The sequence below is a fragment of the Acinonyx jubatus genome, chromosome A1 (genome assembly GCF_027475565.1).
Source record: "Acinonyx jubatus isolate Ajub_Pintada_27869175 chromosome A1, VMU_Ajub_asm_v1.0, whole genome shotgun sequence".
Classification (NCBI taxonomy): domain Eukaryota; kingdom Metazoa; phylum Chordata; class Mammalia; order Carnivora; family Felidae; genus Acinonyx; species Acinonyx jubatus.
The window spans coordinates 148,012,441-148,300,798 of record NC_069380.1 but is presented as its reverse complement, the minus strand read 5'-3'; the positions used below and the strand labels follow the sequence as shown (position 1 = coordinate 148,300,798).

Below are 288,358 nucleotides of genomic sequence, written 5' to 3'. Positions count from 1 at the left end.
GAGAAGGAAAGCGAAACCTGAGACAAGGAGAAAAGTGCTAATGTATTATTTGGGAAGTCCTTGCAGAACTGCAAGGATGCGAAAAAAAAAAAAAAGGAAGTGCAGCAAGGAAAAATGAGAAACACTGTAAAGAGAAGCAGGACAGTGCTGAATAATGCTTCACAAGAGTGACAAGGAAACTAGCAAGTCATGTGGCTGGTGCATAAGCTGAATACCTGGAGCTTCTCTAGAGGCTGCAGGGAGAAACCTTGAATCCCTCCATGGGAGAGGAGGTGGAGGAAAATGTACCTGCAAGCTTCACTCATCTCCTGTTTTCCAACAATCAATGTCCAACACAGACTGCTAACGCCCCTGAACTTTCAGGTCTCATTATTGGCCCCTTTGAGGAGTGCTCTAGGTGCCAGATCCCATACTAAGAGTGGTAGTGGCAGGGGAATCAGAAATCCCCTCTCTGTACCTGCCTCATGGAAGCCAATGGTGAGGGTGAGGAAGGGTGAGGAAGCAGCATTCCCAGGGCATATGACTGGTTGACTTCAGCAGTAATGATGCTGCATCTTCAGAAGAAATAAAAAGGCATCTTTTTCCTTTAGAAGAGAGGAAACCATCGGGGCCAGTGAGCCCTGTGTTTGATAAAGTAAATAAGTCAACGAAAGATAGTTAAGGCTAGTCTTCTGATGAGCAGCTTTGGACGAGCCCAGAAAGAAAGTCCCCTGGTTCTGCAAAAAGAAATAAAGGGGAGCTAGTTAAATGTCCAAGAACTTCATGTTTGATGAAAAACACTAAAGCATGTCTGTAAAAGTCAGGATCAAGGCAAAAGTGGTCAGTAGGATATCACGTACTTGCCATCTCTCTGCAGAAACTAGTCAACATACTTATAAAAGAGGAAAGAAAAATTATCAGTGTAAAAATCAGAAATGGTAGAGTATTGTTTGTAGGTAATATAATTGCATCTTAGGAAATTTAATAGAACTACTGTACTATTCTAGGAGATTTCCGGGAGATAGATGGATACACAATTAATAAATAGAAATCCTTGGTCTTATTTATACCACAAACTATATTATATAGGTTGTGGTACAATATGAAATGAGAAGGAGCTACATAAAATACTGCAAAAGGCTGCTATAGTCAAGAAAATAACATGTGGACAAATAAATAGAACAACATTACATGACTGTACATGGGAAGATTCAGTAAGTTAATATTTCCAAATGTTGGTAAATTCATAAGCATATCAAAATCCTAATAAAATTAAAAAAATAATTTTTCTATGTAGACAGATGAATCTTTGGTTTTTTCATATGGAAAAAATGAATGAGCAAGAATAGGCTGGGAAATTGTGAAGAAAAATACTAATAAGGGGAGACTAGGCCTATTAAATATTAAATCAAGTTATATTATAAAAATTTAAGTAGAAACATTATAAGATTGGCTTATGAATAGATGACATTTTAAAAGTCCAGAAACAGACTCAAATATATATGCAAATTTAATATATGATGAAATTATAATTACAAATCAGTGTGGAAAAGATTTGTAATTTAATAAACTATTTAGGGAAAATATTAGGGAGATTCTATACACCACATGGAAATAAATACCAGTTGGATCACACATTTAAATGTAAGAAGAAAAAAAGAAAAAAAAGAAAAATGAAATTATTAAAGTACTGGAACCTGTATTATTCTTGATAATCTCAGAATGGAGAAGGCCATCTATAATGGAAAGATCCAGAAAGCCACCTCCTTGCCTCATCCTGGGATGAACTCTGTACGTTTTGTGATCTGGCTTCTGTGGGATCAGACTGAAGCCAGACTCCAGACCACTCTGTCCTACTTCTCTCACTGTCTCTTCCCTGAAAGAACTTCTTGAAAAATCATATATACAGGATCCACTTCCAGGGAACCAGGACTAAAACACTGGTAAATTTATTGTCTATTAGAAAGTTAAAATGAAAGTTAAAATAAAACCTACATCCTGAGCTGTGATTATAAGTTAGTTTTATTGTTGAACATACCATGTTCTATTTACTTTATTATTTGAGATCCAACCTAAGCCTCATTAATTTCCTTCAGAAAAGCTAACCAGTTAATTTCAAAATAGGCCTCAAGGACAGTCAGTTTCTAGTTCACTACTACTTTAGAGGAGAAACTCCAAAATTGTGGGAATCTTTTCTCTTGGTATGAAGAATGAGAGGCTGGTGAGAGGGAGAGAATTGACTGCATTATTGTAGTTCTGCCTCCTGGTATTTGAGACGGTGGAACAGTGAGAGTGTAGACTAAAACTTGGAGCCTTCATGGCTGTAAGTCAACAACTACAAGTCCATCAGATCTTTTTGCTTTCCCATCCTTTTCCTCAGCCATGCTTTCTCAACAAATGATCACTGCAAAATTTTGAGCAGAGAAGATAATGTTTGCAGACAAGACTGCACTAGCTTTAAATCCAGCATGTCGGCCCATAGTTTTGTCAAAAGTTTGACTAATTTTCCTCATGTCAGCAAAGACTGATGCCTCACAGCAGACATTTCTCTGTGTGTCCAACCTCAACCTCAGCATCGGGTCTCAAGCATAAAGCATCCTAGATCTCACGATCACCTAGGAAGGTTTCTTCGCACTAGTGTTTTGTTCTTTCAGTGTTCTTGTATCTGTAACTCTTCAGTGGTTTTAAAGAGGGTACATATATTAGATTTACTTGCCAATTTCTTGTTATAGAAGAAGTAAAAAATGTCTTTCTGCTTTCTAATAAGAGTTAGAACCTCCAGCCCTACTCCAATTATTTCCAACTTTATTCTGAAAGTTCTCTCAATACAGTAAGATAGAAAACAAAAATAAAAAAGTATGGTAGTGGAGGGTTGCCTAGGTGGCTCAGCTGGTTAAGCATTCTACTCTTGATTTCAGCTCAGGTCATGATTCCATGGTTCCAAGGCCCAAACCGTTGGGCTCTGTGTTGACAGTGTGAAGATTGCTTGGGATTCTCTCTCTTCCTCTCTCTCTGCCCCTTCCTGCTCATGTGTGCATGCACGTGTTCACTCTCTCAAAGTAAATAAATTTTAAAAAGAATGAAATATGGTAGTGGAAAGGATGAAGCACAATATGTGCATATTGCGGCACCTGGGTGGCTCAGTTGATTAAACGTCGGACTTCAGCTCAGGTCATGATCTTGTGGTTCATGAGTTCAAGCCCCACATCGGGCCCTGTGCTGACAGCTTAGATCCTGGAGCCTGCTTTAGATTCTGTGTCTCCCTTTCTTTCTCTGACCTTCCCCCACTCGTTCAAAGCTATTCACTTAAAAGAGAATTCAAATTCAAAGAGAATTCAAAGCTGGTCTAAAGATAAGATAAATACGTAAAACAGTTTTTCCATATAATACAGATAAAATGAAAGAAAATATAGAGTAAAAGCTTAACAATAGTGACAACTCCTGCAGCAAGAAATAAATATCTGAGAATAAACAAAATAAGTGAGATCTTTATGAAGAAAATATTTACACATAATGTTTTCCCTAGATAGGAACACTAAATATTGTTTTTAAAATTGTTTTTTTTTTTAATTTTTAATGTTTGTTTTAAGAGAGACAGAGTGTGTGTAGGGAAGGGGCAGAGAGAGAGGGAGACACAGAATCTGAAGGAGGCTCCAGGCTCTGAGCTGTCAGCACAGAGCCCATCACGGAGCTCAAAGCTATGAACTGTGAGATCATGACCTGAGCTGAAGTTGGATGCTTAACTGGCTGAGCCACCCAAGTGCCCCCAAATTCCATTTTTCGAAAATTATTTTATAAGTGTAATGCAATTTCAGTTAAATTTAAGGATGCTTATAGTTTTAAATTAGGAGTTCAATAAAGATCTCACTGAGATGGTGCCATTGGAGCTAAGACCTGACAGAGGTGAGGGGGCAAAACTATGAAATTTGGGGAGTAGCATTCCAGGTAGAGGGAAGTGAGGCCCTAAATCATGTATTCACCCTGACAGGTTTGAAAAAACAAAGAAACCAAGGCAGTTGAAAGGGAGAGAATGAGGAATCGATTCAGAAGTGGAAAGTAGTAGGAATGAGATCAGAAGGCAAATGGGATCAAATCATGTAGGCCATTGTTAGGGCTTTGCTCTGAGTGAAAGGACAAACCAGTGGAGGGTTTTAAGTAAAGGAGTAACATGAGTTGAGCTACATTGTAATAGGATCTCTTGAATTGCTGAGTTGAGAATAGCCTGGTAGGTGGCAAGGATAGAAAGATCAGTAAAAAAGATTTATAAAACAATGAGATTACTATAGTTAAGTAAGCAAGAGACAATTTTTAAAAGCTAAAATATGTGAGAAGTTTAATTTTGCTTAAAAAAAAAACATTTGAAAGAAACTGAAGTAACATTTCTTGCCCAAAGACCACATTACCAAATATGTTACAATAGTATATGTTGGCTAGCAAACATCCATTTTCAGGAACTACTGGAGAAGACGCATACCCACTGGCTCAGTAATTGCCATTCCGGGTATTTATCTTAAAGTCAAATTTGGAAACTAATTTTTCCACAAACGTGTTTGTCACTGTGTTGCATATTCTATATACCTGGAATGAGCAATCTGAAAGTGAAATTAAGAAAACAATTCCACTTGTAATTAAATCAAAAAGAATAATTAGAAATTTGACAAAGTTCAAGGCTGATACACTGAAAATTATAAAATGATATAGAAAGAAGTTAAAGACTTAAATGGAAAGACTTCTCATGTTCATGGAATGGAAAACTATATTAAGGTGTCAGTGATCTCTAAACTGATCTGCAGATTCAGCCTAATTTCCATCAAAATTCCAGTAGCCTCTTGTAGAAATTGATAAGCTCATTGTTAAATTGATACAAAATGCAAGGGGCCCAGAATTTTATTGCCCTCTACTTTATAGAACTCATGTTTTGTATATGAAGTCTTTAAAAAATAGAACAATGTTGGAGGACTCAAATGTTCCAGTTTCAAAACTTACCATAAAGCTAAAATGATACTGTATCATTGCATAACAATGGATATGCACATTGATGGATTAGAACTAAGTTCCCAGAAATAAAGTCATGTATCTATGTTCACTTGATTTTAGGCAAGGATGCCAAGACAATTCACTTGGGGAAAAGGAGAGTGTTTTTAGTAAGTTTCCTCGAAAATTGGACATATACATGGAAAAGAATAAATTTGGACCTCTTCTTGACACCATGTACTAAGTTTTATTTAAAATAGATCAAAGGGACACCTGGATGGCTCAGTCAGTTAAGCGCCCAACTTCAGCTCAGGTCATGATTTCATAGTTCGTGAGTTCGAGCCCAGTGACAGCCTAGATCCTGGAACCTGCCTTGGATTCTGTGTCTCCCTCTGTCTTTCTGTTCCTCCCCCATTTGTGTGTGTGCTCACTCTCTCTCTCTCTCTCTCTCTCTCTCTCTCTCTCTGTCTCTCAGAAATAATAAATGAGTAAACTTTATTTTAAAAAATAAAATGGATCAAAGACTTATATGTAAAATTGAAAACAATAAAACTTCTAGAAGAAAACATAATGTTAGTAATACTGGATTAGGCACTGGTTTCTTCTATATGACATGTAAACCACAAATAGCCAAGGTAAAATTAGATAAATTGGACTTCATCAAAACTAAAAAGAAAAAAAATGTGCTTCAAAAAACACTACCAAGAAAGTGAAAAGACAACCCACACAATGAGTCATCCATTCTTTCAAACTCTTGTTAATGTTGATATTTTTATCTCCTCCCATGAATCATAAGTGTTCTTAATGGCATGTAAAATGGTGAATCCTTTCCAGAAGGTTTTCAATTTATTTTGCCCAGATCCATCAGAGGAATCACTATTTAAGGCAGCTATAACCTTATGAGATGTGTTTCTTAAATAACGAAACTTGAAAGTTAAAATGACTCTTTGATCCATGGGCCACAGAATGGATGTTGTGTTAGCAGGCATGAAAACAACATGAATTTCATTGTATATCTTAATCAGAGCTCTTGGGTGATGAAGTGCATTGCCAGTGAGCAGTAATATTTTGAAAGAAATCTTTTCTTTTTTTCTCAGCAGTAGGTCTCAACAGTAGGCTTAAAATATTCAGTAAATCATGTTGTAAACAGATGTGCTGTCATCCAGGCTTTGTTGTCCCATTTATAGAGCACAGGAAGAGTCAATTTAGCATAACTCTTCAAGGCCCTGGGATTTTCAGAATAGTAAATGATCATCGGCTTTAACTTAAAGTCACCAGCTGCATTAGCCCCTAACATGAGTCAGCCTGTCACTTTAAGCTTTGAAGTCAAGCCTTGACTTCTCCTCTCTAGCTATGAAAGTCCTAAATGGCATCTTCTTCCAATATAAGGAAAGCTATTTCCTCTACATCAAAAATCTCTTGTTGAGTGTAGCCACCCTCATGCGCTATCTTGGTTAGATCTTCTTGATAACTTCTACATCAGCACTTGCTGCTTTACCTTGCACTTGTGTTATATAGACTGCTTCTCTCCTTAAACCTCAGCAATCACAGAACTGAGGACAGTTGGAGCCTTTCTCTAGGTTAGGCTTTGACCTCAGGGGAAATGTGTCTGGTTTGGTCTTCTATCTAGTGACTCAAACTTTCTCCATAATACATCCATAATACAATACAGTGATTATACAGACAAACAGAACTTGAGTTACCTCAGTTCTCTCACTCTATGTGATTACATGGAATTTTTATTTGTGCTTAAAATGTTTAAAACAACAGAGTGCAAAGGTGCATAACATTTTGGTTGAGGAAGTACAAATTTTTTAGATGTGAAAAACATACGTGAATATGAATGTGCATGAAATATATTCTTTGAATACTACTGATAATGATTTTTGTAAATAAAAGAGGAAAGATATTTTAAAATGACACACTCTGTCGTCAAATAACTAGCTACACCACTGTCCACTACTAGCCTCCTTCCTTGGTAAGTCTCTTTCAATCCATGTGTGTAACATAATGCGTACTTTGACTAGTAAATGCTTTGAGATGACACATATTCAGGATCTAATTATTGTTACTAAAACAAAGCATCTAGGTAACATTTAACTTAAGTAACAGAAGAAACACTTTAGAATGCCTCTTGAAAAGAATTAAACCAAATCATAACTAAACTATAAATAAATAAATGTGTTCACTTACAAAAACACAGACATGTGTATATGTTTATATACAAAGTATTTTATGTATCTTCTTGAAAAGAATTAAAACACTCTTCTAAGCAAGTCTTAGGTGAAAGAGGAAATCAAAACCGAAAATAGGTAACATTCACAAGTGAGTAGCAATAAGAAGGGACTACAAATGAAATTGGTGAAAAGTGCATAGGATAGAATTAAAAGGAAAACACAGAAGGTTTAATATCTTTATCAGAAAACAAAGCATGTTAAAACAAATTAAACTTTTAATTCAAGGAGCTAATAGGAATATTAACTCTGCATAGGAAGGGAAGATTAAAAAATAACAGATTTTAATAAAATAGTATGAAATAGTTGTAACAATTATAAATAAGCACACTAAGAATTAATAATGTTTAACTACTCTCTATACATTAAAGGAATTGAAAAAAAGTAATAATTTTTAAATGGACTAATATGATGAAAAGGCAAGAAACATAAAATATGCTTAAAGTCATTTACAATTAAGGAATTGCAAACAATTTTCCCATCAGATGGACTCATCTCTTATGGATTACATCAAGCTATAGAAAAGCTGTAAAACAATGAGGTCTCTGATATACTGTTGATGGAATTTGAATTGGTGCAGCCCTTTTGGAAGAGATTTGTCCATTGTTACATAACAAGTGAGCATACCATTGTGACCTGATAATTCCATCTCTAGGAATTTGTTTTACAGAAAGACTTGTATATCTGTTCACAAACATATTTGTACAAGAATACCAGTTGCATCACTTTTTATAATAACAAAAATTAGAAAACAGCCTAAAAGTTAATCAACGCAGTATTTCCATCTTTGGAATGTTATGCTGTCATTAAATAAAATGACTCAGATCTGTATGTGATGAAATAAAAAGAATTGAACTCCATAATTCCAAAACGCATTATTAAGTAAAGAAAGTTAACCCATGGAAAAATATGCAATATTATCCCATTTGTAGAAATAGTTTTTTTTTAGCTTAATGCATGGATATAGTAAATGCGTGGAAAACAGTCTGGAAGAATACACAACAAACCTCTTTGTCTTCTGGTGGCCTCAGAATTGGGCTAGGGAGAGAAGAGAGAACTTTCATTTTTCAATCCATATATTTCTTTATTATTTACAATTCTAACAAGAATGTACTGATGAATAATTTGAAATTGTGAAATATATAATACATATATAAAGATCAGCACAAGAGTGATCAATGGAAGATAGCTCAGAACCTAATATGAAAGACATGATAATTGTAGAGTGATCTCTGGAACCAGCCTGCCCTTCTGCCACTGTGTGGTCTTGAGAAGGTAATCAACTTCTTTGTCTCAGTTTCTTCATGTGTGAAATAGGGATAGTTAATGGGATATTATGCAAGAAAAAAATGTGTAAAATCCTTTAGTTCAGTGTCTAGCATTTATAAAGCACTCAAAGTATATATAAAAATAATGTTAGCTCTTTGTGTTAAAGTCAAGGGAGGAGCATTTTCCAAGAAGAAATCCTTGCCATTCTCAAACTGGATATGGGTAAGAAATAAATGAAAACATAGGAGAAGTTATTTTCATATTTGAGTGGACTGAACAAAAAAAATAGTTCTAATTTTATAAGAAATGAAAAGTGAAAGCAACAAATATACTTGTAACTTAAAACACTATACAAGAAGAGGAAGTGGTAATGACAGTGAAGATTAATTTGTGGGGCAGGTTTAAAGAACATGTTTTTAGAATAAAAGTATTCACTATGACCATAGCAGTGGGAAAAAAAGAAACAATGGGCAATTGAAGAGGAGTTGGGAGGTGAGAATGATTAATGGAAGATGATCCGAGAGGGGATGGAAGGGGGTGAAATCAGTAGCACAAAACAAGATGGTAGGGAACTGTTATTGCCAAAGAGAAATTGAATCATGGATTTGACACTCTAAAAAACAAAACTAACACAGAATTATAACTCTGGAGTTTGAAATCTGTTTTGTACTGAGAATACTTACATAGTTTGTGTAGACGAAAGGAGCAGTTGCCATGGTGGCTTAGGAAATGGGTATGGCTAAATATTGAGTGACAAATTAGGGTATTAAAGGACAGGAGGAAATTGCAGAGCATCAGAACTATTGATGAAAGTCTAAAAGAATTGTGGAGATATGAGGGGAAGTCAAATCTAGGTGTGGAAGCTTAAGAATGAGTGTGCTAAATCAATCAGTCACAAGAAACTTGAAAGTTTTAGTGAGACTTTCAAACATTTCTCTAGCACAGGAAAAAATGGACTTGGTAAAATGAACTATCTACATAAATCTCTAAGGTTTGTACACATGATATTTTTGTTGTGATCATTTATTTTGGCATTTTGGTAGCATTTTGAATACCATGTATTTAATTTGTATTAAAAGACTTTCCGTCATAATACACTGAATTTGCTATGTTTTAAAATAAAGTAATGATATTTAACATATTTGTTGACCCCTAAATTTCAGTCTATGTTTATTTTTATAGTTAGTAAAGAGATATGGAGAAGAACCACAAGCACAATTTCAGCAGCTTTAGTTACAGCTAACTCCACTCATATCTGTCATGTCTTAAATCTCCTGGCAAAAGATGATGTATGAGGACAAGAGAGAGGAGGTTGAAGGGTGAACAAGGGAGCAAATGGAATAGGAGGTACACATGATATTTTTCCCAGCACACATTCGGATATATCCCTCCAACACCTACAACTATTTTAATGGCACTTTGATTTTTTTTTCTCACTCATCTGTTTTGGAAGAAGACAGATGAAAAGAGTAGACAGACACATGGAGAAAGTGAAAAGGGCCAATGTATGCCTTTGTAACAAGGAAATGTCCTTTTGGTGCATAGGTACATGGATCCTTGAAACTTGCAAGACTGTATCTCACAGTAAACACAGTATATAAAAATAATATCTAATATGTGCAAAACACAAATTAAGAGGTTATTGTTTATTTTAAAAAGACTATTTCATGTCATGAATTTGTTGTCTTGAGATATTTTTTTAATTAGCAAGCAACCCCTCCATACCAAACATAAGAATTGATTTCCACACTGTGTTTTAGAAATGCATCAAATTATGCCCAAATTCCAAAAGCAGAAACATAGCTATGTCAACTTTGGGTCGCTGATAATATTTCTATAATTCTTAAGGCCTAGCGTAGGCAAGCATGATGGTATTTTACAAGCTTAATAATCTTTTGGGTGGGTGGAGAGGTTTTCCTAAGCTACTCATAAAGTGAAATTGGAAGAATTAATGAAGAGGAAGTTTCTGCTCAACAAGTGGATTGGCTGAATTAAAAGTATGTTCTTGCTTTGTCACCTATAAAATTCAAGAAAATGTTTTATAATACACATTTGAATATCTATTTTCGTTTCCTGATCTTAGATCTCTGTAACACTTAGAGTAGAAACTTTGCCAGGCTTTATCCCTTTTTGATATCTAATTAAACCTGATTTAGTGGAGAATTTATCAGCCTGCCTTTTCCCTCATATTTCATTTATGAATATGGACAGACACCCATTTTTACCATGCACTGTATGTTGAAAGATCAAATACATCAGCATAATTTAAATAAATCTGAGCCCTATAAATTCCCACTGGATGCAAGACCACAAATGGAAACAAGAACAAGGGCATGTTCAATGACATTAAAATGCAACTAATTTAAAACACAAAGGAAATACATTTCTATGGAATGCCTAATAAATCTACAGCACTCATTTCCACAGGATTTTAGTGAGGCAAATACCTCAGCAAATTTCAAGAAAGAATTACACATTCATAGCATAGGAAAACAATATTTGCGGCTATGAGGCTACATGAACTATCAATTTGCATGCTTTGTTTTTGAGTTGAGAGACACTCTAGCCAACTTTCAAGAATAGCAAAATTTCCTTGATAATTAAGGAATGTGCTTAAGTAAAAATATCTTTAGATTTGGAGTCTTCGTTTCTCTAAGTCTTTTATTTGACTGATGGGTTCATTGCATCTAGTATGGGAATTACAGATATGGCCAAAATGTATTCTTGGTTGCCTTTGAATTGATTAGACCAGTAGGTCATCAACATAATCATCAAATCAATCTCCTGAAAGTCCAGATGATATGCAAAAACACTAATTTCTATGGTAACAGAAAGAAATTTGAGTAAGAGTATTAGTGGAAGAGAAGGAAAAGAAGAGAAAAATGATAAAGAGAAAAGACAGAGTGAATGGGCACTGGAGGTTAGAAAGAAAACAAAAGGCCGGTAGGTCATAGAATACCCAGAGCCACAGAGTGGTTCTGAACCAAAACAGAGATAAGAAATCAAGTCTTGCTAATGAAATAGCAAAAGCCTTTATTTTTCCTTATTACTAATGTTTCTTAATTCATAACCTTCCATGTAGTGTGCATGCCAGTGTTTTATTTTTTGTTATCTTCCCATGCCAGCAATTACTGAAGAGAGGCTCATGTAAGCTTCCCTTTATCTGGATACCTTTTCACAAATCTCTGAGTTTTTTAAAACTTCTTGAGGTGTGATTGACATACAATATCGTATTCATTTTAGATGTACAACATAGTGATTCAACATTTGTATGCATTGCAAGATGATTACCACAATAAATTAGTTACCATCTGTTTACCTTAAAAAGTTAATGTATCAGGGGCTATTTTCCCAAGGCTCTATGTGACATACACATTACTTAATGATTTTGTAAGTGGAAGTTTGTACTTCCATCCATTTTCCCCCTCTCCATCCCCTTCCTCTTTGGCAACCACCAGTCTTTTCTCTGTATCTGTCAGGGTTCTGGTTTGATAGGTTTGTTTTGCTTTATAGCTTCCACATATAAGTGAAGTCATGTAATTTTTGCCTTGCTCTGACTTATTTCACTTACCATAATACCCTCAAGGTCCATCAATGTTGCTGCAAATGGCAAAATTGCATTTTGTTTTATGGCTGAGTAGTATTCCATGTGGGGTGTGTGTGTGTGTGTGTGTGTGTGTGTGTGTGTGTGTGTACGTAGGTATAAGATTATATATATGTAATTATGTAATCTATTGATCCATTGATGGACACAGGTTGTTTCCCTATCTTGGCTATTGGAAAAAGATGCTGCAGTGAACATAAAAGTGCATGTACATTTTGAATTTATGTTTTCATTTTCTTTAGGTAGATACTCTGTAATGGAATTGCTGGATCATATGGTAGCTCTATTTTTATTTTTTTGAGGAACTTCAATACCATTTTCCATAGTTGTTGTACTAATTTACATTCCCACCAACATTGCACGAGGATTCCTTTTTCTCCACATCCTCACCAATATTTATTTCTCATTAGCCATTCTGGCAGGGATAAGGTGATATCTTACTGTGTTTTTATTTATTTTTATTAGAATTGACATACAGTGTTATATTAGTTTCAGGTATATAACATACGAATCTTGAAATTCTACACATTATACAACATCACTGTGATAAGTGCAGTCACTATCTGTCTCCATACAATGTTAGTTCAGTATTATTGACTGTATCCCCCATTGTGTACTTTTCATCTCCGTGACTTATTTTATAACGGGAAGTTTGTACTTCTGAATCCTCTTCACCTTTTTCACCCATCCTCCACCCCTACCCTCTGGCAACCCAGTTCTCTGTATTTATATGTCCATTTCCATTTGGTTGTTTATCCATGTGATTTGTGTTTTATATCCCACATATAAGTGAAATCATATGATATTTGTCTTTCATTTTCTTTTTTTTAATATGAAATTTATTGTCAAATTGGTTTCCACACAACACCCAGTTGTATTTCATTTTCTGATTTATTTCACTCAGTGTAACACCCCTTACATCCATCCATGTTGTCACAAGTGGTAAGATGTAATTGTTTCATGGCTGAGTTGTGTGTGTGTGTGTGTGTGTGTGTGTATACACACACACACACACACACACACACACACACACACATACATACACATACTCTTTTTATCCATTCATCTATTTATGTTCATTTGAGTTGCTTCCATATCTTGGCTATTGTAAATAAGCCTACAATTAACATAGTGGTTCATATATCTGTTTTTGTTTTCCATAGATAAATACCTAGTAGTAGAATTATTGGATTGTATGATATTTTTATGTTTAGTATTTTCAGGATAATCCATACTGTTTTCCATATTGGTTTCACCAATTTTATATTCCTGCCAACAATGTACTGTATAAGCTTTCCCTTTTCTCCATATCTTCTCCAACACTCATTGTTTCTTTTCAATACTAGCTATTCTGACTGGTGTGAGGTCATCTAACAATGGTTTTGATTTTCATTTTTCTGATGATTAATGATGTTGACCATTTTTGCACCAGGATCTGTTGGCCATCTGTATGCCTTCTTTGGAAAAATGTCTATTTTTCCAAAAAATGCCTTCCCATTTTTTTTAATTGCATTCTTTTGTTGTTGTTGAGTTCTATAAGTTTTTTATATATTTGGGTATTAACCCCTTATTGAATATATCATTTGCAAGTATCTTCTTCATTCAGTAGTTTGCCTTTTCATTTTGTTTCCTTTGTTGTGCAAAAGCTTTCTATTTTGGTGTGGTCTCAGGAATTTTGCTTTTGTTTCCCTTAACTGAGGAAACAAATTCATAAATATGTTGTCAAGGCTGATGTCCAAGAGATTACTACCTGTTTTCTTTTAGGAGTTTTTATGGTTTCATGTCTCACTTTTAGCTCTTTAAATCATTTGGAGTTTATTTCTGTGTATGCTGTAAGAAAATGATCCAGTTTTGTTTCTTTTGTACATAGATGTCCAGTTTTCCTAGTATCATTTATTGAAGAGACTGTCTTTTCTCCATAGTATATTTTTGCCTCCTTTGTCATAGATTAATAGATAATATAAGCAAGGGTTTATTTCTCTACTTTCTATCCTGTTGATTGATTTATGTTTCGATTTTTGTGTCAGTATCATACTGTTTTGATTGATGTAGCTTTGTCATGTATTTTGAAATCTGGTATTGTGATATTTGTGGCTTTGTTCTTCTTTCTCAAGATTACTTTGGCTATACAGTCTTTTGTGATTCTATGCAAATTTTGGAATTATTTGCTTTAATTCTGTCAAAAATTCCAGTAGAATTTTGACAGGGATTGCAATGAATCTGCAGATTGCTTTTGGTAGTATGGACATTTTAACAATATTGGTTCTTCTAATCCATGAGCATGGAATATCCTTCCATTTGTTTACATCACCTTCAGTTTATTTCATCAATGTCTTACAGTTTTCAGAGTGTAGGTCTTTCACCTCCTCAGTTAAATTTATTCCTATGTATTTTATTCCTTTTGGTGCAATTGGAACTTTGTTTCTTTAAATTTCTTTCTGCTACTTTATTATTAGTGTATAGAAATGCAACACATTTCTGTGTATTTTGTCTCCTGCAACTTTACCGAATTCATTATTAATCCTATGAGTTTTTTTGTGGAGTCTTTAGGGCTTTATATATAGTATCATGTCATCTGCAAATATTGTAACTTTTACTTCCTCCTTATTAATCTGGATGAATTTTATTTCTTTTTCTTTTCTGAATGCCCAAATGCTACGGCTAGGGCTTCTGGTACTGTGTTGAATAAAAGTAGTGAGAGTAGCCATCCTTGCTTTTTTCCTGAGATTAGAAGAAAAGCTTTCAGATTTTCAACACTGAAAATGACATGAGCTGTGGGTTTGCCATATGTGGCCTTCAGTGAGGCATGTTCCCTATAAACCCATTTTTTTTAGTGTTTTAACATGAATACATGTTAAATGCCTTTTAAAAAATCAACAAATGTTTTTTCTCCATCTTTTGAGATGATCATATGAATCTTATTCTTCACATTGTTTATGTGATATATCCTATTGATTAATTTTTGTATCCTTGAATAAATCCCACTTGATTATTGTGGATTATTTTTTAACTTCTTATTGACTTCATTTTGCTAATATTTTATTGAGGATTTTTGCATCTCTGCTTATTAGATATATTGGCTTGTAGTTTTTGTGGATTTTGCTTGTTTTGTAGTGTCTTTATCTGGTTTTGGTAGCAGGTTATTTCTGGACTCATAGAATGAATTTGGAAGATTTCCTACCTCTTCTATTGTTTTTGGAATAATTTGAGAAGAATAAGTGTTAATTCTTGCTTGAATATTTATTAGAATTCACCTATAAACCCATCTGGTCCTGGACTTTTGTTTGTGCGGAGTTTTTTGATTACCAATTCAATTTTGTTACTGGTCGTTGGTCTGTTCAGATTTTCTATTTATATCTGATTCAGTTTTAGAAGACTGTATTTTTCTAGGAATTACTCCATTTCTCCTAGGTTGTTCGATTTGTTGGCATATAGTTTGTTTGTTTTTTCAGTTTTATGCCTTCATTTGATAATCAGTGGCTAGTTTTCATCCACATCAACTATAGATTTTTGTAAGTGGTGACAGGTAACCAATGTATAGAGTTTGTTTGGTAAATATTTATCCGAATCATGTTTTCTGGACAACTGCACACAGATATATTATGAAATATTCCTATTCCTACGGCCCACACAGCTTGGTTGAGCATGGTGTCATTGTATACTTTTGGAGTTCCCATCTCCTTCATGGCAAATTTCTGGATCTCTTTGAGTGTCTGAGGGACACACTTCTTGAAATCCATGGATGCACTTGTGAATGTTGATGTTGTATTCTGTGGTCACTACCTCATTGATGGCAGAACGGCCATTCTTATTCTGCACACCCTTCTTTGCAAGAGCCATTCTGCCAGTCCCTAGATGAAAAAGAAGCTGTTGGCATATAGTTTTTCATAGCAGTATTTTATAATCCTTTGTATTTATATGGTGTTAGTTCTAATTCCTGCGCTGATTTCTGATTTTGAGTCCTCTCTATTTATTAATGAAGCTATCTAAAGGTGTATCACGTTTGTTTTTTCAAAGAACCAATTTTGGTTTCCTTAATCTTTTATATTATTTCCTAGTCTGTATTTCATTTATTTCTGGTTTGATCTTTGTTATTTTCCTCATTCTACTAACTTTAAGCTTTGTTTGTTCCTCTTTTTTTAGTTCCTTTAGGTGTAAGATTAGATTTTTTATCTGAGATTTTTCTTATGGTGTCTTGAGAGAGGTCTTGTATCACAATAAACTTTCCATGTAGAACTCCCTTTGCTGTGTCCCAAAGATTTTGGACTGTTGTATTTTCATTTTCATTGGTTCCCATGTACTTCTGATTTCCTTGTTGTTTTCTTTGATGACCTACTGCATTTTAGTAGCATGTTGCTTAGCCTCTGTATGTTTGTGGGTTTTTTCATTTTATTCTTGTAATTGTTTCATAAATCCATACTGTTGTGGTTGGAAAAGATACTTATTTTTTTCCATTCTTCTCTTTTTTTGTTTAGAGAGAAAGAGCATGTGTGAGTAGGGGAGAGGGGCAGTGGGAGGGAGGGGGGAAGAGAGAGGGAGGGAGAGAGACAGAGACAGAGACAGAGAGAGACAGAGAGAGAATCTTAAGTAGGCCTGATATTCAGTGAGGAATCTGATGTAGGGCTCAATCTCATGACTCTGGGAGAGTGACCTGAGCTGAATCAAAAGTCAGATGCTCAACTGAGCCACCAAAGTGCCTCTTTTCTTTTCTTTTCTTTTCTTTTCTTTTTTCTTTTCTTTATTTTCTCTTTTCTCTTTTCTTCTCTTCTTTTCTTTCTTTCCTTGTTTTCTCTTCTTTCTTTCATTTCCTTTTCTTTTCTTTTCCCATTCCGTTGGTTGCCTTTTAGTTTTGTTGGTTGTTTCCTTTGCTGTGCAGAAGCTTTTTATCTTCATAAGGTCCCAGTAATTCATTTTTGCTTTTAATTCCCGTTCCTTTGGGGATGTGTCAAGTAAGAGATTGCTACGGCTGAGGTCAGAGAGGTCTTTTCCTGCTTTCTCCTCTAGAGTTTTGATGGTTTCCTGTCTCACATTCAGGTCCATCATCCATTTGGAGTTTATTTTTGTGAATGGTGTGAGAAAGTGGTCTAGTTTCAACCTTCTGCATGTTGCTGTCCAGTTCTCCCAGCACCATTTGTTAAAGAGACTGTCTTTTTTCCATTGGATGTTCTTTCCTGCTTTGTCAAAGATTAGTTGGCCATACTTTTGTGGGTCTAGTTCTGGGGTTTCTATTCTATTCCATTGGTCTCTGTGTCTGTTTTTGTGCCAATACCATGCTGTCTTGATGATGACAGCTTTGTAGTAGAGGCTAAAGTCTGGGATTGTGATGCCTCCTGCTTTGGTCTTCTTCTTCAAAATTACTTTGGCTATTCGGGGCCTTTTGTGGTTCCATATGAATTTTAGGATTGCTTGTTCTAGTTTCGAGAAGAATGCTGGTGCAATTTTGATTGGGATTGCATTGAATGTGTAGATAGCTTTGGGTAGTATTGACATTTTGACAATATTTATTCTTCCAATCCATGAGCAGGGAATGTCTTTCCATTTCTTTACATCTTCTTCAATTACCTTCATAAGCTTTCTATAGTTTTCAGCATACAGATCCTTTACATCTTTGGTTAGATTTATTCCTAGGTATTTTATGCTTCTTGGTGCAATTGTCAATGGGATAAGTTTCTTTATTTGTCTATTGCTTCATTGTTAGTGTATAAGAATGCAACTGATTTCTGTACATTGATTTTGTATCCTGCAACTTTGCTGAATTCATGTATCAATTCTAGCAGACTTTTGGTGGAGTCTATCGGATTTTCCATGTATAGTATCATGTCATCTGCAAAAAGTGAAAGCTTGACTTCGTCTTTGCCAATTTGGATGCCTTTGATTCCCTTTTGTTGTCTGATTGCTGATGCTAGAACTTCCAACACTATGTTAAACAACAGACGTGAGAGTGGGCATCCCTGTCGTGTTCCTGATCTCAGGGAAAAAGCTCTCAGTTTTTCCCCATTGAGGATGATGTTAGCTGTGGGCTTTTCATAAATGGCTTTTATGATGTTTAGGTATGTTCCTTCTGTCCTGACTTTCTCAAGGGTTTTTGTTAAGAAAGTGTGCTGAATTTTGTTAAAGGCCTTTTCTGCATCGATTGACAGGATCATATAGTTCTTATCTTTTCTTTTATTAATGTGATGTATCACGTTGATTGATTTGTGAATGTTGAACCAGCCCTGCATCCCAGGAATGAATCCCACTTGATCATGGTGAATAATTCTTTTATATGCTGTTGAATTCGATTTGCTAGTATCTTATTGAGAATTTTTGCATCCCTATTCATCACGGATATTGGCCTGTAGTTCTCTTTTTTTACTGGGTCTCTGTCTGGTTTAGGAATCAAAGTAATACTGGCTTCATAGAATGAGTCTGGAAGTTTTCCTTCCTTTTCTATTTTTTGGAATAGCTTGAGAAGGATAGGTATTATCTCTGCTTTAAACGTCTGGTAGAACTCCCCTGGGAAGCCATCTGGTCCTGGACTGTTATTTGTTGGGAGATTTTTGATAACCGATTCAATTTCTTGGCTGGTTATGGGTCTGTTCAAGCTTTCTATTTCCTCCTGATTGAGTTTTGGAAGAGTGTGGGTGTTTAGGAATTTGTCCATTTCTTCCAGGTTGTCCAATTTGTTGGCATATAATTTTTCATAGTATTCCCTGATAATTGTTTGTATCTCTGAGGGATTGGTTGTAATAATTCCATTTTCATTCATGATTTTATCTATTTGGGTCATCTCCCTTTTCTTTTTGATAAGCCTGGCTAGAGGTTTGTCAATTTTATTTTTTCAAAAAACCAACTCTTGGTTTCGTTGATCTGCTCTACAGTTTTTTTTAGATTCAATATTGTTTATTTCCGCTCTGATCTTTATTATTTCTCTTCTTCTGCTGGGTTTAGGCTGCCTTTGCTGTTCTGCTTTTAGTTCCTTTAGGTGTGCTGTTAGATTTGGGGGATTTTGGGGATTTTTCTTGTTTCTTGAGATAGGCCTGGATTGCAATGTATTTTCCTCTCAGGACAGCCTTCGCTGCATCCCAAAGTGTTTGGATTGTTGTATTTTCATTTTCGTTTGTTTCCATATATTTTTTAATTTCTTCTCTAATTGCCTGGTTGACCCACTCATTCTTTAGTAGGGTGTTCTTTAACCTCCATGCTTTTGGAGGTTTTCCAGACTTTTTCCTGTGGTTGATTTCAAGCTTCATAGCATTGTGGTCTGAAAGTATGCATGGTATAATTTCAATTCTTGTATACTTATGAAGGGCTGTTTTGTGACCCAGTATATGATCTATCTTGGAGAATGTTCCATGTGCACTCGAGAAGAAAGTATAGTCTGTTGCTTTGGGATGCAGAGTTCTAAATCTATCTGTCAAGTCCATCTGATCCAATGTCTCATTCAGGGCCCTTGTTTCTTTATTGACCGTGTGTCTAGATGATCTATCCATTTCTGTAAGTGGAGCATTAAAGTCCCCTGCAATGACCACATTCTTATCAATAAGGTTGCTTATGTTTATGAGTAATTGTTTTATATATTTTCGGGCTCCCGTATTCGGTGCATAGACATTTATAATTGTTAGCTCTTCCTGATGGATAGACCCTGTAATTATTATATAATGCCCTTCTTCATCTCTTGTTACAGCCTTTAACTTAAAGTCTAGTTTGTCTGATATAAGTATGGCTACTCCAGCTTTCTTTTGGCTTCCAGTAGCATGATAAATAGTTCTCCATCCCCTCACTCTCAATCTGAAGGTGTCCTCAGGTCTAAAATGAGTCTCTTGTAGACAGCAAATAGATGGGTCTTGTTTTTTTTATCCATTCTGATACCCTATGTCTTTTGGTTGGCGCATTTAGTCCATTTACATTCAGTGTTATTATAGAAAGATATGGGTTTAGAGTCATTGTGATGTCTGTATGATTTATGCTTGTAGTGATGTCTCTGGTACTTTGTCTCACAGGATCCCCCTTAGGATCTCTTGTAGGGCTGGTTTAGTGGTGACGAACTCCTTCAGTTTTTGTTTATTTGGGAAGACCTTTATCTCTCCTTCTATTCTAAATGACAGACTTGCTGGATAAAGGATTCTCGGCTGAATATTTTTTCTGTTCATCACATTGAAGATCTCCTGCCAATCCTTTCTGCCCTGCCAAGTTTCAGAAAAGAGATCAGTCATGAGTCTTATAGGTCTCCCTTTACATGTTGGGGCACGTTTATCCCTTGCTGCTTTCAGAATTTTCTCTTTATCCTTGTATTTTGCCAGTTTCACTATGATATGTCATGCAGAAGATCGATTCAAGGTACATCTGAAGGGAGTTCTCTGGGCCTCTTGGATTTCAATGCCTTTTTCCTTCCCCAGTTCAGGTAAGTTCTCAGCTATTATTTCTTCAAGTACCCCTTCAGCACCTTTCCCTCTCTCTTCCTCCTCTGGGATACCTATTATGCGTATATTATTTCTTTTTAGTGTATCATTTAGTTCTCTAATTTTCCCCTCATACTCCTGGATTTTTTATCTCTGTTTTTCTCAGCTTCCTCTTTTTCCATAATTTTATCTTCTAGTTCACCTATTCTCTCCTCTGCCTCTTCAATCTGAGCCGTGGTCATTGCCATTTTATTTTGCTATCGTTTATAGCGTTTTTCAGCTCCTCGTGACTATTCCTTAGTCCCTTGATCTCTGTGGCAAGAGATTCTCTGCTGTCCTCTATACTGTTTTCAAGCCCAGTGATTAATTTTATGACTATTATTCTAAATTCACTTTCTGTTATATTATTTAAATCCTTTTTGATCAGCTCATTAGCTGTTGTTATTTCCTGGAGATTCTTCTGAGGGGAATTCTTCCGTTTGGTCATTTTGGATAGTCCCTGGAGTGGTGCGGACCTGCAGGGTACTTCCCCTGTGCTGTGGTGTATAACTGGAGTTTGTGGGTGGGGCCACAGTCAGACCTGATGTCTGCCCCCAGCCCACTGCTGGGGCCACAGTCAGACTGGTGTGTGCCTTCTCTTCCCCTCTCCTAGGGGCGGATTCACTGTGAGGTGGCGTGGCCCATCTGGGCTACTTGCACACTGCCAGGCTTGTGGTGCCGGGGATCTGGCGTATTAGCTGGGGTGGGTAGGCAAGGTGCACGGGGGCAGGAGGGGCAGGCTTAGCTCACTTCTCCTTAGGTGATCCACTTCAGGAGAGGCCCTGTGGCAGCAGGAGGGAGTCAGACCTGCTGCCGGAGGGGTGGCTCCCTAGAAACACAGCGTTGGGTGTTTGCGCTGAGCGAGCAAGCTCCCTGGCAGGAACTGGTTCCCTTTGGGATTTTGGCTGGGGGATGGGCGAGGGAGATGGCACTGGCGAGCGCCTTTGTTCCCCGCCAAACTGAGCTCTGTCGTCCTGGGGCTCAGCAACTCTCCCTCCCTTTGTCCTCCAGCCTCCCCGCTTTCCGAGCAGAGCTGTCAACTTATGACCTCCCAGATGCTAAGTCCGGCTTGCTGTCAGAACACACTCCTTCCAGCCCCTCCGCTTTTGCAAGCCAGACTTTGGGGGCTCTGCTTGGCCTGCGGGCCGCCCCTCCGCCCAGCTCCCTCCCGCCAGTCCGTGGAGCGTGCACCACCTCGCCACCCTTCCTACCCTCTTCTTTGGGCCTCTCGTCTGCACTTGGCTCCGGAGACTCCATTCTGCTAGTCTTCTGGTGGTTTTCTGGGTTATTTAGGCAGGTGTAGGTGGAATCTAAGTGATCAGCAGGACACGCAGTGAGCCCAGAGTCCTCCTAAGCCTCTATCTTCCCTAGAATCCCCAATTTATATGTAGTTTCAAGCCATTATTTAACTTCCAGTTAGTTAACATTCTGTGTAATACTATTTTCAGGTATAGAATATAGTGATTCATCACTTACATACAAAACCCAGTGCTCATCACAAATGCCCTCCTTAATGCCCATTACCCATTTAACTCATTTTACCTTCCCCTTGCTGACTTCCCCTGCATCAACCCTGTTTTTTCACTACAATTACTGTCATTTTTATGGTTTGCCCTTTTTCCTCATGGTGCTCATTTGATTTTTTGTTCCTTCGTTTCCACATATGAGTAAAATCATATGGTATTTTTTTTCCATGACTGACTGACTTCGTTTAGCACAATATTACTAGCTTCATCCACCTCAATGCAAATGGTAAGATTTCATTCTTTTTTTGGGTGAATAATATTCCATTGTATGTGTGTGTATGTATACACACACACACACACACACACACACACACATATACACATATGCACACACCACTGTATCCATTAAGCAGTCAATGGATATTTGGGCTCTTTCCATAATTTGAGTATTTTTGATAATGCTGTTAGAAATATTGGGGTGCATGTGTCTCCTCAAATCATTATTTTTGTATCCTTTGGGTAATACCTCATAGTGCCATTGCTGGGTCACAGGATAGTTCTATTTTTAACTTTTTCAAGAACCTCCATACTGTTAGGCAGAGTGGCTGCACCTGTTTGCATTCCAACCAATAGTATAAGAGAGTTCCCCTTTCCCTGCATCCTCATCAACACCTCTTGTTTCCTGTGTTGTTAATTTTAGCCATTCTGACAGGTGTGAGGTGATATCTCATTGTAGTTTTGATTTGTATTTCCCTGATGATGAGTGATGTGGAGCATCTTTTGATGAGTGTGTTAGCCATCTGGATGTCTTCTTTGGTGATATGTCTATTCATGTCTTCTGCCCGTTTCTCCACTGGATTATTTGTGTTTTGGCTGTTGAATTTTATAAGTTCTTTATATCTTTTGGATACTGACCTTTTATCAGATACATCATTTGCAAATATCTTCTCATATCCCAAAGGTTGCCCTTTGGTTTTGTTGATTGTTTCCTTCACTTTGTAGTAAATTTTTATCTTGATGAAGTCCCAATAGTTCATTTTTGCTTTTGTTTCCCTTGCCACCAGAGATATAACTAGTAAGAAGTTGCTATAGCCTAGGTCAAAGACATTGATGTCTGTTTTCTCCTCTAAAATTTGGGTGGTTTCTTGTCTCACATTTAGTTCTTTCATCCATTTTAGATTTATTGTTGTGTATGGTGTTAGAAAATGGTCCAGCTTCATTCTTTTGCATGATTCTGTCCAGTTTTCCAATACCATTTGTTGAAGAGACTATATTTTTTTCATTGGATATTCTTTCCTGCTTTGTTGAAGATTACTTGACCATATAGTTGTGGGTACAGTCTGGATTTTCTATTCTGTTCCATGGATTTCTTTGTCTGTTTTTGTGGCAGTATCATACTGTCTTCATCATTGTAGCTTTGCAATATAATTTGAAGTCCAGAATTGTGAGGCCTCCAGCTTTGCTTTTGTCATTCAAGATTGCTTTGGATATTCAGAGTCTTTTGTGGTTCCATACAAATTTTAAGATTGTTTGTTCCAGCTCTGTGAAAATGCTGGTGGTATTTTGATAGGGATTGCAATTAATGTGTGGATCACTTTGGGTAGTATAGACATTTTAACAATATTTGTTCTTCTAATCCGTGATCATGGAATGTCTTTCCATTTCTTTGTGTCATCTTCAATTTCTTTCATAAGTGTTGTATTGTTTTCAGAGTACAGATCTTTTACCTTTTTGGTTAGGTTTATTCCTAGGTATCTTATGATTTTTGGTGCAGTTGTAAATGGGACTGATTCCTTGATTTCTCTTTCTTCTTCTTCATTATTTGTATATAGATAAGCAACAGATTTCTGTATGTTGATTTTGTATCCTGTGACTTTGCTGAATTCATGTATCATTTCTACCATTTTTTGGTGGAGTCTTTCAGATGTTCTACATAGAGTATTATGTTGTCTGCAAATAGTGTAAGTTTACTGATTTGGATGGCTTTATTTCTTTTTGCTGTCTGATTACTGAGACTAAGACTGTCCATACTATATTCAATAACAGTGATGAGAGTGGACATCCCTATCTTGTTCCTGACCATAGATGAAAAGCTTTCAGTTTTTCCACATTGATGATGATACTGTTGGTTTTTCATATATGGACTTTGTGATGTTGAGGTATGTTCCCTCTATCTCTATTTTGTTGAGGGTTTTTATCAAGAATGGATGCTGTACTTTGTCAAATGCTTTTTCTGTATCTATTGACAGGATCATATGGTTCATATCCCGTCTTTTATTAATATGGTGTATCACCTTGATTGATTTGCAAATACTGAATCAACCTTGCAGCGTGTTCAGGATTAAATCCCACTGGATTGTGACGAATGATTTTTGAGTATACTGTTGGATTCAGCTTGTTAATATTTGTTGAGAATTTTTGCATCCATGTTCAGCAGCAATATTGGCTTGTAGTTCTGCTTTTTAGTGGAGTCTTCTTATGGTTTTGGAATCAGGGTAATGCTGGCCTCATAGAATGAATTTGGAAGCTTTCCTTCCATTTCTATTTTTTGAAAAAGTTTTAAAAGAATAGGTATTAACTGTTCTTTAAATATTGAGTAAAATTCCCCTAGGAAGTCATCTGACCCTGGAGTTTGGTTTGCTGGAGATAATTTATTACTGATTCCCTTTCTTTGCTGGCTATCAATCAGTCTTTTGAAATTTTCTATTTCTTCTTGTTTCACTTTTGGTAGTTTATATGTTTCTAGGAAGTTATCCATTTCTTTCAGATTACCCAGTTTGTTGGCATATAATTTTTCATATCCTCTCTAATTATTTGCACTTCTGTGGTATTGGTTGTGATCTCACCTCTCTCATTCTTTTGTGATTTTATTTATTTGGTTCCTTTCTCTTTTATTTTTGATAAGTCTGTCCAGGGGTTTATCAATTTTATTAATTTCCTCAAAGAACACAATGATGTGTTTTACTGGCTTTTGATTGTTTTTTTATTTGTTTGTTTCTATATCATTTATTTCTGCTCAATCTTTATTCCCTTCTTCTCCTGGCTGTAGGCTTCATTTGTTGTACTTTTTCTAACTCCTTTAGGTGTAAGGTTAGGTTGTATATTTGAGATTTGTCTTGCTTCCTGAGATAGGCCTGTATTGCTGTATGATTCCTTCTTATGACTGCTTTTGCTGCATCCCAGAGATTTTGAACCATCATGTTTTCATTATCCCTCATCTTCATGTATTTTTAAATTTCTTCTTTAATTTACTGGTTGACCCATTCATTATTTAGTAGGATGTTCTTTAACCTCCATGTATTTTGTGGCCTTTCCAAAGTGTTCTTGTGATTGACTTCAAGTTTCATAGTGTAGTGGTCTAAAAACATGCATAGTATGATCTCAATCTCTTTGTACTTGATTAGGCCTGATTTGTGACCCAATATGTGATCTATTCTGGGGAATGTACTATGTGTACTCTAAAAGAACTTGTATTCTGCAGCGTTAGAATGAAATGTTCTGAATATATCTGTTAAGTACATCTGGTCCACCATGTCACTCAAAGCCATTGTTTCCTTGTTGATTTCCTGCTTAGATGATCTGTCCATGGTTCTAAGTAGGGTGTTAAAGTCCCCTACTACTGTTGTATTGTTAGCAATGAGTACCTTTATGTTTGTTTTTAATTGTTTTCTATATTTGGGTGCTTCCAAGTTGGAAACATAAGTATTTATAATTGTTAGATCTTCTTGTAGGATAAAACCCTTTATGATGATATACTGACCTTTTTCATCTCTTGTTACCATCTTTGATTTAACATCTAGTTTTTTCAATATAAGTATGGCTACTCCAGCTTTCTTTTGGCATCCATTAGCATAATAGGTGATTCTCCCTCACTTTCAATCTCTAGATGTCTTTACATCTAAAATTAGTCTTGGGGCACCTGGGTGGCTTACCAGTTAAGCATCCAACTCTTGTTTTTGGCTCAGGTCATCATCCCAGGTTTGTGGGATCGAGCCTCCATGCTCAGTGTGGAGCCTACTTAAGATTCTCTCTCTCTTCCTCTGCCCTTCTCCCCTCGTTTGCACTCTCATTCTAAAATAAAATTTTAAATAAATAAATAAATAAATAAATAAATAAATAACAATACAATTAGTGTCTTGTAGGCAGAATATAGATGGGTCTTGTTTTTGTTTTGTTTTATTCCATTCTGATACCCTTTATCCTTTAATGGGAACATTTAGCCCATTTATGTTCAGAGTGATTATTGATAGATATGAATTTGGTGCTATTGTATTACTTGTTTTGTTGTTATTCATGGAGATTTTCTCCATTCCTTTCTAGTCTTTGTCACTTTTCGTCCTTCTTTCCCACTCAAAGAGTCCCCTTTAATATTCCTTTCAGGGCTGGTTTAGTGTTCACAAACTCCTTTAGTTTTTCTTTGTCTGTGAAACTCTTTATTGTGCTTTCTATTCAGAATGTCAGCCTTACTGCATTCTTGCATATTTTTCCCATTCAGCATGTTGAATATGCCATGCCACTCCCTTCCTACCTGCCACATTTCTGTAGAGAGATCTGCTACTAACTCTATTGGTTTCCCTTGTAAGTTAGAGACTTCTTTTTTTTAAATTTTTTAATTTTTTTTGCTTCTAGAATTTTTTCTTTATAGTTTGCAAATTGAACTAAATATGTCTTTGTATTGGCCTGCTTTTGTTGATTTTGATGGGAGTTCTTTGTGCCTCCTGGATTTGCAAGTCTGTTTCCTTCCGCAGATTAGGGAAGTTTTAGCTATAATTTCCTCAAGTAAATCTTTTCACCTTTTCCCCTCTCTTATATCTGTGGGATTCCTGTGATTTGAATGTTATTACACGTTATGGAATTACTGAGTTCCCTAAGTCTACTTTCATTAACCAAGAATTTTCTTTCCTTCTTTTATGCACCTTCATTATTTTCCTTAATTTTATCTTCTATATCACTTATGCATTCCTTTACTGTTTCCATCCTTGTGGTCATTATATATAGTCTGTTTTGAATCTTGGTTATGTCATTTTTCATTTCATCCTGGTTAGTTTTCAGGTCTTTTATCTCTGTAGTCAGAGATTTCCTGGTGTCTTCTATACTTTTCTCAAGCAGAGCTAGTATCCTGATGATTGTTGCTCTAAATTCTGGATCAGGCATATTACTTATATTTGTTTTGATTAGATCCTTGGCTGTGACATTTTCTTGTTCATCCTTTTTTGGATGAATTCCTCCATTTGGCATTTTGTCTAGGTCTCTCTCTTCTGTGTATTATAAAGCCTCTTATGTTTCCTGCTTCTGAGAGTAATGGCTTTATGGAGAAGAGGTCATGTAATATCCAGGGGCTGGTCCGTCAGAAATTGAAATTGTTGGGTATGCTACATGCACTGTGATGCTGTGTATGGGTAGTCTTTCCCTCAGGTCAGTCCTCTGCAGAATTTCTCCTTACCCACTGTTGGGAATGTTTGGACCTTGGCCAGAATGTGGCAAGTTTTAACTAAGTGTGCTTTGGTCTGCTTTTTAAAAGAGACCTGGTGCTATTTCCATTAGAGCCGAAGCTTTGCAGAGCTTTATGGTCTATAGACGTGGTACATGCAGGGGTTTGTGCTGATCTTCTGGTGGGAGGGCCTGCTACACTGGTTTTTAGGCTCACTTGCCCACCAAAAGCATTAACAACAGAATACAGGGGGCCAGGGCTTGGTGTAAGCAATTTAGGCAGCCAGTCTTGGTGCTGTGCTATTTACTGAAGTTAGTTTATGCTGAGGGGCCAGGGAGGGCAATGGCACTAAGCATTTCCATTGTCCCCAGAGAGGGAGTTCATGCTTGCTGCTGTCAGGGAAGCCCTCCCAGAAAAGGAGATAAATTTCCCTCATGTGACCTAGGTCTTTTTCAGATCACTGCTTACACACTTTCTGTGTCTGGGTTAGTCGTCTGCCTGGAGAAGTGCATTGCACTTTGTGCTGTATCTGAGCCAGAAACAGGTAAGTTTTAAAACTCCCAACTTGAGATACCTGGTGTGTGGGGACCTGAGCTGGTCTTCTGGCAGAGCGTCTTGCTACATTGGGACTGATGCAGGTTTGACCTAGAGGGGCAGTTGCACGAGTGCTCAAGAGCATGGAATTTGGAGCACAGCATATTAAGCAGCCAATGTCCAGGTTAGCCACCCTTAGTAGGTCTCTCTGTGCCTATGCTGAAGGGTGAGAGAAGGAAATGTTACCCACCAGCTCCCTTGTCCCTGGAGAAGCAATGCCACCTCTCTGAGATGTACTTCAAGGAGGAGAAACTGTGACTCCTAGTGCATTTCAGGAAATCCTCATATCATGGCATCTGCTCCCAGGTTACCTGCCTGCTTTCTCTACAGAAGCAGTGGTGTCCTCAGCTATGCCACAGGCTTTTAAAACTTTAGTCTTTGAGCCCTGCTGGTTGAAAAATCTCATGAAAATCAGCCCCTCTTGTTTTCTCAATGGCTTTGGAGAAGCGTTTTCTTTGTGCAATAACCTGTGTGTGTGTACGGTCTCTCTCTCTCTCTCTCTCTCTCTCTCTTTTCCACAACCTGGACTTTCTAGCCTCCACAGCACCTGCAGTCTGTTTCTACCCCAAACCACATCTCCACGCCCACACCTACTTTCCACGCTGTGGCCTTCCCTCTCCCTCTAGTTGTGCAGTTTGTTCTGTCAGTTATCAGATGGGTTTCTTGGGTATTCAGAATTATTTGATATTTAGCTAGTTGTTTGAAAGATGAGGCAAGCCTGGTTTCCTCATACTATCTTAGCACCTCACAGTCTTTGTTTAAAAGTGTATTTTGTCTGATACAAGTGACGTGACCCTAACTTTTTATTCACTTCGATTTCCATGGAATATAATTTCCATCCCCTTGTATTCAATCTGTATGTGGCTTTAGGTTTGAAAATCCATTCAGGTACCCTATGTGTCTTGATTGGAGCAGTTAGACCATTTACATTTAAAGTAATTATTGATAAGTATGTACTTATTGCCACTTTTAATTCTTTTCTGATTGTTCTTGTAGTTCTTCTCCATTCCTTTCTTCTTCTCTTGCTCTCTTCCCTTGTGATTGTTGTTACCTAGTGTTTTATTTGGATTCCTTTCTCCTTATTTTTTGTGTATCTATTATAGGTTTTTGGTGTGTGCTTACCAAGAGATTGATACATAATGTCCTAAGTATATAGCAGTCTATAATAAGTTGATAGTACCTGAAGTTGAAATGTTATAGAAGTTCTACTTTTTTACTCCAGTCTTCATGTTTTATATATATGATGTCATATTTCACATTTTATTTTGTATATCCCTGGATTACTTGTTGTAGATATCATTGATTTTTTTTTTACTACTGTTGTCTTTTACCTTCCTACTAGCTTTGTAAGTAATTGATCTACCTTTATTGTATGTTTGTTTGACTCATGAAATTTTTTCCCTTTCATATTTTTCTTTCTTCTAATTAGGACCTATTAACATTTCTTATAAGGTTGGTTTAGCGGTGATGAACTGTTTAATTTTTTAACTTATTTATTTATTTATTTATTTATTTATTTATTTATTTATTTAGGTTTGGAAACTCCTCATTTCTCCTTCAGTTCTGAATGATATCCTTGCTTGGTGAAGTATTCTTGGTTGTTGTTGTTGTTGTTGTTTTTCCTTCCAACCCTTTGAATATATCATATCACTCCTTTGGAGCCAGAAAAGTTTCTGCTGAAACTAAGTTTATAGCTGTATGGGGTTTTCTTTGAATGTAACCAGTTGCTTTTATCTTGCTTTTAATTTCTTTCTCTTAATATTTAATCCTTGACATTTTAATTATAATGTATCTTGATGTGTATCTCCACTTGTTTGGGGTTCTCTGTGATTCCTGGATCTGAATGTGTGTTTCCCTCCCCAGGTCAGGGATGATTTTAACTATTATTTCTTCAAATAACTTTTCTGCCCCTTTGTCTCTCTCTTCTCATTCTGGAACCCCTATAATGTGAATGTGAATATGCTTGGTTTGTCCCAGAGATCCCTTAGCTATCCTCATTTTTTTTTTCTTTTATCTTTTTGTTGTTCAGCTTGGGTGCTTTCCATTAACCTGTCTTCCAGATGGCTAATATGTTCTTCTGCATCCTCTGCTATTGATTCTCTTTAGTGTTATTTTTATTTTAGTTATACTATTATTCAACTCTGATTGTTTTTTATATTTTCTATCTCTTTGTTGAAGTTATTACTCAATTTTTCATTCTTCTCTCAGTGAAAGATGCTCCACTGAGCATCTTCATGATAATTTTTGAAGACTTTATCAAGTAGATTGCTTATTTTTATTCATTTACGTCTTTTTGTTTGTTTGTTTTGTCTTATCCTTTCATTTAGAGCATATTTCTCTGTCTCATTTTTTTTTTTTGACTCTCTGTGTTTGTTTCTGAGAATCGGAACAGCTACTTTTCCTAGTCTTGAAGGACAGATCTCATATAGGAACATCCCCCACTGTTGACTGCTGTGTCTAGCAGCTCTGGCTGGAGTTGTAGCAGCCATGGGCTGAAAATCTCAGAGAACTCTCCACTGGAGTCACCCTGGTAGGATAGCTGGAGCTGATAAGGGTGTGATCCAGGGGTCTTGGGGCATTCCACACAGTGGTCACCCTCATAGGACAGTTGAAGCTGAATCAGGCACTGGTGGGTGGCACTGTTCTGGTGGGCAGCTGGAACTAAAGCAGGCACAGACCAGGGGTTTCTGTGGGGTGCTTTATACAGGGAACGCCTTGGCAAGATGACTGGATCTGAGATGGACATAGACCGGTGGCATTTCTGGGTGTTCCATAAATCTTTTTTTGCCATTTCAAAAATCTTCACAATGTCTTCACTAGGTGCTCTGGCAAGTTGTCTGGAGCTGATGTAGGTTCGGGCCTGGCATGTCCCACTGATGCTTTGCACATTTGTCACCTTGATGAGATAAATGAAACTATCATAGGCACTGTCTGGAAGTATTCTGCAGAGCACTACACTCAGGCCACCGCGGTAGGATGGCTGGAGCTCAGGCAGGTGGGAGGGTATCACTTTGGGGCAAGGGCATGGGCTGGTGTAAGCTAGTGGCCCAGGGCTCACTAAGGGAGCCAGCTGGCCAGGTGCCATATCCTGCTCCTGTGTTTGCTATGATGGTGGAGGAAGAGCATGAACAATGGTGCTTGCATGCTTCTCTGATCTGAGAATTCTTGCAGCTCCCTCTAGGGCTGAGTCCTTTACACTTTTGTTGTCCATTTAAACCATTGTGTTGTTTCTGTGTCTCAGGGTGACTGGGTCTGGTGGGTTTATGGCCAGGTAGACCGCTTGGATCCTGCTCCTGTTTGAATTATAAGGTGTTCACAATAGTGTTCACCAGCTCCTTGGCACTGAAGAACATTCTGCAGGTTTCATGCCTTTTGGCAGTCATTTAAGAATTAGTTTCTTTAAATTTTAGCTATTCTTTTAAACTGCACAGTTTTTTTTTATCTGTGCTCCAGAGTGGATTAAACTGTTCCTGTTCCCTCAGTACTATCCTTCCCTACTGTAGTTTGCAGTGTCACAGTGGGGTTCCCTTAATTACTGTGTCTGTCTCTTGTGCCATTTGCTATATGATCCCTCTGTTGCTTGTTGTGCAGAAGCTGTTCAGTGAGTCCTCATTTCTTTTTCAGGAGGCATTGCTCTAAAAGTAGGTGTAGGTGTAGAATCATTGTGTCCATATAGGGCATAAGTACCAACCTCACCATCTTGGATGCCCCACACCATTTCATTATGGTTTTGAGTTGTATTTCCCTGATGATTAGTGATGTTGAGCATCTATTCATGTGCCTATTGGCTGTCCATATGTCTTCTTTGGAAAAATGTCTGTCTATTCAGATCCTTTTCCATTTTTTCATCATATTGCTATTTTTGCTTGCTTTTGAATTGTATGAGTTCTTTATATATTTTGGATACTAACCACTTACCAGATACAGACATATCTCAGAAATACTGATTCAGTTATAGACTACAACAATGAAATGAATATCATAATAATGCGAGTCACATGAATTTTTTGGTTTCCCAGTGCATATAACATTTATATTCATGCTATATTATAGTCTATGGAGTATGCAATAGCATGTGTCTAAAAAAACAATGTATATACCTTAATTAAAATATAGTTTATTTCTAAAAATGATAACTATCCTCTGAGGTTTCAGTGAGTTGCCACTTTTCTTGCTAGTGTAGGGTCTTGCCTTGATGTTTATGGGCAATAAATGTTTATGGGTCAGAATGATAATTGCTGAAAGTGTGTGTGGCTGTGGCAATTTCTTTCTTCCTATTTCTTTCTTCCTTCCTTCCTTCCTTTCTTCCTTCCTTCCTTCCTTTCTATTTGAAGTCTACCATCATTCATTTATTTATTTATTTATTTATTTATTTATTTATTTATTTATTTATATTTTTGAGACAGAGAGAGAGAAAGAGACAAATTAAGAGAAAGAGACAGAGGGCAGAGAGAGAAGGAGACACAGAATCCGAAGCAGGCTCCAGGCTCCGAGCCATCAGCACAGAGCCAGACATAGGACTCAAACCCACGCATGGTGAGATCATGACTTGAGCTAAAGTCAGATGCTTAAATGACTGAGCCACTCAGGTGTCCCATCATTTATTTTTTTAATTTAAAATTTATTAGTTAACATACAGTGCAATATTGGTTTCAGGAGTAGAAGTCAGGGATTCCTCACTTTTACATAACTCCCAATGCTCATCACAAGTGCCCTCCTTCGTACCCATCACCCATATAGCCCATCTCCCACTCGCCTCCCTCCATCAATCCATTGTTTGTTCTCTATCACTAAGAATGTCTTATGGTTTGTTCCCTCTCTTCTCTCCCACCCGCTTCCCATATGTTCATCTGTCTTGTTCCTTAAATTCCACATATGAATGAAATCATATGGTAGTTGTCTTTTTCTGATTGATTTAATTGACTTAGTATAATAGGCAATTTCTTAAAATAAGACAATGAAGTTTGCTGTTGATTAACTCTTCGACTCACAAAAAATTTCTCTGAAACGTGATGCTGCTGATTAATAGTATTTTACCCACAGTAGAAGTTCTTTCAAATTTGGAGTCAGTCCTCTCAAACCCTGCTTCTGCTTTATTAGTTATGCAAAATTTGAAATGTTGTGTTATCTTTTTAAAAAATCTTCACAGAGGAAAGAGTTAAGATGGCAGAGAAGTAGGGGGAGCCTGGGCTTTCCTCGTCCCTGAAACACAGCTATATTGATGTTAGATCACTTGGAACACCCAGGAAATCAATCTGTGGATTGGCAGAAGGATCTCTACAGTTGGAGAGATAGCTTGGCAGGTGTGAGGTATGTGGAAGTGAATTGGGGAAAAGAAAAACAGCCACACCACAGAGGGGAGAGAACCCTTTCCTTGGAGAGACCAAGGGAGCGAAAGAAAGAGGGGTTGAGATAGTGCGGCATCAAGTTAGCAGAAGAGGAAAACATCTCTGGACCACGGATGGAGAGTAAGAAGTACTGAGTGCCCCAGTTCTTTTTTGCAAACAGTATCTGGAGCTTAAACTCTGAAGTTGTGGAAGTGTGTGACTTTGGAATGGAGCTGTGGAGCACCCTCCTGGGAAGGAGAGAGCTGCCCCGGAGTGCGTAGCATGGTGTAGGGATCTCTGGGGCGCACTGGGAAAGAGCATTCCCCTTCCTGGAGTATTTTTGGAAGACGGTTTATTGCCTTACAAGGACAAAGGACCCTGCAGTGCCAGCCAAAGGCCTCTTATCGGCAGGGGACAGAGGCGCACCCAGAGAGAATATAACATTTGCTGCTGCACCATAAATTGTACACACTGTATAGGCCTGGGACTGTTTCTCTGGGACAGGGGACTTCACACAGTGTGGAGGGGCTCTACCCAAGAGGAGGCGAGTGTATCTGCATGGTGCCTGTCCTTGAAGACTTTGGGTTTTGAATCCCAGCCATGTACCAAAGAAAAACCACAGGACATTTGTGGCACAGGGCCAGGTGACTGCCCTTGCTATTTGGTGAGGGCTGCCTGAACAGCAGGTAGGGAGGGGGTATGAGATATCAGGTCTGAGGACAAGAGTTTAGGGTGGCACCGTTTTGCCCCTAATGTCAACACAGTGGGACTTCAGAGAGTAACACAGCAGTCCCCTCATGGAGGCAAATCCCACTTACACCAAACCCCGACACCACTCCGTCCCATGCCTGGCGACTGCTTATATTTACTGGAGCAAGACTGGCTCAGCCAAAGCAGTGGACCTCTCCTCCAGACCAGCACAGCCAGCATCCCCCAAGCCCAAAGTGCACTGCAAAACCAGGGCTTCAAAACAATGCCTACAGTTATTTTTCCTTTGTTTCTTTCTTCTGTTTTTTTTTCTTGTGGAATCAGGCTCATGGTTTCTTGTTTCTTTTTTTCTTCATTTCTTTTTCACCTTTTTTGGATCAGGCTTTTTTTTTTTTTTTCTTTTTTCCTTTTTTTCCCCTCTTTTTCTTTGGAATCAAACTACAGGTTTTTTTTTTCTGTTTGTTTGTTTGTTTTTGTCCTGTTTTCTAAGATCAGGCATCCTGCCCCCTGCCCCCCACCACCACCTCCACCAACCTTTTTTTCTTCAACAAAGACAGTCTCTTCAGCAAATGGTGTTGGGAAAATGAGAGCAATGTGCAGAAGAATTAAACTGGACCACTTTCTTACACCATATACAAAAATAAATTCAAAATGGATGAACGACCCATCCAATCTGAGACAGAAAACCATCAAAAAACTACAAAATTCCTACAAAATAAGCAACAACCTCTTTGACCTCGGCTGCAGCAACTTCTTATTAGACATGTCTCTGGAGGCAAAGGAAATAAAAGCAGAAATGAACTCCTGGGACCTTATTAAGGTAAATAGCTTCTGCACAGTGAAGGAAACAATCAACAAAACTAAAAGGCAACCAACATTATGGCAGAAGATACTTGCAAATGACATAGCTGATAAAGGGTTAGTATCCAAACTATATAAAGAACTTACCAAACTCAACACCCATAAAGCAAAAAATCCAGTGAAGAAATTGACAGCAGACATGAATAGACACTTTTCCAAAGAAGACATCCAGATGGCTAACAAACATTGAAAAGATGCTCAACATCACTCATCATGAGAGAAATACAAATCAAAACCATAATGTGATACCACCTCACATCTGTCAGAATGGCTAAAATTAACAACTCAGGAAACAACAGATGTTGGTGAGGATGCAGAGAAAAGGGATCTCTTTTGCACTGTTCTTGGGAATGCCAACAGGTGCAGCCACTCTGGAAAAGTATGGAGGTTCCTCAAAAAATTAAAAAGAGAACTACCCTGTAACCTAGCAATTGCACTACTAGGTATTTACCCAAAGGAGACAAAAATGCTGATTCGAAGGGGCATATGCACCCCAATGTTTAGAGCATCACTGTCAACAATAGCCAAATTATGGAAAGAGCCCAAATGTCCATCAACTGATGAATGGATAAAGAAGTTTGGGTATATATATAGAATGGAATACTACTACTACTCGGTGCTCAAAAAGAATGAAATGTTGCCATTTGCAACAACATGGTTGGAACTAGATTGTATTATGCTAAGTGAAATAAATCAGTCTGAGAAAGACAAATATATGATTTAATTCATCTGTGCAATTTAAGAAACACAACATAGGGGAAGAGAAGGAAACATAAGATAAAAACAGAGTAGGAGGCAAACCATAAGATGCTCTTAAATACAGAAAACAAACTGAGGATTGCTGGAGGAGAAGTTTGTTGGGAGGAGTGGATAAATGGGTAATGGGCATTAAGGAGAGCACTGGTTGGGATGAGCACTGGGTTTCATGGAAATGATGAATCACTGGGTTCTACTCCTAAAACCAATACTACACTGTATATCAACTATCTTGAATATAAATAAACTTTAAAAAATCTTCACAACAATTTCACTAGGAGTAGATTCTATCTGTAAAAGACATATTCATTACTCATCCATAAAGCAACTCCTAATTTGTTCAAGTTTGATTTTGAGATGGTGGCAAGTCAAATATAATAATAATGAAAAGCTTGAAATTTTGCAAGAATTAACAAAATGTGACACAAACACAAAGTGTGCAAAGGCTATTGAAAAAATGGCGCTGCAGACCTGCTTGATGCAGAGTTTATTCAAACCATGAATTTTTGTTAAAAAAAAAGGGGGGGAGGCAATTATTTAAGCCCAGTAAAAGAGCCCAAAGTATAACATAAACAGGTAGGTCTGTATTTCATTTACAAATACCTTCTCCCATTCAGTAAGTTGTGTTTCATTTTGTTGATGGTTTCCTTTGCTGTGCAGAAGCTTTTTTTAGTTTGATGTATTCTCATTACTTTATTTTTGTGCCTGGACCTTTGAAGTCAGGTCTAAGGGAAAAAAACATTAAGACGGATGTCAATGTTTTGTTCTAGGACTTTTATGGTTTCATGTCACACATTCAAGTCTTTAATCCATTTTGAGTTAGTTTCTGTGTATGGTGTAATAAAGCAATCCATACCAATTCTTTTACATGTAGCTTTCAAGTTTTGTCAGCACCATTTATCAATGAGACGGTCCTTTCCCCATTGTATATTCTTGTCTCCTTAGACATAAATTAACTGATAATGTATGTGTGGGTTTGTGTCTGAGATCTCTATTCCCTTCCAGTGATCTATATACGTTTGTATTTATGGCAATACCATACTGTTTAGATTACTATATCTTTGTGGTACAGTTTGAAATCATGATGCATGATATCTCCAGCTTTATTCTTCTTTGTCAAAATTGTTTTGGCTATTTGGGGTCTTCTATAGTTCCATACAAATTTTAGAATTATTTCTTCCAATTCTGTGAAAATTTTCAGTAGAATTTTTTGATAGGAATTGCATTGAATCTGTAAATTATTTTGGATAGTATGGATATTTTCACAGTAGTAATTCTTCTAATCCATTAGCATGGGGCATCTTTCTATTTACTTGTGTCATGTTCACTTTTTTTGTCAATGTGTTAGAGTTTTCAGTGTACAGGTCTTTCACTTCCTTGGTTAAATTTATGCCTGGGTATTTCTTTTTTTTTCTGATATGATGATAAATGGGATTGTTTTATTGATTTCCCTTTCGGATCATTTGTCAGTGTATAGAAATGCAACAGATTTTGTATATTTTGTATCTTGCAACTTTACTAAATTCATTCATTCCAACAGTTTTTCTGGTAGAGGTTGAAGATTTTTTGGTATATAATATGTCTTCTGCAAATAGTGACAATTTACTTTTTTTTTCAATTTGTGTATCTTCCTTCCTTCCTTCCTTCCTTCCTTCCTTCCTTCCTTCCATCCATCCATCCATCCTTCTCCCTTTCCCTTTCTTTCTTCCTTTCTTTCAGCCTAATTTCTGTGGTTATACTATATTGAATAAAGTAGTGAGCATGGGCATCTTTGTCTTATTCCTGATCATAGAAGAAATGCTTTCAGCTTTCCACCATTGAATGTGGTATTAGCTATGTGTTTGTCATATATGGCCTTGTGTTGAGGTATATTCTCTCTATACCCACTTTGTTTAAATTTTTCTCACAGGGGCACCTGGGGCCTCAGTTGGTTGTGCATTTGTTCAACTCTTGATTTCAGGTCATGACCCCAGGGTCATGGGATCAAGCCCTGCATCAAGCTTACTTGGGATTCTCTCTCTCTCCCTTCGATTCTCCCCTCTCTCCCATTCATGCTCTGTCTAGATATAAAAATTTTTTTTAATTACCGTAAATGAATGTTGGATTTTATGAGATTTTTTCTGCATCTATTAAGATGATGATATAATTTTATCTTCCATTTTGTTGACATGATATTACACACTGATTGATTTACATATGTTGAACAGTTCTTGCATCCCTGAAATAAATTCCATTTGGTCACGGTGTATGATACTTTTAATGTATTGTTGATTTCAGTTTGGTAATATTTTTGAGGATTTTTGCCTCTGTAATCATCAGGGCTATTGGCTTGTATTGTCCCTTTTTTATGGTCTCCTTGTCTCATTTTGGTATCAGGATAATGTTAGCTTTGTAAAATGAGTTTCAGAGCTTTCCCTTCTCTCTAATTTTTTGGATGAGTTTGAGAATGATAGGTGTTATTCTTTTTTGTTTGGTAGAATTCACCAATGAAGCTGTCTGGTCCTGAAGTTTTGTTTGTTGGGAGGTTTGGGGTTGCTGATTCATTCTTCTTACTAGTAATTGGTTTATTCAGAATTTCTCTTTCTTCATGATTGAGTCTTAAAAGATTGTAAATTCCTAGGAATGTATCCATTTCTTCTAGGTTATCCAATTTGTTTGCCTATAAATGTTCATAGTAGTCTCTGTGGTATTAGTTGTAAGTTCTTTTTTATTTCTAATATTATTTATTTGAACACTTTCTCTTCCTTTCTGGGTGAGTCTATCTAAAGATTTGTCAATTTTATTTATCTTTTCAAGGAACCAGCTCTTAGTGTCATTGATCTTTCCTATTGTCTTTTTAATCTCTATTCCATTTATTTTCACTCTGATCTTTGTTACCTTCTTTTTTCTAAAATGCTGGGGTTTATTTGTTCTTCTTTTCCTAGTTCGTTTAGGTGTAAAGTTAAATTGTTTATTTGGGATTTCTCTCTGTTTGAAGATAGGCCTGTATTGCTAGGAGCTTCCCTTGGAGAACTGCTTTTGCTGCTTCCCGTGGATTTTTGTTAATGTATCTCTGTTTTCATTTGTCTCTGGGTCCTTTTTTTCCCCCTGATTCCTTCTATGAGCCATTGGTTTTTCGGTAATATGTATTTGTAGCTTTTTCAGTTTTCTTTGCCCATTGTGGTCAGAAGTGATTCTTCATATGATTTCCGTATTCTTGATTTCAGTGTTCAATGTTTTATTGCCTCAACATTTAATGTTTCCTGGAGAATGTTCCCTATGCTCCTGAGAAGAATGTGTATTCTGTTGTTTTGGGATGGAATGCTTTGTATGTATCTGTTAAATCCCTCCCATTTAATGTGTCATTTATGACTGATGTTTTCTGACTAATAATCTGTCTTGGATGATCTATCCATTGATGTAAATGGGTTGTTAAAATACCCTATTGTTATTATATTGATGTCTATTTCTCCCTTTTGGTCTGTTAATATTTGCTTTATATAATTTGGTGCTTATAAGTTGAGTGCACTTTTATTTATAAATGCTATATCTTCTGACAAGATTCACCTTTTTATCATTATGTAATTATGTCCACCTTTGTCTTTTATTAAAGCTTTGTTTTGAAGTCTGTTTGGTGATATCCATATAGCTATGGCAGCTGTCTTTTTGCTTCCATTTGCATGGAATACCTTTTTTGAATTCCTTCACTTTCAGTCTTTGGATGTCCTTAATTCTAAAGTGAGTCTCTTATGGTCAGTTTATGGATGTGTCTTATTTCTTAATCCATTCAGCCACTTTATGCCTTTTGATTGGACAATTCAGTCCATTTACATTTAAAGTAATTATTGATAGGTATGCACTTACTGTAATTTTGTTATTTTCTAGCTGTTTTTGTAATTTATCTTTTCTTCTTCCTTTTCTCTGTTCCTTTGTGGTTTGATGATTTTCTTTAATGTTCTGTTTGGATTTCTTTCTCATTTTCTTTTGTGTATTTACTATAATTTTACTTTGAGATTACTGTTTGGTTCATACATATCATCCTGTATTTATAGCAGTCTCTTTTAAGTTCATGGCAACTTAAATCTGAACACATTCCCAAACTCTTCGTGTTTACTTCCACCTTTTGTATTTTGTATTTTTTATTTAACTTTAGACATGTTTTTATTTTATGCATCTATTAATTCGTTACAGTTTTAATTTTACTACCTTTATTCCTTTAACCTTCATATTAGCTTTACAAGTAATTAATCTACTACCTTTATTATATATTTACTTTTCTAGTAAGATTTTTACTTACATATGTTTTCCTGTTAATAATTAGTACCATTTCTTTAATGGTCCCTTTAATATTTCTTGTAAGGCAATTTAGTAGTAATCAACTCCTTTAGTTTTTGTCTAGAAAATTCTATCCTTCAAATCTGAATGATAACTTTGCCAGGTAGAGTATCCATGGTTAGACATTCTTCCCTTTCAGCACTTTGACTAGTGTGGCTTGTATATTTTCTGCTGAGAAATCTGCTCATAGCCTTATGGGGTTTCCTTTGCAAGTAACAATTTGTTTTCCTCTTGCCACTTAAGATTATCTTTTTTTCAACTTTAACTTTTAACATTTTAATTATAATGTGTCTTGGTGTGGATTTCTTTGTGTCTGTCTTATTTAGAACTCCATGGGTTTCTTGGAACTGGATGTCTATTTACTTCTTTAAACTAGTTAGGAAAGTTTTCAGCCATTATTTCTTCAAATAAGTTTCCGCCCCTTTTTGCCTCTCTCTTCTCCTTCTTGGGCCTCTTTAATGCAAAAGTTACTACCCTTGATGTTTTCTCAAAAGTCTCTGAAATTATCTTTTTTTAAAAAAAAATACTATTTTTCTTTTTGCAGCTATGTCTGGGTGAGTTCCATTATTTATGTTACAGCTGGATGGTCTGTTCTGCTTCATCCAGTCTGCTGTTAAACCCTTCTGGTGTACTTTTCAGTCCAGTTATTGTGTTCTTCAGCTCTGTGGCTTCTGTTTGGTACTTTGATATGTTTTCTCCCTCTTTGTTGGAGTTCTCACTGTGTTCCTCCATTTTTTTTTGTTGGAGTTCTCTTTGTTGGAGTTCTCACTGTGTTCCTCCATTTTTCTCCCACGTTCATTAGCATCTTTATGACCATTACTTGAAATTCTTTATCTGGTAAATTACTTTTTAATCCATAGCATTAAGGTATTTTCTGAGATGTTGTCTTCTTCTTCATTTGGAATGTATTTCTTTGTCTCCTCATTTTACTTGACTCCATTTCTATGTAATAGGTGAAAGAGCTATGCCTTTCAGTCTTGGAGAGGTGTCCTTCTATAAGTGATGAACCTACTTGCCTTAGCTGGTGGTTGTCTCTCTAACCTTTGTGATTGTCTAAACTGTCTGACTTATTACTGATACACTCCAGTTGTTGAAGATATGCCAAGATCTGTCCGTGGAAGAATCTCATTTATCATCTAGTTGCAGGCTGATTGGAAGCCAGCCATTTAAAGTATGCACATATATACAGTCCTGAGAGTCCACAATTGTAATCCCTGTTTGCCTCCAGACCGGGATATCTGGTGTTGTCCTTTAGGGAGCAGTTGCAAAAATCAGGGGTCCCTATAAGTGTATAGGCTCTCTTCAAGGAAATCTTGTTAAGCTGTAATGAGGCCAGGGGATATGCAAGGATGATGCGTATTTTGTATATTTGCTTATTTTGCATAAGCATATTTGCTTATTTTCCCTGGGAGTGCCTCCTTAGCCTCTAGATGTATGGCAACCTAAAGTCTGTCTGTCGGTCTAAAGCTCCAGTCTAGGAAATAGGCCTTTTTCAAAGGAATACTGGATTGTGTTTCAGTCGTCTGTGTAGTGATATGGGAGCATGGGGCAAGCTGAGGGCAAGGTGCAGGCTAACAGCACCACCGCCCCCACCCCCCGAATCCCAGTGGGATGTATATGATAATCCTTGGACACTCCAGACTATCCCAAAACAGGAAAGGACAAAAAACCAAATGGTTAAACTGATAAGCGTTTCCACCAGTTTACCAGAAAAAGGCAATCCCATCATAGCCTGAAGTCCAAGAACTCCCTATTGTCTTAATGTTACTGCTTTGCTAGAAGGAAAAACAACCTTAGCTTGACAATAGCGAGGCCACCCATAAGTCTTTAGCATGTGAGTCTCTTTGGAAACTCCCTCTTGACTTTATTCCCCCCACTCCATAAAAGGTTGCCCCCTACAACAAATGTGCAGATCTTCGTGCCCATGGGTCCTGTCCCCATGTTTTAATAAAATGACCTTTTTGCACCAAAGACATCTTGAAGAATTATTTCTTAGTCATCCGCTCCAGACCCCACAAACCCACTATCACCCCAGAACTTCATCATAGTGCCCGCCAAGAACCCTTTCTGATTGTTGCAGTCTGATGGTGTTAGAGAATGCAGCCCTCTTGGCCACTAAGGCTAGGTAATCAAGAGATGTCCTCTGATGGGTTGTCTGTGCCCACTGGCTTGAGCAAGTCATCTGGAGAGGGGTGGGTATGGGGCAAGCTCACCAGCTTCAGAAAGGCTGTAAGGGAAATGTCTTGACTGCCTGAGTCCACATTCTTCAGCAGTACGGTAGGATGGTACCTTGTCTGTGCACTCATGCCAGCTTTAGGCTAGAAGTGGGAGGCTATTGAGACAGTTCTCACTCACCAGCCCTAGACAGAAAGTGAGGGAGTGTCAAAACCACCAGTGCTCACAGACTTTAGCTAGGGAGCTGGAGAACTCTGAAACCGTTGGTGCTCATCTGCTTTAGCCAGGGAATAGGAGAATGCTGCTACTGCCAGCCTCATCAAGTGCCTTGACCCCTCACCCCTGCCTATTCCAGGAATATGACAAGAAGGTTCCTCATGAGAGCTTGCTCACCTGTGCTAGTAGACTATATGGAGAGTATAATGATGTTGTCAGCCAACATCTCCATCATCTCCTGGGAATGTGTGAACTGTCCCCTGCCTCTCCAGCTGATGGTCTCAAATCAGCAAATAAATTTCCCTCCCATATACTCTAGGCACTTTCAAATTGCTTTTTTTTCCCTTGTGATCTTGAGGTGAATGAGACCACCTACATGCCTTCCAAAAGGTAATTTCTGTTTCTCATAGCACTTTAGAGCCCCCACACATCTATCTCATTGGCTTTCTAAGCCAGACGTTCTGGGGACGCACCTCTCCAGAGCAGATCCCAGGGGCTGAGGTGCCCAATGTGGGGCATCAACCCCTTGCTCCTCCAGAAGTGTCTGTCTGATGAGATCCCTCACTATTGTGTGTCTCAGTACTAGGGGTGGGGATTTTTATGAGATCATGTCTCTACCTTTCCTAACCATCTTCATATGGTCCTTTAATCCTTTGTTGTGGGGAGCAGTTCATCTAGCTTTCAGATCTTTTTTCAGATGGAAATGATCTATGTGTACAGATTTGGTGTCTCCGTGGTAGGAGGTGAGTTCAGGATCTTTCTACACTGCTATCTTTGACCTTCTCCTCTCTTCAAGGCTTAAGAAATTCATTTGTCCCTTTCTGTGTGCCCAACCTTCTGAATATCATTAGTGAACTCTCTACAATTCCAAGTCCATGATCCTTCCATTCTATTATTTAGTAAATGATCTATTTTCCCAGGTACTATAATATTCTCTGGAGATAAGTTAACAAAATAGACAAAAATTCCTGCTCTTAAGGAGTTTACACCTTATTGGGCAAGGGAGGAAATGGGAAAGAAATTAAATAATAAAGTAAAATATACAGATGGTAATACATGCAATGGAGAAAAGCAAAGTAAGAGTGAGTAGAGAGTGTGTTTGTGAAGGTATAGGGCAGGGAAGGTGTGGTTTTATTTTATTTTTTTATTTTAAATTTTATTTATTTTGAGTAAGAGCATGAGCTGGGGCAGGACAGAGAGAGGGAGAGAGAGAATCCCACGCTGAAAGTGGAGCCAGGTACTGGGCTTGATTTCAAGACCAAGATCATGACCTGAGCTGAAATCAAGAGTCCTGTGCTTAACCTACTGAGTCACCCAGATGCCCTGAGTGTGGTTTTAAATAGAGTGTTCGGGATAACCGTCACTGGAAAAGTGTCAATTGAACACCATGCAAAATAAAGGAATCAGTCATTGGCATAAGTATTGAAAGCAGAAGGGTAAAGGGAACTGCAAACTCCCAAAGGCAGATAATGATTCTGGACTCAATTTTGAAAAAGACGGGGAGTGTTGAGGATATTGACAGAGTTGTGCCATGATCGGACTTGCATTCGTGCTTTGTGCTAAGAGTAAATGAATCTAAAACTCTGTGCAGGTAAATGTAGGGTGGAAGATGTAAAACTGAGAGTCTTGAGTACAGATGGAGAAGTTAAAAGCAAGAAGGTTCATGGAAACTTCCAAAGAAAGTGTGTGAGAAGAAAAATCAAATAGGGGCAATAATGGAAGTTTGCTGGATATTAATAGGTAAGGGAAGAAAGAGATATATGAACTTAAAGAATCCAAGAAAGAACTGGTCAAAAACAAATGGGAAAAATGAACAGGCCTGAAAGGTAAAGACTGTTGAGGTTCATTAAGGACCCAGATAAGCTTAGAACCATTAATTTGGACTCAGCAAAATTTGGACTGAGATAGGGTTTGTTTGGTAGGTTTAGCAGTACTACTCTGCCAGGATAGCATAGAAGCCTTGTTGAAGAATTGATTCAGAGTTGTGGTTCTGTTGAGCAGGTGCAATAAACAATAGAAACATCAAATAATTGAGATTCAGATGAGAGAAAGTGGGTAAGATATTCAACCACATGGTTCCAGGCAGGGGAAGAGTCAATAAATCCAAAAGAAGGATAAATAATGAAGAAACATAAGCATAAAGAAGCATGATGCATCTAAGGTCCTGAAGAGCAAATTTAATGGGAATGAGGTTGAGACTGTGGATGCAAAAGAGTTGTTCGAGAGTGGGATATGGGTGATTTCAATTTTTAATGTGGAACATAATACAACAAAATATAATTATATTGAACTTACTTAAAAGTTGATATGTTTGTTTAAAATATCTTAGACTATAGACATTTTCATTTCATGATATAAATTTTGCTATTCTCATTTAACCTTTTTGGCTGTTGTCATAAAATCCCATATTAAAAGATTGTCTTCCAGGTGTTTTTAGTTAGAGATATCTGTTCTAGTATATGCCAACTGACTGCTATGAGCAACACTGAGGGTCCCAATGCAGCAAAGCTGCCTCCAGTGTACAGAATCCTCTTGTCATAAGGCTTATTTCACAACGGATGCAAGCATTTTACTCAAACTTGCATAGTTCTAGGGAGCCCAAACATCTTGAAAGAAGTTTTTGCTGTGATCAAATGGCAAAATGCCATCTGAGTGGGTTTTCTTTTCTGTTAAATAGTCTGAATTAAAAGCATTCACAATTAGTAAAACCAAAGAAAACAAGACATATAGAAGCAAAGATGTATTATTTAAATAGAAATGTCGTGCCTACTTACCAATTATAATCATAAGGATTACATAGATAACAGATGACTGTTATAGATATAGACATAGATAACAGATAATAGCTAGCTAGATGACCTTTGTTCTCCTTTTAAACTGTAGTTGAATAACTCTCTTTGAGCAAAGTAACATAGTTCACTCGTTCTGCTCATGCTTCTCCAACTTTTCTGTGTCTTTCTTTCTAAATCAGCAGAGCAAGTTCTGTCGGGTGTGATTTTCTTTTTTGGAGTCAAAGCTGAAGCAAATTGCTTCACCTTCTCTCAGGTGAAGGGCACTACTTTGAGTTTGCTGCTGGTCGCTTTAAGTTCCCATTACTAAGTGTGAACCTAAATTTGCAGTTTTGCCCCCCTTTTCCTAGTATTAAAATCTGCCTGGCTGTGGAATGGATGCTCACCACATTAAAGCTCTATGTAAAATCATGACAAATTGACCTCAAAGGCTCCTTTGGTCATTAATCTCCAAATGTCCCTCTCTTATGTATAACCCACAAAGGAAGAACTTGGTAACTCCCTGCAACAGAACGAAATCAAAATTTTATGGTCCTCAAAAGTAGTGCTCCTGAAAGTAAATTCAGAGGCACAAGGTCCTCCTATTTCACTTCCACCAAATAACCACTTTTCCTGTACCATTAATAGAGAAATTATCCAAAAAAAAAAAAAAGAATTCCATAAAAGCTTAGCTAGATATTAAGAAAAAGAAGTGAACTAAATGAAAGAGTTAATAAAAGGGACGATAACATCAGGCATAATTTGATGGATCATGTCCACCAATGTGTTAAAATGGGAAATAAAAGAAAAACTGTGGCGAAAAAAGAGAAAAAGGAACAAAGTCCCAGAGACGTATAAAGGGAAAATGAAGAAATGAATGAAAGAAGGCGATGAGAAGTTAAATTTTAAAATAGAGGATGGAGAATTTCTTTTAAAACATAACATTATTATTTTAATAGTAATACTAAAATATTAAATCCCAGGGTGATTAGTAAACAAAGATAAAATATTTTCTTTTTAAAATTCTGTTTACATGCCACTGTTATGTTTTTTTTTTAATTTTTATTTAGTGTACTGCCATTTAATTAAAAATGTCAATACCCCTTTCTTATATCATTGAGTGGATTATTTCATATACTTTCACATGAAAAGAATAATCACACAGTGTCTCAAATGCAGAGGACCCATTATGTGTGTACATTAGTCAGAATATTCAATTCTACTTGAATAAACACAATTATAGTGCTCACATTTTTAAATTTCCTGGATGCCTAACTATTCCATCAGTGCTTTAGGATTACCCACTTATTTCAAGTGTAATTGGGATATTCCCCCCAAAAATCTATATTTCTTCTTTATTATAGACATGTGCTCAGATTTATTCAAACAGGGAACAATTTCTGCAGCATCCTTTAAAAATAAATAAAGTATCTGATGGTGATTGTTGTGTTGCAGGTTCAGACGTTTTAATGTATTCCTCCTTGGAAAAAAATAACAACTAGGAACAATAATCACAGGCAAAACTTTGCAACACCAATTGCCTTGAAAAGGAAACAAATATTTCCCACACACACGAGAAAAAATACTGTCCATTCCTGTCAGCCTTTTCAACCTCTTTTGTGTTCCAAGAAATTGCGAGTAATGAAAACAGGGCAGAGCCAATCAAATGGGTGTGTATACTAGTGCACTGTGAGAGTTGAAAGCTCTGCATTTAAAATAAGGTTTATGCATAATTCATAGCCTATGCATGTTTATGTAAATTACCAAAGGCGGAAGTGTATACGAAACCAGAATCTGAGGTAAAATGACGATGTTATAATATACTGCTGGACTTGCACCTCGCCAATTCAACATATCCCCGTTATACTATTCTTGAAAATTACATCATGTGCCAGTTCACACTAAGAAATCGAATAAAACTTTGGCTTACACACATTGTATACTTTTCAACATTTCCTTCAGGTTCAATATAATATTAAACACCGACATTTAGCCATATATAATTCGAACAGCCCGGGAATAAAGATGTACATATATATTCCTGTTAATGGGTGTTAGGAAAGTTGGGAGAAATAGAAACAGTGCCTGGAAATTTAATTTAAAGATAGGAAGGTTTTTAATGTATAGGAATTTTCAGTTAAAAAAAAAAGAAAAAGAAAAAGAAAATGAACCCTTCCATCATTGAAAACGGTAAATTTTGGAGTATAAAATAGTATTTGGAAGGCAACTTCCCATCTAACATGGAACAGTGGAGTGGTTTCTGGTGGTGACATTCAGCTCAGACTCATCTTCTGGGTTAAAGTGTTCTTTTGAATCAGTCATTGTGGGCTGCCAGGAGAGAAGAGCTCATTTGCATGAGCTCTCCACCTCCTGGTCAGCTCTGAAAATCTTGGCAGCTTAGCCCTGCAATTGGCAAAGGAGTGTTTCAAAAAAAAATTAATAAATAAGGGCTTCCAAACAAAACATTGTTGCTGAATTAAGTCCAATGCACCTGAAATTCATTGCTCTGTTATCTCTTAAATTGTTGTAAATATAGCAGGCATTTTAAAGTCATTTCTGTTTATTCCCTTCCTAATGTACTGTGTGAGCCATTTTTCACATGTGTTAACGTACTATATGCAAATGGCGTTTAATGTGTTTTATTCACAGAATGCATTTGCAAATCATTTTGTGTATGGAGGAAAGCAGTTGCTTCACTTTTGCATGTGACACAGAACAGGAGGAATACATATCACTATATTTCTAAAACGAGAGAACATTTAAATGAAATGAGGAAAGCCCACAGATGCTACAATAGAAATTTTCCATGTTTCTAATTTACCTATTAGTACCTTTTTCACAGACTTTCAAAATAGGGAGCTGAATTTCTCTTGCTAGGAATTTTAAGCTCTTGTCATTAAAAACAATTATCCTTTCCATTATTCGTGCTCAAGTTCACGGGTACTGTTCCTCTTAGAAATCAAAAGAAATGCTCAGAAAACAGCAAACACTTCTAGGTGAAGCAAAAATTAATTTAAACATCTGTGCTCCATGTTCTACCACAGTAACTGAGAGTGATTTCTCACACATCTAATCATCATGTATTTTATTCATGGCATTTAAAGACTTTCAAATAATTTGCAGCAGAATTTATTTTACTTTAAATTGTTCTCATACACTAAACTATATAAAAATCAGTAGGTATTTACAAATTGCAGAGTGGATTAAATATTGACGATGTATTAAAATTCCATTTTTGTGTATTAAATATGTAACAAAAATGAACATCTCTAATTGTGATAAAAATAATGTGAGGAATGTGTACAACATAATGCTTTCATTCTACTAATTTATAGAAATAGGTCCCTAAATGGTTATTATTTTCATTCCATGTATATAGAATGACCAGGAAAATGCTGGCAATTACTCTGTGAATGGTGTTCTACCCTGGCATGAAGCTATAACTAATTTGCATATAGCATTGTTGGAAATGAAGCCTGTGACATACAGATCATCATCAACATTGGGAATTCACACTGCCAACTGTACTTCCTCATACAAATACATACTGCCACTTATGGATCAAAGAGAGTGTTGCGACTGTCGTCCTTAGCTATTAAAACACATCACGCTACCAGAATTTTAAAACATGTTCTAGAAGTGGGATATTTATCATTAGAAGGATGGTTTTCTTCTTTGTTATGTAAACAAAGGAATTCTCTTAAAACTTACTCCATCGAAATATTTATCTTTTACTTATGTCGTATTTTCCCCAAAAGAAAAATCATAGAGTACAAATTTTTTTAAATAATGTGATATATTAGCAAACACACTTTATGTTTTTCTATTGACAGGAAGAACATTTAACAGTAAGAGAAAGATTAAAATGTAGATAAAAATCCTCTAATTTTTGAACAATGGCTTAGTAGTTTCTATGGTGACATGAGTCCACAAATAGAAACTCAAGAGTGGCAATTTTTACCTAATTTATCAAATAAATAAGCCAAAGAGAATTTTAGGTTACCTGAATAATTACCTCAGTGATTGCTTTTGTGTTGCATATAGAGACTGGCTTATGTTCTACTAGTCATCTTTATTTAAAAAAAAATGTTTTTCTGTGCATTTTAGAAGACTACTTTGAATTTCACAAAATAAGGGATTTTTATTATTACTTGACATACATAAAAGCTTTCTTGACAACAAAATAGTGAATTGGTTATGAAACTTGAAGAGAATTGAGCTCCCAGCACTAAGATCTTTTCTACCAAATTTTTGAAAGAGGGCATGTGAATGTATTACAGAATTCACATCTGCCCTATGGGACTGTCTATAACAGATTGTTTCTATACATTTTATGTCAAGACTTGCCTACTGAGGCATATACAATAGGTATGCACTTGAGTATAATTTATAAAGTATGCTTACAAGATATTTCTCTAATGTCTTCACCTACTGCCTATTACCTTTCTTGCCCTCTAATTTTCACGAGGCTCTGCTGTGCATCTTATTTTCTATTTAGCGAAGAAGTTGAGTGATCGGTTATGGATGATAACAGAAAAAATCAGTCAAATGTGGACAAGGCTGGACTGATAAGACTGCAATGAAGTATGCTTTTGGTTGTGTAATAATTTTCCAGCTGTGTTCTAGTTTAAGAAAATGTCCAACATGACATCCCTAGCTTAACTCAGTCACACATTTCATACAGGTAGTATTTTTCAGATGACACCAAGTTCAAAGGGGTTGCTAACACTTCAGAAGAGAAGATCAGAATTCAAAGTGACCTCGATAAATTGAGGAAACAGCATGAACCAGATGAAATACTAGCTGCCCTCAGGTCCTACAGGGGGAAAAATACATCTGAGCTAGAATTCATCACTCATTTATTCATTCATCAAATATTTATTGAATGCCTACTATGCGCCAGCCACAAGCTGAGTGTCATTTAATGCAAATGTAGTTTTAGTTAGAAATCTGTCCTCTACTTTAATGCATAACTGGCCTCCTTTAGGAAATCAATCCCTTTCAAAATTGCATTTTCTTACAAAGTGCAAAACGAATAGTTGTAGAAAGGAAAACACAAGCACCTCAAGAAATACCAGCATCCTACTGAAATATGTGTGTGTGTGTATACTTCTTTTAAAAGTAAATATATTTGTGTATATAGTCTTTTTTCTTTAGTATACTATACATTGATTTTATTTTGTCCATATCTATGTTTATTTGAGCACTGCTCGACTGGTTCAGTGAATCAATTTTTTTTTCTTTTTGTAATCTCTAAAGTATTTGTCTCTGGGCTGTGGTCAAGACTCAAAAAAACACAAAAACCATTTTGATTATGTTTCTTGTTCATTTATATACTACAAAAGCAAAGCGTGCCTTTGTTTACAAGAATGTTGACTGATTGAAGTTCAGTTGACACACAGTGTTATATTAGTTTCAGAGGTACAACACAGTGGTTCGACAACTCTGTATATTATGCTATGCTCACCACAAATATAGCTGCTGTGTCACCGTACAGAGGCTGTTACAATGCCGTTGACTATATTCCCTATACTGTACTTTTCATTCTTCTGACTTACTCATTCCATAACTAAAAGCCTGTACCTCCCACTCCCTTAACCCATTTTGCCCATGGCCCCCTCCACCCATCCTCTGTATTTATAAATCTGTTTCTGTTTTTTGTTGTTGTTGCTTATTTGTTTGTTTTAGATTCCACATATAACTAGAATCATAAGGTATTTGACTATTTCATTTGGCATAATACTCTCTAGGCCTATCCATGTTGTTGCAAATGGCAAGATCTCATTTTTCTTTATAGCTCATTAATATTCCCTTGTATATAAAAATACTAGATCGTCCTTATCCATTCATCTTATCCATGGACACTTAAGTTGTTTACATATCACGGCTATTTAAACAATTCTACAATGAATGTAGAAGTGGATTAACTTTTCTAATTAGTGTTTTCATTTTCTTTGGGTCAATACCCAGTAGTGGCATTACTAATTTCCTGTGGTATTCCTATTTTTCATTTTTTGAGGAACTTCCATAATGTTTTCCAGTGGTTGCACCAATTTACATTCCCACCAATAGTGGGAAATTGAAAAGGGAGCGTTCCCTTTTCTCCACATCCTCACCAACACTTGTTACTGTTCTTTTTAATACCAGGCATTCTGACTGGTGTGAAGTAATATCTCCTTGTGGTTTTGATTCATGTTTCCCCTGATGGTTAGTGATATCGAGCATCTTGTCAAGTGTCTGTTAGTTATCTGTATGTCTTCTTTGGAAAAAATGTCTATTCAGGTCCTCAGCCCATTTTTAAATTGGATTATTTTGTTTTTTGGGGGTAAGTTGTGTAAGTTCTTTATATATTTTGCATACCAACCCCTCATTGGATATATTGTTTGCAAATATCTTTGCCTGTTCAGTAGGTTGCCTTTTAGTTATATCTTATTTTCTAAAATTTTCAAATTCCAGTTTAATGTACAATGTTAGTTTCAGGTGTACAATATAGTGATTCCACAATTGCATGTATTACTCAATGCTCATCACAATAAGTGTACTCTTAAGCCTTTTCATTTTTTTGATGGTTTTCTTTGCTGTACAGAAGCTTTTTGGGGTGTGTAGTCCCAGTAATTTTAGCTGTTATTTCCCTTGACTGAGGAGACAGATCTATAAATATGTTGCTAAGGCTGATGTCCAAGAGATTACTGCCTATGTTTTCTTCTATGAGTTTTATGGGTTTCAGGCTTTGGTCCAGTTTTATTCTTTTACATATAGCTGTCCAGTTTTCCCAGTTTCTTTTCCCCATTGTATATTCTTAAATCTTTAGTTCTAGATTAACCATATACGTGTGGGCTTATTTCTGAACTATCTTATTTCATTAATTGATACGTCTATTTTTATTCAGTACCATACTGTTTTGATTGCTATATTTCTGTAGTATCTTGAAATTTTGTATTGTGATACCTGCAGCTTTGTTCTTCTTTCTCAAGATTGCTTTTCTTATTCAAGATCTTTTATGGTTCGATACAAATCTTAAGATGATTTGTTCTGGTTCTATGAAAAATATTATTGGTATTTTGATAGGGATTACATCGAATCTGTAGATTGCTTTGGATAATCTTTTCTAAGTAAGTCATTTTTGAGGCAAAATAAATCATATTTAATGTTTAATTTTGGATTATCATAAGAGTTATAATAAAAGTAACTACAAATGTATTTTACTGGTTCAGTCTTTGTCTGCACAATACAGGAATACTCATTTGACTTTTAAAAATTTGATCCAAGGGGCATTTGGATGGCTCAGTCAGTTATGCATCTGACTTCGGCTCAGGTCATGATCTCGTGGTCTGTGAGTTCAAGGTCTGCATCAGGTTCTGGGCTGACAGCTCAGAGCCTGGAGCCCACTTCAGATTCTGTGTTTCCGTTTCTCTCATCCCCTCCTCTATTCACACTCTGTCTCTCTCTCAAAAATGAGTAAACATTAAAAAAAATTTTTTTTGATCCCAGTAGTGTCCTACCTTTGTTCCCACCCTGGTTGCCTTGAAGAAAAGTAATCATGCATCCTGGTTTGATTGGGACAATTTACACCTGCTGTGCCAACATAATTATTAATGTCTATAAGTGATCAGTTTAAGCAATAAATTATGTGATTCCCCCTGGTTTGAAGTGTCTCTTCACTTGTACCCAAGCACTGAATCTTTTAATTGGGTGAAATAAAATGCAGTTCTTAAGAAGTTGGCTGGACACCAAGGGAGACATAAATATCAACAGATCCTTCCAGGGGGAAAGCAAGGACCTGAAGGATGAACAGACTTCACACAATGGTATAGATAAAAGGGAGCTAGTACTCAAGAACCCATTAAAGCTGTCAAATTTGAGAACATTGGACAGCAAATCCTAATTAACAACTTACTTGACACAGTTCATCTTTGAGCAAAAACCACTTGAGAGAGGTGTGTTCAACTTGAAAAACATGTTCCAGAGACAAAACAGGCAGAAATGATAATAATATATAATAGTAATACTTACAAATAAATATTAAATACCTATGTATAATAAAAAATATTTTTATTACTTTTCCAGTCTTTCACCATTACTTGAAAACAGACAATGTATATGTTTTTCTGGTAACTAATACTTTGTTCTACACAGATTACAATTTTTTGTAATGTTTTCCTCTTCTCAATTTTGTAACTTTAGGTGTGAGGAAATAAAGAGTTAAATTTTTAAACAGCCACTGATATGCTCTCTAAAGCAATTATTCCTTCTGTCACCAAGAGATAAATGTACTACCACAAGACATTACAAATGTGCTCCTCTAGACTCTAATACAAATTACTGTCAGACCACACCATTTAAAGTCTTCCTCCTCTTATTTAGTGAAGCCAATTTCTTTTGATTCTTTTTACATATAAAGAAGAAAATATCTTGCTCCGATGATTGTTGAACACATTTTAACAATTTTTAACCCTTTTAAAATAACATTAACCACTTAGTAACTCTTAACACCATTCAATACTGAGATTCACAGACATTCTGGAACAAGTTGATGGGGAAAAGAGCATCTGGTATTGTATGAGTTTTCTACCATCTGTTAGGGTTGCAGAAAGCACCCCAGTCAATGGAAGGGACTCTAGAGTTAGTCCTAACTTCAAGGCTCATGAAGAATTTAAAGTGCAAAAATTGGAGTATAGGTTTACCTCCATTATAGTCTCATCCCAAGAAGAAATGGTCTCAGTCATTCAGAGCATATAATTCTGCTTAGAGATTATGAGCACATGCATATAAATAATTTGTGGCTTTGCACCATAACATTTTCAGCTTATTGAGCCTGCGAAAAAATAAATCTAACTAGCAACTCATTCTTGAGAAGGTGAAATTAAAACTGAACTACTTTGCAGTATACAGGCCATGAAAAACATGCCATGAATTAGGCTAAGGCCCAAGCAAGGTTGTGAAAGAATACTGACTTTTTAAAAATTATCTATTTATTTATTTTGAGAAAGAGAGACTGCACAAGTGGGGAAGGGGCAGAGAGAGAGAGAGAGAGAGAGAGAGAGAGAATCTCAAGCAGGCTCTGTGCTGGCAGCAAGGAGCCCGATGTGGGGCTCCATCCCACGAAGCATGAGATCATGACTTGAGCCAAAATCAAGCACCGATGCTTTACTGACTGAGCCAAGAGTAATGCCCCAAGAGTAGTGACTTTTTAAAGTAAAGGTCTCCAGTTTGTAGAGTGGAAAATAATGTAGAGGTTCAGAGCAAAGAAATGGTTTAACAAAAGCCTAAAAGACTGTCCAGTCCTAGATTCATTTCCAGACTAGCCTTGCTAGCCAGACTGAACCAGCTGGAGTTCCAGCCCCAGATGTTCATACTACCACACCCCTTAATTACTGTATCTCACAACTCTCTTGTTTTACCTCTCCAACTAAAAAAAACATCTAGGGAAAAAAGTGAAGTTTTAAATGTATAAGTTTAAATGTGTGAAACAGAGAAATTTTCATGAGTACAGAGTAGAAGTAGTGCGTTGAAATTAATGAGAAACAGGTTAAATATTATGCCAAAATACTTGGAAAATCAAGCTTTGAACCATTTGTCATAAAAACAAAAACCTTCTCTAGGTTAGAATAGGGAACCACAAGGCCTTGGCCTTTCTTATCTCAAGATAATTTATGCATTGATGAGATAAAACATTGGAAGGAAACAGACAGATGGAATATTCTGCAAGTCCTGCTTTCTTTTTGGGGAAATTATGTCTACATTCTGCTTTATGTTTTTATATTAGATCTTAAAGAAAATCACTTCTCTGTGCCCTAACTAGGAATAGTTACATTTCAAAACTATCATTTTGAATTATCATTCCTAAAAGAGGAAATATCTCACCTTCTTTGAAACTAGCCACCACATCATTTCCCCTGAGTTTGGGCTATGAACAAAGGTGCTTTTTGGTAGACCCTCATACCTCTGATGATAAATCTTAATTTTTTGAACTTTGAGAGAAGCAAAAATCAGCAAAGAGCCAAAACCCAACATATATACTTCTAATTATTACTTAAAATTAACTCAGGTTAGTACTTAATGCCACCAAATAATACACTTAAAAATGGTTAAAATGGTAAATTTTGTTATATGCTACAATCTAAAAAAATTATTCAAGTTAAAAATAAAAAAGACTTTGAGGCACCTGGGTGGCTCACTTGGTTGAGCAACCAACTCTTGACGTCCACTCAGGTCATGATCTCTGGTTCGTGAGTTCGAGCCCCCTGTCACATTCTGTGCTCACAGTGCAGAAACTGCTTGGGATTCTCTCCTTCTCTCTCTCTCTGCTTCTCCCCTGCTTGCATGCACTCTCCCTCTCTCTCTCTCTCTCTCTCTCTCTCAAAATATAAATTATAATTTTTTTAACATTTTTATTTATTTTTGAGAGACAGAGAGAGAGCACAAGTGGAGTGGGAGGGGGGCAGGGGGACAGAGGTAGACACAGAATCTGAAGCAGGTTCCAGGCTCTGATCTGTCAGCAAAGAGCCCAACGAGGGGCTCGAACCCATGAACCATGAGATCATGACTTGAGCTGAAGTCAGACACTTAACCAATAGCTACCCAGGTGCCCCGGGAAAAAATTTTTTTAATAAGAAAAGCTTTAAAAAAGAAAAATCCTTTGACTTGTTTCTGCCTCTTAAAATTCTTAGTTTCAGAGCCAACTGATGGTGAAATAATTAATACAGTTAAGTAGGATGTGAATAGAGGAAGAAGACATCCATGATCCAGGTTTTCTAAAATGAATGAGATAAGGCTAAAGTAGTGCAGGCCTTAAGAACTGGTTAGTCTTATGTTAGGGATTTAAAATAAAACAAGATTAATCCTCAATCCTCAAGAAAGGACCAGGTAAAATGGAGACATAATAATGAAGAGTGGAAAAAATTGATTTTTAAACATTCAAAAGCCCTTGACTATAGTGATTGCTTAGCTATAACTGCAGTGATAGGACTATTAGTTTTGTTTTCTTTTTTGTTTTTTTTTTAAGTTGTTGGCACATTTAAGCAAAATAATCCCTACTTACATTTTAAAATTATGGCTACCATGCTTTCAAGTAAACTAAGCTCTCCTAACCCCTATAGGGAACGGCATTTTTTGAGAGACAAAACAGTTATCAGAACCATATTTAATAAAATACTTTTTGCCCCTTTTAATAGACCATAAAATGCTGAGGTAATTCAGATATTCTTTATACAATGCAAGCCAGTATGTTCAATTTCTCTACCAAAAAGTATATACAGTAGGGAATTAACTCAGCTAAATTCACAATTATGGACTATTTTATGGGCCTGTGACACCTCTCTCTGCTAAGCTCCAGGGTCATTCTCATGCTCTTTCTTTTTCTATTCTTTGTTCTCTGCCAGAAACAACTCTTTTGCTTGGTCTCCATCAAATATCAAGCAAGACATCATCAGTTAAAAAATGGATGAGAATCCACCAACTGCCAGATGGTTGTGTAGCAGTCATTCTGCCTCCCCAGGAAAAAATGGCAGACAGGGGCTCTATTTCTAATAGAATGATGTCTTTCTAAAAGGTTATAACAAAATATTTTCTTCCACAATTTTATAGAAAATACAAAGCAAGGATTTGGAAAAAATAATGAGGTTTTGCTTTTATTTTGCATGTTTTATTGACATGCTAACCTAAGTCCAAAGAGGAAGATAAAATGCTTTGATTAAGGTGCTAAGCAATAAGGACTTTGACTGGTTTCTCTCCTACTTACGTAATAACAAATGACAGTGTCATGACTATGCATTGGCTCTGAGCAAAGTTACTCATTAGAAGAAATATCCCACTGGGGCTTTCCATTGTCCTTTCATTACTTCTCCCTTCTTGGTGGGATGTATGTTGGCAAAGACTTTTGGGAATATCTTTAAACTTTAAAATACACATACTCCTAGGTGTTCTTGGGTGGCTCAGTTGGTTAAGCGTCTCTTATTTCAGGTCAGGTTATGACCTCACAGTTTATGGGATCAAGCCTTGCATCTGGCTCTTCACTGACACTGCAGACCTGCTTGGGATTCTCTCTCTCTCTCTCTCTCTCTCTCTCTCTCTCTCTCTCTCTCTCTCTCTCTCTCTCACTTACTCTCAGTCTAGAAAATAAATAAATAAAATTTTAAAAATAAGAACAATACACATTCTCCTTGATCCTGACACTTGTATAAATACTTCTGTAGGAGTGATTTTGACAAAGAAAAAGGCAGCCTCTGACATCTAGGAACTGTCCTAAGCTTTGATGGTGGTAGTTACTTGCCTGGCACCCAAGGTGAGACAGAGGTGTTCTTCTCTTGGACATAATCTCGTAGAGCACCAACATCAGACAAGGTCAGTTTGTGACTGTGATGAGGTGAGAACAAACAGAAAAAAACAATACAGCTTTCTGGAATCTTGCCCCAAATTGCCTAACTAAAACCCATATTTCATAAGTGCTTTCTTACACATGGTTCTTCATGATGTGCAGTCTCCCTTTACAACAAGAAATCAACTCCTCTTACTGTCTGGTGGTCTTTTGTGAGAGGACAGAGACAGTATTTACAGGAAGAATGTTGTTTAAACAGTATATATAATAGCAAAACTTGGAGATAGCCTATTTTTGCAGAAATATAAAAATGATTCAGTAAGTTATAACACATTGATATTATGAAACAGACCTTGAAGAATAAGGTAAATACATGGTTATTCAGGGGAAAATCTCTAAGACATGGTGTTATGTTGGAAGAAAGGACAAACAAATAAAATTAAAAAAATAGGATACTGTTATCTGTCGAAAGAAAACCCAACTGCTCTGTGTGTGTGTGTGTGTGTGTGTGTGTGTGTGTGCATGTGTGTGTACAAAGTTCCGAAAGAATGTATATCGAACTTTTAACAGTGACATGGGGAAGAAGTAAAACGGAAATGTTGATACTTTAACTCATACACATCTATATTGTTTTAATTTTGACAGTTTTGCAATGTTTAATTTTTAGAAAAGACTTTATTTTTAAAAAAATAGACTTCTCAATAAATGCCCATATGATCATATATACATAAATACTATACATATATTTGCATTACATATGTTGAGGTGGTAATATACACAGAATTCTCTGCATTTACTTTTTTATATATATTCTGGAAACTCTCTAAGGCTAGTGCAGGCCTCAGTATTTATAACAGCTACATAATATTTCATAATAAAGATATTCAAGTTATTCATTATCCTGATAGACTTTTGTTTTATGTACTTTTTTGTCCACTATATATTAGATATTTTATATATATTTTGGCCACTATATATATTTCTGTGCATTTGTATACTTCCAATTTAGTGTTTTTTTTTCCCCATGCCATAGATTGACAGGAATGGGATTTGGGAGACAAAGAGCATGGACTAATCTCAATTTTTAAATATTGAGATAATTTTCCTCAGAATAATTATTTCTACCAGCATTGTTTCAGAATATTCTTTCATTCAAATCCCAGCCACTAGGAGGTATCCTCTCTCTCTCTGTGAATTTTGCCAAGTATAAAGTAATAACCTATTTTTACATTTTTCTGTTTTTGTTTTTGTTATTAGTGAGCTCTATGCCCAATATGGGACTTGGACTCATCACCCCAGGATCAAGAGTCACATGCTCTACTGACCACGCCAGCCAGGTGTCCCTTGAATTTCCTTTTATAATGGTGGTTAAATATGTGCACACTAGTTTATTAGCAGTTTTGAATTTACTTTTCTGTGAATGGTCTTTCACAGTGTGGCCTGTGTTCATTTTTCCATTTTTAATCATTTTATTAATAATTTATGAATTTTTTATATATTACAGATAAAACTCTAATTTGAAATATTTTTTCATTTTGTCTCCTATTTGGTATCTTGCTATTTTTAAATATATGGTTAAGTGTGCATTTCTTTCCTTTAATGATTTGAGAGTTCTTGATTAAACATTACCTCTAGTACCTCAGGTTTTACTCTCATAAATTTCCTTTTTCAACTTGTATTTTCACATTCAAGTTTCTACTCCATCTGCAATTATATTCTGTATTTTACAAAAAGTGAGGGATAGTTCTCTTTTCTTCCAAGTGGATAGCCTTTTCTGCCACTTATTAAAAGTGTACCTTTCTCACAAAGAATTGATAAACCATCTTTCATACATTAAAGTACCATATGGACTGATCCCATAGGTACTAATCCCATGTGTAATGGAATCTTTATTCTGACTCAGTTTTCTGATTTACTACATTCACCAGGACCTCCAACAGAAGTTGAATTATAATGATGTTGCACATTTTTACTAACTTTAATTTTTAGCTTTTCACCATTCAGAATGTTTGCTAATAATTTTGCACAAATAATATTTTTTCCAACTGAGTCAGTTGTATTTATTTAATTAAAAAAAATCGTTGGGCACCTGATGGCTCAGTTGGTTAAGCACTGGACTCTTGGTTTCAGTTCAAGTCATAATCTCATGGTTTGTGAGTTCGAGCCCCACGTTGGGGATTCTCTCCTCTCTCTCTCTCTCTCTCTCTCTCTCTCTCTCTCTCTCTCTCTCATTCCCTCTCTCAAGAATAAATAAATTTTAAAAACTTGTTTGAGTATATTCGACACACAATGTTACCTTAGTTTCAAGTGTACAGCATAGTGATTCAGTGTCTCTGTACATTATGCTGTGCTCACCACAAGTGTAGCTACCACTTGTCACTGTACAATGTTATTAGAGTATCACTGACTACATTTTCTTTACTATGCCTTTTATTCCTATAACTTACTCATTCCATAACTGGAAGCCTGTATCTGTCATTCCTTCTCACCCATTTTGCCACAAATCCCCCCCTTTCCCCTCACCTCTGACAACCATCAGTTTCCTCTCTGTAATTATAGGTCTGATTCAGCTTTTTTTGTTCATTCATTTGTTTCTCTAATTCCATATATGAGCAAAATCATATAGTGTTTGTGTTTATCGGTCTGGCTTCACTTAGCGAAATACTTTCTAGGTTCATCCATGTTATTGCAAAGGACATGATCTTGTCCTTTTTATGGCTGCATAAATATTCCATTGTATACATATACCGCATGTTTTTATCTATTCATTTATTGGACATAGGTTGATTTGGGGCTATTGTAAATAATGGTACAGTCAGCATAGGGTATGTATATGTTTTTGAATATCTTTCCTTGTGTCAGTACACAGTAGTAGAATTATTGGTATTTGTATTTTTAATTCTTTGAGAAATCTCAATACTGTCCCACAGTGGTTGCACTGATTTTCATTCCCACCAGCAGTGCACATGGATTCCTTTTTCTCCACATCCTCGCCTACACTTGTTGTGTTTTTGATTTTAGCCATTCTGACAGGTATGAGGTAATAACTCATTGTGGTTTTGATTTGTATTTCCTTAATTACTAATGATGTTGAGTGTGTTTTCGTGTGTATTTTGAACCTCTGTATGTTTCCTTTGGGAAAACATCTATTCAGATCCTCTGTCCATTTCTTAATACAGATTGTTTGTTTTTTGGGGTTGAGTTGTATACACATTCTTCATATATTTTAGATACTAACCCCTGATTAGATACATCATTTGCAAATATCTTCTCCCATTATGTAGGTTGCCTTTTAGTTTTGTTGACCATTTCCTTCCCTGTGCAGAAGCTTTTTGCTTTGATTTGCTCCCAGTAGTTTACTTTTGCTTTTGTTTCCCTTGACTTAGAAAGTACTTCTAAAAAATATCGTTACAGCCAGCATCAGAGAGATTACTGCCTGTGTTCTCTTCTAGGACTTTGACGGTTTCATTTCTCACATTTAGATCTTTAAATCTATTTGAGTTTATTTTTGTATGTGGTATTAGCAGGTAGCCCAGTTTCATTCTTTTATATGTGGCTGTCCAGTTTTCTCAGCACTATTTAGTGAGGAGCCTGTCTTTTCTCCATTGTGTATTCTTGCCTTCCTTGTCATAAATTAATTGACCATATAATCCTGGGTTTATACCTGGATTCTTTATTCTGTTTCATTGATCTATATGTCTGTTTTTATGACAGGGCCATACTTTTTAGATCACTCTCGTTTTGTAGTTTATCTTGAAATCTTGGATTGTGATACCTCCAGTGTTGTTCTTCCTCAGGATTGCTTTGGATATTTGGGGTCTTTGTGGTGCCATGCACACTTGGTACTAATTTTATGTCCTGTAATTCTTCATAATTTATTTATTACCACTAGTAGTTTTTTGGTGGCGTCTTTAGAATTTTTTATGTGAAGTGTTATGTCTTCTGCAAATAATGGCAGTTTAACTTTTTCTTTACCAATTTAGATGCTTCTTATTTCTCTTGTCTGATTTCTGTGGCTAGAACTTTCAGGAGTATTTTGAATAAAAGTGGCAAGGATGGGAATTCTTGTTGTGTTCCTAATCTTAGAGGAAAAGCTCTCACTCTTTCACCATTCAGTATGATACTAGCTTTGGGTTTGGTATATATGGCCTTTATTATGTTGATATATGTTCCCTCTAAGCTCACTTGGTTGAGAGTTTTTATCATGAATTGGTGTCGAATTATGCCAAATGCTTTTTCTGTGTCTATTTAGGTGATCATATAATTTTAAATTTTGTGTTATTGATGTGTATCACATTGACTGATTTGTGAGTATTGAACCATCCTTGTATCCCCAAAATAAATCCCACTTGACTGTGGTGAATTTAATGTATTGTTGAATTCAGTTTGTTAATACTTTATTGAGGATTTTTGCATCTGTAGTCACAGAGAAATGGCCTGTAGGTTTTTTGTTTTGTTTTTGTTTGTTTGTTTGTTTGTTGTAGTGCAGTATCTTTGTCTGATTTGGGTGTCAGGGTAATGAATGTATTTGGAAGCTTTTCTTCCTCTTCTATTCTTTGGAATAGTTTGAGGAGAATAAGTATTAACTCTTCTTTAAATGTTTTGTAGAATTCACATGTGAACCTATCCTGTCCTGGATTTTTATTTTTATTTTTTGTAGTTTTTAAATTACAAATTCAATTTCACTACTAGTAATTGATCTGTTCAGATTTTCTCTTTCTTCCTGATTCAATTTGGGAAGATGGTATTTTTCTAGAAATTTATCCATTTCTTCTAGGCTGTTCAATTCGTTGGCATATAGCTTTTCATAATAGTCTCTTATAATCCTTTGTATGTCTGTAATGTCAGTTATTATTTCTCCTTTGTTTCTAATTTTATTTGAATTCTTTCTCCTTTTTTTTGATGAGAATGGCTAAGGGTTTATCACTTTTGCTTGTTTTCAAAGTTCCATCTCTTGGTATCATTGATTTTTTTTCTTTTCTTTTCTTTCTTTTCTTTCTTTCTTTCTTTCTTTCTTTCTTTCTTTCTTTCTTTCTTCTTTCTTTCTTTCACCGATATGTCACTAATTTCTCATCTGATCTTTTTTTATTTCTTTCATTTTACCCATCTTGAGCTTTGTTTGTTTTTCTTACTCTATGTCTTTTAGGTGTTAAGGTTAGATTATTTGTGTTTCCATTTTAATTTCTCTCCATGTATTTTTTTGATTCTTCTTTCATTGCTCCATTGACCCATTGGTGGAATATCATGTTTAGCCTTTGCATGCTTTTTCCATGCATGTTTTTTCCAGTTTTTTTCTTGTGGTTAATTTCTAGTTTCATACCATTGTGTTTGGAAAGTAGGCATGGTATGATTTCAATCTTAAATTTATTGAGGTTTGCTTTGTGGTCTGACATATGATCTATACTGGAAAATGTTCCATGTGCACTTGAAAAGAATGTGTATTGTGTTTTATGGGGTGGGACATTCTGTATTTATCTGTTACGTCCATCTGGTCTAATGTGTCATTCAAAGATATTATTCCTTTATTGATTTTTTGCCCAGATGATCTATCCACTGATGTAAGTGGAGTGGGTGTTAATGTCCCCTACTATTATTGTGTTATCATCAATTTCTCTCTTTATGTCTGTTAACATTTGCTTTGTATATTAAGGTGCTCCATTGTTGAGTGTGTAGATATTTATAATTGTATATCCCCTTGTTGGATTGATTCCTTTAACATTATGCAATGCCCCTCTTTGTCTTTTGTTACAGTCTCTGTTTTAAAGTTTATTTTGTCTAATATAATTATTGTTCACCTGGCTTTTTTTTTTTTTTTGCTTCCATTTGCATGATAAATATTTTTCCATCTCTTCCCTTTCAGTGTACATGTGTCTTTAGATCTGAGGTGAGTCTTTTGTAGGCAGAATATAGATGGGTCTGATTTTTTTATCCATTCCACCCCCCTCTGTCTTTTTATGGGAGCAGTTAGGTCATTTGCATTTAATTGTTGATAGGTATGTACTTACTGCCATTTCACTATTCTCTGGTTGTTCTTATTTTTCTCTATTGTTCTCTTCATCTCTTTCTTTGAGATTAATGAGTTTCTGTAGTATTATGTCTGGAATTCTTTCTCTTTATTTTTTGTGTATGTATTACATATTTTGAGTTTGTGGATACCATGTGGTTCATATATATAACATCCTAAATATATAGCAGTCTGTATTAAGTTAACGGTCATTGAAGTTCAAACACATTCTTTAAAAAAACTTTTTTTTGTTCCTTCCTCCACATATTTTGTATATGGTGCCATAATTTACATCTTGTTATTCATAATTTTCTTAGGTCTAATTATGGCCATTTCTTTTTCACCTAAAGAAATCTTTTTAACATTTATTGTAAGGCTTACTGGTGATAAACTCCTTTAACTTTTGTTTATCTGAGAAACTATCTCTCCTTCAAATTTAAATGATAATCTTGCCAGCTCAGTCAGTTAAGCCTCCAACTTTGGCTCAGGTCATGATCTCACAGTCTGTGAGTTTGAGCCCCATGTCAGGCTCTGTGCTCAGAGCCTGGAGCCTGCTTTGGATTCTGTGTCTCCCTCTCTCTCTGCCCCTCCCCAGCTCATGTTCTGTCTCTCTTCCTCTCTCAAAAATAAAATAAATCTAAAAATTTTTTTAAAACAGGGAAAATGTGCCATGAAAGTTACAAAAATATAAAACATTTTCCTTTCGCCCCACAAGCTCTCTGTTGACCTAACATGGAGGTTTTGTGTTTTTGTTTGTTTGTTTTAACTTAAATATAAGTTAGTTAACATATAGCACAATATAATTTCAGGAATACAATTTAGTGACCCATGACTTACATGTAACACCCAGTACTCATCCCAACAAGTGTCCTACTTAATGCCTCTCACCCATGTAGCCCATCCCCCCACCTAACACCCCGCCAGCAACCCTCAGTTTGTTCTCTGTATTTACGAGTCTCTTATGGTTTGTCTTCCTCTCTGTTTTTATGTTATTTTTGCTTCCTTTCCCCTGTGTTCATATATTTTGTATCTTAAATTCCACATATGAGTTAAATCATATGGTATTTGTCTTTCTCTGACTGACTTATTCCACTTAGTATAATATCCTCTAGTTCCATCCACATAGTTGTAAATGGCAAGATTTCATTCTTTTTGATCGATGAGTAACATTCCATTGTGTACATTTATACCACATCTTCTTTATCCATTCATCTGTTGATGGACATTTGGGCTCTTTCCATACTTTGGCTATTGTTGATAGTGCTGCTATAAACATAAGGGTGCATGTGTCCCTTCAAATCAGCACTCCTGTATCCTTTCAACAAATACCTACTAGTGCAATTGCTGGGTCATAGGGTGGTTCTATTTTAATTTTTGAGGAACCTCCATACTGTTTTCCAGAGTGACTGCACCAGTTTGCATTCCCACCAGTAGTGCAATAACATGGAGTTTTTATTTAGTATTTAAGAACCTGCTTTCTGGGGCTTGGCAATACTTGTGACCAAATGCAGACCCTCACAGGCACTTAAGGGGCCTGTGATCTGGCCCACAGGAATGCCCACCAGCTGCCAGGCTCCTCAGCCAGCCAGTCCCATCAGTACATCTTGAGACTTTGTTTCCTCTTTAAATGGTCTTGGCAAGGTTGTTGAAAATATTTTGGTCACAGTTGTAGGAGTTTATGTCTGGACTCTCAATTCTATTCTATAGATATATGTTGATTATGTCAATACAACACAAAACAGTGTTTTTACTGTAGATTTACTGCTGATTTTAAAATCAGGAAGTATGAGTCTTCCAACTTTGTTCTCCTTTTCGAGATTGCTTTGACTTTTAGGGACCTCTTGCAACTCCATATGAATATGAGGATTGCTTTTTCCAGGTCTTCCAAAAGGGTCATTGGAATTTTTATAGGAAGTGCATTGAATTGCTTTAGATAACAATGAGATTGTAACAGTATTAAGTCTTCCAATTCATGAACACGGATGTCTTTGCATGTATTTAGTTCTACTTGAATTTCTTTCAGCAATGTTTTGTAGTTTTCAGTGCATAAATCTTTTACCACCTTTTTCCAAATTATTTTATTTCTTTGGATATAAAGCATCTTTTGGATGCTATTGTAAATGGATTGCTTACTTAAAAGAAACATTGCTGACTTTATTAGCTCTGGTAGCCTTTTTTGCTTGTGGATTTTTTGTGTTTTCTAAATATAGGATCATATCAACTGGAAATAAGTTTTGCTTATTTCCTTCCAATGTAGATGCCTTTATTTCTTGTTCTTGCCTAATTACTCTGGCTAAAACTTCTAGGACAATGTTTAATAGCAGTGGTAAAAGTAGGCATCCTTGTTCTGTTCCTGTTCATAGAGAAAAGCTTTCATTCTTTCATTATAGAGTATGATGTGAGCTGTAAGTTTTCTATAAATGCCACTTATTGTGTTGATGAAGTGCCCCTTTAGCTTTTGGTTTGGTTTACTCTTTCTACTTCCTTACAGTGTAGTTAGGCTATTGATCTTTGCTTATATTATGAATTTAAGCTTTCATAAGTGTCTTTCTTCTAGTTTTTTCTATGGTTTTTGGATCATCTACATACGTTGACATTTTCCTTTGATTCCTCACTGGGGAGCAGACAGCCACTGGAGTACCTTGGGAAGTGGCAGTACCAAAAGTGGTGTTGTGGGCTAGGTGCAGAGGTGCCAGCAAGTCCCTAAAGCTCTGTCTGACAATGGAAGAAGGTCTCTCTAGACTCCTCAGCTGCCATCCTGTTTACCTAGTAAAGAGAACTCAGCCAACCTACCTGATCAAATTTCCCTGTAGCTTCCCAAATACTAGGTCAATCTATACACCTTCTAAAGATTGTCACATGGATCTCCGTGTCTGGAAATTAGTGTAAATATTTTATCTGATTATTGCTTTGACTTTTCCGAATGGTCTGCAAAGCACTATCTGTCCCTTCAAAGCAGGAAAAATTCAGTGCAGCCCTCTTGATCCAGACCTGAAAGAGCTTGAGGCTTCTAGGGCCCCCTCTTTCCACCTATCAACCTAGTGGCTGCTGATGCAGAGAAATTAGTTACCTGGTCTGCAGTTAAGAATATAGGGTGCCAGTCGTGTATTTTAGCTACCATTTTCCCAGACATTTAAAAAATGTATATTTTGATAATATTTTTCTTTTGTCTGAAGGACAGTTTTGTCATATCATGCAGCTATCCTGTTTATATTTAAGTGCATTTTGGAGTTTTAGATGGGAAATATAATCGATAAATATAAATTTCATATATAAATAACTTTTCAAGTATTCATCTCTTCTTACATAAATAGTATAATCATCACACTTCATAAATGGATATTAATATCATTTGCTCCAGAAAAACAATGAATTGAGGTTTTGTTTTTGTTTTTTGTTGTTGTTTTTTTTTTTGCTATAGTTAAATTATTTCTTTCAATTGATGAGTAAACAAGCATAATTTGGAAGACCAATTCCAAAAGTAGTATTAAGAAGTATAAAATACCCCCAGCATATTTTTTGCTTGCAAAACGCAAAGATTTACCTCTTTATTTTCTGAAAACAAAGCCACAGAAGACAAAGTGAAACTCCAGAATAAACATTAGTCAAAAATTTACCCAGAGTCATCAGAACCAGTTACTATAACTTAAATATATATTGTCTTATGATTTTAATAACCTTTGTAAGTCAAATGGTTCTCAAATGGCATTTATTTTCCAGTAACAATAATTGGTTTGCTGTAAGTCCCCTTTCCCTGAGCTATTTCTAAATCTGTTAGAAAAGACACTGCATGTACTTCAAAAAAATCTATTGCAAATGATTTTTTTTTTTGCTAAAATATTTCTTTCCAGTTTTCTAGCTTTTAATTATAAACAATAAGTTAATGTCCCAAGTCTCTCTGTTGTAACCTACAGAGCCCCACTCTCACATCCCCTGTTCACGCTGTCTCTCTCATAATAAATAAATAAACTGAAAAAAAAATTTTTTAATGAAAAAAAATGCTAACAGTTTTACTCTTTTCATTACAAGAACTCAGAAGCCACACATTTGTCCCCTTCATCTAATAAAATGTTTCACCAGCTAAAGATAAATAGGTAAGTAGCAATTTAGAAGTTACCCCAGGTAGTATCACATTTTTATTTGCACTTTGTTGAACTTAGAGTTTTCAAATACTTGTTTTTTATTTTTTTAAGAGTTCATCTTTTGACAAAGAAGAGAAATAAAACTATTTGTTAATTACACTGGTAACCCACAGTAAGAAATAAGTGGGAAAGTTTGCCTGCATAGTTTAAAAATGTTCAAAATTTTCCGATTCTAAATTTTAAAATAAAAAGACAATCTTATTTATAACAAACTCTGTCATCACCTACATATACTTAACAGTCTTTTAAAAAATCAGTTTTAATTCCTCGTGAATTGCTTGCCAGTGTTTAAAATTGTAATGATATTACTCTGTAAATCCACTTGCTGTTTTTCTTCATTTATGACACTATTAGGTAATATATTCCAAATTGCACTTGGAAATGGAATTGTCCTGAAAATTCCAGTGTACTATAAGTGCCACATTTCACAATGAACATAGGATAGCCAACTGCACAGAGTTCAGACTTCAACCACAATTTCCCTAAATCGTGTATCAGGTAATCAGTCCATAGGTACTCATAATACATGAACTACTTTATTTTTAATAACAAATACAATATTTATTCACTGTGGGGATTCCAGAAAACAAAAAATTATGAAGAATTTATAATACTCATCTGTCAGCCTACCACTAACTTTACATTTCAGTGTATAACTCTTCATAAATATATACATATAACCCACCACAGTTGAGATCGTATTACATGTTTTATTTTGAAGGCTGCCTTCCATACCACATATATCATATAGAATTTTTAAAAATACTAGTGCTTTGTAAATCTTCTATTCATTTTTTAAGTTTATATATTTATTTTTGAGAGATAGAGAGATAAAGAGCGAGCTGGGTAGGGGCAGAGAGAGGGGGGAGAGAGAGAATCCAAGCAAGTTCTGCGCTGTCATGACCTGGGCTGAAATCAAGAGTCAGACGCTAACTGACCAGGCGCCCCACTTTGTATATCTTTAAATTGAGCTTCCACATAGGTATAACAGTAAGTATACTAGTTTTCCATGCCCAGGATAATAAATTAATTTCTTACAGATATCCACATTGTTCCTTGAATTTTGCTTAGGTATTTTAAACGACGTATTTCTTCTTTTAAGTAGTTGCTAATTAATTAGTATATTAGTGACTTAAACTCATAACAGATGTAACCTTTAAAGTGAAAGGCCTTTTAGTTGTTTTTTAATTAATAGACTCCAATTTTAAGAAAGTTAAGAGCCCATGAACCAGCTGGGTTGAACTATTATATACGGAAGGGTTGCTTTATATTTCAAATGTACACTTAGGTATTTGTAAATGATTAAAAGTATTAAAAGTAAAGACCTCAGTAGCACATAAAAGTTTAAAAAGTACCGTTCATAAGTAGATAGTAATTTTTTTTTGTTTTTGCATCTAGTGTATTCACTTCTTTTTATAAAAGGTATTTAGAAATTAACCATAAATCCATTAAGGGTGACCCAAAAGCTTCTCTTCATCCTCATTGCCTAACACAAAAAATTGTTGCTGCCACTACTGTTTCTGCTTTTATTGATAAAATTGATAAGAAAGTCCTCTTTCTGCTTTTCTCTATCACTCTTCAATAGCTTGGGAAAGTTAATGTATATTTTAGTGATCTCCAAAACAGAGTTCAGCAAATACTGAAAAACAAAGCAAAAAAAATCTAAGCCTTAGTTCTTGGTGGTCATTGAAAAGACTTTAGAAATTAGTCTATACAAAGTGAAGTGAGGTGAGCAATCTTGGATGCCTAGGCCACAGGCAAAGATGTTACAGTGGATAACCCACATCTCTCTTTTTCACACTGGCCTGAATTTCTCTCCATTCATAGATTTAAAATAATGCCTTCAGCCCTTTGCCCTTTAATCTCCAGATAATGTCTTATATGACAACTACTACTGATCCTTAAGTACCCTGCATTCTCATTAGCAACCTAAATGCTTTATGATGCAATGTATCTACTACCAGTATATCCTTAGTGTTCAGTCTCTGTATTGGTGCTGGATATCAGGGAAAACATTTATGGCCCAAATGGTATCTTTAAGTATGTGTTGGCTGGAACTATCACAGGTCACAATCTGCAAGTCTTCAGAGGATGGGGCTACAAAAGACAACCACCTCCGTATTGGAAGTGAGGTTCTCATTTGCAGACTTCCTCCTCCATCCTTGCTGATGAGAAAAAAGCTAAAGTGAGTGGCAAGATGAAAACTGTTTCAGTGGGGAAAGAATTAGCATATGTAAGGTTTTACAAAACTGAGAGCTCAGCTTGATATGTTGGATCATCTTTACCATGATTCCATTGTATTTCGTGAGGTTAGTAGTTTTTTTCCCATTCTGTAAATCAGACTAGTTAGTCTTTACTAGATTATCCCTGTGACTTCATAGAGACCAAAGCTACATGGGTGTGTTATGCCCAGAATTCATGATCCCCAAAGACCACCAGGGAGCTGAGTCCGATGCAAAAGCAAAGAGCCTTTATTTGAGCTAGCTCGAGCTCAATCCCCTACCTGCACTGACGCAGTGGGGAGATACTGGAGAGAGAGCCTGAGTTTCAAAAGCACAAAGGTTTTATAGGGATCATGGCCTTAACTGATTGGCTGGGGAAGGGTCGTGGCTTCAGCTGATTGGCTGCCAAAGTGTGGTCCTAGATCAGCAATTATCAGCATCACCTGGAACTTGTTAAAAATGCAAATGTTGGGCCTGGTGGTCACAGACCCACTGAATCAGAAACTCTGGGGGTGGGGCTCAGTAATCTGTGTTTGAACAAGTCTTCCAGGAGATTCTGATGCACCTGAAGTTTAAGAACCACTGTGTCTGAAGTTGTTTAACATGTTTGGCCTCAGTGTATACAGAAGGCTTCTCACTGGTCACCTATTAACCATTGGCTGTCAGCCTTGCTGTGCTATATAAATACCTAGCACCATCCCCAGAGATTCTGATTTAATTGGTTTGGGGACGGGTCAGTTATTAAAATGCTCCCAGGTCATTCTAAGCCTGGACAGCGTTGAGGGCTCCTGCCTCTGGCCCCTACCTGAGAGAAGCCCTCCCTCTTGTACTCACACTTTCCATGCCTCTCACACTCCCCTTGCTCCCACCTCAGACTTCGGAAGAATGCATCAATCAGTAGCCTGCCTTCTTAGAAAACATAAGTTACTCAAGGGGAGGATGTGTGGTCTGAGGTTTGAGTGGGAACTTCTTTCTGCGGCCATGTCGGGGACATAGTCACTAGTCAACCGGCCTAGGTCTGCTCTTTCAGGTGGAGGGGTCCCAACACTATTAACACAAATTTATTCTTCTCGTTTCTTAAATTGCTATAGTTTTGTATTGAGAATAAATGAGACTATACTATTTCCTGGAGGCTAGTGTGAGGTCTATCACTTCTCACTAAAGATTCAGGCAGTGGTATCTGGAGCAAAGTAGAGATGATAATAGGAGGAAAATAACATGAAGGAAAAAAATTAAAAGAGTGATCAGAAGAAATCCTTGTATATAAAATACCTCTGTACATTCACTTCCTTGCACCATTTAAGATCCAAATCAATGATTTACTATAGAATGCTTACATTGACTAGGTGACTTCATTGAGGTTTTAACAATGAATTGTAAGTCCTGAAAATAGTTTGTCTCCATTTTCTTCATTCTAGGAAACTCTCTTAATGTTTTGTTTTCTTACCCTACTCAAGCCTCCATCAGCATCTCCTTGTATATGTAGTTTCTTTGTGCATATACTCACATAACATTCCTTATCTCTTTAACTTTGCATGATCCACTTTAAGCTATTTAAAGATCACAGATACGTGCTAATTAGAGTGTCCCCCCAAAGGTATCAGTAAATCAGGCTGCTGCTAATCTAACCCTCCTAGTGTAGTTGAAATGCCCTAGGATGCACAAGGGTATTGAAAATATCAACCCTGGAGAACAAGATTTATCACCCCTTTCAAATAACACTCACACTGATGAATTCTGACTTTCACCTCAATATAAGTTAGAATCCACTTATTATTTAATTAGCCAATCTATGTAACTTTTGCCATTAAGTTTGACAACATATGCAGCCCTTCTCTCTACTTATATTATGGTGTAACCTAACATGAATAAAAGAGGAATTTAAAATTGAGAGTTCACCCTTCAAAGTCACATATTTTTTGACCTGTAGTTTGGCAATATGAATTTCTATGAAAACCTAAACCCTGTTGTAGCATTATAAGGTCTGGTGGCACTTTTAAAATGTAAATTCTTGATATCATATTGAGAAATATTTCTAGAAAGGAGTAGCTTATGGATATACATTGGTTTATAAGGTTTATCTGAAATAGGCTGTTTAAATACTTTGTCTTAAGTATTTACTTGAGTATTTATTGATGACCTGAGCCATATCTTCTACCTCTGTGAGAATGGTAGAGTTTAGCTATAGAATTGAAAATGCTTCTGAAAGAAAGAAAGAAAGAAAGAAAGAAAGAAAGAAAGAAAGAAAGAAAGGAAGAAAAAAGAAAAGGGAAGAAAATTCTAGTACTTCCACATATTGTTTAGCTGATGAAGCCAATTCTCTAAGTTTAAAGGGAAAGTGCATTCCATTCAAGGTACTACCCCCATGCCAATAAACCTTCCTTAAAAAAAAAAATTCCAACAAAACCTCAGTGTCTAAAAATGCTTCCATGTTGTAGTAGCTGCTGTTTTTGTTAAACTGGCATCCTGCCCCACATTACATTATCCTAAGCAATATCCCATTCTTTTGTGGAATTTCTCCTTCCCCAATCCATCCGTGTGTTCCTAGTGGGGACTTCCCTTAGTATACCACTTCCCTAGCTACAAGTGGGATGGGTCCCTGATACATACTGAGCTGAACATACTGCTCTATCTCTGAGGCTACAAGGATTGTAGTAACACCAAATGGGTGACTCAAACTGAACTAGAGGACTTCTTAGTAGTATCTAATGGGAGATTGTCATGATCTCGTTATTGCTTTTCAAGTTACATAGATGGAAGTTTTGTAGTCTGGAGTGATCTAGAGCCATGTTTCCAATCATGAAGAAGATTCATCTGAAATTGGAAAAAGAATGTCTGATATGCAGAAAGAATCATAGAGACAGGATAGTGAGAAAAATAAACCTAATTGGGTTAAGTCCCCAAATCCTATCATCTTTAAGTCCAATTCCACACTTGCATTTGCTGTGGATTGGGTTATGTGAGACAATAAATTCTTCATATTTGCTTTAGTTGAGTTTTGCCACTTGAAATTATAATTAGATTATAGATCATAATTAAATTATTTAGAACTAAATAAACAAGAATTCTGAGCCCTGGAATACATGGAAGTCTTAATAATTTTCAGGAAGCCTAGCAGGCTCTGATAAACCTTAAAAATTTTAAGAGGAAAGACAAACTTGCATCTAAGCACATATAATATGCAAGAGATACAGGATACATAGTGTTATACTAACTGTCCATAATCTGTCTCAAAGAAGTGGCATTTATGAAGATGTTCAGATCATGGGTATTGCTCACATAATTTATTTACTTACTTTTTTAATATGAAATTTATTGTCAACTTGGTTTCCATACAACACCCAGTGTTCATCCCAACAGGTGCCCTCTCAGTGCCCATCACCCCCCATCAACCCTCAGTTCAGATAATTTGAATAACTCTTGAGCCTCCCTTTTCTCATATATAAAATAGATACATAAAATAATATGTATCTCATAAGATTCATTCAGTGTCCAGTTCATACAAAGTACTTAAAAAAGGTATCTTGAAATCAACGACTATTTATCTCAGCTACCATAGTTTAGGCCCTTAAAACAGATAGAATCAAGATGTCCTAACCAAATATTTTATGCAGCATAATGAGTATAATGAAACTTACTAACTGAAAACATTTACTGGCCATTTAGAGCCTTCCTTCATAGAGATTACAGTTTTATAGGATAGTGTAAATACACACCCTCATGTGGAATTCTACAGAGTAGAAAAGTTAACTGGTGGACGGGGAAGAAACACACAATAAAGCATTATTGTGTCTGGAAATTCACCTTGCCAGAGCATGTAAGTTCTCTCTGGACCAAGTTTAGAATATAAAATGCTCAACATAAACTACAAAAGCTAGAAGACAAATGAATTATGTCTTCAAAGTACTGAGAAACAAACAAAAGATCAAATGTAGAATTATGTCTTCAGTGAAAATAACAAACAGATAAAAGCTGAGAAATTTGTCGTTAGAAGACTTAAGATGGCCTGAAATGTTAAAGTTCTCCAGGCAGAAGGAAATTGACACCACATGGAAAACTTGGGCCTAAACATAAAAATATCACCACAAACAGTGTATTACCCACACAAATGTATGGGTAAATATAAGAGACTTTTTTTTTCGTTAAAGGGTAATTGACTGTTCGAAGTATATTGTCTGTTTTCTCATGTGTTTAGAAGTAAAACATGTGACAAAATAGCTCCAAGGACAGAAGAAAAAAAAAAAGAAGTATACTGTTTTAAGGTTTATATGTTACAAATAAGTGATATAATTTGAAGAAAGATGGTGATAAGTATAAATTGGATATAATAAACTCTAGTGCAAATGTTGAAAAAAGTCATATAGGTAATAAGCCAGTAATGGAGACAAAATAAAATGTTAACAAATGCTTAATTCAAAAAGACAGAAGAAAAGGGAAAATAAACCAAGAAGAACAAACGGAACAAATAGACAAGTTGGAAGATTTAAATAAGCACACTGATAATAACATTAAATGTAAATGATCTAAACAAAGTGTAAATGGTCTGAACACAAAAGACCAGAGTGTCATACATATAGAAAGTCAAGATACAACTGACTGCTATCTATAAGAAACCTATTTTATTTATTTATTTATTTTTTAATGTTTTATTTAACATTAAATAACAGAGAGACAGAGACACAGAGCATGAGCAGGGGAGGGTCAGAGAGAGAGGGAGACACAGAATCCGAAGCAGGCTCCAGGCTCTGAGCCGTCAGCACGGAGCCCGACGTGGGGCTCGAACTCACAGACCGCGAGATCATGACCTGAGCCGAAGTCAGACACTCAACCGACTGAGCCACCCAGGTGCCCCAAGAAACCTATTTTAAATAGAAAGATTCAAATAGTTAAAAGATGTGGAAATATTATATTATACTATACTATAATATGGAATTACACTATACTGTAGGGTAGAAATACTATAATATATAAATACCATAAAAATACTAAGTATAAGAAAGCTCGAGTGACTATATTAATGTAAGACAAAGGAGACTTTAGAACAAAGAATTTTATTCCCAGTGATAATATAGGATAATGATAAAGTAGTTCACTAGCCAAGATGACATAACATTTCTAAATGTCTATATATCTAATAAGAGCTTTAAAACACATAAAGCACAAACTGATCAATCTGAAAGGAGAAATGGACAAGTCCACAATGTACTTGGCTATTTTACCACTCATTTCTCAGTAATTGACAAAACAGAGAGAATATTAGCCATAATATAGAAGATTCAAACAGCACTAACCTGACTTAATTGATGTAAATAAAACATTATGCCCAACAATTGTACAGTACACATTCTTTTCAAGTGCACATGTAACATTCATTGACAAAAGGCATATTGTGAATCAGTTTAAACCATACTGTTAAACAGTTAAATTAGGGACGAATAACAGAAAGATATCTGGAAAATCCCCAAATATTTGGCAATTAACAGACTTCTGTATAATCTACAGACCAAAGAAGAAATTACTAGAAATAAAATGATAAGAAATAAAATATTTTTCAATCATTCATTCATATAACTCCTATGGTATATTAGATGTTAACTTCTGGGAATGCATGATGTGAGAAGTGGCCTCTAATTGCAGACTAATGATCTTGTGGAGACAATTATGTGAAGCAAATCTTTATGGTGCTTTTTGTTTACAAAAGTCAATTTTTAACTTTTATCTTCTAGTCTCTGAGACTTTACCATCCCTCTTCATTCTACAGTGAAACATTATAAACTATTTTCTCAAGCTTTTATTGGTAGATGTTTAAAGTTTTATACCACACAGTGTATGTCACACAGTTTATAGGAACTGTGTGATATTGTTTTTAGTTATTGCTATTTTAAATGGGATTACATCAGATTACTTAACCAATTATTTAAGAATATATAAGAACATTGTTGATTTTATGTTAATTTTGTTACAAACTCTGTTTTGGGTATAGTGATTATTTTTGTTTGTTTTATTTTTTACTTTGACAGTTTATTTCAGTATTACAAGTTAATAATCACAAAAAATATAATCTTTAGCAAGTAAAATCATGCCAGGTGTTTTTGTTTGCTAGTTTTTTTTGTTTGTTTGTTTTCAATTCTCAAGTTAGCAAACATACAGTGTAGTCTTGGCATCAGGAATAGATTCCTGTGATTCATCACTTATATACAACACCAGTGCTTCTCCCAATAAGTGCCCTCCTTAATGCCCATCACCATTTTAGCCCACCCCACCCACCCACCTCTCCTCCAGCAACCCTCAGTTTGTTCTCTGTATTTGAGTCTTTTATGGTTTGCCTCCCTCTGCTTTTATCTTACTTTTCCTTCCCTTCCCTTATGTTCATCTGTTGAGTTTCTCAAATTCCACATATGAGTGAAATTATATGATATATGTCTGACTTATTTCGCTTAGCATAATACACTCTAGTTCTATCCACATTGTTGCAAATGGCAAGATTTTGTTCTTTATCATTGCCAAATACTATTCCATTGTATACATATACTACATCTTAATCCATTCATCAGTTGGTGGACATTTGGGTTCCTTCCATAATTTCTCTATTGTTGATAGCAATGCCATAAACACAGGGTGCACGTGCCCCTTCAAATCAGCACTCCTATATCCTTTGGATAAATTCCTAGTAGTGCAATTGCTGGGTCATATGGTAATTCTATCTTTAATTTTTTGAGGAATCTCTATGCTGTTTTTCAGACTGGTTGCCCCAGTTTGCACTCCAAGCTTCAGCTCCTAAAGCTGTTTGCAAAATAGAAACTGGCACTCTCCATATTTCTCATTCCCCAGTCATGGTTTGGGGAGGATTTTCTCTTGTATCAGCACAATACTGCACTTCCACAGCCTGTCTTTCCGTTTTGTCTCTCCACAGTATTTCTGTATATTAATTTTATATCCTGCAACTCTACTGAATCCATTCATCAGTTCTAATAGTTTTTTGGTAGAATCTTTAGGGTTTTCTTAGTATAGTATCAGGTCATCTGAAAGTTTTACTTGTTCCTTGCCAATTTGGATGCCTTTTTTTTTTTTTTCTTGTGTAATTGCCACAGCTAGGACTTCGAGTATGTTATTGAATAAAAGTGGTGAGAAAGGATATCCTTTTCTTGCTCCGGATCTTAGAGGAAGAGCTTTCAGTTTTTCACTGTTGTGTATGTTGTTAGCTTTAGGTTTATTATACTGAGTTATGTTCCCTCTACACCTACTTTGTTAAGAGTTTTTATCATAAATGAATGTTGTATTTTGTTGAATGCTTTTTCTGCACCTATTGAGTTGACCACATCGTTTTTATCCTTTCTCTTATTCGTAGGATATGTCACATTGATTGATTTGAAAATACTGAACCACCCTTGCATCCCTGGAATAAATACCACTTGATTGTGATGAATGATATTTGTAGTGTATTATTGAATTCGATTTGCAAATATTTTGTTGAGGATTTTTGTTTCTATCTTCATCAGAAATTTTGGCCTGTACTTTTATTTTCTTGTGGTATGTTTGTCTCGTTTTGTATCAGGGTAATGCTAGGCTTGTAGAATTAATTTGAAAGTTTTCCTTCTTCTTCTATTTTTTGGAATAGTTTGAGAAAATACATATTAACTTTTCTATAGTGTTTGTTAGAATTTACCTATGAAGCCATTGGTTCTGAACTTCTGTGTATGGGGAGTTTTTTGATCACCAATTCAATTTCATTACTAGCAATCAGTCCATTCAAATTTTGTTTCTTCCTGTTTGGTTTTGTAAGACTGTATGTTTCTGGGAATTTGTCTATTTCTTCTGAGTGACTGAATTGTTGGCATATAATTTTTCATAGTAGTGTTTTCGAATTCTTTGTATTTCTGTAGTGTTGCCTATTTCTCCTCCATTTTTTATTTTGAGTTCTCTCTTTTTTTCTTGATAAGTCTGGCTAAAGGTTTATCAATTTTGTTTATCTTTTCAAAGGACCAGCTCCTGGTTTCATTGATCTTATCCATTGTTTTTTAGTTTCTATCTTATTTCCACTCTAATCCTTATTATTTCCTTCTTTCTATTCATCTTGGGCTTTGTTCTTTTTTTCCCCCTGTCTCCTTTAGGTGTAAGTTTAGGTTTTTATTTGAAGTTTTTCTTGTTTATTGAGGTAAAATTCATCCCTCTAAAATTCCCTTTTAGAACTGCTTTTGCTCCATCCCAAAGATTTTGGACCATTGTGTATTCATTTTCATTTGTATCCATGCACTATTGACTTTCTTTACTGACCCATTGCGTGTTTAGTAGCATGTTGTTTAGCCTACATGTGTTTGTATTTTTTTTCCAGTTTTTTTTCTTATAATTGATCTCTAGTTTCATACCATTGTGGGGGAAAAAAGATGTCTGATATGATTTCAGTGTTATTAAATTTATTGAGATTGGCTTTGTGACTATGATCTATTGTAGAGAATGTTCCATGTGCACTTGAAAAGAATTTGTATTCTACTGTTTTTTGGATGGGATGTTCAGTGTATATCTGGTAGGTCCATCTAGTCTGTGTGTCGTTCAAAGCCACTGTTTTCGGACTGATGTTCTGTCTGGATGACTTATCCATTGTTGTAAGTGGGGTGTCAAATTCCTCTACTAGTATTATATAACTGTCGATTTCTCCCTTTATGTCTCTTAATATTTGCTTTATATATTTAGGTGGTCCTATGTTGTGTGCAGAGATATTTATAATTGATATATTTTCTTGTAGGATTGGTCCCTTTATCTTTTGTATTTTAAGTCTAATTTGTTATAAATATTGCTACCTGGGTTTTTTTTTTTCACTCCCATTTGCATGGTAAATATTTAATCCTTTCACTTGTAATCTGTATATATCTTTAGATCAGAAGTGAGTCTCTATTAGATAGCTTATAGATGTTTTATTTTTTTTTAATCCATTCAGTCACACGTTCTCTTTTAATTGCAGCATTTAGTTCATTTACATTTAAAGTAATTATTGGGGCACCTGGGTGGCTCAGTCGGCTGAGCATCTGACTTTGACTCAGGTCATGATCTCCCACTCATGGGTTCGAGCCTGGCATTGGGCTCTGTGCTAACAGCTCAGAGCCTGGAGCCTTGCTTCAGATTCTGTCTCCCTCTCTCTCTGCCCCTCCCCCCCTCACACTCTGTCTTTCTCTCTCAAAATAAATAAACATAATAATAAAAAAATTTTTTTAATAAAAAAAGTCATTATTGATACTTATGTACTTATTGCCATTTTCTTAATTTTTTTTTCTGGTTCTTTTTGTAGTTCTTTTCTAGTCCTTTCTTCTCTTGCTCTCTTCTCTTGGAGTTTGATGGCTTTCTTTAGTGTTATGATTGGATTCCTTTATCTTCATTTTTGTGTATCTATTATAGGATTTTTGGTTTGTAGTTACCTTTGGGTTCATATATAACATCCTATATGTATAGCAGTCTATTTTAAGTGATGGTCACAAGTACATACTCAAAAAGCACTGAATTTTTATTTTACTCTCCACATTTTATACGATGTCCTATATTTTTTAAAATTTTCTTGTATTCCTTGCCTAATTTTTGTAGATATAATTGATTTTACCACTTTTGTGTTTTAACCTCCATATTGACTTTATAAGTGATTAATATTTACTATTTGCTTTTATCTGTGAAATTTTTTCTTCCCTAATTTTCTTATTGCTAGTTATGGCCTTTTCTTTACACTTAAAGAATTCCCTTTAACATTCTCACAAGCCTGGTTTAGTGGAGATAAACTCCTGTTAACTTTAGTTTGAGAAACTTTTTATCTGTCCATCTATTTTGAAAGACAGCCCTGCTGGTTATTCTTGGTTGAAGATTTTTACTTTTATCACTTTGAATATATCATGGCACTCCCTTCTGGACTGCAAAAAAATTTCTGGTGAAAATTCAGCTGATAGGCTTACATGTAACTTTTTTCTTTTCTTGCATCTTTAAAAAACATTAATCCAAAACGGGCTCCAGGGTCTGAGCTGTCAGCATAGAGCCCAGTGCAGGGCTCAAACTCTGAACAGCTAGATCATGACCTGAGCTGAGGTCAGATGTTTAACCACTGAGCCACCCAGGCGCCCCTTTTCTTGCTTCTTTTAAATTTCATTGCTTTTTGTGATTTTAATTATTATGTGTCTTGGTGAGGACCTCCTTGGGTTCATCCTTCTTAGAGGTTGTTTCCTTCCTGAACCTGGATGTCTGTTTCCTTTTCCAAATTTGGGAAGTTTTCAGCTCTTATTTCTTGAAGTAAGTTTTCTGACCCCTTCTTCTTTTGCTTCTGGGATCCCTGTAATGTAAATGTTACTATGTTTGATGATATTGCAAAGTTCCCTTAACTAGTTCTCATTTTTTATTCTTTTTTCTTTTTGCTGTTCAGTTTGGTTGCTTTCAATTACCTTGTCTTACAGATTGCTGACCCATTCTTCTTCATCCACTAATGCTGAGAAGGGACAGCAAACTCTGTACCAACAAATGAGATCACTCCACACTTGGCTACGAAAGAGAGAAGACATGGGGGTCAACGATCGCAGACGAAGATCCAAGACCTGGTTCACCTCACTAGTAAGTACTCTGATTTATTGCAGGCCAATCACAGATCTCAGTTGGCTTGTTGTATACAGAGGGCGTTTAACATTTCAGGCTTGTGAAACCAGGGGGTGCATGACTTAACAATGCACAATCACAAGAGACTAATCAGAGATTTGCAGCAAGAGTCTATGTGTTCTATTGTTTTTCTAAACTTTGTATACAATGTATACATTGTTCCCCAAGGACAGCAGAAACACCTGGGAGGGCTGGTACCCCAGGGCATTCCTCAGTCAGGGTGGTTACCCATGCCCCTCCTGAGCTTAACTGCAGCCCACCAGAAATTTCTCTGTTACATTTTAGCTAGCCAAGCAATGTGTATAATCTCATCATCCTCAGTAATAACCCCAACACACTAATCTATTGATTTCCCCTAGTTTATTTTCTATTTCAGTTGTTGAATTCTTCAACTCTGTTTTTTTTTTATATTTTCTGTCCACCCTTTTCTCAAGTCCAGCGAGTATTTTATGACCATTACTTTGAATTATTTAACGGATGTACTTCTCATATGTTTCAGTTAGCTCTTTCACTATAATTTTGTCATTCTTTCATTTCTGACAAATTCCTCTGGCTCATAATTTTGTCTAATTCTGTGTTAGGTAGTTCTGCCATATCTCCTGGTCTTAAAAGTAGTGGCCTTATGCAGAGAGGTTCTGTGGTGCCCTATAGAGCAACTCTTCCTGGTCACCAGAACCAGGCACAGCAATGGTGTCTCCTGTGTGGGCTACATGTGTCGTTCTGTTGTGGCCAAGCCATGGCTGCCTTTAGCCCAGCCAGGTGCAGTGACCTGCTTTGCCTGCTGTGGGTGCACTGGCCAGGGGTTGCTTTCCACACTTTTGAGAGACTTACCTACAGCAGCTGTGTGCTTGTGGATGGGAGAGCTGTCTGCAATTAGCCTCTCTGTCACAACTGAAGACACATCAAAGGGCAGGGCTTGCTGCCTGCATGGCCATCTGTGATGTTCAGCTACAGGAACTGCAGGCATGCTGATATGGGCTTATCTTCCCCTCTTCCCAGAGCAGGAGGCACTTTGAAGGGATGTCTGCCTAGACTGTTGGTTGGATGGGGCAGGTCCACAGGAAAATGCCAGGGTGGGGCATATGGTATTAGGGCAGGCTATTCTAAGTGTCCATCTGTCTAGGCTAGGGAAGGGGAAGAGAAATGGTGCCCAGTAGAATTTTGTTCCCAGAGAAATCTACTGCTGATCCCTGTTGCTCCAAGACAGGTTCTGAGATTAAGATAAGTGAATATATTTCCTTCACATACACCCCAGGCTTGTTTCTGCTTCTGTCACATTTCTCAGGCTGAGTTATTTAGTGTGCTGACTCTTGAAGGGTGGGAGCTTAGTTTCCTGTAGCTGTCCTGCTCTCCCAGAATTAAGCTCGCTGATTTTTAAAGCTTCCAGAGTTAGGCCATGCTGGTTTTCAAAGCCAGACATAATGGAGACTGGTCTTGCCAATTGTATCCCCAGTGTCAGGAGTTCCTTGTCTGGCATCTGATACTCTTGCTTCTCTGTGCTGGTAGTTACCCCTCCTGTTTGTGGCTAGTCATGCCAGGGCTTTGGTTTCCATGCATGTCTCCACTGCTCCTACCCTTTCCAGTGCAGCCTTTCTCAATGATTGACTTTGGAAAGTCTGCTCTGCTAGTCTTCAGGTCATTTTCACTGGTAGTCACATAGATGTAACTGTTGTCTCAGTGTGTCCGTGGGCCAGGCTGGGCTCAGGATCCTGCTACTCCACCTTCCCAAAGCTCACAGAAATTAAGTATTTTGAACTTAATGAAAATAACAACTTAATATATTAAAATGTAATCATGAATATTAACAACTAAATGCTGTTAATCTGTCAGTTTTCCTCCAAATTGATCTATAAACAAATTGTCCAGAATGGTAGCCATTAGCCACGTAATCACATAATGCTATTGAATACTGGATATCTGGCTAGTCTACATTAAGATATGCTGTAAGTACAAACACACCCCAGATTTTGATGACCTAGTGCCAAAAATGAATGTAAATTTTCACATCAATACTTTCATATTGATAACATTTTGCAAGGAAAATACTTTTGTATATTGAGTTAAATAAACATAATTTCTTGGGTTTAATTTTTTACCTTTTTAGTGTAGCTACCAGAAAAATTTAAATTATGTATGTTCCTCATATATTTGGCTTGAATTGTACTATGGTCTGAATATTTGTGTTCTCCTCCTTTCCCTGCTGACCGACCCCCAATTCCTATGCCCAAGGTGATGGCATTAGGACGTGAGGCCTCTGGGAGATGATTAAAGCTGAGCCCTCATGAATGGGATTAGCGCCCTTATAAAACCCACCTGTGAAAGCTCTCTCACACCTTCTGCCATGTGAAATTAGGTGGGATACTACTGCTCATAAACTGGATGGAGGACCCCACCAAACACAGAAACTGACCATGCAGGCACCCTGATCTTGAACTTCCAGCCTCCAGAGCGGTGAGAAACATATTTCTGTTCTTTATAAGCCATTCAGTCTGTGGGATTTTGTTCTTGCAGCCTGAACAGGCTAAGACACATTATACCCCATTGGTCTGCATTGATCTATAGCCTAGTTTATAATGATTTATAAAATTATATTGAAATGCAAAACATTGGCCCCCACCATATATCCTGTTAGTTTTCAACAACACGTGAAAGTAACCAATGAGGAAAGGATAGTATTTTCAACAAATGGTGTTGGAACAACTGGATAGAAAAATGAACCGTGATCCTTGTCCCTAAATGTGGTACATAACAATTAATTTTAAATGGAACATAGAACTAAACATAAACTCTAAAATTATAAAGCTTCTGGAAGAAAACAGAAGAAAATATTTGCAACCTTAAGGTTGGTGAAAATTTTTTAGGATGAAAAAGTACAAAGCATAAAAAACCCCCAAAAATGGATATTATGAAAATTTTAAATTTCTACTCAACAATAGACACAATTAAAAAACAAAATACCACACTGAGAGAAAATATTTGTAAGAAGTATATTTAAAGACCAGATCCAGATATACAAAAAAATCTTAAAATTCAGTAATAAGAACAGAAGCAATCTGGTTAAAATTAGGCAAAGATTTTAACAGAATTTTCACAAAAGAAATAGACGGCAAAAGAAGAATTAAAAAGCTACCCTTAGTCATTAGTGAAAAGCAAATTAGAACAACAATGAGATATCAACGCAAACTCCATAGCATAGGTAAAATATTTTAAAACTGATCATACACAGTATAATACAAAGCAAGAATATGGAGTAAGGATTTTCATACATTATTAGTTCAGGTGTAGAGTGGTACAGTCACTGTGGGAAACTGTTGGGTAGTTTCTTATAAAGTTAAACATCTATGTATCAACTGACCCAGCACTTTGACTCTTGGATATTCACCCAACAGCAATGAAAAGAGTTGTTTATGAAATTCTATAGATTTATCCATAATAACCCTAAGTCAGAACAGAGCACTGTCCATAAATGGGTACATAGATTATGCTAGCTATATAACAGAATACTACTTAGCAGTAAAAAAGGGATAAACTTCTGATAACATTCAGCAACCTGGATTAATATCAAAAACATTGTTCTGAGGGAAAGACTTTAAAAATAAAAGACTATGCACCTTTTGATTCATTTATATGAAACTCTAAAAAAGGCAAATTTTATCTCTAGTGACAGAAAGAACACTGGTAGCCTGGGGTCAGAGGGCAAAGGAGGAACTTGTAAAGGAGGAATACAGGGAATCTTTTGGAATTTCTGAAATCTTCTATATCTTGATTGTGGTGGTTACATGAGCATATGTATTTGTGAAAACTCATACATTTATTGTGTGTCAATTTCACTGCATTAAATTTGGGGACTTTTTTATTGATGAGAATGAAAGAGATTATTGAAGTGGGATTACAAGACCAACATTTTTATGTAATGCTCTTATTATAATTTTTATTTAAAGATAAACTCTTACCAATGTGATTCCCTTTTGCTCCATCGTGTTCTTCTCCATAAGAATATCTGTCCTCACTCTGTGGTTTTTTCTCTTATCCAATATAGCATCATTGTTAAGAGAGAGTCAAGTTTTGAGGATGCAAAAAATTCAGAAACCATTTGAACACAACTTCATAAACTCAAGAAATTGATGGCTAAATAGCCATTTGTAGTATAATTTTGTTTCAAAAAATGAAGAATATTTCTCCAGAATTCCAAGCTCCTGATGCAAAGTTGTTTTTGCAGATATTCTGAGAAATAATTTCCTGGCAGCCAAGTGCTGTAACCCACATATTAGACAGAACACAGCTGTAAAAGAATGAAAATTCTGTCTATAAGACAAATTATTGTACCTATTGTCTTTTTTTCTTCTACAAGGGAAAATAAAGTTACAGAACCCCAAGTCATAAATTCATGGATCATAGCTTGTGAGTTTTGTTACATTTTATCAACTATAAAAGAAGCCTAGTGAAGGTAAACACTACTCGGATTTTTTGTTGTTGTTGTTACTCTTTTATGCTATCCTCAAACTATTATTCGTTAGTAGCCAAACAAACCTATTCATGCTAACTGGAGGTGAGAAAGTTCAACTTGCTTATCAAGAGAGGAATATTTCATTGCTAATGTTTTCTACAGTGACGCAAACTGATAAGCTTTAAATGAGGAAATCCACTCATGCTAGGAATATGATAGAAGAAATTATCTCTAGGCTTAACCTTTCTTGGGTTAGGTATAAAGAACAAAATTTTCAAAATACATTTTTTTTTGGTATCAGACTAGTGGTTTACATTTCCACACATTTAGAAAATAAAGAATAGTCCAAAAAAGTATTCAAACTGTGTTGATGTATTTAAAAAGAAATTGTGTCCCTGTCTTTTTTTATTTTTTAGTTATTTATTTTTTTTGGTTCTAAGTTTACTACTCTGACACATCTAACCTGAACCATATGCACAGCTTTGTCCCCAAGTCACCATGTGTCTTTTGGGAAGTGACTGAATTTCTCTTTGTCTTATATATATGTCTGACAAGATAAAAGAATTAAATGAGACAGTAGATAAAGGTTTTCTTAAAAGCATGTAGATTTTTAAAATCAAGGTCAGATGGTTTCTGATTACATATTCATGCTTGTGAAGGTCCTGTGTATTATAAATGATTCCAATACAAGGTTCATCTCACTATCTTCACCCTAAATGAATACACTTAACCTTTTTTTCTTCTACAGTCTCCCTTTCAACACAGCATTGAAGGATGCTTGTCTTTACAGTACAAATCATTCTTCCTTCTCCTTTATAGGCTCCACTACCTGTTCACCTAGCAAAATGGCTGATTGACTACTAACTATATACTTACATTCTTATGACAACTTATCTACTTCCTCCTCTTTCTTTTTTTTTTTTTAATTTTTTTTTCAACGTTTGTTTATTTTTTGGACAGAGAGAGACAGAGCATGAACGGGGGAGGGGCAGAGAGAGAAGGAGACACAGAATCGGAAACAGGCTCCAGGCTCCGAGCCATCAGCCCATCAGCCCAGAGCCTGATGCGGGGCTCGAACTCATGGACCGCGAGATCGTGACCTAGCTGAAGTCGGACGCTTAACCGACTACGCCACCCAGGCGCCCCATACTTCCTCCTCTTTCTGAAGTTTTAGTTTCAATTGAAATGTTTAGCAATAGGTACAAAAGCAAAATGGTGACTTTATTCTAACATTGATAGGACAATTATTTATTATTTATGCAGAAGGACAATGGAATTTGGTCCCTACCTCATACCATACCCAAAAGTCAATTACCTAAGCAATAAAGATATAAATGTGAGGAAGAGACCATAAACATTTTAAAGGAAATACAGTTACAACATCAGGAGAGGAAAACAAGACATAAAAAGCAACATATATGAGACAAAGGTTTAGGAGAAAAACATAAACTCAGGATAGGGAAGAATTTTTTGGACACACAAAAACAATAGTTAGAAAACAAGGGAGTGCTAAATTCAGCTACATCAAAATTAAGAATTTCTGTTCAAAATACATGCAAATAAAAAGATATGACAACTGCCACAAATATAGACATAAATGGAACAGAATTCCATTCCATTCCAGAATTCCATTTTTCAGGTACAGAAAAAAGTCATAAATAAAAAAGACAAAAAAAGCTGAGTAGAAAAGTGGGTGAAAAAATAAAAAGAAGCATTTCACAGAAGCATTTTAATAGAAGAGAAAACATGAATAGCTCATAAACATAAGAGACTCATAATAATTATTAGTTGTCAGGAAAATGTAAATTAGAAACACAATTTCCTATCATTTGACATCTACATTGGCATAAATTTACAAACGTGACAATATCCTGTACTGGCCACAATACACATGATCAAGGAATCTGAGACACTTGTTGGGACCATAAATTGGCACCATCACTTTAAGAAAACAATTTAGTGTCATCCTGTGAAGGTAAGTAATCACATTACCTACAATTCAGCAATTGCACTCCTGGGTACAGAGCATCTCTCTTACACATGTGAAAGAGATATGTACAACAACAGCAGTATAATTAATAACCAAATGCCTGAAAAGCTAAATCCTATCAACAGGAGAATGAACAGTTATGTATTAGTGGAATCACTTAATGTGATCTTATAAAACAGTGAAATGAATGAACCATACCTACTTCTGTGTGGAAGAATCTTAGATACTGAGACGTAAAAGCAAGTCCCGTAAGACATACACAAAGCAGTACTATTTTTTTTTATGTTTTATTTTAAGTTTTTATTTATTTATTTTGAGTATTTATTTATTTTATTTATTTTTATCTTATTTATTTATTTATTATTTATTTTGAATAATAATATATATTATTTTTTTTAAGTTTTTATTTATTTATTTATTTATTTATGGCAATCTCATATTGCCCTTCCCCTGCTCGCACTCTCTCTCTCTCAAAACTAAACAAATATTAAAACAGTTGGTTGAGTGTCTGACTTATTTATGTATTTATTTAATAAATACAAATTATTTATTTATTTGTACTGTATTTAATTAATTAATTAATTAACTAATTTATTTTATTTATTTATATTGAGAAAATTTATTTATTTATTTTGCACATCTAGCACAGACCCTGATGTGGGGCTTGAACACAGAAACCCTGAGATCACTACCTGAGCCAAAATCAAGAGTCAGATGATTAACTGACTGAGCCACCCAGGTGTCCCAAATCATTACTCTTTTTGTAAAGTTCAAAACACAATGCATTGCTTAAGTATGCATTCATATGTGATTATAAAAGAAGCAAGTAATTGATAAAATTCAGGTTAGTGTCTACTTCTTAGAGGGAAGGATGGGGTTAGGAGAGGGAGGGAGACCACAAATGGTTTCAAAGGTATTTACAATGTTCCAGTTCTTTAGTTGATGTGATTTCATTGTTTATTTGATTACTTAACATTTATCAAAGAGTTGAAAACTAAAAGTTTAAGATAAAGGTGTATTATGGGCTGAATTGTGTCCTTCTCCCCAAATTTGTATGTTGGAGCCCTAACCCCAAGTACTTCAGAATGTGATTGTTTTGGGGGCACCTGGGTAGCTCAGTGGGTTAAGCGCCTGACTTCAGCTCAGGTCATGACCTTGCAGTTCGTGAGTTTGAGCCCCACATTGGGCTCTGTACTGACAGCTCAGAGCCTGGAGCCTGCTTCAGATTCTGTGTCTCCCTCTCTCCCTGCCCTTACCCTGCTCATGTGCTCTCTCTCTCTCAAAAATAAGTAAACATTAAAAAAAATTTAGGAATGTGATTGTATTCAGAGGCAAGGTCTTTACAGAGGTAATTAAGTCAAAATAAAGTCATTAGGGAGGAACCTAACTCAATATGACTTGTGTTCTAATCAGAAGAGGAGATTAGGACTCAGGTGTGCACAGAAGGAAGAAAATGTGAAGACACAGGGAGAAGACAGTCATTTAAAAGCTAAGGAGGGAGGCTTCAGAAGATACCAACTGTGCCAACACCTTGGTCTCAGACTTCTGGCCCCCAAAACTGTGGGAAAATACATTTCTCTTGTTTAAGTCCCCCAGTCTGGTATTTATTATGGCAGCCCCCGCACACTAATGATATGTACTTCATAAAATAGGATGAGTTACATTTATTACTTAATTTTTTTCTGTTATTTGTGAGCTTAATTCATTTCTGTTAACCGGGAATTTAGCCATCATTGTGATGTGTTTTTGTTAGGAAGTATATTCCAGCTTTAAAACCAATGATACATAAGTTAATATTTTGATTATAATCCATTTTTATACACAGGGTTCTGATTTTCTCAGCGTTCTGTTGATGGGCCGTGATGGAAGTTCTTTAGTCACCTTGTTACTGAACCTTAACTTTTTTTAAGTGCCTAATTCCTTTTAAGAATGGTGATATGTGGTTCTTTCATAAATTAGAGCCTGACGAGTACAAGTGGTTTATTTGGGAGTGAGAGTGGAGAGCCAGAAAAAAACCAGAAAGTCAGCAAAGGGTGTGTTAGGGAACTAGTTAGTCTTGTATCCAGGGGCGCTCCAGCTGGTGACCCACTGAGAAATCATAGCCTTACAACTATCTCTTGATATATAGGAGGCTAGGGCATATCCATCAACTCTAGTCGTCCACTAGTTGAAGTGAACTCTCCAGCAATCCCATATTGCCCTTCCCCTGCTCGCGCTCTCTCTCTCTCTCAAAACTAAACAAACATTAAAACAGTCAGTTGAGTGTCTGACTTCGGCTCATGTCACGATCTCATGGTTTGTGAATTTGAGCCCCACAGTCCGGCTCTGTGCTGATAGCTCAGAGCCTAGAGCCTGCTATTGCTTCTGTGTCTCCCTCTCTCTCTGCCCCTCCCCTGCTTCTCTCTCTCAAAAATAAACAGATGTTTAAAAAAATTTATAACAAATCACTAAGGAAAGTGCCTGTAGACCTGCTATAGACATCATGTAAGTAAAATATCAGAAAAAATACATAAGGCCAAAATTTACTAGATAAGAAATTGCCTATACTTTTTACTGATAACATCAAATTACAATTCATATTATTTTAACTAATCTCTCTTTTCCATTTTACATAAATAATTTTTCTTTATGCTGGCAAATATTAATGCCAGTAACACCTATATGGGCAAAACCAGTGAGTTAATGAATCTGATTCCCTGAAATAGCACAAAACTTGAGAAAGAGGCACATGCTTATGATTTGCACATAAAATTTATTTTACTGCAAGCTATGATCGAAAGTGACTCCTTAGTTAAAAAATCTGAACCGATGCTGAAAAACTGCATAGAATCACCATTATTAATATGTGAAAATTTCTTTCCATGCAGAACATAATCCTTGAGCAATGCAGGAACATATATTATCACTTCTGAATCAAAGTTTTCTTGTGTTCCCTCAGGAGTCTTCCCTTTGCTCGTAGTTTCTCTCCCTCAGTGCCCTCTGCTTCTTTCGTGAGACTAAACCCTTCCATCAGGGACCAGTCCAAGTCTGCTTCCTCTAAGTCGCTGCTCTGACTCCTTTCCTGACAATAATAGCCTCTACCCTTAAACCTTATCTTTCTTCTTTAGATCTCAAGATTCTTACGCCTCCATTATAGCTCTTTATGGTGTTTTCTCATCCACTAACTTATAAATCCTTAAATGCAGAATTCACATGTGATTTGTCTTTGAGTTCCTATTGCATCTAAGTCAAGCAATTTGCATATGGTAGTTCTAAAAATATTTATTGGCTCAATGAGTTAAATGATTGTTTCCTGGTAATGTGCCATAAGTTATTTGTTGCTCCTTGCTTCTGTATCCCAAAAAGCTACTCTGATCCTTACATGTAGAAGTCTAGTTCTCCCATTAATCTCACCCATTGTGTAATGTATGGTTTTTCACTTTAATTCACAAATAGGTTACTGTTAACTACTTACAATCTAGGCTTAAGTTGTCTAGTGACAGTATACATTCAGGAATCCAGTTGGGCTAATGACAGTATTAATAAATGATAGGGGGTAGACTCTCCAAATGAAACACTTGTCTTGAATTTCTTTAAAAATAGAAAGCTTATAAATTAGTTTGTGAGCTCACATAATAGTTCCTTATTTATTCCAAAAATCTTTAGGATATCTTCATCCATGGAAATTATTCAAAAATTAGTTGTGTCCTTGCTACCTAGGTTTTCTGAAAATGGTTTGTAAATATTACGGGAAATTGGGAGAAAAAGAAATTTGCTTAATTCAGCCAGTTGGCAAAGCTAAACCATTCCTTTCCTCCCTTTCTCTTTTTCTTTGCTGGAATAGCATTCTGAGAAGGAAGTATCTCTCTGTAATCAAGGAGACTGGAATGAAACCTCCTTTAGAAGAATTTACAATTTCCTCATTTCAGTCACCGCGGATCCACACTGTGTATGTTTACATTCTAAAAATGGTGGTTATAAACTAATTCAGTAAAGAGCTGGTTTCTGCAAGATATTCTCAATTCTCTTATGCTAATATCACAACCCGATCTACTCAATCTGTGAGGAACTTTTTCCAAGAATATTTCATGGGCAAAACAGAATTCACTAAGTTTGCCACTGGTTTCTAATCTATTACCATCAACTTAATTACAGTCTCTGGGAAGAACATTGGGAAAGTTCTTAGGAGCGTTTAAACACTTTTTTTGGGGAGCACCTAATATTAAATTCAGAAAACATTGCCAATTTGTTAACTTTTCCAAACACCTCAAGAGATGGATTCTGTTATCTTACTAAGAAAAATAGTATTTCTACAGGGTCATCATCCTTCTAAGAAGGTGAACTTCAAATGCCTTTGGTGATATTTTATGCTCTATACCTGTGCTATCCAATACAGTAATTATGAACCACCTGTGGCTGTTCAGCACTGGCAATAAGGCTGGTTCACACTAAGATAAACTTAAATGTGAAATACAAGTCAGATGTTGAAGATGAAGTATTAAAAATGTAAAAATCTCAATAATTTTATATTGGTTATATGTATTAATAATATTTTAGATATTTAAAATATTATTTCACTTCTTTTTCCTTTTTATAAAAAGAGTTTTCAGAAAATGTTAAACTATATACATGGCTTTTTAATTTTATTCACCTTATATCTCTATTGGACAGCATTGTTTTATACTCTTAACCAGCTTTGCTCAAATAAGAAACATTTTTGGGGGGGTTATCTGGGTGGCTCGGGCAGTTAAGCATCCGTTTCTTGATTTCAGCTCAGGTCATGATCTCATGGTTCATGAGTCCTGCACTGACAGTGTGGAGTCTGCTTGGGATTCTCCCTCTCCTTCCTTCTCTGATCCTCCCCCACGCTCGCTGTCTCTCAAAATAAATAAATAAACTGGGGCGCCTGGGTGGCTCAGCTGGTTAAGCGTCTGACTTTGGCTCAGGTCATGATCTTGCAGTTTGTGAGTTTGAGCCCCACGTCGGGCTCTGTGCTGACAGCTCAGAGCCTGGAGCCTGCTTTGGATTCTGTGTCTCCCTCTCTCTGTGCCCCTCTTCCACTCAATGTTACCAATGTATATTAAGTCAAAAATTTTAAGAAAATAATGGATAATAACTGATCTTTCAAAGATGGACCGGTATTTTAGAGGTAATAGTTTGACAAGTGATCTTTCCTTCATCAATAGTTGTGTTCAGATATAATGACAGTTTTGTGACTAAGTCTGGTATGATACTCAGGTGCCAAACTTATGCCTGGTTGTGTGGTATGAGATATTTATTAATGTTAAGTGCTGATCAGTAAATATGGAGAACCAAGTTCAGTGTGTCAGCTCCCATTTAATGACTAATAATCACTCAAATGTTAATACTCTCGTGTCAGGATATCAATAAAATAAGTGCAGAATTAAGAAAAGAATAATTTAAAGATCTTAAAATGAAGTACTACTAAGAACCAGAATCAAGTTACTAAATTAGAGTGACTTTCTTACCCTATCATTTAATCCACAGATTGTTTTTTGGCCACTGGGATAGACAGCAAACATTACAGGTGTAAGGGGAGTTTTCTTATAACTTTTTTTTTAATCTGGATTTTTGCAAATTCTTTACCTGCTTTGTTTTTGAGAGAGAAAACTATTTTTCAGCTTCAAGTCATGAAAAGTGCAAAAGCAATGACACGCTAATAGGAAGGAGATACTTTTGGAGGTGTCTATTAATATATAAAAGTATGTTGCACACTTGTCAAATTTTCAAGTTTTTGTAGACAGTGCCAGTTTGCTATCGTTTCCACTAGAAATGATTCAGAATCAGATATGTACTTAGCATTCAGAACCTCAGTGTTATTTAAACCAGACGAAGAGAGACATGAGTAGTGGCTGAGTAGTGTGGGTTTCCTCGCAAGGTTTTTGTTGCTAAGGAAACCACTTCCTTCTAATCCTTGTGTTCAGCCTGTCCATCCTCCTATCTGGCATCATTGCCTCTCAAGAAGGGCAACATCACAGCGTGGAATAAGAACAGGAAACAAAAAGGACAAAAACCAGAACATTAACCTGCTACACACAAATATTTCTCAGAAAATCTGCATGGTAGTGACTTCTGGGAAATGAAAAGCAGAACCAGTCCCCTAAAAATGACACACGTACATGTGCTAGCAGCTGCAAGGTACCGCATTCACACATACAAGTATGCAAAAACACCAATTTTCAAGTCACACTTGTGATTACAGAAGGGAATGTAATGTGTGAGGCCTGGACAGGACAGGACTTGGCAGATCAGAATCTCAGGGCTTGCTGGGTCAGCATGGAGCCCTGTGATCCTTCTGAGAGGCAGAAGTCACTGGCAGGCAATGTGATCAGTGAGGTAACTTTGTGGGAATGGATTCGAAGGACCAGTACAAAGACTGAGACCTCTTAGGTCCTGGAGTGAGGCTGAGGTATGAAACAGCGAGCCAAATAAAATAATGAATAAATGAAAATAAAGCTGGCATGTGCTGTTAAAAGAACCATAGGCAAAAGTAACTGTTCTCACAAACCCACTCTTGGCTTTCTCCTGGACATCTTAGCAAACCACTCAAAGACCCAAACTGACTCACAAACAAACACAAAGAAAAAAACCCAAACTCTAAAGAGTGATAATACACAGCAACTGATTTGAATAAATAAAGTCCAAAGCACAGTTCTGTCATCTGTGCTTCCAGAAGATATAAGATAATCGGTTCCTCTGCTGTTTGTTTGTTTTACTGTTTCTAGTAATTATTGCATCTGTTCTATGAACATTTGTTAAATTGAGTGTACCTGTATGGCAGAGGGTAAGCAATGTCCACCAAATTCTGAAATCAGTTGGTGACATAAAAAGCTGCAGCCATAGTAACTAATTACATAACTAAATCAGATTTTAAAAAGCTGCCAAAAAACAAACTTTTAAAATAACCGTTCACCAAAAGTTATTCATCATGAACCAGATGTACTAGTGGGTGCAGCTTGGTATAAGACCATGTTCAACACAAAAGGCCCCGAATAGCCAAAGTAATTTTGTAGAAGAAGACCAAAGCAGGAGGCATCACAGTCCCAGACTTTAGCCTCTACTACAAAGCTGTCATCATCAAGACAGCATGGTATTGGCACAAAAACAGACACATAGACCAATGGAATAGAATAGAAACCCCAGAACTAGACCCACAAAAGTATGGCCAACTAATCTTTGACAAAGCAGGAAAGAATATCCAACGGAAAAAAGACAGTCTCTTTAACAAATGGTGCTGGGAGAACTGGACAGCAACATGCAGAAGGATGAAACTAGACCACTTTCTCACACCATTCACAAAAATAAACTCAAAATGGATAAAGGACCTGAATGTGAGACAGGAAACCATCAAAACCCTAGAGGAGAAAGCAGGAAAAGACCTCTCTGACCTCAGCCGCAGCAATTTCTTACTTGACACATCCCCAAAGGAACGGGAATTAAAAGCAAAAATGAACTATTGGGACCTCATGAAGATAAAATCTTCTGCACAGCAAAGGAAACAATCAACAAAACTAAAAGCCAACCAAAGGAATGGGAAAAGAGATTTGCAAATGACATATCGGACAAAGGGCTAGTATCCAAAATCTATAAAGAGCTCACCAAACTCCACACCCGAAAAACAAATAACCCAGTGAAGAAATGGGCAGAAAACATGAATAGACACTTCTCTAAAGAAGACATCCAGATGGCCAACAGGCACATGAAAAGATGCTCAACGTCGCTCCTCATCAGGGAAATACAAATCAAAACCACACTCAGATATCACCTCACTCCAGTCAGAGTGGCCAAAATGAACAAATCAGGAGACTCTAGATGCTGGAGAGGATGTGGAGAAACAGGAACTCTCTTGCACTGTTGGTGGGAATGCAAACTGGGGCAGCCGCTCTGGAAAACAGTGTGGAGGTTCCTCAAAAAATTAAAAATAGACCTACCCTATGACCCAGCAATAGCACTGCTAGGAATTTACCCAAGGGATACAGGAGTACTGATGCATAGGGGCACTTGTACCCCAATGTTTATAGCAGCACTCTCAACAATAGCCAAATCATGGAAAAAGCCTAAATGTCCATCAACTGATGAATGGATAAAGAAATTGTGGTTTATATACACAATGGAATACTACATAGCAATGAGAAAGAATGAAATATGGCCCTTTGTAGCAACGTGGATGGAACTGGAGAGTGTGATGCTAAGTGAAATAAGCCATACAGAGAAAGACAGATACCATATGTTTTCACTCTTATGTGGATCCTGAGAAACTTAACAGAAACCCATGGGGGAGGGGAAGGAAAAAAAAAAAGAGGTTAGAGTGGGAGAGAGCCAAAGCATAAGAGACTCTTAAAAACTGAGAACAAACTGAGGGTTGATGGTGGGTGGGAGGGAGGGGAGGGTGGGTGATGGGCATTGAGGAGGGCACCTTTTGGGATGAGCACTGGGTGTTGTATGGAAACCAATTTGACAATAAATTTCATATATTAAAAAAAAAGGACGATGTTAAAAGACTATATTCATTTTCTTTCCTTTTTCTTTCATAAACCTGGCAGTTCACCTTATACTGCATTCACTGCCTTATAAAAATATACTCTTGTATCTTCTCAAATGATAGCTGGTTCCCTAACACTTCTCTACAGAGCACCTTTGAGGACCTCCTCAGATAACCATACCAATTTAAGGCTTGTTCTTCTAGGCTCCCAAGAGTGACATTCTGTGCAACCCCACAATATAATTACCAAAACACACTGAACATGTAATAGCAATTTTTTTAAACGTTTGTTTATTTTTGAGAGAGAGACCGAGACAGAGAGACTGAGAGAGGGAGACACAGAGTCTGAAGCAGGCTCCAGCATCTGAGCTGCCTGTATAGAGCCTGACATGGGACTTGAACTCATGAACTGCTAGATCATGACCTGACCTGAAGTCGGACCCTTAACTGACTGAGTCACCTGGGCGCCCCAACATGTAATAGCAATTTACTGAATATTTGAAAACAGAAGCAAGTGGTCTTAAAATCTCTTTCCAATCAGTTTATTCATCAGTTTCTTGACTGCTTCTACAGGCAGTCTCACAGACATATGCCTTCAAATTTTTCTTCTGTAGACATATCCAAATTGTCTTCTGGAACTCCCTTTTTACATGTTTATATCATCAGCTTTGAAAATCTTAGCTATATCTGAGATCTGTATGAGAGAACTTCAAATTCATTTTCAACGAAGTATAGAGAGGAAAATAGTAATTTGCTATTGAGCACACTAATTTTGATTCCTTTTTTTTTCCTAGATAAAGACTATATTCCCATTGGGACCCAGTATTAATAGAGGATTCCTTTCCTGACAATTTGAGAAATTAGTTGCAGATGTTATAAATACTTAATCTCCATGCAATGTAGGAGTTACTTGCTTATTCATGCCCAGTAGAGAGAGAGAGAGAGGAGGTAGGTAACATTCAAAACTGTCTAATTGTGAGCTCTTTCTGTTCTCCAAAATGTAGTTTTAGCATCACAGCACCAAAGACAAAGCCATACATGGGAAAAATTACATTCTCACAAATTGTCTGCTTTTATTTTACTCCATAATCTGATGTAAGGCTACAGCCCTTTGTGATGTTGTCTCCCTTCTACCCATGTTTCTGATATGAGTATAATGTTATCATTTTATGCTTAGGCATGAAGCACAAATATAATTTATTAACAGTTCTTCTACCATCATGAGGCATCCACTCTGTGTTTGACCAGTGAGCCATTTCTGAGCTGCAAATGTCTGATTTGGATGATGGTCGGTTCGATTAGCTCAAATGTTAGTCACTGATGCATAGAAACAACCGAGCTATTTGAAGAGGCTGAATAGATGGTGAAATAATTTTTAATATTTTAATAATCTCCAATGGAACAAAAATTTGTAGGAAATTTTTACCCTTTGTTTCACATCTCCTGCTCAGCCCCAACCCGTCCGTGAAAGTACATTTGGGTATGTCCCATGTAGTTTCTGCTCCCTGCTCTCTGAGAGACAGAGGTCAAAATCCACTCAGGCAAGTCTTGAGGAAAACAGTAATAGCCAAAGACAAACTACCTTTCACAGGAAGCTGCATGTGTTGGGGGTGGTGAAGTGTCTGCTGGGCTCCAAGTGGGAAAGCCTAGCAGGATGGAACATGGATTCAGGGAGCATAAGAGGCTAGAAGAGAGACAGGGTGTGTGAGAAGATTGGAACTCTTGTTTGGAGGATTGTTGAAATGCTACACCAGTGTAAGACTAGTCCCTTTGGGTCTCAGTTTTGTAATCATAACCCATACTAGTCAACTATAATATTCAGGTCATACATTTCTTTTGATGAAATTCCCAAACCTAATGCTTCCTCTGGAGGTGGGGGAAAAGGCTACATAAAATCACAAAACAAGACCCATACTAACAAATCCATAACTTGGAAGAATATGGTAGCATCATGTTCATGTGTGACAACCAAGTGTGGCTTATCTCTTGGTAGTTGGCCTCCTGCTTATTGTATATAAAATTTTCCTTGCACACCCAAGAGCCTGGGCCGCAGCCAAGTCTCCCTAACAGGGCAGCTTCCTCCAGCCTCTCCGTGCCTTTTACACTTTTCTTTCTCACCAAGTAGCCCAGAGCCACATTTTAATAAGTGACCTTCAACAAGCTGAATAATTTCTTCAGTACATGGGTACATTCAAAAGCCTTGGAGGATTTAGCTGTAATAAGTAGTCCTAGCAAATATACGGTCTTATGAAGCCTTTGAAGTCTCTAAAAACTTCCCTTAAATAGCCTCAATTGAAGGTTCAGGCTAGATGATTTACAGAGCCCCTTGCAAAGTAAAAATCCTATGATTTGGGATCAGCAGAACCAGCTGGATATTACAGCTTAGTGCAGTTAATATGGCTCTCCTAGCTCTAAGAATATTTTTGGATCCAAACCATGGTGCTTGAATTGTTCAGCTATTAACTATTAATTAATGCCCTGTCTTCCCTGGGCTAACAATGAAACCAAACAACGTAGAGATTTGTATTCTCATTCCCCTACCTTAAATAATGATCTGATAAAAAATTTTCCATTAAATGCAATTAGAAAACATTGTACATAAATAAATATTTTTTAAAAGGTTAAAAAATGGGGGGCAACTGGGTAGTTCAGTCGGTTAAGCATCCACCTTCAGCTCAGGTCATGATCTCACGGTCCGTGAGTTCAAGCCCCATGTCAAGCTCTGTGCTGACAGCTCCCTTTCTCTCTGCCCCTCCCCTACTCTCTCTCTCTCTCTCAAAAATAAGTAAACATTAAAAAATTATATATATATATATATATATATATATATATATATATATATATATATATAAAACACTGTGCAATACTGCAAGGCCAAAGATATTTTTCATGACTCTGGATTAATTGTTACTTAGCTGACTCAGGGTTTGTATTTATCCTTCAATGAACTATTACATTATAACTCATACCTTCATCACCTGTTTCTATAATGTATAAAAATGTTTGAAAATAATGTAGCAACATGTTCTTAATATTTCATTTTTCAGTTGGAGGTGTAAAATACCAATTTTTTTTTTGGTTAAGTAATGAGTCAAATTTCTAATCATGTGCACTGAATATCTTTTTTTGAAATCCTTAACAACTTTTTATACTAATTACTGCTTATCAGAATAGTAGTTGCTTTCTTAATCATGTATGGCATCTAAAGCATGATTTTTGGAGAAATAAAATTTTATTTTTTTATTATTTTTAAAAATTTTTTAACATTTATTTATTTTTGAGACAGAGCATGAATGGGGGAGGGTCAGAGAGAGAGGGAGACACAGAATCTGAAACAGGCTCCAGGCTCTGAGCTGTCAGCACAGAGCCCAATGTGGGGCTCGAACTCACCGACTGCGAGATCATGACCTGAGCCAAAGTTGGATACTTAACTGACTGAGCCACCCAGGTGCCCCTATTTTTGGAGAAATAAAATTTTAAAGAACAACTACAACAAACACACACATAAAGAATGATTATTAATAGATAACATAGAAATTAACTGAAAATTAACCTGTTAAAATCATTTTGATTAATAACCAGTTCCTGAATGGCAAAACTGACTGTTCAATTGATAAAATTTACCAAAAATTTGTTTCAAGAAATATTCTTAGAGTATAGCCAATGAATTTTTTGAGTGTATCTACTGAACCTAATCTTTTATTTTCCCCTAACATTATTGGTGGGCTTAAAATACATCAGGCTTATTTTAAGGACTTTACATAAATTAATTTACTGTTCACAACAATCCTATTATTATCCCCATTTATAGAGAAGAAGACAGAGGCACTGTTATGCTGGGAAACTTGCTCAAGGTCACACAGCCAATAAGATGTAAAGTCAGGCTTAATATTGCCATACTTCCTCATAAAATGACATTCACGGAAATTAAGAAGTTTAAGAATGTGTTCAGTATATCAAAAAATAAGGAGACTAGGGGTGAGGAGTTAAAATGGTGGAGTAGTAGGAGGACCCTATGCTTGCCTCATCCCTCAAACACAGCTACATAAATATCAAATCATTCTGAACACCCAAGAAATTTATCTGAGGACTGACAGAACAAACTGCACAACTAGAGAGACAGAAGAGACCAGATCGTGGAAAGTAGGAGGTGTGGAGAGGTGGTTTGGGGGAGAAAAGGATTGCAGGTGCTGAGGAGGGGAGGGAGCCGTGATCATGGAAAGGAGAGAGAGAGGGAGAAAGCAGCACACAGGGGACTGCACAAGGAAAACACCTCCCTAAACCCATTGACTGGGAAAATGAGAGAGGCTGACTATCATGAGATTTTAGAACCAGTGGAACTCAAAGACTGGAATTTTAGAAGTCTGTGCTGTGGCTGGTATTGAGCCCAGCAGGCACTGCAGTGCTCCTGTGAAGGAGGGCAGAGGCCCTGGAACAGACAATGCAATCTGAAGATTCCTTCCGATATGCTGGGAGAGATGGCTCACCTTCTGAGTGCATCTGGGAGAGGTGGCATTGCCTCTCAGGGAACAAAAGAGCTGGCAGGGGCCATTGCACTCCCCCACCCCTTAAGCATAGGGGCAGAGACACCTGCTGAGGGCAGCTAACCTGGATGCTGGCTTTTGCTGCACTTTAAACTCCACATTCCTTCATGTTGGTGTGGCTGCCCTTCTGGGACAAACTGGCACCAGCCATAGCATTGTGAGACTCTTCCCCAGAGAATCAGTGCAGGTCTATGCCATACTGGGCCCTTAGAGTTTGGAGTTTTGAAACTCAGTGGCATGCCTGAGGTAAAACACAGTGGACTGCAGCTGCCAGGTGGACAGATGGTCCAGACACAGTCAAGGTGAAGGCAGTGATCTAAGGATGCCTTGGACACACCAGGGGAGATTTTTCATTCTTCCGTGAGAGCTTCCCAGAGAATGGTGGGGATGAACTCCCCTCTCCAGACAGTAGGAAGAGGGCCAGAGCCATTTTTCTCCCCTGCCCATCAGCATGAACTGACTTCAGTGAGCAACACAATGCCAACAGTGGAGGCCTGAGCTAACCTGAGCTAACCCTGCCCCCTTGTGCTCTGCAGGTGCTTCTTTATTAGGGCAATGTGCCTGAGAACCAGAGCAGTGGGTCTTTCCTCAGAATACCAGCACCCCACCCCCACCCCCATGCACACAACAAGTCTACTGGCTATAGAATGCTTCAAAGCTACAGCTCTATTGGAAATAGGGTCAGGCCTTTTTTAACAAAGAGACTAGGGCACAACTAGTTAAACTCACCACACTCTGGAAAAGGTCCAAATATTTCTGACTGCAGGAAAGGAGAAACTCTGCAGAGGACTGACATTAGGAAAGAGCAGCCAAAACACAGGAGCAGAGTGCACACAGCATACACCAGAAACTTCCTGAAGCACCAGGTCCTGAACAGTATATGACCTCTTCTTAATAAAGTCATTACTCTAAGGAGCAAGAAACATAACAAGCTTTCTTAACACACAGAAGACAGAGACCTACACAAAATGCCAAGATGCAGGAATTCATCCAAAAAGAAAGAAGAAAGGGTCATAGACAGGGATCTAATTGAACACATATAATTAATATGACTGATCCAGAATTTAAAACAACAATCCTAAGGATACTACGGCTTGAGAAAAGCATAGAAAACACCAACTAGTCCCTTACCACAGAGATAAAAGACCTAAAAAGTAGTCAGGTTGAAATAAAAATGCTATAACCAAGATGTGAAACCAAGTGGATGTAATGCTGACAAGAATTGAAGAAGCAGAGGAAAGAGTTAAGTGATATAGAAGAAAAAATAAGCTGAAAAGAAGAGGAAGAGAAAAATGTTAGATCATGAATGTACACTTAGAGAACTGAGTGACTCCATAAAGCATAATAACATTCATATTATAGGAGTCCCAGAAGAAGAAGGGAAGGAAAAGGGGGCAGAAGGTTTATTTGAGCAAATTATAGCTGAAAACTTCCCTAACCTGGAGAAGGAAACACATCCTAATTCAGGAGGCACAGAGAACTCCCATCAAAATCAACAAAAGCAGGCCAATACAAGGGATAGAGTAAAATTTTCAAAATATAGAGATAAGGAAAACATTCTAAAAGCAGCAGGGGAAAAATCCCTAATTTATAAAGAAAGACAAATAAGGTTAGCAGCAGATCTCTCTACAGAAACTAGGCAGGCCAGAAGCGAGTGGCACCATATATTCAACATGCTGAATGGGAAAAATGTGCGGCCAAGAATATTCTATCCAGCAAGGTTATCATTCAGAATAGAAGGAGAGATAAAGAGTTTCCTAGACAAACAAAAACCAAAGGAGTTTGTGACCACTAAACTAGCCCTGAGGAGGAATATTAAATGTGAATCTTTCAGAGAGAAAGAAAGGCCAAAAGCGACAAAGACTAGAAAGGAACAGAGAAAATCTCTGGAAACAAGAACTTAACAAGTAATACAATGGCACTAAATAACTATTTATCAATAATCACTCTGGATGTAAATGGACTAATGCTCCAATCAAAGGAATCAGGTATCAGAATGGATAAAAAAAACAACAAAACAAGACCTGTCTACATGCTACCTACAAGAGACTCATTTTAGACCTAAAAACATCTGCAGATTGAAAGTGAGGGGACAGAAAACCACTTATCATGCTGATGGATGTCAACAGAAAGCTGGAGTAGCCATACTAATATCAGACAAACTAGATTTTAAACCAAAGACCATAATAAGAGATGAAAAAGGGCACTATATCTTCATAAAAGGGTCTAACGACAAGAAGATCTAACAATTATAAATATTTATGCCACCAACTTGGAAGCACCCAAATAGAGAAAACAAAACACACATATAGGAACTCATTTATAACAATACAATAACAGTATGGGGACTTTAATACCCCACTTACAACCATGGACAGATGATCCAAGCAGAAAATCAACAGGGAAACACTAGGTTTGAATGACAGAGTGGACCAGATGTACTTAACAGATACTTTCAGAACATTTCATCCCAAAGCATCAGAATACACAATCTTTTCCAACACACATGGGACATTTTCCAGAATAGATCACATACTGGGTCACAAATCAGGCCTCAAAAAGTACAAAGAGATTGAGATCATACCATGCATATTGTTAGACTACAATGCTACTAAACTTAATGTCAACCACAAGTAAAAACTTGGAAAGACAACAAATACATAGAAGTTAAAGAAGGCTCTACAAAAGAATGAATGGATCAACCAGGATATTAAAGAAAAAATAAAAAAATACATGGAAACAAATGAAAATATAAACATTATGGTTCAAAACCTTTGGGATGCAGAAAAAGTGACCGTAAGAGGGAAATATATAGAAATACAGGCATATCTCAAGAAGTCAGAAAAATCTCAAATACACAACCTAACCTTACATTTAAAGGAGCTAGAAAAAGAACAACAAATGAAACTTAAAGCCAGCAGAAAGAAGGAAATAATAAAGATGAGAGCAGAAACAAACAAATAAAAAAACAGTAGAACAGATCAATGAAACTAGAAGCTGGTTCTTTGAAAGAAATGGTAAAATTGATAAACCCCTAGCCAGAGTTATCAAAAAGAGAAAGGACCCCCAATAAATAAAATCACAAATGAGAGAGGAGAGATCTCAATCAACACCACAGAAATACAAACAATTATAAGAAAATATGATAAAAAAATTATATGCCAACAAAGTGGGAAATCTGGAAGAAATGGATGAATTGCTATAAATATATAAACTACTAAAATTGAAACAAAAAGAAATAGAAAATTTAAAAAGACTGGCAACCAGCAAAGAAATTGAATCATTAATCAAAAATCTCCCAACAAACAAAAGTCCAGAGCCAGATGGCTTCCCAGGGAATTCTACCCAACATTTAAAGAAGGGCTAATACCTATTCCTCAGAAATTGTTCCAAAGAAAAAGAAAACTTGCAAACTCATTGTATAAGGCCAGCATTACCTTGATTCCAAAACCAAAGACACCACTAAAAAGAAGAATTAGAGGCCAATATCTCTGATAAACATGGATGCAAATATTCTCAACAAGATACTAGCAAGTTGAATCCAACAGATTAAAAGAATCACTGAGGGAGCCTGTGTGGCTCAGTTGGTTAAGCATCCAACTCTTGACTTCAGCTCAGGTCATGATCTCACAGCCATGGGATCTAGTAGCTCCATGTTAGGCTCAGCACTGATAGCCTGGAGCCTGTTTACAATTCTCTCTTTCCTCTCTCTCTCTGCACCCCCCTGCCACTAGCATTCTCTCTTTTTTTCTCTCTCTCTGAAATATATATATATATATATATATATATATATATATATATATACACACATATATGAATGATTCATCATGATCAAGTGGGGTTTATTCCAGGGATGCATGGGTGGCTCATTATTTGCAAATCAGTCAATGTGATACACCACATTGACAAAAGAAAGGATGAGAACTATATAACCCTCCCAATAGATACAGAAAAAACATTTGACAAAGTACGTCATCTGTTCTTGATAAAAACCCTCAAGAAAGTAGGGACAGAAGGAACATACATCAACATCATAAAAACCATATATAAAAGACCCACAACTAATAACATCCTCAAAGGGGGAAAAACTGAGAGCTTTTCTTCTATGGTCAGGAACACAACAGGGATATCCACTCTCACCACTGTCTTTGTTTGTTTGACCACTGTTATTTAACATAGTACTGGAAGTCCTAGCCTCAAAAGAAATAAAAGACATCCAAATTGACAAGGAAGAAGGCAAACTTTCACTATTTGTAGACATAATGATAATCTATGTAGAGAACCTGAAAGACTCCACCAAAAAATTTCCAGAACTGATACACAAATTCAGTAAAGTCACAGGATACAAAATCAACATACAATAATCTGTTGCATTTCTTTACACCAAAAATCAAGCAACAAAAAGAGAAATCAAGGAATTGATCCCATTTACAATGCAACAAAAACCACAAGATACCTAGAAATAAATAAAACTTTCCAAACTCACCACAGTATTTGAGCCAAGGTAATGTTTTTCCTGGGAAGCACCTAGTCAGTGACTGAGCACAGTGGATGTCCTAGGGCCTGCCCACTTCTGCATCATGAGGATTCTTTGAAGAGGAAATCTTTAATCTGGGGCTTACCATTGATTTGGTCAGGACTTTCTCATACTTGTATCACAGTTTAAGTCTCTCACTGCCCAATCTTGCCTCTTTCCTGTCAGGTGTCAGGTCAAACATGCCCATGACCAATCATTTTTTCACTTCTTTATCTTTGATAGGCACTATCAACCCTCTGTGTTTCTGATCAATAAACTTTTTGCACTTCCGACTCCAAATCAGCATTAGACTCTCAGAGAACCCAAAGTGACATATTAAATAACTCACGTATTTATATCTCCTTGAAGTTTCACACCTGTAATTATATACATCTATTTAAAGTAACCTCCTGGATGTCTCAAAGAGAACTTAAATGGAACTTGGACAGATTGAACTCATAATCTCCTCCTAATTTTTTTTTTCCATTCTGTTTAGTGAACAGGCCTAGCATCCATTTGGTTGGGCAAGTCAGAAAACTGGGAGCCATCCTCAACACTTATTCTTGGCAATCCTGCATATCCAGGTCATCAGCAAGTCATGCTGGTCTTACCTCCTATATATGCTACTTTTTCTGTTTTCTCTCTAGCTCCAATACCAATGGCCTTGGTCTAAAATACCATCATCTCTTGATTTATTTTATGCTAGTCTCCAAAAACTGCATCCACTATCATCACCAACCAATCTCCCATTCTCCATACTACAGCCATGATTGTTTTTCTAAACACACATCTGATCATGTCACCACCTGGTTTAAAATCCTCTTGCTGTTTCCAGGGTGTCTGGGTGGCTTAGTTGGTTAAACATCTGACTGTTGATCTCAGCTCAGGTCATGATCTCATGGTTCATGAGATCAAGCCCCACGTCATTCTCTGGGCTGACAGCATGGAGCCTGCTTGGGATTCTCTCCCTCCCCCTCTCTCTTTCTCTGTCTCTCTGCCACTCCCCTGCTTGTGCTCTCTGTCTCAAAATAAATAAGTAAACATTAAAAAAAAATCCTCCTGTTGTTCCCAGTTGTTCCTACAATAAAAACAAAAGTCTTTAATACAGAAAGTTCCTGTGCTCAAGCTCCAACCTCATTTCCCTTTCCTATGCCATATTGCAACTGCATGATGGCAGGGACAGTGCCCATTTTATTTATCATTTTATCTCAGAGTCTACTTGAACAACTGGCACACATCAGGTGCTCAATATATAGTTGTGTAATACATAAATGATTCAGTAAATGAGTGCATCATTTGATTGAATCTATTCACAATCCACTGGACACATTTTGTGTTTTTTTATTGTTGTACTTAATCTCAGGGACGCCTATCTAAATCTTATCCATCCTTTAATTTTCAGCTCAAATATAAATTCCATCAAGAAGTTTTCCTGGACTTACTAGTTGAAAATAGTTATATACTCTATTATAAAATCCTATATTCTTAAAAAAACTACACTTAATATGTAATCATTTGATTAAATATCTTTAATATAACTAATATATCCAATTAAACTCCACATCCCTCAAGACAAGTGTTGAATTTATGCCTTTAAGTATTCTGCACATCAACCTACATACACATGTGTGTGTAAGTGTATATTCTTGACTTGATTGAATGATTTGATTGACTGATCTGGCAACATCTGGATGATTTGTCTTGCTACTAGAGCAACGGTGGTGATATTAGAAAGAGTGGATGAGGCTAATAAAAATGTGATGGCCCAGTAAAAATGTTGGTTAGGCAATATATCTCTTGACTCTAACTTGAAGTATCAAGAATAGGAGACTCGTTTGGCCTATAAATTTTTGTTGGTTTTCTAAACTCAAATGTCATAAAATCTACTTCATAGCTACAAAATGTGCATTGGCTGTGTGTTTGTAAGAATTGCCTAAGCTTGACAATGGAGAAATTTTCCAAAGGAATAAAATGTTTACTGTTGAAGACCAAAAAGTTGATTTTAGGTGCTAGAGAGGCAGGCTGTTTAAAAATCTTGAACTGATTTGAATACATATTGATGTACATTAGAAAAAATAAACTCTCACATCAAAACTATGACTGTTATGGGGCGCCTCAGTTAAGCATCCAACTTCGGCTCAGGTCATGATCTCACTGCCCGTGAGTTTGAGCCCGATGTCGGGCTCTGTGCTAACACCTCAGAGCCTGGAGCCTGTTTCAGATTCTGTCTCTGTCTCTCTGCCCCTCCCCTGCTTGCTTTCCATCTCTGTCTCCCTCTCTCTCTCTCAAATATAAAATAAAACATAAAAAAAAAAAGACTGTCATAGCTAATATTGCTTTGGGTAGGATTGAAAAACAAGCATTTCAGTTTTGAAAGGTAATTGTAAATAAAAATATTAAAATCATTTGTGATATCAGATATGGCCAAAACCATGACTGAAGCTTCACAAACATTATTTTAGAGAACTGAAATGTTATTCTAACTCATTATTGAAACCTAGATTCTTAGCACTATTGAATCAGTAATTAAGTTTAATAGCTTTCATTCATCAGATATTTATGGAGCACTGTGTATAAGTAAAGCACTGAGCTCAAAACTAGAGAAATAAAATTATTAATAACATGTCTTTGCTCAACAAGCTCACAACCTCAAGGGGAGGACACCATGGGAAAAAAAAATAATAAACCTAGTGTGAATGCCCTAACAGAAGGACATTTACTGAAGGGTTAGTTGTGGAGGAGGAAGAAAGGTAAGAATAATGAGCTCTGCCTGGTGAAGGGGGTATCACATAAAAAAGAGGGGGTTAATACAGGAACTTCATTTGGGAGGCCAGGTAGAAGTTCACCAGGCAGACAAGTGAAATCACATAATTTCAGGTAAAGGCAACAATCTTTGTCAAACCAGAGAGGTATCTACAAGAGGTATTCCCAAAGGGCTGGAGCCTGCATTGCAGTATGGTAGGGGACTGGAAACTATGGTAAGAGTCAAGTACAGGCCTACTACCCATGCCAAAGAGTTTTTGCTATACCTTAAAGATGTTAGAGGACCACTATTTCAGATACGCACATGATCAGATTTCTATTTTTAAAAATAATATAAATGCTAGAGGATTTTTTGTATTCTCATGAATTTTAATGCAAAAAGTTTGAAAAGTACTTTTTCTAGCATAGATTCTCTTATTTTTTTTTCCAAAACACCCAAAAGTGAGATTTGAAGAAGAGACAAAAACTGAGGTGAGATGAGGAGAAACTTAAACTATTAGGGGAAAAAAGTCATCCACATTCATGAGTTCCAATCTCCTGTCCTGAGGGTCCTGCCTGTTTCTTAAGGAAAGTAGTTCCACTCCTACCTAGTCATTCAATATTCTTCTTTCATCTAAGAATTTCCAGAAGTATCATTGTATTAGCAATCACAAAAAGGGTACATTTTTATTATAAAAAGCTTCAAGTGATCACAGCTAAAATCACAAACAATGGGACAAGTAACATTGTTTTTATATTTAAAAAAATTTAATGTTTGTTTATTTTTGAGAGAGAGAGAGACAGAATGTGGGGGTGGGGGGAGAGGAGCAGAGAGAGAGGGAAACACAGAGTCCAAAGCAGGCTCCAGGCTCTGAGCTGTCAGCACAGAGCTGGACGTGGGGCTCGAACACCACGAAACGTGAGATCATGATCTGAGCTGAAGTCAGACGCTTAACCAACTGAGCCACCCAGGCACCCTGGGACAAGTGACATTGTTTGCCCTCGGATAGTCTTCCTGCCAAAAATGCTTAACCTAATCTAATCATGAAGACTCATCATACAAGTTCAAGTTGAAGGACAAACCAAATTTCGGGAAGGTCAGTGACAGACTGGAGAACTGTTCTAGATTAACAGAGAAAAAAGAAGCAGGGCAAATTAATATAATGTGAAAACTTTGACTGGATCTTGATTTAAAAAGAAAAAAAATGGGATCTAATTGGGATAAGCGGAGAATTTTGAATATGGACTATATGTTAAATAATGAATTATCATTGTTAAATATCCTGAATGTGATCATTACATTGGGTGCCTGGGTGGCTCAGTTGGTTAAGCATCTGACCCTTGATTTCAGCTCAGGTCATGATCTCAACAGTTTGTGAGATGGAGCCCTGCATCAGGCTCTGCACTGACATCGCACAGGGGGTTCTCTCTCTCCCTCTCTCTCTCCCCCTCCTCCAACTCGAGCTCGCCTTCTCCCTCACTCTCAAAATAAATAAATACACTTAAAAAAAAGGACAAAGAAAAAAATGTTCTTGTTCTTCAAGTTATATGCAGAAATATTTGGAAGCAAAATTTCATAATTTCAAAATAAGTTACTCATGTTTCAAGAATAAAAAATATTAATACTTACATAAAGAGAGAGCACAAACAAATTTGTAAGGGTATATGGATCTTGATTTACTATTCTAGTGGATATTCTGTAAGCCTGACAGTTTTTCAAAATAACATGTTAGAAAAGAATTGATGTCTGCGTCGCACCCTCAAGATTTCTGATTTCATTAGTTGGAGGTGGAGCCTAAACATAGAGGCTTTTTGAAGCTCCCAGATAATGCTTAACTTGAAAACCACTGCAACTGTTCAAAATTGTTATCATTTTACAATTATGGGGTGGGGGTGGGCAGATATCACAAGTCCTTGAGGCTAGCAGTTCTTGAGCTTGGACTATATGCCATACAATTTTTAAGTGCTTACTAGGTATTAATTGACTACTTTGATGAATTTCACAGGGAGTAGGCTTGGATAGATATTTGATTTTAGTTTGTTATTATTTTTACAAGATGTGTCTGTGAGAGATTTACTTTCTAACAGAAACCCAAATCATTCCATCCCATAAATAAGATCAAACCATTTAAAAGAGCATCTGCTTGGAATATGTAAACTACCAGGCCAGAGAGTTAAAATTTGAGTTTATGTGAAAAACGTTCAAATTAATAGGTGGTCATGATATATATCAGTGAAAGGGCAAGAGTTTTTCCACATAAAAACATATTAATGCAACAAAATCAATGATAAAATATGTACACAGTTAACTGAAACACTGAAAGAAGAGAAATATAAATTTCTAAAATAAATAGCTTAGTAAAAAATCAAACTTTATATCTGACTTTCATCCAGAATAAAAGAGTTAAGGTGAAGGTTCCAAGTTATTATTTTATGTTACATTTTATTAAAAGGTTAAATTGGAGACCTAATATCAAAGGAACTTTGTGTCTCCCTGGCCAAATATAAATTTAGCTTTCATTTGGTGCTGATTTCAGGGATTTGTATCCCTTACAAGGGGAAAAATAGACATAATCTGGAGTTATAATTATACCTTTTTATTTTTTGCCCTGGCTAGGCAATGTGCATTTGCCTAGTCAATGTTCTTGGTCTTTCCATGTTTTTGCATGGCAAAAATTAAATAAACGGTAATATTTCTACAAAAGGAAAGTTCACAAAAAAAAAAAACAGAAAATACTCTTCAATATAGTAGATTCAGTCTCTGATTCATTGCTGTCTCAAACAATGTATTACTTTTTGTTATTACAGTAATTACATTGTAATATATCATTAAACAGAGTTTTATCCTTTAACAAAATACAAGTAATTGGTTCCACCCATTTCCTCCATTTGTGGTAAGAGTTCTAGTTACACAGCTTAAATTCAGCATGTTTAGAGCTTATCTTACACAGTTGTCCCTTGAACAACATGGGTTTGAACTATGCATGTCCAATTATACTTGAAATATTTTCTATAAGTACAGTACTATAAATATATTTTCTCTTCCTTGTGATTTTCCTAATAACATTTTTATTTATTTCTATCTTACTTAATGGTAAGAATACATATACAAATATGTGATAATTGACGATGTATGTTATTGGTAAGGTTTCTAGTCAACAGTAGACTATCAGTAGTTAAGTTTTTGCAGTCAAAAGTTCTACGTGGATTTTCCACCACACGGAGGGTCAGCACTCCTAACCCCCATATTGTTCAAGGGTCAACTGTACTGATAAGAACACAATGAATCTTTATCTTTCAATGTTCCTAAAAAACAAATTTTCTTTATTACTTCAGATATTATTCCCATACGTACATTAGCCAAAACAACTCACTTCTTCAGTTTTTAATTAGAAGAAATGAAATCTCCTGCTCCTTGTCTCTTCACTGCCATCTGCCCCCCTACAACCACAAAATGATGCATTATTTAAGAGCAATAATGTCCATGTTTTGAATTGGTCATATACAGCTACAGAAGCAGCCATATGAATTTGACATACGAATTTGTTATTTACTTACACTTAGTAGTTTTAGGAGACAACATTGGAAATGAGTAAATGAAAAAAACTAATACTAGGAAGAGTTTTGGATAATGGTGGCCTTGAAAATCATAGGGAGGGAAATTTCTCCCTTATGGGTTTAGTCCTTCTTGTCCCTGAACACTATTTGCTCTGGAGTGTGTGTGTCTGTGTGTGTGTGTGTGTGTGTGTGTGTGTGTGCGTGCGCGCGCGCATGTGTGTGTATCTGTTTCTGTGTATGATTCAACAACTACTCATTGAGCATTAAGAATAAAGATGCCCACATACAACTCATACCATTTGGAAGACTTTTAGAAGATAAGCTTGGAAAGGTTACACTCACTCTAGACCTGAGAGCTGGAATGTGCATGATGGATCTGAACTGTCCTTGAGCCTGCATGGTATTATTCTAATTCACAATTAGAATAGACTTCTGTGAGGTCTAGTAAATAGATTCTGGAGTGAAACAAACCTGTGGATGAGGTATAGAGTTTCCAACACTAGTTGGTGAGATTGCAAAGGAAAAACTCTTAGAAATATGAGGATAAAATGAGGTTGGGAACTGAAATGTGGAAATCCTTGGGTGCTTCCCTGTTGGACAATGAGCAAGCCATATCTAACACACTCACTTACAATTCTTTCTCCATTATTTTTAGTTTTCTTCAACACTTTAATAAATTCAGATATAACTTAACTGTTTGTAGTGGTCATGAGGTAGAAGTAAGAAACAGAGCCAATGAGACATATTGAGGCTGCACCACTTTTATCAAGAATATCTTCTGAGGGGATTTTGGCAAGGACCACCATTTTCTGAAGGGACCTTAAGTGTATGAACAGGATTAAAAAAAAAAGTCTTTCATCTGTTTTTTCTAATGTATGCCATTGCCTGCCATCCTGCCATGTCTCTTCTTTCTGTATACATTAGATGTTGTTGAAAATAAAGTTTTTAAAACTGATTTTTTTCATCAAAAATGAGAGGGAAAAAAAAAAAGAACTGGAAAGGAATAGTGTAGAACGTTGACTTCAGTTCCCAGAAGTCATTAAACTTGTCCCCTGACCTCTGCAGATGAACGTGGGATATCATAAAGTCCTTGTTAGGACCTTGTACATTTTACTAGTGAAAGTATAATCCCAGAGAAGCCAAGGTCTCAAGTCATTTCAAGAAGCATATGAAATGGTTTTCATTTGGGAAATTCATTTAGGAAAAAAATATATACGTTGATGTGAGTACAAACATATGTTAAACACATAGATTGACCCAAACCCATGATTCGTAAATAAGAGCCTGCTCATTTTTTGTCAGTTCCAGAACTCTCACTGTACCCCACTTGGCTGTACCACGCATAGCTGTATAAAGTTGGCTTGCACACCTAAGAGATCATAATGAACCTGTAAGTTCCCTAGGATCTTATGGAATGTCACAAAGCCCTGCTGGGACCCTGAGGGCAGGTTCTGACAGCATCACTTCTTTGAAAATGTGCAGCAGAGTTCTGCTTATCGGTAACTAACCATAGAAGGGTACTAATACTTTCTGCTTTGTTCCAAATGAAAAAAGGACATGGGGGCATCACATCTGACATGCAGCAGGATCTTCCTGCTGGCAGACCTGAGAAGCTGGGATATTTAGGTAGTTAAAAGGTGACTGGCAGGAGGATCCATTGTGTTCACTGCATTGACATGCTTAACAGAATGTTGGGTAACAGTAAAATTCTGAATGCAAGATATAGATTTCTTGTCATATATCATGTTTAATAGATGTATTTAATATTCACTATTGAATATTAAAACTATATTCCCGTGAAGCAATAGAGGTATCAAGAAAGAAAAATGACATGTTATCTCTTTTGACATACAGAATAGTGGGAAAAGATTCAGAATAAATACTAACTTAATCATGACAGGTGTGCCTGGGGAAAGCACATGATAGTTACCATAAGCACTAGAGCATCAGATGAGGAGTCCAGAAAGCCTAGTTCTGTTCATGGCTGAGAGATCAAATATATTAACTTGGACAACCTTAAGTCACTCTCCTTAGTTTCCTCACCTGTCAAAGGCAGCAGCTAATTATATGTGTATATTAATTTGAGGAGCAAATAAGATAATGGGCATGATCACAGCAAACTTTTATAAAAATCCAAGTTATTATAATGGTTTAATGAGGTAAGGCCTCTATTATAGGCAAACACTGTCCATTAAGCATAAAATTATTTTAATTAGCAACTACAGATCAGCTAAGCTATCCATATAAAAGTAGATAATACAAATATTAATATGTATATTTAAACAGGAGTGAGAGAAACATTGAAACAGTATTAAGATGGGGCACATGAATGGCTCAGTGAGTTAAGTGTCTGACTTCGGCTCAGGTCATGATCTCACGGTTCATGGGTTTGAGTCCTGCATCAGGCTCTGTGCTGACAGCTCAGAGCCTGGAGCCTGCTTCAGATTCTGTGTCTTCTTCTCTCCCTGCCCCTCCCCCACTCATGCTCTGTCTCTCTCTGTCTCTAAAAATAAATATATGTTAAAAAATTAAAAAAAAAAAAGAAACAGTATTAAGAGTAGTTTCAGGCCCTACATCACTTCTCATCCCATTGACACAGATAAGTTATATCAAGCTCTTAGAAAATTATTGATATTTTAAAAGAAATGTATCAATGAACATCAAATTCTTAGTCATGCAATGTTTTTAAAGAAGAACTAGTATAAAGAATAAAATCTTAGAAACTTAAAAAATTAGAATTGATGCATTAGGTACATTAAAATAGTGCACTGTAGGATATGCCTAAATTTACATATTCCCAGTTCAGGAGGGCCCCACACTTTGGTGTGCCTTTCCTAAAGCCTCCTCTGGTCCCTGGTACTGGACAGAGTTGGTGGTGCCATTTGTTGTTCTCTAAATCCAAATCATGAACTACAATGGTTCCGGTCACCTCTTCTCCACTTTGGGAAATGCTCCAATCCTCTTCCCAGGGTGTAAAATCAACCAAATATTCATAGAAGCTCTGGGATTCATGCTGATGGGGTTTTTCTGCACCCCAGAGTTAGTCCCTGTTCCAGGAGGTCAGCCTGTTGAGTGGATAACTCCTGCTAGTCAGCACAGCATTTCTTTTTGCAGGATCTGATGACATTGGGTTGCCATAAAGGCACCTACACAGCAGATGTCACTTAACTCTCTCATCAGATGTAAGTTCAGGGCTGGGCTACTGAGAATTCATTGCCAAGCCTGGGCTAGAGCTATGTGTATGGGCTTGGGAATGAGATCTCACTCAATTCTCTTCTGACCACAATGCCACCTCTAGTGTAGTATCCAAGGGTGTGTTTTACCCTATGAACCCCTGGCTACTGACTCCTAGCACAGTTGCCCATCTCCTCTGCAGGCTCCATGCCATGTGTACTAGCCCTCTGACTGTGGCCATACTTATTTATCCAAGGACTTTGGATTGATATTGGCTCTTGCCTTTGATCAATGTGGTAATTCCATGTTCTTCTGAAATGATTTCCTTGTGCATATTTGATAATTTTTTTGCCTTCTCCTCCCCCAAAACCTCTCACCTATCCTTTCTACTGATGGCAGTGGAAGAAAGACAGGTAGTTACCAGTAAACTCATATTCTAGGAATGCAGTGATGATGGCATAAAGAGTTCAAGAGAAGACACGTTTGGAAGACGTGTTCTATGTTTATGCTATAAAATTCTAAATGGTAAATTTAATATGAGTGGAAAATGAATTGTTTGCATTTTCCTACATAGTCTGAGTAAGGCTTATATTTGTGGTCATTATCAGGGAAGCTCAGTGAAAATATCTGAGAACAATCCTTAGAAGTTATCAATCACAGGAGAAACTATGATGCATTTATGAGTGAATAATTATGTGAACAGAATTTAAAACATGATATTAGGGAAGTGCAGAGGTAAGATCTATATTTTTTAATATAAGCAGGTTCCAAAGAACTTTGACCTTGTAACAATATTAATGCCTTTTGTGTCGATGAGATATATGCAATTAGCCAGGAATGATGCATTTGACAATGCAGGACATGAAGAAATGGTTCCTGAACTAGAGGAGATAATCCACAGATACTACTGGGAGAGGCCGCCGACCTTGAGATCTGCCACTGACCTTGAGCAGTCCTGCATGTTCTTGCTCATTATGCCAGATTATAAAATTAGTCTAACTCCTGCTACTGACCAGTTTCCATAACTGGTCACAAAAAACATTTAGTAGGTCAAGGTGACTACAACAAGTGGTGGAGGGGTAGACCTGACTGGTTTACTGCTTGCTACAATATTTTGCAACTTGTTCAAAAAGTTTTGCACCTCCTCCCCTTTGGATCCTCTCCTGTAATACAGCCCCCTTCATGTGCAAGTATCACCTGGGCCCCTTGCGTCACCCTGTGGGACTTGGCAAGGAGAACCAACACAAATATGCTGGCAGTTATGCTGTTTTCTGTGCTGTGAACAACTGAGTCCTTTTTCTCTGACTCTAGAATCCTTGAAATAGAAACAAAGTTGTTAGACTGCAAGTAGTAACCCCTCGCAGACTTCACCTTTCTTGGCAGATAACCACACAGAATTTTCATGTGCATTGATTGGACAGTAAACAAATGCATAAAGATCCCTAATCATTATTCTAAATTTTCATCAATATAGCACTATAACTCACATGGGCCTATGAATTTTGTAACACATTTTAAAATCAGATTAGTCACATAGACTGGAACCAGACAGAAAATATTCACCCTGGACTCTGTACAGTATTACACTCTAGGTAGGGATGACCCTAGGTAGGTTTTCATTATTTGAATGGCTACTTATGCTGTTGAGTAGGAAATGTACCCACGTTGGCTTTTTGTCTTGTGAAACTGAGAGTGCTGAAGTAATATGTAGGTATCCTCTGCTTTTTTGAAAGTTCGCATTATGCCACTTTTTTACAAAATACCTGTATTGGTACCTGTTTTTGCTAACTGAAAGAAATCTGCAGAGAAGTTTCACTTTTACAGAAAAAAGGCCAAAAGTGAAAATAGCATTCAGTGTTTGTTTCACAGTGAGCCATCATACAGGCACTATGGCCAAGCTCCTACCCTGGAGTGATAGCTTTCAACTCTGTCAGTGAGCAATTGTGTTTTATCTGGGTTTATTTTGTGCAACTGTTAGCAAGATGTGTCCTGAGGTATCTGAAAAAGCCTAAGACAGGTTATTTTGGGGGCCTGGAGATGCTCAAGAAACTTGCCATACAAATTAATGGTAATTGTTCCTTTGCTTTCTGCCATTTCAGCTTACAAAGTTTTCATTAGAATCCTTCACTTTTGGATAATGGGGGAAACCTGTAATCACATGTGTTAAGTATTACAGTTCTCAAAATATGTATTGTATAAGTAACCAAGAAAGTTAATAATTAAAAAGAACATTTTTATTGAACTATCATATGTCAGTCCCTGATCAAATATTTGATATCAATGATCTCATTTAATCCTAAAATCCTATTATCCTCAATATTCTTCAACCATTTAACATGTCTGAAATTCCATCCCTAATTAATATTTTAAAATACTCTACTTAAAGACACGGATAGAGTGAAGCTTAGGATAAGGAGAGTGTTAAGGACAGGTTGGGATTTTTACAAGATATATTCAGAAGATACCAGATTACCTTGTAGATTGGATAAGAACAACAGAGATGAGAAACCATGAAAACTAAGGTTTTCAAGGACCTTAGGAATTGGAACTAAGGATTTGAATGCCTTCCTCAGGACTCTGTTTCTTTCCTTTTTTCCTTTTTTCTGTTTAGAACTCATGGTACAAGCCTAAATCACCACCACTGGAAACTCCTGGACTCAGATTCTTAAATCTTCACCACTTGAGATAAAAGGGCTCATCCCTCTAACTTAAGTTCCTATGAAGGAGTCTGATGGGCCCAATACGTATCAAGTTTATATCCCAGAAGAAGGGAAAGATGCCAGACAAACTAAGCAAAGAAATATCTACGATAAGACATTAGACAATTATGGGTCCATTTTTACTTTCAAATTATGAACTAACTTTATCAATATCACTGGTTTATTTTTGCAGGGAAAGTATGCAACTTGAATGCCACCTAGGAAGCCAGAACCCACAAAGCGATGAGCTTCCTACTATTTATGAGCATGGCACTGAGGTTAAAAAAAAAATGAGGCTCTGTATAGCCAAGAAATGTATTCTAAACACATTGTAGTTATCAAGGATCATCAACCCTAAAGTATTCCTTATCACCAAAAAGGGATTGCCTAGTAAGGCCAATAAAGGCAGTGGAGTTTATTAATTATCTTTAACAAATAACTACATTAAGACTATCCAATGTCACAGAAACACTAGTTAATTGATTCAGCAGCATGTTTGAACTTACATTCGAAAAGGAAAACCACTTGTTTAGTATTGCACAAAAATACCGTCCATATTCTAATCATGGATTTTGACGTCAAAGGTGCTCAGCTAAATGGGAGCTCTTTGCAATGATTAACACTTTCAAAAACATTTATTTTCATAAACTTGCAAACTCCAGAGACAACCTCTTTCACTAGGGGACATTTTACAGAACTGCTCCTGAAAACTGAGTGTACACAAAAGGACTGTATTATTTTGATGACTGTTCGCACTCATTTCTAGTATTGGCACCTTTTTATTAGAGCGACATCAAGATGTGTCTGTTAAAAAAAAAAGTGGCTTTTACATGCCAAATGACTTACTAGGTGCATGCCATAGTGAAAAGGCAGGTTAAGGGAATGATTAGAGGGACATTTTTCTGTTATTTGACATGAGTGCCTGCAACTATCTCCTCTCCTGATTGGGGGGAAAAATGTACTGGAATAGATACTGATGGCGTGAAAATAAAGATTAAGATACCCTAGTAGGCAATCAGCATTTATATCCTGTGGCAGGCTTGGAGGGGTAGATTTTTTTTTAGGGGTGTTGGCTCCTTCCTTACCTTTTTCTGAAATCAGGGCCATATGACATTCTTGGTCCTAAGACACTTTTGTCTTCCTGGGCCCCTTCCTCCATAAAAATCATTACAAACTGTATTTATCACTGGGTTGGCAGAGACAAATATATTGCTCCTTTATATTAAAACATTTTTTTGACCTAAAAGTCTATTTTTATTTTTATTTTTATTTTTTTTAAGAAATACAGATTCTTTTTTTTTTTAATGTTTATTTATTTTGGAGACAGAGAGACAGAGCATGAGTTGGGGAGGAGCAGAGAGAGAGGGAGACACAGAATCCGAAGCAGGCTCCAGGCTCTGAGCTGCCAGCACAGAGCCGGACGCGGGGCTTGAACTCACGAACTACGAGATCACGATCTGAGCCGAAGTCGGACACCCAACAGACTGAGCCACCCAGGCGCCCCCTAGAAGTCTATTTTTAATTCTGATGTGAAGTATATTAAACCAAACTCATGCACCTCTGAAAGCGCTGTGGTCACCGGACACTGTGCCTACCGTGCACAACAGATAAGGTGGCCCTGACTAAAATCCACCTCTTTACTCTACAAGAATATCCAGCCTTGGAAACCTAGTTCACTTAGGTTCATGGCACTTCTAGGTGAGAACTATTATAAGATCAAAGATTCTAAATGGCTAGCCGGTGAGTCCAAAGATCCACTCATTTAAAAAGAATAACTAAAGAGCATCATCACCCACAGGCAAACAGTTCATTCTCTGTTGACTCAAACACAAATGTTGGAGTTGAAAATTTTAGATCAAAAAGAAATACAGTGCAGAAGCACATGCTCCCAAGGAAGCTTTCAAATGTTCCCTTTGAGTGAAATAAGTTGGCAGAACAGTGTCAGCTTAGAATATATTTAATATCTGTTGGTTAATGTCATGCCATATTCTACACTCCAAGCCACAGAAACTTAAGCAAACACTTAAGAGGTGTTTGACAGAAACAAATATCTTTGTCCTAAATGAGATGAAATCCACTTCACATTACTCAGTTAATCATTCAATAAATATTAATTAGTTTCTACTGTATTAGATGCTAGGGATATGAGCCTAAGCCTGGTGTGTTGGGGGGTAGGAGATAGTGGTGGTGACACTAAAAAGGCAATGTGAAAGGGATTGTTTGCCATGTTAAGGAACTTATTTTATCCTAAAGTTGATGAGGAGCCAATGAATGATTTTAACTGAGGAATAGTATGATTAAAATTATAATTTAGAAAGATATTTATAGTAGCAGTATGGACCATTGGTTTTACAACCTTACTTTCAGGACAGAATCACCTGTTGAGCCTTGAAACTTGTCAATGCTCAGACCCCTCACTCCAAAGATAACTGTTCATTTAGCCTCAAGTAGGGCCCCAACCCTAAGGAGTTTTAAAAATTTCCAAGATGATTCTGATGTGCAACCAAGGTTGGAGAACCCCTGCTATGGAAGACTGGGATAGAACAAGACTGTGCAGTGAGAGATAATAAGGAACTAGACTAATAGTACTAGAGGAACACAGAGGAACTCACAGCATACAGGAACAAGAAATTTGTTTGGTTGGATTTACCATGAGTGATTTCAAAATGAGGACAATAAACCGGTGTCTCCAGGATCTAGCCACATGGCTCCACCATGTGGATAAACTGTGATGTATCAAGTCAGCTGATGGGTTTTTTTCTTTCTGATCCTGGTTGCTGTTAACATGAGAATATTAGTAAAAATAAATTAAAAAGCCAAAAATAGTACATTGATTAGAAGAAAAATATATATTGATACTTTAAAAGATTTAGAACTCAAATACTTTATTCAAATGTGATATAATGCTGTACATATGCTTTATAATTTTTCCTTGGATGCAACCTTTATGAGAAAGGTATTTATTTACTTGTATTAAGTCTAAAGTCTATTAAATAGTGAAATTATCACATCTGGTTTTGGGAAAAATATATTAGGTGAGTTGCTTTGAGGACTCGAAATGCCAAACATTTATAATTGCTTTTTATCTCTATAGGATTCCTTGAAAGTAGCTTCATAATCATACCCACTCTTATTCTTGGGCTATACTGAAATAATTCAGGTAGAAATTTTAAATTGATTAGAAGAGCAAAATAAGTTGATTAATTTTTATGACTATAGAAGTTTCTCATCTTATTTAACTACTCACATAATTCTCTTTAAAAGCTTGGAATGTGTGATTCTTAATGGGAAAATAAAACATCTTCATAGTCTGTAAACTTTCATACATGATTGGCTATTGTAATTTATCAATATCTCTTCAAGCAAATTCTAAAAATGAGATTATTAAACTAGTGAAATTAACATAGCAGTTCTAATTCTCCAGTCTTCAGACAGTGTGCTCAATAAGCACTTTTTCAGTTCATAATTAAGTTGTACTTTTCATCTCAAGGTTTAAGCCAAGTTTAAATTTCAATTCCATATTCTAATTTAATGTATAAATCCAAAGGTTTATATTTCACTTCAAAACTATCTTTGTTCTGGAAGAAACGTAATCCTTACCAATTGAAAGTTATCAAAATCTATTAAAGCAAAAAAAATAGTTCTAAAAATGTAAATGGCTAAGAATATTGTCTCACTGTAATAACACCCTGTTGACAGAAAGGTCTTTTTCTACACACAGGACAGTTATTAACGTATTAACAAATATTTTTAGATTATCTGCCAGATGTAAGGCACTATGTGTGCATCATAGGTGATGTCTAAAAACAGGATCCCTTCTTCAAAGAAATTTAAGTCTTTGTGGCAGTTCATATAATCACACATTAAAAGTCTAACAACAAGGCAACATGGATTATATTTGAAGTCTAAAACAGCGAAACAAAGCAAGTACAATGAGTAAGAAGACATCGCAGTAAGCTAGAATACTCAGGCAGTAACAGAAGAAACAGGATTTAGCTAGATAGACTTAAAAGAAATTTGTACAGACAGAAGGAGTTTAGGGCATTGCAGTCAGGGACTGTGACAACAGCAATAACTGAGAAACAGAACACACTTTGCAGGCCAGCAGCATTGGCCATACTCAGGAGTACATTAGAAATAGAGAATCTTGTGCTTGGCCTATGGATCAGATTCTGCATTTTAACAAAAACTCTAGATGATTTTCACTTACATAAAAACTTTAAAGCACTCTTAAAGGAAAAGCAAACTTTTTTTTTTTTTTGTAAAGGGTCAGATAATAAATATTTTTGGCCTAATGGGCCAACTACTCACCTTTGCTGCTTAGCATGAAAGCAGCCATAGATGATAACATGTAAATGAACAGGTTGGTTTCCAGTAAAACTGTATTATTATGATGGTTAGTTTTATAAGTCAATTTGGCTTGGACAGGGGGTGCCTAGGTATTTGGTTGAACATTGTTCTGGGTGTGTCTGAGAATGTTTCTGGATGAGGTAACATTTGAACTGGTAGAGTGAAGCAAACTGCCCTCCTCAGTGTGGGTGGGCCTTATTCAATCTTTTGGAGGCCTGAATGGAACAAAAGGACAGATAAAGTTGAATTCACTCTTCCTGCCTGTTTTCCAACTGCCATGTTGATGCTTTCCTGCACTTGGACTAGAACTTAAAATAGGTTCTCCTGAGTCTCCAGTTTGCAGACAGCTGATCCTGGACCTTCTCAGCTTCAATAATTGCATAAGCCAATCCCTTATAATAAATTATAAGATATATAAATATATAAATAAATACAAATATATGTATGTATGAGTGTTCTGTTTCTCTAGAGAACCCTAATATTTTTATCATCTCAATTCTAAATTTTATAACAATGGAAGAATAATAAAGAGGTTAGTAATTTTTATTACTCTATAACCAAAGGATATTTTAATCCAATTGTGGGAGAATGAAATTTTCCTCACCTTTTTTAGCCAGTGGGAATGTGGTTATGAATAATTTTTTTTCAAGTGGACATTAAGTTTCACTGTGGTCATGTTGCTTGTGTATAAACATGAGGCCAACAAATGAATAAGCATCTCCTATTATTTCTTCTCACAAAGGTAACCTGGAATAAAAGTATGGTTGCCTTCATTCAACCTAACAGAAAAGGTGGAGACTCTCCATGATAAGGTATGCTGTCATGCTTGTCATCCTCTGGGCTTTAAAAATCAACTGCATTGGGGTGCCTGGGCGGTTTAGTTGGTTAAGAATCAGACTTCGGCTCAGGTCATTATCTTATGGTTTGTGAGTTTGAGCCCTGCATTGGGCTCTTTGCTGACAGCTCGGAGCCTGGAGCCTGCTTCAGGTTCTGTGTCTCCCTCTCTCTGCTCCTCCCCTGCTCGTGTGCTCACTCACTCGCTCTCTTTCTCTCTCTCAAAAATGAATATTTTATTTTAAATAAAAATAATAAAAAAAATTTTAAAAATCACCTGCACTGATGTAACTGGAATAGTAGTTCTCAAAGTATAATCCAAGTTCCCAGCATCACCTGGGAACTAGTTAGAAATGTTAATTCTTGGTCCTACTCAAGACTGGGTGGTAGGGCCCAACAATTTGTGTTTTAACAAGCTCTCTAACTGGGTATGTTGAACATTAAAGTTTGAAAACCGCCAAACTCAAGGTAACTCAATGTAACAATGCAGATTCTTGGGGCTCCACTCTAGATGTATTGAATGGGAATTTCTGATTTACATTTAACAAGCTGCCAAGTGACTGTTAGATTCATTCATATTTGAAAGTCCCTATTTTAGAGTTGCTGCTTGTCTTTCAACCTACCACCCTTCCAACCTGTAGGGCTTTGCCAAGTTCTATATTTTTTACATTTGCAAAAACTTCCAAACGTAATGCTAATTATCAGAAGAACCTAAGATTTTTAAAACTACAGACTCCCAGGTCTCACTCCAGAATTACACACAAAAACATATTATACAAATGTATCCCATTTCATATAGCATATATCATATGTTATATGATATGTATGACACACATGATATCTATCTGGGAACATGGTGAGGAATTTAATTTTATATTTCTGAATCTTATATAGCTATTCAAAGAGTGGACATTTGGGCCTCACCATTAGAATTGACCCTCTTGTCCTATTTTAATGTGGATTTTATAAAGTCTTCATTATTAAAACAAGCACAAATAATTTCCAGATTAAAGTAATGCCATTCTGATTATTTTTCTCTCCCACTCAAAAATTTTAACATTATTACATACAAATTACTTGGCTTCACATTCAACACCCTCTGCTAATCTTCTTACTAATTCATGTCTCAATTAATTCACCTTATTCTCCATCCAAGCTATGTTCTTTTCTGTCTCCAGATACACCTTGTAATTTGTTCCCCTCTACTTTGCCCAAGCAGATCCCATGTACCTGGAGTGATGCCTCCTTCAATATCAATAACAAAACCAAATTCACATAAGTGTTATAGCCTCCAATTAGCTTGTTCTAGGTATCCATTAGGTAATAACTAACATTTATTGAATTATTTGTAGGTTGAACTATTGAACTATTTCCTTCACTGTCCAAAAGATGAAACTCAGGATAAAATAGATTAAAGTGACCTTCCCAAAAATACTCAGTAGCAAGTAGTAAAACTGGAAATACTAGAATTTGGTGAGTCACAAGTGAAATCTTTCCATCCTGTTAAACTGCTATACAATCGTGGAAATGATTATGTGGTACTCTATGTAATAGATGTACTCACTATTGATTAATGGATATGGACAAAGAATAAAGTTGTAACAAATCACTTCCAAATATGGTCTCAAGAGAACTAAGCCCAACTGTTTTGGGTAAGGGGGTGGTTAACAGTTATCAAAACGACAACAACACAGGAATCACCTTCATATTGACCACCTAACTCTGACTATCCGAAGAGACACTAAGCCTGTGGAATGAACCATGGCTAGCAAGGGTTGAATGAAGTAGGCTCTGGGTTTTCAATTGGTTTCAAACCACATAAAAGTCTTGTCTACATTAGTACCAGGTATCAGCACTTAGGGTTAAGAAATCTTACTACCCCACTCCCTGTTGAGCCCTACCCAAGGTTCATGTCATTGTGAGGAGACTGTATTTGTGTATGTCATAGTCATTCTACTATAGTCCAAGAATCCTGAGATAGGGACCGTGAAATACTCCATTTTTTAATCTCTATCACCATCATCACCACCACCTAACAATTAGTACTAGGCTCTGAGTATAGTGATGATTTAGGAAGATGCTGAATTGGGTACGGATTTATAGAGTTTGCTCCCCATTGTGTAATCTAGCCTCTTTAATTTTAAATAGCCCTAAAATGAAAGAAAAAGTGTTTCAATTTTGGGGGTTACATTTAGACCAAGGATATTTTTTAGATGTTGTTTATTCTTTTTCTTTTACTTTAGTCTTAGACTTTGGAGAAACTCGGTATTAACTGCAAGCAGCTCCTTTTCTCTTTTAGTCATAACTTGAAAACTGAAAGAAAAAACGATGAAAGGATTTTAGAGCTAATGCTAATTGCATATATCAAATATATTTGCAAAGAGCCTGTTTTTGAATATCATTACCAAGTTATATTTAGAATGTCAGACACCCATGTCAATAGCTTAAGGGGGGGTACAGTTGCATGTCAGATTTTAAAGGAAGGATATTGTGTGTTTCTGTGAGCATAGATATGCCTTATTCTTCCTCCCAGCTTTAAATTTTTTTTTTCTTTACGGCCCTAAAATCAGAAACTATGTGGATACGGCTATACTAGTGTGTTTGGGAAATAACTGTAAGCTAATTAGCCCACTTAATGTTTTGCTGGACCACAAAATTATTCCAAGTGCCACATATATTCTTCGGGCACTCCCTCACCCTTCCAATTTCCCTTTTCTTCCTTTACTCATAAGATCAAGCAGCTTGATATTCCTTATTTTTCCCCAAACATTAAGAACACTAGGGCAGAGCTGAAGAAGAGGGAAAATTACCTTGTAAGAAAATAAGAGAAATTCCTAATACTGTCATGAGAAACTTTGGCATTGCATGTGGCTCAAGTATAGAGCCTTTCCACCATGACCAACGGATGATACCTGTTTTGCATCGCCTGATCTCAGATTCAGTCCTTCGTTTTGAGGTAATGCATGCCGTCAAAATACTTAGAGTTTGTCAACAAATACATGCTGTAACACAATTTAACAACTGTAGGACAATAAAAGAGATTGTGTTTACTTAAAAAATCACTGTAATCTTTCCTGTTAACATTCACTTCTGGATAGTGCCTATTGAAATGATCTTTGTTTTCAAGTTTTGAATCTCCATCCAGTGTTGGGGAAATTGTGATGTTAAAGTAATGGGGCTGGGGTGGGAAGTGGAGGAGAAGTGACCATGTATTGATAATTTTGAAATTCATTTCTCTCTATTCTTTAAACTTTCCCATAAGTAAAATAAAAGGCATGGAGAGAAACACTTGCTACTTTTTAGTAGTAATTTAAATGGAACTAGGTAAAGGCACCAAGTTCTAAGTCCACAGTCTGCCTTCCACCGTAGAAATAGCAATAAACTTATATTCAATAAGCTGAACAGGGGAATGTCACTCAGACATAGTGATTAATGTTGCATCCAGCCTGGTCACCTTAATAAGAAGAAATCATATATGAGCCTTAATGTTAGGGCATCATCAGTAACAACTTTATTCTGTAGCTGGTTAAGCTAGATACCTTTCTACATCCCAAAACTATGGTGTTAATTTTGCTAGATAAGATTTGTTACAGGTTAAAAAAAATAGTTATATTTTCAACACCAGGTTTTTCATATTTGTCTTCTTGATGAACTATGACAGTGAGCAATTTTACTTTCATTCTGTGGGAATCCTATTCTTCCATCTCTCTAAAATGTCGATCTCTATTTCCTTTTACATAAAACTAAAGGAGTTGTCAAATGCCTTTCAGTAAAACAAAATAAAAAGAATTGACATAGTATACATAACTGTCATTGTTCTAAGATTTTATACATATATATACTCATTTCCTCACTTCCTGCCTATCTTTTGCAACTTGCTGTTTTTCCTTTAAAATTATTCTTCCCCATTACACAGTATTTTAGGGTGCTTACAGTCCACTGGACTTGTAACTTGCCATGCCCTTCCTTAACATCAGCACATTCTCTCCTTTCTCTTTTCTTAGCCAATTTGCTAGTCCAAATCACCAACATATGTTCAAGGAGTATTTGGATTTCCAAAGTGATAAACTACAAATATTCAAGTGTAAGGAATTCAAATAACTCTAGCAAACTCTACCCTCAATTGCATCTACCAAAATGAAACAAAAAAGCTCTCCCTTAAGCCTCTAAAAACATTTTCATAGAAAGCAGATTTCTGGATATCTTGCCACCTCCTTTTGCCTATGTAAAATTTCAAGACCTAAACTCTCTTTATCTGCCTTTTGTTTTTAGAAAAATTATTTGCTGCAAGTAGGTCCATCTTCCTAACCTGATGTGTGATGCACAGAATAAAGTATGCCTAAATGGGACAAATATCTAAACCAGTAAAGGCTTTTAGAATCCATATAGATTTTGTATCACAAATGCAATTTTGAAAATACTAGTAATAAAAATTGCAAATCTCTTAAGCATTAACAATAGTTTATTGTAAGGCTCCCTTGGGGCAGTAATGAAGATGAATTCAAGAAAATCCTAAAACTACCATGCATAGTGCTTCTGATACGGAAACGGGATGAGACTGGCTAGTAATCAACAGATGGGGAAGGAAATGATCACAGGAAAAGGACAGGGTCACATTAGTGGCAGAACAGTAAGGAACAATATATATGCACCGCTTGTAGCTTTTCAACCATGTTCCATGCTCTCTGAGGCCGTTTTTTTGTAATGTTCCTGGCACAGCCTTTTTTAAGACTCAGGAATGCTGCTGCCTTAGGACTTTGTTCTATCTGCCTCAAGATCATCCCCCGCGTGATGGATAGGCATACTCCCTCAGTCTTTCAAGTCTTTGCTCAGATGTCACCTCCTCATGTACCCTATTTAAAAGTTGACACTTTCCTGGGTCCCTTTGTCCACTTATTCCCCCTGTGAATTGTTCATGTTGGCCTCTACCTGGAACTTCCGTCCGGTTTTCCACACCCGCCTGTCGCTTCTCCTTTAAATTTTGTCGGGAAGGGGCGGAGCTTAGAGGCTAAGCTCACAGATAGGAGGAGCGTATCCGTAGGCTCCGCCCACTTGTCTGTCAGGCGCCCGCCGGAGGGACCCGCGGGGTGTTCTCCTCTTAGTCCGCTCCGGAAACGCGACTGCGGACGGAGGTACCACGTGATCGTAACGTCAACGCGCCGGCGCCCGCCGAACTGACGCGCTCGGCTTCGGCGGGTTAGTGGTCGGGGCTTAGGTGATCTCCCACCCCCGTGTTGTGGCGTTTGGGGTCTTTTTCTCCAGACTTCCTGGCCCTGCTCTGGGATTTCACGATGTACCACAACAGTAGCCAGAAGCGGCACTGGACTTTCGCCAGTGAGGAGCAGCTAGCACGACTGCGGGCGGACGCCAACCGTAAATTCAAATGCAAAGCGGTCGCCAACGGGAAGGTGAGGATCCCGGCGGCCGGTCCCCTGCCCTCGCTTCTAAACTCTTGAGCAGCTGCTGCCCGCCCTCCCTTGTCCACCCTGCCTTCCCTGGGGCCCCTGCACACCTCTGTCCCCTCCCCCGCCCGTTCGTCTCTGGCGCGCGGGGCGTTTATTTCACGAACGGACGGTACCTTGCCAGGTGTTTAGGCTGAGAAGACGAACTACGCCCTTAACGTAGTCGAATGGCAGGTGAGTAATCAGTAACATGGCGAAGGAAGGTCTTTGTAGGAAGCTAACGTAGTGCGGGAGCAGAGCCTTTCGTTTGTTACGAGGCCATGTCAGGGAAGGCTTTCCCCAGTAGTTAATGCAGAGAAGATGGGAAAGGAAGTTCCGCGCGGACAGAGCCACAGGTGCAAAGTGGGAGGTCGAAAGTTGCCGGACGGGGCCTTGGCATGCTCAGGGTCCTGTGTCGCGGAAGGTCTGAACAGGTGCAGAAACTTGCCAGCTGAAGTGAGGAGTTTGAGTTTATGATGATGAGATGGGGAACCTTTGAAAATTTAAACCGGGAATTAACCTTTCAGATTCTGTTGTAGAAAGAGACCTCAGGAAACCTGGTGGTGAATGTATTGGGCGGGTTCGGGGGCAGGGAAATAGGAGGGGAAATAGGAGACGGGTTAGCACAACCCAGTTGAGGATGGTTTAGATTTTGAGCCTGCCAGCCAAATCCTTTCTCTTATAACTGACGCCGGTTTAATCTTTTTTCATAAATTGCACCACCTATTCTAGTACAAGCTTCCCTCCATAAAATATTCCATGTTTCAGACCTTTTGGTACTCAGGTACTTTTCCGTTTAATTCACTTCTGATTCATACTGCTTAATTTTTGTACTATGCAAAGTAGTACATACCACGCTGTGTATGTACCAGGCACTATTCTCAGCATTTAGTGAGTTCCTGTAATCCTCATAACTATCCCGTGAAGTGGATACTGCTATTATCCTTGCTTTCCAGCTGAGGAAACTGAAGTATCGAGTGGTTGAGTGACTTTTCAGGGCTACATTGTGGCAGAGCCAAGATTTGAACCCAAGGAGTCTAGTTCCGGAATTTCTGCTCTAAACCACAATGCCATACTACCTTGTAAAATTAGAATCTGTGATAGTTTCCTAGGGCTACCCTAAAAAATTAGCACAAACTGGGTGGCTTAAAACAACAGAAGTTTATTGTTTCACAGTTCTGGAGGCTAGAAGTCTGGGATAAAGTTGTCAGACCATGCTGTCTGTAGGTCTCTGGGGCAGGATCTTTGCTCTTGTAGCTTCTGATAATCCTAGGTATTCCTTTGCTTGTGACAATGTAACTTCGCTTTCTGTCTCTCTCTACATAGTGTTCTGTGTCTGTCTCTTGGCATGTTCTTTTTATGAGGATACCAGTCATATCCGATTAGGAGCCCACTGTACTTCAGTATGACCTCGTCTTAACTAATTACATCTGCAGAGAACGTTTCCAGATTAGGTCACATTCTGAGGTACTGGGGGGTTAGGACTTCAACATACCCTTTTTTGGTAGTCATAATTAAACCAATAACACTACCTAGTGGATATTTGTTGTAAAAGTGTTATATTATTAACCGTCTAGTGTATTCTGTAGAAGAGTGTATAAAGACAGTTAGGAGGTAATGTTTTAAGGGTGACAATCGTCCTTGAGACACTTACTGATTTTTACCTCAACTGTGTGACTTAATGACTGAGAAAGGGACGTTGAGAGCTCTCCAGCCAATGACAGTGTGTATCTTCTTTTTGATTTGTAATTGATGTCAAACTTGTGAGCATATGCACACACACACTCATCATTCTTTTTTCTCTGAAGAAGCAACTATCCAGCTGACATTCTGAAAAATTGTGAAATGATGGCATAGTTCAGTTTATCGAATATTTTACTAAAGCTATTTTGTGGAATAATTGGTAGCTCTATAAAGAAAAACAGTGACGTGGTATATTTCCCTTTGGTTGAAGATGAAAACTAAATTTAATCTGGTTAGAGAATAGTATTTTAAGATTATTGAATTCGTTGAACTTTCGCTGTAACTTTTGATCTAAAGGTTCTTCCAAATGATCCAGTCTTTCTTGAGCCTCACGAAGAAATGATGCTCTGCAAATACTATGAGAAGAGATTATTAGAATTCTGTTCAGTGTTTAAGCCAGCAATGCCACGGTCTGTTGTGGTAAGTTATGATACTGATGAAGTATAATGTCCTTTAGCTGACTTCTGTAATCAGGACTCTTCTAAATGTGTAACTCAGTTCTCTATCCGCTGTAGTCAGAAATGCACCTTAGTTATATAAATATGTAATTTATGTATTCACATTTCTGTCACTCTGTGTTATTTTTTGATAAACTCCTTAATTTAGGAATTTCTGTATTGTTTCTTACAAAGTATTTCAGGTCTCATTTCATTGTTGGAACAATTTTGAGATCTGCTAGACAGGTCACGACATCCTCATCTTAGAGAGAAAGAAAAGATTAAATAATTTTCCAGGTTCTCAACTAACGAGCAATAGAGCTGGGAGTAGAACACAGACTAGTGCCTTTTTAAGTCTGTCACACGTTTGAAATAATGCATTCGTTCATCATTTGTAATCAGATGCACTGGCTAAAACTCATGCCATAAGAAGTTGCTAAGCCTTGATTAGGAGAAGCTGGAGATTTATCTTTTGGTAAAAAATTGTCTTGTGGTTGTTTCCGATGTCTGGTTCTAAGAACTCCGTGTGTGTGTGTGTGTGTGTGTGTGTGTTTACTGTGGTATGGTAATGGTGAGAAACAAGTAGTTCAGACTTTTTGGCTATATGGATTTACAGGCACTGTCCTTGTAATTGTTCCTTTAGAATGTATTCTTGTTTATTGAACATCAGCTGAGGTTGAAAAGCTGAAAGAAAAAAAGGAGTATAAAATATTTTTTCATAATTCTCTTGCCAGTTTGTTGTGAAGATCAAATATGAAAGTCTGTCTTGAGTGAAAGTCTATCTTAAGTTTCAAAGTTATATAGAGTGAATAACTTATGACTCAATAGAGAATAACCTCCCAGGAAATAATCTTTTTTTTTTTTTAATATTTATTTATTTTGAGAGAAAGCTTGCGAGGGAATGAGGGGCAAAAAGAGGGGGAGAGACAGAATCCCAAGCAGGCTCTGTGCTGACAGCACATTGGACACGGGGCTCCATCTCATGAACCATGAAATCAAAAGTTGGATGCTTAACCAACTGAGCTACTCAAAGTGCCCCGGAAATAATCTCCATTTTCAAAGTTGAATATAAATTGAAGTATATTGGAAATACCAAGTTCAAAAGTACTCGTGATGTTTTTTTGTTTTTTGGTTTTTTTTTTAAGTTCACCTGATCTTTATCTGAGAGATAAAAGATTTATGAAGAATATCAGATGGCCTTGATTGGTTTCTGTCTCCAGATTTGGTTCTGTTATTTTCTGATAAAAGTGCTATAACATAAGGCAGTAGGTTTATGGGATCTTCTCAGATGAAGAAACTGAATTCTTGAATAAACTTATTTGTGGAATTTGTCTTTGTATAACGTGCTTATTTATGACTGATAAGTTTTATTGTTGTTTCACATAAAACAACAAAGTTAAACTTTTAAAATATTTAAAAGAAAAGTTTTTTTTTTTTTTTTTTCCTATCTAAAAATAGATAAGTTTTTATCTTGTTGGTTCTAGCCGAATTGCATAGTGGTTAAAAGTACAGGCAGGTCTTAGGTGAATCCACCCCTATTGCTCATCGGATGTGTGACCTGGTATAAGACCATTAACCTCACTGGTAGTCATTTTCCTTTTCTATAAAGTGGAGATGGCAATACTTCACCAAGCTGTTGTAAGGAATAAAAAAGATAATAGATTGGTGCTTGGCACAGAGTGTGGGAAATGGGATATGGTCAATAATTGGTAGGTGCCTCTTCTGTTTAGTTTGGCAACATGATCATGAATCTATCACACAGACCCAGAGCGGATTTAGAGAGAAGGTTTATTGCCCCAACTGTGTTAATTCTGTCAATGTTTTGACAAGATTGACTGATGTAAGCTGTGAATATTTGTGTGTTTTTCTTGGTTTCTTCTAATCTAGGTGGCTTTGTTATTCTCAAGTCTAAAATAAATACACACAGGGTGCCTGGGTGACTCAGTCAGGTGTCCGAGTCTTGATTTCAGCTCAGGTCATAATCTCACGGTTCGTGAGTTTGAGCCACACATTGGACTCCACACTGACAATGCAGACCCTGCTTGGGATTCTGTTTCTGTCCCTCTCCTGCTTGTGCGTGCACTGTCTCATCTCAGTCTCATTCTCTCTCTCTCTCAAAATAAATAAACTTAAAAAAATAATAAATACAGACTTTTTGAAATTAAGTTAGTGCCCATAGGAAAGATAACCCAGTGTGTGTGAGGAGGAACAACAAAGGGTCTTTTGGCTGTGGCATTTCTATAGTAATTCGTCACAATTTATAGGATTAAAGAAGAATTAAGAAGTTTTGGTATTTTGTATGGGTAACTTTTTTTTTTTTTTTTTTTAACATTTATTTATTTTTGAGAGAGCATGAGTTGGGGCAGGGCAGACAGAGGGAGACACAGAATCCAAAGCAGGCTCCAGCCTCCGAGCTGTCAGCACAGAGTCCGATGCGGGGCTCGAACTCACAAATTGTGAGATCATGACCTGAGCTGCAGTCAGGCTTAACTGGCTGAGCCACCCAGTCGCCTCTGCATGGGTAACTTTTTTAAAGAAACCTTTGCATAAGTAAATTTTTTAAAACTTTTAATGAAACAACATGTATGTGTGAGTGGATTCTGATAATGTATGTATTTTTAATCTTAGGGCACAGCTTGTATGTATTTCAAGCGTTTTTATCTTAATAATTCAGTAATGGAATATCACCCCCGGATAATAATGTGAGTATAATTCTACTTTATTGATTTTCATTTAAGAAGTCTTTTATACTATTTGTGGAAAAAATGACTTCGTAATGATAATTTAGACTTGTATTCTGTTTTGAATTGCCACTATCCTTATACTTGTCATATATCTACAGTACTTTCTCCCTGTAATACTGATGTCATCTGAACTTCAGCTAGTCCAAATTTAAATTCTGTTTTTCTCAAACTAACTTCGCTAATGTCTCTTTCTGTTAGTGGCACCTTTTCTTCTCCCTGTTGTTCCAATGAGAATCCTTTGTGGTACCTCCTGTCTTTGTACATCAGTTAGTTTACAAGTCTTGTAGCTCCATATTCACTTCAATTTAATAAAGGTCCCTTAAACATAAGGATGAAGTTAGCGTGAGACTCATCAAAGAGTTTGCTGTCAGTGACATTGTCCCTGTTTATTTTCTGTCTTTTTCATTTCCATTTCTACTAGTCTAGGTCAGGCCCTTGTTACTTCGAATTTTGATTTTTGTGGTAATTTGTTTACTAGTTTCTTACCTGAAATTTATGGTACTAGCCATGAGAGTTTCATAGGTTAGTTCCTGAGGTAATAATCCCTATTGAAATGCTTTCAGAGACATCACTGATGGCCTTCCAGTGTTCTTTTAACCTACCTTCCCAGGTACACCTCTGTGTACTGTTGTGTTCTTCCATCTACATTTCATGATTCAGAGTACTTTTATTCTTCAGTTATTTTTCTAGATATTTATGTTGAACTGTACAAAACTGCCATTAATAGTAGTCAATAATGGTTAAATGCTGTGGCAAGATTATACAGTTCAACCTAATTTTATAGTCTCCTAATGGATAAAAAGTTTGAACAGGAAACTTTCTTTTTCTCTTTTTTTAAAATAAATTTCTTGCAATATTTAGCGTAGTTGCTTGTTATGCATTTTTAGAACCTATTTTTAGAAATAAAATATTCAGGTATTTCTCAAAGTTTGTACAGATACCATTCCCTTCCCTTTGTTTTTTCCTGTAGGCTCACTTGTGCATTTTTGGCCTGCAAAGTAGATGAATTCAATGTATCTAGTCCACAGTTTGTTGGAAATCTGCGGGAGAGTCCTCTTGGACAGGAGAAGGCACTCGAACAGATTTTGGAATACGAACTACTTCTTATACAACAACTGAATTTCCACCTTATTGTCCACAATCCTTATAGACCATTTGAGGGCTTTCTCATTGATTTAAAGGTAATCTTACTGATATAAAAGGTAAACTAGTAGAGTGTACACCTTTGCTATAGTTCTTGAACCAGAAGAATCTGAAATCTTGTTATAATTTATATTCATCCTGATTGTTAAAACACGAGCTCATCCGAAACATGAGTTTAGCGTGGACTTCCACATCATTAGTTCTCAAAGTTGAGTGTCACCTGAAAGGCTTGTTAACTCAGATTGTTGGGCTGCACTTACAGAGCTTTTTATTTCGTAGATCTGCAACTATTGGTCAAAGAACTATAATGAGGACTATTGTCAATTTAGAGTAATGCTTTTGAACTTAAGTCTCCTAACTCTGGAGTATACTGTCATGGATCTGATTTAAAGAACCACAAAAAAATCTTAATTTTAAACTAGAAGATTGCTAAGTGATTTCTAGTTTTAGTGCATTGTGAACTTGAATCGATATATACGCATCAAAAATATAAGTAGATAAACATGCGCAAAAGCAACTTAAGCTATTTTGTTTTTGCCCTCACAGAGGACTTGAAAAGTGGGAGTGAAGTCAAAATGGAAGTAAAAAACTGGTTCATTCATCTCAATTGAGTGGCAAAATTTGGGCACTTTCCATATGCCAAAACACTGTTCTTGAAGATGAAGACAGGAACGCCCTCAACTATTAGAGGCCTTAGAGTCTAATGGGAGAGACAGTCATATGTTCAGTATGCTCATTGTTACAGATGAAAAAATACAGGATACCTTAGAATGAGATAGCAGGTTGAGAGAAATGAAGACAGTTCTAAGAAAGTGTCATTTAGAGTGAAATTTCAGAGCAAGAGTAGGAATTAGGTAAAAGAACATCCTAGTCAGAAAGACTTCTTTGGTCAAAGGCCCAGATCTAAGAAACCTTGGTGCACTAAAGAACCTAAACAGAACTTAGAGATAGAGGGGGAAGACTGCCACAAAGTGCTGCCTGAGTGGGAGGTAGAGTCTCTACTGTGGAGGTGGTACTAAGGATTTTGAGTAGAGCGGTGGGAAACCGTTGTAAGGCTTAAGTCTGGGGATTTGCATGATGAAGTTTGCAGTTAATAAAAAAGTCCTGTTGGCAAGCCCTTGCATCAGTCTGCATCATACATTTATTGCACATATGCACGCGTCAGGCAGAGTGTGGAGAATGGATTAGAACGGATGAAGGGGTACCAGTCAGATACTGTTAAAGTAGTCCAGCAAAAGATGGTGGTTGGCTTGTCTCTGATAGTGGCAGTGGATACAGAGAGAGCTTCCTGGACAGAATCCTGGCGGAATCACTAGAGCTTGGGGATTGATTTCATAATAGAGATTGAGAACAGAGGAGGAACCCCAGGTTTATGGCCTAAGGATATAGGTAGATGGTGGTTTGCTTCCTGATATAGGAAACACTGGCATAGGAGAGATTTGTGGATGGTGGAGGGGTGGGGGTTGATTGATAAATCTGGTTGAGGACATAACTTTTAATAGCTGCAAGACATCACGTGTGTCTGGAGATCAGAGCAGATGGCTAGGCTAAATCAGAATGGATATAGGTGGTGTTGCTCTTGGAAAATTTAAAGTGATTTGGCCGTAAGGACCATTTAAAGAGTAGTTGGAGAAATATAAGACGCTAGTAAGGAGACTGAAGAATATTCAGAGAGAGAGCACTTTTTGGAGAACTGAAGGGAAGAAGAGTACTTTTAGAAGATGCGCACAGGCTCCTTTCCAGGCCTGTTCAGAATTCAGGCAAAGTAAAAGAACAAGGATAGTGTCGGCTGGATTTAGTGCCAGAAGGGCCATTTGTGATTTTTGTGAAATTAGTCTCTGTTGAGTGTGGAGAAAGAAAGCAGGCTTGGAACCAGTGGGGAATACATAGAAGGTGAGCAAGCAAGTAGGTGTAACATGGATTAAACAGCTTGTCTTTGAAGTGGAAAAAGATGAATGATTGAGAAGATGGGGGAACTCCTAAAAAGAGATGAGAGAGACGATTTTTTTTGTGTGTGTTTTGCTTTGTGGAAGAAACTGATGAGGACAGTGAGCAGTGAGGAAAAGCTTAAAGGAAGGAGTGAAAAGTAAGTAGCTCAGGTTTCTCTTTGGAGTACGGTAGAAGTAGTTGGCATGGGATTCAAAGCAAAGTAGAGTTGACCTTGAGAGAATAGTAGGTCTTTTATATTAACAGACGGAAAGAGGGAAATATGGGTTGAGGACAGTGTTACGCCTGGGGGGCTAGTGCTGACAGGAAGTAAGAGTGTCTCTCTTAAAAGCCGAGATCATTTACAGAGAGTGTTGGAGTTTCAGAAAATTATCAAAGACATTGAGACAGGTGGAAAACGTTGAACACAGTTGCTGAAAAATGAGAGAACAAATTTTCTGTGGAACATAATTGTTAAAAGCCCTGCTGAGTCAGTGAACTTGAATTTATAGTAATATTACAAGACTCTTGGTGGTATTGTTTTCTGTAGCAACACTCAGAAATCGGGGTATAGTATACATATGTTGACAGCATATTGGGGCAGGAAATTCTGGAGGGAAATGAGGACCAGTGGTGAGTAGGAGCAAACAGCGGGATAAGGGACCAGAGGTTCTGGGGAGGAAGTCAGAGAATGGCTGTGAAGTAATTGAGCAAATATATTGGGAAAAGGAGCACTGTGGCCAGAGTGGAATGTCTTCATTTGTCATACCAGCGGTCAGGCATTTCAGAATGGTAAGATGTGGGTGTGATGGTACAAATGACTCTGGATATTTTGTTGAGGGTATAGAAGAAATTTCTTACTGCTTTGGGACTTGATGTAGATATTTGAAATAGACCTGATGATTTAGGATTTAGAGTTCATCTTAAGTATAAGAAGAGTTTTTAGCAAATATTAGATCGTCCATATTTTTTGGGCATATTCTAAAAAGCATTCTGTAATCAAACCAAGATCCATTTCCATTGACTTCTTCCCAAAACTAAACTTTAAGTAGCAGGAATTTCAAATCAAGATGAGGTAGTGCTTTGATTCCTAAAAGGCCTTGTAGCTGAATCATCTGGTTTGCCTTGAGAAGCGTTTACCTTGGACTGTGTATTTCCTAGGTCAACTTCAAACCTCTCTTCCCCTTCCTCTTCAGGTGGAAAAGGACAAAGAGAGGGATTAACATAAATCGGCATAGTGCCAAGTACTATACTAGGAAGTTTAGATAAATTATCTTAAAGCATGTATTTCTTGTTATGGGTTGTGATTAAAAAAGTGTGGAAGCCCCTGAGGAAAAGCACATTCTTAAAACATGCAGAATTTAATGACTGCACTTTCGGTACATTCTGGCGCTGCATACAAAACAATCTTACATGGAACGATTAAGCTCGGGTGTTAATTTCATAAATAAAAGAATCCTCTATTAAGCATTATGTTGTTAATATAAATATTTTTGAACTGTTATTAGTGCATTAAATCTCAGAGGTGATAATATTTACAAACTTCCTTTCTAGACTCGCTACCCCATGATGGAGAATCCAGAGATGTTGAGGAAAACAGCCGATGACTTTCTTAATAGAATTGCATTAACAGATGCTTACCTTTTATACACACCTTCCCAAATTGCCCTGACTGCCATTTTATCTAGTGCATCTCGAGCAGGAATTACTATGGAAAGGTACTGATCTGTGTTTTAACTTTGCTGAGTCAGTTTATTCCTTCCTTGGAGACTGAGTTTTTAAGTGAAATTAATTCACTTTGTGACTGTAGTCCTTTATATCTACTATGGTTGGGAGGGTTGGTGAAGGCAACTGAGAATGGAATTGAAATCACCTTTTCAGGAAATCTTTAAAGATTGAGTATCTTAGAGCTGAGAGGATCCATTTTATGACTAAAGTAGTAGATCCGGTGATCCTTGAAAGCTTAGCTCTCAGTATAGGACAAGTTTTGTAAACTGGTAAGCAGCATGTACACAGCAAATAATCTGCCTTGGTTTATCATTTATCTCCTGCTGTGGAGCGTGTGTGGCATGTGGAATTCAGGAAAGAACTGGGGAATGAATAATACTTGAGGGAATGTCCGAGTGAATTGCACTTGAGCTATAGATAGCTGATACATAAATGCCCATTGTGAACTCGGCTTTGCGATAAGCACTTTCCCTGAATTAAGTTTACTTGATTCTTTACAACAAAGTCTTATGCACAGATTAATTAAGCATTATTGTCATATTGATTTGTAACTTAAGCACAGGCTAGTAGCAAATTAGACTTTGTAAATTTTTATAATAATTTCTCTGTGGCCTTTAAAGTTCTGCCTGATTTTATTCCTGGAAAAAGCTGAGGAGGAAAGATGATCAGACTTTCTGAACGTAAACTGTTCTACACGTTTATAAGCCCCTCATCCATAATTTCAAAATCTGTTGAGAATGGTGGCAGCAGACATGAATAGATGTGATTTCATCTTTATTCAACTTAATGGGAGTATGTATATGTTTCCTTACACAAATACGAGTGTCATGGATAACAGGTATCCTTCCACAGACATCACTGGACTGTTGCACATTTCATGGAGTATTCACCAGGTTCCCTTTCCAAAACATGAACAGTTTATGTATTTCAAAACAAATCCAAGATAAGGGATTGTGGGCTTAGGTTTTTGTTAAGCCTCTTCTCCACAAACACAGCTCACCAAATGTGCATAAATCTAAACATTTAATCCCAAAGTAATCTATACCTCCACTTATTTAAGCAAAACTTTTTCTGAGCGCCTCCTATATACTATGCACTGTGCTGTTAACATGAACAAAGCTCTAAATCCTTGTTCTTGTTAGGAAAGACAGCCACAGATAATTGATGTCTTTGGAGATTAGGTGTGGAGCTTCCAGCCTCGAAGAGGAGAAAGCCTCTTTTCCACAATTCCGCTAACCAAATGTTTGATTAATTTGTTTAAGCATCGTATCTTATGCAGTGTATATGCAGATTCTCCAATGGTGAGATTTTTCTGTTTTTCCTCAAGTAGATGAAGAGGCATGAAGCATCCTAAAGTCCAAATGAGAGTTTATGTCACCTTGAAAGTGTAGTTATAATTTCAGATAGCCAAAACTGAAATTATGGTAATTTGGGCTCTTTGTAAATTAAATACACTTTTGAATTTCCCAGGGAATATAAACATGTGGGCATTTTTTTTTTTTTTTTTTTTTTACTTTGAGAAAATATTTTCAAATCACTTTTAAGTTCTCATTTATTTTGCAAACTTTGGGGATATGTTGGAGTTGCCTTTACATTTATTGCTGGTTTCAAAAAGGGAAAGCCCTTGTGCTGTTATATTCTGGATGATGCTTTAGATTATTACTCCTAGGATGTTCTCTTGTTAGTTCTGAGTTTTCTTCTTTTACTGAATTTTTTTTCATCAAAATACTAAAATTCTAATTCAGGATTGAGATCGAGTTGCTAATTTAAAGCTTCATAGAAGCAAATCGTCTGGTCAGCTATCTCATAGAACCAAATGTATCACCCTTATGATTAAGGGGTGGAAAGGAAAGGAAGAATGAAACCAAACAAATGAAGATGCCAAAAGTATGAGGGGTTTTAGGGAGAAAAGGAAAAGGAAAAAACTGGTAGTATTACTGATAACCAGAAATGCATTTTTATATCTAAAATTAATTCCCATCATAGATGATGAAGTTGTAATATCAATCTTAGTTGTCAGACTTACATAATAACCTGTAAATAATCTGTATAGTTTAAAAGATAGCAACAAAATTTCTTAATTGTCTTTCTTTTGTTGTAATTGTATTTCACCATTTATTCATTTCACTATTTTTCAGAGGAATTAATAATTATTTTGCACTTGTGTTTGAAAGATTACTTACACCTCGAGAATCTGTTCACTTGGGCTTTTATCAATTATAGATCAAGCTCAGAATAACTAAATATTTGAATGTAGACATTGTATTTTCATGCTGCTGTCATTGGTTCTGAGAAAGGTAATTGGGCTTTACATCCACTTATAGAAAAGTATTAACACTTTTGATTTGGACTCTTTGCAGATATGATACAAAAGATTTGTAAAGCATAAGTTGATATTCTTAACTGGTTTGAATACCTGTTAGTACCAAGAGAGTTCACTTGATACTAAGGGGAGAGAGAAGCCTTCCTAGTGCCAGGCTCCAGCTCTCCTTCTTCCTATCTTTGTAACTTTGGGCAAGTTACAAAGTCATGACCTGTCTGTGCCTCTGACTCAGATTGGTCACCTGTCAAACGAAGTTAGATTCATAGGGTTTGTATATTGAGCACTTAACCGTAGTGATAATCGATACTTTTAATGTTATTTGCATATCATTTTTTCTCTGAAAGCATATATATTACAAAATTTAGACAAATTAGTCTTAACATTAAACACCCTTTAAACTGAGTGGTATTAAATTCTTAAGACTAATAGTTATAGATTATAGTTCTGTGTTCAAAGTTTTGTTATTTAATACTTTTAAAGTAAATTTTAAAATTGACCTTGATGAAATGAATGTGGAGGAAACTAATTTATGATGCCATATTACTCAAGATGCTGTATGTGTTCAATAGATTAAAACTTTTTTTCTGTTCTTTACTAGTTATTTATCAGAAAGTCTGATGTTGAAAGAGAACAGAACTTGCTTGTCACAGTTACTAGATATAATGAAAAGTAAGTGAAACAACTTTTATAAAATGTTCTTCTGTTACAAAGTTGCTTTCTAAATAAATATTATCTTGATATTTAACTTGAGACATAGATTATTGTTTAGATTTACTTTCATTGAATTAATATATCATGGAGGCATGAAGGATACATTGGTGGAGAACAAATAGAAGGTACCCTAAAGGAAGTACTTTTCACACATATAGACTTAATAGAGTGAAAATATAAGATTCAGAGAGGGTTAAGACTCAAAACAGACCTTTTCAAGTGTGCACAGATATGTGGTAGGCACAGAAAAAGATCTAAATGGAACCAAATCAAAGATAATACTTAAATTTGGTGTTCTGTTTTGTAATCAGCTCTAACTAGTTTATACATGTCATTTGCTAGTCACGTTGGTGTTACAGAAGCCATGGGTGTGATTTTTGCATTATCTGGGACACTTTTGGTGTCAGAACTCTTGGCGTGGTGGTGGCTGCTACCAGCATCTATTTGGTAGAAGTAAGAATGCTGCTAGATGTCTTGTAATTCAGCATAGTCTCACTAGGCTGAAAAGTGGCTCCCCAAAGACACCCATGTCTGAATCCCTGGAACCTGTGAATGTTGTTATAAAGTCTCTGCAGATGTATTAAAGTTAAGGATCTTGAGATGGGGACATTATCTTGGATATCCAGGTAGGGCATAAATGCATCACAGGAGTCTTTGTTAGTTAGAGAAAGGCAGAGGAATGGACGTTTGACAGAGAAGCCATTGTGAAGATAGAGCACAGAGATGGCAGCCTTGAAAATCAGGAGTGATATGGCCACAAGCCAAGGGGTGCTGGCAGCCACCAGAAGCTGGATTTTCCCCTGGAGCCTCCAGAGGGAGCCTGGCTCAGCTGACATTTTGATTTTGGCCCATTGAAACTGATTTCAGACTTCTGGGCTTCAGAACTGTGAGAGAATAGCAGACTTGGGAAACAAATCTTGCCCCTCATGACAGAGAATTTTCTAGCCCAAACTGACACTGCTGAGTGCCATTGTTGAGAAACCCTGTCTTAAGGTTGAGTAGAGATCAGCCAGCCCTGTCCTTCCTTCTTGCCCATGTCGCACTGAATGCTCATGGCCACTAAGCTCTAGGATTCAGTCTGTTGTATTTGTCCCCCAAATTTTTTGTGGTATTTGTCCTTGCTAATTAAATATGCAGTTGAAATAATAAACCAATAAAATAGCATAAAGATCGCTATTGCAGAAATGGGTAAATGGGTGTACTTTTTATATTGTTTATGTTTTAAAAGTTAAGATGCTTCAGAGCATGTAAATATCATTCCTTGATTCTCTCCTTGAAATTGAGGGCTTCTTTTCCTCTTTGAGAATGATGGATTTGTGATTTATGAATCATAAAACTGTATGTCTTCAGTTACACCACTAGAGGGTTCACTTCCAAAGCTAATTGTGATGTGGCTAGAGATCTTCATTAGGATCATGGAATTTAGTGGGTAAAATGGGCCTTAAAGATAACCCACAGTGCTCCTTGTACACTGACAATTGATTACTGATTTCTTCTCAAGGATCTTTAATTTACTCCACTATTTTAACATGAAGGAAGGATAGCTCTTGACAAAACATTCAGAGCTTTAACGATAATTAAGGTATCTTATTCATAAGTTTTTGGAACAAAGATACTGTCCTCAGGGTACGGAGTCATCAGTATTCAGTTGAAAACACTCCATTCTTTGCAGTATGAAATAAGCCAGTAGCTCTCCCTATTTGAGCATGTGGCCAGCTAGTAATAAGCCCTGGATCTCTCATCAGTCCCCTGAAAAATCTTGAGGTTTATATTCTTAGGTTTATTATAGTTGAATAATATTAACAGACCAGGGTAGAGGATCGTTCTGCAATTATTAAGTCACTGACAAAGTAGTTTGCTTTTAGCCTGAAGAGAACATTTTTGTTTTCTTGGCGATGCTTTATTGTATAGGATCTGCATGTTGTTGAAGTGAAGGACCAGTGACACATTTTACTAAGCATCCTCCCTTAATTACATGTCATCTAATAGTGATTTCCTTTGTAAATAAGAAGTATAACCTATGGACCACCATCTGTAGGACAGAATGTTATAAATACAGTTGGTGGCAGGAAACAAAGCATGTTCACTAACTCATGGGATTTATAAAGCTTTAAACCTGAGCAGAAAGTGACCATGGTGGGATTTGGAAAAAAACTGGCTAGAATGTAGAACATGGTTATTTTTGTGCTGTATGTGATGTGGGCTAACCAGCAGACAGCTCTAATTACTTGAGTGAAGTGTGGTGTTCATTGGATTTTAATGCAGAGCAATGCAAATCCTGATAATAATAATAATCACGTTTCAAGAGTTTTGTTATTCCCATTATAAGGTGGGACAGTACTCCGCTCCCTTATGGGAAAAGACTTTTTATTATCTGTTATAAATCTTTTTATCCACTTAGGTATGAGAAACTTGGTAAAAAAATATGAACCACCCAGATCTGAAGAAGTTGCTGTTCTGAAACAGAAGTTAGAGAGATGTCACTCTGCTGAGCTTGCCCTTAACATAATTACGTAAGTAGATGTGTTATTCGACAATTGTCAAGTCTAGCTCATCCTTAAAATAAGTCATTTAACTGGTAACTGCTTTCGCGGGGAAAAATGACTTACTCCTTAAGTTGGATTTTTTTAATTGAGTGGACATTTCTAACAGGATAAACACGAGGTAATGGTCTGGTTTTCGTAATACAGTTCTCCTGCTATGACTAATGTGTTCTTTGGCTTGCAGGCCCTGTCCCGTTCTTTTACTCCTTGTGGGGTCTCTAGAGTCTTTCTCAGGAGTCTTTGAACCTCTTCTTGCTCTTTTAATCTTTGGGTTCTTGGCAGGTCTGATTGATACCTTGTCTGAGGGAACAAGTATACTGTTCCAGGTTTCTATTAGGTAGAGTAGGGAAAGTTGGCTTATTTTCTTTCAGTGGTAAACTTTATACTTAAGGAAGACCTGTAAGGTATCTTACCGATTTGTAGGCTAAGTGTGGCAGCTAGAGAATTCAGGTTCTTGATGCTTTGCAAATTGAAGGATCCACTGAAACCTAATCTTTCAGGAGTTTGAACAGTTGGGCATCCAGACACATAATAAGAATGGAAAAACTATTTTCTATTTTCTGTGGAATGCATTCTGATTCAAAGGTTCTACCTTACTTGTTAGTATTTAGTGGGAATGAGCCCTGGCATCTTATAGCTAAGGATGCATCTAAGATGTTATCTCTATAGTTGGTAAATATACTCGATTGGATAATGAGAAAACAGAACAGTGTTCCATGGCCTTCAGATCCAGGTACACACGAGTCAAACTGTGTAAGTACACAGTGGTAGTAGGAGATTTATGAAGCATGCCAAATATGGGTCTACTTTATTATATTCATAACTATAATTGCAAAGCATGGCTTAGCATAGGACTTAAAATTGGTAGATTTCACTCCTGGGTTTCAGTGGTAACTCATAGGAATGAAAGAGAGGTTACAGAGAAGTAAAGAAATGTATGTTGACTTTGGTAAGTAAAATTATTACAGCACTGATCATCTTCTTTCCACATAGATTTTGAAGGGGCTGGCAAACTCTGGCCCACAGGCCAAATGTGAACTACTACCTGTTTTTAGAAAGACTGGTCTTGGACCAGAGACATACCCGTTAATTTGCATGCTGTCTGTGGCTGTTTTCACACTACTGCTGGAGTCGGTTAGTTGTGACAAAAATGGACTGTATGACCTACAGGGTGTAAAATATTTACTTTTTGGCCATTTAAAGAAAAATTTACCACCCTCTGGATTAGACCACTGAACTATTAATCTACCCTTCTAGCTAGGTAACTGAATGGCCCGGCCCGTAAGCCAAAATTCTGAATTGCCAGAGTACTACCTCTTACTCCCAAGTTACTATCTGCTTTACACTATGTCAAGCAAATTCTGCATATCCATGAGTACTTGAGAGGTGCTTTTAAAAATGCAAGCAAATATATTGCTTACATTATAAAATGCAAGCAATAAATTACTAGAAAAATGAAATAGACAAAATATAAGCCTAAATTTTATTAGATTCAGCTGACATAAAATCAACAAAATTACTGTAAAAGTTTCTGAACACACACTCAGTTTCTGTACTTAATCTTCTTGCATAGTGGAAATGGTTCCTGGATTGACCAGCACTGGTCCGTGGACCACACTTAACAGGCATTACGTTAGGATAAAATATTTGTTTTCTTTATAAACTCCTTTATCTTTTTTCCATTACACAAGTAATAACTACATTGTCATTATTAAAGTCTGCCGATTCAGGTAAACGAAAGTTCTGTTAGATCAAAACCCAAATCCACTTGTGACCTCAGGGGTAATTTCTAGGTGGTTTACCTTTGCCATCATTTTCTCTGCATGTGTGTATGAGGAAGTTTGTTTTTTTCTCTTCATTACTGTTTTCATACATATTGTACATTTAATAGTATGAATCTTTAACTTTTATCAGTCTGGGTGAAAAAAGTGATCACATTGGTATTTTAATTTGCATTACCTGTATTACTGTGAGGCATTGATGTTTCTGTGTTCAACATTTATATTTCTACTTCTGTATTGCTTGCTTATAACCTTTGAGTGGTTTTCTGGTGTTATCTTCTTGATTTGTAGCTCTTTTTATATTTTATATACTTTTCAAATATATCTTACACCTGTTTTCTTCTGTTTCACCTTGTGATTTCTTCTGTTTTACTTTGTGTTATTTTACACCTTTATATCTCAAAACCTTTTCCTACCCTAAGTTAATCTACATTTTGCTTTTTGTTTAGCTGTCAAAACTATTTAGAATTATTCGTGAACGTTCTGAGGTAGAAATCTTAATACTCATTTTTTAAAATCAGTAATGTTATGCTAGTCACTTTTTAAAAAATTCATAATTTTTCTCAGTTAAATATTCATTGTATATTAAGTTCCTATGTATAGTTGTTTTTTTTGCTTGTCTGCTCTGATTGTTGATCTATTTAAATCTTGCTAATCCCATACTTTAAGTTACCATATCTCTTATATATAGTGTTCTGATGATAACTGGGACAAGGGCCCCACACTGTTCTTTCAGATTCTTTGGCTATTTTTGCAGTCTTTCACACATCAGAGTTATACTTGAAAGGTTCCAGGAAAAGCTTTATTAGGACTTTAGTTAGAATTGCATTGAATGTAAAGATTAATTTGAAAGATACTGTCTTCCTATCCGTCGTAGTTCATCTCTTTCCATTTATGCAGGCTTTGTTTTTCAGCAGATACATACATACCATTTACCAGCCTTGCTAGTTTATTTTGTAGTTTTTGTTACCAGTATTCGATTGCTTACTGATGGTTGCTCAATCATAGGAAGAAGAGGAAAGGCTATGAAGATGATGATTATGTCTCAAAGAAACCCAAACATGAGGAGGTATGTTGTCCAAAGGTAAATTTTAAGTTACTTTTGTTGTATAATTTGGTCTGACCATACTGTTAAGATTTTATCATTCCAGAACATGAGTATTAGAGAGGTGTGGGCTTTGAAAGCCTTCATTTTCATTTTCTTGCACCCTTCTTTATGTACATTCTCTTATTAGCCTATTGTGAAGCAGTATGATTGTTACTTGACGAATTCTTCCTGTGATTATGGAAGGCAGCAGAAATAGAACATGCTAAATTTTTGCTATTTGACTCTCCCAGGATTCTTCTCTTATTCTTTTTTTAAAAAAAATGTACCTTATAAGTTAGATATAGATTAATAGGAGGCAAAAGGTCACAGTTGTAACCTTTACTCGTCATTGGTGTAGTCTGGTAAGACCAAGCCATATTATTCTAAGATTGAACTACCACAAAGTTTCCTGGTTGATTTACCTTCCTATAATCAGCAGAGTAAAAGTAGAACATTTTCTTAAAAGGAGGCAAGGAACATTAATGTTATGCTTCAGTGTAATGTTATTCTTACTACATTTTCTTTCCTTCTTAGGAAGAATGGACTGACGATGACCTGGTTGATTCTCTCTAACCATTTGAAATTGACTTTTCAATGCTAACTAATCAACAGAAGGATGAAACCTATCTGGCATTTAAGTTTATTTAAAAATGAAATGATGTGAAAGCATTAAAGATAGTAAATTTTCTATTTTTGTTAGTTAAATTTTCTTCCCTTTCAGGATAGCTTTATGTGAAATAAAACCTTTTCAAAGGGGCCAGAATAGCACCTGGTTTAGATAGTCTTGCCCCATCATGACTAGTATCAAATTAATCTTTCTATAGTAGTGAAAGCTGTAATTTATTTGCCTGTATTGTTTAAAACAAATTACAATATGCAAACCTATTTTTTAAGGAAAAGCACAAAAGTTAAAAAAACCGAGTAGTCTGCTTTAAATGTGCTAGGGAATGTTTTTCACTCTCTACAAGCCTTTATATAAATGGTTTCTCAAATGTCACTGTGATCTACTTAACTTTTTGTAGGTTACTACTGAACTACAAAATGCGCTTCAGCTGTCAAGTGGTAGTCAGTATTTGTTTTCCTCAGTTATCTGAAAACATTACCAAATAGGTTTCTAAAAGAGAAATCAAGTAAATATGCAGTCTTTTATTTTTTTTTAACATTTTTTTAATGTTTATTTTTGAACGAGAGACAGAGCAGGGGAGGGGCAGAAAGAGAGGGCGACACAGAATCCAAGCTTTGAGCTGTCAGCACAGAGCCTGACGCAGGGCTTGAACTTCATGAACTGCAAGATCGTGATGCAAGCCGAAGTTGGGACGTGTAACCAATTGGAAGCCACCCAGGCATCCTGGTAAATATGCAGTCTTGAATAGTTATCTCGATAAAAATATTAAGTTGCTATTAACCAGTAGATAGGTGTTACAGTTACTAAGAATTTTTCAAATTAAAGATGTTTAAGAAGTTTAATTCGAATTGAAGGGAGTTGATATTAAATGTAACTCCACAGACCTCTGTGCCAATTTCCTAAGGTGCAAATGGGGAAAATAATCACCTATGTTTCCTAGGATTAATTGGAATAGTGGCTGCCTATATTAAGTGTTAATAAATGTTGGATAGAAATAGTATTCAGGTATTTAACTGTGATTTTACTATTGTTTTATTCATAATTTGGAACCAAATTATGGATGTCGAATTTTTTCTGGAATACTGGTTGAAGGAATTCGGCAAAACTCAGCCCGTGAATCTGAATGTTATGGATACACAGCTTTTCTCAATGTCTGTGCATCCCAGGCTGCACCTTCCATTTAGAGTATATTTTAATTACATCTCAGTATTTGAGGACAGTATTTACTATATGCATATTCTTCTAATAATTTTTTATATTTTAGGTTTTTTATTTTTAGTTCCTTCTCACTTTAGAATGAGGAATGAAGTTCATTAAGTGTGATTTTATAAAAGTCGAATAGAAGAAGCTTAAGTTGACCATTTTCCAGTGCATTCCAAGTTATGTAGCAGTGCTGCTAGCCTCTAGACAGCACTGCGGAGTGTTGGTAATTTACCTTGTTTGTCTTTTAGGTCAGTAAGCTTTGGCATCTGAGCAAAGTCCACATTTATCTCTGCAAAGTCTCCTACCCAGCCCCATTTTAAAAGTTTTAGAGGCTTTATTTCATGATTGACCCAACTAGTTACTGCAAGTTCCACCCTACAAAGGTAAATGACGTTTCCTATTCCAGCTTAAAAGATAAACGTGGCATTAAAATGTGATCAGTGGTGGAGAACGCGATTGCCTAGTGCTAGAATTTGGACCTCTTTGCTCCATGTCCCTTCTGGTCTATCCTTCATTCTGTAACCCAAGTGGGATACTCCCGTAAAGCAGGAGTGATGGAAAAGTAAAGTAATGAAATTGACACCAAGAGAAAGCACAGGGCTGTTGAACACCACTGCTCACCTGCCTCCACAGAAGGCTTTTCTGCCATGTACTACTTTTTGTGTGCCTTCCCCCTCCTACACCATCGAAGGAGGGAAGGAATTGTTACTTGTCTTTTTCTTACTAGGCCTTGCTCTGGTACTAAATTTGAACTGCCCCTGAAGGAGAAAGAAAATAATGAAATGAAATGCTTAGCTGGATTTAGACAATTATTCAAGATATCCCTTGGTTTTATTTTAACTTAACTCTTGTGAATACTTCACAAAAATACATATACAGAAGCAAATAAAACTATACAAACTAAATATGCAGCAGATAGAACAAGTAGTCAGAAGTTCAAAGATGGAGAACTATTTAAAAACATCAGTTTGGAAATGAATACTTTCAACAAAAGCATTCCAGGTGTTTTTAAACACAAAATAAATTGGTAATGTATACAATGGATGAATGGGGAACATGCCTTGATCAGTACAACGACCAATAATATTTATTGAATTCAAACTATTTACTGTTGTAAACATGTAACGAAAGCATCATGAGATCTAAATACAGTCTTTGACAATTCCAACAAAATAAGTGGTATGTTTAAAAAATAAAGCTGATGAGCAATAGATCCATTCTATATATTTTCTTTCAACAGTTCCAGCAAGAGAAATAGCACAGTATTTTAAAAAAGTATACAGCAAAGATTGTTCCTATTATAATGGCAAACTCTGGAAACTGTAAATACAAATAGTCAATGAACAGTCAAACGGTCGTATTCCTAATGAGGAAGGAGTTAAAGAACAGTCAGTGATCCAGTTATCCTCAATTGTCAACAGAATCCTTTTTCTTGTCAGTTGGTTTCATAGTTCTTTTTTTGGCAATTGGATGTAGGGAAAATACATTTTCCAAGTTCAAGATACAGTCATAGCATTTTGTTGTGTGAAAGGTGATCTGTACACCAAGGCTCAGAAGTTGGTAAAGATTGATTCCGTATGTGGAAAAAGTGCAAATATCCTGCACAGATAGCTTACAAAAAGCTGCTGGCGCACTCACCAGCAGAATCTTGGATTTTGTTTGCATAGCTCACACATCACTGGAATGTGGAAAAGTGTGCTATTTTTTGGCAAGAGCAAAGGAGACATTATACTGACGTGAATTACCGTGTTGGGCGTGCTGCACTTGGGCGAAGGCTGCTACCTGACATCATTAGTTTTTGTATACTGGTTTTGTTTTTGTTGAAGCAGTTCTGTTATGGCCAGGAGCTTTTTCAGTACATGCTACATAAACAAAGAGAACAGTACAAACATAATTAGTAAATAGGTAACAGTTTGGTCAAATTTGAGGGAACCTGAACTTGTAAAAAGCCATTATCAATTCAAAAGAATTCAAAAACTATTAACCATTCTACTCAAAAGATGAAACCATAAAGGTTTCTATTCAGTCCTTGACTCAGTATTTTTGTACACTTTTAAAGTAAGTAAATTCATTTGTGTGGCATTCTCCTATCTACCTAGGATAGAACATCTTTCCAGAAAACATTTATTATGTAAGATGATGGAAGGACATTCAATTTGCAGCCTACTGAATACTTTAAGATTATGGAAGAAAAAGGACTAGGCCTAAAATTTTTTAGTCAAATTGTCCAGTAAGAATTTTATTTTTAACTTAAGGCAGTCCATAATAAACTGCACCAGGTAGGGAGAAGACAGTATACATACCATGGACACGTAAGGAGGCCAGTGGCACACATCCTGCCTAAGCTTTTAATAAGCCAGAGTGTTATCTAAACTTGAGGATTTGGGGTTGAAGAAAACTCAGAGTCCCCAAACACAATGTTTTAATCTCTTCTACAGAGTCCCTGCCCAATGAATGGCCAGGCTAGTGACAGTACTCAGGAAGAGCTTAATAGAAATGGCATCTTCCCACGCCATGCTCCAGAATCTCTGAATCTGGAGCTTGCAAGTCACTTGGCCATGCACTGCATATGTGAGAGAAACAAAGAAAACGCCACCTCACTATTGACTTCATTGTTCATTTGCCATCTTCAGAAATCACTGAAGTGTGTGAAACACATCATCGTTTGAGGTCACAGTGTGCAGTATCAAACATACATAATTTTAGCCTGGGTCCGAGGTCACAGTGTGCAGTATCAAACATACATAATTTTAGCCTGGGTCCACTATTCCTTTGGCAAGATCTTGGTGGAGTTATGATTCAGATTCTTAAAAATGTAACTGAGAACAGTTTTGATCATAACTCAGCAAATTCCCTCTCAATTTTATGCTGACATTCTGCTTAAGTGTTAATCAAACATCACTGTTAGTGAAGGCTGGCAAAAACCTACCTGCTGTGCACCCCGTTCATTGCTGAGTGTTCGCAGTTCATCTGAATGGGCCACACAAATCTCATGCAGTGCTGCTAAATCACGAGACAGGTCAGTTCTAGAATGCTCTGTAGTGTCCGGAAGTTCAGGTACATTCTTTAAGAGAATCATAAAACTGCATTTACATACACAAATCTTTATAGTCACTTCTGAAAAGATCCTAATTGCTTATCGTAGACAGAATTTTTAACGTAATATTCTCTTAAACTTCTCTTAATGTTCTAAGGACTTACTGAAATGTAACATTCAGTGCTAATTCTGATAAAACACAGAATCTGTGACCTCAGCATTCACATCAAACCTAGGTTCTGGTTTTCTACCACATAATGGCAGAATATTGTACAGTACTGTTATTCTAAATAAATGGGTTTCCTAAACCCCTTTATTAAGAGTTCTGGGTTTTATTGATCTGGTATATAGGCAAAAAAAACCCCAAAAAGACAAAACAACACAGTGTAACAGCTAATCTGGATTAAATGCAACCTAAACTTAAAATGCCTCTGTTCTTGCAAACTAAACTTCATTATTCAGCCGGTATATTTTGTTTGACTTTATCAGTATATATAAGAGTTACACTGTGAAAGTGTGATGAGAACATGTCAGGCCTGTAATTATCTGTGGACTATGCCCAAAACATTTGGTTATGTGTGGAAATGATCACTGTTAATTATGATATCTTCAGGTAACGTTCATTAAATAACTTAGTACTTTATTAGCACTAAATAATCAATGTTAGTTTCAGCCTGAGAACAAACTTTAACATGGGCTCAGCCTGCTAGTAGTTTTGAATAAATCCACTCCTCTCCCTAATGGTGATAATACTTGTTAATTAACTCAGTTATTCATTTATTCATGCAGTGAATGAAGGATTACAGAAATGAAAGACTGTAAGTGCCTAGGTCACTCAGTTAAGTGTCTGACTCTTGATCTCATGTCATGATCTCATGGTCTGTGGGTTCAAGCCCCACATTGGGCTCTGCCCTGGCAGTGCACAGCCTGCTTGGGATTCTCTCTATGCCTCTCCCCTGCCTGCCCTCTTGTTCCCTCTCTCTCTTAAAAAAAACCAAAAAACAAAACAAAACAAAACTACAGTATTTGCCTTCAGGGAGCTTGCAGTCTCTGTAGAAGATACATAAACGAATCACAGCAACACAGAGATATCAAAGATGTGCAGAGGACTCCTGGGAAGCAGAACAAAAGGTTGATCTGGTTTAGTGCTCATCAAAGCCCTTCTGAAGGAGATACTTCAGGTGAGTGCTGAAAGATGAATTTGATTTTTGCAGGTGATAAAGGAATACAAGAGCGTGAGGAGACAGAGTATTGGGAATTTGAAGCACTTTGAAAGGACACAATTTGAGGCCTAACTAGGAAAATGATGAGGAAGCGGGAATGTTGACACTTGTGGAGTATGAATGGAGTCCTAACCATTAATCTCAAGAATCTAAAAACTAGAAATATAGCTTAAGATAAAGCTAGCTGGTATTAAATACTGGACAGTTTGATTTTTGTTTTTTTGAGAGTGTGTGTGAGCAGGGGAGGGGCAGAGAGAGAATCCAAAGGAGGCTGTCAGCAAAGCCTTGACGTGGGGCTCAAACCCCAAACCACAGGATCATGACCTGAGCCAAAGTTGGATGCTTAACTGACAAGTTACCGAGGCGCCCCTTGACAGTTTTCAATTTTTTCAATCCTTGACCAGCTGTGTTTTTTTGATAATCAGAAATACTGGTATCTGCAAAACTTCCCTGAGTTCATATATAAGAAAGATGGACATTTGGCATTGGCCCCTGTATTTCTCAATTTTATCCTAAGTATAAACTTACGCTGTAAATAACTTTTTACACTTGTTTTTATCCCTGAGGTTGCAAACTCAGTGCTGGTTGCTTTCATTGCATACTGGTGTGGCTGTGTTTTTAACTGAATTTGAATACCTTAAGGCAGGACATGGGTACCTCAGTCTCCTACCATAGCATTCCCTAATGTCATACACCTGGCTAAAGTGATCACCTTTTTCATAAACCTGTTTTTTTATATACGAACTGGATCACTAATGTATTTTAGTTTTTAATTGATTCAATGTCTGAAAATCTACAATCAAGAATATTCAACTTTACTAATACAGGATCTTATAAATTGTGTGTATATATGTATACATACTATTTGTATATAATTTATATGTATACAATTACATATATACACATAAAATACATATATATAATATATAAATTCCCTGTTTTATCATTACAGTTTATTTATAAAGGCCCAATTAAGACATAGGTAGTACCACTAAGTGAAGTGTAACACTAAATCCATGTATTTTATTCTGGAAAAGCCTCAAGAACACTCATTCCAGTCTATTTATTTAACCTGGTCAGATCTGAATCATCGATCTTATTTCAAATGCCATACACTAGCAGTTAAGTAAATACAACAACAGATTATCACAGTAAGGAGATTGAACAGCTAAAAGATAATGAACGTCAAGACAGAAATAAACATAAGTACTACAAAAGCCATAGTGAATACTTGGCATAAACCATTTAGTGTAGGAACAAATGGTTAAAATGAAATAATTTGGGAAAGGAGACAAAAATAGGCAGCTTTTTGTTTTGTTTTTTCCCAGATGGAAAATCTAAGCTATTGCTTAAATACATTAACTCTCAGCTATATTAACTATAGGTCTTAAAGTACTTCAAAAGTTACACACATACCCCAAGTTCATCTAAAAACATGATCATACGATGTTTGTTACTTTTGATAAATGGATTGACACCTTCCATATAGGGCTCCTAAAAACATAAAAACAAAAACCTTACAATTTATAGATCAAAAACAAACACTGATCGATAACCACCATACATGTAGCAAGAATTCTGACAATCTAATTATGCCCATCAATAGCAATACATGTTTACAAGAATTAATTTAACCATACAAATTTGTCTTCTAATAAAAGCAAATAACTGAGGAACTGGAATCTTTTTAATGAAAGAAATTCTAGATGAAAAGAAAACACTGAGCAATGACCAATAACTTCTGACTTCCCGAAAACTTGACTAATAGCCTAGTTTTGACCAGAAGCCTTACTGATAACATAGTTGGTTAACACATACGTTACATATATTCTCTTCTGTATTATTACAATAAAGCTAAAGAAAATACTAAAATCTTAAAATATATTTACAGTACTGTAATAGCCATAAGTGGACCTGTACAGTTTGAACCTATTGTCAAGGGTCAACTAATTCAGATAGAATTACTGAGAAACTATTATTTGCCAACTGCCAAGATAAACATGAGCCAAACCCAGAGGTTAGAATGTAGCAGACTACAGATAATTAAAATGCAGTGCACTCAAGGCTGCAACAGGAATATATACTACTCACAACCTGCTTCAGGATTCAGATAAATTCAAATGCTAAACCATACTACAAATTGCTCTCCATACTAAAATCTTAAGCCTGTTTAAAAACGTGCTATGTTGTAAAACAAAAAAGGCTTAACACAAACTCTTTTAAAATCAATAACAAATGGTAAGGAACTCTAGTCAATTCCAAAGAAACAGACATGAAAAGTAAAAGTAACATTATGGTTAGCAAAAATTAAAAACAATTAATAGTCACTGACTTTTGGCAAGGATCTGAAGAACAAAAAGTCCTACCTAAGAATTTTACTCCAAAGTTAAAGGAAGTAACTGGACAATTTTGAAAGTATGTATGGATACTTGTTATAGCAGTATTTATAACAGTGACAAGTTGGAAGCCATCTAAATAATGAGTACAGGAGTATTTAACACCTACATGACAACATAATCATTAAAAATAATAAAATAGTTGTACAGCAAGAAGTTTGTTAAATACTGACAAAATCAGGCACCACGGTATGATCACCACTAAATATTAACAATGCTTAGGAAGTGGGATCATAAATGGATGTTTTAAAAACTCGTCTGAGTTATTTACAGTAAATGTTTATTATGAATTAATGAGATGGATTAAGGTATGTTTAAAAATATACTTAGTGATTTTCTTTATAAAATAGCCACTATTGAAAATCTACCTAAACTGTCCATATTTCATGGTTTTATTATGTCAAAATTTCATTTGTAAGTGGCATTTTAAAGTATCAAAAGGTTTTACCTTAGCTCCAAATTCCACAAGATTTGCTAAGTTCTGCACAGATTTAGCCACTAATATCAGTGTTCTTGCAGCAATAGGAGACGGGGAATCTATGAGAGAGAATTGGGCACAGGTAATGACACTGACTCCAAAGGCATTTTCAGGTAAAGCATTATAAATTTAGCACTTTAATATTTCTTTACTGGGGGCCCCTGGGTGGCTTGGTTGGTTAAGCGGCTGACTCTTGATTTCAGCTCAGGTCATGAATGATCTCATGGTTCATGGGTTCGAGCCTCATGTCAGGCTCTGCGCTGACAGTGCAGAGCCTGTTTGGGATTTTCTCTCTCCTTCTCTCTCTACCCCTCCCCTGCTGGTGTACTCTGTTTCTTTCTCAAATAAACATTAAAAATAAAATTTATTTACTGTTAAAAATACTAACACTCTTCCATTTAGAGCTCAATCTTTTTTGGGAATTACATGACCTGTATAAATCAAAAAACAAGTTAAAGGGGGTAAAGTTAAATAAACTGATCAATATTTATAGTTTGTGAAAAGGTTGGTGCTACAAGACTCAGCAGTTCTCAACTGGTTGGTATTTCAGAACACCTCAAAGCCTGCTTTATCTTTATCGCTAAAGAAGGGTCATTCCACAAACCCTTCATGACAATTTGCAAAACTAATTTCAACCCACTCACGTTAGCAATTTGCAGTCTGTGCACTTCCCTACTCCCAATCTTCCAGTGACTACAAAATCACTTTAAAGCTCAATAACAAAGATAACATCTGGGACTTCTGCTTTATTTTAAGGACAGAAAAAAAAAATAGTATAGAATAAACTATGAAGATTAGTCAGGAGACCTTTCCCTATAGGATGTACATAGTAGGCTACAAATGAAAACTGTAGCTATTACATATAATCCCTGAAACATAATAATTACTTAACAGTAAAAATGTATAGCTAAGTCTATTTGTCTAATTTTAGATTGTACTTTTAATCTTAAGCTGAACTATAAATAAGTAGTGCCTGGTGGCTAGGAGGCCAACATTCAGATAAACCAGTCTCTCCAAAATCTAAACTCTAATTCTTAATAGAACCAGAGATTTAACCATTTGAGTAGCAACAGAAGATAATGACAGACATCTGGTGACTATAATAAGGTAAAAATTAAGATTTAGTCCAAAATATGTTTAAATACAACTTTGAGCTTCTAATTATCAAAATAAAAACGGTTCAGGTTCCTTCTGTTCCTAATGGCTCATTATTACATTTGGAGTCACAGGGATCACCGTTCCCCTTTCTTCCAAAGAAGCCTACGGCATCTGGAAGTCCTTCCATAATAGATACACGGGAAATAAGCAAACCCAAATCTGCTTTGTTGGGAGTTTAAACTGGCCAATTAAAACCTCTCCTCTCTACAGGGCCACAAGTATTCACAGAGCACTACTGAACCTGTAGCTATCATTTTAATGTGACCTGAAAATACAACTTGCAGTGGTAGTGATAGAGTCTAGTGTGGACTAAAAGCACAAGGAAAGCTCTTCCCAACCTGAAAAAGCCAAGTTGCAGATTGGAAAAAGTCATCATAATGTGAGTTTCAGACACAGGTAGGGATGGTGAAAGAGTGACACGTGTCTAGTCACGCCACCTCAGGCTTCAGATATTAGATAGAAAGAAAAGGTAAGTAAAAGTAGAGAGGGTAAACAGCAAAAGGAAGGAAGAAGAAAAGGGCACTTTGGAATGTTTATGTCAAGTTTTAGAACTTGATAATAAAAAACCAGATGTCAAAGATAAAATGAGATACAAGGTAAAAAAATAAAATCAGATGTCAAAGATATAATTTTATTCTAATTTTTTTAATTTTAAAATTTTATCAAAAGCTGATTACCTGAGATGATATTAAACATCCGTGGATTCAGGATGGCAGGACAGATAAGTCGAAGAAAAACAAAACCACTGAATGGGAGGGAAATTTTCTTTTTTAGAAAACTATATGTTACATAAAAATAATAAACAAAAGTTTTAATACTTGTAGAACCATGAACTATGAATTAATATAAGGAAGCCCAAACATAGCTTCAAGAAAATAATAAGCTAAAGTATCTTACTCTAAGAACATGTATCTCTGCTTCTTATACTAGTTGCTTTTCCCAAACTTGGAGTTTTCAGTTTATTCTGGGAAGATTTAGGTTGTATCTGTAACATTTACGGTCTTGGCAACTCTTTATTTATCCCGCGCTAGTAGTGCATCTTACACTTGCTTTGAGGAAGGAGTAGTATTAGGAACATTAAGAATTTCTGAAGTACTATAGGAGTACAAATAAACCTTTTTATAGATACATAGTCCTGTACGGTCCTAAAACTTATATTCTCTCATTTCTTTCTTTACTTATTTAAATAGAATAGCCCTATAAAGTCGTTATAAATCAAGTTGATTATTCTGATTTTGTTAATGAATTACCAAAATAAGAGCCCACTGTAGTAGGGAAAAGTGACTTCCTGGTAAGTGAAAATGTATTCAATTTAATGTTGAAAAGCTTTTATGATAAAGAAAAAGACCTCACCTTCTCCATTACAGAGAGGGTAAACCAACTCCTCAGCATTTACTTTCCAACATCACAACAGTTCACTTCTTTTTGGACTCTTAGAAATGGTTGTTACTTCTCAGATAGCACTTATTGCAATTGTAATACACAATTATCAGCTCTTTAACTACCTCTTTTAAACTAATTTGTGAAGAATCTTGCATAAATTTTGCTTGAAAACATTTTAATACTTAAGTCTTTGAATCTGAAATCTCACCTACCAACATTTAATCATGAAAGAATTTCAGTATGCAAGTCTACTTTCTGTGTATTTTTAGAGGGAATTTAACTTTAAAAAGGATACTAGGACCTACACTAGGGTCAGAAATCATCACCTTGGGCATAAGTGCCCCTTAAAAACCCTATAGTGTCAAACAATTCACATAGCAGAATTTCCTGCTGCATTTGCTTAACAATTATACTCATTTGAAACTGAGTTTACAAAAACTTTAATTTACATCATATACACAACTGTGCTGAAACATGCTTATAATTATTTTCTAATTCTCAGTCACTACTAAAGCCAAGACATACAGAATCTACAGTTCTTTAACACAGATGTCCTATCATTACTAACCAAGAGAAATTTTAACTGTAGAAAGAGTAGAAAACCTCTTTTACAAAACTCAGGCTGGAGGCAGGATTAACACACATTTTCAAAATCACCTGTATAGTATTTGTGTCTTGAGTGGTTGTCTAACTTTTTTTTAATGGGATATAAAATGACTGGCAGTATATATTCTCCATAATATCTTATTATTAGACTGCTATATTCTCTGATGCTTTTGCACTGAATCTCCAGTTGTCTTCAGTAGGCTGGATGTACTTAACAAAAGCCTATAATAGCTTAGAGATTTTGACTGGATCTTAGAAGCCTGGCCTTTAGTTCTGCCTCAGTACTACATGACCTTAAGCAAACAATTTTAACCTCTTCTAGAGCTGCTTCCTTATTGGAAAAGTAAGTTAAAATAATGATAATGAAGTCCCTTTGTGTAAGATGCAACATTCTGTGACTTGCCAAAGCAGTTCCTCCTAATTACTGCACAGCAGGCACACAGAAACACAGCTTCACAACTAGACTGGAGATTAGCCCAGAGTCACAGACTATTATAAACCAAACAGTATCTCAAGGGTCAAATATTGCTCCTCCTTCTTAGCACCACATCAATTTGTTCCACTCCTCCCACTGTCCCCTTCCCTTCTCTTCTCTGTGCATATACGTGTATATGCCTATATGCATGTAGATATGTGTTGTGTATATGAAGAGTACTATATAAAGTTAGCTATAGGTCTTGTTGGTTACATAACTTTTAAACTCATTCTCTCTATAACATAAAAAAATCCCAAATAGTTAACTATGAGTGTTCAGGTTTTTAGAAAACGTATACAGTAGCTAAATATGTCTTAGTAACTTCAAAAAAAAACCCACAGTAAAGTTATAGTTTCAAAGCCTCTGAACTCAGAAAATATTCAACAGGACTCTGACATCAAATCAGAGAAAAAAGTCTTCAATGCTGTTAGTTGTTAGTCTTCAAATTTTCATGGTTACCCACTTGACTATCCATGCACGCTGTACATAATGATATAATGAATGAATTGATGAGCCTTACCTAACAACTCTTGTTCTCATGGTTGTATTTGTAGGCCACTTGTGCTGGACAGATTTCTGTAAACACCCATAAATATATCTCAGTGTCCTGCCAAAGCAACACAATTGTCTCAATACATGGAGGCAAAATGCTGATCTCACTGCAGCCAAAAGCTTAATTTACCAAATACATGTTTTAATGCAACTTGCCTTCTTCCCCCCACCCCAAAAGTACTCTGCTACAAGTAACAACGCATTTAGCAAGGGATAACGAAAACAAGTTGTCATCAATTCGTTCAGCTAGTTCTTTACATTAACTTTGGGAGAAATTTTACCATTTTTAGACTATTTCTGTATTAATGAAAAAGATGAAACAAAGTACAGCAATGAGGATACAGAGGAAATACTAAGTTTAGATGCCAGGAAGACAGATTTTTGACTTAAGTTCACTCCTACCTGAGTGAGTTCACTTACACTAAGAGCTGTTAAGCAGATACTAATTATCTGGTGCATATCTAACCAAGATATGTATGATCCCCTCAAATCTGAGACTATTAAGTGTCTATTCACTACCAAGTTACCATAGAAACCAGACATAGTAGCCTATATAAAAAGGTTTTTATGTTAATGTAAATATGTCACCACAGTGGTTTCTTCAAGTCACTCTTTTGCCTTAAACACAATTTACCTTATAAAGATGAAAAACCCTAACTTTTTCAGAGTATAAAAAACAGGACAGTGGAAAAGCTTACACATGTTTTAGAAATACAAATTTTTCAAAATGCAGATACACAATTTCTTGTCAAATTAATAAATTTCACCACTTACGGTGGAAGTATTTCTGAAGCCATGAATATTTTCTCCACAAGTTCTGAAAGTATGTTCAATAGGTGTGCTAAATTAGTGTTCACATCTTCATTTTTTTCTAACTTTGATGGACTTAACTAAGAGAAGGAATAAATCAATATAAATGCATCTTGCCAATGATAAATGCAAATGAATCAAGGCAATCAAATAGTTGTTTTCAAGGTTCTTTGTTTTTCCGTTTTTCAATCTGTTTTAGTCTTGGGGGTAAGTATAAATGGGAATTTTAAGGCAGTCTGCTCTTTGGAGCTCATTTACTATTAATTTCCAATTACTCAACTGAAGAATAAGCAGTGATTATTCAACACTTTTCAGCTGTTCTGGGATTAATACCAGTGTTAAAGTTCTCTTTTATTCATTCACCATGCTTTACCATAGATTTTTATAGGCACACAAATTGAATTAGACATTATTTAAAAACTATATATATTCTCAACTAGAAGACAAAACCCCATCTTTAGTGGCCACGTATTCACAAATATACCAGGAATATGAGAAGAATGATTACCAATGATTATACAATCTATTTTGATTATATTTATTTGGAAAAAAAATGATTAAAATAGAAAGGGTTTTCTGAATGCCGTAGGCAGAATAATGAACGTTTCTCAACATTTTTCCATTACCCCTTGAACTCTAAGAGCTCTGATCTAAAAACAATGGACTAGATTTATCTACATCTAAACTCCCTAGCCTGAATCCAGTGTCCACAGACTCTCTTCAGACTTTCTCCATTTCTGTATCCATTTCAGTTAGGCCAACTATGTCATTACCCCAGGTTTTCAACACTAAATCAATTTCTTCCCTCTATGTTAATTAGTAAAAACTGGCAACTTGGTGCAAAATTAACATCTGACAGGTCCCAGTGTACGTTATCAAAAGCAATTCCTTCTTTTATTAACTTGGTATCAGATCTAAAAAATGTATTTAATATCTTCCTTCTGTAGATGTTCTTTCTACCTTGAAAATCAGATGAGAGAAGAGCCATATGAGATTCCATTCTTTATCTTAATGGTTTATTATGAATATACACTGAAGGCTTAATAATGAATCCTAAAAAGGATGCTTTTATCTGCTTTTGAATGGATATCGTACTTCTTTCCCCCAAAAAGCCTTCAAGGACACCCCTAGTTGTTATTATGAAGTGTTTCACAGACCTTAACTATGTTATAAAACGTTAAGTCTCCAGCAAAAACTTCAATTTATGTTATATACACTTTCTGAAAGCAGCATATCCTTTATCATTAGTACAGCAGGAGAAATGAGAAAGTACTTTCATTAATTCCTGGTGCAATTTCTGATTTTTAATCTCAAAGTACATCTTTTTTAAAAAGTCTGTTTTGTCTAATGTTTTTCTAAATGTCTCACAAAATGTGTAAGTGCTCTGATGAATAATTTTAGAAGCTAATATATTTGCCTTAAAACATAATTAGCTATAAAGCATTACCTATTAAAATACACCCTTTACTTAAATACTTAAACATGAAATTCTTACCTCGCAAGACTGCTTGCTTTCCATGATCTTTAAAATTGAGTCTTTCAAAGCATGATGAACAAACTGTGTAGCAGTGGCTTTCATATACTGCTCCATCAAGGTGCTCGCAAGTGTTGTGGCTCGAAATAGAGTAGTGGCTTCATCTACACAAGTATTTATTTTAAAAGATTATTTGTAAAGGACTGTACTAATGTGAACGAGACTGGAAATTAACTTCATTTTTAAACACCTCATTTGTATGCAGCATTGAAGTACTGATTATAACAACCTATATTTCTAAAACTTAACTCTTCAAAGGACTTTACTACTTCATTAGATCATCAACAGAAGGTGTTGACACTGCCATATTCATAAGAAGAGAAAAAAAAGGCTTAAAATGATTCTATGACCTGTAAGACCAAAGAGCCAGTGAGTGACAAAACTCCTATCGGAATTCAGCTTTGCTGTCCACTGAGCCCATGCTTTGAAACTCTGAGTTGATATCCAAATCAGAATATAATTATGTGGTATAAACAACTAGACCTATCATTTGGATCATTCTGTAGTGTGTAAAAACACCAAGTCTCTATCATTTATACCTGAAACTAAGGAGATATTCTATGTCAATTATACTTTCATTTTTTTTAATGCAGAAAATGAACCCCCCCCCCCCCACAAAATCCCAGTATAAGTCATTAGCCTAAAGTATGGCTATTGATGACCTAAAAAACACAAACACTGCCAAAAATGACAATCTCAGTGTAACATATGGACCATCACTTTATCCTTCCTGACAAATCTGTATATTTTTACATATTCTATGATTAGGAGGAAATAGTTCTAGTTTCTACAATTTATTGGGGAACCTAGAAGCAAGCACCGTTACTGAGCCAAAGTGCTAGTTGGAAAGGGGTTAATTGTGACAAATACGTAAGCTGTTACAAAGCACTGTGGATCCAGCTGCATTGCTACAAATAAAATGCAACCATCACTCAACTTTTGTGCAATGGATTAGTAAGTCAAATATAAACAAGAGAACATGGTAAGTCTACCAAACTGTTCTTAAAATAAAGTACCATGTGCCATGAATAGGGACAAAAAGTCACTTTCTTATGGCTTCTAATAGTTCACCATGACAGAAACTTGTTTGAAATACTAACTGCTCCCCACAGCCAAATGTTAGCCAGCCCAAGAATTTTAAAGATGATGTCATTTTAAAGTATCACAGCAAAACGTCCATACTTTACCTTCCATGCTTATTTCTCTGTCATTTAGTGTACATAACAACAATGATTCAAGCTTTTCATGAAGAAAAATCCTCAGTAGGATGCTAGCCAGTAGTGTTCGGTCCTGTCCACATACATGTGATAAAGCATAGACTACATGAAGCTCCTTTTGCAGTATAAGCTAAAAAGGACATCAAGAAAGATTGTTGAAAGTATGCGGCATTAAACTCTCAATGAGACTAACAGGAATTGTGTTATGTTCTTCTATTCAGAAATCTGTTCTATTGAAAACATCTGTTAAAACTAGAATGCATTTATCGCCTACATATCTATAGTCTCTTAAGACCAACATCTTCCTAGCACAAGGCTTTTCAACCTTCTGTGCCTATCACTGTGCATTAAGCTATACCATTACTATACTTAATGGATCTTTTATTTAAATGTTAAATATTTCTGTTAATTCCATCAAAAATAATTAGACTGGTAAATAACTTAATACCTCTTTAAATTCACTGTACTCTTCTTCTGGCATGATTTTTTCCATAGAATATCGTGCTCGGACACGCAGGGATCCTGGTTCAATACCTTTTAATGGTATATGGGAGCTCAGCAAAAACCATTCATCTGTGGCATGCCCTTTCTGTAACCGGCTCAACTGGCAGCGCATAAATACTTTGATAGAAAAACATCAAATGATTACCATCTAAAAAGATGACACTATAATTAGTCATACAAGTACATTTTCCTGACATTTTGTTTTCTCTATAGTGTTAGATGCTTTAAAGGACTTTTCAGTGGTAACACAAAACCAAGAGTTGACACTTCATATACTTCATTCACTTACTGAATGCCTACTGTGTGCCAGACTATGGTGCGCAGGGACATGGGACACAGACATGATTAAGACATGGTCCCTGACTTGCATTGGAGGTCACCGTCTAGCCAAGAAGGCAAGAAATCAATTATGGTTCCATGTGGGAAGTGCTGTAACAGTGCTTAATGCTACCGAAGTACAGAGAAATAATACATAATTCAGCCAGTGGAGGTTAAAAATCCATTCCAAACAGGTAACCCCTAAAGCTAATGTGTAACAGAATGTGGAAGTGTAGCTAAAGAGAAAGGCAGAGAAAAAGAAAAAGAGAGCACAGTTCAAACAGAAGGTACAGCGGGGACATTTAAAATCCATGGATTACTTAAGAACTATTAAGAAGGCTGGCATACCTAGAGAGGACATACCACAGATACACTATGAAAGCAGTGGGAGGAGTGAGTGAGGAAAGGGCTTTTCTTCTCTATTTACCAGGGGTTTGGATTTTATGTTTGAAGTAACGGGAAACCACTAAAAAAAATGTTAACCATTTAAATAGTACAGAAATTACAGAATAACTATTTTACAGAGAAAAATTCAGGCTTTGATCTGTTAATGCCTATCATTTCTTTCCCTACGCCTGACTTTTAAGAAGGTATTAGCCTAATTCACTCTGGTGTGAACTGTTAAATCCCACTGCCACCTGCTTCAGCAAGAGGCTGGGCAAAGGTGTGCTACCAAGAACAAGCACTGAGAAGGTTCATCAGAAATGAATAAATAGTAGACTAATTTAAAGAAAAAAAATTAATAGAGTGCTTTTATTCACTTACATCAAACTATATGGAAAGAGGAAAAACCTAAACAGTAGAAAGAAGGGATAGTGGAAGCACCACAGAAAGAGGGCCGCTCTCACTGCCCTCTCGTTCTTCCCATCTACTGGGGAGAGGAAGATGAGAGAGATGATACAGAGTTTAGTAACAAGGACTTAAGTTTACAGTAGGTACAATTTAGCGATATTGGCCTTTTTTTTCTTAAACGTTTTCTCAACAATCAAAGCTTCTCAGAAGTACAAAAAGAAACTATGTTATTAAATTATGCCATTTGCTCTTTTGTAAATCTCCATTTTAGACTACATTTCATATAAATTTAAAAAGTATGTAAAACGTGTTTTACTTCAGTAAGAAATTTCTGTATCAACTTACAGATATCAGGATCTTTGCTTTTCTTTGTTTTGTTACTAAGGGTTATTTCAAATCTGTTAATGTCAGGAGGAAGATCACTAAAGGAGCAAAAAGAAAAAGAATTAACAAAATATCCTGGCATCAAACTAATTCTTTTATTTCTAGTATCAAATAAGTTCTTTATATCTGCTACTAAACAGTTTGAACATGCTGGATTTAAAAATGGATACAAAACATGTTATTACCTGTAAGACAGGAATGCAGACAAGCAAATCATTCCTACTATCTTTAACCTCAAGTAAATCCTGGAAACCCTTGTAAACATTTTCTGTGTGTGTGTTAGTAAATGATTTTGTACTTGTCAGTAACACTAATTCACATTAGTAACTAGGTGAAAAACCAAGGACACAGCACTTCACTAATCAAAAGTGACCAAATACAGCAGGAAAAAAAAAAAAGTATGTACTATTAAAACGCCTGGACTGGTACCTTGTTCTGACCATTGACATACAGAGATGATGGGGGGGAAGAAGGGAAGGGACCACGAAAGAAAATGCAACAGGATAAAAGAAAATGATTTAATGCAATAATAAAATAAGACTTACTCAAAGACAAACTCTTCTGACCATACCGGGTTTTGCCCTTCCCTTGCATGAGTTTTTGCTACCTGGACACTGTTCAGGTAGATGTTACAATATGGATTTGTAAAATGTTTTACGGGGAGTTTATGGGCTTCTTCAATGTGTAAAACAAGACTGCTGACCTAAAGGAAACACAAAAGTTATTACCCCAGATTTCAAGACTTATGCATTAGGCTTCAAAAGCAATTAGTATAAAATAACAACCAACCAACCAAAAGTGACTTATTTTTCTCCTTTCTTTAGAAAATATGACCTGTAATTACATTTTCCTCCTGTGTGATATATAAAATACAACATTCAAGCATTTGAAATAATTCTTCTCACAAAAAGTGCACTTTTATTTTACAAGTTAATCCTCCAATTATATTCTTGCAGTAATTTAATGAAATGCATCTTTTTTACTAAAAAACAGTGGTTCAGAGAAAATGAAACAAAGAGGATTTTTTATTAACGCAAGTAAACAATTGTCACCACCCAAATCAAAATCCTCTAAGTTAAAATAAAGCTCATTTGGAAGATTTATTTCTATAAACCTCTACAGCTAGAAACTATTTTTATTTTTTAATTTTTTTTTTAAGAGAGAGTGTGACAGGGGGAGGGGCAAAGAGAGAGGGAGACAGGATTCGATGTGGGGCTCGAACCCACCGACCATGAGATCATGACCTGAGCCAAAACCAACTGCTAGACATTTAACCGACCAAGCCACCAAGGCGCCCCCAGAAAATATGTTTAATACACTGATTATGCCTTCTCGTTTTACAGAAAAATATACAAATCCAAAGAAACTAAGTTATTTGTCAGTTTTGGCCAAAACCTAGACCATTCACTTTCTAATACCAGGCCCTCTTTCCCTCTAGCCATACACTACTTGTGTGGCATTGGACAAGTTGGTCTCACCTCCTCTATAATAACATTAGGATAAAGTCTACACTGCAAGTTGTTGTAAGGATTAGCAATAATATGTGTAAAAGTTCCAGCAGAGTACCTGCAAAAGGGCTCAAGAGATAAAAATGGTAACTTTATAAAGTTTCACACAAGACACAATATGCCAAAACTTAGTCTGATTTTTTAGAGCTTACAAAATGTTAAATTATGATTTGAGAACATATAACAATTATGTGTAAAATTAAATGTCCTTGGAGAAAGGGTTATTAGACTTTTGATTACAGGAACTATAACTTACAGTCATCTAAATATTAACCATTTATTCACTTGAAATAGAGCAATATATTAAATTCACAAAGATTACTAGAAATTTCCATAAATAAAACAAATACTCTACTAAATGTTCCTCATAACTCCAAGAATGTTAAAATTACTTAACTTTTTCCAACTATCTAGGGATAGCTATTAAAAAAAAAGATATGGAGGGTATAGAGTTGATTTTACATAACCTAGGAAGCAAGAGAAAGCCCAGCTTAACTCTATAAATGATCACGTATGACATGTTAAGGTTCAAATAAGACAGGATACTAGTTATGTAATAGGTTTCAAAAGCAATTACTATAAAGTGAAAAACTGAAAAGTTTCCTGGGATTAATGCTTAAAGTCAGATGATTTTTTTCAAAACATACCTTTAGTTCTACCTTTTTAAAGCAGGCCAAAATAATTTTTTGAGGAAAAAAATAATGAAAGTGCCCAACAGAATGGTTTTTGTTGTTGTTGGTTTGGTACTGTTATTTTAAGTAGAAGAAATAAAATCCTTGGTATGTATTCAAAAGATGGCATTATGGACTAAGCACCCACTTAGGTATATAAAGAATATTCTCATAAATAACTATTTCTCCTACTACTGAAGCAAGCAGAAGCATGGTTTTAAAATTCCTGGAAAGACAAACTTCTCTTCAGAATTCAAAAGTGTTTGTAATATTGCCCAAAACAGTTCAGCTAGAAATAAAAATGAAGAGCAAAGTAACAAAGCAAAATGTGACAACCTCAAATCAAAGAAAATTAAGTTTCACCTGACGCAGGCGTTTATTAGATGTCCCTGGACTACTTTTCCGTAAACTGCAGAATGCCTGCAGACCTTTCATCCAATCCTACAAAAAAATGACAGCATTTCAAAGAAATATACTATACTTTATTCAGTTTCTGATCATTTTTTTTCCAAATTCAAGAGTTATTTCCTATTCCAGACTGCCATTTCTACACTCAACAGTATGTTGCACTTTAATACATTTGTGGCCCCATAAAGTTAAAACAATGACCAAAACTATTATAATTCTTAAAACTGTATTTCTGTAGAATCCCTAAATTAATGTTAAGTACACCATGAGTGACCATTAATTAGTCCCAAGCTAAAATTATATATGGTCATTAAGCAGTCATGTTTTGTGAAAGGAGGGCTGAGTACCAAACCAATTGACCGTGTTTTGACTGGTTTGATGACGAGTACTCTAATCTTACCTTAGACCAGGATATAGGTAGAAACGTGTAAGGGGATCTGCGTTATTGATAAGCTTTTCAAATGGAACATTAAAAAAAATTTTCAGGCTAATATTCCAATTAAATTGAAGCCATTTATTTTTAAATGTTTATCTAGTGGTCTGGAGAAAGGAGAGAATCATCTTAGGTTTATCAAAAGTCTAAATGCTTCACGTTGGCTTACATATTTCCACAAAGTCCTGTACTACTGCTTTATTCAGTTTTCTCTCTAGCTTGTTGGCTATGTCAATCAGTCTGAACTCTGTAAATGTTTAGAGAACATCTTTATAGAACAAATTAAGACCAAATCAATTACCATAGCTTCAGAAATAGAAGAGTAACCACAGATCCCACAGGCCACCAAAGTAACAGAAACTGGAAATACCAGTAGTATTTTTGGATTTTAAGTGGTATACAGAAATAAAGAAGATGAAGTGTATATGTAAGTACAAAAAGAAGATGTTCTATTTATACTGAAATGTCATGGAGTATAATAACACATTTTTATTTAGAAAGAGGGATCATAGTGAAATAATTGGAAGGCTCGATAATGAAGTTTAAATTTCTTTGCTAAGTCAATTTCTAGCATTAAAAAATATATATCTAAGTTACCGAAATGTTTTGAACTCTACTTTTTGCATGTAAATATTAGGAATAGTACCCACAAAACAAGCTTTTTTCTGTGCTGTATGTTAATATTTATTTGAAATATTTTGGAAAGATTTGAAACATGACATTCAATTATGAGCCATAAAACATAATGTGGCTTATTCATCAAGTTTATTCTAGAGTCTGAGATAGTTTCATAATTTACAAATCAGGCACACATGCCCGGATCCAGTTTAAAGAGTTTCTGCCTCATATCTAGAGTTGGCAAGTTATCTTCTATTTACAACAAAGTTGTTTTCTTTGACCTCTTAACCACCTTCTGATTCCTTCCATAGACTATAAGCAGAACAAATATCACCATATTTGTACAAAATACCAGTAAACGCCCCTGAAACATTATGGCTCAAAGAAATCAAAGTGTCTTCACAACACGCCTTAAAATTTAATAAAAGTTTTAAGAAGGGCATTGCATATGGATCAATGCCCAGTGCTGAAAGTAGACATTACATGCAGAGTAGGAGAAAATAGAAAATTCCTAAAATACTTTTCTTTTTGATGACTGAACTTCTATCTTTAGGAATGGACTAGTGAAGAATAACAGTGCCTGTTAGCAAAACTAACTGGCTTACCTTTCAGTTGTACTGAGAATATCTATAACCTTTCTGCAGAGAGGATTTTAAATGAGCATTTTCAGCTGGACTCAACATCACAGAGTATTTAAAGGTCAATTTAAAATGAGGTTTTCATTCCTAATAGCCCTTCACTGCGGTTTTCTGCATTTCTTTCAAAAAAAATTTTACACATCAAAGTTCTCATCCCTTGAAATAAAAAGATTTCAATATTCCTTTTTATGTCTTTATCATAAATGTAATAGTTTTCTATTCTAGTTCAAAAGAAAACATGAGCTAAATAAAAGTTTGCAGTAGTTGAAAAAAACAATGAACTTACCTCTGCTTGTTCTGGAGTTTCTCCTGCAAAGTAAAAAATGTAATGTTCTTCACTAAAGTGCTGAACCACTATCTGAAAACAGTTTGGCCTTTAAAATACAAACAGAAAAGTTATTAGGAAGCTTAATAAAAAGCATTAAAACACACCAACTTAAAAAAAAAATCAGAACATATAATTATATAATGTCTATCAATTAACATAATTCTTAATTTTGAGAACTACTCCATTGTACCAGATCATTCCTGGGGGGAAAAAAAAATGCCAGCTGCATTTATTTTAGACAACTTTTTGTCTGCACCGCTGAAATTTTATGAATCCTTCAAAGTTTCAAAATGTTTTATGCTAGAATTGTCCATCTAAATATTTTTTGAAGCAAAATGTTACTAAATTCGCCACTTCAGAATGATATATAATATACATTTAGATGTGCTGGAAAGACTAGACATGTTCTTAGACCAAAAATGTTCTTAATGGTTATCTCTCAATGGATTGTGGGTAATTTTTTAAAATCTATTTTTATGTATTTAAAAAAAATTTTTTTTACAACTGAGCATCTATCCTCATCTGTTAAAATGGAAACATCATCTGCTCACACATATGCTTGTTCTGATGATTAAGTACCCCAATGGCGATACACAGTATATGTTAGTTCTTGTCCTCCAATAGTACACACCATTACTAGCATTCATTTGACAGGTAAGTACATTAGATAGTACTTTGTATCTTTTTTGAAGATGGACTGGCTTTCCAACTAGACTTGAAAATGATCATAAAATGTTTTTTAAGGACCTTCATGTGTTTGAAACTCAATAAATGTTATTTCTAGTTGCCTTCACCAAAGATTATATCTTTTAATGTTAGGAGGCCATAGCAAAATACCCCAAGTACAAGCTTACACATTTATTAAAGATAAAAACCATCCTTTCATGTTTTGAGAAAGCTATAAAAGAATAGAAAATACCAATTAGAAACTTCAGGATCCAAAAGCATCTTGAATCAGTCTGACCTTCCTGGCTTCATAAATTATAAACAAAACAAAAAACAACGTTTGAAATCACTAGAGAACAACGAAAGCAGCTAAGACTTGAGAGGCCAAGATCACAGTGAGATGAGCCTGCCTTTCTCCACAGCTTTTCCTTTCAAGGTAGTGCCAGTTTCTAACTGTGTAGGGCAAGAAGCTGAAACGCTAAGCAGAAAGCCGCATCTGAGAGGCTCAAAAGCCAAACCAGCACATTGAACAGTTTCATATTGCTAGGAGACAAATGACTTTGGGGCCTTTAAAAGAAAAGGCTTTGAGATAAGACGCCTACAGGGCCATGCCTTGAGAATAAGGGTAAACCAGAAATAGAATGGCCTTCACTAATACATCCATTATACCTCCAATTGATCCCTGAGGGGACTCATCTGGCAGAAGAACAATCCTTTCTGGAGGCAGTAACATTATCCATAGCTTCTACAGTTTTTCATACAGAATTGTCCACCATTTAGTCAAACATAAGTAGACATCCCAGGAATCATGATCAAATGACTGAAAAGCCAGAAAACGAAAACAAAAACAAAACAAAAAAAACCAAAGTGGAAAGACCTACATATAATCCAGATGCTGTTTGATACAACTTTCAAATAGCTGTAATAAAAAGGTATAAGAAAACAGGTAACAAAATAGACAATTTTGCCAGATAACTACATCCATAAAAGAATCAAATGGAAATTCTAAATTGAAAAATGTAATTAATAAAATTAAGACCTCAAGAAATGCATTCAATTACAGAAGAACAGATTAGTGAATTTAAAGTCAAGTAAGAATACCCAGCCTGAGGCACATAAAGGAAAATGATATGAAAAACGTGGAAAACTATGTCATAGACACATAGACACTATGGGACATAAAGATGTAACATGTAACATGAATCACACAGAGCAGATGCACAAGAATGTGGCGGAAGAACTGTTTAAAGAGATTATAACCAAGAATTTTCTGAAACTGGCAAAAGACATCAGTGTCAAACTGAAGAAGCTCTGCTAACATTATGGTAAAGTGTTTTTTTGTTTTTAATTACCGGAGGCACATTACATTGTTTAGCTACTAAAAATCTAAAGAAAAAGCTCAAAACAACCAGAAAAAGATAAAATATAGTACACCTCAAAGAGAAAAAAAAAAAAAAAGATCAATTATTTCTAAGAGACAATCAGAATCAGAAACAGAAGAAAATGCTGGAAGGCAGAAAAATATCTTTAAAATACTGAAAAAAATGTCAACTTAAAATTTAATATCCAGTAAAAGAATTGCTCCTAAATGAAGATAAACAGTAAATACTGCCACAAAGAAAGATTAAGCCTATGAAAAGATAAAAAGTATAAAACATTCCCACATAAATATTCACTACAATAACTCAGTCACTGAAATGTTTTCAACTTGTCCTGCTGGAATGATTATATTTAAAGCAAAACCATTTGAAAGTGAGGAGTTTAATATAAAGAAATAGAATGCTTAGAGACCTCTTAATATTGAAAATGATCTGGAAAAACCACATAGCTGTGCAGCTAAAGCAGTTTAGGAAAACATGCACAGTTCACCTCTACTACAGGGGCTGTCGTTAACTTTCACATTCCATTCCACGCACAAGCCACAGGTCAGTGTACAGGCTTCTAGCCATACCCAAAGCAAGAAACGTTCAGTGTTAGCCATGTATTTTAAAGAAAAAAATTGCTGCATTCATCCACAATTTCCCCTTTTGTACTATCAGATTTGCATTCCAGGATACAAAATCTGGTATCAACCTCTTTTTCACTAGTCCTACTATCTGGTAGAAGTGTCTGTTCATTTCCTTGATATTGTTGATGTTTTTCTTGGCATCCATTCTTTCTTGGTGCTACCCAACTATTTCACAGTAAGGCCCCCCAAAATAAAGTTGATGATGGTAAGCTGGCATACTTTGAAAAAAACTCAGGGGCACCTGGGTGGCTCAGTCGGTTAAGTGTCCGACATTGGCTCAGGTCATGATCTCACAGTTCGTGAATTCGAGCCCCGTGTAGGGTTCTGTGCTGACGGCTCGGAGCCTGGAGCCTGCTTCAGATTCTGTGTCTCCCTCTCTCTCTCTGCCCCTCCCCTGCTCATGCTCTATCTCTGTCTCTCAAAAATAAACAAACATTAAAAAAAATTTAAAAAAAAACTCAGTTCTTTAAAATAAAAGACGTACCTAAGTTCCCATGAACATAACTTTTTCATACCACGTTTAGACTTGGTCTCATTAAATACAACATCTTCAAATTCTTAAAAGCCACCTTCGCCAAGAAACTTTGTACAAGAAGCAAGCTGTGATCTTGCAGCAAATGGAAAATGTGTATTTACTGCTCTTCTACTACCTGAAACTCCTTTCTTAATATTAACTGTAACAGGAATAATTCAGTCTCTTTAAATTGCATTAAAAGATAGTCTTTCCTTAACTCTAGCAGTCATTCCTTTAATTGGCAAGTGTAATGTTAACCTTTCTTTTTGATACTGCAAACTGGTTTTCAGTCCACTTGCGCCTGTTCATAGAAAGTACGTCAAAATAATGGTACAGCTTTTCCCCAAATTTACACAGATGTAGCTTTCTTTGCCTTAATAATTCTTTAAGGTTATTACTGAAATTATACATATCAATAGGGAGTCATTTTTAACCTCATTTTTCCAAAGTTGAATTTCTGCTTTGAATCCATAAGCTATGAGAACATATTAATATACTTTTGTGTTCTACTTCTAATTTTGAGGAAGTTTATCCATTCTTCAACTAATCTGTAAAGTGGGAATCATTCACCAAGAAGATTTTTCTCATAGATCATAACACTTCAGCAAAACTCTTCTTCTGGATGACTTACAGACTCTGGTCTCAAACAGCAGAGTGGTATTCTGATCCTCTTTCCTCCCATAAAGCTGAAAACATGTGCAGCTGAAGCAGCTTGGATTTTATACGACTCCATTTTATAATATTTAGCGTGGAATTCAGGTCCAAAGACAGACTTTTACTATAAGAGCCTCTCTGTAGTGCTTATTTTCCTGAATGAGTTTTTGATGTAAAAATCTTTAAATGTTCCTATCATGAAGCTTCATCACCGATCATAAACTTAAATACTATTTCTGCAAGATCTTCTTGCAGAAGATATAAATTAATTTACTGTTTTAAATACTTTATCCTCAGCAATTTCTTTGGTAATCCTTTGAGTAGCCAACAATGTACTTCCAAGTATTTCTCTAATGTTTGCAGATTCATCAGTGTGTAGTGAAAATGTCACCTCTGGATCTGTATACAGCCTCTATTATTTGATACACCCACCAATGCATTTACTGATAATACTATCTGAACACAATCAAATACTATTTGAAAATGGTATCTCTTCTAGTTCTTTTGCTTTTTGGCTTCAAACATAAAATTGCCAATTTCCATGCACACTGATTCAACAAGCAAATACTCCAACTCTGTGTGAAGCATTCTGGCTTTAGCTTTAGCTATTAATTCCAAGAGTTCCCAGAAAACTTCCCAAATAAAATGTTACCATAGGAACAGATCTATGGAGGGGAGGGGATTGGAAGGGGAAATAGAGGGGGGAAAGCTTTTATTTAGTAGTAAATGCAAAATATTTAGGCTGAGGATGAGAAGCTGTATTGGCTTTAGTTATCCCAATACATTTTTTTTTTAATTTTTTTTTCAACGTTTTTTATTTATTTTTGGGACAGAGAGAGACAGAGCATGAACGGGGGAGGGGCAGAGAGAGAGGGAGACACAGAATCGGAAACAGGCTCCAGGCTCTGAGCCATCAGCCCAGAGCCTGACGCGGGGCTCGAACTCATGGACCACGAGATTGTGACCTGGCTGAAGTCGGACGCTTAACCGACTGCGCCACCCAGGTGCCCCCCAATACATTTTTTAAAGTTTATTTATTTTGAGAGAGAGAGAGAGAGAGAGCATGCACACAAGTGGAGGAGGGGCAGAGAGAGAGAGAATCCCAAGTAGGCTCCATGCTGTCAGCACAAAGCCTGATGTGGGGCTGGAACTCATGAACTGTGAAATCATGACCTGAGCTGAAAATGAGTTGGACACTTAACCAAATGAGTCACCCAGGCGCCTCTGACCCCAATACATTTCTTAAGAGGCCTAATTAATAGGCTGCATTTTTTTAAAATTAAGGCTACTGTTTTTATCTTGTGAATTTAATGACTTTCCAGCTGTAATCACCAAAATGCCCTTTATGGTGGGAAAATAACTGTCTATACATTAAAGCCAATCATAAAGAACAATGAAAAAAATATCTCGTTATTTTTTTTTAAACTCCCTTATATATTTTACAGTAAATGCAAGGTTAACTTCTGTGTTAACAGAAAAAAAGTGTAAATGTAAAATACAAAATGAAACTAAGTTTTACCACTGACACAAAAAGTAACTTCAATGATGATCAACAACAACAAAAAAACGAATAAAATAAGGGGCGCTGGGTGGCTCAGGTGGTTAAGCATATGACTTCAGCTCAGGTCACGATCTCATGGTCCGTGAGTTCGAGCCCCGCGTCGGGCTCTGTGCTAACAGTTCAGATCCTGGAGCCTGCTTCAGATTCTGTCTCCTCCCCTCTCTCTCTCTTCCCTCCCCACCTCATGCTCTGTCTGTCTCAAAAATGAATAAGTGTTAAAAAAATTAAGAAAAAAACGAATAAAATAACATTCAGAGTAAATGGGTGATTTAAGAAAAAACTCAGAGGAAAGTATCCAAGTGTGTGCCACTGCAGAGAGCTTTTCGGTCCACAAGTGTTATGTGCCAGTTCTTTTGCCAAAATAAAATAATGAGTTCAAACAGTTTATAAAAGAAGTCATAATTTCAAATTGTATAGATTTTGAGATACAAAACATTTAATATTTTTATTACGGTAACATTTTACAACCACCAGTATCTCAACCAGTTTGCAGCACGCTAGTTGGGAAGCTCTGATCTAACTGTCTAAATGAATTTATACCCATCTTCTAAGATTCGGCTTAAGAGCCACCTATTTCATATTACTTATTTCAATAAGCTTGTCCTCAAAATCTCTTCCCTCTGGGAACTATTCACAGCACTAATAGGGAACAGTGACTGGTAGTGAATAGTGTGACTGTCTCCCCAACATGCGTTTCCCTCTCCCACAGAGAATACATAGCAGCCTTACTATTTGGATGTGATCATCTTCAGCAACAGGACTTGGGCACCCGATGGCCCCTGTTTATGAAGGTAATCCCACTCCAGACTGATTGAGAGGTGGCTCAATAGAGCATCCTCAGGATTTTCAATCATTACTGGAGAGAATGCTTGCTTTTCCTTTGTCTGGGTACCATATGCCACTATGCTACCATGTTTTGTGACAAAGAATTCAGCACACACAAAGGCAAGCAGAGGGGAAAGCTGAACAGAAAAAGAGCCAGAAGTCTGATCTAACCACACCTGAAGGCCAAGATTCCATACTGTTAAGGGGGGGGAATCTTAGGAAATCCTATCTTACCCAAAAGATTATTGTTTGTTTTTTTGCAAGAGCTGTTTTTATGAAATATTAGGAATTAAAAAAAAAATGTGGGAGGAGTTATCAAAGTCCAAAGGATTCATGAAAATACTTCATATTATACTTCCCTGTTAGTGACTGATTCACAACAGAAACACTGGGCTAAGGCTCCAAAAAGCCCTGTTATAAAGATAAACTATCTGTTCGAGTCAGCATTTCTCAAACCTTGACCATTTTAAAAAAATGACTAAATTTTTAATTATTAATTTGTCTATAATTAAAATTACACAATAACACTATTCCTAAACCCAGTTTGGAAAGAAGAAATGACAAAGCCATATGCTCTACATGAACTTTTCTCAACTTAAATAAGATAAAGCCAGACTTGCTTACTAGAAATGCCATCCTCCAGCAGAAAAAAAGTTGTAAAAACCATTTGATTTAACGGCTTTGTGTTTTATTAGTAACAGTAAGTAATGAAAATGATACATACATCTAAAAAGGCTCCAGAATGGATTATTAGTAATACTGATGGGGAAAGGTAAAGAAAGGCCAGGGTTCCTAATCAAAAAACTAGACGTAATCAAGAGCTGGATTTGCCTTGATGTCCAGGATACACCTTTAGCTTACACATTTATATTTATTTTTTGAAAAGCTCTGAAATTAATGTAAAAAAAAATGTTTCAACTCCAAATCTGAAGTACTCTCCTGTTTCCTAGGAAGCAATTATTTTTATATTAAAATTGTTCCTTAATATCACATTTTTTAGGAACAGGCCTATCAAGCTAATAGTACAACTGAGTGTATTTAGGACTATCAGATGCAGTGAGTTCAGAGTTCAATAGGAAAGAGGACAAGACTCAAAGTCAGTCACTCAAAAGACTGGTGGTGAGGCAGGGAGGAAACGTGCCTTATGCAGGTTATGTTTTACTAAAGGAAGTGTCATTCCAAAGATTTCTATGTAATACAAGAGTAGAATTTCAGGCACAGGTTAGTCTAAAAGAAATAAGGAAGACAGAAATTACCCTACAAAGTAAATCTGACATTTTAAGATGATTTTAGGACTCACAGAATCAGTTGGCTAGGTTTTGAAAAATGATCTGAACACATCCACCTGTTTTATTATTAAAACAATTCTAAAAAGAAATAGGAAACCAATTTCTTACCTGCCAAAGAGACTATCATGAACAACATAGACAGAACACACGCTGAGATCTATTAATCCTTTTGGTTTTGTAGCTCGTTTTTCACTTTCAAAATAAATAAGTTGGGCATCACTGCCCTCTAAGATAAAATATAAATTCTTCCACCGTTTTCCTTTGCCTGTTAAAAAAAAAAAAATGCTTCCCGTTAGCCAAATAATAAACTATTAAGTGATATATATATTAGGTCATAAAAATCATTATTGCTAAATATAAAAATCATGTTTCCATTTTTATTCCAAAGCTTCAATAACACACCAATCCTTATAAAATGAAAAAATGCCTGTATTTATCTGTAGAAAAATGCCTTGTAAATGACAAAATTACCTGAACTACATCTCTGGAGATTTCATTAAGATAAAATCTTTAAAACTCTTGCTTAGGTGCAATTTTTTTCTAGTCGTAAGTAAAAAAACTCTTCTACCACACCCCTAACAACCAACCCTGTGACATTTCTTCATGTCAAATTGAGGCAAATCTATAAAACAGAAACATTAAAACAGTGAATGTGTTTGGGGCACTCAGGTGGCTCAGTCAGTTAAGCATCTGACTCTTGATTTCTGCTCATATCACAATCTCATGGGTCATGAGTTTGAGCCCCATGTCAGGCTCTGCTTGGGATTCTCTCTGCCCTCCCCAGCTCATGTGCCTATGCTCTGTCTCTCTCTCAAAATAACTAAATAAACTTAAAATTAAAAAAAAAGGAAAACAATGAGTGTGACAAGTATCAAAAAAGTTTCTCTTAAAAAAGAAAAATAATAATGAAGTATGGGGTGGAGAGGTGGCAAAGAATCCAACACCTTGCACTGGAACTGACTTTAAGATTTAAAAGATACACTTGGAAATATGGAAGCCCATTTCATGAAACTCTGCTGGGGCATGTTGACATAATACACCTAAACTCTACATTTTGAAGGATCCTTACATACAAGCTTTAAACAATGGTCAATTACTAAATAATAATTCGTGTCAAAACAACTTATTAAATACAAATCTCTATGGGAATTTTTATGCCCAATATTTGCAATGTTTCTACTAAATATTAATGGTAAAATACTGAAATTTAATCTTTAGTCTTAAAGTTAACACTTACCCTTTTTCAGAAGATAACCTTTTTTAACAATATTTTTATAAAAGGCATCCTTTGTTTTTCGACGAATCGTATTATAGATTTCCTTGCCATCCACTGTATCACTGAGTACTTGTTCTTGATCCTGAATTTTTAAAAATATTAAAAATTATTTCATGAATTCTTGATGGAAATTAAGCAAAACCTACTTGATTACTAATTAAAAGCCAGGCTGCTTGTCTATCTAGACATTTAAAAAAGGTTTTAATGCTAAAATTTAAAATAACACTAACACCTATATTCAGAGATCCTTTGCTTTTCAAAGAAATTTTCAAAAATACAGTTTTGTTGTGTTACAGCAAATAACACTGTTTTGAAAACATGACTTTGTCCCAACAGAACTGCTAAGTTAGGAACCAATTTAAGCAGAACCAAATTCATGGTTGCTGATGCAGTTACATCTGCGAGAATCACTAGGCGAATGCAGAAAGGTGCACACAGCTGAAATGAGATGCATGGGAGTATACAAAACACACCTCAAGTACTAACAGCCCTCTCAGTTCGCCAAGCGCTATATGCCTTACCCATCTATCCACACCTGATATTACGCCATCTGATTTCAAATAGTTCTCCTACCACTTTACAGTATTCACAACCCTTCAGATGGCCTCTTACGCAAAGTAAACCTCATGTCTTTTTCAAGGTCAAGTGCCATATTTATTGTAGTAAATATCTTGGAACCATTTAGCACATATAAAAACTGTGTTACATTTTATTACGTTCTCATCTGTATGTGTTACTGATGAGGTTTTTGAGTGTTATACCCCTAACGTCACTTTCCCATAACCTTGTAACTTTTATTTCATGGTTTTACATAACTCTTTGACTTACAGGAATGCATGCATGTGTCTTAACTGCTAAATCCTCTCAAATAACAAAATTAATTCTGATGTCATGAAGAATATAGTGTCTTTATAATGATCTTTCCAAAATAAATCAATCATCAATATTACCACTGGGACCCACTGGACTCAATTTCAGTTTTTAGTTTCTTTGTTGAGCACTTCTTAGTATTTGCTAGGCTTAAGATTTTATGACTTTTTTTCTAAGAGACCTTATGGGTCCATATGATCTTTTTAGAAATCTAAGATATGAGATTTTCACAAATCTTATTCTTCCCATATCTTGAAACATTCTGCTATCTCATCATCTTATAAACCATTTCATCATTATTCAGCAATTAACTCCCAAGTATGCTAAAGAGTAGGGGTTGGCAAACCATGGCCCCTGTGCCAAATCCAACCCACTGCCTGTTTCTGGACATGAAGTTTTATCAAAACATAGCCATGCTCATTCCTTTGTTTTGTCTGTAGCTGCTTTCACACTACAAAGGCATAGTTCAGCAGTTGAGATGGAGACTGAATGGCCTGCAAAACCTAAAATATTTATAATCTGGCCCTTTACAAAACAGTTTGCCAACCGTTTGGCTTAGAGGATGATGCAAGAGTGAAATCAATCATCTCTGTTGCCTCACCCTTTGTTGTTGTCTTTTGACTGTGCTGCCAAGTGTGTTGCAGCATCTTTCAAAAAAGTATGTAAGACCCTCTAGGTTATCTTTATATTAGCTTTCATTGAACATGGCCCAGAACTCCTAATATTCTGCTCATATTAGCAAAGAGGAAAACCTGACATGAGAAGATGTCTGACAATTATTGAAAGATTAAGATGAATGCCAAGAGGCAGCAGCACTTTGGGATCTACTGTGATGATAAAATTGATTTTTGAGAAGATGATAGTATCCTCGGTGAACTTTATCAAACTCAAGAAACACTGAGTAAATCATACATTTCTAAGAGAGAAAAAAAGGAAATACGGTGTTTTTATCTAGTCAATCATTTAGTAGGAAGGATGTCATCATGCAATATTTTGTGACAAGAATCTAGATTGCTCTGTTTTGATCTTAAGAAATAAGGGCTTTTTAAATGTTTATGTTTGTGCACCAAGATTTACTTAAGGTAATTTTAAGCACACAAAAGGTACTTTGTAACCAAAGGTAACTGTAGAATTTTTTAAACTCACCATATTTATCATTGCAATTGATGTTTATAAATCTAAACAGGAAAATATTTTACCTTTATGGAGTCGAGAACACTGTAGTCTACCAACAAAACTATAAGCCATCCGAAAGTTTTTAAAGTATATTCCATTTGATCATTCAAGTACATGACAAAGCAGCAAGAATCACAAACTAAAACCCTTAGAGAGATATTTACATCTGGAATCAGTATCAGATTCTGACCGTGAAAGTGTGGGAAGAAGAATCAGAGTAATTATAGGCAAGAATTGATTAGAGATGTACTGCATCTCTAATTGATTAGAGATGAAATCTGGAATTAGGATTTACAAGATGGAAATATCCAGGTCCACACATGACAGTAGGTTAAGTTAGCTGCCTATTTCAAGTATGTAAGCCTTTATAACCAAGGAAATTCAGAAAAATATTCGAGTTTGCTATGTTTAAATTCTTAATGAATTTTCTAGTAACTTTTTTTGGACTATACCTTTATTCCTACTTCTAAGAATTATTCATAAAATGACTTCAGAATTAAAAACTTAAAAGGATACACTGGACCCAGATGATAAAGAGTAATGACTACGTTCCTGGTTATATAGATTTGTACTTATCAGTCTTTTATTTCAATAATGATAATATTTAGTATTGGGTATGGAACGGGGCACTGTTGTAGTCAGTTATTTACGATGTATAACTAATATTAAGATTTAAACATATGACTTCCAGACAATCTCTACAGGTTTTTTCTAAATTGTATTACGGCAGGGACTGATATACTAATTTACAATTCCCAAAGGATTCTAATAAATTAGATGACACTATGACCAAGAACACAAATTCACTTTCCAAGTTCCAATAAAACACTAGATGACAAGAGGAAAAGCTTCAGGGCCTACTCTCTACACACTTCTGGAGAAGTCTTAAATGCTCCGTCACATTTAATTCAATAAATGTGGAGTGCCAGGTACTGCTCTAGTTTTTGAGATACATCAGTGAACAAACCAAAGATCCTTATCCTCAGAGAACTTATATTCTAATGAGGAAAGATAAACATAACGAATAAATCATAAGTTAATAAATGTTAAGTGCTTTTGTTAAGTGCTTTACATGGTAAGGGCGAGTAGCAGTATTAAATAAGGTGTGTAGGCAAGTCTCACTGTGAAGTAACTTCTGAGCAAAACCTGAAAGAAATAAGAGAATGAGGCAAGTGGATATTTGATTAAAAAAACATTGTGGGCAGAGTAAACAGCTGAAGTAAAGATCCTAATACAGGAAAGAGCGTGGCATATTCTAAAAAATAGCAGAGAAGCCAGCATGAGTAAACAAACACAAGTGAGAGAGAAGGATCGCAGAAAGAGACAGGTTCAGAGAACCAAAGAGAGACCATCTAAGAGTCTGACAGGCCACTGTAAGGACTTTAGCTTTCACTCTGAATGAGATGGAGAACATATGCAAATATTAAAGAGAGGAGTGAAATGATTTGACTCACAATTTAAGTGGATCCCTCTGACAATTATTCAGTGTTAAGGGGTGAAAGTGGAAACAGGGAGATGAAAGTCAGATTCTGATGGTGGTCATGTTCTAGACTTATTTGGAAGGCAGAGGCAGCATGGTGTTCCTGACAGTATGGATACAAAGCATAGGAGAGAAAGAAGAGTCAAGAATAACTTGACGCCCTAAATAATTTACTTATCTTCTCCAGTCTGAATTTCCCTGTCTTACAGTAGCAACATCATCAAGTTGTTGAAAAAATTAAATTAATACATTTAAGAATGGTGTCTAAAACATAGTGCTTAAAAAATGTTGGCTATTTTCTTGTGGGCTGCATTGTCTCAAAAGGCTCCTTCTCTTCTAGTGTCTGTCTTGAGAAGTGTTAGCTCCACAAAGTAAGCAGACTTAGCTAGGATTCTACTCTTTCTGTTCCAGCATCTTACTCTGGGTGAGGGTATGCAGAGTCCCCTTAGGGAGAGGGAGCTAATCAGTTTTTCAATAATAAAAGATTAGTACCCTTTCTGTTCTCTTATAGAATCCTGCTGGGAAGGATAGTTAAGTATCAAGATTCCCAAACTTCCACAGTAACTTACTTTTATTCCAGGCCCCCCAAAATAGACTTCAAATAGCATTTAATCATTGTTATGTAGTAATCAAACTGCCTTGTAAGTAGCACTGGTTATTTCTGAACTATCCGATGCATTGATTGGCACTTTTGCAAAGGACAACAATTTGGGGTTTGTTCAGTAATGAAACAGCAACTCAAGCGTGAGGCAGACTGTATACATGAAGTAATTTCTTAAAACAACCTTATAACTTAGGTAAAAACATTTACTACATGTCAAATTTATTCTAAATTTATTGAGATGTCTACATGTCTAGATGTTTGACTAGATGCCAAATTTATTGCTTTTTTATTCTAAAAAGTAATTTTTTCTAAAAAAATTCAATAAATCCTAAGCACAATTTCAAGATGGGAAAAGTCTGACTTAATCTGTAGGCCAACACAATAAAATCTGTAGACCTCTAAAACAAATTAAAGCCATCATTAATCTAACGTCCAATGTGAATCAGAATTCAGGACATAGCAATGGGATGCAGTGGCAGAATCTGTCATCTGCAGTAAAGGCACCTCTGACCCCTAATAAAAAAGACCTTGAGCAGTGCTTCTAGAAAACATGTACCATACTATGTTATTTAAAATAAACAAACAAAAAAAGTTAGTGTTAATGTTCGTTAAGCACAGCGAACAGCCCATGTCTGCCAGAACTGCCAGAGAAAGCAGGACATCAGTGCTGACTGCAGTAATTAGGCAGGTGTCAAGAAGGAAGTGAAACTGGAGATGGATCTTCAACTAGAAGTGTTTACACAGGCCTATAGGAAGGGTCTGACATGAAGACAGCAGCAAGCACAATGAGATTAAGAGACATCAGTGATAATACAGAGGGGGTGAAGTGAGTGGTCTTCCAACTGGGGAGCACATAGTCATTCAGTAACAATGATTGAATACCTCATGCCAGGTACTATTCTAGGCACTGGAACTACAACCCGACATCCCTGCTCTCGTGGACCATGCATTCTACAAGGAATGAAGCTATATTAAGTGTGACAAGATGATGATGATTCTTGAATTAATATTAAGCATCAGATAATGACTGCATCTCAGCAACTGTAATGACTAGCAGGTATAGCCATCTGAAACTAACGTGTAAGGAGGAGGGAAAATTGAGAAGCTAGAGACACAACCAAACACTGTGGAAGTTTATTTGGGTAACTGAAAATTCTTACAATCCTTCTTTATATCCTTAAAGTATCAGTGCCTCCATTTTCCACACAGGAAAATTCTTAATCACTCTTTCGAAATACCTGTTCCTAACCTCTGCCACAAGCTTTCCCCAACACTCTCCAGGAAGTGTAAGAAATAAACAGACTAAGCAATCACCCTATGCACTAAGCAGCTAATATTCAACAGGCCCTCTTGTTCAAGACCAATCTTTCTTCTTATGTGGAAGATGTGAACCACTCTTGCCTTCCCTAAGACCTTGTACATCAGGTACTGCCAATACATCTCACCCACTCTCCTCCTTACTAGTGGCTTTACCCAGAGCATACACATGTGCTCAAAACTCTCTCCCCGTAAGCCTATAGGCAAATAAACAATGAAATAAAAAGTTTAAACCTCTCTTAGCCCTGTATCTTCTTCTAGACATCATTTTTATTTTATTTACCAAGCTCACCTAGGTAAGCCCGGCTGTGATTTATCTTTGCTGTCTCCACTTTTGCCTCCAACAAACTCACTCCTTGACCCACTGAAACTTGGTTTCTGCCCCAGCACTCCTTCTATTCTCAAAAAGGCACCAAGGCTAGAAACAACATAAATAAAAACTAAGTGATTCTCTTACAATTTACTTTCTGAAACAATCAGAATAATGGCAGTTTTAAATTTTATCCAATTTTAAATGCATGAATGTGTGCATAAAACATACTACCAAAAATGCATTTTAAAATAAAATGCTTATTTTATTGCAAAAAGAAAAACAACACTGACCTGCATTGGTACAGGTTCCTTAAGATAATACCCTTCAACAATTTGTTCTTTTCGATAGTGATCTATGATGTCCCCAATGCTGTTAAAAATAAAAATAACTAATATTGACATAATCTGTCTTATAAAAAATACAAATCTTGAAAATACACAAAAACCCTATTAGCAAGGATTATCCATTTGCGTTTTTCCCAAGCATATAACCCAAATATATTAATAGCAAATATGATTATAATAGTCACATTATTTTAGAAAATCAAGAATTGGTTTACAGGTCAGAAAAACCTGAATCAGAGATTCCAATGTTGCATACATATACTCAAGAAGTCACTACAAGTAAGGAAAGAATAAAAGTCTACCATTTTTTTAAAAGAGCATTACTTTTAAAAGAGCAATTGAGAAAACTGATATAAAGTACTGACTTCAAGTAAATTTTAAGAATTTTTATCCTCAAAACACTTACATTCTGCTTTTATAACAATCAGATGAAGTTAGATCAAAAAAACATATTCACAGCAGGTAAAAGCAGAAACAAAAGACTAGGAGCTGATTTTACATGTGGGATTATTGCTACAACAGGAAAGGCTTATTCATAATTTTTATAAACAATGCTACAAAATATTCCTACTACTTGGGAAATTTTACCAATAAAGCTGAAAATAAAATGACATTATATAATGTATTTTAACACAGATTTTAGCATGGTATAATGAGTTTTTTCAATATAAAAGTGTTCTGTATAATCAGTAGGCCCTTTTATTGCCCTGAATACTTAAATCCTACACTTTTAAACTATTCTTTAATATACTGGAGGAATGGGTACTTTGGGGACAGCTAGCAAACATTTCTCAAAACAGATCTTATTTAACCTTCCACTTGATTTTTTCCACAGTTTTCCCTACTAACAGAATTGGAAGATACATTTTATCTTTAGAGACATATGTGTATACACACACACACACACACACACACAGAGATACACATGTATATATACATATATAGATCTCCAAAGATAAAATAACTTTGCTATACTACAAAATTAATTTAAACCACATATAATGTTAAAAACAGCAAAATAGAAGACTTGAAAAGATTAATAAAAAAATCAATTATGAGTGGATATGAACTAAATACCAGACGCAGCATTTTATACAACGAAGAGAGAGGTGCAAAATGAGACACAAATATTAAAAAGACAAGGATGGTTACAAGCTTTTAAAGAAAATACGTAATACCACATACAAATCCAAAAATGTTAAAAGAAAAAGAAAATCAGAAAAGAATACATGTGAAGACAGATACCATCAAAGAGATGACGATGTGGTTCGAAGCAAAAAGCATCAAATTTATGAGAAATAGCAAATATTAAAAGGTTTCTAAGTGTAAAATGCAGTTGATCCTGTGGATCATGTCAGTGTCACTATATAATTCTTGTCCATGAGCTCAAAGAACAGGACACTGCTATGGAGTACACTTTAGACTGCCCAAGAACAAATTTAAAAGTGTGTGACAACCAGATATGTTTTTACCAATGAGTTGGATTTTCAAGATTTCTTTAAATTACTTTAGTTCATATTCTTCCCAGATATACCTAAAACAATAATCAAGGGAGACACAACAAACCACAATTTCCTAGACATTCCATAAAGGTTTTAGACATGAAATCAGATAGATTTACATCTCAGAAAACGAAAACATGTTCACTATAAGTTGATTTGTAAAATAAATGTGAGTTTCTAGAGATACTACTATGTCTTACACTTGCATTTTAGTAATTTACTTAATAAATAAATTAATAAATGTGTGTCTCTCTCTTCTTGAACCCCTAGATAAATGTTTGTAATCTTTAAGGTGTGACCAAAATCCTACCTCCCTCTTCATTCTCATCACCATCTCAACTACCCTCTTTCCACTGACTCTCCTATGTCCATGTTTACATCCCAGAACTCATCAGTCAGCCTACCATCTTTTCTCATAGACCTGTACTTCATAGATTTTTCTCTTTAATGAATATGCACAGGAGCTGTACATTTCACAAAGAAAATTAGTTAATAAATGTTCACTGAATTTTATTTGCTGTTAAATGACTCTCCTGCTTTTCTAAAAGTTTTTATATAGGATTGTTAAGGTTATGTTTCAACAAAGCAGTTTCTAAATGAAACAGACTTAAGTGTTATCTCTTTATCAAAAAGCTAATGTAGAATTAATGGGGAGAAGACAGTAGAGTATGTCTCTGTTACACAAATTTAATGGATATTCCCATTTTATATTTACATATCTAAATAATCATTGCTAATCACCAAGTTGTATCTTTTTTTGTTGGATATATATTTTAGTAACCTATACCCAATGTGGCGCTTGAACTCAACAACCCTGAGATCAAGAATCACATACTCTGTGGGGCACCTGGGTGGCTCAGTCAGTTGAGCATCCGACTTCGGCTAAGGTCATGATCTCACGGTCTGTGAGTTCAAGCCCCGTGTCAGGCTCTGTGCTGACAGCTCAGAGCCTGGAGCCTGCTTCAGATTTTGTGTCTCCCTCCCTCTCTGCCCCTCCCCTGCTCATGCTCTGTCTCTGTCAAAAATAAATAAACATTAAAAAAAAAACATTTTAAAGAATCGCATATTCTTCCAACTGAGTCTCAAGCCAGGTGTCCCACAAACGTGTATCTTCCAAGAGTTACTTTATTATTGACACTAATGTTGAAATGGAATATATTTCCATGCTGAAATATCTATTCCCAAAATAACTGTAAAACTGCATTTTTTCAGGCATCAGATTTACATAATTCTAGCTTTCATTAAAAAAAACTTTTTAACATTAATACTAGAAACAACAATGCTCCTGAACTTTATCAAATAAATAAAACTAAAAAGAAAATTTGGGGGAATGATCACAACCACTAAATTAGTATCTACTTAAAAATTTTGAGTCATCATTTTGCTTTTTTTTTTTTATTAAAGTATTTTTTTTTAATGTTTATTTTTGAGAGAGAGACAAGGTACAAGTGGGGGAGGGGCAGAGAGAGGGACACACAGGATCTGAAACAGGCTCCAGGCTCTGAGCTGTCAGCACAGAGCCCGACACGGGGCTCATACTCACAAACTGCGAGATCATGACCTGAGCCAAAGTCGGAGGCTTAACCGACTGAGCCACCCAGGCGCCCCTTGACTCATCATTTTGCAAGCAGACTAATAATTTTGTAATAATTTAGAAAGAAATATACTTCAAATACTTCTTTCTTCCTATTTCATTCAGTTCTTTATCAATAAAAAAGACATCCTCCATTATGCAGGAAGAATTTTCATCTTTGCAGAATGTGCATTATAACAAAGTTTGAGTCAGTAAACAAACTTCCCTGAAAATAAATCTATGTAAATTATTTTATCTTTAAAATTGGTCTCCAGACATTTATCAATTTAGTTAAGAATATGTTTTCAACTTAGAGTTTTATATATTCCAAATCCCTAGAAAACTGGACAATGGGAAAAATTAACTGACCTTTATATAGAGCTCAAAGTGCAGCTAGGTGGATTTTCAGTGAGGGTATCTAGATCGAACTATAATACAGAAGCCACTCAAGCAGCTTTTCTATAAGAAGTGTGAAAAAGGATCCCAATTACTAGACTCACATCTTCCATTTGATATCTTATCACTGTCCACTGGCCTCCTAGGCAAGCAAGTTCTACTTGTTTTTTGTTTGTATTGTTTTCTAAGATGAACCACCTGCTGAATCTCTATACGCTCAGAGGTCAAGCTGGAATTAAGAGAAATTCTAAATAGAATGGAAAATACTGCTGTGGTATTAAGGGAGTAACCTAGGCAAATGGCACCATTTTAGTTTACAAAAGCTTCCAAGAGGAAGATAATGCCACTCTAGAGTTATCAGTATAGGAAATTCTTTACATTCGGGGGGGGGGGGGGGGGGGATGAAAGATTACTTTCTAATATACAGAAAAAAATTTAAAAAGCTAACATTCTATCATACAGTTTCTCTATTAACTTATTTTTCTGATCAAGTGGCTAAAGTTCATTCTGAGTTTTGGGATAAGCAAGAAGTTTACCTAGAATTTTAAAAATGACAAGTAGGATCCAATAATTACAACAAAGAAATACCAACTTGAGAACAAACCAATTACAGGACTAACATTTGTAACAAGTCTCTGTTTACTCTTTAAGAACCTTTTTTCCTATTAAAATGTCTCACTGATAAGAAGATGTAAAATATTTTCTTTTTCTTAGAACAGATGTTTTGCTATCCTACAGATAATATAAGGACTTAACAAATTTTCTGTAAACAGTTTGTGCATAATCAACAACATAAATTATCTTAGAAGAAAACAAATTATCAATTATTAACTTATATTCATGTTTGACCCTGTCTAAAGAATTCTTGGACATGACTACTACTAAATTATAATGAAGGCCTTATAATTTTAAATTTTAAGAAGAAACTTTTATGCAGTTTTGAATCTGATATACTACATTATTGAAATTTCAACTATTTTTGCCAAAAGTAAAAGATAACTAAAATCTCTCACAACTTACCTATTATAATATCGGCCTCCCATCATAAACTGATTGTTTGGTGTTGGACATATTTTAAATCGCTGAATATTTTCATTGGTCCGAAAGTAAAGTGAATAATCACCAGGAGTATTGTCTGAAGGCCTCACAAGAAAACTGCAGACTTGGCCAACTGTAAAAATGAAGCTGTTAGTTTTATTTCCTAATTATCAAATAAAAAAGAAAAAAAATGTTAAGTATCCTAATTATAAAGTACATTCAAAAGTCATAAACTTTCACCAGGAACTTGCTTTATAATAAAGACTATTTTAACACATTTTTGTATTTTCTAGTTTATGAGTCACAACCGCCCATGATGTTGCATTTCTGTAACACATAAAAATACTGAAGTCTACAGCAGTGATTTCTGGTTAATAATGTCTATACCTGTCATAACTTGGAAAGAATAATCTAACAGAGAATATGGGGTAAAATGGCCACATACTGTCTGTAAATCCTCTTAGTAAGAATAGTCAATAAATTACAAACAGTAAATTTTGTTTAGGAATACTCTATTTCATCAATGCTTCTGATTAAACATGAAAAAGTACTAACTATAGGGGCACCTAGGTGGCTCAGTTAGTTAAGTGTCTGACTCTTGATTTCAGCTCAGGTCACAATCTCACAGTCTTGAGATCAAGCCCCACATCACACTCTGTTGACAGTGCAGAGCCTCCTTGGGATTCTTTCTCTTCCTCTCTCTGCCCCTGCCCCACTCATTCTCTCCAAAATAAACAAACACTTAAAAAAAAAAGTAATAACTGTAATAAAATAGTGCCAAAGCTTATAAAGGTTGATTAAAAATGAAATATGTGTACACCTCATCAAAATCAGTACATGTACACTACATTTCATTTAATAGGTAAGAACCTGAAAAGTCACATAAAAATAAATTATCATATTTTAAGATTTTCTCACTAATTTTAGGGAGGTCTTTTTTGATATCTTTGATAGGCAGTGACTCTTAAAACTAAAATGCTTAGTTTTCTCTTTGTCTTAAGTACTAATCAAACAGGAAACATCAGAACTTGATTGCTTTTAGGAAAACACAATGAACACTTATAATATGAGATGTAATTTTCATGTAAATTATCCACAGCTCCAATCATCTAGCCAAGACACTTACTACCAAGTAATTTCATGTTCAATACAAAGAATAGGAATTCATGCAAAATTATGCATGCAAGTGCTTAGGTGCACTTTTCAGGGGAAAATATCACCAGATTCTTAAAAGAGCACATGACCCAAAGGAAATAAAAAGTAACATATAGAAATTAAGTTTAGCTCCTTTTCAAGTTGAAATGCCTAAAACAAGAATGAGTGCTTCAAGTCCTTGATGGTGCAAGTTCAAAAATATAAACTTATATTCAAAATTCAGTAAATTCATTAAAATAAATATTTTGGTTCCACTCTCAAGGCTGATAGCATGTCATGTTGGTTGAGGGTCTGGTGTGTATTACTACCATGCAGCATCATCATGGTTATTTTTAACCTGCTTAACCTACATCCTCACAAGAAAATCAAACACCTCTGAAACTGTCTTGACTCTTTCAAAAGAGCCAAGAATTAATTATATTAAACTGCAATTCCTGTAATTCAAAACAATAATTCAGATAACACCTTTAATAATCACTATATACAGAAACTATCAAACACTGGTTGTTTTTAAAGAACTAATATTTCTCAACTGTAGATTATGGCTTAAACTGGTCTCAAATCCTTATAAAGTGTGGTTTACTAAAGAGATATTTTGTAGTTAAATTAATTCAGTATTAAATGTTAGGATAAATGATGACAGGATTGTTTCTAATTTAAATGATAAACCCACAATATAAGTCAATTTTTACTTTACATACCTCTATAACCAGAGTTTTAGGAAAGGTTGAAATTAATATATTTTAAATAAGGCACAGTTCTGTAATTCCACAAGTGCACAAAGATAAATGCAAGAACATCTGCTAGAGCAAAAAAATAAAAACTACACAATATTCCTCTATAGATATCTAAAAACCATAATTATCTAACAGAAGCTTATGGCCATTCAAAAGAATAATGAAAACTTATATAAGCAGATATGGAATGATCACCCAAAATATATTCTAACACGAAAAAAGTGTGTTGCACATTCCTGTGAATGTGTGTGGAGGGGGTATGATTAGGGGTGCATGCAGAAGTGAGGAAGGGAGATACATACAGACACTGAAAACTTACAAAAATACAGAAAAAAACCTCTCATCTGCTGCTGCTTCTAGTGAAGAAATTGGGAACTCAGAAAGAAACACGTCACTGAATTTTATACTGCATATATGTATTCAACTAAAAAACACCAGATAACAAGTACACCAGTTTCTTTGTGGTGGGCAAGAAATTACAGTATGTATAAATATCATATTAGTGCTAAAGGCAAAACAGATGATAAATTGTTGGTTTTCTCTTTTACTTTTTTAATAAAGATATTAGAAAAGGCAAGTGAATATACAATTACCTGTCATTAATAAGTTATAAGCTTCTTGTTTGGAAATTTTCCCATGGAACCATCTTAAAAGGAGAACAAATTAAATATGTGAATCTAAAGTCCTTTTTGCTGTTATACAATCAAAATTAAACACAAGTTTAATTCAAGGTGCAATAATGAAATAAATACAAATACAACTGATCAAATTATCTTATTCCTTCTACATTTATGTTACTGCACTTTGTTAAACACACATACTTTCAACAAAATATAGAAAAATCAGGGACTAGTATGAACTATAATTTCCTTATTAGTTAACAATACAAAAACAGCAATGATTTTAATTCTGAGAATGACAAACTGTTATATGCTTACATCACAGCTAGTGTTCTCTTTTCTTTGTATTAGGAGGGATGGTACAGGTAGAGCCCACTACAGATTTATCCAGAAAAAAAATTACTCAGTGAATTTTCCTCACATTACTCTCAAAATGAACTTCCCCTACAATAGGTGATAGGTTCTCTCTTGAAAGAAAATAGACCTGACTGGTTAATACTTTCCTTAAAGTCAGAAAATAAGGCTGAGCCATGACAAAGACTGGATTCCAGCATCAAGAACTGAAGTAAAAGAATGTCTTAGCATTCCTAATTCTGTTTGAGCTGATAGCATAACAAATTAGATGGCTAGAGTATTTTAGTTTCTGTATACTTAAAATAAGCATTTAGAAATTATTATAAATGGCATTATAGTCAAGATCCACTGCATATAACTAAAGTATTTAAATTTTACCTTAAAATAAAATGACACATCTGGTTTTAAAAATTAATTATTAGTAATTAAATTTCTTAAAATCTCCTTTCATTTACCTGAATATCTATTATCTATCTTGTTGATTAGCACCTGTTAAAGCCAAGCTGACAACCCTAGATCATACCTCTATTACTTTGTCATTAATTCTTAGAATCTACTATTATTTTTGATGGTAGCTTGAAAAACAAATTGGAAAGTAAAAATACTAGAAGACTAAAACAAAAAAATCAAGATCCATCTAAATGCTGCCTACAAGAGACTCATTTCAGACCTAAAGACACATGCAAATTGAAAGTGAAGGGATGAAAAACATTTACCAGGCAAATGGAAGTGAAAAGAAAGCTGGGGTAGCAATAATTTTATCAGACAAAATAGACTTTTAAAACAAAGACTGTGAACAAGAGACAAAGAAGGACATAATAAAATAATAAAAGGAATGATCTAATGAGAGGATATAACACTCATAAATATCTATGGACCCAACATGGAGGCACCTAAATACATAGTGCTATTAACTCTATTAAGACTTAAAGGAAGAAACTGACAGTAATACAGTAACAGTAGAAGACTTAAACATCCCACTTATATCAGTGGATAGATCATCCAGACAGAAAACCAACAAGAAAAGAGTGGTTTTGAATGACACATTGGATATTAGACTGGATGGACCTAACAGATAGATACAGGACATTGCATAACACTTCCCAGGGTAAATCACATTAGCCCACAAAAAAAATTCAAGACATTCAAAAAGAATGAAATGCAAAAAGACTGAAATCATATCATGCATCTTTTCTTTCCACAATGTTATGAAACTAGAAATCAATCATGAGAAAAAAATCTCCAAAGAACATAAATACATATAGACTAAATAACATGCTAAACTGAACAATGAATGGGTCAACCAAGAAATCAAAGAGGAAATCAAAAAATACATGAGACAAATGAAAATCAAAACAGTCCAAAATCTTTGGGATGCAGCAAAAAATGTTCTAAGAGGGAACTTTATAACAATACAGGCCTACTTCAAGAAATAAGAAAAATCTCAAATAAACAATCTAACCCTAAGACCTAAAGGAGCTAGCAAAGAAGAACAAGGCCCAAAGTCAAAATAAAGAAGGAAATAATAAAGATTTGAGTAGAAATAAAAGAAACAGAAACAAAAACAAAACAAGCAACAGAAAAAGATCAATGAAACCAAGAGCTGGTTCTTAGAAAATATATGCAAATTATATTAAACCTTTAGGTAGACTCATAAAGGAGAAAAAGAGAACTGAAGGAAATATAATCAGAAATGAAGGATGAGAAGTAACAACCAACATCACATAAATACTAAACACTGTAAAATAAACTGGACAATCTAGAAGAAATGAATAAACTCCTGGAAACAAATATTATTCCAAAACTGAATCATGAAGAAACAGAAAATTTGAATAGATTGGTTAATAGCAATGAGACAAACTCAATAAGCAAAAATTCCCAAAAAACAAAAGTCCAGGACCAGATGACTTCACAGATGACTTTCACAGGTGCCATCTATCTACCAAACATTTAAAGAAAAGTTAACACCTATTGTTCTCAAACTATTGCAAAAAATAGAAGAGGAAGAAAAACTTCCAAATTCATTCTTCAAGACCAACATTAATTACTCTGATACCAAAACCAAAGACACTACAAAAAAAAAAAAAATCTGAGTAACACATGTAAAAATCCTCAACAAAATACTAGCAAACCGAATTCAACACATTAAAAAAAAATGATTCATCACAATCAAGCAGGATTTATTCCAGGGATGCAAGTGTGGTTCAATATTTGCAAATCCATCAACGTGATACATCACATTAACAAAAGAAATGATAAAAATCATATGATCATCTCAACAAATGCAGAAAAAAGCATTTCACAGAGTACAACATCCATTCTTGATAAAAACTCTCAACAAACTGGGTTTAAGAGGGAACATACTTCAACATAACAAAGGCCATATATGAAAACCCCACAGGTAACATCATACTTAATGATGAAAAACTAAGAGCTTTTCCCTTAAATTCGGGAACAAGACAACGTCCTCTCTCACGAATTTAATTCGACAGACTACTGTAAGTCTTAGTTGAAGCAATCAGACAAGAAAAAGAAGTAAAAGGCATCAAATAGGTAAAGAAGAATTAAAACTTTCACTATTTTCAGATGACATGATACTGTATACGAATAACCCTGCAAAATGGTGAAGCTGCTCTGGAAAACAGTGTGGAGATTCCTCAAAAAATTAAAAATAGATCTACCCTATGACCCAGCAATAGCACTGCTAGGAATTTACCCAAGGGATACAGGAGTACCGATGCATAGGGGCACTTGTACCCCAATGTTTACAGCAGCACTTTCAACAATAGCCAAATGATGGAAAGAGCCTAAATGTCCATCAACTGATGAATGGATAAAGAAATTGTGGTTTATATATACAATGGAATACTACTTGGCAAGGAGAAAGAATGAAATATGGCCTTTTTTAACAATGTGGATGGAACTGGAGAGTGTTATGCTAAGTGAAATAAGTCATACAGAGAAAGATACCGTATGTTTTCACTCTTATGCGGATCCTGAGAAACTTAACAAAAGACTGTGGGGGAGGGAAAGGGGGGGAAAAAGAGAGGGAGGGAGGCAAACCATAAGCGACTCTTAAAAGCTGAGAATAAACTGAGGGTTGATGGGGGGATGGAAGGGAGGAGAGAGTGGGTGATGGGCATTGAGGAGGGCATATGTTGGAATGAGCACTGGGTGATGTATGGAAACCAATTTGACAATAAATTTCATATTAAAAAAAAGAAAACAATCCCATTTACACCTGCACCTGAAATAATAAAATACTTAGGAATAAACTTAAAGGAAATGAAAGACCTGTACCCTAAAAACTATAAAACACTGATAAACTGAAGATGACACAAACAAATGGAAAGATATTCCATACTCATGACTTGGAAGAACACTGTTAAAAGGTCCATACTATCCAAAGCAAACTATAGATTCAAGGCAATCCATATCAAAATACCAATAGCATTTTTCACAAAACTGTAACAAATAATCTTAAAATTTGCATGGAACCACAAAAGACCCCCAAGAGCCAAAGCCATCTTGAAAAAGAAGAACAAAACTGGAGGTATCATAATCCCAGATATAAAGATATACTACAAAGCTGTAGTAATCAAAACAGTATGGTACTGGCAAAAAACAGTACACAAAAAACAAAAAACAAAAACCCAGACCCAATAGATCAATGGAACAGAAAAGAGAGCCCAGAAATAAACTCACAATTATGTGGTCAATTAATCTAGGGCAAAGGAGTCAACAATATATGCTGGGGGAGAAAAACAGTCTCTTCAATAAATGGTGTTGAAAAAACTGGACACGTACATGCAAAAGAATGAAAACTGGGTTACTCTCTTATACCATACACAAAAATGAACTCCAAATGGATTAGAGGCATAAAGGGGGACCTGAAAACATAAACCTCCTTAAAGAAAACACAGGCAGTAATTTCTCTGACATCAGCCATAGAAATATTTTTCTAGATAGGTCTCCTCAGGCAAAGGAAGCAAAAGCAAAAGTAAACTATTGAGACTACATCAAAATTAAAAGTTTCTGCACAGTGAAAACCTACTGAATTTGCAAATGATGTATTTGATAAGGGATTAATATCCAAAATATATAAAGAACTTCTAAAACTCAACTCTAGAAAAATAAATATTTCAATTAAAAAAACGGGCAGAGAGGCACCTGGATGCTTCAGTCGGCTAAGGAACGGACTCTCAATTTTGGCTCAAGTCATCATCTCAGGGTCATGAGATGGAACCCTGAGTCAGGCTCCATGCCCAGCTTAAGAGTCTCTCTTTCCCTCTCTCTCTCTGCCTCTCCCCTGCTCATACTCTCAGTCTCATTCTCTGTTTCTCAATAAAAAAAAAAAAAAAAGTGGGGGGGGTGGAGGGGAGGGCAGAGAACCTGAACAGACATCTTTCCAAAGAAGACAGATATATCCACTCCTATGGTTAATGTCATGTAATTTACAGTAGCCAAAATATGGAAGCAACCCAAGTGCCCAAGGATAGATGAATGGATAAAAATGTGGTATATACATACAATGGAATACCAGACATAAAAAAGAAAGAGATTTTTGCCATCTGTATCAACATGGATGGAAGTCAGTCAGACGGAGAAAGACAAATATTATACGATTCAACTCATGTCTGGAATTTAAGAAACAAAATAAACAAACAAAGATATACAAAAAACACACTTAAATACAAAGAACAAACTGGTGGCTGCCAGAGGGAGGAAGGCATGGGGATGGGGGAAACAGGGGGGATTAAAAGTACACTTATCCCAATGAACACTGAGTAATATATAGAACTGTTGAATAATTATTTATATTGTACACCTGAAACAAATTTAACATTGGATTTAATTATACTCCAATTAAAAATTTCTTAATAAAAATTAGAAATTCCTCTACATAAAAAAATTTTATTATGTATGTTAATTAACATATTATGTATGTTAATTATGTATGTATGTTAATATGTTAATTAACATATTATGTATGTTAATAAATTCAGTGTTGTTTCACTGAATGAATGTGTTCAGAACACTGTGCTGTATTTAATACATTCTGGAAAGGCACATTAAAAATTACTTCTGAGCATGCTAATTATATATATGAATAAGTATAGTGTTATTTCAGTAAAAAAGATATATACCCAAAAATAGCTGGAAAATAAAAATACTACAAGTCTAAAACATGTAAGTGCTCTAAAGCCCAGTGTTACAGATTTAGAAGCTGTTAACATTGTTTTAAATTACCCATACTATTACTTATCAAAATATAACTGAATATTTACCTTTTCACATGAATGAAATGTTAAACTTTTAAATTCCCTCTTTAACATTATTCCCACCATTAACTCATTAACTCAATGCAAATTATGAATACTATACAGCAAGTACACAACAACTGGAGCAATCCAGGCTTCCTTAAAAGGTAGTAAGGTTCCATACTGCATTCAAGTATAATCTAAATGACCATTTCCTACAAATGCTAGAACAGGGTTTTTATATTCTGGGGGAGAGAGGAGTAGATACCCTCAAAGGCTATTCCTATATTTTTATAGCAAGAATAAAGAAAAACAAGGGAATTCCAAGTTAGGAGCACCAAACGGGGTTTAGAGAACAAATCGGCAATAATGATTTTGTGAAAGAAGTAGATCTGAGTTTCCTCATTCAGACATTTATTACCTATATGTAAAATGTACATATTTCAAACACATGGTTTACACCAATGATAGAAAGAGGAGTCCCTGTTCTTACAAAGTTCCCATTCCAATAAGAAAAAGCAACACAAATACTGTATAACTACAAAAACAATGTCAAAAATATAATAAAGTGCAGTGATAGAAATGCACAGAGGGCATTTTTGGAATAAAAGAGGAGGGCACATCTCTATGGAACATGTGAGGGAGAAGATAATGGAAGACTTCTTGGGAAGTGATAAGTGAGTTAAGTCATTAAGAATAGAAATTAACCAAACATAATGCAGTGGTATTCTGACCTAGAAAGTGGCTTAGACAAAGGTGAAAAACAGTTTTACACATTTGAAGATTGACAAGCTGGAGAGTAGAATATAAACATAAAAGAGATATGACTAGTAAAGGACACAATAGTCAGATGAGAGGATCGTTTCAGGCTCTGCTAAGGTAAAGATGACAGAGAATAAGGTAATGCTTTTAAGTGCAAAAGTGATGCAGTCAGATATGGGTTTTAGGAAGATTATGCTTGCTACTGGAATAAAGGATTTAAAGAGACTGAAAGCATCAAAGAAAACCAACTTGGAGGTTACTGCTACATCAAGTCCTGTTAAGAAATTAGAAGAACAGACCTATAAATACAGAGAACCAACGGATGGTTGCCAGAGTGGAGGATGGGCAAAGGAATAAAGAGGAGTGGGGGATACAGGCCTCTAGTTTGGAATGAGTAAGTCACAGGAACAAAAGGCACACCATAATGAATATAGTCAAGGATGCTGTAATAATGATGTAGGGTGACAGATGGTAGCTACACCTGGGGGGCGCAGGGCATCATGTACAGAATTGTTCAATCACTTTGTTGTCCACCTGCAACTAATGTAACACTGTGTGTCATCTATCGTCAATTAGTTTTTTTAATTAAAAAAAAAAATAAAGAAAAGGGCCTGAACTAGAGTATGGTTGCTTAAGATTGAGAAGAAGACACACATTCAAGAAATATTCTAGGGGCGCCTGGGTGGCTCTGTCGGTTAAGCGTCTGACTTCAGCTCAGGTCATGATCTCGCAGTTTGTGAGTTTGAGCCCCGTGTCGGGCTCTGTGCTGACAGCTCAGAGCCTGGAGCCTGCTTTGGATTCTTTGTCTCCCCATCCCTCGGTCCCTCGGTCCCTCCCCTGCTCATGCTCTGTCTCTCTCTGTCTCAATAATAAATGTTCAAAAAAAAAATATTTTAGAAAACAAAATTATCAGGACTTGATGTCTATATCATTGTTAAAAGGGAGCCAGAAAGAAACACAGTTCAAGTTACATTTGTTTAGTCTCAAAGAGCACTCATGGATGCTACTGAGGTTGCTTCACTGCCAGTCTCCACCTTAAGAAATTAGAGGGAGCTGAGAAATACATAAAATAAGTCAACAGCGCAAATTTAGCTTACACTAAATACCAAATGAGTAGATAATTACAAAGTTCAGAGATGTACTAACTAAAAAACATTCCCAGCAAAAGTGGGATTTATACTTTATGCTGTGAGAAAACTGGATGAAGCTTTAAATATTTAGTGGCATGTGACCAACATTTTTTTCTTTTCTTTTAAAAATATATCTATGGTATTATTTTAAATAGAGATAAAAATACAGATTTCAACTGTATCTTGAAAATCACGAAGATCTCGCAACACTGGACTCCTGTTTTTGCACACATCAATTACAGCAGTCAACTTACTGCAGGGAAACATTACTAGTTTTTGGCTTCCCACTCTCTAATACAAAGAGAGAATGTTAACTGCCATGTATCACCATACTTTGCACTGTTGTTTGTACTGTAGGGAGCCAGTTCCATGTACCTTAATCTTCATCATAGAAGGAAAATAAGAAAGATCAGCATTATTTTAATTTGGGAAAAATAAGAATATTTATACCTGACCCATTCCATTTGCTTACATTATCAGTATGCCTCCCCCAAACACTAATTAGAATTTGTAATGTGATACAGGTAGAGGGAAAACTTCACACAAATACAGTCAACAATGTACCATCTCACTCATGGAGGCTATTTTGCACCTACACAAACAACAAGGAAAATAGATTCAGAAAACATTTCATATGTTCTACTTAAAGGAAGCGTCAGGAACTAAGGTTTACTGAAAGTGGAGAATTCAGCTTACTGTTTTTGTATTCTAATGGTTAGAAAAGAGAATAAGCAAACACTTGAGAGGCATCTTTAAATTGCATTCATCAACACTGACAGGATGGTAAGGAAAAAAAGTGTTCCACTGAAAAGAGATCAAAAGATGAACGGTCTTAATTAAAATCATGAGTAAGACAGAATTGGGATCAAGAGTTAACGTCTTTAAAAGAAAATTTTTATGCAAAGTAAATGAGGGATGAGCAAAACACTAAAATAGATCTCCAAGGACAATAACAAAATCAGAGTAAATTTCCCATAGGAGGTTATTGTTAACAGCTAATAACTTCTGAAATACAAGAGATGACTGTGGCAAATATTAAGTACAGTAATACCTGGTCTTTGAATTAGCCCTTACAAGATACCTAAAATCAGCCTGAAAAGATTATGAAAAAAAAGGCCTTGTAGAATCTTAATAAATACGGTAAAGAGTCATGATCTTGCTGAAAAGTTCTCTCTCTCTCACACAAAACAAACTGAAAAAAACTGAAACATAAAATACCCAAAAGATGTGGTTACAAAAACAAGAAATGCTATAAATAAATCTGTAAGGAAACAAAAATATTATGAATCATGATATTCATGATGTTATTCATGTTGTTTATAGAAAAGCCTTTAGTTTGGTGCTAGAAGAGTTCTATATAGTAAAAGCCACCATCGTTATTTAAAAATAAAACTACCCATAGATCCTAAAGAAAATTTTAACATACCAGTTCTCGAGCCAAATAAAAACCATTCTTAAGTCAGCTCCCAAAGTAGCAATTTTCTTTTAAAATAAATTTTGGCCTAAGTTTTCCAATTAGTAGGTTTACAACATAGTTCCTTTTTCCGTTTAAAAATTAACACAAACTCACATTTTGCCTTCATGTGGATCTTCTTCCCGGCCCTAAAGGATAAGATATTAAGACAGTATTTTATACAGTTTTAACTATTACATCTATTTTCATTAAAGTTAATAAAAATCATATCTTCAAACACATCTCTACCCTGTCCCTAATATTTACTTATACAAGAAAAGATGTATCAGTTCAAGAAATGTCTTTCTAAGACTCTCTCCCTTACTTGTTGTGGTTACTCTAATCCAGGCCCTTGTTCTCTCTCTTCTTCAACAGTTACCAAAGCCGAACTAGTTTAATTACCTCTGTGCCCTGTCTCACCCCACGATCTCACCACTCCAATCTGGATTCTTCAGTTTCAACTGCAACTTTGTCCTGCACTAAGGTACACCAAACAAAAAACAAACAAACAAACAAAATGTAAAAACCAAACCTTTAATACTGCTCTACTTCCTAAAAATTCCTTTTATAAAACCAAAATCCTTTATCATAGAACTCAAGTCTACATTTCCTGTCTCATACTACCAACTCTCTTAAGCTATCTATACCATGGTCACACATAACTACCTATTTGCTAATCCACATTCTCCTACCACCTAGCTTATTCTTTTTAACCTAGGATGTCTTTTTCACTCACTGTTTCCTACCTGTTTCCTACTATCTAGGTAGGATCTTCTTCAAATACTACCTCCTCAGTCAATGAGTCCCTAGAACATAAACTTTTACTTTAAATCAAAAAGACATCCTTCTTTTATCATCTTTTTAACCTTACCTATTTGGCATTCCTATTATTTAAGATACACGGGTGTTATTCATTCCGGTATAGTGGCTACATGCATCGTAACCTCTTACCTATTCTTTAACACCTACCACCACCATAATCACTAGCACAATGCTGTTCATATAGGTTGCACTGAATATTTTTGAGGTGTACCTCTAGGACCCAGCAAAACTGGGTATCTGGCACCAAGTCTTCACTGAATAATGAAGGAAAGAGAAAAATAGTCTATCTGTCCATGGATTTACTTCCCTCAATTTTTCCTCACTCATCAAATACCTACCCAAAGTAAAACCACACACTCACTGAATGCCTACTATATGAAAGCAGTATGCTAAAAAACAAACAAAAAAAACCCCACAAAAACAAAATGTATTATCATTGCCCAAAAGGAGTTCATCTCTATAGAACTGGTTTACGCCATAAATTAATTTTATACAGTGTAGTAAAATACAGAATTAACAAGGTGCTATAAAAACACAAGACAAAACAATTTAGACTAAGATAGGCATAAAACCTCTGTGAAAAAAGGGGCAACATCTGGGCTGAATTGATAAAAATGAATCAAATTTTACAAGTTAGTGGTGTAGCAGGGCAAGAGTGTCAAGGAAGAGGAGAAAGTATAGGCAAAGAGATATTCATTCAACAAACATTTGCTGAATGTTTACTAATACTAGACACTATTCTGCTATAGGAATACATCACTGAATTAGAGACAAAAATTCTCACAGAGCTTACATTCTAGATTTAAGGCATAAAAGTATAAATGTGCTTGGAGAACAGTAATCAGAAGTTCAGAGCGGGAAAATCCTTAAATCCAACCACCAAAGTAATGTCTGAAATCTAGACAATCTCTAAATGGCTTTTCAACCTACAAGGAATCACTATGCTCCAATGAAGACCATTATGAAAACTTATTATACATATTAGTGTGAAACCTATTTATAATTCTACCTTGAAACTATTCCACTATTAATCCAAAGTATGACTATATTCCTTTTTAGCAGCCACATCACATTTTTTGTTCATACTGAGTTATTAAATTGTTTTTATTTTTTTCCTTTTATTGACATGAGGTCATGTCTCTTTACCTTAAATTGAGCTTTTTTTTTTTTTTTCTGTACTCCTTGGATAACTTACACTTATTCTTCTTAAAGTTTACCTAGTTGGATTTGACCCAGAATTCAAGAGCTAAAGAAAAGTTAAACTATACTATAAATCCTTCAAATAATCAGAAAAATGGGGGAAAGGGGGTTATAGCAAGGAGAAAAAAAAATCCAACATAAAAAATTTTAACTAAGAAATTTCATAAGTAAAACCAGTGAGATTCTTCAGTTTGAACGCTTCTGGCCTATATGGAATAAATATCCCTTCCTACTGTAAAACTCCAAATAGTAACCTAGGAATTAGAAGTTCTAATGCCAGCTCCTCTATTAAGTAACTATGTGTATGGAATTTATCATACCATTTCCTCAACCTCCCTCCACTTTTCGTCAGTATGTTTTACTTTTACATATCAAGTTCTATTAGTCAAAAGAATAACAAAGACAAATATTCTCCCCTGCTGTCTTCCTGCAACAATAATCAAAGCACAGGTTTCAGAATATTACCAGGTTCATGACATATTTTAAAAACAGTAGCTCTGAAGGTTATGAAAGATAAAAGGAAACCATTCCATCACCCTAACCAAATCCAAAAAGGAAGGGTGAATTCCAAAACTGTAATATTTTGGATATGATTCAGTGATACTGAGTACTATCTCCGAAATGCAAATACTGTTTGAAAGCAGACCTGCTATTAAGAAATGCACAATTTTTTATAGTGATAAGATTTCTAATACTATATTATGTGGTGACAACGAAAATGGAAAAACTGAAAATGTAGAAACATGTGATAATGTATGTGTAATATAACTAAGCTTTTCCAAAGTTACTAGAAAGTTATACGTATATTTGGGAGATGAAGAATTTGAAAGCAAACATGGACAATGATTTGAATGAGATTTCCATGATCAGTTTGACATAATGTCACTTAAGAGAAAAACCACCAAGACGACAAAAAGAGATACAAATAAGTACAAATGTTAATGTTCTTTATTCTTAGAAACTCATAAAAACTTTCTGAAAATTGGCAGTTAAAGATTAAAACATGCTAGCCTAATTATGGTCTTTACAAAAAATAACATTTATTACAGTAAATACATTTTAATGAAAAATTCCTTGTACTTAGGAATTAGGTTTCTCATTAAAAAAAATGTTTCACAACTAATTTCCATGATTATGGACAAGTTCCAAAAATGTACAAAACACTGACAATTCTGAGAGTGAGAAGAAAAGAACAAAACTTACCACCTCTTCCACTAAGTCTTCAACAATAAGGCCCTGTTCATCTGTTCTTAGATTTGTAACCCACATCCATCCATCTTCTAATTCATTATGAACAATAAACATATCTCCTTTTAGGAAACTGAAAGTGACAATTATAAAGTTATTAAAATTGAATTAAAGTTTTAAACAGGGAAAAACGACTAATCACGTAATACAAGAGATACTATGATACTGGAAAATGCAAGAAATTAAAGTCAAATACTCTGGATTTTTGTCCTGTTTCTGGCATCACCTACATGTAAAACTTTGAAGCCACTTAACAATCTGAATCTTAATTTCATCACGTGTAAATGGTATCTGCAACACTGGATTATCATTACATTCAAAATGGAATGTTTGTAAACAATAATTACATATGCATTACAAGCTTTAGGGTGTAACTCCCAAGAAAACTGACTTAAAAATGTAAGCTTCTGTGTAATTATCTTTCAGATATGGTTTAGATATAAAATCATAATATAGTTAATTCATTACACATAAACAAGACACAGTTACTTTGGAAAAACTTTATTTTGAATAAGCACCATTAGTCTAATCAGCATATGTTTATGAGAATTAATATTTTTCTCATAAAGAACGTTAAGATTTATTTAATTTACTTAGATACCCATGATACTACATAGCATTCTTTTTGTTTGAAAGTGGTAGTAAAGCATTTGAAAATGTATGAATGTTTTTTCTGTTACAAATTTCTGAGTAGAGGGAAACACACAAACTAGTTTCTTTTCCTTGGAATCTAGATGTTTGCAACCTCCACCAAATCACAGGAGGAGTAAGTTAGTTTTATACTGATGCCGTCTATCAACATCAGTAATTCGCTCAAGTGTCCTTTTAAGCCTGAATGAATGCCTATGAACATTTAAGGTTTCAAGATTGATTGGCTGCTACCATTAACCCTACATCTATATCCATGTCTGTCAAATATTTTTTTAAATCAATTTTCCTTTCAATCTTAATTTTCAGAAACCAAACTTCCATTAAATAAATCTTTTCTCATACTTCTGAAAACCGTTTTTCTCCAGAATATCTCAAGCCTGTTTCTTATACAAATTCAAGAAAAGAAAACTTGTACACAATACTTTGGGTGATCGCTATGTGAATGAGCATGACATACACTGCATTCTATCTTGACACTACAATCCTTGTTAACAGTGACCAGTATTTCACTCACTGATGAGCAGCAGACAGCAGACATTACCTCTTAGCCAAATATGTTATTTCTTTCTAAAACCAACCTCCTAAACAACTACATTAAAAAAATATTAATTATGAGTAAAAAAAGGAATACATATGGACAAGAAGTAAAAGAGAAAGGAGAAGTGACAAGTTACATTTCTTGGTCAAAAGTAACCATAAGAGAATTTGTATTTTTAATTTTGACTTTTGTTGTTGCTAGAACACTATGGTGCAAAAATGAAAAAAAAAATTAAAATAAAAAGCTTACTAGCACAAACAATACAATCACAAGATTCTTTATGTATTATTTTGCATTCTTCCTCAAAAAAGGTTAAAACGCCTTATTAAATCTCATTATTCTTCAGATGTTTTTACCTAAAAACAAAACAAAACAAAAAACTTCACAGATATATACAAATTTTAAAAGACTTAGGGGCACCTGGCTGGCTCAGTTGGTGGAGCATGCAACTCTTGATCTTGGGTGCACATTCTAATTTTTGTTTAAATTTTCATCTTCCTAGATCAGTAGTTCTCAGTTTTGAGGTTCTCTTAGGAGCCCTATATACTCTTAAAAACTTAAAACCTAAAAGGCTTTGATTTATATAAATTCTACCCATTTAGATTTATCATATTAGATTTAAAATATAAATGTTTTAAAGTATTTAGTAATTCTTAAAAAAAATACACCCCATTATATATAACATAAAGAATATGAAAAATTATATTTTTACAAGTTAATGACAGTATATTTCACATTTTTGCAAATCTCAACATCTGTTTCAACTGAAAACTACTCGGTTCTCCTATTTCTACATTCAATCTGTTGCTTTATGTTTTTTTATCCGAAGTATATGAAGAAAAATCTGGCCTCACAAAAAATATGTAGTCATGAAAGGGGTATTTTAATAGCCTTTGAGATTACATAATTATAGATATTCTATGACGTAACAGCAAAACCTCAGCAAGTGGTACTTGAAGGTTAGTTGTAATGTGGACTCTAAAACTGCAGCAAGAACTTTCTGTATCCCATTGCAATAAAATATATTTGTCCATCTTGCACTCTGAATGGATCTTTACCCAGGCAGAATTCTTTAACAGCGTGCATTGTTCATTTAGAAAATATTAGTTCACTGACCTATGTAGACCTTTCAGACATAAATACATTTTACACAATCAAAACATCACATTCTTTAATATCACCACCAGTCTCATCAGAAAAATCATGAACTATTTATATTTAGGAAGCTGTCAAACTCCTGATGGCAGATACAGGGTTTCTAAAATCCTCCTTTTTTATTCCAAGCTCAAATTTTGTCATTGGCAATAAATACTGCCAGTTATTTCCCCTGAAGTAACATAAAACAATCACTTTACCAAAAAAAAAAAAAAAAGAAAAAAAAGAAAAGTCAAATCCTCTAGTCTGAATAACCACAGTTTGCCTGTCAGTCATTCTATTAAGTATATGTGGTATACACAAAAGCAGAAGCTACCTCAGCTCTCAACTCAATGCTCCACTCACGCAGCCAAGGCACTTTGTGCATACTTCCCATTTCATCACACCAGTTTTCATCACAGAGAAGATTAAAAAGATAGTCATCATACAGAATATTAAAAGGGTTGAGATTTAATAAAATACGGTTTTGTAGTTGCACCAAGAAAACCTTAGAGGACACTGGTTGATACTGTTTACCTCTAAGTGTGTGGCAGTGAAGAACACCATACACTGTGGTGCCCCTGCCTTAATCTGTCCTAAGGTCCTAATAGATTTACTGCTCTGCTTGTTGCTCTTGTACCATCAGTGTACATGTATGTCACAGTGGAAAGGGTATAGTTTATCTTAGTCTTATTAAGAAAGCAGTTTGGTTCTCGTGAACCCTCTAAAGGGATCTCAAGGATCCCCGAAGTTACATGGATCACACTTTGAGCACTGCTGTTCTAGATGATTCACTGGGAATTTACAAGTTATCCAAACTTCCTGAATTTGTAGTTCACCATTGTTCTTCATTATTGTATACATTTCCTTCCTTCGTTTTCTTTCATTTGCTTTTCCCGCTTAGATCACAAATAAAGGTACGCCAATAAAAACTAAATGAGAAGTTATTTTGTGGACAATCATATAAAAATGGAATCCTTATTTTGAAATTCCAGATACTTGAGTCTTTTTTAAATTATCCTATTTTTAGAAATTTCACTAGGCCCCAAAGTTATCGCTGTATTTTAAATGCTGCTGTTGATTTCAGTGAGAAGCTGTATACTCAGAATCAGTAAACATTTTGCCAGCAAGAAATAAATTTTCTATTGTAAAGTTAAACAGCTTACAGAAAGACACTGATAATTTGATAAGTATCAAATTATATAACAAATCAGTTTATGTAAAAATAATAAAACAAATTATATATAAATCAAATTATATAAAAATAATTTCTAAAGATTATCACGTTCTGTAGTTCTATGCCACACTTAAACTATTCACCCATCATGTAAAATAGAAGTTTGGTCATCATTTAAGTACAAATTACAGTTAAGATATAAATGCCATGTAGTAATAAAAATTAAAGGAGAGTACAGAATATAACAATTATCCTTACTTTGTCAGAGATAGTCTAATAAAAGCTGAATTATTTCTGTCATCTTCACTGTGGCCACTCTGATCCAAATCCATATTCTGAACAAATAAGCCAAACACAAGAGTACAGGAACAATGAACTCAATATTAAAGGTACCTTCATCCTGCTACAAGGCTATCTCCTCAAATTCCAAAACCTTCCTAGTCCAAGAGCAATGTTTTCCAAGTGTGTCAAATGCCTATAAATGAGAATACATTATAAAATACCTTATTTCATCAGTGTCTGGAACTTTTGTGTAAGGTAGAATGGCTCGAACACGCCTTCTATCTTCTACTGGCTAGAAATCATAAAAAAAAAAAAAAAAAAAGATTTACAATAGATAAATAATCTCTTCATGTCAAAGTCAAATCAGGTTATGTCCACATAAAGTTAAAACCAACAAAAATCCACATTATGAACACCACAGGATCAAACTATTTTTTACTCAGGCTATAAATACCTAAAGCCTAGAAATGCTGGTCTTGTTTCTGCTGCTGCTTTTTTACAAATTCTTTTAACTGTATAACCAATGTTTGTATCAAATAATAGGAGTAACCATTTAATTTTAAATGAACTACACAGAAAATATAAATTAACCTTTTTCTAATGAGGTAGAAGGCATTTCAGAATCTTACGGCAACTTCAGGATTAGCCCTATACAATCAGTGATTCCTCCTCATTCCTTTAAAAATATTTGTTAAGCTATCACCATATAGTATTATAAAAAAAAAAAAATTTTAGAAACGTAAAGACAAAATTACAGAAAAATTATTTTATTTTTTTAAAGAAGGTGGCAGTTTTGCTAATACAACAGAATTAAAATTTAATATGGTATTTCTTGAATTATAATAAACACCATAAAAAACTGAACAAGAGCTAACCTCATTAGTAAAGTGAAGTGATAAATTTTTGAAAAATATTTTATTCAAGTTTTACTTGCCTCTGGTGGTGCAACTGGATAAAGCAATTTTTCTCCTTTAAGCAAACAGGAAACATGACTGTAATAACCTATTAGGTCTGACAGTGAAGAAAAACGTCTTCCACCAATGTAGTAATCGCCACACATAGCAATAATCCTATTTGCACAGGAAAAAAAAATACAGTATAAAAAAAATCTTTAGAGCCAATGTGGAGACCAATTTCTAAATTTAGAAATTCTAAATCTCTAATTCTCATACTCTTTTATCTACATCCTGTTTTAAAGTATCACTTACTCATATTTTCACCAATGCAAATTTACTTGAGGTTATTTCTTCTAAAAACATATATGTATATACTTGATACAAAATATTTATCTGACTTATAAACCCATTACATAATTTACTGCAATAAATATAAATCTAACTATAGATACCTCTGCTCACCTTTCATATTTAAGACTGAATAGCAATTTTAATAAATTTTCTCTGGCTAAAAGTAGCATTATATACTCTTCAAATATTTATAGAGAACTATTTACATTTATTTATAGAGAATTATTATAATAATTTCACATTCTACATGTGGTATAAAGTACTTTGAAAACTCATTTTAAAATCTAAAAATTGGGGCGCCTGGGTGGCTCACTCAATTTGTGAGATCAAGCCTAGAGTTGGGCTGTGCACTGTCTCTCATAAATAAACTTAAAAATAAATAAATAAATAAATAAATAAATAAATAAATAAAATCTAAAAGTCAAGGGTATACAACCATTTTATCAGTTAATGGTATAGGCACTATATGACTTTTTTCCCAATGTCTGCCATAAAAATGAAATTAAAGACAATATAGGTACATGTATTTATACAGACTTTGATATCTGTGCTTAAAAATCTGTATACCTTTAACTGACATGAATGATTACAAAGAATTTCAGAACAATGAAGTAAAATAAATTAAAGGGCACACACCTTGACTCTTTAAATACTGTTTCCTCAATGTGGTTACTCTGTATTTAAAAATATATTGTCCTTTATTTCTGCTTTACCAAAGTTTCTTTATAATTCTTTATACTTTAAAAGTGATAATTATATTTGAGATTAGCATAGTAATGCCCAGTAATCTGTTTTTAAACAAAAAATGCAAGCATTCAATAATATCTACTCTATAATCATCCGTTTCAATCACTTAACTGAAAACAAATCACTTTCCCATCATTTAAACTTAATATTGCCGAATCATTCACTTTTATTAAAGCAGGTATATTTAAGAACACTACAGAAAAATCACTGTAGTATACAGTCTCCCAAGAGAAATAAAGACTTACCTAAAATGGTTGACAACATTTGTGTGGCTAAGGAATGAAAGTACAAAGGAGCCTGGCCTCCGATCACTCTCTCTTATAAGGTAGCTGCCGGACTTCCCTGCCTGCCTGAGGCGCTCTTCTGCTATAGTTCTGTCAAGTTTTCCATGATACCACCTAAGAGGAAAAAGGTGAGATTAGAATACAAATAGCAATCAGAACATTATTATTGGTAGTTGAAAAACATACTACTAGAGGTTTTAAATACCTACATGTAACTTAAACATTTACCTTTTACTATGAACCGGTTATTCCAATTTTAACTCCATTATTAACTTTCTGTCTCTCAAAAAAGTTCATTTATTCAGTTTTTAATTTGTTCTATAAGCTCAGGACTAATCATGTCACATACGAACCGCTTCCATTTCTGCCCATCTCTCTACCTCCAGGATTGTCTACCTGGTCAAGATACAAACACTTATTACAATCAAATTTTAATTTAAAAAAATAAGAGTAAGATGGACAAATGGTAACAACTAATTTACTACCTCTATATACTGAGGAACCAAGATTTGATGTAACAAGGCACACAGTCCCAGTAAGAAAATAAAACTTTATTCCCTTTATGTCTGTGCCATACAACAGGAAAACAGAATGATACTATCTAAAGACTACTACTCTAATTCCCCATTTCAACATGAAGCTGATTATTCCCCTTGTTCTTAAGATCATCTACTCCATAACCACACATCTGATCTTAATTCCTCAAATTTATTCAACAAACATGTGGAAAATAAATAACACCATTGTTCCTTTAACTTTCCTACTCTCAATTTATATATATTCTACCTAACTATATTACCAGATAATCTAAACAAATGACTGTAGCATCATCCATGCTACCAATTTATGCCTATAAAAAAGTCTCATGAACTGATATAAACAGAAGAATACTTAGAAACATACTGGAATTTTCACATGACCATGGTACAACCTTCATACTTGTAATCTTATCTTGGACACTCAGAGGAAGACAATAAAACATTCACATCCCAGTGATACATTTAATATCTGGCCATAAGTCAACAGTCAAAACTATTATAGTCCTAGGACTGCTTTTGTAAACTTGCTATAATGAAAACTTACTGTTCCTGACTCATTAGTTTATATGAAAAAAAAAAATTCTCAAAAGAATTTTCAGTTTTCTTCTAAAAACCAACCCATTTAATTGAAGTCTGTACATAAAATTAAAATAAAACAATGAAAAAAATCATGGAGTTTCATTTTAACCTATTAGGAAAAAAAGCTGCTAGTTTAGAGGAAGAAGGGAAAGACCAATCAACACTGCATTCTTCTATAATTCTAATCTTCTTTATCTTAGAGGCTATCAATAAGTAAATTTAACTTTCAGCTTTTTTTTTTTTTTAATCTAAAAAGTTTAGACTAATGATGATTAAAAGTTCCCTGAGGAGTTAAAATTTAACCATACATGATCAGGACAAAATTTATGTAGAAATTTATTTAGTTGTGAAAATACATGTAACATGTCCTTAGAATATGAAACTGGTACATTACCTAAAGCAGTGTAGCTATACCACAGAGCAGATTTATTCACTGAACAGACAAAAATTAAAAACAATTTTAAGGAAAATCCCTCTTTTATGTGTGTTACATTTGTGAAATTTCTCTTATGTTTTACCCAAAATATCAAGATTAAAAAACTGTATTTAATCTTTCATCTTTGAACCCACCATGAGATGATACACAAGGCCATGAGGTGTCACACAATTACTAATTTATAATAAATACTTGAATAAAATCCTTTACTGATAATATAAAAGATATATATGTTATCTTTAGTTTTTACCTCTATGCTGTCATATTCTGGAATTAACACAGGTATTCAGTTTAAGACAGAGACATTACTCTAAATAAATAGCTTTGTTTCTTGAATATTACTAATTCTCTTTATGCCAAAAGCTCATTAAGCTTCAAATACATGATGTAAAACATGTATTTTTTTTTATTTTTATTTGTAAATGAATAAACAAAATGGGTGAAGAAGAATGGGAGATACAGACTTCCATTTATGGAATGAGTAAGTCACAGGAACAAAAATCACAGCATAATAGTCAATGATACTGTAATAGCAATGTATGATGACAGATGGTACCTACATTTGTAGTGAACATAGCATAATGCATAAACTTGTCAAATCACTATGTTGTACACCTGAAAGTAATACAACATTGTGTGTCAACTATAGTAAAAAAAACACCTGTCAATTATTGATTATGATTACAAATTAGGTTATCCAGTAATAGGCTGGATGAGCACACATGTAGTTGAGTCTGATCCTTTTTTAAAAGTTTTGAAATTCCACTGTTAAAAATCTCTGGCTGTTCTACAAAAAAAAAAAAAATGAATTATCTTAAAACTTAGACTTTCTTGAATTATCTTTATTATTTATTTCAAATTATCAAGGTGTATCATAACAATATTTTAAATATATCTGCAAACAATTTTAAAGCTACTATTGAAGCATAAAAAGTACTTTAATTAAACTGTAAAAACCTGGAAGCCAAAAAAAAATCAGTATCATACTAGGTAAAATAATAATTGTATTATAATTGCAGATAGCATCATGACATGTAGCTAAAACAAATATCTTATAAGTAGATCACAAATCCAGCGTGATAGGATTTGACTGAAATACTTCACAGAGTTATAGGACCTAAATTACTGTATCTAATGAGCAGTAGTCCTTGGGTCTTTAAAACAGTGTCTTTCAACCCCTTTTGAACCCAGGACCTTTTTGATAAACATAAAAATTTCACCTATCAGGAGATTCAGAATACTTAGGTTGGCAATTTCTCACAGAGAATCATTTCAGATTCTATTTAACCCCAGGAGCAAAAAAAAAAAAAAAAAAAAAAAAAAAAAAGCTGAAAATACTTTAACTTTCTGAAATTTGTAGTAAAATTCATTTTATATAAAAAATAATGTGGAATATGGCTTCTCAAAACATACCCCATACCAAAGATATGACACTCTCCTACAGGAGATATGTCCCTAGTAGACATTAGTTTAAGATTCAATTTAACAAAAATGCTACACTTCCTAACTGTACACATAGTTACAGTAACATTACAAGGAAATAAAAAAATCTCTTTAATCATCCCCACTATTCATTTACAATCAAAGTCTTGTACCTTGTTAAGAGTAGTTTTGCTGGTTGGTGACTGTTTTCAAAGAAGTTAAAAAAAAAAAACACCAAATACAAGAAATGCAACTGAGGCTAGAGTATCTCGAACACCTAAGTATTAACTGGTGTTGTATTGGATATGAGGATATTCTTTCTGAGTGTAACAGGAAGTTACCAAGTATCTATGGGTGGCATTATCTAAGGTAAATTTGTTACTGTGCTTATTACATTTATGGCAATTTTTACTCACAGAATGTACGTGGCACAGAGTAATATTAATTTTAAAAGCATTTGTTAAATAAAGGAAGAAGTGTCAAATCATAAACCATAATGTTGGAAAAAATGTGATGAAAATTTCTTCTTTAATGTCCATAATAAGAAAGTTCTGATCTTTGAGGATTGCTAACTAGGTCTAAAAAGAATATGAAAATAATTTAGTATGACAGAGCTGAAAGAAGGATGGCTACACTGATGTTTCCTAAACGTCTTCAAAAGAGATGAAACCAAGTGGTGAGATGAAGACTTACCAGAAACGTCCATAACTAGGGTCAAGTCCAGCCTCTCCATTTTGCACCCCTTTACCATCATTTGTGAAATATGGAAAACAATCTCCATCTCAACCTTAGAATAAATTAAGTATTTGTCCTAAATTCCTCTGAAAATTTATAAAAATGAAAAACTGCTACACAGGCTATAATTGCATAATGATTAAATAAAGACTGGAGCCATGGTGCTTCTGTTTGAATAGAACCTTTGACACCTGCTGTACAAATATGGGCAAATGACTTAATTTCTGAGCCTCAGTTTTCTCCTCTATAAAAAGCATATAATAACAGTATCTACTTCATAGGAGGTTGGCTTGATATTATTAAGTGAACTAATACATATAAAACTATATATACATGTAAAAACTACAAGATCAATACAAATTTCATCAATGAAAATCTCAAATTTTAAGACTGTGGCATAATGGATGATTAGTCTGTAGATCACCTAAGCCCCAATTACCTTCCTATTTTCCAGTTTTGTTCACCTTCCAGCTAATTTTGGGAAAAGAAGAAACCAATCTTTGTTTCTGCTAAAGTATCATCTTTAAGAGGAAATTTCTTTCCCCAAAATTCCTTTTCTGAACCATATACATTAAGTGGGACTGGAGGTGCCATTGTATTCATAAACTAGAAATTCTTCCATTTCTCCTGGCAACTCTGGAACAGCCTCAGATAGCTCCATTCTTTCTCAAGTGGATCTGTTCTTTGGAGGGATGACAAAGCCAGTATGCATTAGATACTATGACAAGTTTCCCTATTAATATAGCACTTTAATAGTAAAATATCTAATGTTCTCCTATTTAAAAGTAAATTGCCCCTCTCTCTCTTTTTTTTTTAAGGAGGTAGGGAAAACGGGAAATTTAAAAAGTAAGTATTTTTTTCTCAGCTAGCTTCGCAATTTTTTTGTTAAGAAATCTATTCTTTTACCCAAGTTTTTATTTAAATTCCAGTTAGTCAACATATAGTGTAGTTTTTGTTTCAGGAGTAGAATTTAGTGATTCATCAGTTACACATAACACCCAGTGCTCATCACCACAAATGCCCTCCTTAATGCCCATCACCCATTTAACCCATTCTCCCCCCGCCCCACCTCCCCTCTGGCAATCATCAGTTTGTTCTCTATAGTTAAGAGTCCGTCTGTTGGTTTGATCTCTTTCCCCACCCCAACCCCTGCCCTATGTTCATTTGTTTTGTTTCCTTTTTTTTTTTTAATGTTTATTTTTGAGAGAGAGAGAGAGAGAGAGAGAGAGAGAGAGAGAGAGACAAAGCACAAGCAGGGAGGGACAGAGAGAGAGGCAGACACAGAATCCAAAGCAGGCTCCAGGCTCTGAGCTGTCAGCACAGAGCCCAATGAGGGGCTCAAACTCACAAGCCATGAGATCATGACCTGGGCTGAAGTCGGACACTTAACTGACTGAGCTGCCCAGGTGCCCTGTTTGTTTCGTTTCTTAAAGTTGAGAAATGAACAGGCAGATACAGAGTCCCTTGATATCCTTTTATTAGAAACTACATAATCAGTTTATCCAAAATATCATAACACCCAAGATGATACCATATATTTTAAAAGTCAACCATAAAAGAGACAAGTTGGACAAGCTGCAGGAATTACTTTACCTTCAAATTTGGAATGACATGAATTCTTTTTATAGACTCACGATGTACACTGGAGGAGGACTTTTGAGGGGTCTTACAGGGGCCTTTGTGCTCTTTAGTTGGTCTCTCCTGATCAGGAAAAATAATACAATTTTCCTATGCAACGAGAAAACCAGCTGGTCTGAATATGGACAGACACTTCATTCAAACTATACAGTTACTTAAAACTAACTTGACAAGCCTAAATGGAAACTGTTTTACTACTAGAAAACAATTAAATAGTGTCACCATCAACAGACTTCCTTCTTCTAAAAAGGAAACTAAACTGAAGTTGCCAGATCACTTTTACTTTCCACTATGCTCTTCCTCTTAATTATATCACTGACAGGCACCAAGTTCTTACAGAGAAATACGTGTGCAGATATCCAGTTGCCAAGAAATCTCTTCTGTCACCTACGTCACTTGGGATTCTGTGTGCCTGATCATACCACAAACTCCTAAAGTTTTTCTGTAATTCTCAAAGATGCTAATCAGATTTTCTTATACATGTTTTGTCCTTCCTGAAATTAAATCAGTTATTTCAAGATGGTAAGATACTAACAAAAAATTTGCTAAAACTAATATACATCTCCTAAAGCCCTCATATTTCCTTTCAACAGAATTCTTATAGTCACCAAGTCTGAGCTGATGGTGAAGGAAAAGAAACCTACTTTTTAAAGTGAATGAGAAAGTAATTATGCTTTATACTAAGTGACTTTATTTGGTCTCTTTTTTCATATCACTATGCAGAGAGAGTAAATTTTGGTCATTAGTAAATTCATTTGAACAGCCACTAGACGTAACAGGTTTGTTATACCTGCCCAGACTAAACATATCACTTAAACTTGAGGAAAAATGTTTATGTATATGTTAGGTATATGTAATGTTTATCCTTACGTGCTAGGTATCTTGAGTATATTTGTGTTCAGGCAAATAACATGTGTGGGTGTATTTAGTTATATACCTCAAGCCAAATTAGCTCAAACCAAGGGCAGAAATTCTATTTCATTTTGCTCCAAGTACATACTTACAGGGTAAAAAGAGTTTTAATTCTTGGAACTATTTCTAAAGAAAAGCACTACCATGTGATCTACTCATCCAAAAATTCAGTGTGCTGAACAACTAACATATGAAAGGTGGGCATCAACATAATGCTTACATAGACAAAAGTGTATAAAAGGCACTCAATCAAGATAGCCTCATTCTCATTACCCTTAACTCCCATCACCGTAGATAACAGACAATGAAGAGTAGAAAAAGCCACACTGTCTCTAAAAATGTTCTGAACTAATCAAACATGTTTTAAGAGAGAGAGAGAGGGAGAGATAGAGAGGGAGGGGAGGGGAGGGGAGGGGAGGGAGGGGAGGGGAGGGGAGGGGAGGGGAGGAGAGGAGAGGAGGAGAGGAGAGGAGAGGAGAGGAGAGGAGAGGAGAGGAGAGGAGAGGAGAGGAGAGGAGAGGAGAGGAGAGGAGAGGAGAGGAGAGGAGAGGAGAGGAGAGGAGAGGAGAGGAGAAAAAAGAAAGACAAGGAAAGGAGGAAGAAAACAAACATAAAAAGCACAATACCTAATACCTACTAGTAGGAGGCTAACATCAATTCCTGCCTCCAAGCTCAATCAGTTATATCTATGTAATTTCATGCCTCAAAAACTCTCAATTCTTGCAGCTGAGTTTTTCTTAGAACCTTAACAACTATAGGGTCATAATGGTAGGAAAACAGGGCAAGGAAATAACTTGTGGCCCCCTGGTCCAACACCTTGAGGCAACATAGTTGTAAACCACCTTAAAGCAATCCTTTATGTAAAAGGAAACATTGTTTCTCCAATTTTCACAATGTTCAGTCTAAAACTTTGAAGGTAATGATGATTCAGTGGCTACCTATTGCAACTAAAACGTTTCTTAACCTTTAAGATATATCTTTAAAATACTGAATCTGAAGGTTAAAAGCAAACTTTAGTCTAACATTGCCTTCTCCATCTCCAACAAACTACGGCCAAGCATTGTGCTACATGGGAGAACACCACCGAACACCATGACAGAGAAATTTATGATCTCGTGGAGAATATAGACAAACCAAGCAACTGATATCTGGTCCAGTAAGTACTAGAATATGTGGGCATGGAGTAAAACATCAGTGTTAGGATTTTAGTATACACTTCCGGAAAAAAAAAAAAAAACTGATGGTCAAACGGAAACTTAAAAGATGAGTAGCAACTGATTCAGAAAAAGCAAGAGACTGAGAAGGTGACAAAGATGTCACAGGCAGAGGGAAAAGTACAAGCCAAAAATGGTTATATAGAGATATAAAAACAGGAGAATACTTCAAACTTTCAAAATATTCCTTACAAATCTAATTCTTATCAGAAAAAAAAATGGAAATAAATATATGCTTTCAAATTAGACTAGACTTACAACCTTACTTGCTGAACTTCTTTCAGTTCCTCAAACAGAAATGTATCTCAAAGAACATTTTAAAAGTTCAAGATTTCCTAAAATTTATTCTCTAATCTGGTGCCAGGGCACCTGGGTGGCTCAGTCAGTTAAGTGTCCAACTCTTGATCTCAGCTCAGGTCATGATCTCATGGTTGGTGAAACTACTAACAAGAGCACAGAGCCTGCATGGGATTCTCTCTCCCTCTCTCTCTGCCCCTCCCTGTTCTCTCTCTCTCTTTCTAAATATAAATAAATAACCTTAGAAAAATCTTTATAATCTGGTCCCAGCAATAACCCTATGGGGGGCATTATACCATTATACCACAGCTCAAACCCCTATCTCCCAACCAAATTACGTTTATTCACTCAAGCATTTTTAAAGCACCTACTACATTGTAAGCACCTCTCTCTCTGCACTTTCTCAAGGAGTTTTTCCTATGTAACTTAAAAAAAAAAAAAAAAAACGGGTGGAAAGATTATGTAGCCAAAGGTCATTCTAGAAGCACTTCCCATGAATTTTTTTCCCCCAGAATTTTCTATTCTCTATTTATTCTTACTCATGGAAATATCAGTCCTGCCATGCCAGCTCAAACTGTAACTACTATGAGAATGATTCCCAAATTCTTCTCACTAAAGTTCGTTTTCTTCCTAAGCATCAGGCCTAACAAGTACCTAAAATCTTCAACATAAGGTCAATACAGCCAAATCTAAAAAATTAGCAATAACCCTTACCAACACATATGCACAAACACACACACACCTCTTCCTCTTGCTTGTCTATACTGTTAATGGCACCAGCATCCTTCCTAACATTCAGACTCAAAACTTCAAAACCAACTTTGATTCCTTCCTATCACTCTAGCCATAAAACTAGTGCCAATTTGTAGATCACTGGAGTTGCAATATACATCAACATCAACATCACTGGAGTTGCAATATACAAATTATTCTTCAGTTTTCCATTCCCTCCTCGAATACTCCAAGCCCTCTTTTCTTCTCACACTGTTCTTCCTACAACTGTGGGAAGATCCATCTTCCTGGTAGGCTCTTCCTAAACCATAGGCTTAATCATTTTACTCTAATAACTTAGAAGTCTACAAATGGCTATCCATTAGCAAATGGGGGACAAACTATTCAACATGGCATTCAAAGGCCACCACAAAAGGCTCCAGTCTATCTTTGAGAGAGAGATACAGAATTTAGAGAAAGACAAAAAAGAAAAAGAGGTTTAAGTTTTGAAGTATGTTCATCATTATCAAACTTAACATTTGTCTATTGCTTATCTAGAAATGAGAATTAGCTATCCGTTGACTTTTAAAAAGCTATTTTTTTCCACTATGGTATCTTACATTTCTTCAAGTTCATTATGAAACCAAAAGGCCCTCAACAGCATAACCATAGTAACTATCTAAAGAAAGAACTGTTTTCCAGGTACCATGGCCAGAACAATGATACCTTAGAGGGTGTTTGTTAAAGGCAGGAGAGCAAGGCACAAGCTAATAATTATTCCTCATACTGGTTTTAAATTTATACCCTTTTAGCTTGTCTCTTCAAATAAACAGATCTGGTCTCAAGGCATTCTTGCACAAAGAAATTAAACATTAATAGCTCTCTGAAATCTATCCACAAAATGTCAGTTTAAAATGTATTAGCAGGACACCTGGATGGCTCAGTCAGTTAAGCAACCAATTTCGGATCAGGTCATGATCTCGAGGTTCACAGGTTCCGACCCATGTCAGATTCTGGACTGACATATCAGAGTCTGTAGGCTGCTTCGTATTCTGTGTCTCCCTCTCGCTCTCTGCCCCTCCCCCGCGCTTGCTAGCTCGCTCTCGCTCTCTCTCAAAAATAAACATTAAAAAAGCTTTTAGTAAAAAAAAATGAAATAAAATATATTACTTTGATAGATTTGAATGTCTACTATCCCAATTTTTGCTAAGTTTCAATGAATTACAAATAAATTACAAATAAATTATCTAAGAAACTACAGAAAATTTTGATTAAAATTCTGTATTTACATTAACAGAAATCAAAGGATCAACCTATTGATTTATTAAAATTAGGGGTTTGGGGGAGCACATGAATGGTTCAGTAGGTTGAGCATCCAACTTCGGCTCAGGTCATGATCTCATGCTCATGGGTTCAAGCCCTGCATTGGACTCTGTGCTGACAGCTCAGAGCCTGGAGCCTGCTTTGGATTCTGTGTCTCCTCTCTCTGCCCCTCCCCTGCTCACACTTGTCTCTCTCTCAAAAAATAAGATAAACCATTAAAAAAAATTAGGTTCCCCCCCCCCCAGAGTGTATTTTATTTTGCATTAACACTGTTTCTCAAGCAAAACAAATAACCATAATTGCTGGTGAGTATTTAATTTGCTTCAGTACTCCTATATGAAAACTATGGAAAACAAGACTGTTATTCTCAACTTGTTTCTCACTTAATAATACATAAGGTACTATTTAATAGTACATAACATGTAATAACACCAGGAACAATTGTTCAATCCTTGGCCATATCAAGCATTCTAACATTAGATATCAAACAGTACTCTATACAGTTGGCTCTGAATAATCAGGGGTTAGGTGTACCAACCCCACACAATGGAAAATCTGCATATAACTTTTGACCCCCCCAATATTTAACTACTAATAGTTTACTTTTCAAGCCTTACTGATAACATAGCCAATTGAACAATATTTTATATGTTGTGTGTATTCTATACTGTGTTCTTATAATAAAAAATGTTATTCAGAAAATCCTAGGGAAGAGAAAAAAACATTTACAGTACTATATGCTGTATTTATTGAAAAAATCCACATGTACGTTAATCTGTGGAGCTCAAACCTGTGTTGTTCAAGGGTCAACCAGAAAGTAAGTATACTTCTCTGAAAGTATGTTCTCTGAATATCCCTGAAGATAGCATACTTCATTGAAAACACTAGATCTTTTAAAGGAAGCTTTTGCCTGTTAGCCATTAGTAAGAGATGCAACATGATTCTGTACTTATTTATGAACATGGTGTTCCAGCACCTAGGCCCTCCAAACACCTTTACTTTGAATTCTCACAATATCTGTTATCTACCCAACTTACTGAAACTCAAAGATGCTGATTTGGAAGTTGCCTGTTCAGCAGCCATCCCATTCGGGGAAAAGACTCCCACGCCCTCTCTGGGAGGTCTTTCAACATCATGGTTTCTGGAGAAGCTTTCATTTAATTTGAAGGACATTCCAAGGTGAGTGAACCAAAAAGAATCAAACTCTATGTTAAAATATTCTGTTCACACTGGAACTGAAAAAGAGTCAGTTCTCTGATAGCATAAACTATATAGGATGCATGGTCAAAAAAAAAAAAAAAAAAGGATTTGTGTGTGTTTGCTAAATTTCCCACCACTTGGAAGAGTGAGTTGACAGGGCAAAACAGAGGGAAATGTAGAGTCAGGATTGCATTCAAATCCCTGATTCCAGTTCTGAGATCCCAGGAACAAGCCTACTCTTCCCTTTGTCTGTTCATCTCATCCTTTTATTACCTCTAGACCAGCTTTTTGATCTCTAGATTCTTTCACATTTTTAAAAAAACTACTGGACCCAAACAAAATTTGTTTATGTGTGTTATATATACATCAATATTAGTTGTATTAGAAACGAAACTGAGAACATTATCTGAATACTCATACATGTTTCTACATTTAATTAGTGGTTGCTATTGCTGTGGTTCATAGTATATGCAGACCGTTACTTAATGAGGTTACTTATAAGTTAGACGAATATAGTATCTAACCATGCCTATAAGTGTTCTATACTCCACTCCATTAAAATCCATTGCTCTATCATTTACTCGTGAATATTTTGCAGCATCATGTAACAGTCACTTGCAATATTAGTTCACCGAGCTATGACAGTCTTCCAAGTTTCAACATATTTTATAATATCAAAACATCACATTCTTTATATCACCACTAGACAGAAAGTACACTTGAGGGTGGTGCAAAGTATGCATGTCTGGCCCTTGCCTGGTTCCTGGAAGATAACCTCTAAGCCTCTGAAATATCCTGCCCAAAAAGAGTGTCTTTGTTTACTGAGAACCTTGGGCCATGCTAGATATTTATGGTAACAATGTGATTTATGGTGTGGACCCTGGTCCATATAGTATCACTTTGGCTTCTGGAATCAAACGGATGGAGTAACTAAGGTCAGCCACAGTGGGGCTCCAGACCTATAGAATCAACCCTTAATAAAAAGTCTGGACACCAAGACTCAGGTGAGCTTTCCTGAGTGACTGGTGGTGTCACACACTGCTGTTGGGAGAATTAAGCACTGTCTATACGACTCCAGTGGAAGGGGACAACTAGAAGCCTACATCTAGTCTCTTCTGGACTCTGACCTATACACTTTATTCCTTAGCTGACTTTAATGTGTATCCTTTTGCTATAATAAATGGTTACTATGAGTTTAACAGCTTTGCTGAGTTCTGTTAGTCCTTTAAGAAAATCACTAAACCTTAGGTTTTAGGGACCTCAAACAACCACCATCAAGATCATCATAAAAATCATTAAGTATCTGCAAAATTCTCAAACTCGCAGATACAAGATTCTGAAAATTCTAATTTTTACTTAAAAGCTCAAATTTTGCTTGAAAGAACCAAATATTTCCAGTTATTTTCCTTAAAGTGACAGACTCACTTTGTTCTTTTTCAAGAAAACATCTGTTAAGTGCTCAATTCTGAATTACCATAGTTTGTTGTCCTTTGTAATAAAAATAGGATGTCATAAAGGCAGCAGGTAGTTCAGCTCTCAACTCAAATAATCACACACTGCTTTTCCTTAAGACAATGTACTCAGAAATACAGTATTATGTATATTTTCAATTTCACAACACAAAATATTAAAAAAACATATATACAAAGACTGCAACTTAATAATTTTTACTGCTACATTAAGCCATTCTTATTTTTTTTTTCCTAATGTTTATTTATTTTTGAGAGAGACACACAGTGCAAGTTGGGGGGCAGGCACAAGGAGGGAGATAGAATCTGAAGCAGGCTTCCAGGCTCTGAGCTGTTAGCACAGAGCCCAACTCAAGGCTCAAACTCACAAACCTAAACTCACGAACCAGGAGATCATGACCTGAGCAAAAGTTGGACACTTAACTGACTGAGCCACCCAGGTACCCCTACATTAAACCATTCTTTTTTTTTTAACTTATTTTTTATTTTTTTAAATTTACATCCAAATTAGCATATAGTACAACAATGATTTCAGGAGTAGATTCCTTAGTGCCCCTTACCCATTTAGCCCATTCCCCCTCCCACAACCCCCCAGTAACCCTCAGTTTGTTCGCCATATTTATGAGTCTCTTCTGTTTTGTCCCCCTCACTGTTTTTATATAATTTTTGTTTCTCTTCCCTTATGTTCATATATTTTGCCTCTTAAAGTCATATGAGTGAAGTCATATGATTTTTGTCTTTCTCTAATTTCACTTAGCATAATACCTTCCAGTTCCATCCACGGAGTTGCAAATGGCAAGATTTCATTCTTTTTGACTGCCAAGTAATACTCCATTGTATGTATATACCACATCTTCTTTATCCATTCACCCATCGATGGACATTTGGGCTCTTTCCATACTTTGGCTATTGTTGATAGTGCTGCTATAAACATGGGGGTGCATGTGTCCCTTTGAAACAGCACACCTGTAGCCCTTGGATAAATGCCTAGTAGTGAAATTGCTGGGTCATAGGGTAGTTCTATTTTTAGGTTTTTGAGAAACCTCCATTCTGTTTTCCAGAGTGGCTGCACCAGCTTACATTCCCATACATTAAACCATTCTTAACTGAAACCAGTTTTGTTTGTTTGGCCAATATACAGCAGTGACAAATACAATGACTAATGGTACAGTCTGGTGCCACTGCATCAATTTACACTGACGTACCAGAAATTTTACCTCACATTGCTCTGCATTGCACCATCAGTGCAAATGTGTCAACAAAGTGGAAATAATGGCTTAGTGTTATGAAAACCATTTTAACTTTACAGATCTCTTGAAAGGGTCTCAAGGAACCCTAGGGTTCAGAACCAACACCTCATCAAAGCAGACTAGTAGAAGCCATCAATTCCAGGGAAGCTATTCCAACCTCTTTCCTGAACAACCTCAGCTGCTCTATAGAAAACAAGGTCATCACCAGTATAACTACAATTTTAATTACTTTCTATTTCCTTATGCCAAGCCCACTCAGTCTCCATTAGTTATGAACATTTGGTTCATTGTTTTTAAATAAGATCAGCTCCATTTTCAAGTACCTATTTCCAAATAATTTATTCAAACATTATTACATTTTACTGATACGTTTAAGATGTTTTAACTTCCTAGCTTTGACATGTTTTTTCTGCTTACTAATATTTTGATGATCAACTCTATTCTCTCTAGATTAATTTTTCTTTAGTTGAATAACAGGCTTAGAGAATTCTTTGAAATTCTTTTAAAACTCCTGTTTCTACTTAATGGTTTGCTATGTTCCTTACCTTTAACATACTTTCAGCAATTTTTCAGTTAATCTTACAGATAACTCTTAAGTTCTGCACAGAGAAATGAGCTTCAAGCCAGCCAACTAAAATTTAATTGATCTTCAAAATCGATGAACTCCTTGACATTGCTTGACACAGCCAACAACATAAGTCTTTCCTCTAGTCAAAACATCACATACACCTGCTTCTTCTTCTCTCCCCCCCTCCCTCCCCCGCTAAAGCTTTCTCTCCAGGTACCCAACCAGCCGCACATCTTTCAACTACTATGCACACATCAATTCCAGAAAAGGCCCCATCACATTAAAAATGTAATTATATAATGGAAGGCACAGCACAAAAAGTATTCCATAAATAGTCCTACAACAATCAATTGGATGTTTGGAAATAATCAACTTAGATTGTTAAATAATACCAAATTAAACATCAGATAAATTATTTAAAAAATGAAACTATAAAAACTATAGTTTTATATATAAGTTTAGACAGATGGCAATCTATATTCAAAGAAGCCAAAAAAGAAAAAATATACACAAAGATGATTGAGATTTTACATCATAATGATTCTGTTAATATAAAAGTAAAGCAAAATATTAAATGTACATATTTGTTCACATAACAAACAAAGATCATCACAGTAGCTGTGTACAATATTATGATTACATAAAACTGAATTATTTAATGGCTAGAGATCTGACTAAATAAATTAGACACATACGATTGAAAATTACATTGCTACTTAAAAGAATACACAAAAAAATCTCCTCAATGACTCCTATTCAGACCACCCTATTTAAAATTACACCTTCTCTGGTACACGTGGGTAGCTCAGTCTGTTAAGCTTTCAATTTAGGCTCAGGCCATGACCTCGCAGTTTGTGAGTTTGAGCCCCGGGTCTGGCTCTGTGCTCACAGCTCAGAGCCTGGAGCCGGCTTCGGATTCCGTGTCTCCCCTTCTCTCTGCCCCTCCCATGTTCACATTCTGTCTCTGTTTCTCAAAAATAAAGAAACGTTAAAAAAAATTTTTTTTAATTACACCTTCCCTTCTAACATCAGCAATACCACTTTATCCTGACCAACTTTTCCCTCTTTTTTTTTTTTTGTCTTAGCACGATTACATCTAACATTTTGCACAACTTATTTATTAGGTTTATTATCTTCCTACTTCTAGCAAAATGTAACCTCCAAAGGGGAAGCTATCTTCATGTTTGTTTATTTATCCCAAAGCATTTAGAATAGTGGCTGGTAAAAGGCAGGTTCTGAAAAATGTATCTGTTAAATAAATAAGTATATTTAAAAAGTGGTAAACAGTTGACCTTAGAAACCATAATGAGAGAATTGACAGCCAGTAGTAGAATAATTTGATCCCTTATTTATTTACATTTGTTTACACTGAAGTTTAGTTGATACACTGGAGGTGTACAGAATAGTAATTCAAGTATACATTATGCTACGCTCACCACAGATGTAGCTACCACCTGTCACCATCCAATGCTATCATAATACCGCTGACTATATTCCCTATGCTGTACCTTTCATCCCCCCTGACTTACTGATTCCATAACTGGAAGCCTCCATTTCCACTCCACTTCACCCATTTGCCCATACTCCCACCCACTGCCCCTCTGGCAACTACCACTTTTTTCTCTTTATTTATGGGTCTGCTTTTTTTATATGTATTTTGTTTTTGAGATTCCACTTATCAGTGAAATCAAATGGTATTTGTCTTTATACATATTTTTCTTATACACATCGCATTTTTCCCCCACATAACAAATATAAATTGCCTACTGGAAAACTTAATCTTAACACTCATAACAATCACATATATGTTATATACATGTATATATTTATGAGCAAACATATATACATAAATAATAGCAATGGTTACTAATAAGATAATAAAACAAAGGAGGTATGAGGGAGCAGAGACTTTTTCCTGTATTATTTGGTTTTTGTTTATTTCACAAGAAGTATTCATGCAATACTTATAACATTGCTTACAGCAGAATAAGCAAATGAAATACAAGAAAAAGAAAAAAAGAAGTTTGTCCATTTGAAATCATCCCAGAGTTCCTGAGGCAGTTACAATGTCAGGAGCCCCAATTTCACAGGAAGAAGAACGCCATTGGCAGCCACACTTTTTCCCTCAGAGTATTTCCCAATTGTGGTCACAAAGAGGCTGAGAAAACAAGCAAACAACCCAGGTCTTCTGCCTGGGTCCTACTGGAAGGAAAAGAATCCAGCAGAGCTTTTGATGGTCTCACAAAGCTGGTAAAACACATATGAGAGACAAAGAGCCAGGATTCCTATCATAGAGGAGAGACAGAGGAACTGAAGGATAAACTGAACTAATTCCCCTCTAAAGATAATTACTAAATTCTGAAGCTAGAAGAAATCTAGCAAAGAATCTGCATAGCAAAATGCAGTATTTAAAATGTTGTGATTAAAGTGATTAGACTGTATTCTATCTGTTTAACAGAAGAAAGGGTGAGCAAATTGCCACTCAGATTCCCTATAAAATGTTAACATGTCCTGCATTTAATTAAAAATTAACGGCACATGCTGAGACAGAACCCAATAGAAAACAAACAAAAAACAACAAAAATAAATATAAAACTTCAGACACAAAGCAAAAGCTGTTTCTTAGATTAATAAGATCAACAGACTCTAGAAAAACTGATCAAAAGAAAAAAAAAGCCACAAATTACCAATTTCAGACCCACAGGTAAATAAATCTGAAATTAACAGAGACAATAGCGACTCAAGAAAATATAGGAAAAGACAAAATAAATAAAAAGGTGGAGTTTAACCATAAAATTGGTAAGATTAAAAAGCAAATTAACAAAATTAAGAACTACATACGAGATCAACATCAGATTAGGCATATTTTTAAGCAGCTAATAAATGAGTAAGCTTACAGAGAAAATGTCCTTACTGAACCACAAAAAGAGGGGGTTCCTGGGTGGCTCAGTTACTTAATCCATCCAACTCTTGATTTCAGCTCAGGTCATGATCTCACGTTTGGTGGGTTTGAGCCCCGCCTCCGGCTCTGCACTGACAGTTCAGAAGCTGCTTTGGGATTCTCTCTCTCCCTCTCTGCCCCTCCTGTGTACACTCTCTGTCTCTCTCAAAATAAATAAATAAATAAAAACTAAAAAAAAAATAAATAAACAAACTTATGAAGCATAAAAAGAATAGAGGAATAGAAGTACAGAACAGAGCATAAAAGATGAGTGGGACAGAATTTTTTTTTTTTTTTTAAGTGATTAACATGCATGTGGAGTCTCTGAGGAGTGAAAGAGAATGGAACAAATGCAAAATCTGAAGAGAAAATGGCCAGGAATTTTTCAAACCCAAGGAAAGATATCAACCCAAATATTCAAGCAGCTCAGTATACCTCAAAAACGGAAGGAAGAAAGGAAGGAAGAAAGGAAGGAAGGAAGGAAGGAAGGAAGGAAGGAAGGAAGGAAGGAAGGAAGGAAAGAAGGCAGGCAGGCATGGAAGAAGGAAAGGAGGGAGGCCGGCCAAGCCATGTCACATATAGGCACATAATAAAGATACTACAAAACAAAGACTACATTTTAAAAGCAGTCAGAAGAAAAATGCATTATCTTCAAAGAAATAACAATAAAATCTTTGCTGACTTTTCAAGAGAAATACTTGAAGGACAAGAGAACGAAATTATCTTCACATAGGAAAATAACTGCAATCCTAGAATTTTATGCCCCAAAATAATATTTTGCTTCAAAAGCAAAAACAAACATATTTTCAGATAAACAGAAAGTAAATATTTTGACAGATGTTTACCAAAAGAAATACTAAAAGAAGTTCTATAGGCAAAAAAAAAAAAAAAGAAGAAAGAAAAAGAAAAAAACAAGAAAAAAAGTTCCCACAGAAAAACCTGGAAATGCAGTATAAAGAAGGTAAATCTAAATAAACATTGACCATATAAACCAATAATTTCTACTAAATATTAAACCATGAGTACAATGAAAATTCAGGACAACAGTTCAAAAGTGAAGGAGTTTAAGTAGAGTTCAAGTGTTCTAAGTTCTTAGCATTGTTAGGGAAGTGGTAAAAGTAAATATTTTCAGTACACTGCAGTAAGTCAATATGTGTTGTAATCTCTAAGGCAACCACTAAAAGATCAAGATTGTCAGAATGGATAAAAAATAAAACACACTATGAGAGATACATCTTAAATAAAAGAACACAAAAAGGTCGAGAGTAAAAGGAAAGAAAAGGTTATACCATGCTAGCACTAATCAAAAAAAAAAAAAAAAAAAAGGTGCCAGCCAAACTAGATTTTTGTTATTAGAGATAGTCAGGGCATTTATAATAATAAAGGGACCAATTCACCAGGAATTTAAGCTAAGATAACAATGCATAAGCACCCAAAAACATAACAACAAAATATACACCACTGTAGGTTGGGAACTTTGCACAAACTTCCCTATTTTAATAAATGATAAAAGAAGTAAATGAAGGGAAAACAAATCAGTAAATACAAAGATATGACCAAGATCCGTAAGTATAATCGAATGCCCTATACAAAACTGCATTGAGTAACAAAATAATATATATTCCTTTCAAATGAACATGGTACATTTATCAAAACTGCCACAGGCTGAATCAAGAAAAAAAAAAAGCCTCATTTCAAAGGACTGAAATCAAACTATGTTTTCCGGCCTCAATGGAATTAGTCAAATAATCATTAAACCAAATCAACAAATAAAAAACAAAACCTATTAACAACTATTTGGAAATTAAGCAACTATAAGGAAATTAACTCTTGAATCAAAGAAGAAATCACAATGGAAAACCAAGTATTTAAATGAATGATAATGAAGAAAGGACATATAAAAGTTATGAGTAACACGCAGCTGAAGCTATACTTGGAGCAAAATATGTGACCTTAAATGCTTAAGTTAAGAAAATGAACAATAATTATTTAAGTATCTACCCCACAAAACTAGCTAAAGAATGAAAAGTTGTATGTGAAAAAAGGCAAAAAAACAAAGTAGAAAAGAACGGAATAAAATCAAAACAAAGACACAACATAAAACTTCAGAAGAAAAATCAAAGGTTGATTTTTGAAAAGATAAATAAAACTCAGGATTTTACAAGACAGAAGAAAAAAGTCATAAACTGTCAATTTCAATAATAAAAAGGAAAATTTTCTGTAGGTCTGACAGAAAAACTAGTTATGCAATCATTTATCAAAATTTACTGCAAAGATAAAGTAAATGAAAGGGAAAGAACTGAGATGTAACAGACTGACTCATAGACTGCTGTTAATTTATGACAATGATAAACCTGAAAAAGATTTTTTTTTTGTTTTTAAAATGCTGCTGGGTCAACAGGACATGCATATATAGAAAAACACAGACATACACAAAATCAACTCCATATGCATGTTACATCTTAAAGTGAAATACAGGGTGGCTCAGTTGGTTGGGCATCCAACTCTTGGTTTCAGCTCAAGTCATGATCTCACAGTTTGGTGGGTTTGAGTCCCACATCAGGCTCTGCACTGTCAGTGCGGAGCCTGCTTAAGATTCTCTCTCTCTCTCTCTCTCTCTCTCTCTCTCTCTCTGCCCCTCCCCAACTCATGCTGTTTATGTCTCCCTCAAATAAATAAATAAACTTAAAAAAAAAAAAGTGAAGGTGTACCTCGGTGGCTCAGTCAGTTAAGTGTTCAACTTTTAGCTCAGATCATGATCTCCAAATTCACGAGTTCAAGCCCTGCTGACAGGGCCTGGAACCTGCTTCAGAGCCTGCTTTGGAGCCCTGCTTCTGAGCCTGGAACCTGCTTCAGATTCTGTGCCTCCCTCTCTCTCTGTTCCTCCCTTGTTTGCTCTCTCTCTCTCTCAAAAATAAACATTTAAAAATTTTTTTAAAAAAGTGAAAAATTAAGCAATAAAGCTTCTAGAAAAAAGATAGGCAAATATATTCATGCCCTTAGGACAGGCAAAGATTTCTTAAACGCGACCAAAAAAAAATACCAAAAAACTCAAACAAAACAACCCACCACCAATTATAAAGGAAAAAAACTGACATACACAAATCCATATAAAATTAACAACTTCTGTCATTAAAGGTGGCATTAAGATGGTAAAGATGTGGGGCGCCTGGGTGACTCAGCCGGTTGGTGTCTGACTTCAGCTCAGTTCATGATCCCACAATTCCGGGTTCTAGCCCCCCATCGGACTCTGTGCTGACAGCCCGGAGCCTGGAGCTTGTTTTTGCATTCTGTGTCTCTCTCTCTGTCCCTCCTTCACTCACACTTTGTCTCTCTCTCACAATAAAATTTAAAAAAAAAGAGAGAGAGTAAAGATCTAAGATGCAAACTGATTTCTGTAAGGTATACATACATCCAACAAAGGATTAATATAACAGCCAGGTCAAAGAACAACTAGAAATCAGTAATTAAAAAACAAATAAACAAAAAAACCTCAATAGAAAAATAGCACAAGACTTGAATAATTTATAGAAGAGGCTATCAAAATAGTCAATAAAAATGAAAATGTACACATTATTCATCCCATCAGGAAAATACAAATTAATACCACAAGGACTATTTCATCACTCACTCACCAAAATAGCTACAATGAGGGGCACCTGGGTGGCTTAGTTGGCTGAGCATCCAACTTCGGCTCAGGTCATGATCTCAGAGTTCATGAGTTTGAGCCCTGTGTCGGGCTCTGTGCTGAAAGCTCAGAACCTGGAGCCTGCTGCAGATTCTGTGTCTCTCTCTGCCCCTCCCCTGCTCATGCTCTCTCTCTTTCTTTCTCTCTCTCTCTCTCAAAAATAAATAAACATAAAATTTTTTTTAAAGTAGCTACAATGAAAAGGATAATACCAACAGTTGCCAAGAATGGGGAGTAACTGGAATCCTCATACACTGCCACTGAAAATTTAAATTGGTACCAGCACTTTGCAAAACCATTTAACAATATCTACCAAGATTATCATATGAACACCTTATGATCCAGCAATTCTAATCTTAGGGATGCAACTACTGCAACTGCATATAAATGTTGTTCAAAAGACATTAAAGAAGATTCAGAGTAGCACTATTTATAAGCCAAAACTAGATACAACCTAATTACGTCCATTAATAGCAGAAAAGATAATAAACTGTGGTACAGTCACAATGTAATACTGTAAGCAATAAGGCAAGTGAAATATTGCTACATGTAACAACATGGATAAATCTCACAAATGTAAAGTTTATGAACACAAAAGAATATGTGCTATATTACTCAATTTATATAAAACCTAATTTACATAAATTCAATAACCCAAAAATAATCTATGGCATAAGAAACTAGGATTGTGTTTATCTTGGAGAGAGAGAGAGATGGTATGGGTATTACACTGGAAGCAGGCACAAAAGGACTTCTAGGATGCTGGTAATATTCTGTTCTCAAATTTAAAGATGGATTACACAGGGATTATTAGTAAGTGGTAATAATGTACTAATATGTATTAACACATAGTATCAAAAATATACAATACATATAAACACAGCAGCTATATTACTATGTAAGTACTACTTATTAAAATTCACTGAGATGAAAACTTAGGATGCTAAACTTAATATATGTTATGATTCAATGTTATCCTTAACTGCATACTCAAGAAAATTGTAAATGCAGAGAAACTCTATACTAAAACTTGCATTTTAACATTAAAAAGGATCATGCTTAAATATATTTTGATACACACAATACTAGGCAAAATTATATCCACATTAGACATCTCACAACAGTATATTGTCCAACTGTTGCCCTCCACCCCCATCTATTACATTATCCTGGACTCAATATTCCTTAACCCCTAATACTGCCAAATGTTTGCAAAGGTCAAGACTGTGGTAACTACATTATATTCTGCGCAATAGCCTAAGACTCTATGATCAGTACTAGAAGCTGAGTCAATGGATGACAGAGCCAGGACCTACTCTTGTTTCACCTGTTCTGGCTTCCTGTTACCAACAATTCATGACCACTAACGTCAGATATATGATGGGAACACATGCTTCTGCCTCTTGGACATATGTATTTTTATACATTTTAGTATTCTGTCACCATTCTTCCCTTTTCCTATTCACTATGTAACCTTAAATCATATACATCATTTTAAGCTGTTCCAGTAATTAAAAATCTGAATGCTTTAGTCTCTCTTCATATAAAAATCTTTCATCCCCAATTACCACAGGCATTATTCTGAAACTCATATAGTTTTAAGTTCCTTAGAACAAAGCAATTATATTAAGTGCAGACGTTATCTCAAAAACAACTGCTTATGATTTTACCCAAAAATTTTATATCATGTTTCTAACATATTTCTGTCATTAATAAGCGGGATAAGCTTTCCTGCTGGGAAATTTCCTCGTATATCTAACTCTTAACAAATAACACTAAAATGTATATTTATTCTTGCTTTATTGTTATCTCATCCTGGCCACAAATTATTTTGTATGAAAAAAAATTACATGACAATTCACATCATTAGCCCTGCATCCTCTACATAAAGTTAACATGCATTCACTTATGTACTTGATTAATTTACTGTTTCAATATTTAGACAGCTTTCTGATTTCTGTGCCAATTCACCTCAATGTGACCTGCCTCCATAAGGGAGGTGTCAAATGTTCACCTTCTCTAAAAATCACAAACAAACCCTATCCATAAGTGCTTTTACAAAAGCTGTTTTTATAAATAAGAACTATCAACATTACAGGGAATTAGAAAAGGAGAAAAGTTACCAAATTTTACAAAAGGAAAACTGAACCAAGAGGAAATTAAATACATTTTCCAATACAGTGGTTCACTAAAAGCATTAAAAACAGAAGCTCAGGTTTTCCAAACTCTAATCTATGGGAGCTTCCTCTATATACTACTTCCTCTATAAACACCAGGTAGATAGAAACCTAGCTACTTTACAATTAATATTTCTCAACATGCTCCACAAACAGTGTTCACTAACCATGTAATTAAGTTTAGGAAAGGCAGAGTTAAATGAAAAAGTTTATTTTTTACCCTAAAAACATAGGGATCCTTGAACCATGTGCATTCTGGATTTCTAAGAATATAGATCCAAATTATTTAACAATCAAAAAGTCACAGGGGCACCTGGTTGGCTTAGTTGGTTAAGTGTCAGACTTCAGCTCAGGTCACGATCTCACGGTTCAGGAGTTCAAGCCCTGCATCACGCTCTGAGCTGACAGCATGGAGCCTGGAGCCTGCTTCAAGTTCTGTGTCTCCCTGTCTCTGTCCCTCTCCCATGCACTCCCCACCCCCCCCCAAAATGAATAAACATTAAAAAAAAAATAAAGTCACAGAACATTAATTCTTATGACTGAATGATGCACTGCACAATTTAGAAAATATTACGAAGTGCTTAAGAAACAGAGGACACTGGCTGATCGGCTAGTAACTTCCTCTAGTTGATCAAACTGCTTTCTCCTAATGATAAAATCTCTGCCTTAATTTTTCTAGGTTGTGACTAAATATATTAATATAATTTAAAATAAATCATAACTTGCTTTTGAACACAATGAAGTATAAACAAGAAACCCAAGCTAAATGCTTAAGACATTTAAATATTTACTAGGATTAAAATATAGTAGTCTCATTCACATTAGTTCCCTTTGCTATTTTGAAAAAGCTGCTACTTTGCTATGCCTTCTAGCTACCATTCTTTTGAAAGGTTTAGCCTCAAAATTTCCATAAACCAAACTCATTTTAAACTCTTTAAAACCTTTCACTTAAAACTCCTTTAAGTCACTTGCAATTGTTTTGTCAAGATCTCTGATGGCTTGGATCCATCAGAGAAATGAGGTCATAGGGCCCCCAAGCTGCCCCCAAAACTGAGAGAAAAACAGGCAATTGAAGCAAATCATAACTTACCTGAGCAGAAACCTCCCTGGGGGAACCAAGCACCAGAGAAGGAAAACCTAAACTGCTATTGAGGAATTACTAGAGGTTCAGTGTGGACAATTCTGAGAGTTTAAAACTCCAAGGGTACCCAGTAATGGAGGGAGGGCAGCAACACTTTTGTGAGTTTTACTTTCAAGACCACTATCACGTCCTCATAGTAAATATCTGAGAAAAATCACCAAATGCCTCCGGGACTGGGAGGGAAACGAACCATTTTTAAATTCTCCAGAGCAATATATTCTTAACAATGCTTGAACTCGGAAGAAATTAAGCTATCAATGCCTAACATGCTGGGGTCTTATCAAGAGTCTAAACCACCTAAAGAAAGGGAAATATCCAACTCAAGCCAGCTCTAGCCTTCAATGTAGGGAAAGGGAAATATTCTACTCTAGCCCTTTATAGCTATCCTGTCCCACCTAAAGGATAAAACAAACTGATAAACAGTTTAGGGTTCAGAGTCCAGGGGCACAGAATCACCTAAAAACTAAGACCTAATCATAGCACTACAGAACACTTCGTTTCCCCCACACCTTATCACTACACTGTTAAAGGCCTATCTACCACAGTTACTTTTATCCAGTACATTATGCCCACCTTCCAACAGAAAATTACAAGACATGCTAAAGGGCAAAAAACAAAATTTGAAAAGACAGCACAAGCATCAAACCAGAGTCAGATGTGGCAGAATGATGGAATTATCAGGCCAGAATCCTTTTTTTATTAACCTATTATTAACATGCTAAGCATTTTAATGGAAAAAGTAAACAAGAACAGAGAGTCAATGTAAACAAAGAAATGTAAATTCTACAAAGCAATCAAAAAGGAACATTAGAGATAAAAAACACAGTAAAAGAAATGAAGACTGCCTTTGATGGACTCATTAGTAGATTGGAAATGACTGGAAACAATGAACAAACCTGACATGACAGTAGGAACTTCCATAACTGAAAAGCAAAAAGAAAACTGCCTGAAAGAAGAACAGAACATCCAAGAACCGTGTGACAATTACAAAAGATATAATATATCTTATAAATTACAAAAGATATATCATAAATATATTTAATGAAAATAACAGAAGAGAAAAAAAGAGAAAGTAAGAAAAGCAATACTTAAGCAATAATGATGGTGAATTTTCCCATATCAGTGTCAGACACCACAGATTCAGGAAACTCAGAAATACCAAGCGAGATAAATGCCAGAAGAAGCACACCTAGGCATATCATATCATATACAAACTTCAGAAAATCAAACATTTTATGAAAATGTTGAAAGAAGCCAGAGAAGAAAATACACCTTACCTATAGAGAAGCAAAGATAAAGAATTAAATCCAACTTCTCCTCACAAACCATGCAAGAAACAAGAGTGGAATGAAATCTCTAAAGCTGAGAGAAACCACCAACCTAGCATTCTATACCCTGTGAAACTCTCCCTCAAAAGCACAGGAAAAAATACTTCTCAAACAAAAATTAAGGAAACTGGTTGAAAGTAGATCTGCTTTGCATGAAATGTTAAAAAGAAGTCTTCAGAGAGAAATCTGGTTGGGATTCTGTCTCTGCCCCTTCCTCTCTCTCTCTCCCTCTCTCTCTAAAAATATATAAACTTTAAAAAAATCGTGGGATAGAGCAAACCAGTACTTAGAAATTTATAGCACTAAATCCATAAATTAGAAAAGATCTAAAATCAATATCTGAAGCTTTAACCTTCAGAAACTAGAAAAAGAAGAGCAAATTAAATCCAAAGCAAGCATAAGAAAAGTAATAAAAATTAGAGCAAAATTCACTATTTTGAAACTGAAAACAAAACATCAATAGAGAAAATTCAATGAAATAAGAAATCCAACAAATTTTTGGATTTTTGACAAAATCCAACACCTCTTAATGATATGACAAACCTCCCAAAAGTCTAGAAATACTAGGGAACTTCCTTGGTAAAGATCTTAAAACTTTAAACAAGTCATAGAGAAAAACTGAAATTGACATCACAAATGGCAAGAAACCTGAAGTTTTCCCGTTAAGATTAGGAATTATTATTATTATTATTATTATTATCATTATTAGGATTATCTTCTCTCATCATGCCTTTACATCATACTGGAAAGTCTTAACACATTAGACCAGAGAAGGAAATAAAAGGTATAGAATTAGGAAGGAAGAAATAAAACTGTCATTGTCCTCAGATGACATAGTTTTCTGTACAGGAAATCCAAAAGAATCGATTAAAAAAAAAAAAACTGTAATAGATTATACAGCAAGGTTGCAGGATACAAGGTTAATATACAAAAGCCAATAGCATTCCTATTATCAGCTATGAACAAGTGGAATTTGAAATTTAAAACATATCACCATTTATTTTAGCACTCAAAAGAGAGACGCAGCTATAAATCTAACAAAATATGTACAAGATCTATCTATATGAGGAAAACTATAAAACTCTGATGAACAAAATCAAAGAGCTAAGTAAATGAAGAGATTATCTCCATGTCCATGGATAGGAAGAGTCAATACTGTCAAGATGTCATATCTAAATATGTCATAACTAATTCTAAAGTTTATATGGAGAGGCAAAAGACCCAGAGTAGCCAACTCAGTATTAAAGAAGAAGAAACTTAGAGGACTGACATTACTTGACTTCAAGATTTATGGCAAGGCAACAGTAATAAAGACCAAGTGCTATTGGTGAAAAAACAGATCAAGTAAACAGAACAGGGAGCCTAGTAACAGACCCACATAAATACAGTCAACAGGTCTTAGACAAAGGAGCAAAGGCAATATACAGAGCAAAGATAGTCTTTTCAGCAAATTGTGTTGGAACAACTGTATATTCAAATGCAAAAAAAAAAAAAAAAAAAAACAAGAATCTAAATTCAAAATAGATCACAGATGCAAATGTAAAATTCAAAACTATAAAACTCCTAGAAGATAATGTACTACAAAAACCTAGATGACCTTGGGTAGGTATAGTGATGACTTTTTAAATAAAACACCAAAGGCTTAATCCAGAAAAGAAATAATACCTAAGCTAGACTTGATTAAAATTCAAAACTTTTGCTCTGTGAAAGACAATGTCAAGAGAATGAGAACACTAGACACAGGCTCAAAGAAAGTATTTGCAAAATACAAATCTAACCAAAAGACTGACACCTATTAGAATGGCCAAAATCCAGGGGCACCTTGGTGGCTCAGTCAGTTAAGCATCTAACTTCAGTTCAGGTCATGATCTCCTGGTTTGTGAGTTTGAGCCCCAGGTCGGGCTCTGTGTGGACAGCTGGAAACCAGGAGCCTGCTTCATATTCTGTATCTCCCTCTCTCTCTGCTCCTCCCCTGCTCGTACTTTGTGTGTGTCTGTATGTCTCTCTCTCAAATATAAACATTTAAAAAGAACAGCCCAAATCCAAAACGCTGACCCCAAGTGCTGATGAGGATGTAGAACAACACAAACCTTCACTCATTGCAAGTGGGAATGTAAAATGGTGCAACTGTGGAAGACACTTTGGAGATTTCTTAATAATTATACTCTTACCATATAATCTAGCAATTGTATTCCTTGATATTTTCCCAAACGAACTAAAAATTTATGGTCCCTATAAAATCCTGCAACAGATGCTTACAGCAGCTTTACTGATTCCAAAACTTGGGCACAATCAAGACACCCTTCAGTATGCAAGTGGATACATAAAATGAGGTATATCCCAGACAATAGAATAATATTCAGCACTAAAAAGAAATGAACTATCAAACAATGAAAATATATAGGAACCTTAAATACATATTACTAAGTCTAAGTAGCCAAACTGAAAAGATTACAAACTGTAATGAGATTCCAACTCTATGACATTTTGGAAAAAAGCAAAACTATGGAGATAGTAAAAAGACTGCCAAAATTTGGAGGGTGGAGTGAAGAGAAAGGGATGATTAGATTGAACATAGAGGATTTTGAGGGTAGTGAAATTATTCCACCACTGTATGATACTACAGTGGTGGAAACATGTCACTTTACATTTGTTAAAACCCATAAGATACACAGCACCAAGAGTGATTCCTAATGTAAATCACGAACTTTGGGTGATAATGATGTGTTAATTTAGGTTTGTTGACTGTAACAACTGTACCACTGTGATACAGGATGTTGATAGTGGGAGGGACTGTACATGTGTGGAGGCAAGGATATGAGAATCTTCTGTACCTCCTGTTCAATTTTGCCTTTAACTTAAAATTGCTCTGAAAAATAAGTTGATTAGTAAAAAAACAAAAAAACAAAACAAAACTTACCTAAATTACCTAAGCTTACCTATAATCATTCACCGTCTTACTCAAATAGCACTTCTATTAATTATTCATCACCTTAGCCAATAAAATCCAATGCCTTTTCTGATATGCATCCCCCTGGCTCTCATTATTTTGACAAGGTCACTGTAAAAACACATGAAACAAAAGGATGCTACGCAGAATTAACTTGCTGGCTGCCAAGACACTTCATGACATAGCAATAGGCAGGGTCTGCAACTCAAATTAAAGTTAGTTAAGTTTCAAGAGTTGATTAGACAAAGGCTGTCGATCCATTCTAACAAAATTCATAAATGACTAATATAGAAACCACAGTAATTTTTCTATTAACAACAAAAATACATGTCTCTCTTCCCAGCTTTCTTTACCCCAGAAAGCCTGTTAAGTGGGAAGCCAAACTGTTACCACAAGGTTGTGTAATGAAGACCGCCAACTAGGAAATTTCAAAGGTATAATAAACAGGGGCAAAAAAACCCCTCACCATTCTATAATACCATTACAACAGAGTAATAACTGATTCAGTTAAAAATCATCATTGAATACTAAAACCAATGGGTATTTATTATTTATTAATTTCCTTTTTTTAATGGCAAAATCTGATGAAATCCACCTTAGCCAAGTTCAAACTTCTATACATCAATAGGACAATTGACATCACGTGCCCCTGGATACAATGTACAAAAGTCATGATCTACGAAGTATTTCTGCCAATACTTAACCTGATTCTAATTATGAAGCAACAATCAAACAAATACAAACTGAGTCACATTCTCCAAAGCAACTGTCCTGGACTCTTCAAAAATGTCAATGCCATTTAAAAAAAAAAAAAAAAAAAAAAAAGGTTGAGAGAACTGTTCTAGATTAAAGGAGACTAAAGAGACATAACAAATGCAATTCATTACAATAAAATTAGCAGACATAAAAAGACATTATAGGAACAACTGCAGATACCTGAACATGAATATTAATGTTAAATTCATTATATTTGGCTATGTAGGCTACTGTCCTTATTCTTAGAAAATACAAATGAAGTATTTTAGATTGAAGAAACATGATCTCTGCAAGTATCTCACAAATAGTTCAGCAGAAATATACATGTATAAAGGCAAACAGATAAGTGAAATGCAGCAAAATATAAAGGTAAATGATATTTGCAGATAGGAAATTTTTCAAAACAAAATTAGTAGAGAATGCTACTTATTGAGCATGAAATCTGGACAAAAAGATACAGATAATTCATATATTTAATTAAAGTATTTACATAATAAAAAAATAACTGCACCGGAAACAAGCAAGTTTTGTCTTTGGGCTTAAAAAAACCCAATCCCCTAAATGTAGATGATCACTGACAAAATTAACCTGAATATGGCTCCATTTTCTATGAGCCTATTATGACAGTGTCATTTTCTAAAACCTCCATTACTTAAATATATCAATAGCACCAACCACATTACTGCTAGGTCTTTCTAGCCAGAAATCTTTTATTCACCCCATGTTAATTTAATTAATATACTGCCATTTAATTCTTTAAGGAAACATTTCTTCTCAAATTTGTTTGATGAAATCATTGTTGTCACTGCTTAAGAAGAAACCTTTATTTTTGATATGTTTCAGTAATGTTCCAGCTTTCAGTAATGTTCCAGCTGTATTCAGAAGAATGAATGAGAGTTTGTCACACTCTCAAGAGAAAAGGGCACCCCAGACAGTACACATGGTAAATGGAGAGACAAAATACCAGGTCAGGTTTAAGGAATAAACAGTATAGCATTGATGAAATATACAATATTGTAAAACTAGGTAGGTTGGTGTTGTCTGTCATACTAAAGTAAGATTTTTTTTTTTTTTTTGGTCTCAGCCTGCATGTCTCAAAAGCCATTGGGTCAAGAAATCCATTTTGTAGGTCCAATCGGCATTTTTTCTAAGTGAAAAAGATGAGAACAGAATAGCAAATAGAGGGCATCACAGGCAGTAAGGGTAAATTTTTTTCATTGAACTTTTGTTTCCATTATAAATGTCTGTTTATATGTGTATACTAGGTCACAGATGTAAAAATCTGGTTGTTTTTTTTTGGTGAGTCACGGTCAAAATGAGATTTGAAAGTCACTACTCTCCAGATGATATAGACTCATGGAAGGAAAGGTTTCAAGAAAAAAACATGGGAAAATTTGTTTTTACAAAATTATACTGGCAATTAATACAAAGCAGCTCTTCATGCTAATGGGAGTCTGGAGTTAAATTCAGTTACTCTCTACCAGTAGGTTTATGTAGAACAGAACAGCATTACAAAGAAAATAAAATGCATCCTAAGTAGTAATTAAAAAGGGTATATTTCATGCGTTTTGGTCTCATTGTTTTGTATTTCACACACAGATAAATTCTGTATCACAACATACAATGAATTTCTTAATTTTTACTTGGATGAAATAAAAGAAATTTTGGAAGTTACTGATAAAGAGAGTGATTACTTGGCAGAAAAAGAGATGAGGGACAAGGAGAAAATTAACAAACTACTCCAAAAGGAGGAAAGAGAAAATGAGGGTTTGAAGCCATAGGAGATTTAAAAAAAGAAAAAGAAAAAAAAAGTTTGGAAGCAATTTAGGAGGTAGAAAAGAACAATCTTAATAAATGTTTAGATAGGAGTAGGAGGAAAAAAAGAAAGCCAGAATGACTGAAATCTTAAAAAAAGAACAACTATTTTGAGAAGTAGAACAGGATTCCTCTCTGTATTTTACACTACAATGCATAAGCTCCTTAGCCTGGCATGTAAAGCATACCATGATAGGTCTGCAAACTATTAAATCTCAATTTTTCTTCATTGCACTCACTCATAGGCCTTTTCACTAGGTAAATAATACCACTTCCATAAATATTAATACTATATTGTTACAAGGTATTAATGACCCTACAGCACATTAAGACTCTATATGATTTCAGATACTATAGTGTTAAATGTTTTTTTTTATCACATCACATAGGTTCCTTAAAAAAAAAAAAAAAGGTGAAAGTAAAAATATTAGATATTTTCTATTAACTTTTAAAATTACATCAAGGGGCAATATAAATCAAAACCACATTGAGATACCACCTCACACTTGTCAGAAGGGCTAACATTAACAACTCAGGCAACAACAGATGTTGGCGGAGATGTGGAGAAAGAGGATCTCTTTCGCAATGCTGGTGGGAATGCAAACTGGTGCAGCCACTCTGGAAAACAGTATGGAGGTTCCTCAAAAAACTAAAATACAACTACCCTATGACCCAGCAATTGCACTACTAGGTATTTTTCCAAGGGATACAGGTATGCTGTTTCAAAGGGACACATGCACCCCCATGTTTATAGCAGCACTATCAACAATAGCCAAAGTATGGAAAGAGCCCAAATGTCCACCGATGGATGAATGGATAAAGAAGATGTGGTATATATATACAGTGGAGTATTACTCGGCAATCAAAAAGAATGAAATGTTGCCATTTGCCACTACATAGATGGAACTAGAGGGTATTATGCTAAGCGAAATTAGTCAGAGAAAGACAAATATCATATAACTTCACTCATATGAGGACTTTAAGATACAAAACAGATGAATGGGTGCCTGAGTGGCTCAGTTAATTAAGCATCTGACTTCAGCTCAGGTCATGATCTCCTGGTTTGTGGTTGGAGCCGTTGGGCTCTGTGCTGCCACCTTGGAGCCTGGAGCCTGCTTCGGATTCTGTGTCTCCCTCGCTCTCTCCCCTCCCCCGCTCATACTCGTGTTCATCTCTCTCTGTGTCTCAAAAATAAATAAATGTTGAAAAAAAATTTTTTAAAACAGATGAACATAAGAAAAGGGAAGCAAAAATAATATAAAAGCAGGGAGGGAGACAAAACATGAGACTGTTAAATATAGAGAACAAATAGAGGGTTGCTGGAGGGGTTGTGGGAGGAGGGATGGGCTAAATGGGTAAGCAGCTTAAGGAATCTACTCCTGAAATCATTGTTGCAGCATATGCTAACTAACTTGAATGTTAATTATAAAAAATAAATTATTAGATAAAAAATAAATAAAATTACATCAAGTGGCACCTGGATGGCTCAGTCGGTTAAGCATCTGACTCAGTTTTGGCTCAGGTCACGATCTCACAGTTTATGGGTTCAACCCCTGCATAAGGCTCTGCACTGACAATGCAGAGCCTGCTTGAGATTCTCTCTCTCCCTCTCTCTCGGCTCCTCCCACTCTCTCTGTCTAAATAAATAAAACTTCAACAATTTTTAAAAGAAAATAAAATTATATCAAAAATGGTTTCATGATGAAAACATTCTGAGGATGATATTCAGGAATTTTGGAATTAACTAAAGGATGCAATCTCCTGTCAGTGTGAGATCTGTGCTCCTTTCTTCTGAATTTCAAGAGACATTTATGTAAGGACTAAAAACAAACATCAAATCATAATTAACTTGCCTTTAATTGCCAGCAATGACAAATAGAGACAATTCTTTATAGGATTCCAAAGAACTACAGTTTGAACTACACAGGTCAATTTATATGCAAATTCTTTTCAGGAAGTATAGAATAGTACCGCAAATGTATTTTCTCTTCCTTATGATTTTCTTAGTAATGTTTTATTTTCTCTAGCTTACTTTACTGTAAGAACACAGTATAAAATATATATAACATACAAAATATGTGTTTATGTACCGTTTATGTTATCAGTAAGGTTTCCAGTTCACACCAGGCTATTGGTAATTAAGTTTTGGGGGAGTCAAAATTACACACCGATTTGACTGTGCGGGGGGGGGGGGGGGGGAGGGGAAGAGGGGGGCCAGTGCCCCTAACCTCCATATTGTTCAAAGATCAACCATACTGAAAACTAATTTTAATTCTATTTCTATTACCAGCAATCAAAAGCATTACTATGTCCCATAAATAAGTACAGTAGCAATTCCACTCTAGATATCTGGATTCGTTTTCTTAGCTAAGAACTAAAAGGCAGTAAAATATTGCTAAGCCTTCATAAAGTCACTATTTAACCCAGTGATTAGGAATTTCCTCTAAATCCATTCTTAGGCAACCATGCTAAAACTCAACTGATATGTATAAACAACTAAGGTCACTGTATGTATATAATGAGTGACCTTATAGTCACTTAAGTGAAAATAAATGGGGAAGAATTTCTTCACAATTGTTCAAGAAATAAAGCTAACAAGGATCTGCTTTTAAAAACACACTACTGCCACGGGGCGCCTGGGTGGCGCAGTCGCTTAAGCGTCCGACTTCAGCCAGGTCACGATCTCGCGGTCCGGGAGTTCGAGCCCCGCGTCAGGCTCTGGGCTGATGGCTCAGAGCCTGGAGCCTGTTTCCGATTCTATGTCTCCCTCTTTCTCTGCCCCTCCCCCGTTCATGCTCTGTCTCTCTCTGTCCCAAAAATAAATAAAAAATAATAATAAAATAAAAATAAAAACACACCACTGCTCTTGAAAGGAGATACAAACCTATAAAGGAAAAAAAAAGGCGTATTATTGCTTTCCATTCAAATTTAAAGAAGTATTCATGTATTTAACTATCCATGTGAATGCACTAATAGAGGTATAAAAGCTCTTTTCTCTACTATGTAAGGTAATCTTTCAAAATATATGTATGTATAAACAAACTCAAATAGACTAATTAAAACAAATGAATCCATTCCTCAAAAACCACATACAGACCTTCCTCCTCTTATGATAGGGCTATATCCAATAACCTCACTGTAAGTTAAAAATATCATAAATCAAAAATGCATTTAATGTACCTAAGCTACTAAACATCACAGCTTAGCCCCCCTACATTAAACATCCTCAAAACACATTAGCCTATAATTGGGCAAAATCATCTAATGCAAAGCCTATTTTATTTAAAAAAAAAAAAAAAAGTGTTGAATAATACCTCATGTAATTTATTGAATACTATACTGAAAGTGAAAACCAGAATGGTTTTAAGGGTACAGAATTCTTTTTAAGTGTATCAGTTGTGGCTGTTTACCCTCGTGAATGCATGGCTCACAGGGAGCTATGACTCACTGCTGCTGCCCAGCATCACGAGAAAGAATCCTACCACATATTGCTAAGGCCAGGAAAAAATCAAAATGCCAAGTACGGTTTCTATTGAATGCGTATCATTTTCACACCATCATAAAGTCGAAAAATCTTAAGTCAGGGACCATTTGTATTATCAAAATTCAACCAAAACAAATATTATGTATAATCCTATAATCACTAAAAAATGAATTCATAATTTTAAATCTCAAAAACAAAAGAAAAAAATCCCAGGCTGTGATGTTTTCACCAGAGAATTCTACTAAATATTTAAAGAATACCAATACTTCACAGACTCTTCTAACGATTAGAAAAGGAAGGAAAGTGTCCTAGCTCGTTCTGTGATGCCAGTATTATCCATATACTGAAACAAGACAAAGATACCACAAGCTGCAAGCCAGTATCTCTCATGAACTTAGACACAAAAATTCTCAAACAAATTAACAACCTAAATCCAGCAATATGTGAAAACATTACACATCCAAACCACATGCAATGTATTCCATGTACGCAAGCTGGTTCAACATTAAAACAAAAAAATCAGCGTAATCTCCAATATCAACAAACTAAAGAAAAAAATCCTATCATATAAATTGAGTCAGAAAAAGAATTTGACAAAATCCAGCATCCATTCATAATAAAAACTCTCAATGAAACTAGGCAGACAGGTGACCTACCTTGACTTGATAGAGGATCTACCCAACTACACCCCCCAAAACCTATACTTAACATCATATTTGGGGTGCCTGGGTGGCTCAATCAGTTAAGCATCCAACGTTGGCTAAGGTCATGATCTCATGGTTCACAAGTCCCAGCACAGCATCAGGCTCTGTGCTGACAGCTCAGAGCCTGGAGCCTGCTGCGGATTCTGTGTCTCCCTCTCTCTCTGCCCCTCTCCCACTTGCACTCTCTCTCAAAAATAAATAAACATTTAAAAAAAACATACTTAATGATGAAATACTAAATGCTTTCCACCTAAGGCAAGGAACAAAGCAAGGATGTCTGCTCTCACCACTCCTAGTCAATACAGAACTGTAAGTTCTAGCCACCACAATAAGAAATAAAAGGTATACAGATGAGAAAGAAAGCTGTCCCTATTTGCAGTTGACATGTCTATGTAGAAAATTCCAAGGAATCTGTTAAAAAAACCTCTAGAAACTAAAAGGTAATTTTAGCAAGGTCAAAGAGTACAGGACCAATGTAAAAATCAATCTTATTTCTATGTATTAGTAATGAACATGTGGAAAATGAAATAAAAAACATAACAATATTCACAAAATTGCTCCAGAGGAAAAAAACATTATAATTAAGTATAAATTTAACAATTAGTATACATTAGGATTTGATATTACAAAACACCGATTAAAGAAATCAAGGAAGACCTAAAAAAATGAAGGCATATAATTAAATATAGCAAAGATATCAATTCCCAAACTGATCTATAGGTTTAATACAATTCCTTTGAAAATCTCAGCAAAGTTTTTGTACAAGTGTGGACATGCTTTGGTCAAAATATGGATAAGCTTGTTATAAAATTTTTATGTAAAGACACAAGCCTTAGAATAACTAAACCATATTGAAAAGTGAGAGGAACAACTCTACCTGATATTAAGGTTTACTACACAGCTATAGTAATCAAGAGTGTGATATTAGCAGATAGAGACATATAAACGAAGAGAACTCAACAGAGAACCCAGTAGTAAAGCCACACATACATGGCCAATTGATTTTTGACAAAAGTACAAAACCACTTCAATAAAGGAAGGATATTTACCTTTTCAATAAATGGTGCTGGAGCAACTGAATATCCATAGGCTAAACAGGAACCTCAATTTAAACATCTTTTATAAAAATGAAATCAAAATAGATCATGGACTTAACATTAAATCATTAAACTATAAAACTTTTATAAAACATCATAGTAGAAAACCTTTGAGACCTAGGCTAGGTGAAGAGTTCTTACTTAGACCTGCCTCCAAAAGCACAACCTACAAAAGGAAATATTAATAAATTAAGTCTCCTCAAAATTAAAAACTTTTGGAGCACCTGGGTGGCTCAGTCGGTTAAGCATCTGACTTTTGATTTCGGCTCAGGTCATTTTCTCATGGTTCAGGAGTTCAAGCCTGATGAGAGCCTGTTTGGAATTCTCTCTCTCCCTTCCTCTGCCCCTCCTCTGCTTGCACTGTCTTAAAATAAATAAATAAACTTTAAAAAAATTTTAAAACTTTTTCACATAGAAAGACCTTGTTAAAAGGAAAAAAAGACAAGCTACCGAACAGAAAAAAGTATTTGCACATAGCAGACAAATGACTAATATTTAGAATTCTCAAAACTCAACAATAAAACAACGCAATTTGGAAAATGGGAAAAAGGTACGAACAAACATTTCACCTAACAGGACATACAGATAGCAAGTTAGCATATGAAAAGATTTTTAACATCCTCAGCCATTAGAGAAATACAAATTACAACCAATGCACCCAGGTGGCTCAGACTTCGGGCTCAGGTCATGAACTCATGGTTCCTGTGTTCAAGCCCCACATCAGGCTCTCAGCTGTCATCAGGGAGCCTCCCCCACCACGCCCCGCTTCAGATCCTCTATCCACACACTCTCAAAAAAAAAAAAAACAAAAAACAACAACAAAAAACATAGTGAGATCACTAAACACCTATGAGAATAGCTAAAATAAAAAATTATGACCATATCAAATGTTGGTGAGGATATAGAGAATCTGCGTCATTCATACATTGCTGGTCAGAATGTAAACAGATACAGCCACTCTAGAAAACAGATTTGCAGTTTCTCATAAAACTGAACATGCAATTACCACAGAATCCAGCCAAGTGCACTCATGAAAACTTTTTTTTCACGTGAAAACATAAACACAAATGTTCATAGCAGCTTTTTTCCCCTAATAATCAAAACTGGAAATAATCCAAATGTTCTCCAAAGGGTGAATGGCTAAACTGTCCTACATCCATACCATGAAATACTCCTCAGCAAACAAAAAGGAACAAAATATTGATACATGCAACACCTTGAATGAATCTTGAGGGAATTATGTTGAAAAACAAATGCTAGTCCTAAAAGGTTGCATGCTATATGATTCCACCTGTACAACGTAGTTTTTTTGTGTTTTGTTTCTTTGTTTGATAACATTTTTTGAAGCGACAAAAGGAAAAACAGACTAGTGGCTGCCAGGAATTAGAGATGAGGGAGAGGAGGAAGGAGGTGAGCTTGGTTATAAAAAGGCAGCACAAAGAACCCGGGTGGTGATGAAAATGTTCTTTATATTTACTGAGGTGATAGTTACACAAATCTACATATGTGATAAAACTGCACACAACTAAATGCACACTAAACATATAAGACACACACATGACTGTATGCCGAGCCAACGAAATCAATGTCAATTTCCTAGTTGTCATACCAGATGTTGCCACTAAGGAAAAATGGTGAAGGACACATACTTTGTATTATTTCTTCCAACTAAATGTGAAATTACACAATTACCTCAAATCAATAGGGAGACAGATAGGCATGGATGGAGAAGAGACATGGTCTATTATACAAGCGTTTTAGCTGTGAATGCAGTCTAGCAGGTTGAACCTACAAAGAGAGATCTCTAGGTCTCTCCCTTAAGCTTCAGACAGATACGTAGGAGAAAGACAATTTCAAAAGTAACACTGAAAGAGCTTCCAGTTAGTGAACACATGGAGGTGGGAGAGTGGTTTGAGGAGTGGAATACCCCTGACAGCACAGAAGCTCTGTACCCTTTTCTACATAACTTGTCCCATGATTCTCTTCCATTTGACTGTTGCTGAGTTATATCTTTTGTAATAAACTGATAATCTGGCTTGATAAACACTGAGCAGGTAATTTATCTTAGTGACATCCAGACAAAATAATAATAATAAAGATATGCACGTATACATACATGAAAAAGTAACAATGAATAATACAACAATGAACACAGAGTGAATACAGAAATTTTGCTGGAGTAATGTCTCCCCCACAGGATTTTCCCTGGCTACCACTCATGGTCATATGTAGGATCTTTTCACACTATAATAATCAGACATGCATTTAAATAATTTTTCCATCTTTCAACACAGGGTAGACATCACTAACACATAAGAAAAGAAGGTAAAGTATAAGGGAAGTTTTTCTTTTCTACAGTGAAAGATAGGAATAAAAAAAAAAAAAATGAGGACCTTATTTCTCAAGTAGTAAATGTGCATCTAATCTGCTCCAAAATCACCCAAAGCCATTTTTAAAGAGGCAGGGTTATCTAGTGTATCCTATCAATCAGCTTGCGCTGCCTTCACAAAATACCACAGACTGAATTGCTTAAATAACAAAAACTTATTTTCTCACAGTTCTGGAGGCTGAGTCCAAGTTAAAGTGAAAACAGAGGTGCTTTCTAATCAGGCCACTCTCCTTGGCTTCAGATGGCCACCTTCTCACTGTGAATTCACTTGTCCTTTTCTCTGTGCATGTGCACTGCTGGTATCTCTTCCCCTTCTTATAAGGTCCAACAGGATTATGGACGCACCGTTATGACCTCATTTAATCTTAATTACCTCTTTAAAGGCCCTATACATAAATCACCACATGGGGGTTAGGGCTTCAACCCTAGGAGTTTTAATGGGACAGAATTCAGTCCATAATACTCAGCGACCAGCCAGCCTTTAAATATATGTTTTCTATGAGTGTGCATAGTGCGTATTATACTTAATGGAAGGAGGCAAGACAAAGGAAAAAGTATAATATTTGTATTAGAATTCCATCACTCAGTTTTCTGAACACTAAAAATGAGGAGAATATCTATTCTCATTGTGTAGCTGTGAGAGTTAAACAAAATAATCTATGTAAAGTGTCCAGCAAAGAGTAAAGGACTAGTCAATCCTGGGCCCCTGCCTTCCTCCCCCCACCCAAATTCATTATAAATATTTCTCAAATCTAAACATATCTGAAAAATTATGGGAACTGGATTCTGTGCCAGTTCTGCCACTACCTAGCTATGTGACTTTAACCAAACCACTCTAGTTCTGCATACGGGCTGTCTGCCAGTCTGCTTCTGCATCTCGGCAAATGAGAGTTTCATCTAACACTTAAACACTATGTATCTATGAATACCACTTTTATGATTATAATATCAAATAAACAATACTACAAAAACTAATCAAACTTTCTGTAAAACTCCACTAAGAGGATTACAGTATGAAATTTCAATTTATTCATTCAGATACTTTCATTCTTTAAACCCTTCCACAACTATCTCCTAATTTGAAAAATGTATCTGTACCACACATCTTTAAGATTAATTTTCTCATCTTATGTCTCTGTCATTAATGCCTCATCTTTCAAGTAGACTGTACATTCTTTTATACTTCTGCCCCCTAAAATGTTCATTGTTTTATTCACAAAAATAACTGAAATGCCTAAAATTATGCCCCAAATCCTGTTGAGATAATGATTAGACATAGGGAGAAGTTACCAGTAAATTGTATCTGATAACTGTTTCTAACTTAGCCCACAATTGAAATGTACTGCAGGTGATTTCAAGATGATACACCTACCATACATACACTGAACATTCAAACAATGAGTGATAATAGCATCCATTCTCCATAACTTGCTTTAAAATTAAGATAATGGTGGTCAGAAGCAAAATCTACTGTGAGGCTATCTGAATCATTTAATGAAAGACAATTTACCACGTCAAGCCTAAGGGAAGAACTTCTAAGTACTTGCCCTTTCTCCCACTTCATTCCTCACCACTCCTATCCTAGTATTATCTGTATTACATGTAAATGAGTAACATACGAAATAGGCTGTTACTTTGAGGCCCTCAACAAATCTCACCTCCCGGTAGTGATGCAGTCCCACCCATACTAACTGTAAACTGGGTCATGTTTATTAGCACTGGCCATTGGAACATCAGCAAACACTGAAGAACACAGAGACTTGATACGTGTTGGCACAATGAGGCTTGCCCTCTTGACATGCTCCCTCGCAAAACCCAGCTGCCATGTTGTAGAGAAGCTCAAGCTAATTAGGGGGAAGGCTGCATGAAGGGTATACAAGGAGAGAGGCAGCCATAGTCCCGGCTATCCATCAGCTGTTCCAGCCGCCCCAGCTAAGGCATCACTAAGAAGCCACCTTCGATATGATAGCCAACAAATGACACATGCAGCAGTCCCCATCAAGCCTTGCCAACTTTAGAATCAAGAACAGATAAACATTTAGTTTTGGAGTGAAGCAATATATAACTAAACCAACACATGTAAGCCAATTAGAACAGTTCTTGTTTGGTAGTAAGCAACCAAAAAATGTCAGCAGTAGTAACAGTTATTATTAATACTGCCATAAGTCCCCCTCACCACTACCAAGGTATTGTTTCTGGGTATTAGAGCTGCTCTTAAAGGCAGTCTGTCATCCCCCTAAAGGCCAGTAAAAAGACAAGAGTAAAGCAACCAGTAAGGCCTGCATTTTGCTTTCCCTTTCTTCTTCCTAATTTACAGCTGTCCTTTTTCTTTTTATCTCTGTCAATAATGCTTTCCTAATTTCCCCAAAGTACCTATCAATGACCCAAACCAATTCCAGCCTTTGGCCGTGCTCTGTATTCCCAGTAACTACAGACACCTCCTTCAATCCCCTTCCAGACCACAGGTAAGTAATTAAGAGTTCAGTAGGACAGACTCTTCTCTTGGGGCCAAAAGTTTATACTCATTTAACCTTTAAGTCTTTTTTACCTGATATAATCATTAGGCAAAGAGAGTGGGGACCAAAAAGGTCATGTTTAGAAAATAAATTAAGCAGCCGGGATAACACACTTGCTACTTTTCCTCAAAGACTCACTGACCCTAATTATATAAATTTCTTATTCTTTTAAAGCCCATGACTCTTTGCTCATACTTTGCTCATGATATTTATCTTAATCTAGCTGAATCAGAGTAGTTGGTTTACTTAACTTCCTACTAGATCTCTAACTGCCCAGAAAGAGAGACTTGAGAAGAAGGCATCCAACTCATTTTTTTATCCCTTAAATTAAGCACCTACTACACTGCTCTACTGTTCATACAAATATTGTAAAAAAATATCTGGGTCCTCGTCAGCAACCGCTCTGTACATAACTAATCTCTGCAATTCTCACCCCTAAGTTTATTAAGAAAAAATGACTCACCCATGGTTATAATGCAATTAGTGACAAAGTTAATAAATACTACATGTCCTAACATTAACCTCTAATAATTATTTGGCTTAATTATGATTTTATTTTTGTAGAGATGGATGTTTTTTTTCAAAGAAAAGAAAGGTACCAGTTAACATTCCTTATTTCCTCTTCCTTCAAGTTTCAGGGTTGACAAGCCGGCATATTAGGTCCAAGGAAAGATCTATGCCACATGCCAGGCACATAATCCCAAAGGCAAAGCAAGCCTCGTAGAGACTACCGCAAACTGGAGCTCCGAACTCACCTAAAAGGGGCAACCATTACTCAGCTCTGGCAATCTGCTCTCAAACAGGAACAGCAACTAAGGAGCCCCAAATCCTGTGATTTTGGAAGTGTGCTAGAAACTAAGACTTCTTAAATGTGACGTCTTCCTATTTTTTAAATGGTAGCAACTACTTATTAATGTTCCAACTACACCAAAAGCACGCGATATAGATCTGTGGACTGGATTCATTCCAAGGGCATCCTGCTACTGCAGGTGACAGTTTAAAATCTCTACATGTAGGGGGTGCTGGGTGGCCCAGTCAGTTAACCATTCAACTCCTGATTTTTCGGCTCAGGTCATGAGTCCTTAGATTGAGCCCAGCTTCAGGGCATGAGACCTGCTTAAGATTCTCTCTCTCTGGGGTGCTTGGGTGGCTCAGCCAGTTGAGCATCTGACTTCAGCTCAGGTCATGATCTCACAGTCCATGAGTTTGAGCCCCAAGTCGGAGCTTACAGCTCAGGGCCTGGAGCCTGCTTCTGATTCTATGTCCCCATCACTCTCTGCCCCTCCCCCACTTGTGATTTGTCTGTCCCTCTCTCTCAAAAACAAATAAACATTAAAAAAAATTAAAAGAAAAAAAGATTCTCCCTCTCTTTTGTCCCTTCCCTGCTCACATGTGTGCATGCTCTTTCTCTGAAACATAAAATAAAAATTTAAGAAGTCTCTACATAAAATTGAAGGTGGACTAAGGGAACAATGCTCCTTTAGTGTCACCCCTAACCTCTAGAGAAGAGGTAAAAAATAACCAAGGCCACTAAGAGCAGGTCATAAAATCATAAGGCCTACCAGTGACAAACTCCTTTAACTTTTCTCTCTCTTGAAAAGGAAATCTGTTAGTTTTAGGTACAGCACCTTCTATAGCAAAAAATACACAGGGAGAATTTCATTGCTTTTTAATTGTTTTTTCCTCAAAACTTGTGAAAACAAAATATTCAAATAAATGTAATAGTTAAAATTCTTCAAATTCTCCAGCCTTACCCCAACTTATGTAAATGCTCAGTAATACACATGAGACAATGATTCACCATGCACAGAAAAACAAGGTACAAAATATGAATGGCATTAATATATTTGTACTTGTCTATCTACATATTGTCATTTGACTCTCTTGCGACCAACAGCACCAAACTAGCTGGATACATGGTTGAATACTGTGACCAGGGAATCCTACTCTAACAAACTACTATGGACTCAAACCTATGACCCGAACCTCCTTAATATCATGCTATCCAATAACTAAGGTGACCAGTCACTAGTAAACAAATATTAATTTAGTCCAAGAACATTTCTTCAATAGCTTTACAAAAGATTTGACATTATTTAACCAAATCATTAAAGTTTTTGTTTCAATTTAAAATAGAACTTTATAGAAAAGACCTGAACTTCATCTCCAAACCTACTTAATCTATTGGAAGCCTTGAGGAGTCATAATTTTTAGGGGTGCCTGGATAGTTCAGTTGGTTAAGCATCCAACTTCAGCTCAGGTCATGATCTCACATTTTGCTCTGCTCTCAGCACAGAGCCCACTTGGGATCCTCTGCCCCCCTCTCTGCCCCTCTCTCAAAAATAAACATTAAAAAAAAGAAGTCATAATTTTTAAAATAATTAATCATGGTAGATAGGCCTTTGGAGTTCAAACCATTCTCTAAAGTAACGATTAGTGAGGGAGTCCCTGTACCAACAGAATTAGTAGGCAATTTAATGACAATAAAAAAATATTACTGTTATTTAGGGATACTACTTATTGAACACTTACTATGCGCCAGGCACTATGCTGAAAACTTCTGGGTTCTCATTAAACCTTAAAGATGACCATATGATGGAGGTACCATTATTATTCCTATTTTACAGGTGGGGAAACTAACCTTTCCAAGATCACACAGCTATAAGTGGCAGAGTCAGGATTCCAACCCAAATCTTGTCTAACTTCAGAATTTGCACGCTTAACCACTACACTGTATTGCCTCCAGTGACTCTGGGCTGATATCTAAGATAAAGAAAAGAGGGAAATTTGTACTTCTCAGTGACAAATTTAAAAAACATAGGAGAAATGGAGGATACTTTTTAGAACATGAACATTTCTCAATAGTCATACAAATATTTTTATTCCCAAATACATACTAATAATGATGGAAATCTCACACAATGGACTTCTCACAAACACAAATTTTCCTAAGTACTCATTCATGTTTATTGTTATCAATTTAATGGGAACACTATATTATTTTCTATGCAATTTTGCCGTGAAACTAAAACTGTTCTACCTAATTCTTTTTTTAAAAAATTTAGAATACACTGAATATGCCTAATGCAATTCCGTTATGAACACTAGCATAAGACTATATTATTTCAGTATGCAAAGCTGCACTTTATTATAACTGCAGTGCTGAGCAATGTATGGGCACCTAAATATTTGATTCTTTCAAAAAGGCTTGGAGGTGTGTAAACAGTGCTGTAAAATTCAAATTTTTCACACTTCCAGAACACCTTCAGAAGTCTATAAAACAAAGACATAGTATGGCAAGTTGGAATAAAACCAGACAAAAAAATTAAATTCTCATTTAACAATATGAAAAATATACAATACTGCTATATCGTGGCTGACAAAAATAAGGCTAATTTTACTTTTCCACCTTAGGTATCAAAAGAAGTAGCCTGAAGTAAAAAATGGATTAGTATTACAGAATCTTTTTCTAATTCATTTTTTAAGTCCCTTCCAAATCCTCCAAAGCTTATCCAAAACAAACAAACCTTTCAATTGTCCATAGTGAATGTCAACATACGAACCAAATCTTTTTTTTCTGAAACACTAAGGGTGTCAAAATTCTAAAGGTCAATTAATACTTACTTGAGTGATCTATATAAAAAGTTTTGCTATCATTAACCACTTTTTATTTATTTACTACCATCAACATTTTCCTCCCATCAAGGTCCACCTTTATAAATACATACCTATGTTCACTGACGAAGGGAAATGTACTCACTATTTGAAAAAGCCATTTGCCCTATGTGTTCAGCAATATTCTGTCAAAACTAATTGTCAAATATAACACTGTACTGGTCACCAACAAAGTGTTGAAGAGAAGCACACTTTTAATTTTATTTTACTTCAAAACTGTACTTACAAAGTCTCAACTGTAAAAAATTACACTAATAATAAATGGGAATTCTTTAGCCTAAGTTACAGACGTTGTTGGAGGATAGGCCCTTAATCACACCTGTAATTCACAGAACCCTTTCCTTTCTCGCTGACCCACATCTTCATAAATGATGTGAAGACTGCTGCATCGCTATGCTTTCAATTGGCATAAATGGGGATTTGCAGTGCCACAGAAACAAAGCGTTCTGACCAATGGATGTTTCGAATGATTATCAGTACAAAACTCATTCAAATACTTGTATATTCAAAGCTTCTGACGAATAATCGGGCTTCACCAGGGAATACACACACAGGTTAATACAAACTCCGACTGCCTTGGCAGCTGCAAGCTCAGCTCAATCCCAGGACGCCACCTAAATTTGGAAGGGGCAGAACTATATCCGGTTCTCAATGGATACACATTTTCCCCATGCTTCTCATCTTAAAAACTTTACGTCTTCCCAGAGTAACAATAAATATACAAAGACGCCAGGGAGTATGCCCGCAGGGAAGATGAGTTATCAAATTAAATTCCTACGCGCGGAACCTGAAGCTTCAAAACTTTTCAAAACAAATCACAGCTGAAAGAACGAGGTAGGTTTTCCCACTTCTTTCCAGGAGCCAGCTTCCCCAGTCCCTGAACAGCTGTCCTGACTTACTGGTTAGTTGGAGGAGCAGTCAACGGGATGGCGACCTCTTCTTCCTCGTATTCTGGTCCATCCAGAGAGTCACCTTCGTCCACCGTTCCCAGGCCGGCGCCCAAAGGGGGCAGCTGAGGAGGAGGCGGCAGAGGAGGGAATCCGCCGCCTGCCCCGAAGGTCTCAGCAGGCAACGAAGTGGTCCCCTTGGCGAGACCCATCTCTCCTCCAAGTCCGGCAGCGGCGCCAGCCACGCCAGCGGCAGCACCTCCCCCTGACAGTCCGGCTCCCCCCATTGCCCCTGCCACAGACCCGGCTCCCAGGAACCCTGACCCCAAAGCGGCTCCGCCAGCCAGGTTCCCGGCTACTCCGGTCTCCGCCAGCCCAGGATAGGGTACGGCAGCCACAGGCAGGGCCGCGGGTATCTTCACCCTACATACTGCCGGATAGGCACTCGAGCCCGCGGCTGCGCCGCCTCCTGCTGCCCCGGCGGTCACCGGGCCGCCCTCCTCACTGCCGGCCTCGGCCGCCATCATGTTGAAGCCCGATCTACTCTGCCCTACCCAGCTCGCCCGGGAGCCCCGGGGGCCACCAGGCCCGGGCTCCGAGCCGCCCCACCCAGGCGCGTCCCCCCTTCAGCTCCCCAGGCGGAGGAAACAACAACAAAAGGAGAGAGCCCGCCGCCGCGCCCCCTCCTTGGGCCACAGCCCCGGCTCCGGAGCTGCCCGGGTTACGGGAAGCGAAGTGGGCAAAAAACTCAACGCCTGCACAAACGCCGCCCCAAGCCCTCACCTTACACACCCACACTCACGCACACACACACACACACATGCACAGAAGTGAAAAACTTCCTGGCTGCACTAAAGAGGAAGGGAAGCACAGAGGAAGCGGCTGGGGCGGCTGCCGCTCCTTCAGCCACCGCCGCCGCCACCGCCACCGCTCCTTCACCACCCTAGTTCCGGCCACCCCCACCGCAGCCACCGCCGGTGCCGCTGCTGGGGCTGGGGCCACTGCAGCCGCTTCATCCTCCACCGGGCTGGAGATGGGAGGGGTGGGGAGCCAAGAGGAAGGGGGGCGGGGTAGCGGGGAAATCGACTGAACTGCTCCCAACCTCGAGTGCTCAGTGAAACCGACTAGAGAGAAAGGAAGGCGGGGCACCAGTGGAGGAGCCGAGGGAAGGAAGGGCGGGGGAGGAGGGCGAGGGCAACTTCTGCGCAGGCGCGTTCCTGGCGCGGGGGTGAGGGCGCTGGGACTCGAGGGAGGAAAAGGAAGCGTCGGGAGGGAAGGAAGCGGCGGGGACGCGCGCTGCGCGGCCGTGCTCACTGTTTCGCTGTGGTACGAGCGTGTGGTGGTGTGGCCGTTTCTCCCGTGGGTGTCGCCGGCGGCAGGGCGCGCCTGCCTCTCTGGGTTTTGTTTGATGGGCGGAGGGGAGGAGTGGGTACCCGAGCACGCGGCCGTGCTGCACTGTGAAAGCAGGAGAGAAAGGAGGGACCAGGAGGGGTGGAGAGGAAGGAACCGAGGAAAAGGGAAAGGAAGATGCCGCGAAGCCAGTTCTCTGCTTCCTGACTGCTAGAAAAAAACACCTTTACCCAGCGGTGCAGAAACCGGACGCGAAGCCCGGGGATGAGGGATTGCCTCGAAGTTCGAGGCAGTGCTATTAATTGTTTTTTTTTTTGTTTTCGTTGCATTCCATATTAAAAAATAAAATGTAATTTTAAACTACGTTCTGAAACTCAAACGAAATAGGGAAGTAATATGGGGTGACCTAAAAATTTTGGTGGAAATAATAGTTGTAAAGTGCGATTTCTGAGACTACACATTTTGTTTTGTTTCCCACAATCGCCATCTCTCCTGTCATACCTCTCTGTCTCTATTCCCGCCCAACACACACACCAGTGCAATCGCAGGTATGTTGGGTACTAATGTGTGGAGAGGAGGGATGACGTTCATTTGCATGCAGAACACAGCGGGGCACACTCCACAATGCACATGTGAAGCATAGAGAACCTTGAACCAGGCAAATACCAAGGTTCCAAAGTGCCATATACAATTATGCATAGCTTCAAAAATTATCAATAAACTGTTTTCTCACCCTAAATATAGCCAGAGAGATGGGGTTTGTTTTGTCTTTCATGCTGGACTATATATAAACTATCTCATGCATGCATATAGATGGAGGAATCATTACCATTGTTTGAAATTACAGTATGTGCAATTTGCCCTTTGGCAAATGATACTGTTTTGTTTTTTAATTCTCTCAGAAGGAATCCCACATTAAATACCTTTAAATATTGGTCTTTGAGATGGATGTTTTCTCTGCCAACGATGATCAAACCAAGAGAGGAGCACATAAGGAAGGGGATGGGTAGGGGCTATAACAGAGGCCCAGGAAAAAAGGAAAAGACCACTAAAAGAGGTGGCAAGGTATGCACAAGATATTTTCCTTTACTATGTAAGTTTGCATAAGCACTATTTGCCAAATTAGTGACTAAGTTGATTAGAAAGTAATCCTGAGGACTTCTTCATTGTGCTTACCTCTTATACAGCATACCACTTGTGAGAGCAAAGATGGATTAGTCACAAAAGTGGTCTTAGACCAGCATTATCCCAGGAACTTGTTAGAAACACAAATTCTTGGCTCTATCCCAGACCCTCTGAATCAGAAATCACAGGAATCTTTTACTAGGCTCTCCAAGTTTACACATTTAAGAACCACTATACTATAGTATGCTAATCAAGAAGGAGGTATGCAATACCTAAAAAATGGTTCTGAAACAAAGAAGAATAGATGAGAAAGCCAACTCAATGCCATTCATTAGGTAGGTGGATAACAGAAATAGGTATTGTGTTGCTAAGCCCTGGACTATTCTAGAAAGGAGGTTGGGAAATGAGAAAATGCAAAATGAAGTAATTCCATAATACTTAATAATTTTGGTCCTACTTCTTACAGTGGCCTCCGTGAGAACAGCTCTTCTTTTTCTTTTAAACTTAGACCCTCAAAGAAAGAAGAGAACTTAAAAGTGCATATTCCACCAACTGCCAACAAATTTTCATGTAGCCTGTGCTTGAAAGCCACAGTGAATTACCACTTCAGTCCTCCAACACTCCCACCCCAATTACCCACAACAGCCTTTGAATGTAGGGCACTGGACTGGCAAGTTATGACCAGCTCTTGTTATCACAGATCTCTGAGTGCTCATACTTCTTCTGTATGCGCCTAAGATTCCAAGTCAAGCTCACTATTCTAATTTGCAGAATTGTCTTCTTCCCCCTTTTGAAATTCTTTAGCAATTAAAAGCCAATATTTAATCAGCCAACACCAATTACACACTGAGTCACATCGTTTTCTAGTTACTTTTAGATTTATGTATCTACAAAGCTAGACTGCAAATACAATATGTGTTCTACTGCCTAGCCCAGTGCTAGACATCCATGTCAACAGCTTTGAACAGGTCTCCATCCTCTTAACAAATACTGGATTAGATCAGCTCACATCTTCGGATACCAATTACTCAATTAGTACGAAACACCTACTATATCTGTGTATCAACCTAATACCAATATCTTACCATATATTCAATCTTAGAGTTGTGCTGTCCTTTTTATCCAGAGACTGCCACTTATCATTCATGAGTTATTTTCAAATATCTTATATACTCCTTTTATTGGACAGATCTAGGCTTTGATCTTTACTATTACTTGTGTGCTTCCTGAATCTCAAGTCAGTCTTCCATCTTCAGTGACATTTTATTTTTATAGAAGGGTTAAATGTTTATACCTTATTTTTGTCTATTGCCTTTTTTTTTCTTTTTCTATTCACCTTGACCTCCTGCCCTTCTCTCATTTGTGGTCTCATGTTCTCTTTGCTCCTATGTATTTCTCCCTCAATTTCTGTTTCTGGGTTTCCTTTTCTTTTCTTCCAGGCCCCTGTATTTCTTGACTCCTTGAGCTTTCATGAGTCAAAGTCCTTAAAGTTTCGTGAGTCAAAAACTGAAGAACAACTTTAAAAAAAATATATGAAATATCTATGTGGAGAGAGGCATTACAGGGATTCTGCAGCAATTGGTGTTAGATGTGGTGTTATGTAACATCAGTTAACAAAGGGAAGTAAACAGTCTGTTAATTAAATTTACAGATAATATTAAACAAGGAGGTACTGAAAAAAAGAACAAATTACAAAAGAGGAAAATTCAAAATAACATTTAGCTTTAGTAAAACAAACTTTGATATCTGTGATTTTAGAAAAGTTATCCAGATATTGAATTAAATATAGTATTTAGTGAAAAATAAATAATCAAAAATGCTGGGCAAAGACTTGTGGGTGAAAAGAATCTGAACATTTAATTTTTAGAAAATGAATTTGTCTCATTCTGATTTTATTGGCAACTTAAATATGAATGTAATACATTCCAACGTATTTTTCAGTTTTGATACCTCAGTATGTAAAAAGGTCATTCTTAGGCAGTTATATAATTATAGAGAACCTCAAGGGGTTTAGTACAAATATGTGAGTTGTTTCTGAGGGGAAAACTGATCAAGAAGTAAGAAAGAGCTTACAGCTGTGTTTGAACAATCCCAAATTGTGTTTCATGCCCTAGCACATCCTCAGCTATACAAATAGGCTTCCAAGTTTATCTAAATAATACCAAAAGGTTCCATTGACCCAAAAAATTTTGGAAAGAAGCTTTTACTCCTAACCCCTAATATTCCTACTGCATTTGCTGACCTCATCTTAGAATCTTCAAGAGCACATTTTTCCTTATTAGGGAGATGTTGTGAGAAAATAACATTGAGGAGACAGAGGTTAAAGGAAATTATTTTGACTAAAAAGTAAATAGTTCTGCAGAGATTACAGTATGTGGCATATTAACTAAATAAGATTTATGAAAATTATAAACACTGTGAAGAATTTAGAGCATAGTAAGATCTCTGAGGCTATAAAATACACTTCAAAGAAAATTATCAGAAGCCTTCTTCTGATGACTAAAGGAACTTAGAGTAGTTGGATCTAAATGTTCCTTCTCTTGCAAGAAGAATAAATGTCTTTAATTTTTATTAGTTTATTCTTATTCTACTGTCCTTATTTGGCTGATTTTTATCTATTCTTTATTAGCAATACTCCTCTTTTATTATTTCCAGTCTATTTTTCTTTGGCTACTATTTTCCTCTAACCAGAAATATTTCTGTATCACCTGACTGCACTTTGGTTCCTTTACATGATAGTTCCCTATGGGAGAAATAAAAGAAAAAAGGAAGTATAATGGTTTTGAGGAAAGGGAAATGGGAGAGTCAGGATGAGTAAGACTCTGGTCCATATTTTCCTCCTATTTACACTCCCATTCTTTTCCCGTGTCAGCCACAATTTAAATATCACCTTAAGCACCATCGTGAAATCCAACTAATCTTTGGCCTCTTCACTTTAGGAGTTCTACAAAATCTCTAACTCACTGCATTCTTAAGTCTACCTAAAAATCTCCTGGTAACCCCTCCATCTCTAAATTCAGTTAGCACATTGAATATACAAACTTCTTTAATAGTTTTTATTTTTTTCAATGTTTGTTTACTTATTTTGTGAGATAATGCATGTATGCCAGCAGAGGAGGAGCAGAGAGAGGGAGAGAGGGAGAATCTTAAGGAGGCTCCACACGCAGCATGGAACCTAACACAGGGCTGGATCTCACAAAGGGGAGATCATGACCTGAACCAAAATCGAGGGTTGGATGCTTAACCAAATGGACCATCCAGGCGCCTCTTTAATAGTCTTTAAAATAAGTATACAATGAAAAGGTTAAGTGTGGCCTTGAGTTAATTACAGATAAAATAAGGCAAGAGTTTTAAGTACATCAGAAGAAATTGTGAGTAATATAACTTTACAAAACTAAAACTACCTTTCTTAAATATTTCTAACTACAATTATTTCTCAATTCATGTCCCTTTGAAGAAATTTTCAACTTTACCTGTTATCTTAACACAACACTTTTTCTTTAAACTTTCTTTTCCTTCCTTACCTAATTGTTAAAATAACAGTGAAATATAACACATAGAAAGGTAGTGATTTCCAGATTTCTGGATTCAACAAACATTGAGAGACTATTAAATCGTTAGGATTGCTAACTTTTGGTTGCATTGTTGTTACTAACTACTATTTCCTACCACTTTATTTCCTAAAAGAAAAGGACATTTCAAGGCAGAAAGAAAGGCAGAGGGGTGGGGAGGGAAGGAGAAAAATAAAGGGAAGGAAATAATTTCCAGAAAGAGAAAAGTCTTTTGAATTACATAAATTTCGCTTCATGAAACGTTCATCATGTATTATGTCCTTTTTATTTTCCCACAGATTTTTTTAATATTTATTTATTTTGGGGAGAGTGCAAGCAGAGGAGGAGCATTGAGAGGGGGACAGAGAATCTGAAGCTGGCTCTGCACTGACAGGGTGACAGCAGAGAGCCCGATGTGGGGCTTGAACTTATGAACCTCAAGATCATGACCTGGGCTGAAGTCAGACACTCAACCAACTGAGCCACAAAGGTGCCCCTGCCACAGATTTTTTAAAAATTGGCCTCAGTTTGCTGACAGGGTATCTTAGTTTGGGCTTCTCCAGAAGCAGAATCTGAGTAAGACTTGAGCGTTAAGTCATTTATTGGGAGGTGATCACAGCAAGTTTCAGAAAGACAATAGGGAAGGGAAGAAAGCTAGAACAGGATGTGTTAATGAGCAGCTTACTGCTAATAGCAACTGAGGCTCATTCCCACCAGGGAGCTCTGGGAGACAACACAGAATCTACCTGAGAGTGTCACAGGTGAGGGTCAAAGAAACTGTAGTTTTTGCTTATCAGCTCCCATATGTTCATTTGTTGTTTATTGAGGGCTACTTCCAAGAGTATCTCCTCTCCAATCCCTCTACACTCGCCTCTTTGCAGGATGAGTGTCTCCCCGGGGTTGGGGAAAGCCCTCAAGGAGAGTGTTAACTGGTGTTTGCACTGACAGGCTATTGCCTGCATAGAATAGGTGAGTGCCAAAGGGGTATGGGGTTGGCAAGGACAGTACCTACAATACCAGGGTTTGAGAACCTCTGTGATGAACTTATTTCTGATAAATATAGGTACTTTGGAATATCATTTGTTACGCTTGAGCCATTTTATATATAATTTATCCTACTCTATGACCTCCTAAGTTTATTTAGCACAACTGGCTAAGAGACGTATTCAGCATTAACCATGTTGTAGCTGGAATGAGAACTCAACTCAACATTTCCCAGCAATGCATATTATCACTGGAGCAAAGCTGACCAGAGGCAGTGGTTTTCTAAAATTCTCTATTTAATGCTTGATATCAAACATATTTCCTGTCTTCTTTTTTTGTTTTACATGTATTTTGATCTAGATTATAGAAGCAAAAGTGGCAATGCATCTGTCCTAAAATAGCTTATTGATAACCAATGGAAAAGACTAAAAACTATTTTGGATATCAAAATAGCATTTTGGGGGTGCCTCGGTGACTCGGTCAGTTAGGCATCTGACTTCGGCTCAGATTCATGAGTTCAAGCCCCATATCAGGCTCTCTGCTGTCAGCAGGGAGCCCCCACTTCCAATCCCCTCTCCCTCTCTGTCTGCCCCTCCCCTGCTTGTACACATAATCACTCTCTCTCAAAAATAAACATTAAAAAAATAAAATATCTTTAAAAATATAAATTAAATGGCATTTCTGAAGAAATAATTTGATAGTATGTTTTACTTTATTAAAAGTGGTTCAAAATTCAGGCCTTTTATGTGTAGAAAATTTTCAAATCATCACAGGGCACCTGGGTGGCTTAGTCAGTTAAGCATCTGACTCTTGGTTACTGCTCAGGACATGATCTCATGTCTAGTGAGTTCAAGCCTCTTTGGTCCCGCTCTTCACTGACTGCGTGGAGCCTGCTTGGGACTCTCTCCTCTCTCTGCCCCTTCCCTGCTTGTGCTCTCTCTCCCTCTCTCAAAATAAACAAATAAACATTTAAAAAAAAATTTGTCATCAAAGTGCTTTCTCATGCATTGTTTTATTCACAACTCTGAAAAGGTATGACAATATTATTATTCTCATTTGACAGATGTGTAAGCTTTTGAGTTCCAAAGGTGTGGTCAATTCACCTCAAGTAATGGTGGTTTATTACAAAGATGCCTGGGGAAGTAAGGCAAGACAAAAAAAAAACAAAAAAACTGTCCCACAATAAAAGTCTGGTCTCATAGGGAACTGTAATATCTTTATTTTTCAGGACCCAGAAGCAGCTCTAGGGAACTAACCGGAATGCTTGTGGTAATGCCTGAAGAATGGGGACCATATTATTATCTCCTCCAATGGCAGCACCAATGTTATGGCTCAAGTGCTCGGTCAGTAGTTCATTCTGTTTCTCTGCTCAACACAGACACTGCTTCTACTGATTCTGACTATACCCCCGGTATCAAACAGTGCTCTTCACACCTCTCTGTCTCAATATTCCTGCTTATTTGTGGCGTCTACTACTTCTTTGTTTCCATTTACAAAAATATATTAAGTGCCAGGGAAACAATGATGAGTCAAAATAGGCATCATCTTTGCTGTCATGGAACATACAGTTTGGAAGGCAGACATTTAATCAACTAACCACATAAAATAAAAGCAGCAACAGTAAGATAAATTATATTAGGGAAAGAAAAACTAAACAACTTGAAATCTTTATGGTTTTTATGGTTATTAAACAGAGTGTTTGTTGAATGTTCACAGAGTATTGCAGTATAATAATGCAAGGGATGTATCAGCCCCCAATCTGGGATGCTGGGACAGATAGACTATTTAAATCCCTCCTCTGCCACTGCTGGCTTTATAACTCTGGTCAAGTTTCTTAACTTTCCTGAGTCTCAATTTCCGCATCTATTATGTGTATGGATTGCAATATATATTGCCTTAGGTTGGGTTCCTCCAGAAGCAGATCCCAATATGAGAGTTGGATTGTAAACTATTTGGGAGGTGATCCCAAGAAATTTCACTGCAGGGAAAGGAAGTGAGACAAGGAAGGGAAGGAAGCCAAAAAAGGGTATGTCACCAAACAGGTAATCACCGTGGGGACTCAATTCCACAGGGATCTATGTGAAATCATGTTAAACATATGTCAGATTTATCCCACCTGAGGAGTGAGGAAGCTGGCAGTACTTATTCTCCAACTCTCTTCCATGTACCTTGAAGGCTGCTCTGAGATTCTTCAACTCCCTACATGTCTAAGATGTCCCATGCTCACAGGCAAGAGAGTTCCTAGTCACCAGGTAGACTCCATGACCATGCACTAGAGTGGTGAGTGACAAGGGAACATAAGTGGGGTTCTGAGAGCTTTTAAACCTACCTTTAGGAGGTTTTCATGGGGATTTGAAATACTGAGATAATGGAACAGAATAGGAATTCAATAAATTGTATCCACTACAATGCATAAAAGTCATGTTGACAGGATAAAAATGCACTTATGAAACAGTAACGTAATAATACATGACAATGTAAAATTCAATATATAATTGTTAACATGAGTTAACATGTTACATTACTGCAATGGTAGTAGAAGAGTCAGTTTGTGTCCTGGAGAAAAAGGTCAAAGCTGTTTTTTGGTTTTCATTTTTTTCTTTTTTTGAGCTTCTATTTATCTTTCTCTATTGATTCCTTTAGTAGTTAAAGAAGGACTAGATCTCCTACGAAAGGAGATCAGGAAAAGTGAGAAGACATGATGAACATTTTTCTGTGGTAAAAAAGGAAAGAGCCAGCCTTACTAGAGAAGAGAATTAATCAGAAAGGAAGATGAAGGTAAAGTTGTAAGTTAGGACAAAGGCATGGAGGTTTTAAAAAGCTAATCAGAGGCATTTGGATTTCATCTTAAGGCAAATAGGCAGCTGCCAAAGATTGTTGAATAAGGAAGATCATCATGGTAACAAAAAAATCTAAGGATGAACATCAAGTATTAGATCTTAAAAGGAACATTGGAGTTCATCTAGTATAAGTCCTACGCAACACAAAAGGCTTTTTTAGAGAAAGTCTGTGACTTGGTAAAAATGTGAACATTTACGGTGATTAGATGTTAAGATACAGCATTAGTTGTGTTAGAAAGTGGTTCCCTTTATTAAGCAGAGATGTACTGCTCGTGATTTCCTCACACAGGCCCTAGTTCATGTTTCTACATTTATGTTAAACATAGAGCCCTTAAAATACCTGAAGGTAACTAATAAGTCCTCCAAGCCATCTTCTTAAATTATAAATGTTGGGAGTACCCTTGCCTTTCTTCATAGTGAAGAAATAATTATTTATTTCTAAATAATTTGAGCCAGATTCATGACTTTAAATACCACATATTTGCAGATGTCTCCAAAATTACAATCTCCAACCTCAGTCTCTCCTCCTAGCTCAAACTGTCCCTTGGCATCTCTATTTGAATACCTCATCTCCAAAATAAAAGTCTTGGATTTGTTCTACATAAAACTTCTCCCTCCAGGGTCCCCATGTGGTAGTAAATGGTACCAAGCACTCCCCTCATGGCCAGAAACCTAGATAACATCATTGATTCCTCTTTTTCTCGGACGTCACATTTCACACTTATCAGTGCATCCTCTCGGCTCTGCCTTCAAAATATATCTTACATTTCATTGCATTTTAATCTTAATTGTTACCACCACAGTCTAAGCCACCATCATCCCTTACCTCAACTTCTGTAATAGAATTTATAACAGTCTTCCTGCTTCCACTTTTACTTCTCTCGTCTAATCTACACATCTTAGCCAGGATGACCTTTTTAAAATGCAAATGAGATCACCTCACATTCCTTTTTAGAATCCTCCCATCACACATAATAAAATGCAAATTTCTTCCCATGACCTATAAAGCCTTAACACGACTTGGCTTCTGCCTCTTCCTTAAACCTCAGTCCCTACCACGCACCTTCACCTCGTGACTATAGTCTTGCTACACTGAATCTATGGCTGTTTCCTGAATATACCAAGAATCCTACTATCTCAGAGCCTTTAGACTTATTATACCCCCTGCATAAAACACTCTTAAACTGCAGTTTTGCCTGGTTTACTTCACTGAAGCCTGCTCAGACATCATGTCCTCATAAAGTTCTTCAATGACCACTCTAACCACAAAAACCTTCCACTTAACACTGTTTGATTTTTCTTCTTAGTGCTTTTCAATGCCTCAAGTTATAGCATATTTTCATTTGTTAACTTGTTTATTGTTCACCTCAACATATACATTATAAACTTCATGAGAACAGGATTTCTGCCTATATTAACTGATATATTCCACTTACCTAGGACAGTATCTGCCATATAGTAAGTGCTCAATCAGTCTCTGTGGAATGAAAGATGAACAGAAAAAAAGGAAAGAAGAAGAAAGGAGCTAGAATTTAGGGGGAATTCACATCCCACTGTTGAAAAACATTGAGTTTACAACAATTATCACTGAAGTATTTTCCCTATGAATAATTGTCATGTCTCAGTGCTATATTTGTACAACTCAGTATTTAATCTGGTATATTCTAGTTTGTGTTTAGTACTTTAAGCTTTCAAAAAAATTTTTAAATCCACGTTATATAATACAATATATTGACTATGTCTTCTACCTATTTGGTGCATACGATGGTTAATTTTAGGCATCAGCTTGGCTACACTATACTAGCCAGTTACTTAATTAAATCCTACCTAGGTGTTGCTATGATGGTATTTTGAAGATTTGGTTAACGGTTAACTATAAGGAAAGATTACTATCAATAATGCATGTGGGTCACACCCAATCAGTTAAAGGCCTTAAGAGCAAAAACTGAAATTTCCTGGAGGAGTCATTCTGCCTCAAGACTGCAGTGTAAGCTCCTACAAAGTTTCTAATTTGCTGGCCTGCTTTTTCAGATGTGAAAAGTAAATCATGTATATTATCACTCAAAGACAAATTAGTAATACAATGGATGGAGCAAGTACAAAGCTAACAACCTCTCTATGTAGACATAAATCCATTATTTAATACCATTTAGGTAATTTGCTCAACAAGCAAAAAATCCTCTTAGCCTACCTTTACTTATTCCTATGTGTATTATAAGTGATTTTGAAAAAATACCTTATGGGATAGATATGACTATTTCCATTCTGTAAATAAGAAAACCAGGGGTGCCTGGGTAGTTCAGGCGGTTAAGCATCTGACTTCAGCCCAGGTCATGATCTCACAGTTTGTAGGTTCGAACCCCACATAGGTTTCTGCGTTGACAGCTCAGAGCCTGGAGCCTGCTTTGGATTCTTTGTCTCACTGTCTCTCTACCCCTTCCTCCCCCGTTTCTCAAAAATAAATACACATTAAAAAAAATGGAAAAAAAAAAAAGAAAACCAAAGCTTCCAAGTTTAAACTACTTGCCAAAGTCACACTATATCACAGTACTCTTCTAGTCAGAACATGTATCCAATATCTATCTTCTGGATTCTTTTGTAATTATTACACCAACTGATCTAACTCATCAGGAATCCATTATCACACCTGTAAGCTCTTTCATTACGCTAAGATGTAATTTTTATGAAGATTTTTGTTGGAGCTCATTTAAAGCTACCATGTTCCCATTTAGTATTGCCTAACTTATCTTGGATCACAGGTCCTTCTTAAGTTGATTTCCAATCAAGCCACACTCAGAGTAGATTGGGGGAAGTAATTGGAAGAGGTTTGTAACTGACTGGATGTGAAAAGCAAAGAAGACAGAGGTTTTTTGGATTTTTTTTTTTCCTTTTTTAAAAAAAGTATTTCTTTTGACAGAGAAGGAGAAAGAGAGAGTACAAGCAGCGCTGAGGGGAGGGAGGGGAGCAGGGCAGACAGAGACTTCAAGTAGGCTCTGTGCTGTCAGAGTAGAGCCCCACGTGGGGTTCAAACTCACAAACCGTGAGATCATGACCTGAGCCAAAACCAAGAAGAGTCCAGGGCTTAACCAACTAAGCCACCCAGGTGCCCCTGGCTTTTTGTTGTTGTTGTTGTTGTTGTTGTTTGCCTTTTTAATAACTCCACTATATTAAGTCAAAGATAGGAGTGGTAGATTATACTTGTCATGAGTTGCTCTCTGCCTATCTGTAAGAAGATTATATGTACCCACATACTACCATGTGACTTGTAGTGCCTATCTAACAATGGAGTATACTTTCTAGCCCCATTGACAGGTTTGCCCATGTGATTTGCTGTGGCCAATGATATATACACAGAAATGAAATATGCCAATAGATATTTCTTCCAGTACTCTTGCTCTTTCCCATTGCCATTAGAATAGAATGTTCTACACAAAAACTGTTCCTTTGGTCAAGGTCCCAGAATAAGAAGATACAATGAAGCAAAACCACAGGTAAACTTGTTGGCAAACATGTAATGTGAGGAAGAAATAAGTCGTTATTTTTTTTAATCAGAGATAAAATAGTTTTTATTAAACATCTGCAAATGGCACAATGGTAGACAAGATTTAGAAATCAGAACTGGCATTTCTTACGGAGGGTGACTATTTGCTCTGGCAGTATTCTTCCCATCTTTATCTAAGGAATATTGTTATTTTTAAAATTTTTATTTAAATTTTAGTTAGTTAACATACAGTGCAATATTGATTTCAGGAATAGAACTCAGTGATTCATCACTTAAATACAACACCCAGTGTTCATCATAACAAGTGCCCTGTTTAATACCCATTGCCCATCTAACCCATCCCAAGTCATTGTTATCTTAAGGAACAGATTTCTGGGATCATTTGTTACTGAAGCAAAGTCGGCTAGTAAAGGCAAAGGGTCCATAACAATCAAATATAGTAAAAAGTAATGGTCATTTAGGATTATGCTAATAGATCAGAAAATGCTACAAGTTTACATAGCCTAGAATCTAAATTATAAATAAGCTTTTGCTACCATTAGGAAATAACCAAAAATATCTTCCAAAAGATTATGAAGATTTTTGAGGAACAAAAATGCTTTAAAATCTGAATCATCTAGATAACTATGTACATAGTTATACCTCAGTCAAAATGCATTAATTTGTAGAGAGAATTTGAACAATGATGATAGACAGAATAGATAATTATGTTTTTGTTTGGGATGGGGAGTCTTTGCTCTTTTGGACTGAGGTATTCAAATTGATTTTGGATGTTCAGTTTTGTCATTTCTCCATTTGCCTTATTAATAAATCTTAAAGTTGACAAGGGCTTCCAAATATGTACTTTGTTATTTGGTATAAATATTTTTTATGTCTTAGCCAATAAAAAGGAAATCCATGAAATTTCTATACTTTGGAGATGCTTGAACCAACTAGAAAAACATATCAAGGATTTTTTATGTTTGTTTGAAAAACCAAAACAAATATACTTGGTTAAAAAATACAGTGCCATGTTATTTACCTAGCCAGTTAAAAATTTATGACTTATTCATATAGCTTGACTTATTTAAAATTGTGTTTTACTCAAGTAAAATATTCAGTCTTTTAAAACTTGGCATTAACCAAACCATGAGATGATTTTGGCCTGAAGTTTCTTAAATGCATTATGTATTGATGATCTTATTTCCTGAGCTTTCTGACTGAGATCATGGACAATATGCTGCTTATATAATCTTTGTTCTTAGATGATATAATATGTTCAGCTTTTCAAAATGTTCTACTAAACCAATTATGATAATATTACAGGAATAAATTTACCTAATTAAATAAGTTTTGGAAGATTATGTGGTCATATGTAATATTTTTCTATATTCTGGATCTATAAATGCTTTATATTATATCATTCATCAGATGTGAAGAAAAGTTCTGAGATTTATTAAAGGGCTAAAAATGTGTGATTCATCCTCATGTAAAACAATTTGCTGTCCCTTACAGTAATTATTTTTATTTTTAAATTGATTTAAAATATTCTATTTTTAATGTTTATTTATTTTTTAGACAGGGGAGGGACAGAGAGGGGGACAGGATCTGAAGCAGGCTCTGCACTGACAGGAGGGAGTTCGATGCAGAGCTCAAACTTGCAAACCATGAGATCATGGCCTGAGCCAAAGTTTAATGCTTAACTGACTGAGCCACCCAGGTACCTATGATTAAAATATTCTTTTTGATAAGTTGATAAAATGTTAACATTTTGTCTCATTTTATACAGACTAGATAAATATGTTAAGACTATCATATTGTTCCATGTTATAATAGTACTTATTTCTAAAAACTTTATATTTTTAATTTTATATTGTTACAGCAAATATTTCATAATTTATATTTTTGTTTACTTTTTGATATATCAGCATTAATTTTTACTTCTGTAATTAAAATAAAATGCTAGATGGGGCATCTGGGTGGCTCAGTCAGTTGAGTATCCGACTCTTGATTTTGGCTCAGGTCATGATCCCAGGGTCATAGCATCGAGCCCTGTGTTGGGGAGCCTGCTTAAGATTCTCCCTCTCCCCTCTTCCCTTCCCTAGTGCATGCTCTCTCTCTCTCAAATAGAAAATAAATAAAATAAAATAAAATAAAATAATGAAATGAAATGAAATAAAATGAAATGAAATAAAATATAAAATAAAATAAAATAAAATAAAATAAAATAAAATAAAATAAAGTAAAATAAAGTAAAATATTAGGAGAAGATAGAACCAGGCAATGCTATGACAAGATTTAAGGATTCTCTAGGAAAAGAACATTGTGATTATGGCAGATCTTGTTAGTTGTTTATCCATAAACCTTCTCCTACCTCTTTTTTTTTGCTAACTGAATCTTGATTTCGTTTAGGATGGCAATGAGTCTAGCCTAAGCAATGAATCCCAACTGCTCCCAGCCAGTCTTTAGCAATCCTGTTCCCTTTGGCAGACACTTAAATTCCCAGGCACCCTTGCAACTCAACATGACCTAGGATCCACTTGGGTTCCTTTCTGGTTTCTGGATCTGTGTCACAGTTAAAAAGACCTTTGCCATTATTTCACCATTTTAAGAAATTCTCCCAGTTATCTTTTGGTGCTTTTATGGTTTCCATTTTTAGGTTGTTTAAATATTTAACTTATTTGGAATTTATTTTGGTATAAGGAGTGAAATAGTCATCCACCTTTGTTTTTCTTTCTCTCTAAATATAACTTCATCCTTTCATACACTTAGTCATTGTCTTCATTTTACTTTTTTTCCCATGACACACTTACCCTGGTTTAAAACATTTTTTGATTCTCAGAGTGAGGTATTATTAAAAGAAGGAAGTAACATTAGGACTCACATTTTAATTATCTTTGGCATTCAGGGAAAGCTTCTATTATACTTAAAAGTTTGGAAATGGGAGATCAAGAACAACCTGCTTGAAATACCTCTTCCTTCCTTCACTTTATATAAACATCCATTTTAGAGTGAAAATACCAAGGAGGAAAAAAGGAACTTCCATAAATATACATGAAATATGATGATTTATCCAAAATTCTGTTGAAAAATTTTTGGGTGTCAAAGAGATTTCTGGCATTACACTTTTTAAAAGTTAAACAGAGGCCCTTTGTAGTTAAATGCTGTATTTTTATCAAAGGAAGGAATCACTTCTTTCTTTCTGTAGAGGAGATGTGTTTCATACATCCCCTATTCCTCTGAATGGATCATGATTCTCTCTATAAATAGAAATAGAATACAACCATTTATAGTTATGGTCTAGGTTAGGAACACAAGTTTAAGGAAGATTCCCTTTAAAATAACATGAACCCATATTAAGGGATTTGAGAAAAGATAATTTTTTACAAAACTGGCAAACAAGAATGCTTGTTGAACGTAGGTGATAATGGTACTTGGAAGTTTATCATCCTGTTCATTCTACTTTTATGTACATTTGAAAAGTTTCATAATGAAAAGAGCGATATTTTAAACATTTGGTAGTCATTTACAGCTTCTTTTGTATAAAGATCCTTAGAACAATGGGGGAGGAGCTTCCAGTAAGAGGTGAGGAGGGCGCACCTGAGAGGGATGCATTCATATCAATTAACAACTGGAAATAAAGCTATCATTTCCCAAACATTTGGAAATAACCCTTGTACACCCAGGAGGAAGGAAAGCTTGAAAGGAGAGCAGTACAAAATGTTCAGAACGTAATACAAAAGGGATCTGAAGACAACTACCAAACTTTCTTGAAAACAGTGTCTTTCCGTTAGACTAAAGTTGTATTACAATACTCCATTAGTGTGGCTGACTAGTTGTTATGAGTCAACATCACACCCCAACTTTTAGGACATTATGTCATAGTTTTGTAGCTATTTATTATTTCTTTTGTGAACAAAGGGTCTTTCTCTTCACTACAGTTTTGAGCTGTCCAGACAAATACAGAATCTTAAAATATAAACAGAATGGCACTTAGATTATTAAGGACCCAAATTAATTAACAGACATTATATATATATATGATATTAAATATGATATATTAATTATATATCAATCATATATATCCTCTGATTTCCATTTCAATTCTAAGATTCAAATATTTTTGATTTGAAATAAACTAACAATGAAACATAAAATAGCTCAATGTTCATTAAAGCCACATTTGTACTGAATTCTCAATCAAATTTTTCTAATCTTATAGCTTCATTTTTATCAGTATTCAGTTCTGCAAAAATGTTAATTAAAAGAACAGGAGAAAAATGTTGGTGAATGAGATAGTGTTCATTCCCAAGCCAGATATCTCTTGTAGGTGATTCAAGCTAAAAGTTATATCATGTTTATTCTCATCTTCATTTCCAAGGGGGGAAAAAAAAAGAGAGAGAGAGAGAGAGACAGAAAAGAAAAAAAAAGAGATAGTGGGCTGAAAGGGACCAAGAAACATAAAAAATCAAAACCATTTTCAAGTATGTCACAAAGATGTAAATGAGAGGAACTGGAATATGAAATTACTCATTTTAAATAATAAGAAGTGGCAACAGAAGGAACAGATAGGAGAGAAAAAACAATATGAAGGTGGGGAAGGGAATTGTATTTTGTTATTGTTTCATTTTGGTAGGCAGGGAGAACAATTAATTTTGAGGAAAAGAGATATATAAAGAAGGTTTTTATGAAGTTTTGGAGAGTGATTGGAATAGGCATAATTTGCTTTTAGAGTCATGTCCGTATTTATTTTAGATATGTTTCTAGGCTGGCATAGATCTATCTAAATTTGAAATAAAGTAGGCGCAGTTTTATTCAATTTTCAGTTCAATAAAATGAGCTTCACTTGTGTTAGTCTAAAGCATGTGTGTTAATATTCCTTCTTAAGGTCACTATTTAAGAAGACGTTATGTTAATTTTATTGTCAGTGACTCAATATTAGTTAATGTTAAATCAAAATACTGAGAGGAGGCTTTATATATTGGAAACCCTCATTGTTCATTCATTTGTTAATTCAGATACAGTAGGGTGAAAAGATCACAAGCATTGTTTTCACTTAGAACAGCTTGAGTTCTAGATGTACCACGTAAAAGGTGGGTGATTTTAGGCAAATCAAACTTAATGGTTTCTATTTTTTATATATTTAAGTTCAATGATGATATTTTTTAGTTCTAGAAGTTCCATTTGGTATTTTTTTCGAAATTGCCTGGAACTGTTTGAGAATGTCATTTGTTTTTCTAAGTTTTTTTTTCTTGAATATTTGAACATACTTTGTTATAGTCAATATCTAATAATTCTACTATCTAAAGTTCTTGGGGTCTAAGAATGCTGTTTGTTGTGTTTGTTGACTCTAACTCTTGATGGATGATTTTCTCATGTGTTTCGTAATTTTGGATTGTGAGTGCATTTAAATCAGAGCTTTATTTGTGGGAATCCTGCATGATGTCCTTCTAGAATGGTTTGTACTTTTACCTCTAGGCAAGATGGAGTAACAGGGACTGTATTTACCCTCTTGCCTGAAACAACTAAAATTCTGGACAAAAGATATAAAACAACAGTTATTAAAGACATTTATTATTAAATGTTATTGAAGACAGTTATTAAAGACATTAAGCAACAAAGACAATGGTCTCTCAGAGATGGGAATTAAATGAGGTAAGTTCCATGATTAAGAGCGTTTCTGGGGAAAGGGCACCCAGAAAAGCTCAGCAGTTTTATTGAGGTGAAAAGATGGAATTGGGAAAGTGGAAAGCCAAGAAAGCTAGAGATTACAAATCAGAATGTTCAGGAGAAGAGCTACAGAGGAAGAGAATTTCAGAGAACCGTAGAGGGTGTCCTCACATCTAACATACTAATTAAAAGGCAAAGGTTAACATATTGGACAAAAAAGTAAGACCTAACTATATACTATGTACAAAAAACACATTTTAATTATAAAACATAAAGATAAAAGGATAGAAAATGATATACCATGCCAACACTAACCATAAGAAAGTTGGAGTGGCTATATTAATAGTAGAAAACTAGATTTCACAGAAAAAAAATATTACCAAGGGTAAAGAGAATTATTTTATAGGCTGATTTGGTGTTTTTGTCTGCAATTCTTCTCATGAGTATTATTGGCTTTGATATTAATGGACAACAGGGAGAAAGATTAGGCCTCAGTGGAATAAGAGGCAAGGAGTTGGCACAGAGGCTGGAAATTTCTTGGCTTAAAAGTTTCCAGACCCTAGAGAGAGTATAAATTCTAATCTCAAAACTGAATGTTGTCCTAAAGTAAATTCTGAGAAGACTTTGTTTTCTGACCCAGAATGCAGAGTGAGGACAAGCTTTTTCTGTCTTTGGTGTTACAGGGTTATTTATTTATTTTTCTACTTCACCCTTTTGCTCCATTGCAGTAAGACCATCTGCTTACCAAGGGTCTCAGTTCTAAACCCCCATCTCATCTCGTCCAAACCTTGCCTCCCCATATGTCTATGCTTATAATAAATGAGAATACCTCACATGCCCCAACCCTAAGACAACTTATAGCTCTAATTTTTAGTTTTTCTCCACATTTGATCTCTGAGGATCTCCTTTACTTTCTTGTAAGCTCAGCTATGCATTTAAAGGATGTTTGTTATATTTTACCTGTATTTTTGTGTGTACTTTTTGGGAGGTTTCTCAGATACAGATTACCATAAGGCTGGTAATGAAAGTCTGCCTTCTTCTAAGTGAAATAGGAATGATAGTGGCTATTATTGGATGAGGGTAATATTTGAAGATTAATATTTATAAAATGCCCAGCACAGTGCTTGAAGTACAGTTAGTGCTTGACACAGATAGTTATCCTTGGATAAGTGACTGTGGTGTCAATGCCTCGGTACTTTAAAGATTACAAAACTCTAGAAAGAGTGCACTTTGGAGAACAGAAATAGGTTAGACACAGCTGTCTTGTTATGTTTGTAGGGTTTCAATAGGAATTTATCAATACTTTTTTCAAAGACTTTTCATTTTTTTGTATTAGTAATCATAGTTTTTTTACATGAAGTACTCTTCCCTTTCTGAGGAAAAACCAGTATATAAAATGGTTTAATTATTTGAGAATAGCTACTGTCTAAATACACTGTATTGAATAGTAAATTAATTTAATTCCTAAAGAAGGAAAAGTATCCATATCTTTGTCGAAACTAGTATTGAAGATGCTGAGATACAAAATAAACAGTTTTTTCCCCTAAAAAATCTGGGAATCTGCTGGATATATGAAACATATACATACTTGAAGAAAAGCAGCTGACTGTGTTACCAGAAAATATGTGCTTTAAAATAAACAACAACAATGGTTACAGTTAAGAAATACCATTGGAAGTTCAGAACAGGGAAAGCCCCTTGGTTTGAATTAGTCAGGAAAAACTTCACAGCAAATGTGAGAATAACTAGGTAGAATTAGGTAGGAGGGAAAGAAGGTAGCCAGAGGACAGGGAAAAAAGATAGGGATGGTCATGGAAGCAGTACAATGAAGAAATGAGAAGGCTAGCCTAACAAGAGGGTACTTTGTAAAAAGGAGGGAAAAGCACATTGAGGAAGTCTCTGAACGTCAAGGACTTATATTTTAAGCATTAAGAGCAGATGAAGATTGAGACCATGACGTAAGGAAAAAGACTTTCTAGGATAATTGTCACTCCAAGGTATTATATGAAATACTCTTTTATATACGTATGTTTCTTCTCACACTAGAAAATATGCTTCTGAGAGCAGGAGTCTTATGCACTGCTGTCTTCTTAGCATTTAGATCACTTCCTAATAGGGGCGTCAAGGAAAGAATGAATGAATGATTCACTTGGCAGTAGTATGCAGAATGAGCTAGATATGAGGAGAGTTTTGAGGCAGGGCAACTAGTTAGGCTTTTGATATAAAGCAGGTGCAATGAGAATAGAAATTACAGGAAACACTGTAAAACCACTGGTGACTTACTCATCGTGGCCATTCTGGTGCCTGGCATGGTGCCTAAAATCAGCAGGCCCTTGGTAAATGTTTATTTAATGAATGAGGGGAATGACATTAAACTTAGAAACTATTTGTTATAGGTATACGGTAGGGAAGGGCATGGAAGACGACTTTGAAGTTTCCATTATTAGTACTGGGAGGATGGTGATGCCATAAATAAAAATAGATTAGGAAAGAAGAATAGTTTTAGGGAAGAAAATGCTGCATTTTATTTTAGAAATGTTGAATCCAATTTAAGCTCTAAGATATGTGTGTGTAAATGCTTGTAGTTATTACACAAGTTCAATAATAGCTTATGTTTCACAGATAGGTTAGCTACAATATTATTCTTCATATTTTCTGGCAAATGATTTCTAGAGTTATCCCTTTTATAAAAAACTAGAAAAAATTAATAACATTCTTGCATGGGTTCTCTCTTAAAATGAACTATTTTAGTGTAAAAAGTAAAAATATTGGTAATCCAAGTGGGTTTCTATTTTCTAATTGTATATTATACTCTAGCATGATAATGTTAAATGTACATAGTTTTATTTTTACATTGTTTCATCCTTGTAATTTTTAACACTGAGCCATCACAATTTTTCCTCCTCTTCCTCCTTTAAATATCTCTCTCACATTTTTTTCTAATCTTCATATCAAGAACAGAGTGGATTTTTACATTATTTAAATACATTCCTTATGTTGGGAATTTACATATGACCAATGTGCACCTGTAGTGAGCAGGATTCTAAAATAACCCTTAAAATCCCCACTCATTGACATAGAAGCCCTGTAGAATCCTCTCACCTTGAATATAGGCAGGACCTATTAATATGATGGGATAGCCTCCCTTGATTAATTTATATTGTATAAGACCTCATCTAAGCCAATTAAAGGGACAGATTCTCCTCTGGTCTTGAGGAATTGCCATATTGTGGAGAGGGTCCCATGTCCAGGAATGGCGGGCAGCCTCTAGAAGTTGCAAACAGTCCCCAGTGGACAGCCAGAAAAAAAAAACAAACAAGGAATTCAGTCTTTCAGGGGCAAGAAAATGATTTCTGCCAATAACCAGTGAGCTTTAAAGAGGACCCTAAAGTTTCAGAAGTGATCATAGCTCCAGTTGATACTGTAATTTCAACCTGGTGAGAGCCTGAGTTCAAGACTTGGTTAACTTGTACCTGGACCCCTGACACATACAAATTGACATAATAAATTTGTGTTGTTCTTAAGATGCTACATTTGTAATTTTTATGAAGCAATGGAAAACTAACACATCACCCTTGTTTATGTATTTCCTTGTCTGTAATTATCCAAATTGTAGACTTTAATGACCTTTGGCAGAAATTGTTAGCTCAACTGCTTTTTGATTACCATTTTAATTTTTTAGAACATCTTTTTAGAAGATTAATTATCATTGACAAACCATAACCTTCTCTTCAATATTTGTTCATCATATACTTTGATTAATAATATTTTTAGTAACATGCTTGAGATACAAACTGATGACCAAATATTAAATAATTATAAATACTCATCTTTGCTGCCTCAAAAAAGGAATGATACTACGTGTGTGTGAGTGACATATCTATAGGTTACTGGTATGCTTTTTAACTTCAAATGGATATTTAGTGCTTATATAGTTTCATTTGAAATGTTAGCAATAGGCTTAAAGTTTTTCAAGGGTTAATTTCTAGTTAATGTACATTTTCAGATACAGAGAAATGGGTCAGTGAAGTGCTATTATGTTGAGGGTTTTTGCTGGTGAGATTTTACTTTTTATTAAGGTATTACTGACATATAACATGTGCACAGAAGTGTGTGTAAATCATAGCTGTACTGCTCAGTTGATTTTCACAAAATGAGCACTCCCAAGAGATCATCAACCAGATCAACTAACAGAACATTAACAGAAACTCAGAAACCCCTTTCCAGTTCCTACACCCCTTACCCTGCTGGTAACCACTAACCTGACTTCCAACAGTCCAGATTCTTTTCACTTGTTTTCAACCTAAGTCAATGGTCTCATATAGCATATTGTCTTTAATATCTGGATTCTTTTACTCAGCACTATGTTTGTGAGATTCATTTACATTGTTGTAGTTATAATTCATTAATTCTTATTGCCATACAGTATTCTGTGGTATGAATTTGTAATAATTTATTCCACTGTAGATGGACACTGGGCTTGTTTCCAGTTTCTAGCTATTACAAATAGTGCACCTATGAACATTTTTACCCATGTCTTTTGTTGAACACATCTATATATTTCTTTGGGGTTTTGCCAAGAAATATATTTAGGAATTCCTAAAATAAATGGTATGCCTATATTCAGCCTTAGTAGTCGGTGCCAGTTTACTAAAGTGGTTGTCCCAGTTTATGCTCTCAGCAGCATACATGTGTTCCAGTTGTTCCACATCTTCACCAGCACTTGATATTGTCTCTTTCTAATCTAATCTAGTGTTAGGGACATAGAGTAGGGTCTCTCTATGGTTTTCATGTTCATTATCTTGACAAATCATTAAGTTGCCAACCTTCTTCATATTTTATTGGCTATTTGGATATACTCTTTTGTTGAAGGGCTTTTTAAGTCTTTTGTTCACTTATGTATTGGATTATCATTCATTTTTTCTTTTACTTGTCTGAGTTCTTTATATACTACAGATATGAGTTATTTGTTAAATACATAAACAAATATGTTTTCCCACCCTATAGGGCTTGCTTTTTTACCTTCTTAATGGTGTCTTCTGATAAATAGAAGTTTTAAACTTTAAAGCAGGCCATATATATATATAAACTAAAAGGAAATATACATATACACATATATATACACATATATATACATATATACACATATATATACATATATATATAGTTTATATTTAGTTTATATTTCCTTTAGTTTATTTCCTTTTAGTTTAGGCCATATATATGTGTGTGTGTGTATATATATATACATGTAATATCTTCTTGTCTTTGGAGCAGGCAAAGGCTTCTTAAATGGAACACAAAAGTGATAAATAGTTTATATTTAAATAGTTTATCACTTTTGTGTTCCATTTAAGAAGCCTTTGCCTGCTCCAAAGACAAGAAGATGTTCTTCTATGTTTCATTCTAGAGGCTTTATAATTTACCTTTCACATTTAGCTCTACAATTCATTTGGGATTGATTTTGGTATGTAGTTTTTTGGATATTCTATGTACACAATCATATTATCTGCAATTAGTAGCAATTTTATTTATTTATTTTTGATCTTTGTGCCTTTTATTTATTTTTGTTGCACAGGCACTTGAAAAGAATTTCTTTTTTTTTTAAATTTTTTTTTCCAACGTTTATTTATTTTTGGGACAGAGAGAGACAGAGCATGAACGGGGGAGGGGCAGAGAGAGAGGGGGACACAGAATCGGAAACAGGCTCCAGGCTCTGAGCCATCAGCCCGGAGCCCGACGCGGGGCTCGAACCCACGGACCGCGAGACCGTGACCTGGCTGAAGTTGGACGCTTAACCGACTGCGCTACCCAGGCGCCCCAAAAAGAATTTCTATTCTATTCTTGTTGGATGTAGTGCTTGATTTATGGTGGTTAGTTCAAGTTTGTTAATTGTGTTGCTTAAATTTTCTACACTCATTGTGATATTTTGTCTACTATTTTTATTGACTCTTGAGAGAAGTTTATTAAAGTACTCTATCTATTATGCTTGTAGCTTTGTGTATTTCTCCTTTGAGATTTATCACTTTTTGCTTTATATATTTAAAATTTTTTTATTAGGTGCATTCAAATTTTAAATTGTGGTACTCTCCTGGTGGGTTAATCTCTTTATTGTTATAAAATTTCCCTCATTGTCACTAGCAATGTTTCTTGCTTTTATGTTCACTTTGTTCTGATAATATCTTTTGGGGGGGGGGGGCGGGGAAGGGCAGAGACCATGGAAGAAAGAGATTCCCAATCAGGTTCTTCACTATCAATGCAGAGCCCAATATGGGGCTCCATCTCATGAAGAGATCATGACCTGAGCCAAAATCAAGAGACACTTAACCCACTGAGCCACCCAGGTGCCCCCAGGATTTCTTTGATTTAAATTGTTTTAATGCTAGATTGCCTCCATGTGAAAGGTAAGCTTTCTGGTACTGTGGGACAACATAATATATTTAAATGCAATATTGATAATACTGTGTTTTAAATGATACTTTAAGTTTTTCTCACAATACTTTCATATTTATTATATTATTTTCATGTAAAGCTACATGTAAAGTTGCCCAAAATACATCTGCCAAGGGCAATATATCTTTCTTCTTGATTAAAAAAAGAAAGAAATCATAGGAGTTGCCAGATCACAGTGGATTTTTAGGATTATTTATATTTTTTCTTCAATATTGTTTTAATAGTATAGCTCCTTCTTTATACATGCAGTCAGAGCTAAATTTAATGCTCAATTATAACAACTATATTAGACAGTGAAATGAATAATTTTGCTGTTTCTCATCATTTTTTTATTTGTGTTTATTCAACTTTGTGAATGACTTATCTTCTCCTTTCAAATCCTTTTTGAAAAGTACTGGTGTATAAGTAAATACTGTTTAGACAAACAGGTATCACTTCTCTGTAATACTAGAGAAGCCAAAATATTTAAAAAGTGCTACATATCATCTTTTAAAATCCTGCCTCTCACCCTTCCTGATCCTATAACCTTGTTTTATATGTAACATCAAGCCACCCAACACTGATTTACTTTCTTTCTAACAACTTATCATGTTGATATCCTTTTGAAACTTTACTGATTTCTGAGAGCATGGATTGCGTATTTACTTGAATCTTTTCCAATTTGATATAACATATCTGATAAGAAGAAGATAGGGTAAAACTCCAAAGTATTGATTGCAAATTCAACCTTACATTTAATAGTATAGTTATTCTGAATGAAATAAATCTTGTTTCATGTACTATAAATATACACAAAAATTATACTTCAACTACATTCAAAATAGATTTGAGATAGGATTGTAGACTTATTTACTCTAAGCTTCTTTCATTTAAATGTAAATATTAGTGGAGATATATGTATTTTTATACATATCTTTTCCTTGCATCACCATTGATATTTTAATTTTAGTATTAATTTTCTATTTAAAGATGACATATTAATGTCACATCGATGTAATACAAGATGTGTGGTTATTGAAAATATCAGAACCTTAGCTCACAAATCACAAGAATTTTGTGGTGAGTATCCTGCCTTGTCTGGCCACAGCTCTAACTACAATCAGACTCCAGTACAGTTACTACTTTGAGTGAGTAGCTGCCACCACACATTGTGCTTATGGGACAAGAGCAACATAGAGAGATAGCAGTATGAAGGCGGATCAGGGCACTGAAGCTGTTCCATAGTTTCCAGCTGGCTTCACTCTCTATCTCGTCTTACACTTTTCTTTTTTATAAAATTATCTTACCCTTACTATATAGCATATCAATATTTCATTCATTTATTCTGCAAATACTTCCTGAATGCCTACTATAGGGCAATATATTAGTTTTCAATTGCTTATACAAATTATCACAAATTTATCAGCTTAAAATAACACAAACTTATGAACTCACAGTTCTGTAGGTCAGAAGTCCAGGCACGACACGACTGGATTCTCTGCTCAAGGTCTCATCAAGCTAAAAACAACATGTTGGCTGGGGCTGTACTTCTTATCTGGCACTCAGGTTCTCATCCAAGCTCATCTAAGTTGTTGCCAGAATTCAATTCTGTGTGGCTGCAGGACTGAGGTCCTTGCTTTCTTGCTGGCTCTCAGTTGGGGGCTGCTTTTAGCTCCTAGAAGCTGCCCATTGTTCCTTATCCACCACCCAAATGCTACATTCTTCTAGACCAGTCAGAATGTGTCTCTCTGTCCTCTTCTATGATCAGCAGATAAAACTCTGTTTTAAGAGATTCATATGATCAGGTCAGTCCCACCAGGATGGTTCCCCTATCTTAAGGTCAACAGATTAGATTGATTACATCTGTAAAATCCTTTTATAGTAATACACAGATTAGTATTTGATTGAATAAGTGGAGAAGATATACATATATCAGGGGACATATGTACCAGGAATCTTGGAAGGCCATCTTAGAGTTCTACCCCAGAGAGATATTTATTATGTGTCTCATTACTTGGACACATTAGAGAAAAAAAAATCTATCTATTCATCTATCTATCTAATCAAATCTATAAATACCAGTCCACGTGGAGCAAATATTCTAGAAAGTTTAGATAGAAAATTATGCATAATATAAACGTATCCTATTATTTCAGGAGCTTTAGAGAATATCCAGATAGTCATCAGAATAGGCTAATATACCTGTTTCATATTTATTATTCTCTTCTAGTACTCAGTTAACTATTTTTAACAAATGGCATTTTTTTCTTATAAACATGCACATATTGAAAATATATAAGTTGTAGTTTTACCATTTCAGCACACCTTTTTTTATTTTAGATTCATGGAATTTGAGGGAGGGACCTTAAAGATCACGCCATCTTTTATTAGCATTTAAGGGTAAGGTAGTTGAAAGGAGACTTTTCCTGTTTATAGCTAATAAAATATCAAGGTTCTATTCTATGTTTTATGAGTATGTGTATTTCTTTTCGAATGATAACAGATGTGACCATCCTAATGAGTGCATTTCTTGAAATAGAGAAGAAACTTAAATAGCTAGAATGGGCAGGATACCAAGGAAACAGACTAATCAGGCAGATGGTGACTATTTCCTAGGGAAAGTCTGAGTAAACCCGTAACTCTGCAGCAGTGATCTGAAAATAAAGGAACATATGTGAGCATGGAAAACTTAATGTTTTCCATGTATTTTTTCATTACATTATAATCATTAGATTTATATACACATTGTTATTCATTACCATTGATCACATGACGAGATTTAGCTGTTTCCTTCATTATGTTTTTTCTTTGTAATAATAAAATTTTGTCAAAAAAAACCACTTTTTAATAACTAAGATACAGCAATGGCTTTCCATTTATTTACATATTTATTTATGCATAGGAAAAAGCACCTTTTGAGCATTTCTACCTCTCTGAAATTAATCATTTTGAAATGAATTCATTTACAAATTTAAAATGGATTTATAAATAACCAAGCTCTGTTGTATAAAAAATAAAAATCACAATAAACTGAAATGCATTTGCTAAAGCATGAAGTTTTACATAAAAAACAAAAGTAAAAAAACTAGCAGGAAACCAGGAATGGAATAAAAACACAAAAAGGTATCTCTGGCATAGTGCCCTGAAGCTCAACAACCGTGGCCAAGAGCATGAGGTAATGTCAGAAATAAGAAAACACCCCAGGTCAGACCTTGTCACTCTCATCCTAAGACCATTAGTGATCATGTAAAAATGTAATCTGTATAGTGATTTAAAACTTTTATATATTGCATCTCATCTCTATCTTATAAGATCCTGGTGGGGCAAAGTAGTTCTTGTTAACCCTATTTTACAGATAAATATAGAAAGAAAGTAGTTTTCCAAAATTCATAGTTACTAAGTGGCAGATCAGCAACAAGAGCTAGGTCTTCTAAATCTGAATCCAATAGACTTCTGAAGAATGGAACAGTCAGGAGCAAAAGTGACTATCAGTCAGGAAAACTACTTTGTTTCAACTTAGCATTTTAATCCATAGACAACCCATAGTTGTCTTAGTATTCTTAGTACAGTATACTGTATTTTTAAGATAATGCTTTGGGGTTAGCATTATTAAAAATATAAAACAAAAGAAAAAAACCCTGTATTTCTTTCCAAAAGTTATGTGAATGGTTTGCATTATTTCACAGAAATTTCCTTCATGAATTTCGTTGTCTCAAATGAGGGAAATCAAAAGGAGCAACCTCAAAAAAAGGGAATCTGGTGGACCTTAAAAGGAGTGTCCTTTTGATTGATTTCATGATAGTTCCCACAAACATCCAAGTTAGCTGGGAAGGATAGCGACGGTGGATTTGAAAAAGGTGGAGAAGAAGAACCAACCTTTTGAGGATCTGTAATCTGATGCAAGCACAAATGTATGTTTTCTATACTGCAAAAAGGGTAGGGGGCACTCTAAAAATAAATTTATACTGGGGCATCTGGGTGGCTCATTCGGTTAAGTGTCCAACTCTTGGTGTCGGTTCAGGTCATGATCTTTAGGTTGGTGAGTTTGAGACGCCCAGTTGGGCTCTCTGTTGTCAGCACCGAGCCCACTTCAGATCCTATCTTCCTCTCTCTCTACCCCTCCCTTGCTCTCTCTCTCTCTCTCTCCTGCAAAAATAAGTAAATTAAACATTTAAAAATAAATAAATTTATACTGATGAAGCTAATCTAATGATACTTTAGGTATAAGATGAAAAACAAAAAGTGTAATGGTACCTGAGTGGTCTTCACAATCCTTTTTACCCCCTATAATAGCTGTCCATCTATGTGGAAACATGATGAGACTATTGACTTATTTATTTATTTTTAAATCTTATTTTGACAAAAAAAGTCAGGAGTATAGAAGTTATCACATATTACAAGCAATTTCTGTATTTACTTTACCTAGCTAGTTCAAATGTTAACGTCTTACCACAGGACAATTATAGAGCAGAAAATTAATACTGAGAAAATACTAACTGATCTATAGATCTTATTCAAATGTCACCAATTGATCACACATTACATTTAGTTGTCATGTCTCCTTGGTCTCCTCCAATCTTAGAGTTCCTCAGTCTTTCCTTGTATTTGATAATCCAGACACTTCTGAAGAATGTGTCTCAGTCTGTGTTTGTCTGATGTTTCCTCATGTTTACATTTAGATTAGTCATTTTTGGCAACATTACCATAAAAGTAGTGTTGTGTCCTTCTCAGTACATCATGGCAAGAGGCACACAATGTTGATATACCTCATTACAGGTGATGTGAACTTGGAGACATATTAGCTTCATGTGCCTTCAAGATGTGTTGAGAAGTGTACAACATGCTCAGATATGCTCCTTTCCTTTTCAATGGCTAGATGTTGATGCTCAGGATGACCTTGAAAGTTATTTGTGGAAGTTATTTCTTCAGCCTGGGTCCATAAATGACTGCATAAAGCAGAATCTTTTCCAGCTCTAGCCGTTAACCTGCAGCTCTTTGAGGATGTTTATGTGTGAGAAAAATAAATTTGTACGGTGTTTGAGCCATTGGGTACTTTGAGTCCTTTCATGAGAGTTGTTCACCTACTTTGCTATGTTACCTAGAGTTTGATTCATATCCAATGAGGGGAAGTGCTTCATCCAAAAATGCTCCCATGGTTTTCTTCTCTTTATTACCAGTTGCCAAATCTATTTCCATAGCCCATATTTTCCACAAATATTTGTATTCAATTCTCCCCAATTTCAAGTTTGAAAAATTTAAGCTTGATATCCCATTAACATCTTTGATTATATTGTATTTAAGCACCCCCAAATTGGTCATTTTTTACAGTGTTTAACCAGATTTACCAATTTTTTTTTCATCACACAGACATTCCTTCTTGTATCCCACATACTTCAGCAGTTCTTTTAAGGAGGGTCTGCAAGTAGAAACAAGTCTTTTTCTAAAAAGTGTCTTTATTTCACAAGAAATCTTGAATGATAGTTTTATCTTTTGAAGAGATTTGTTTCCCCAGCATCAAACTTTTAAAAATGACTATGGGTTATATTAACCAGAAAGTTAAGGAGATTCTCAGATTGGATTTTAAAAATCTAAGTTTAAGCTACGTATTTTTTTCAAGAATCATACCTAAAATATAATAACCTCAGAAGTTTGAAAGTAATGGAGAGTAATGGGTGAAAAAAATCCACTTACACAAAAAATCCAACCAAAGTAAATCTGGCAGATTAATATTGATATTAGAAAAAACACTTCAGGGGCGCCTGGATGGCTCAGTCTGTTAAGTGTCCGAATCTTGGTTTTGGCTCAGGTAGTGATCTCACAGTTTTGTTCATGAGTTGGAGCCCCGCGTTGGGTCCACACTGCGGAGACTACTTACAATTCTCCCTCACCCTCTTTCTCTGTGCCTCCCTGATGCTCTCTCTCTCTTTCACTCTCATTCTCAAAATAAACAAATAAACTTTAAAAAAATGCCAAAAAGAAAAGAAAAAAGACAAAAAACGGTTCATAGCAATCATTATAAAGGTTAAAAAGTTGATAACTTAATTATAAAATGATCAATTCACCATGATGATAGGGACTTCTGGAGCTGACCAATATCCATTTTCTCCTCTTATTTTTTAGCACACAACTAAAATAGTTTCATAGGCTTCTTATAACTTTATTGGGACCGCGTAGTTGACTTTTAGCCATTGGAATATGTCCAAAAGGTATTTGCCACTTCTAGGTCTGACATTAACTCTTTTGATTTGTGACCTTTAAGACTCTCTTCCCACTCTGCAGTAATTTTGGAAATTTGTTGTTGAAGATGGTTAGGCACTAGGTATTGCTACATGCTTTCCATTTTCCCCCTTACTGATCTGAGTTTTTATTATAGTTAGTTCAGTCCATGATATGTTATTTTATATTAGATGTGTGTATGCGTGTTTTGGGGAGTGGTGGTAAAGATAAGTTGTCTTCAGTTCATAGGATTTCATTTCAGAAGAAGCCACATATTCATATATTGGAGTAGACTGCACATTCCTTGGATATCATGGACTGTGAGTTGAATAAACTGAGTAGAAGAGACTTTCTGTTGTTTTCTCTGGGGAGGAGACAAGTATATTCTTCATGTAGAAGTAAGAGTGAAATGATCATAGAATTTTTTTTTCCTTCTGTTCTTCCTGGGCAACAAATTTAAATGCATTTTACAGATCTCTTACGGTTGGGTTGATGTCATGTGGACAGAAGTGATCTATGCCATTTCTAGTCCTGGTACATAAAAGCCTTTTATATGCTCCATCCTCCATTTTCTGTTCCCATTCTGAGGTAGCCTTGGAGACCACATGATGAAGATTGTGTGCCACAATAAGATGATTAAGTCCTTGATTAACTGCATCGATCAATAAACCAGAACCTGGTTCTTCCCAAAGAGTAATAAAATAGACAATCCTCAGAAAGATTGTTCAGTAATGCAGAGAAGGCACTGGTAAATAGTATTAGTAATAAAAATAAAGTAATTATAGATATGGTACAAATTCAGATATCAAAAATCATAAGAAAATTATTAAAATTTTATGAAAATAAATTTTTAAACTCAAATGGAAAATTTTCTGTACAAATTTAAATTACCTAAATTAACTCAAGAAAAGTAAACCTATATCTGAGGATATAGAAATCATGGAAATTGAATCAGCAGGCAAAAAACTATCCAAAATAAAGGCACCAAGTCCAGACAGCTCTAGAGGCAGGTTTTAGCAATACATAAAAGGACAGAAAAATCCATCTTTTCAATATAATATGATAAAAAATATAAAAAGAGGCAGATTATACAGCAGCTTTTATATGGTTAATGTATTCTAGATACTAAAACTAGAAAAACAAATAAAAAAAGAAAAATTATAGGTTATCCTCCCTTATGAGTATACATGCCAATATCTTAAAGTATTGACAAACTGAATCAAACAGGTATTTTAAAAAATAGGCTATAGTCAAGGATTGTTTATCCCAGGAATTCTTGAGGATTATAAAATTCTTATTGGTAGTAGGAACAAGCAAATCATGCCAATAACCATCATTAATCTGGAGTTTCTGACCAGTGAAATAAAATAAGAAAGAAATAACAGTTGTATAGATTAGGAAGACTCAAATACTTACTATCTGAAGATTATTATTTTTTAATTTTTTTTAACGTTCATTTATTATTGAAAGACAGAGAGAGTCAGAGCGTGAGCAGGGGAGGGGCAGAAGGAGAGGGAGACACAGAATCCGAAGCAGGTTCCAGGCTCCGAGCTGTCAGCACAGAGCCGTACACGGGGCTCAAACTCACAAACCACCAGATCATGACCTGAGTTGAAGTAGGACGCTTAACCGACTGGGCCACTCAGGCGCCCCTGCTGTCTGAAGATTATTGCAAAGAAAAATCTGGTAATGTCTAAAGACAAACAACAAGAATTAATATGAGAGTTAGGCAAAGTTTCTGTATGCAAGAGCAAGGTACCAATATCAATAGAATATCCATACGCCTGCTGCTAATGAGAGTGACACATACCAATGTGTCAATAATAATAATTGACATTATTCCAAGCAATGCATAAATCAGTATCACTGATATTTCCCCATAAGATATTGATATTCCAAATATATATTCATAAAAATGTGCTGTTACTTCAGGAATAAATTAATAGACCAATAGAACAAAACTCAGAGACGGGAACAAACACAAACACATATGTAGGAACTTGGCGTATGACAGGCAT

General features: G+C 35.8%; 2 protein-coding genes across 4 annotated transcripts; one reads left to right on the top strand and one right to left on the bottom strand.

Annotated features, from left to right (window-relative positions):
* Nucleotides 1–126,836: 126,836 nt before the first annotated feature.
* On the top strand, nt 126,837–205,365 carry CCNH (cyclin H). 3 transcript variants are annotated; one of them, XR_008299513.1, is made up of 10 exons: nt 126,837–127,144; nt 129,218–129,340; nt 131,986–132,059; nt 133,072–133,282; nt 136,725–136,888; nt 139,820–139,890; nt 142,334–142,445; nt 145,265–145,340; nt 145,878–147,554; nt 199,896–205,365. XR_008299513.1 is itself a non-coding variant. In XM_015076293.3 (9 exons), the coding sequence occupies exons 1-9, from the start codon at nt 127,028–127,030 to the stop codon at nt 145,914–145,916; spliced, it is 972 nt and encodes a 323-aa protein (XP_014931779.1). In that variant the 5' UTR covers nt 126,839–127,027; the 3' UTR covers nt 145,917–146,968. The 3 variants fall into 3 exon arrangements, 2 of the variants coding, with proteins under 2 accessions (XP_014931779.1, XP_026894538.1); XM_015076293.3 differs by lacking the exon at nt 199,896–205,365 and having other exon boundaries at nt 126,839–127,144; nt 145,265–145,325; nt 145,878–146,968; XM_027038737.2 differs by lacking the exons at nt 126,837–127,144; nt 199,896–205,365 and adding an exon at nt 127,279–128,644 and having other exon boundaries at nt 145,878–146,968.
* RASA1 (RAS p21 protein activator 1) lies at nt 147,968–255,793 on the bottom strand. The gene is made up of 25 exons (XM_053224697.1): nt 254,704–255,793; nt 208,812–208,964; nt 207,503–207,642; nt 206,794–206,860; nt 202,746–202,863; nt 199,638–199,669; nt 190,534–190,586; nt 188,031–188,181; nt 183,486–183,564; nt 177,397–177,517; nt 176,268–176,424; nt 168,601–168,688; nt 166,581–166,658; nt 164,584–164,741; nt 164,000–164,076; nt 162,489–162,661; nt 162,011–162,170; nt 160,785–160,927; nt 159,254–159,369; nt 158,448–158,534; nt 156,141–156,208; nt 154,276–154,364; nt 152,848–152,925; nt 150,101–150,235; nt 147,968–149,033 (listed from the first exon to the last, which is right to left on the bottom strand). The coding sequence occupies exons 1-25, from the start codon at nt 255,216–255,218 to the stop codon at nt 148,950–148,952; spliced, it is 3,120 nt and encodes a 1,039-aa protein (XP_053080672.1). The 5' UTR covers nt 255,219–255,793; the 3' UTR covers nt 147,968–148,949.
* Between the last annotated feature and the right edge of the window lie 32,565 nt (nt 255,794–288,358).

Coding starts and splice junctions, on each gene's coding strand:
- CCNH (XM_015076293.3), top strand. CDS start 127,028: ATGTACCACAACAGTAGCCAGAAGCGGCACTGGACTTTCGCCAGTGAG. Junction 129,341..131,985: donor CAATGCCACGGTCTGTTGTG/GTAAGTTATGAT, acceptor TTTTAATCTTAG/GGCACAGCTTGTATGTATTT. Junction 132,060..133,071: donor TATCACCCCCGGATAATAAT/GTGAGTATAATT, acceptor TTTTTCCTGTAG/GCTCACTTGTGCATTTTTGG.
- RASA1 (XM_053224697.1), bottom strand. CDS start 255,218: ATGATGGCGGCCGAGGCCGGCAGTGAGGAGGGCGGCCCGGTGACCGCC. Junction 188,182..190,533: donor TTATAACTTATTAATGACAG/GTAATTGTATAT, acceptor TCATTTTTACAG/TTGGCCAAGTCTGCAGTTTT. Junction 152,926..154,275: donor TTGTGGAATTTGGAGCTAAG/GTAAAACCTTTT, acceptor TTATGTTTTTAG/GAGCCCTATATGGAAGGTGT.